Below are 243,793 nucleotides of genomic sequence, written 5' to 3'. Positions count from 1 at the left end.
CCAAACTAAGACCATGGTCCCAGGGAACTGAGGCCTGTACACACAGGGCTTCTCTCCCCAGCCTAGGATTTGATTCCAAATTTGGTGAAGACAGCAAGAATTCTTCTACTGAAGTCTGCAGGCTTGGACAGGCTTTACTTCACCCTGTAAATATTTACACGCTGAATAAGCATATGCCTGGGTTCCCCATCCGGCTGCTATAAGCTAAGATGTCTCCACGTCAGCCCAGGAACCTGCTGGTGCAGATGCAGTGCAACATAAGGGCCTCACAAGACACAGAAGGAGAAGGTCAACTACTTTTACTAGTCCGTCTGTTTTCCTAAACCTTCATGTTTTTATCCTCTTTTTAACATTAATTCCTTTCCTTTTTCTAGTTCTTCTTATAACCAATAGCAGCCTATTTTAACCAGTAGTCTTCGCTGTAAGTACAGTATGATTACTTCAGCCTTTTTCACTGTTAACTCTTATCCTATTTTTACTTTACAAAACAAAATAGTTGTCCCCACATGCCTCTCTAAATAATTGCTGGTTCCTCTTATAATTTGCTTATATGTCAGCTTCTATTTAAAAATAAAATATAATCATTGACTAACCATTTTAAAGCTGTTCTTGCTAACCTAAATTAATCCCAATTCCACTTGTCTTTCTGCCTTTCTGCTCCACAACTGCCCCCTAGAGAAATAGCTCTGGTAGGAAAAAAATAACACACATATCCAATCACACAGTTCTGTTAACAGTTAGTTTGCTCCAGACTAGGAAGGACTAAGATTAGTAGAAGCATTTCTCTGCAAAACTGTAAAACGCTGGCTCAGTGAAATGGAGAATTTTTTTTAGGTTATATGTCTTCTCTGAATAAAGTATCTTTCAAAAAAGTTTTTTTGGGGAAAAAAGTTGAATTTCTAATCAAAATCAGACAGAAAAAGGCCAGTTGCAATGTCTCTAAAATTTGACTGGTTAAAGCTGGTCAAAACTCTAGTTAGTACTTCCATCTGGCAGGGAACACCCACATCTTGAAGATGGGCGTCATTAGAATTCTAAGTGAAAACCAAGTATTTTGGATTTTCACAGGAAAGCGCTATAAGGTTTCCTTTAAATATTTTTCAACATGAAACGAAGAAAGTACACACTGGCTAAAATAGCTGATAGTCAACAGAGTTAGGTAAATCTGCACTTGACTTTTCCTTATCCTACCTGGATACCTTCATAGTACAGCTAGTACATAACTAGCTATGGGGAAAAGACTGGATATCCATAAAGGTCTTGATTTTGTCACACAGTGCAGAGCAGGAAAATATTTGAAATAATAACATTTTTCAGAGAACAGGACAATTGTTTCTCTGTTCAGGTAATGCAGGTGAAGAAAGAAGATTCCATATAATCACTTTTCTTCTTCTAATAGGGAGAGATGGGATATAGTACAGAGAGAGACATGTATGGCCTCATCCCTGCAACTGAGTCCACGTGGGTAGAGAGATGTGCTTCTAGGCAAACCGGAGTTAAAGCAAACTTTATTCTACTGTATTCCTAGAAGGTCTAAGCAGATACAGCTGTAGGATTGGGGTCATCTTCTATTCATACAGCAAACTGCATATAGCAGAATCAGAACAGGTAACTCATTAATAATAGACAAGTTTGCTGTGAGTAGCACCGCTAATGAGGCTTCGTTTCCTAAGGATTTGTGTCTTATTTCCCCTACATTCCCAACTTTCCCTACAGTATGTTCCTATGGCCACTTTCTTCTTTGCCATACCCTACGCCCTCCCGCATAACAGGTCTTTCCTTCCTCCCTCCCAGCCTTCCCATACACCTCCTTCACAGCATGCCTGATGCTTTCCCATTATCCGTAAGTGGGGAAGAACTGGAGAAGGGCCCCCGCATGCTGTGACTGGTTTGGCACCAGCATGGCTTTCTAGCTCAGTGAGGAAGTTACCTGGGGCTCTGGTTCTTCCTCACTGCTGCTCATTTTAACAAAGCTTGTAAATCTTCGTGGCCCTGAGGCTGCAATCCCTCTGTGGAAGCAGGCTGACAGAGCCAGCGGATGCCGAAGTTACTAGGGGAGAAGGGGTAGCACTGTCGCACTCCTTTCGGAAACCCGACTAACAATAAACGCAGCATCGCGCCCAAAGAGCTTGCAATCGTGACTCCCCGAGCCAGGGGCCCGTGGGACAAGCGGACCCTTCTCCCGCAGGAGAAACTCCTCGCGCTTGGGCCTGGCTCAGCCCTGCTTCTGGGATAAGGACTGAGCCAGGGCCGGGGCAGGGCCATGCGAGGCAGAGAGCCTCTTTCACGGCCCACAGGAGCCTTTTGGGAGGGCACTGCAGGGGTGGCCTGGCACAGACCCCGGAGACCCCGCCGCGCCGGGGGTCAGGGACGCGGGGCAGCGCCGCCACCCAGCCCAAGAGGCGGCCGGCCGCAACACCCGATTATTTGTCCGCAGGCGCCGCCTCGGGGGAGCCGTGTCGAGGCGCGCCCCCCACGCCCGCCGCCGCTGCCTGCCCAACGGCCGCCAGAGCGGGCGCGAGGGGCTCCCCGGCAGGGCCGTTTCCGCCAGAGCCCCCGGCACTAGGGAGGGCTCCCCCCACAGGCGGATTGGGGGCACCCGCCTCGCCGTCAGGGGGCGCCGCCGCCCCGCGCCCTCCCCGGCCGGCGCAGCCCACCCGGTCCGGCGGAGGGGGGGCGGAGGGGGGGCGAAGGGAGGGAGGGAGGGAGCGGCTGGCGCGGCGCGGCGCGCGAGCTCCTCGCGCCCGCCCCGCCCCGCCCCTCCCTCTCCGCTCCCCGACGTCACGTGCGCGGCGTGAGAGTTCGCGAGCCCGCCCGGCAAAGCGGCGGCTACTGCTCCGCACGCGACTTTGCGCGGGTTGCGGGGGGGAGGGCGCGCGCGCGCCGCTAGGGGGCGCCGCTAGGGGGCGCCGCGGGGGCGGGCCGGCCGGGCCGGAGCCGGCGCGCGCCGCTTGTTGACCGAGCGGCGGTTGGTGGCGCGAGACTCTCTCGTGACGCGCTCGCAGGAAGGGCGGGTGGAGGAGGGGCTGCTGTGGGGACACCGAGAGGGGGAGGAGGCGAAGGCGGCGGGGGACGAGAGAGGGAGGAAGGAAGGGAGAGAGCGAGAGCGCGGCCGGGGCTGAGGGAGCGCTGGGGAGGAGGAAGAAGGTGGGGAGGCGGCGGTGGCTGTGCGCGTCCGTGCCGGGGCGGGGGGAGCCGCGATGTGAAGCCCCCACACGGCCCGGCAGGGCAGGCGGCGGCGGCGCCCGGGAATGTGCGTCTGGGACGCGGCGAAAGGTGAGCGGCGGCGGCGGGCGGCTTCCCCTCATGGCACGGCGCGGCGGAGCCCAGCCCGCGAGGCGGTCCCGGCCCCCATGGCCGCCCGAATGGCCGTTTCGCGCGCGCGCGCGGAGGGGGGCGGCTGGGGGTGTGTTGTGGGGGGGGGGGAGGGAGGAGGAGGAGGAGGAGGGCAGCGAGCGGCGGGCGCGGGGCCCGCAGCCCCTGCGCTGCCTCAGCCTCTCCCTGGGCCCGCGGCCTGGGCCTCCCCCTGCTGCCGCCCGCAGCGCTCCCCCAGCGCGGGGCCCGGCGGCGGCGGGGCGGGGGGGGAGGGAAGACGGCGCGCGGGGTTATGTAACCGCCGGCGGGGGCCTTCCCCGGCCCCGCGCGCGCGCGCGGGGAGGCGGGCGGGGGGGGGACCCCCGGGGCGCGTGGGCGCGCGCGCGCTGCAACTTGCCCAGGGTGTGCCAGGTTTGTTGCAGGTCTGGGTCAGGCACCCCCGCTCTCCGCCGTCCCCTCCCCCGCTCCCCACTGTCAGCCACGGCACCTGTGTGTGCGTGTGTGTCTGTGTCTGTCACATGGGGCCTATGCTTCAGACACAACACAGTTCCCGAGGCAAAGCTGAAGTGATGCTGCGAGTATTTTGCCAGCTAAGGGGTCATTGCAGGGAAATAGGTTGGAGGAGCAGAAGGAAAGCCCGAGTCCTGATGCAGCCTTGCCCTCTCAAACAACCCACACGCTGTGGCACTCAGCCATAGCAGCCTATATCTCTCTGCGTTTTTTCCACCGTGTTTGTTACAAGTTCTATATGCTGAGCAATAGTGCTGGATGTAACCAGTATGCTAAAACGAGGAACAACTGTGCCTGCTAACTAAGCCTATGCTTACTAATACCAAGGGACAAATCTGCTCATTGATGCTACTTCACCCCCTCCCATCAAATAATGCTGCTCTGTTTTGCTATGTAGTTAGCATTGACTTGACCTGTGATGCCGAGCAAAAAGCCCGTGATAGGATATGTGCAGAAATGGCATGTTGACATTAAGAAGAGACAGAAAAATAATATCACAAGCACAAGATTTTTGGTAGAAATTCCTTATGTTCTGTGCTGTACTATTTTATTATTTCTGATGCTTTAAAAGTAATGTCAGAGCATTCAAAATGACAGAGCTGTAAATAGTCCATTCATGTTGACAAGATATTTTCTTCATGAAAAGAAGAGTTACTCCCTATTTTATGTCTTGAGTTAAAATCCAGGGCTAATGTCCAATTGGATAATATTGTCCAAAGAAATAAAAACAGTGGATTGTAATTATATGAACTGAATTCTTTATTCATTCAGATGCCATTGTTGCTCTGATAGGCCATTTTAACCAGTTGCCTAATTACCATTACCTGCCAGAGGTTATAGTGAATTTTATTTCTGAAATAGTTCCATCTTATTAAGGTTCATGACACTTACGCACAAATCCAAATCTCTAACAAATTCTTCCTTTGCCAGCTTGTCTCAAGCACGAAGTTATTACTCTTTCCCACCATTCTGATCTTTTATTCTGTCCATTTCTTCCACTGGACAATGTACCAAATACCTGTTAGTAAATAATCGTAGGCTGTCAGACTGGAGGTCGTTGGTAGGACAGCATTTAGAAGAGGCTCAGTGCAGACACCTGCCTTGTGACTAGCTGATGTTTAACTACTTGAAGATGCATTGTTTTAAAAATAGTAATAGCAGAAATATATTAATATATTTCAAGTCTCTGTAGTAAATTCTGTTTGTATTTATTTCTGTGTATAGTATGTGCGTCTTTGATACATTATTCAGTAATTCACATTTCAATTGTAGCACCAGTCTGTCTTTCTGGATAGTGCGTACATACTCTTTCTTAGTCAGAGCCTGGTCTGATGCAGCGATAGTGTCTTTTAACTGGGTGCTGAGTTTGTGCCTTCTAATCCCTTGACCCAGATGTCTGTTTTAAAGAAGTTTTATGCCAAATTTCCAATCTTGCCTACACTCAGTTTCAGCTACTATGGAGATTGAAGAGTAAGAATTCATCAGATAAGTACAAAAACTGATTTCTGATAGGTAGAAAAATTAATATGATTACATAGACTTTTTTTTTTAATAAATCATTTGTTCAGGACAAGTAGGAAAAGAGTAACTTGCCTGACCCTGCCGTGTGCTTTCCCCATTTAATCTGTTAGCTATTATTTATTTTATGAAGAATGGATTTTTTTTGTATTGAACCCCTTTCTTTTTAATTAAAGGTGTATATTATTATCTCTGACAGCTATTAGCAGTGTGTTTGCCTGGCATAGATATGAAAAGGAACTAAACATCCAAATGTTGAAACTCTTCCCCCAAGAATACAGTGTATATTAATTTGGTGATAGTGCCATGTGTTTACCTGAGCATAGCAAAATGAGAAAAACTGGAAGCACGTAGAGATGAGAGTGGTCATGGAGTTGTAAAGAACGTTGAAAGAGAGCACATCTAAGTTGATGCATAAGAGCATGAGGAACAGGTGAGGAATTCCAAAATGCATGTCATATAGTATGCTTGTGAAAGTGTCTTTTTTAAGAGACAAGTTTGTATATAGTGCTTCTCCCCAAGAGCATCTTTCTGCTTTACTGTGGAAAGCAGATAGCATTTTAATTGAAGACACAGATGTTTTGGGGGAGGAGGGCTTCTTGTGTCTGTGGTCACCCGCTTCTGTGTGTAATGTGGAGTGACTCGTACTCATGGGATAGAAATCAGAATTATGAAGCCCTTTTTCTTTCTAGCCCTTTAGTAGAAGGGAGGGGAATATGCAGAACAGCTTTAAATTCCAGGCACTGGTGATAACTTCCATTTCTGTGGCTTGGATTTTCAAAACTAACTGAAGGGCTGCTGCTACTGTAGAGTTAGGAATTTGTGACTCTTAAATTCATCTGAGAGATACCTTTTAGTTTGGTATACCAATAGAAGTGCTTGTTATGTCTTTCATGTTCTTTACTGTAACTGCCTAAGCAGACCATGGTCACTGAATTTCAGTGTTAGCTTTCACTGAAGTTAAAATACTGTCATTTGTGGAACTCATTTCCTATCCCAAAGCTTGGAGCCTCCCAGCTGGTATTCTACCTATTTAATAGTGCTGAAGCTGGTGGCTTGAAACTTACTTGCTTTCATAAACAAAGCTTAGCCATATTGTGGTAATCTCTTCTGTGCTAGTTTTGTTTTCTGTTCTGATACTTTAATAGTATCCCAGCTATCCATAAATATTTACTCAAATTCCAACATAGGGGAGTACTGATTGTTACCCCCTTGTGTGGTTTGCTGATTTCATGCAGTCCCTGTTCAGATTCTTGATTTATGAAGGAAAATAACCCTGAAAAAGAGAAAGCTCAATAGCTTGGAAGAAGACACTGCTCAGTTACTTTGCAGAGTCATTCTTGCAAATGCAGGTGGATTGGTTTGAATGTCAAAGCTTGAAAGCAGTGCCGAAACTGCACAAAGTAGGGCTGAGATCTGCTCTAGGGTTTTTCTGTATCAACTTAGAGACTGACAGTCTTGGCAAGAGTAAGGTTGGCAGGAAGAGGTATGCAATGTTTTTGACAGGGTCATGAGGACTGTTACTAACTTTTTTGGTCAGCTTCTAGTTGTCTGCGAATCTCCAAAGTAAAATAAAGTTCTGTCCGCCACGTTCATGACTTCATCTTTTCGAGGTGGCTTAGATCAGCTGTAAGTCGAGGGAGCAAGGGGTAAGCGTATCAGACAAATGGTAGTACTTCACTTAGGTCTTCTTGGAAACCCAGGAGTTGGTGTTTAAAGGAAGTCATGAAACTGCTAGTAATTCTTAACATGCAGGAAATTCTATGACCCTTTGACATATAAGGTAATAATGCATTTTACCAGGTGGAGTAAGTAAATGTATTTTACCATACTGTGCTTTTGAATGTAACTCCCAACTAAACTAAAGAAGTGAAATAATGGTCTGTACTGAAAGGATAGTTTCTGCTTTCTGAGACACTACCTGTTATTTTCAAGAAACATTAGAGCATTGGGAAAATTCAGCCTGATGAGACTGGAAAAAGTGGCTTTATGGTCACTATTTCCTAGATTTCCATGCTGAAATTGATTATTTGGTAAGCAATTCCAAGAATCCTCAGATAAAACAGTGCTAGCAGGTGGGAGGAAATACCATTTTTCATTCTAATTTCTGGCTGATCAGGAATTTGAAGTGATAAGTGTTGCCCCTCCATAATGATTACTGTTATTTTTTATGTTGTATTTTAACCTATTAAGTTCTACAAGCATCGCGTTTGCCTGGGGAAGTCCATTTTTGCTCTGTGACCTTTTTGTATCCATCTTTCTCCACTAAGTAGCAGTGTAACACTGTTCTTTTTTTCCTTGTCTAAGGTGCTTAAAATACCAACTTAAAACCACTTCAGACCAAGAATGTGATTCAGATTTGAGTTTTGCTTAGGAATCTTAAAGAATTAGAGTGCTTTTGTTTTCTCCAAAGAAAACTTTCCCGGGAAAATATAGGAACATAGTGCTCTAACTCTGACTATCACTTTCAGCTGAATCTAGGAGGGAACTTCAGAATATATTGGGTCAGATCAAAAGTTTACCTAACCCTGTACTGTCTCTAGAAGTTGCTAATAATGTCTACCAAGGTAACAGTAACGAAACAAGCATAAGGAGATACTTTCCTTTTATAATAACTCAGCTCCTATAGTTCATTACCTTTTTATTTAAAAAGCTTTAATGACTTTTTATTCCTGTCATCTATTGAGCCAGTATAGACTTCTAATGCCCATGGTGTCCTGTGTCAGAGGATCCACAAATAAACTAAGCATTATATGAAAAAAATATTTCTATTTGTTTTGATCTCACTGCTTACTAGTTTCATCTGATTCCTGCTAGTCTTGTTGGTCTGAGTGGATGATAAAAGTAATGTCCATGGACTGAGGAAAGATGTAGAAAAACTAGAGTAGAAACTTAAAACTTTAAGGCTAAGCAAAGAAGCCATACCTTGTGAAGATTTTACTTCAAAAAAGATTTTGCTGCTCTGAGAGTTTCAAAGGCAAATCCAGAAGAGCATTTGGGAACCTGATTATGCAATGTCAGTTGAAATTGAGAAACATCATTCAAAAGCTCCATGCAAAGAAAATCCACCTATTTAGATGTTGAATCTGTAGTCATCAGTACTTTTACTAATAAAGTTACTTAAGTTCCTAGAGTTTTGCTGCTGTGTTTTTAGTGCTATGTTTTTAGTGCTGCCCTTATGTGAATGGAGAGAGGATCATCCCTAATACCTGACGTGAGCTACCACTTCAGATTTGCAAAGTGGATGTCTTGCCTCTCTTTTTCACCGAAGAGCCTGGCTGGCTCAGCATCTGCTCAGTGTACAGTGGTAACCTTGAGTTCAACGTAAAGCACAGCTGCCCTGGACACTTCTACGAAAAAATAAGTTGTACAGGAAAGAGTGATACCTTCTCATTACATGAGTTAGAACATTGGCCAGAGAGCAGATCTGTTTCTATGCCATTCTGTATTGCCAAAGTGATTAATCTGGGTGGTGGGCAGTCAGGTGGTCAGCAATAGACAAAGACAGTCTGTCCTCAAACAGATGAATTTGTTGTGTGCTTGTGTACATATATGTGTATACAGACACTGCAAACAAATATGTAAAACCAAGCAAAATTGTTTAGTACCTGTTTACAAGATTTCACCAGTCTGCTGGCCTGATGCCTAGGGAGTCTGGTGAACCTGGAGATGGTATGTGTCAGAGATTTTTGCCAACACAGTTCCTCTAAATTCAGTGTTCACAAATTCAGAACGTTTACAGATTCTTTGTTTTGGTCACCTCTTGAAACTTTTCCAGTTCTTTCTTTGAGAATGGTTATACCTCCACTTATCCACTTTTCCTGCCCTGTAAAGTTTTTCATCTTTCTAGGAACACTCCCTTGGCTCCACCTGATTTCCTTCAGTTGTGGTTAGTGAGTCATAAATCATTCAGTAGCAGCAACTCTTCTCATTTGGATGGAGGGGTCACTTATGCTAACTATTGGTTGTACAACCTGCGGACTGTTTGACCTAAACCTCAAAATAGGCTTTTCCTGTAAGATGTGAGTTGTGGGACTGGATTGTTGTCAGTCTGAGGAGTGTACAAACCCAGGTTTTCACTTCCTAAGCGAGTTCTGTTGATTTAAACAAATGAATTAAAAAATTAACATCCTGCTCCTCTTTTTCAAAGAAAAGAGTAACACAGTTCTCTGCCCTCAAACACTGTAGACATCTAAACATAGGGGCTTGAAGGAAGAACACCCATCTTGCATATTCATCTCTTATTGTTTCAGATGCTGACTTAAGTCCGAGAGAGAAAGAGATTTTCTTTTTGTTTGATTTACAAACCATTCAGTATGCTCGTTATTGAGATTCATAATTCCGCAAGTTACATTTCTTATCCTGATTTGAGTTAATGGATTTTATTCCTGAATCTAGAAACTCAGAAGCTGACATAGACACTGTGAGTGTGCTACGTCCTCTTCAGGTTGAAGTCCCAAAAGAATTTAAATACATAAGAGAAATAATGAAGGCAGTTGCTGAAATCTGCCAGTGTTTTGTGGCAATAAGAACACTTATATCAAGGAGATGATATTTGAACTAAAAAGTTAATTGAGCTACATGGTTAAATGTATCAAAAAAAATCATGAGAAAAAGCCACTCATCACGGAAGAACTCCAAAGGGGGACAAATATTACCAAACAATACACAAATGTTGAAAGTGAAGCCAGAGTCCTCTGTGAGCAGAAATTAAAATCAACTAAGTTAAACCACTGCTTGTGACAAGCTCTAAATGGACTGTAGCTGCTACTGAGTGTTATTCCTAGAGGGGAATGAAACATTGACAGTTGGTCTCAAATTGAATCTGGCTTGCTATTTTTCAAAGAACTAACCATCTCGAATGCCATGTATAAAAGCAAAAGAGCATCTTGTTGAAAACGCTGCTCAAAGCTAATGCAGATTGTACTGTGAGGCACCATCTTACTTTAGGGCAGCAGGTCCTCTGCTTTTTTCTTTACCCGTGCTCATGGTTCCTTAAGTTGTGACAATTAAAATAATCATCTGTCCCAGTTTCTAAGTCTATTGTGAAAAGGTTTAAACATTCTTGTCCTGTATAGCTCTGATGTAAGTGGTTAATTGCTAAACAACTGCTCTCGGTCATTAAGATGATTAGCTAAAACAATAAATGTATCCTTTTTGGTTGTTACTTTTGTATACAAAGTGTTTAGGTTTTGATGTTAAAATAAACTGATCTGAAATAAAGACCATATTGGGTTGCAGAAATTTTCAGTTTGGAAACTGAAATAATTTAGCGCAGAGTTTTTGTGTAGTCTTCTGGAGGAGTAATTGAACTGAAGGTCAGAATATCATTTCTTTGCTGTCGAGCTCAAATGAAAGTATGCGTGGAACACAGTTTTAGAGTAGTTATTTACACATAAAGAGTTGATTCTGAAGGACTTGGGTTTTTTCCATGCTTTATATGGGTTAGGTGGTATTTCACCTTTCTAACAAATGCTATGGATGTTCATATTTTTGAAAAATATTATTCTAAATTTCTCATACTCACTACTAGTTTGTGTCCATTACTTAATTTGCCTAAGATTTTCATGATTGTTCTTTGCTAACTTACACTGTTAGGCTTACTTGTGGGAGGGGAGAGGGGCTGGGTGGTTTGTGGAAAAGATATTCTTCAAATTTTTTTCAGCCAGTTTAATTTACCTTACTTTAAAATATCATCAAAGGTCAAATTGCGAGGAACTTGCTGGCTGACCATTTAGAAACAGGTGCTTGTAGTTAGAGGTGATTATGTGCACATGTGGATTAAGAAGGAGAGCAGGCTTATCCCTTCTCAGGTGCTCTGTCATAACTTTTTTTGAAAACTCTTACTGTGTGGTAAACACGAGGTAGCCTCTTGCTTTGAATGTTGTGCAGCCTTTTGTTTACTGGGGAGAACAACATAAGCATGGGTAGATAGTGAAGAGCAGCTAGCTCATTGCAAATCCTCATCTGAATTAACACTGTAGTTAGTTGGTTATAGCTGTGCCCTAAAAGTGAATTTCTGGAAATGACTGAGATAATCTTAACAGCTCACTTTGTTGTTGGGGGGAGGGGGGGTTGTTTTTTTTTTGTTTGTTTGTTTGCCTGTCTGCCTTGGCCTTGTCTGACCCGTGTGTGAGCCAGTTCAGGTCACTGAACTGGCAGGAAACTAACCCTGAAAAAATGTATCATTTTTCTTCTGGTTTAGGGAGCTGAATTGGCACATCATACTAGCATGATCACAGGGGTCGTATGAGTGCAGAGCTAATGTAGAGATTGAGTGGGGGCATGTAGAGCATGTAAGGCCAGCAGAGGTTGAAGAGCAGAACCATCCCTTCTGGTGGCAGTCAGCCATCAAGTTGACTAGACCATCTTGTGAAACTTCACCCTGAGAGTTTATTTCCCTCCTTGAAAAAAATTCAGTTGCTTTGCAACATACTAATTAGTTTATTTTTAATATGGAACAGTATTGTCAGATCTAAAGTGCTTAGAATCACGAGGATTTAAAATATGGTATCTTAAACTTCTGAATTATCTTTTATTTATTTTTTAAGTTCTTTTTCTGGATTCTGAATTTACAAATGTATTGTAGAAAACACAGTTTTAGACCCTGTAGCAGCAGCTCTTTTCCAGAGGACTCAGCAAGAATGGGACTGTGTTGTGCTGAGAAATGCGTAAACACGTAAAACAGTTCTTTCCTCAAAGAGCTTGCAGTCTAGTGCCAAGCAGAGTGGTGAGTTTGATGTGGGAGCTGGAATGTAGATGCATGAAACTCAAAAAGGCCACAGAATACCCATTTGATGGAAACAACTTTTAAGCCCTGCTGAGCTGGGATGGATTCAATCTGGGGTTCAAGCAAAAGATTCTGATATTCATTAGCAGTGGCCTGAGATATCCATACTTCTGCAAGCATTAAAGTTACACCGTCAAGAATAAGGCGTGTGGTGTTTGAAGTAAGTTAACTAAATCAAGTTCTTTTGCATTAAAGGACTTTGACAGGGTGTTCACTCTGGACAAAAAAGCAAAATATCTGTAACTCTATTTTACACTTAAACTCAAATCTCGGGTTACCTGTTATTGATTTATCTAGATTAAAAGTTACTTGTGCCATGTATTTAGACACAAGTCTGGCAGAGTTATTTGTTGAGTCATAGGGCAGCCTCAGATTGTCTTTGGAAATAGTTCATCTGCTTTCCTGTGGTGCAGAGCCAGAGCATATAAATTATGCCAAATTCAAATTGACCGCATGAAGAGGCAGCAGAAATGTCTCTGCGTCATGTACCTGCAAAAGGGAGTGCTTAAGAGTATAGCAAAGACAACTCAATTTTGGGCAGGACTGGTACTGACTGGGAATAATAACTACCCCAGATAATGGAAATAACTATCTCAGATAATGGAAAGTGAGCTATCTTACAACTGTACCATGCTGATTTTAGAGTATTTTAAGGAAATAACTTTCATGAATCAGGTTGTATATGACACAGATGAGATTGAAATAAATAGTAACTTAACATGCACATTCACATCTGTATTTTGCAAACTAAAGTCTCAGTGCTGTGCAACTCTTGTATACACACATATATGCTTATAGAGTTCATAGAATATGGATATAACATTTCATTCCATTACATGATCAGCAGGGTTTGATTAGCAGTCTTTCCACAACCACTTACTCTTATTATGATTGGGAAGTATAATGTTAGGCCCATGAAGCAGTCCACAAAGAGGTATTACATATCTTTTCCTAGTGGGCTCTGTGAGTAGAGCTGTAGGGTTCTATGAGCTAGTGGTCATGTATCGAGCATCAAAATTCTTGGTTTCTCTTCTACCTTTGGTTTGGAACAAGGATCTCCCAATAAAAAATTGGACTTTAATCACTAGTTGAAGAACTCTACTTTGTAGAACAGTAAGATTTTGCAATTTGTGTATGATCTGGAAAGAGGTGCAGAGCCAAATTATGTTCATTTTGATCACAGCAGTTCTTATTTTGACTTTTTTTTTTCTTGAAGGATTTTTCCTCTTGCACTGAAAAGTTGGATTCTATTCATAGGAATGTGCTGAATATCATTCCTACTTTTAGAGGCTTTTGTGCAGCATCAGGTGAGTTTTTTAGTTTGCTGAAGACTTCTTTGTGTTCACAGGCCCAGAGTATAGGCATTTCAGTTTTATTTAAAATGCTTTTCTCTGGGCCAGGAGTCACTTTACAGTTTGTCCTTGCTTTGGACTGTAGAGATGCCCTGAAAACTAGTAATTATGGTGGTTCCCTTTCACTGAGTCACCAAGTATTTGTACTCTTGGATTTGTGAGAAGCCAAGATGACTCTTCTGGAACAAGTTAGATACTATAAACATAAAAAAAATTAAGTCTTCTTTGAAATTGGCCTGCTCATGATCAGTGTTTAAGTCCTCTGTCTTGATTTCCTCTCCTACTTCCAGAGGTCTTTACAAAGTGTTTCTGTTACTCATCCCTTCATCTTGATTCCTATAGACAAAGCAGCTCTGCAGAGAAGGACCTGGGAGTGCTGGTGGACACCAAGTTAAGCATGAGGCAGCAATGTGCCCTTGTGGCCAAGAAGGCCAATGGTATCCTGGGGTGCATCAGGAAGAGTGTTGCCAGCAGGTCGAGGGAGGTGATCCTCCCCCTCTCCTCAGCCCTGCTGAGGCCACATCTGGAGTACTGTGTCCAGTTCTGGGCTCCCCAGTACAAGAGGGATGTGGCACTGCTGGAGCAAGTCCAGCAAAGGGCTACAAAGATGATTAGGGGACTGGAGAATCTCTCTTAGGAGGAAAGGCTGAGAGAGCTGGGCCTGTTTAGCCTGGAGAAGAGAAGAGAAGGCTGAGAGGAGATCTTATCAATGTGTACAAGTATCTTAAGGGAGGGTGTCAAGAGGATGGAGCCAGACTCTTTTCAGTGGTGCCCAGCGACAGGACGCGAGGCAACGGGCACAAACTGAAACACAGACACTTCCATCTGAACATGAGGAAAAACTTCTTCACTGTGAGGGTGACAGAGCACTGGAACAGGTTGCCCAGAGAGGTTTTGGAGTCTCCTTCTCTGGAGATATTCAAAACCTGCCTGGACATGATCCTGTGCAATGTGCTGTAGGTGACCCTGCTTGAGGAGGGGGGTTGGACTAGATGATCTCCAGAGGTTCCTTCCAACCTCAGCGATTCTGTGATTCTGTGAGCATTATGTCATCCCTGCATGCACCAGTGAACATTCTTTATATCTTGCTTTGCCTTTTTTCTTATTTAATATGTCCTGTGCAGGATGGTTCTCACACTCCTTTGTTCCTTAGGCTTCAGAAAGGCTGCTATAGAGAGTATCTTGATTTTTCAAGGAAAAATTTGCATTGTAAGCACAAGTCTTTAGCAGCGGGGAGTCTCCTAAGTCCAGAAACCTTGGCTCATCATTCAGTTCCTGGAACTATAAAGGGAGGTATTAGTCTCCAAGTTTTCATATCAGCATTAGGAAAATAATCTGTGACTCTCAAGAGATGAGCCAGAGGCATCTAGTAATCATTGAAATACCGTGTTCCTAACTTGTGTGTTTAGAGTTCAGGTGGACTGCCTGAGTCAAAAATCACATCTGCCAAGAAAATGGTAAATCATAATCAGATGTTGGAAGTAGGCATTACAGTGTAGCTTCTCTGGTTTTCTGGCTTCTAGGAAGACAACTTCTGAGCAATAGATGTGTCGTGTTTTCAACACATTAACCTAAAGTATTCTTTTTTTCTGATTTGTAGTTCTAATCAAACTAAGCCCACAGGCATTGTTCTGATTTTGACTGACCCCACTGGTTGTGGTGTTTTCTTCTAATAGCTTTCAGAATGGAAGTCTTTCTTCCTCACCTCCCAGTTTCCCAAAGAGAAATTAAAGGTTTTTCAAGGTTTCAGAAAAGTTGTCTCTCACGAAGGCAGTTCTTCAGTTTATCAGGCATTGAATATTTTAGTTTCTACCTTACTGATACTGGAAAGATGTCTTCAAACAAATTTTAAATACCCATCATGAGGAGATCAGAATACAAGACTGTTCTTGACTGCATTCCTCTTCATGATAAGAGCGTTTTTTAGATAAAGAGGCTATTTGTGTAGGGATCAGAGATAATTACTTATCAAATCCTATCTCCTCAAGAACTTAAGGAGAAGAATGAGGAACAACTTTGTGAGACTGATGTTGCTGTGATGAGTTTCATGTAGTCTTGAGGGGGTTTTTTTGCTTTTTTTCCCTTTTTGGTAAGAGTTTCTTTTTGATAGATTTTTCGTCCTTTATTAAGAAGGAGTGAGAATAGTCAATAGTTAAAAACGAAGTGTCTCTCATGGGCTCATACACTGTTACCTATGATGTCTAAAAAGACTACAAGATGTTTTAATGAATAAGTGCTTTATTTGATTGAACTTAGACTTTTCTGTTTTCTCCAAAAACTCCTCAGCCAGAAGTGATACATTTGAATTACAACTTGTGTTTAGTTGATAGATTTGCTTCATACAGAAAATTTGTATTTTTCTAGCCATTTCTAGTATGTACTGTTCTCCACAGAAAAAATTAGATTTCATGTGGTCATCCAACTCATGTCCTTCCATTCTTCTCACTTCTCCTTAACAGTTCTGTGTTATTCTATTGGACAGAATCCAAACCACTAAACATTATTTTCAGAAAACCCAATGTTTTGGAGACATTCTGTCTAGGTACCTGTATTTCTTACCCAGAGACCAATATAACATATTGGCAGGGGAGGGGGGGAAGTTGCATTGCTTCGTTTTTAGTGTAGAGCTCATCTCCTTGACATATGATTAATCTTTGTAATCATACACATGTGTGTAGGTTATGTATCAGATTACAGCAAATATAAGAAGAAATGAACCAAGTTCATCATGATCTTTCTATATTTGCAGAGATCCTGAAAAATACTTCTGAAGTTTGTCTTTTCAAGTTAGTCATACCCGCTTCAACTCTATAATTCTGTGGTTGCCTAATGTGGCATATTTGCAATAGTCCATAAATCTCACCGTATTTGTGAAACCTTCCTGCAGCTATCTCTTGTTCTGCAATCAGACTTGCCTGCAATCCAGGGTGAATTAACTGTATTTCAGAGTATACCTGCTTTGTAGCTCTAGAACAGCAGGGGTTTAATAAGAGACAAAAGATGGAATTAAGCTTTCAGCCAGGTTCAGGGGCGGCAAAATTTTACTATGATAAATGAGGCAGTCTGCAGAGCAGTGCAGCATAAATTGAGGCCTGGATAGATAAGTGACCAAAATAGGTTATCACCTCAATCCACAGTTATATGTACTTCCATGTAGGCAGGAGGGTAAAGCTTCTGTGCTCTTACTGGGCAATACTATGGATAGTCCAGAGAATAGGTATCTTCTCAAAAGCAGAAGAGGAGGTAAAAAATTTATTTGACTTTCTTTTACATATAAACTGTAGTTTAGTGCATTTTTATGGAGGATAAAGGAATAGAAATTAAATATTTAATAAAAGTAAGGGGCCCAACTTTTCTTTCTGTTAGTTTCAGAGTGTAAAAGGTCCTATTCCTGTCCTCACACTTTAAGAGCTCTAAGAGACAAAACAGTGTTTTTATTTAGGGGAATAGTTAGAGGAGAAAGTGAGAGATGTAATATACCAGGCAGTGGCGTCCTGATCAGCCTACACCATTAATCAATATTTTAGGTTCAGTGTTACAACAGCTATAGTTAATGTGGATCACTTGAGTGCAGTGAACAGTTGGACACTTTTTCTCTCCATCAGTTCTGTTCTAGCCCATTAACGGCTCATCTGGGGACACTGCTGTGTACAGTTCACAGTCCAGGGATAAGCATCTTGCATAAAGACAAACTGATTTGCCTTGTTGGACTTATTTATTTATTTATTTATTTAAAAAGCTAGAAGTAGATCATATTAGATCATTTAAGCAACTGGCTTTTCACTGAACAAAATGGCTTTTTTTTTTTTTTTTTTTTTTTTTTTTTTGCTTTTATGTAATTTATTGTATTTGAAGCAACAAATATTTGGACCTTCCGTGATTAGCTATAAATCCTTTGGTATAATCAATCCAGTTTCTAGTACCAGGAAGTTCTAGCCTGCATTCAACCATGTAGAGAGTATCAGATAGGAGAGAACAAATTGCTCCTCATTTGGACAATATTTTGCCTGAATGGTGGCAACTGTTTAAAAACTTTTTATCATTCTTTTTTGTAGGATATGTATGTTAAACAGGAAGAATTTAATAAATCATAATGCAAACTGAACATTGTAATGACATTTTGTATTCTGGGTGAATAGAACAAAATGTGCATATGTGGTTTTGATATGTAGCAGGAGCTACAATATGAGTTAGTACAAAACTGAATAACTGGGATTTTTTTCAATTTTTAGTTTCTAGGTTAAATGTGTAACTCATATTTTAATACATGCCCATTGAAAACAGTAATCTTTGTGATGATCTGTGGGTGGCCCTTAAGGCATCGTTGAAATGCTAGTGATGATATTACTAAACAGCTAACTGATCAGCGTTTTTCTTCCTATGCAGAAGCTTCAGTATGAGGCGGGGTGGATGGAGGAAACGGGCTGGTGATGGCGATGGCTGGGGAATATGGGTACGTTAAAAACCAAGTGGCTTTTTTAAAAAAGGTAAATGGCAGTATGGTTAAAAAGGGGTTGCAATTTTGTAAAATATGCTTAAGGTGTGCTGTAAATTTAATCCTTTTGCCTCACTTGAAAAACATAATTCTGTTCAAAAATAATTTTTGTAATTACCAATTTTTGAAGTGTTAGTTCACAGACATCCACTAAGTTGCAGTATTAATATGTGCAGACCCTTGGGTAGCTTTAAACAACCATTTAAAAACTAAATTAAATAATTTAAAAACTATTTGTAGTTGTCTCGATGAATTTCTGTGTAGTTGGACAAAAAAATAACCGAGGAACCAAATTTATGTAAGTATTTCTGATACTGCTGTGTCTTATCTATATGTAAGAACAGAAAATATTTGGAGCTTGATGAATATTCTTTGCACTGTTTTGGGGCCAGTGAGACTCTGGTTTATCATCCAAACTTGCATCTTTCCCCATTTTGTTAGTAACTTATACAGTAAGAAAAAAAAAAATGAAATAAATCCTGGCAATGAGATGCAATAAAAATTGGCAACAAGACGCAGTTATCTTACAGATAAGAGTTTAGGGCAGCAGACCTGCTATTTTCTGTTTGGAAAAAAGGATTTGTCTTTTGCATATCAACCAAAATTGATTTGAAAGAATGCTGCTTAACATTTCAGTCTTCTTGTAAGCGAGCACTTTCAATCTGTGAACATTAGAAAATGAGACTAGCATCATGTTTCCTTTTTTGTTTATATTTTAACTTAAAAACTAGGGAGGGTACATGTCTGCAAAGGTTAAGAAACTGGACGATCAATTCCGGTCAGACTCAGCTGTTCAGCACCAGAGGGATGGAAATTCATCAAGTATCTTTAGTGGAGTTGCTATCTACGTCAATGGCTTTACAGGTGAAGTTTTTGTTTTTAAAGAATCTGTTCTTTTTTGTTATAGTATCTGTCTATTATCCTCAGTGGAGCAAAGGGCTATCAAATATGTATGTTTGCAACTAAGTAAATACATCATAATTACTGCGTATGTTAAATTATATTGTATAATATGTTTCTTTCACAAATTTCATGATTAAAGTTTTCAATATAAAATCAGATTTAGGTTGAGTAATAAATATTGCTTCACTAAATTATTTAAAGGAATTGTCACTGTTAGAAATAGCAGTAAATTTTTCCGCCTTCACTGATCATATTATTTGAAATGAAACCTAGGAGCTTGGGGGGACAGTGCAGTAATAGAAATGTTTTTACTTCCTTTTAACTTTCCCCATATGCCTGCAAATATTCTAATTTTAATTTCCCGAACTTTTGATGGTTGCTTTGGACTTGCAGTGTTTACATTAAATTTATGTTTGGGTGGATATGTTGGGATTTTCTTGCTCACAATAAAGTAATGGTTGAGACAACGCCTTAGTAGTAGATGGAGGAAGAGAGAAGAGGAAAGACATGGATATACATTGCCTGTTATAGACTGACAGTGCATGTTATGAGGAGTAAGATGTTTAATCTACCATATTTATGTTTGAATTTCTCCTGGGTTCCTTAAAACAACTTAATAAACTTTCTGAAACATCCCGGAAGTTTTTTCAGGGACCTATGCCAGGAATGGTGCGATTATTACATAACTGATGTGTACAAGTGCTTTGGCATCCTGGAACAGTGCTGACTTGAGCACAAGATGAAACTGCCATATATAAAAAATGAACAAGTTTAAGCTGGACATGTTAAGCTGTTAGTACAGGCAGATCAGTTTCTTAATATGGACAGTTTCTCTGGTAGAAATCTATCATTTGCATATTCTTCAAGGCAGTGGTTCCTAAGTGATGCTCCATAAGATGGTTGTCCACAAGGCTGGAATAGGAATGATCATACTTAGCAGAAAGTGTGTTATTTTCTGTTGAAAGTTAGATGTAAAATCAAGTGATAGAACAATTTCAAGGGTTGACAGTAGGCCACTGAAAGGAATTATAACTGTGTTCTCTCCAAAAAAAAATTTGCTCTCCCTTCCTGTGTTGATGAACTTTTTTAGTATCTTGTGCCAAATTTACTATTAAAGCCATTGTACTTGTTGTTTGTTCTGACCCAACTCTTTTGGTGTCGGTGTGGCACTGCCATCAAAGGTTTTCCAAAAACTTATACTTTTTTACTGCTTGCAAGATACTCTTTTTTTTTTCACATCATTGAAAAAAAGTCTTAATACGTGAATAAGTACTGGGGTGTTCAGAGGGGATAAGAAGAGATCTTAGTTTTAAGGTACTCTCTGTTCCCTGTATATTTCAAGAATAGCCAGGTAAGGAAAGAGTTATATAAGTCAGAAATTGTGGAGTAGGAGTTCTATGCTATCACTACACCATTTTCATATTAATTCATTTCTATTACTTCTGGGTGTAAACTGCTCTCCCAAACTGTGATTAAAAGATAAGTAACTTAATCTAATACTTGGTTTTGTGTTATGTTGCAGTAAAGGGATTTTTAAAGCAGTTTAGCACAAAATCCATTGAGTTTTTTTCCCCCTCCCTCCATACATATTGTGGAAAGTTCCTCTATAACTAGTAAAATGTTTGCTTTTTGAATAAGTCTTTCTGGAAACACTGGTTTCTACATTTCTGCAGAAATGCATTTCTGATTTGGTCTTCGAATAACTTGTAAGGAGAAAAACAATATTTTGCACTCTTTTGGTTCATAGCATCTGATTTCTCAACTGTAGTTGTTAATGTATTTGCTGACACAAAGCAGGAATATTTCTGTTTTTAATTTTATAGATCCCTCAGCTGATGAATTAAGGAGGCTAATGATGTTGCATGGAGGCCAATACCATATGTATTATTCCAGATCCAAAACAACGCACATCATTGCCACAAATCTTCCAAATGCCAAAATAAAAGAACTGAAAGGAGAAAAAGTAGTTCGACCAGAATGGATCATGGAAAGGTAAGTTTAGGCCCACTGCTTTTGGAGATTTCTCCCTTTAGAAAAAAAGAAGAAAAATCTGGAAAAGCTGCTGTATAAAAGGTTGCATTTTGCGTTTATGATTTGGTTTCATATAAATCTATCCTTGCATCAGCTGAATAAAAATACCACTGTCATACAGAATGTATTTTTTTTTTTTTAATATTGTTCCTTAAACAACTTTACATCATACAGAAAGTCTCAGTCGTAGTGGGAAGCTGAACACTGACCTGCTGATTGCCACGTTAATACCCAGTCAGTGGACCAGCCTTCATCTCAGTATGCTTTATTAACTACCAGCTAATTGTTTTTTAATTAACCTCTTGCCTTGTACTTTGCATAAGTTCATCTCATGTAAATAAAAGAGAATGTCAATTGAAAAGCATTTTCATAAAATTGAAATTAATCCATCTAAAATATATCATGTTGTGACTTTTAATAAAACAAATGAACCAAGGAAAAAGAATTCTGTGAGCAGGAGAACTAACAGTTTTACTTCCAAAGAATTTGTCTTATGGTTCGTCTACACAGTAAAATATATATGTTCAACTGGAGTTGTCCTCAGGTCCTTGGAAAAGATGATAGCCAGGCTCAGAACAATTAATCTGGTTTGCAGCTATCTTCCTGCATCTTAGGGGCCTGTGGGAAATAGGACAGGCAGGAACATGTTTGGGGAATAACTGTCGGTGGCATGCAGTTCCTAACCAGGCTTTTTCTAGAGGACCAGCAGAAATGGTCAAGGAACTGTTCTGCATACGCACTTGTAAAATGCTGTTTTCATTTGCATACAACTTTGCTGAATTTGAGCCTTTTGGACTCAAATGTTTCATATCATGTATCTTCTTTAAGGTGACTTTTTGAATTTTGGCCAGAAATGATAGGTTCTTCAATTTGAAAAAGATTTTAGATGTTATTTTTAAAAACTTTTAGGGCCTCACCTTGTGTGTTTAAGTACTTAGAAAATGGGCAGTAGATGTGATTTGTTTCAAAGATGTGGTTATTTTAGTTGGTGTAAACTGCATGTGATTTTAACCAAGTTGGAAAAATCAGTTTGTATACATTCAGTAGAGACTTGCTAGAACTTAATATGTGAAATCTTCTAAAATTTTCGTCATGATAGCTTGTGTGCAACTTTTGCACCTCCTCATTCTAGACCATGCTACTGTAGAGTAAGTCAGAAGAACTGAGTATAGGCAGATTTATGGGGATTAGGCCCAAAGAAGCAGGATCTGACTATCTCACCAGAGCACAATCTATGTCAGAACCTGAATAAAAGCTAATTTCACAAGAACCCCCATTTTTTCCCTGGCTCTCAACACTATTGTAGAACACTCATTGATTAAATACTCCATCACTGTGTAGTACCTGTGCACATAGAATACCAAACGATGTTATCCTCAGTAGATAAGTTTGTGAAAATCTATGCAGTGGATTTAGAGGTTCCGAATTTGTTGAATAGTCACGTGCACATCCTATTAGTGCAGTATGATGGATTTTTATTTTTTTTTAGTTTGGTTAAAAATCAGCCTTAAAATGTTACTGTCACAAATTGTCAATGAAGTAATGTTGTTAGATTTTCAGTCCTGTCATCCTAGTTTGCAAAATGAAAAGTTTAAGTTTACCTGTGCAGCTTTAATTTGTTTCTTTCTGTGCGCACATTATGATCCAGTCCTTAATTATGTGATCACATGTCTTCTTGTTTCACTGTGCCACGTTCTCTGCACAGAAAAGATTTTATTCAAGTTGCAAATTGCTAATTCAGTGTCCTGTTTTCTTCTTTTCTCTGCAACCCTATGCATTATTTACTGTCTGTGACTCAAATTCTTTGCTGAAGATGGAATGAATAATTAATGCAAGCTTTTTTATTGGCACTTATCACTGTAGCATCTGACTGCTTCCCAAAGATTAATGAATTTATCATAATGCTTATCACAATAATAGCTATTATTTTAATTTATTTATTGGGAAACATCAAAAAGAGATTAAGGTAAAACAGCAGAAATTTCAGTAATTTGGAGTATGCCATATGAAACACTTAAGAAGGGATTTTTCAGAGTTACTCATACAAGGATGATAAGGCATGCATTGAAGTTTATTGCTGCTTTGAAAGCTTTGCACATTCTGAACTACAAATGTTCTGAATTATGGTCTAAAGTCAGATGTTCATAAAACCTCATGTCCTGTCATTAAGTGCAAAAAAGCTCTAGAATTTTCATTTAACTAGCATCACACAGGTATACATAGTCCTGTGGTAACAGTGGTCCCCAAATCCAATTTTGCAGAGTAATGTGTGATTACTTTAATTAAGAAACCATTTTTCTGCACTCCCCTTTCTTGTTGTGTGTTTTTTTTAATACCTCTCTGTTTCTGCAACAAATGAAGCAGGAGTGCAGGCAGATCTCCTTGCTGTACCTTTCTTGCTTTATATTCAGAGCAAGTATTATTTGAAAAATATACTACATATTTACATAGTTTAGAAAGGTTGCGATGTGCAATAGGAGACAAATTAAGGTTACTTAGGTCATCTGAATTTTGGCATAACCTGGTTTGAAGCTTTGCTTTCAAATTTGAATGTTCTTCTAACAAGTATTATTTTACATTTATAATAAAATCGCCTTTCAAAGATCAAGGCTAACTAACCACTAAAATGAGCTACCAGTGGAAGTTGTGGTTTCTTTATTTTGTTTTTTAGATTAAGTGAAAGTTCTTCTTAAAGATATGCATTAATCTAACACAAATATGAAGAAAATATTTTTAAATAATTTGCCAAGAAAATACCAAAAATTAGTGTGGTGAGTTGCACTTCATTTGCTGCTTCTGATGTGAATTCAGAGTGCAAAACATTTGAATAAATAAAAGCTGCTAGTCTGAAACCAGTACAGCTTTTGGAAGAGATGCTTTGTTATTCTAACAGTAATTATTTTGGAAAAATAATGTAGACTTTAGGAAAATCACTGTACTTGTGTTTTCATAAGCCCCTGATGAGTGAACACTAAAGAAAATATCTGCAGGGTTAGGGAATAATCCAGCAAGATAAAAAATGTTAAAATAGCTGCTCTAAAGGTAATTTTTAGTATTAATGAATTATCGGGTGAAATTAAATGTTTGAAATCACCAAAGTATCTGTGCATTCAAGTGTGAGGGAGGGTTGTTTGCAGGGGAGGGAGGGAGGGAGGAGTTGTTAGCTTCCTATCTGTTCCACTGGGAACAGATGATGCAGCACCAGAAAAAATAATCTTTTAATTAATTGGAAGAGAAAATTGATAGCAAGCTGAAGTTTGATAACTTTAATTGGTTTGATTAGTAAAATATTTGGAGTTTTGCAGCATTCCAAATAGAAGAATTAATGGGAATTGAGTTCCATTGTCACAGAATAAATTTAGCTTTGGTAAAATTTACAAAATAGTTCACGTGAGCCAAGGTGATGAAAATATCTCTGTAATCATGTAAGCCTGTAGGATCTTTTAGCCAAAGATGGCTCGGGAGGATCTTATCAATATGTATAAATACCTGATAGGAGGGTGTAAAGAAGATGGAGCCGGACTCCTCTCAGTAGTATCCAGTGGACAGATAAGAGGCAATGGACACAAAGTGAAATACAAGAAATTCCATTTGAACATAAGAAGAAACTTTTCTGCAGTGAGGGTGGTCAAACACTGGAACAGGTTACCCAGCAAGGTTGTAGAGGCTCCACCTTTGGAGAGATTCAAAACCCAACTGGACAAGGTCCTGAGCAACCTGCTCTAGCTGATCCTACTTTGAGCAGGGACGTTGGACTCGAAGATCTCAGAGATCCCTTCCAGCCTTAGCTGTTCTGTGATTTTTGTGGCTTACGTGGAAGTTACAAATACTCAGTTGGGTAGTAGATGAAATAATTCCTCTCTAACTATTAAACTATTAAAAATACTGTAATAGGTACATTTTTTTTCTGGAGGAGAGGTTAGAGGAATTTTTAGCATTGTAGATATTAAGAACATATTGCAAGTTAAGTAAGTGTCATATGTGTGATTTTGTAATACATAAAGAAGATTCTAGAAACTACAGGGAAGCCTGTTTAGAATAGCCCACAGACTTAGTTCCACTGGATATATGTTGCCTGGAACTGGTAATTTTTGTGATAAATTTGCAAGTTTTAGAGATAGTAAAAAATGCTGTTAAAGGAAGCATATAGATTGAATCTATTCGTTTGATAGATTGAATCTACCCACTGAGCTGAAGCTCAGTGCTGAAACTGGCAGATGATGTGGAGGGGAACAAGAAGGCTTTTATAGCAAGAAAAAAAGCAAAAGGAAGACCAGGGATACTACTGACTTGCTGCTGAATGTTCAGGGCAACCTGATGACAAAGGACATGGAAAAAGCTGAGGTACTCAATACTGCCTTTTCTTCAGTCTTTACTAGCAAAGTCTGCTTTCCTGCCTCCAAGTAGCAGAGTTTGGGGAAAAGAAGTGCTACTAAAGGTATAGGAAGCTTAAGCTAAGGATCAGTTAAGCAAACTACGTACACAAGACCAGATGGGATGTATCCAAGGGAGCTGGCTGATGTTAGTGCTAGGCCACTGTCTGTCATCTTTGCAGATTCATGGCAATCAGAGGTCCCAGAGGACTGGGAAAGGGCAAATGTTGTGCCTGTCTGTGAGAAAGGCAAAAAGGAGGATCCAGGGAACTGCAGTGCAGTCAGCTTCACCACAGTCACTGAAGGTTATGGAACAAATCTTCCTGAAAGCCATATCTGGGCACATGAAGGACAGGAAGGTGATAGGGAAGAGCTGGCATTAATTTATCAATGGCAAATCATGATCAGCCTGATTACCTTCTGTGATGGCTCTCTGGACAATGGGGGAGCAGTAGCTACCATTTACTTTGACTTTAGTAGAGCTTTTGGCACAGTTTCCTGCTGTATTCTTTCAGCCAAACTGGGGAGATACAGACTGGATAGTGGACTGTTAGGTGAAAAACTGGCTTGTTTGCCTGATTTGGACTATGTTGGTCAACAGTTCAGAGTCTAACTGTCAGCTTGTTGCAAGTGGCTTTCCTCAAGGGTCAGTACTGAGGCTGATGCAGTTTAATGTCTTCATTAACAGCATGGACGTGGGTGAGGAAGTGGAAAGCGCTTGCAGCAAGTTTATAGATGACGCCAAGTAGAAGGGAACAGTTAATACAGCGGAGGGCAGGGATGTCCTTTGGTGAGATCTTGATAAGCTGGAGGAATGGGATGACAAACCTCATGAAATTCATGACATTACAACAAAGGCAAATGCGGAGTCCTGCACCTGGGACAGAATAACTCCGTGCAGTAGGACAGGCTGGGGACTGACTGGCTAAAAGGCAGCTTTGTAGAAAAGGACTTCCAAGTCCAAGCAGACAACAAGTTGACCATGAATCAACAGTGTGCCCTTGTGGAGATGAAGGCTAATGGCGCACTGGTTTGCATTACCCTTGGAGATATTTAAAATTTGACTGGACGCAGCCCTGAGCACCTGATCTAACTTTAAAGTTAGCCCTGCTTTGAGCAGGTGTTGGATTAGAGAGACCTCCAGAGATCCTTTTCAACCACATCTTTTTTGTGATTCTATGTTCTGTGATCTAGGATGTGTGGAAGGGGGAAAGGTGTTGAAAGATGCATCTACAATGGGTTTCCTGTTGTTGCTGCATCTTAATAGTTTGAAAAAAATCAACCAACTGTGTATTGATCTACCAATAGAGCTGTTCCAGTAGCTAAAATCTTAGCATGAACAGGATCCTAAATGCTCTGTCTGATGACTTTGAAATCGGTCTAATGATTTTGAGATATTACCTGGGTGGTTATGCAATTTCACATGGTAATATGAGAAACATTGTAATCAGCCATTGTAAAAGTTTAGCTGCTGCATCATCGTGTTCCATACAAGAAAGTTCTGGAACTTTACCATGTTATTTTTAACTTTATTTGGTAATGTATAATGTAAATGATGTTCCTTTATGAATGCCTTATGTTCATGTCTCAAACAGTATTTAATTGATATATTTTTAGGGCTGTTTTTACTATTCCATTCCCATAGAAACCTTACCAGGTCTCTATGTATATGCTAACTAGGTTTTAATTTATCTAATTGGGTAATGTGATCTCCCACTGTATTCTTCTCTAATTGCACCAGGGCAGGTTATAGGGGCTTTGGTTCCCCTGTCCAGCTCTCTTGACAGTAGTACAGATCTGAGCTAGTTAAAAAGCACATCTCCAAGAGAAAGAGTTCAGGTGTTGAGGAACAGCAAAATAGTTTATCTGTCATTGAACTAAATTCTCTGTAAGATTTTGAATCAATTGTATGTTCAAAACTGAACCTAATGTTAATCTCCTTTGATGTGAAAAGGATTCCTGTGCTACAAGAAGCTTCAGCATCTCTGACCGAGTGTTCAGTGTGGAAAGTTGTACATGAATAAGAGGTGGAGAATAAGCTGGGAAGGGTGTTATCTCTACCACCAGCAACAGACATTGGGGTGGAGAGATGAAATCGTACAGTGGTGTATTTTTGAGAGGATTCTGCTTCAAAAGCAATGACTTCCCAAAGGAATTTACCAGTTATTGAAGTATAATTGCAGTTTTCCATTGGGAGAAGTAAAAGAAGAAGGGAGGTGCAGTGCAACACTTAGGACAGAACTGGAATGGTTAGGGTAGATATTTATGGAAAGACTGTTTGGAAATCTTTCTTCTCTTTAGCTCTCTTCAGTGGATTTTCTCACAAGAAGGGGTAATTATCCTTTTAGAATGGAAAAAGTGGGCGTTCCTCTTTAATAATGAACCATATCCTAGCTGACCTCTTTCAGTTTCTGCCCAGATTTACTTGGAACACATGTATTTGCTCAGCATTGTTCAGTTAGAGTAACGTGAACCGTTCATGAGATTTTTTTGATTGTGTTGTTTGTTTTGTTTTTGAAATTAAATATTTGGGGTTTTATGTGTGTTAATTGGAGAAGACAAATGGATGTGGATGACTGACAAACACATCTGAGCAAATGTCTTCGTTAGTTCCAGTCACGACATTATAAATTACTATCTAGTTGAGTCCAGTTAGTAGTGGGAAGAGGGTTGTGGGAGGATTGTACGTATAACAGAACAGCAAACTCTAATGACCAAAGTAAGTGTATTGTATGTGGGACATTTTTCAGTTTAGAAGGTTTGGGGTGTTGTTGTTTTTTTTAAGTATCTTAAGTGCTAACCTGTTTCTTTTCCTGTCTTTCTGTTTCCAGCATTGAAGCTGGACGTCTTCTCTCGCACATTCCATATCAGCTTTACACCAAGCAGTCAAGCGTTCAAAAAGGTCTCAACTTTAATACCATATGCAAACCTGAAGATGCTGTGCCAGGTCCAAGCAATATAGCTAAAGATCTCAACAGGGTGTAAGTGTTTCTAATCTTGTAATGCAGATGCTAATCATTCATCCATAATGTGTTTGCGTTTATAATTGTGTGCTGTTCTTACAATTGATTTCACCGTTATAAGAGGGAAACTCTGAGGCACTGAAATGTAAAGTATATAGTTGAGGATAGAACTACTGTATCTTGACTCCAAACCTTGTCTCTAGTCTTTGGACCATATTTTACTAGATACCTGACCTAGGAGTCCCACTGAATGTAGCATGTCTGTGCGGAAGTAACAGTGTCTGTTGCAAATATTAAAGGATTCTGACTAGACACTGAAAAATAGGTCTTTATTTTAAAAACAGAAAGCTGGTATAATTTGATTACTTTTGCTAAAGGTGTCCAGAAGTAAATGTAAATGTGTGCTAGCTTTTCAGTTCTTAGTTTAGCTTCTTTAAACAAAAAGTCACAGCATTCTTTTTGTATGATAACACTAAGATTTAAGTGAGGCTCAAGAGAGAAGATGGATTTAAAAAATCCGATTACAACAGAATTTTTTTTTAAAGACCTTGAGAAGGGAATAGAATTGAGGGTACCAGTGAAACTCCAATTGGTAAAGGAATTGGGAGGATAAAAGAAACCTTCCATTTGGACAGACTGCTCTCGCTCTCGCACGCTCTCGCTTTTGCACGCATGTGCACTCTGTGTGTGTGTGTGTGTGTGTGTGTGTGTGTGTGAATCTTTAGAGGGTTCTTGTGTCTTTTTCAGAAGCACATGGTATTGTTTGTTGTTCAGAGACAAGGTACTGTCATAGACTGGCTAGTTTTTCATTTGTAATGGTGATCTTGTTCTTCCACAGTCAGCTGCTGTATTTAAAACCCAGTTCTGTGTAGTAATGAGGAGGCTTTGCTACAGGAGGGAGATTGTCTATATTTGTGAATAAATGAAACTGGTGCCACAAAATGAATATGCTAAGCAATATTTCTTATCAATATTTTAAGTAGATGATATAATCACCACTACCTTCTATTATTATTGTATGGTTGAATGAGAAGAATATTCACACTTTCAAAAACACCTCCTTATTTTAACATACGTGGATTTTAGGCTTGCCCTATACTGATACTAAGTATGTACCTCTGGAGATACCACTTTCAACCATGTAGCTCTCCCAAAATATTGTTACATTTAATATAATTTATAAATGTGATATTAACTAAATTGTTATCACAGTTAATTGGCTTTCTGGTTTTACTTGTCTGCTAATTATTACCCACCTCCTTTTTGTGGGTGTACTTAAATTGCTTGCTTTGGGAGTTTGGAGGGTGGTTGTTTTTTACAGTACACAAAGAATATGCATAATTCTTGAAGACTCTGTTTTAATTCCACTTAAGGGTTGTTACAGAGTTGATGTTTTGAATAAAAGCTTTGTCTTTACAGTATGAGAATAAATGTAAATTGCCAGTGTACTCATAGCAGAATACTTTGTTTTACATACTTAATATACAAAAAGTAGTTTGATTTTTTTTTTTTGTTGAAAGATGGTATGTTTAATTTATAGAGTTTGAACAGATTTTTCCTTAGAAGATAAATGAATCCAACACACTAATCAAAATCCTGTTCTAAAAAATATAAGTTTTCTATGTGTACTTTCATCATTTTTGTTGTAGCTAGAGGTGGAAAATTACATCCCTTGATAAAAAAGACTTTTCTGATGGCTTGCTGCAGTACTCATGCTGTCCATGGCAGTAGAGTTCTGTTAACAAATAAATAGTTACTGTGTTTCCATTGGAGAGCACTGGTCAAATTAAAAGCCATGGAAATAGTTTTTCTAATGCAAGCATTATTTTGGTCACTTCTGCATAAATTCCTGGTAGAATTATATTAATATTACAGCAAATCCATGAAAACTTTTGTGCAGCTGTACAGTGTTTTGTGACATTGAGAGGATGTAGCGCAAACTTTGCAATAATTGTCTTGAGACCCTAAAAACTAATCAAATATATCGTGATAACAGTTAACAAAATAAATAACATAACACTTGAAATGACTTGTAAATGTGCCTTTTTATAAAAGAAAAGCTATTAAATTATCATATCTGTTTCAGAAATCATATTAAGAAGTGTGAGATAGAGAGTGAGATCACACCCAATGGAATAAGTAGCTGGAATGAAGAGGAAGAAGAAAGTGACAATTTTGGATTTATGGAGCTGGAGCAGATCCTTCCTGAAAGGAAACAAAATGGGATTCAGCCTCACAAAGACAGCACTGCCATTTTTAATGGACACACGCACATTTCTACCAGTGCCTTAAAGACACAGGATTGCTTGGTACCGTCCAGCAACAGTGTTGCAAGTAGATTCTCTCCCAGCCCTGTGCATGAGGAGGGGAAGACTGAAAAAGGCATGGTTGACTTTAGAGACTGCACAACGCAGCAGATGCAGCAAAGCAACAAAAATGCAGACTTTTCGTGGAATCCACATAGGACTATGAGTAATTCATCCTCATCTTCATCTTTGCACAGTAATACTAAAATAAATGGTGCTCACCACTCCACTGTTCAGGGGCCTTCAAGCACAAAAAGCACTTCTGTACCTACTCCTAGCAAGGCAGCTTCCTCACCTGTGTCCAAACCTTCGGATTGTAGTTTTATTTCTGACTTTTATTCACGTTCAAGGCTGCATCATATAGCAACGTGGAAGTGTGAATTGACAGAGTTTGTCAACAGCCTGCAAAGAAAAAACAGTGGTGTCTTTCCAGGAAGGGAAAAATTAAAAAAATGGAAAGCAGGCAGGTCCACATTTAAAACTGACACAGGTAGATACTTGTTTAAGAAAGTTTATGTTCAAAAGGTGTCTTATATCTTTGTTCATATGTTAAATGTCTAACTGAGACTAAGTACATTAGTTTTCAATGTTCACATGGCTATCAGGCTATCTGGAATAGCTTGGTGACTTTAATGCATCTAAAACTAAAGGTTTAACTACTTTTTTTTTTTTTAACTTAAATTGTGGTTAATGTGATACTCTGGTCTATATTCAATTTCTCCTTGTAAAAAAATTTTCCTGACTTTACCAAGGTATGTGGAGTGACTGAGGAAAAAATTACTGTTACCTGTCTAAATGTAATTGCCATGTGAAAATCTTAAGAACAGAAACAGAAGAAAAAAACCTTGCTGCTTATAGTTCGGTGTGAAAAATTAAAAGATGAATAACATTTGGAAATGAGCTAAAATCAAAATTTTTTTTGTTAGTAAGAATATCATATACCTCTGGGTGTATTTAAATGGGTAACAGTGTCATATGCCTTCTGAACTTGGCTTATGACAGAAGAGAAGTGGTTTGTGTCATTACATTGCCCATCAAGGGCCAAAGTGAAAATATATGTGTAATTTATGAGAGCCATAGTATTACAAGTATAGATTAAGTATTTTGCATCTTAGAATTTCTCTGAATTTACAGTATTATTCAATTAAAAGGCTGTCTGTACATGACCAGAGGGATTCTGACTCTTGTGCTGTAGAAGTAATCACTTGTGATCATATGAAAATAGGCTCACAAAGACAAATTACCACATCCTAAAAATTTACTGTTTTAAGAAATAAATTAACTGCTTTTGTGTTTTTCCTGGCACACCCTAGTTATAAAACATGTTGGCTTATAAACTACCATCAAAACATGGTATAAGCTAATGTATTTTACTTTTCCTTTGATTTAACCTAGAGAATTCATGTAGTTAATTACTGTGTTTTAGTTGAAAAGTAGCAGCTTCTTAAGCACTATCTTGGTTGCTTGATTTATGAATGTCTTTTATAGTATAGTTATTTGAATGCAGGTGGTAAATTACTAAAAATAAAAGAAACATTTTTCTGATTATTCAGCAGTTAACACAGTTGTCAAGCAAAACAAATCAATTGATATATTGAAGTATTTTTTCACTGTCATACGTTATGCATTGTTCAGATTAAGGTTTTACCTCAGCTATAGCCTTCTCTGGTAGGTCAGCAACATAAACGCACAAACTTGGACTTCTAGCATACTTCACAAAAGTATTACTAGAACTTTAGCAGTATGGGTTTTTTCAGTCTGTGGCTATCTCACTCGTCTTTGCTGGATGTTTGCATCAGTGTACATGCAGCAGTGACAAAGTCCAAATGCACAGAAGGTTTAAACTCATTCAGTGTGAAGAGTCAAAGTTAACTTTCAGTGCAGCTAAACTTTTTTGTCTTTTAGAACAGTCTGTTCTGATATACGAACAAAAATTGTGAAGCTTTCTGTTATGGATTCAGTGTTAGGATTGAAATGAAAATCAGTTAAGATCCAATTCCCACTATATGCAATAATATACTTGGGGTGGGGGGAGCTGTTATAGCAAGGTAGAGTGTGTTAAGTATGAGAAAAATTAGAAACTGAAGTGTGATGCCTTGTTTAGGCTGTTTGGCTACTGTTTATGGTTTTTTCTGTAGATTTTTCACTGAAAATTTAGGGAATGGTGGTATCCTCTTGGTGAGAAAAAATAAAAATCTTTGTAACTTAGGGTGGTAAAAACTTCATGATAGTCCTTGATGACTAATGTGAGTAGTACCAAAATGCATGAATTAGGGTTCAAGTTTTCTATTGGTGTATCTTCATACTAGGTAATGTGTCTCTTTCGAGCTTGGCCAAGCCACAGATCTGTATAATGCACGTGGATATGGATTGCTTCTTTGTGTCTGTAGCTATCCGAAATAGACCAGATCTCAAAGGTCAGTATCCAGTTTTAAATGTCAGTTTACTGGTTTGAGACTTTCTCTGTATATTAAAAAACAAAACAAAACAAAACAAAAAAACCCTGCACGCTTATCAAATGGACTTTGCATGTTAGTTTTTCTCTTGGCATCTTTGTCTAATAGTAGGACCACACAACTTTCATATTCCTCCTCACTGTCTCACAGTCCAAAAGCATGTGGAATTCTCTTTGCTGTCTTCCTTTCAGTGTCCAAAGTAACAACAGAGAAGTAAACTTCAGAGCAACCATTCTGTATGACACTGCACCTATCTTATTGAAACTTAAATCTACCACATTAGAAATGGAGATCAAATTATAGTTGTACCAAAAGCGATTTTTGATCACTCTGTGTTTAAAAAAAAAAAAAAAAAAAGTGAGGTTTTCTAATCTTTTTCCTAAAGTAGCCTAAGGAGCTTTGTTTAATTAGAGAGGTGGAAAGGTCAAGACTGAGAATTAATTGTTCTTTTGCCCAGTATATCTTTTTCAAGGGAGATTTGCTTCTCCTTTTCTATCCTATCTAAGCTTTTGCCACACATGAAGTATTATAAGATCTGGATGATGGTCAATTCAGTTGGCACTTAAAATGCTGACTCTGTGATCATCCTTAGTACATAGGAAGAATTGGAGCTCCGTAGCAAGTTGTTTCTGAGTATAACTTTCCAAAATTAAAATACCAGCTCTACTATGCATATGCTGAGCTTTGGTGTTGCACAAGTCTGAAGACTTGGTGCAATGGTCCGAGAAAGACTCAAAGCTATATATTTCATTTCCTCTCTTATGTCAAGAGGCAGGAGCAACTATGTCAAAGTTACTTCATATATGCGTGTATCTTAAAACTTTATTTCCCCGCCAAATTTCGAATTCCATTACTGCAATATAGAGAACCTAGGACTTTTCTGCGAATATTTTTTCTTTTCCATAGAACTGTGCCAGAACTTTCAGTGCATATGTTAGCTTGCTGTAGGAAAGTTATGAAGGTGTTGATATTGTTAAAAAGTCGGAAGTTTAACTAAAGATTTGATCTTGTACAGTTAATTGAACAAGTGGAACTGAATGTGTTAATATGTAAGTTACACTGTTTTAGCTTACTTTAGCTAACAAACCTGCTAAAAGTATTTAAAAACTGCTGTGGTGTTTGCCATGTTTTATACTAATGAATTATTACGGCACTGGTGAAGTTTCACAGCTTCCCTTTATAGTAGTTGTTAAAGACAAACTAGTATGGCTGCATTTTCAAAAGTTTTCATCTCTTTTATGTCTAATTGCAGCCATGAGTAAATTGACAGTCATAATACAAAGTCACTTTCATAACTGTTTACTGCTGTAGGAGTGCATAAGCTTGAAGGAACTTTAAAAAAAAAAATTAAAACAGACATCTTCATAACCTTACCCTGGCTGTGCTATTATTAAAATGTGAGCTTCTATAAATGTTGACTTCTAAGTACATGCATTTCTTCTCCACAGGAAAACCAGTAGCTGTTACTAGCAACAGAGGTGCGGGAAAGGCACCACTGCGCCCTGGTGCAAACCCCCAGCTTGAAAGGCAATATTACCAGAATAAGCTATTGAATGGCAAAGCAGGTACAAATAAGTCTGTCTGTTTGTTTGTTTACTGTTTTGTGATTGAAAACTTTTCCTTAAAGTTATTAATAAAATGCACAGTGGATAAATTCTTTTTTTTTTTCACATGTATATTCAGAAAAGAAATGGTTTTGGACAACACAATGCTTTGTGGCTTTAGAAATTTGCCACTGTGACTTTTGTTAGTTATCTTTGCTCTGTGTCGGTGTAATATTTTAGAGTAACGTTAGGTTTTATTCCCTTTTTTATTGAGGGTGAGTATAAGATAATTTTTAAGTGTTTTTTGTTGTTTTTTTTTAAGTAGGAAATATAGCTTGTCTGAACACTTGGTTCTGAGTATTACAGAAGTCTGTTACAGAAAAGCAGGTACAAAATATATTTTGAAAGGCTGCTAATATTTTTTATGAATAGAAAGTAGAAATGACAGCACATAGCCAGTAAGAGATTGATTGGTCGAGGTTGGCTTTTGAATTGCATGAGTATAATATCTGTCTCCAATGACTTAATCTGAGTGGTCCTTAGAGCATTTTGGGTGTCGGGGAAGTCTGGCAGCTCTTGTGAATTCTGTCTTTCCAGTATTTTGTTTCTTCAAAACCAAGGCATCTGTTGTAGTTTGAGAATTCCTTACTTTCCTACAGTCATTTAGAGCCTTCTTGTTACTTTCTGTGTTCTCAAGTAGCAGTATAATAGTGTAAACAAAACATACTGTTATTAACTGGTTTTCTGATTGTTACAAGGGTGTGAGAACATAGAATTGCTAAACATAAATGGCAACTTGTTTCTCTCTTTTTTTTTTTTCTTTCCTCCAAGAGTCTGCTTAATCAGCTTGAAGTTTAAGTGAAGAAGTTTTTTATTGCTACTATTTAATTTTAGTTTAGATTTGGAAGTTGCTTCTCCTTTGACCCTCATACACACACTTCTTATCTGGGTTGTAGTAACAGATATTATTGTTCTAAAATTTATACCACAGTTAGTTATTTTGTTAGTATAAGAGATGAAAAAACACAGTTTGTTCTTCCACATTTTTTTCTGAAATGTTAATACTTTAAGAAAAGAAACTCTGTAATAAATTATGCAGATTTTCAAAGACATTTGGAAACAAGGTATTACAGTACGTGATGCCTTTTTTATTTGTCTTTTTGCTGTAGTTTAAGTACTCATTTAAACTGAGGTAGAATACATGTTTGTGGAACCTACTGGCCTTTAACTTTGTGAGGACCTTTCTGACTTTCTAGAAAGTCAGAAGCTTTCCAAACTTAGTTTCTGCTGTGTTGTAATGCCATGTATAAGCATGTTACAAAGATAACTGTGGTTTTGTGGGCTTAAATTTTCCATAGTACAGTTTATGTATGACCTATTTATTGGTAGCTCAGGTTTAAGTAGTGACTTAATAACTTTTATTAGGACCTTGTATTGGATAATGATGTGACTTCATACAATGAAGCGATGTTTGGAGAGTGAGGGAGTTAAGGAAGCTTAACTGACATAAATTAGTACGTTCTCTGTGTTTCACAAATTCAACAGCATCTCTTCTGCTATATGTATTGCTTAAAGGTAAAATAGGTTTCAGCCTCCTTGTATAACAAACTCGGTTTCTTACTGCAGCAGCTTTTTCTGGATGTCCACACAGTCATTTCTTTAACTTCAGCATCCAATCTCACTGGCTTGCAGGCAGGCAGGCAGCTAGCTCTTCTTTCTTGATATTTAGTCTGATTGTACAGCCTATTTTTTTGGCAGAAGGATTTTTTCCTAACACTGTTTTTACAGTCTCCATCTCATTAGCTGCAGTTTCTTATTTTTCAGTCTCTTTATTAATTTTTATCTCTGAGTACAGTATTTTTATCAACAAACAAATTTAGCCTGCTGTTTCTGCTTACATTCTCATAAACACATGGATTGTCTTCCTTTTGGGTAAAAAAAATTAAGGTTAGTTGTAGTCTTATAAGAAAACATGTAATTGCACTTTTGGTTAGCCTTTTCTAACATCACAATATCTTAGGGAGTGTATGTGAAACACTTCATAGCACGTGTTTAATCGTGCCTTGCCTCAGGTAAATATGGTCTGGCAGGCCCATGTATCACATGGAAAACTGCTTTTTCTAAAATATTAAAAATATAGAATGCTAAATTATGCTCTGTTAAACATACACATTCTGCTTGGGGATGTGCTATATAAATGAAATAAAAAAGTAGTTGGGACCAACTTTGAACATAAGCATATTTTTACTTCCATGTCTCAACACGGAACCCACTTCATTTTTTGATGCTTCATGCTTTCCAGGCTGCTCTCTGATCTTGCCTTCTCCAGGTCTTGCTTATTAGAAAAAATGTTCCAAATTTAAAAAAAAAAAAAAAGGAACTTATGAATCACTTAGTTTGACTACAAACTGAACTCTGCTGCTTCAGCTACTTCTTTTTTTGCAAATTACTTCTTCGGTGATACTGGTTCCTCCTGCCTTTTGATCTGCATTGCTGAATGAGTATCTAGTGTCAATAGAATCTTGGATCCTTTATGAAATACTTTCTTTTTCTTGTTTGAATTCATCCAGAAATGTGTAACTTTTAAATTTAAAAATTTGCAATCACTCTCTCCCTAAATCCCCAAATTGGAGATAGGCTTTCTGGGTAGTAGAAATTACTTCTCTACATAGATACCATCTTTAACATTCATGTCCTAAAGCTAGAGGATTAACATATGTTAATCAGAATTCATAGTTTGGGCTCTTTTTTCCATGGCCAGGATGCCCAAGATGTGAATGGTTTTTAGTCTTCCTTTCCCTCAACCCTAGTATCTCCTGTTTTTCATTCTAAAGAGCAGCAGTTTTTAACCATCATATTAGTCACAGATTTATTCTCAGCGATTTCTTTTTCACAGACTTGGGTCCTGGCCTCTGATTTCTCCATCCGTTGCTCCACATTCACCATGTGCCTGTCTAGTTTCCCAGCTTTTGATGAGAGGTTCTCTACCTTGCCTTCCATTGAGGACAATGTGTTCTGCATTGCCCTGAATTTCACATGAAGTGACTCCATCAGCTCATGGGGGGATCTGCTCTGCTGCGATGTGGAAAAAGTCGGCGAGTCCAATGAAGATAGACAAGATGACAGCATCATCTCAGGCCAGGGCACAGGAAGGCATGGACTAAAGAAATTGTTCTTGTCATTCTTATCTTTATTTGGGGCATAATTTTGCTCTAATTTGCAGCTGCAGACATCTTAGGTAACTTACTGAGCTCTTCATACATTAATATATTTACGACATAAAAAGATACTTGAATTTAGCAGAAAGTCTGAATAAAAGCAGCTTTTCATGTGAGCCAAGTTCTGGCCCCGCTGTCTCCACTCACTCATTACAATACTTTCTCTGGTCTGATAACTACTTGCATGTGCACATAGCACCCTGTTTCCTTTCAGTTGAATTGTCAGTGTGCAAGTTGTTAGTACCACTATGTATGATAAGGTATTGTGGCACTTTGGAGTAAACTTCGTATTCATTATATTACAAAGGTGGATAGTGTTAAATAGACTACAGTAATGAGAAAGAACTATAACATATGTATTTGATTTCATTTTGAGTAAATAAGAAGCTTTATGTCTTTCTGATACCTTTTTGTTTTGATTCTGATTGGGAATTTGGGAGGGAATAGTAATGTTTGCATCAATACATTTTTTCAGGCTAATCTGTAATTTAGAGTCTAGGCATCTATCCGTCAAGGTTTATATACCATGAGAACCTAAACAGAAAGGAATAGAGAATGCTTTACTTGATTCCAGTATTCTGTGTCCTGAGTTTCTGTCCTAGTATCTAGTATGCAGTTGGCCTAAGAGCATGCTATGGAGTTTCACAGAATTAGGAAAGGCCTGTCTCTTGTTTTAAAAGTCTGAGATTGCAGTGTTCATAGTTGCATCCTTTTGATCCAAGAGAAATTTGTGGTGGTTTTTAAAGAAGTCGCATATTCTAGTACGTGAATTATTAAGGAAGTAATAATGGAGGTTTTGTCAATGAATTTCCCTGTAAGAGTATTAAAAAATATACAAGTTTCTAGTTAGGTTTAGTATTTTTTAATTTAAGCTAATTTATAAGTGTCCTTATTACTTCATTTGACTCCTTAAAGATCACTTTGGGGTATCTAGATTAAGTAATTATTAAGAAATAGTTTTAAATAGGAGGTTATAAATATGATAAACAGTGACATTGTACTTTGAATTTAATTTCTTTGTCTTGGTGGTAGTTGTACTTTTTAAAAAGGAATACAGCTAAGCATCTTTTTGTTCAGGGAAGCAGTTGGTGTCATGCATTTTCTTTACAGGGTATGGTTGTATCAGGTGGCCTTGAGTTTGTCTAATCATTTTTATCGTCATTAAAGATAACTGAGATCTGTTTTGTTTTGCAGTAATCGTGTAGGTAGCCATATACAAGCTATTCTCTAAAATGTTGGGGGAAAATAGGAAAAGAATTTTTCTGTAGCACAATATTGGTCACAATAAATATGTGCAGACCTGCCTGTAGAGAAAGATTATTATGTGGGGAGTTCTGGGTTGTCTTTTTTCTTGACTGTGATATGAATCAATATAGTGCTAAGAACCTCTTCATCAACAGGTGAAGAAGTTGTATAGAAACTGTATCAAGAATACTCCATTATATTTATTTCATTCACATTCATTTTGTTGAACTCATAAGAAAATAATATAAAAACAAATACAAATATTATTTTCCAAGCAGAAATTAGAGTTCCTGATAAGCTGGACTCATCAGTCTGGGAGCATCCAGATTCCACACACATGAATGGAGCTGACATGGATCTCACTATTCTGTCCATGGCGGAAATTGCCTCTTGTAGTTATGAAGCCAGGTAGGTAAAATTTACCTATCAGGTTGTTTGAAAAATCTCATACAGACAGGCATAAAGTGTCTGTAAATAGCAATTGTTAGGTCATATATTGCTTAAATTTATTCAGATAAGAAATTCTTTTATGTTTCAGTCATTATGTCCTTCCGTATGCATGTAGCTGCTTTTTAAACACTGTTATAGCTCTCAGCCTAACCTGCGTGTTAACTGGAACAAAACCAATTAAGGAAAGCTTTATGCCATTCACAGTGATAAGGTTGATTTCATAATGTTATCTTCATTTCTTTGTATTAACACTGAATTCTTTCATGAAGTTGAGAATGCTTTGTTACTGAAGGTTTCAGTTAAAATGATACAAGGATAAGAGTGATTACTAAACTTAAAAACATTTCATGCACTGATCACATTGAGTATTCCAGAAAGCATAGCTTATAACTTTCAGAATTTGAAGTAACTTGTTATAAATACAGCCACTGTGCTGAAAATACAATTTGCTACCCTGATAGAAAAAATACTCCAGCAATTACTATTTCACTGTAACCTTTCTCAAGTATGCCAGGGTAGGCAAGGTGATATTTTTGTCTCAAAAAGTTACACTTTATTTGTTGGGGGAGCATAATTTTATAAGTTTGCATAGTGGGATATAAGAACCAGCCATCTTAATCTCTGTAGTATATGCTTGGTTTTAATTTGAAGCAGAAGATGGCATGCAGTGCTTCTTGGAGATTTTTTCTATGTTTTAAGCACATCCCCAAACACGGGCTTTCCATGCTGTACGCCTAAACATCATACAGTTAATTAAGATAGTCTGTTTGCAGCTATTTTTCTTATTTATCAAAATACTGGCAGTTTTATCAATAATTTACTTTTGTGGAAAAAGACAAATACTTCATTTGGACATACCACATATGAACATAATTTGTGAAGAAGTTGGTACTGCATGTTTTTGTTTCTTATTTGTTTTTAGACAAGTTGGCATAAAGAACGGAATGTTTTTTGGCCAAGCAAAAAAGTTGTGTCCGAATCTTCAAGCAGTTTCATATGATTTTAATTCATACAAAGAAGTTGCACGGACAGTATATGAAATACTGGCAAGGTAACGTGTGCTGTATGTTTACATGATCTTCCTTGGTAAGGTTGTCAGGCACATCTTCATTTGCCTCTGCTGAATGCCATTATTCGAGCTCGTGTTTTCATCTCTGTATTACTCTCCCGCTTCATGAAAACCATTCCTATGTCAGATCTTCCTTTTGTAGTCATTTTTTTTTGAGTACTCTGTTTCTTCTGAGCACTCTTTTATCTTGAAGCCAAATCCTGTAAATGGTCAACATCTGACTCCAAGGGAATCATTGTTAAAATTTACACTGATTTCACTGTGAGAAGAACTGATTCCTGCTTGCTAGTGAGATACTTCCAAGAGCTTTTTTTTTTTTTAATTGAGTAATTTGAGAATTGCTTATTGGAGTAATTTCTATTAGAAACTACTTTCTGGTTTAAAATGCACTTGAACAAAACTGGAAATCTGTTAGTGTGAGTAAAAAATAAGTATTTAACTCTCCTTTCCCAGCTGTTCCTTTAAAAGCATGATGCATGTTGAAGTTAGTCCTACATAATAATGTTACTGTAATTTGCTATATTAGCATTTTTAATATTTATGTCATGTGTGATACTAAATAAGCAGGGAAATGCCACCACAAAAGGAAGACTTTATTTGCTACATATTTGTTTTAACAGATGGTGAGCTGTTGCTGGTGTTTCACCTCCTTTACTTTGTGTTGATAGCTATACTCATAACATCGAAGCAGTCAGTTGTGATGAAGCACTAGTAGATATCACTGAAATCCTTACAGAGACCAGATTGACTCCTGATGAATTTGCAAATGCTATCCGCACCGAAATCAAAGCCCAAACTAAATGCACTGCCTCTGTTGGCATGGGTAAGTACCTGATTTCATTTCTACTTACAAGCATTGCCTTGTATTGTTAGGCTCATCAAAGTTGTGTAAGATTGGTAAAACAGTAAGTGTTTGTGGAATATAGAATATATTGCCTTTTAGATTAAATTAATGTAAATAAAAGTGCAAGAAACTTTCATAAGTGGAAAATTTTAAGCAATATTTTATAAAATTGCTATAATCTCTGCTTTATTATTTGAACAGTACGCTAAAATTCTATCTGCATAATATTTATATTCATTTTTATGAAATGCTACTGTATTTTTTCCAGTAAATTGAGAAATAAGAGCAGATTCTGCTCCTTACAAGAGAAAGTAGTAAGAGTTTATGGGGTGGCATGATTTAACGTAGTTATAACTTATTGAAAACAAGGCTTGTGTGATTTGTAGTAGGTATTGTACATGAAATTACACATCTGAAAAGAATTTATTTCTTTTCACTTGGCCCCTTCCTTTCTCCTTTGTTTTTTGTTCCTAATCATATTAGAGTAATAAGTATCTGGGAATAAATATCCTGAGTGCATGCAAGTGTATAAAATCCACTTGTGATGCAAACTGAAATTCATTATTGTAAGTCTTAGTGGTAGAATTCTTCCTTTTATTTCTTAAGGGATCATGGTAGTATAGAGACTGTAATTCCCTTGATTCCTGTTTGTGTCTTGCTTTGACTTGAAACGCATTTGTAATCTCTTTTATATGCTTATTTAATGTGTTTATTTTTTTCTGTAGAAAAAGAGATTACTTTTTAAAGCATTATTTTCTAATCTGATATCATATTTCTCTCACTGATTGAAGGAGACAAATACCTATAAGCAAATATTTATTTCTAATAATCAATTTGTTTGAGATATTTGAAAAATAATATTGGTGTCCTTTCTAGAAATTCGTATGGTAGGTACACTGCAAGGACTTTGTCTCTTCACTCTTAATTCATCATAAAGTAAATGAATCGGAGGAAACTCTTGTAATTGTGCTATTACATGAATGTAGAGACCTGATTTCAAATACATGGTCTGCCAGAAACTGACATCTCATATAACTGATTTCTGTGTTGCCCAATGGGAAAGTTACACCAATATAATAAAATGTGAATTTGAATAGATACTGTTATACCATTGAGATCCCTTCTCAACACTATTATTTCTGATTAGAAGTAAATTAAAGAAGGACATGCTTATGCCAGTTGAATAAATTTAATTCATACCCCAGAGATTTTAGTGGCTAAACTAAACTGATTCAAACAATGCTAGTGAAAGATTAAACACTCATCTGTAAACATCCTGTGCCTTGGTTTCTGATTTAAGTGAGGTATTAGTTTTTGCCTACTTTCAGTGTTGTGGGAATAATACATTACAGAAGGTAAATCACTGAGATTTTATGGTATTAGAGGCTATGTTGGTATGTTCAATAGATAAGAGGATCAGAAATCTTCCATACTCTATAGACAAAACATGGATCCCCAAAGTTAAACAGAAAATTGAGTCTGTTGTTAATTGTTTCATCAATTTAACCTCTCAGCAGAAACAGTGCTCGTAAGTCTGTATTACTGTTCTTATTGACTAAAATTTCAAAAAGGGCAAAAAGAATAAGAACATAGGTGGGATGGGAATAGCAACGGGGATATTGTGCTGTTAGTTCTGGATGCGCCTACTTTTTTATTGGTTTGCTTTATCTTAAAGCAGAGTGTTTGAGTAGCAATAATGAATCTGTTTGGGTATCATTTCAGAGATTCTTTTGGCTGGGCAAGAATAAGCCTGTAAACAGGGAGGAAAGAATACTGAAATGGGGCTTGTACCTCTACATAGGTAGAACATTGCAGAGACAAATTCAGTGTTTTTAGTGAATTGCCCTGTGCCTACTTGTTGGTTTGTTTTTACTTTGCAAGTGCAGTGACTACTGGAGTTACTCTGCTCAAATCGCAAATCCTGCTAGTTGCCAATTTGAAAGTGGATATTGCAAATATAAATAAATATATCTCATTAAACTCTTTACAAAATATACAGAATTTGACTGTACCTACTGCATTTTTCCCTTAACTGTTGAATTGGAAAATCCTACTTGAGAAGACAGAATTTACCACAGCCATGCTTCAATTCGTTATTTTCACAGGTTCCAATATTCTGCTGGCCAGAATGGCAACTCGTAAAGCAAAACCAGATGGACAGTATCACTTAAAACCAGAAGAAGTGGATGATTTTATCAGAGGTCAACTTGTTACCAGTCTTCCAGGTACTTGACTCTTCCTTTACAGAGCATTTTGCCTCCTGATACTAGAACAGTTAGAGCTACAAATCTGTGTTCAGGTTTCAGTCTCGAATCTAACAAGATTAGATATTATTTCATGGTTACGATCTGAAAAAAAGATTTACTAATAATTTCTAAGAAGAATCTCAGTGACCTTTTTGTATCTTTTAGAGAAGCATCTTTTTTGGTAAAGACTTTAGAGCCATACAACTTGACTACAGAAGAAGCTGAGAATTTAGTATCTTAGACAACCTTACATTCTTTAATAAAACTATTTGGATGAATCATTTCAAGTGAATGCTAGCTTGCCATGTCATAATGAATGTAATAAAATGATTAATAATGGATACTTCTCACTGAGAGAGGCAGGATTTGCTTAGATCTTTTATAGAGAGGCTGTATATCAAATTATAATTGGTGCCTAGCCCAATCACAGAATGGTTGAGGCTGGAAGGGACCTCTGGAGATCATCTAGTCCAACCCCCCTCCTCAAGCAGGGTCACCTACAGCACATTCCCCAGGATTGTGTCCAGATGGCTTTTGAATATCTCCAAGGAAGGAGACTCCACAACCTCTCTGGGCAACCTGTTCCAGTGCTCTGTCACCCTCACAGTGAAGAAGTTTTTCCTCATGTTCAGACAGAACTTCCTGTGTTCCAGGTTGCGCCTGTTGCCTCTCATCCTATTGCTGGGCACCACTGAGAAGAGTCTGGCCCCATCCTCTCTACACCCTCCCTTCAGATACTTATACACATGTTGATAAGATCCCCCCTCAGTCTTCTCTTTTCCAGACTGAAGAGTCCCAGCTCTCTCAGCCTTTCCTCATATGAGAGATGCTCCAGTCCCTTAATCATCTTAGTGGCCCTTTGTTGGACTTGCTCCAGTAGCTACATATCTCTCTCATTCTGGGGAGCCCAGAACTGGACCCAGCACTCCAGATTTGGCCTCAGCAACACTGAGCAGAGGGGAAGGATCACCACCCTTGACCTGCTGGCAACTTCCTAATGTAGCCCAGGATGCCGCTGGCCTTCTTGGCCACAAGGGCAAATTGCTGGCTCATGGTCAACTTGTTGTCCACCAGGACCCCGAGGTCTTCCTCTGCAGAGCTGCTTTCCAGGGGTCGGCTCCCTGCCAAGAGAATATCCTTTCTGAAAGGGAGTATATGAAGCCACGAGTTGGAAAAAATACCACAGATAGAAGAATGAGAGTATATGAGGGGGAAAAAAGGAGTGCAAGAGAGGAATTTATTTCATCTGTTGCATTTAGGAAACTCAGATCTGGAAGAGAATAAGGATAGGAGGAAAAGTAAGAAATAAATGGATAGAGGAAAACATTACCTGACTAGAGAAGTGCTTCTGCTTGCAGCACAAGACATAATGTTTCTACAAGTTTTGTGAAAAATGACAGCTGGACAGAGGGGAGGAGTCCAAATTAGTACATCTTTTGAGGGGCAAGTGGGCAAAATTCAACTAGTGTACATTTTTGGCAATAGCTCCCAGTTGTCTTATGTATAGCCAGAGTACATGGCTCTTTTGCTGTGTTCCTTGGTCCAGTAGGAGAGAGAAAGAGATATTTGACTGAGGGAAGAACTGTAATTAGATGGGATGCCTGTGGACATAGAGAAGACCCAAGGAGAATGCTGGGGGGAAGGAAAGAAGCCTTTCTAGCCTGCAGGTTAGGGAAGTTCTTCAAGGGGTAAGAGAAGTCACAGACAGATGGCAGGGGTCTGGAGTCAGTGTCAAGAAAGAGTGATAGGCAGTAAGGACATATGGAATACACCTGTATAAAAACAGGCTGCTTATTTATTTCTTTATTATTTTTGTTTCTATTGTTCCAGGAAAATATTTAAAGGAGTTGTAAGCTAAAGTGTTTTCTGGCATGCAACTCTATAGTGTATTACTCTTCAATACATTACTAACATAGTTTGACACAGATGTAATGCAAAAACTGCTGAATACTCCTTATTCATGCTCTGTATTTTAGTGATAGCTGTGCTCAACCTGCATGTGTACACACATACTTAGTGCTAAATGTTCAAAATAGTATGTTTCTCTGTTTAAGCAAAAAAAAACAGAGATCTATTGTAATAGACAACAATCACTACAATGGAAAAGTGCTAGGAATAGCATACATGTACAAATGCAGGTTTGCCAGAAATTCTCTTTACCTGTCCTCTTCCATGACCAAACATCATTTACAGCACAGCACCATTTCTCTTTGGCATAACTTATGGAAGATTTTTTTCCTCCAGAAAACAGTTCATATAGTAATATGCTTTGACTTGAGTCTTTTAAAGTTTTCAGATTTCACTCATATGTTCATAGTAAAAGCTTTCTAGTGTTTGTGTCAGTACATCACTTAAACAGTGAAACAGATTCTGAAAGATAGAATCTGAGTACCTGAGGTTTCTGACTTTTGGCCATGTAAACTCATAAGGTTAATATCTTCCGGAAATATCAGCCCACCTCTCACCGAACCCATAAATATACATAAATTCATCACACTTACATATGTGCAGTTGCCATGGTTACCTACAATTGCCAGTGGTTGGTAATTCAAAGCACAAGTGATACAGGTATGCTATCACTTCTACTTGAAATAATGTTTTTCTACCTAGGAAGCAATGGAACAGTAGTAAAAATATTTGCTAGTTTTCTTTTACATTAAGTCACTTGTATGTGATGGTAAAAACATATTACATGTTGCACATCATCTGTGGACTGAATATTGTGGTACTCAGAGCTATATACACTATAGCAGGCAGTACCTTGTCAAGGAGGTTTACAAGCAGGAGTCATTCATATTTCACCTAGAAATAAAGAAACACTCTGCACTATAACACCTTAAATGATATATGTAATATAGATTAAAGAAATATAGATCAAGACAGCAAAAATTTCCATTTGAAATGCATTTCATTGAGTGGAATTTATTTGTTATTATGATACTAATTTGAACCTACATTATTTAGGTTTAAAAAAGACAAATTTTCTTCCTTCAAAACCTAACTGCCTCTGAATTGTGCAGAGTTAATGGAACTAATTGTTTTCTTGTTAGGAGTTGGTAGGTCAATGGAATCCAAGCTGGTTTCTTTGGGAATTAAAACCTGTGGAGATCTACAGTGTGCTTCAATGTCAAAACTGCAGAAAGAATTTGGTCCAAAAACAGGACAAATGCTTTACAGATTTTGTCGTGGTTTGGATGATCGACCTGTTCGAACAGAAAAAGAAAGAAAATCTGTTTCAGCAGAAATAAACTATGGAATAAGGTTTACACAGGTAAATTCAAACTTGCTTTCTTTTCTACTGTGACTTCTTTCAACTGTAGAGGATTCTTCTCCTCTGGGCAGCTGGTCCACTGCTTGACTGTCCTCATGGTAGAAAGGTTTTTTTCCTTATAAATCCTAAGTTCTTCATCTTCTAGGAGTATGCCTAAAATTTGGCTTATAATTCTGAATCAAGTTTTCTTTAAAAAAAAAAAAAAAAAAACTTATTTCCAGAAGGTCTTTGTATTTCCCATTATTTCAGCATCAGGATAGGAATCTACCATCTTGCCTAACTTCGGCTACATACAGCATAAACGTAAAACACTTGAAATTAAATAAGACATTTGCCTGTGAGTCAGCTTGCTCTTTTCAGTTGAGAAAATCTTATGTATTTTTAAATCTTAGCAATGCACATTTCATCAACTGCCAGACTTTGTGAACTGGATTACATTGATTCTTAATGATTTACGTCATGTATTTGAAAATCAGTGGTGTTCTAAGCAGTGGAATGTTGGCTTTTCCTTTTAGCCTAAGGAAGCAGAAGCTTTCCTTCTGAGCCTCTCAGAAGAAATTCAACGTAGACTTGAAGCTGCTGGTATGAAGGGTAAACGGTTAACTCTTAAAATTATGGTCAGAAAGGCTGGGGCACCAATGGAGCCTGCAAAATATGGAGGTCATGGAATCTGTGATAATATTGCCAGGTAACTATGCATCAAGAAGTGAATGGTCAGTAGTAGGCATGGGCCCATTTCTGCAGGCTCTTTAGCACTGAAACTTTCAGCAAGACAGGACAGAAATTTTAAAGGTGCTTAGTACCATTCTGTTTGCACATCAAACCTACGCTAACATCAGATGTAGAATACTATTCTCAAAGTTCTCTGTGTTTTGGTTATATATATGCAGTCCTTCAGTCATCAGCACACATCAGAAATTGAAAGGTTTGGGGGTATAGAAGAAAAGATTAATGGTTTTCGGAGGTAGCAGGCATGGGAAAGAAGGAATCTGACTCCAGAAATGCATTCTTTGTGGTTTGAAAATGCTTTCTTGAAAAAATGTACTCTTGTGTGTCTGGATGCTCCTTAAAAATAAGTGGTTTAGTGAAATAACGTTCAATAAATTATTGTGGTTATCCATTTCTCTTGGTGGGGATGTACATTTTTCCTCTCCTTGGAAAGTAGAGGCTTAATAATTGGCTTAATAATCCATAATTTAATATTATTCTTGATTTGATAATAGTCTCATGAAATACTAGTTTATAAAGGCTTTTGATCTTTTAAAGGTTTTCTCTTCAAATGATAGGCCATCTGTAACGTGTATTGTTGTTGTACATTTGTCCATTCTCCTCAATATTGGAGCTATTTTTCCTTTTGCAGTACTTGCAGAAGTCATGTTTACATCCTGCACTCTGAAGCATGTGCAGCAACACTTTCATTCCTGTCAGTGACCAGCTGAGTTGAAATGTTCTGTTGCTGCAAACTATCCTCTCCCTCAGTTGTGTAGTATTTCGTACTTTCATTTTTCTTGAGCTTTCTGCTGTTCCTTGATAGCTTCTTAATCTCATGTTGATTGTGACAGTTAGAGTCAATTCTCAAGGAAAAATGCCTTTGTCTTGTCAAGAAGGGTGTCTGAGCGGTACTCTGCTTCTTCAAATCTGGAACACATGGGGACTAGGGGCAGTAACTGCAGAATTACTTGCTACAGAAGCCTGTGAGGCCATTTAGAATTCTGAGGATTGGAGTTGTCATCAGACATCTTGGACTGCAGAGATCCATCTCAGTACAGACAAATTTCTTTGTGTCAAGTCTCTCCCTGCTGTTTGTTTCACCAGTAAGTCTGCAAGAGAATATTTTTTGCTCCTAGAAGGGAACAGACCATGGTAAACTAGCATGGAGCTAAGAAGGCTGGATCTCTTAAATCTGTGTCTCTAAATCTCAAGTTCAGAATGGTGCCCAGCATTTCAGTTGTTTGAAAAGGTGAACATGTCTCTTGACCTTCAAAGGGATGTTTTTTCATATAGTCATAAGTTCCTTATCAGAAGTACCTTTATTTTCTTGTGGGTCATTACCATTACCAACATAGTGAAGCATCTTTCTGCCTGGTCTCACTGCAGCGCTGTTGATCTTATCAAGATGCTACCCATGATGCCTGTCCATCTCTGGTGAAATAGGATAACCCAGTTACTGAGCCTGGATAGTCAGTTGATAGGGCACTGTCAAAGGAGTACAACCTTCAGCTGCTGCAAGCAATCCTGTAACTCTTACCCGCTGTTTGTTTCTCACCTTCTTTTGTTCTCTGTTGTTCAACTGGATGATTTTCAAATCTGTGTTGACAAAAGATTTTTTTCCTCATATTTAATTATATGCTTGGATACTCATCAAAATACAGGAATGAAATCTAGACATATGGCATCTTGTAGTTATATGTTGTTTCATGCAAGATTGTCTCAGAACCTTCTAAATATATTCTTCAGGCAGACACTTTTCTCATTGAAGTTGTTGTTTCTTAGGTAGAGGGATGATCCTTGCTTTTATGGGAGGGTTGATTTGGCCTCTTCAAAGACAGGTCTCTTCTACTTTTCCCTTTATCTCAGATTGTTATAACACACAAATCCTTCCAGAACTGAAGGATCATTTGCTTAGGGCAGCTCATAGCTGAAGAAGTAGGGACTTTCAGTGGTTTAGAGCTGAATAGTAGGATGGGCATGCACAGTGTCTGTCTTGTACTTGTGAGCTTTTGACATACAATTCTGCTACCATGTACTGTATTAGAAAACAGAACAGTGCAAAATTCATTTTCTGAGATGTTAGTGGTATTTTTACTGTGTCATCTTAAGTCCTGATGGTACCATAGAACCTTGTAAAATATACATTTTTTACATAGCCCCCTGTGAAATATTTTTCTGGAATGGTGTGTACCTTTAGACTTAGCCTACATTTCTCCCTAAAATTTTGTGCGAGTTGCTTCTTAACCATGGAATTGATCTGCTTTCTTCTTTTTCTTAAAACATCAGCCTGTAAGGCTTAGGGAGTTCTTCATATCCTTCATACAAAGAAAGCTTTTCTTTTCATTTTGGCAGGACCAGACCTTTCCGGAGATCACTTGGCTGTTCATGTCGGTTTCTGACAGATCCAAAAAACTTTAACCAGACACCATGAAAGTGGGTAGTAAGTTGTCATGAGGACACCCTCAAAATGTCAGCCATGCCGGTTGGAACTTCCTTTTGTTCTCAGAGCCCATTCCATCAGAGCACTGCATCAGTGACCTCCGTGAGAAAATTTTCCATCCCTCTAATATGTCTGATTAGCCACCTGAAACTCTGACCATAACTTTCCCAAATACTGTGCCATTAGAGTATCCAGAACTACCAAGCACTCAAACTGCACTTCCTGAAACTCAACAGCTAGGTAATTTTGTGGGAGAGCTGCTGCCTAAGGTTGCCCACAGTGTGACTGTGTACTTGGAATGTTGCTTATAGTTTAAAAAAAAAAAAAAAAGTTCCTTACCCATAACCAGAGTTCTTCCTAATCTGTAATCTTCATGCATGTTCCTACATCTGCTTCTGCCTCAGAATTCCTTCTGAAACTCTTGCCTTAGACTTTGGTCAGCTGAGAGGAAGTTGAAATGATGATGAGCAGCCCCCTTCCTGTGGATTATGAACTGAGCTTAAATGAAGGGTAGTACAGGAGTGCACTTCTGCGAGTACTGCAAAGTGAAACGTTTTTGTCTGGCTTCAGTTGACAGCATGAATATAAATCTGTCCTAGGACAAATTAATGTTGGGACTGCACACTCTCAGAATGGTCAATTAGTAAGTAATTTGTCTTTCTGTAGAACATGCTATGTTTTAATTACCTTCAAAAAGAAATCACAGAACAAAAAAATAGTGTTCTATTTCTGTATACTAAGAAATTATGATGTGTCTTTCTTTGAAGCCCTCTCTGTAATAAATACAGAATTGTTGTTTTCTTTAGGATTTGTGGAATAGTTTCTTTTTTTAAAACACTTTGTATTCATTGTAGAACTGTGACTCTAGACCATGCAACGGACAGTGCAAAAATAATTGGGAAAGAAACTCTAAACATGTTTCACACAATGAAACTGAACATATCAGATATGCGAGGGGTAAGTCAATGTGAAAACCCAAATTTATTTTCTTTATCAAGTATCTTTGTCTTCTTTCATAAACTTTCGGTTCTCTAGGGTAGGTGATAACCAAATTTAAGCAAAAGCATAGGTAATACAAAGCTTATGTGAATTAGACTATACGATCATATTGTTTTGTATGTTTACTTTTGAAAAACACAGTTATCAAGCAAAAAACACATAAAAATATATATTGTAGTGTGACATGGATTAATCCACAACTTGAATAAAGCAGCCTGAGGTAACAAAGTTAGACTGTACCATCTGCAATTGTATTAGCATGTATAAATTTGATATTGTCTTAGAATTTCCACTAAACTTTGGCACAATTATTAGTAAAGCAACTAATATAAATACTGCTTATAATGCCAGACAGAGATACAGACCAGAGCAGATACTGCTCTAGACTTCAAGTCTTAAATCCAGAAAAGTTAGCAGGCCATGGCTTGGCCTTTGTCTGAAGGTAAAACTGCTGGCTCTTTTGCATCATGGCTTAGTTTAGGAGACTTGCTTATCTCAGTGGTTCTGTCATAGCACTGTAAATCCATGACGAGAATATATTGGCATCAGCCACTTGTTACCACAGAGCACAACAGGCTTTCTAAAACAAACTTGCATTTATAGGTGTAGAAGCAGGTTCTTGAATCAGAATTGCCTTGCAAAGTCAGGACTGTGGCTCAGGTTTCTTCCTGGAACTGATGAAATGTTTATCATCATCTCTTAGTCTTTTTCCTGTTGTGTTGTCTGTCTGTCTGTCTCCTTAGCTGTCTTTCTTGACTTCTTACATGGTTCTGTTTCACTTGATTTCTTTAGCCCTTGTTTTAGAGAATTCTTCTTTAAAGTTAGAATCCAGTGGATGTTGCATTTGTTGTTTTGCAAAACAAGATACTTCCTCTGACCGAGTGGCTCTGTTCAGTTCTGGAGGGTCCATTCAGTTCTAGATTAAGTGCAGGTATATCTAAGGTCCCTGGGTGGTATCATTTCAGCTGACTTCAGACATCTCCCATGTATATATGTCTGTATCGGAGCTAGTCACCATAGGCTTCCCTTATACATAAAGTGAGTCATGCTGTAAAAGTGCCCTTTTTTTCTCTGTCTCTAGAAAAGGTCCTAGAGTGATAACCTTAGATATAAGTGCCTACATTTGGGCAGGTGAATCCATTCACTTGTCCCATAGACTAAGATAACACTTTAACTCTATTGGTCTTCCTGAAAAAAGGAAAAATAAAAAGGCAAAGATGTTGATACAACAAACACAAATATTTCAAAGACTTCTTACGTATTCCAGAGCTAAATCTGGAAATGTTTAAAGGTAGAAAGATAAAAGTGAAAAAATAAATGTTTACAATGATGTTTTAATATCCTATTAACTGTAACTAATAAACATATACCAAATAATAATCCTTGCTGTGTAATTATAGAAAAAGATGGTGGAAATATATGCACTAGCTCTTTCATGCTTTCTGAGCCCTTTTCTCTTAAGAGTTATGGAGAATTAGCAGTAAACTTGCACAAGGTACAGGTATATTCTTAATTGGACACAATTTTTGAACAGTCTGTTCTAGTATTTTAAAGCAAAAAGTGAGAATGTTTTTCAAAATTAGGAAAACATCCGATAAAGAGTACATTCATCAAAGTACTTTCATCCTTTGAGACTTTGAGAGAACCATTTCTAGAAGGGAAACATTATTTTTCTCATCTTTGGACTCTGAAGTGCTAAATTTAGTATAGATTGTGCTGAGGAAAAGAAAATTCCTTCTTGTATGTGTAGCCAGATTTAACACTAATCACTTTTTCTGGTCAGTACTTTCTGTATTTGTTAGTGTCTAAGAAATTTTATAGTAAATGCATTGTTTTATCATCCAGTTGACAGCACTTTTCTTTGTCAGAAAAGTTAAGACGGTATTATTTTTGTAACTTCTTAGTTGTTGGATTGTGGTGACTAATCCTGGGATTTGTTTGGGATGTCTTCAGTAGCTGTTTATGTGTATTTCAACATACTTTTTATTAATTTTCTCACCTATCCACAGTAGGCAGATGGTTTCATGGGAAGGGAAAAGACAATGCTATTATGAAAGCATTATATATTTTTTTTAACTTCATAAAATGAATGTATTAATGTTTTGGGTTTAGGTTGGAATTCAGGTACAGCAGTTAGTTCCCATCAGTAAAACTACTTCAGCTCACTCAACAGTACAATCTGGACACTTACCTGGTGGATCACATTCAGTCATTGATCTTTTTCATGTTCAGAAAGCAAAAAAGTGCTCTGAAGAAGAACATAAGGAAGGTCAGTAAGCTTTTTACTTTGCATTTGTGATAATGATCAGTTCTTAATGGCTCAAACTTAGTTTATCTTTCTGAATACTTATTCAATATTATACGAGTACAAATTATATAAGATAAACTCTTTGAGAACATGTTTTGCTGCTGCAAATGAAAAGGCTACAAATAAAAAATTGTATAGGATTAGTCCAATATTTTTTTAAGTAAATAGTAACAGAGTGTGCTTAAAAATAGAAAGTTTTATAATAATGCCTAATACTGTATAAACTGTTCAGTAATGAAAAGTGGAAATTAGCTTCAATGTGGCTTGGAACTTCAGAGTATTTTTAACAAGTTGATGATCGTTCTGTATCTTGTTTTCGTGTGTATAGTATTTGTGGCTGCTATGGACCTTGAGATATCTTCTGATTCAAGAACTTGCACTTTTCTTCCATCTCGCGGTACTCATCTTGCATCTGGTCTCAATTCTAATGTTAACAAGACTGAGTCTGCTGTCAAATGGAATGGCTTACATTCTCCTATCAGTGTAAAATCCAGGCTTAATTTGAGTATTGAGGTTCCATCTGCTTCCCAGGTAAAATCTGAGAATATAAGGCATCTGCTATATATTTTAATAATTTATGGAAATGCTGGTCTGATTTGGATAGAACAAGAAAAGTTGCATTACACTTTTTTAAAAAAATAAAAAGAACTCCGGTAGAATAGAATGCACAGTACAAGATTGTTACTGATGCAAAAATATTTTGCCTTAATAAAAGGGTTTTTAAAAGCAGTCTTTTACAGGCTAACTTGAAGAAAAAGAATTATATTTATTCAAAGGAGAGAAGCTTAATCTTCCAGTATCTTTTTCCCTTCCCTGTACTTGTCAAAGGACTGAAATGGATGGAAATGGAAAAGATGCTGAGGCTACAATATTAAAAAATATCATCGTACACCTATTACAGTCTAAGCTCTTTAAAGTAACACAAAGCCTAACTAAAGAACATGAAGAAACGTTGGAAAAACTTCCATCAAAGAAATTAGACACAATCTAGAGTTACTGCTTAATGTTTATATGATTATGATATAATGTAGATTTGTAAATTCCCTTTTATTATTCTGCCAAAAATTATTTCTGAATAGCTGAATTACTGATGAAGAATTTTGTCAAGTGCTTTGTGTCATTTTCATGAAAGCAGAGCTTTTAACCATTTTCCATCCTTTTTTATAGTAGCAGTATTCTTTGCCATCAACCCCAATAAAGGATGATCAAGTATTCTTCTGCATTTATTTTTTTAGTCATGTATTCCATACCTATCTTTAAATTACACTGTAGATCTATCTTCAAGTTTTAGTCGGTGAGAAGGAACTGAATGGTAAATAGTCTTACACTACCTCTTACACTTTTACAATGGCTCTGTTCTAAGCTTCTGCCTAAAAGAGTGTCAAACTTGTATGTAAATTAGACTGTCCAGCTTCCTGTCTTTTTTTCAAATTTTCTTCAAATTGTGTTGAAGCTAAATTGGACACTTAATATTTGTACAGAACATCACCTTTTTAGATGAGAGGAAGACAATCTTTTTTTAGGTAAAGTATTTCTTTTGGGGTTTTTTTTGTTTGCTTTTTTAAACAAATGAAAAGCCTCCTTATTTCCACCCCATATGTTATCTAAGCAGACATCTTGTTATGAGAGTCTGTTATGAGCAAGCTGCACTGAATTCTGTAGGAATCTTAGGTGTAAGCAGCCTTAAATGCTTTTCTGTAAAATATTCCTGTAATTTAAATCTGTAAACTATCTGTTTATGTTCTGTTAACAGCTTTCCCAAATATTTATACACTTGTAGAAGCTGATCATGCTTTTGGCAGAGAAGTGTTGTTTCTATAAAGCAATACTCAGGCTAGCTCAGGATCTAAAGGCAATCTGACTGCACAATGTGGAACTCCATTTACTGAGCATCTCTTATAGAAATAAGATAATGATTATATATAGAAATATATATGAACAAGAGAAAATATACTAGCTACGTAGAGGAGTTCCTAAAGCTTTGGTGTCCTTACTGTCCAATATGCTCATTTTCCTTCTGCTTCATAACCATAATATAATATGAAATTCAGTACAGCAAAGGAGTTATGACAGTGAGTCCCATGCTACTTTTTATGTAGTATGTTCTAGGAATGGAACAGGAAGCTATTTTACGCACAGGATTTCCAGAAAATGTTTATAGAGGTATATATGTAGCAAACTTGGAATGAAGAAACACAAATAAAATGTGGAATGAATAACTGAAGAGGTTAATCATATGGACAGCTTTCATCAAAACATTTCCATTACATGGGCCAAGTAGCTTTTTATAGGTACTTGTTGTTCTTCTGTAAATCCAGAATCTGGTCATGAGATCCAAATTTTCTTCCTAGAGGTGAAAGATAGAATGAAGTTTTCCATTACCCCTAGGGAGTCCTGGTTAGCAGCACTTACAGGCAAACATCAGCCTTCATCTACCTGGTTCATTCTCCTTGTGAGAAAAATAGTGCTGTAGATTTTGTCAGTTGTATTTATTATGTCACTTGTGCAGCTGTCATTATATACTCTGAATTTCAGGTACTGAGAGGTCATTTCAGTTACTTCAAGTTGATAATTGACTGTGAGTACCATTTATAGCAAGCAAAAAGTTGAATCTAAAGCTCGTTTCATTATCAAATTCTGTGACAAAAATCTGACAGTATGCAAACATAATTAATAACATTAAAGTAAATTGGTAACATGTCCCACATGTTACCTAGAACTATATAAAGAAGGAAATTAATGGCTTACTGCTTTGGACCAGATACCAGCTTTGTATTCCTACCAACAGGTTGCCTATATTTAATTTGAACTCAGAATTTTGGTTTTATTATTGCTAGATGGTTATAGAGGAAAACTTGCGTAGAATTTGTGATGAGTATACTAAATATTGTGAAAAGATAAAACTGAGCACTCATATGTGCTGAACTACTTTCAAACTTTTTTACATTTTGATGCTGCAGAGTGTATTACTATCAGGTTCCCAAGTAAGTTCACATATACAAATTACTACGATAAAAAATTTTTCCTTTGTTTTTTGAAATTCAAGTGTTGTTGAGCTAATATTTTGAGTAAAATTAACACTGATTTTTTTTCTCAGAAAAATCTAAAAACTGTTTTATATCATTTGTAGCTAGATAAGTCTGTACTGGAAGCTCTGCCACCTGATCTCCGAGAACAAGTAGAGCAAATATACACCATTCAGCAGGGCGAAGCTTACAGAGATAGTAAAAAAGAGTCAGTAAATGGATGTAACACTGCACTTCTGTCACAACCAGTTGGAACTGTGCTTTTACAAATACCAGAGCTCCAAGAACCAAATGCCGATATGGGAATTAATGTAATAGCCCTGCCAGCATTCTCACAGGTAGGATGTTTGCAGAGTATCAGTAAAGACCAACTTTCCACCTACAGGAAGAGTTAACAGCTTTATTCTTGAGGCATGATTACTAGAATCTGTTACTTACTCAAAATTAATTATGGTCCTTTAGTATCTTCAATAAAGTCTGTTTTAAAATGTATCTTGATGAGTCCCAAACATAATATGATATTATTTATTAAAGATATATAGTCATCAGTATGCCTATGTTTTTGCTATTGTTTAATAATGTCCTCATTTACACTTTGCTTTGCAATCCAGTGTGCGAATAGCCTTTTTCTGCATTGCAGCTGAGTTACACTGCACCATCAGTCTAAAGCAGCCCTAAAATCAGCTTAGCTAGTCACAGGAGACTCACTCTGTTGTAAGTGGATGTTTTGATGGTGTAAAGCCAATGTACCAGCTTCTGTAAATGTGATTATTTTTATCATATTCCTGGGAGAAAGTGAGACATGCCCAAGGATTGTGTCCATCTCCATAATTTTTAAATGCGCTTTTATACGGCAGGTGAGGGAAGTGAAAAGGTGTTTCTCAAAATAGTGGCCTGAAGTGGGAGCAGGCTGCAGTAGTGATGCTCCCAGTGATAATGCTCCCATCAATCTAAGACAGTCCTGAACAGATGTAAGGTAAATGAATCAGATTGGACTACCTAGAGATATAATATCTTGCAGAGACATCATTTAAAATAGAGCAGTATCAACAGTAATTTTATTTTTTCTTTTGCTATTCCATTGCTGTTCTCAAAGTGATATCATCTAATCAGATTTATAAAGAGATTCGCTTCTTGTTTATAAGTGGTAATGCTGCTTACCTAACAAAGAATGAAGAGAAAACTGGATATAAATTGCTGACCTGTTTTTCAGCAAATAGTAGATAATGCTTATTTATTATTTAAAAGAGGTGTAGTCCATTCTGCTATTAAAAATTTCATCACCTTGTTCAAGTTGATTGGTTCAAAAGCAGTTTGGTCAGTTTTCATTCCTGAGCTGCAGAGCTGGCTTTCCTCTATAGAGATTTTGGAAGAGTAGTATATGAACTCTCCATACCCCAGTAGTTTTAAATTACATAGTTAAATTCTTGCTTATCCATGGGCATACTGTGGACTTGTGGGTTAAATTATACTACGCATATACACCCTCTCTTTGTTTTACCACTTAATATACCACTTAATATTATTTATGTAAAAATTACATTTGTTTTGCATTGTCATGTTTATGCTTTATCCAAGTTATTCTAAATCCTATTAATTAGATAATTGAGAATTGGTTGTTGGATTTTTAATAACAGCATTATTTTTTGAAATTGAGAAATGTCTAATTGGCACATTCAAAGGCTTTGGTTTACCTATTTCTATCTCTTAAGGCATCTTGTGACTCTGTTACTTGATCCACACGTTAGCTTAGCTAGAGCAGCCTTTTTTGTTTTGAGATGGCGCAGGAAGAATTGGCTATTTCCTATTAATTTATAGGGGATATCCATACAATCTATTTCAGAACACCTTAGAATTGTACTCTGAATTGTCTCCTGAAAACCGTTCACTTTACTCATTGACAAAAGGGGAACTAAGGTTTACAGTTTCCATTTTCTGAGTTACATCCAAGTTTGATGCCCAGGTAGATATGGTTGAATAGCTTCCTTAGCCTTGAAAAAAAAATGTTAAAAAAAATTAATTAATATGGAAGGATCTTTTCTGTGTTAAAATCAAATATGAACTTGCTTTAAAATATGATATATCATCTTTGTCTAAATATATTTTGACACAGACTTTTTTTTATTGTGGAATTGTTTGGGGGAGTGTATATTGTATGATTGCACACATGCACTTAAGGTCATTTTCTTTTAAACGATTCAACAAACTTACTAGTGACAGGCTCCATATATGGAAATATCACAAGTAACTCCAAATTGAGTACTTTAGCTATAGCAGCTCAGCAACTGTAAATGATGCCCTGCCATGTTTTATAGCTTAATTAGGTACATTTTTCAGCTTCTCATTTCTTTTCTGTGAACTGTGTTTATATGATCAGGTGCCAGGTTAGTTGGCTGACGGTGATTTATTCTTTAGAAACATGTGGAAAATGCCCCCTTTTGGGTAAGGCTTTCCCATTATAAGGATGGAAATAGGCTGGATTCATTTCAATCAGCTGCTGAAAGAATCTTTCGAAATTTAGAAAAAGTAGGCATGTATGCAGAACCTGAGTCCTATAAAAGCATAGGGTGCAAGAAGTAAAGATTACAGATGCTTAGAAATGAATGGCATTTGTAGTAGTGAAGTTAATTACTGCTGGCAAATTTCCACCTCCTCCTCATATTGTCTTAACATGGTATAGATTACTTTTAAGAAAATCCATACAGCTCATCAAAATGCCAATAGCTGCTTGCTGAGGTAACAGGTAAATCTATAAAATCCAGGTTTTCCCTGTAAATGTGTTAAAATTATGTAAAAGCTATGTTAGGAACACTGGCTGTACAGTAATTACCCAAAAGTCCAATTAATTAGTGTAAGTTTCATATGAATTTGACTGAAAGCTCTTCTAATTGTGAATTTTACATGAAGTACTTTCAGAGGGCAGTGATAGGGGGAATAAAAAAAATTTATGTCCAGTCCCCTGTACTGCTTTATTTCTGAATGAATTACTTGGTCATGTAATTGAACAGTTGCAATGCTCGTACACAAAAAACAGAGTTAACACTGTGCCTCCCAAATTCCTGGTTCATGAATGCTCAACCATAGAACGGTAACCTTTTAAAATAGTTTTATTAAATAGGATGTGTATTTTAAAAAGAATTTAAAGCTCCAGAGTTAATTGACTGCATTCCACTGTAATGCTCTGTTCTGTGCAACATATGCACTGCTTGAGGCCAGAGTTGCTCCCACTTCTTCCTTTAATAAGTGCATATTTCATGTGGTGAAAAGTTTGTGTTGGCATGTGGAGTTCTAAAAGTGGAAAGAACACTGTGCTAACTTGATGACAGTTTTACCTGTAGAAGCATGTTCACATTTATTACCCATATAATTTAGATGTAATATGTGTGAATAGCACAACCTACTTTTCTGACAAATATTTACATATTTTAGTTGAAAAACGATCAAATCTCTATTGAAAATAAGGTGTAATTCTTAATGTACATGCATATCAAAGCATAATAATTATGTCAAATACTTCTTAACTTTACTGTAAAACTGCTTCCACTTTTTCAGTGAAAGGCCATCTATGTCCCTGCCATGTTCACTTTCTACTGTCAAGTGAGTTTTTAAAAATACAGTATCTAGCTAATGGTAGAAACTGTATTGTGCCCTTAGAGTAGTAATATTAATTTTGAATACATTTTTTTTTGTTTGTATGCATCTCAGAATTTTTCCACTGAAATGAAGGACACCCTCCCCATGAGCAAATTTAGGCCTCTTAATAATAGGTTTGCTTTTCTGAATTACAAGTTGAATTACAAACCACAAGTTGAAAACACTGCCCCAGAACATTGGGCAACTAAGAATACAATAATAGCAGTAGCGTGTCACTAATTTGCCACTTTGTCCACACAGTGAGGGAAAATAACGGATAATACATTGGATCTTATTTTGCCCATATGGAGATAGCAATTGGCAACAAATGATTTCCTGTCCAGAAGTCAAACCCCTAGGACAGTTGGAAGGCACTATGTTTTTATCATTTGATCCAAGGATGGACTACGGTGGGAAAAAGAAATGAAACCCTTTTTCCCTAGCTCAAAATATATGAGCTAGCTGGACTTGTATCTCATGTACTTAAAGAAGCAAGATTGTTTTCAAGAATATTGCATTTGAGGAGTGTAGCAGCTTACAGGAAAAAGAAGTATCAAAAGAAAAGGAAAAACTAAAATCTGATTGCCACAGTGTTTGATTTTTGGAAATTTGAAGGGACTGATCTAGGCTAAATTGTTCTGTTAATATAGCTGTACTGTATAATATTAGGTGAGTAAAGATAGAACATCTTTAAAAAAAAAAAACTTATTAGTGCTTCTGTTCATTTTTAATGGTTAGTATATTATATGCCCATAAAGAGTAATTTTATAAATGAATAAATGTAAAGCAATATTAAAAGGAAAATAATGTAATGTTGTCTACAAGCAAAGGTACATGATGAAAATGTAGAACATATTTTACAGTGTTTCAGTTATGTCTCATTTATTTTTGTTTAGCACAAAATATAAATACCTTTCTCATGCGGATAATCTAGAGGAAAGCAAGCAGTGTTGCTCACTGGTAAAATAATCAAATGAATCTTTTGTCACTGCTCAGGTGGACCCCGAGGTTTTTGCTGCACTACCTGCTGAGTTGCAAGCAGAGCTCAAAGATGCATATGATCAAAGGCAAAAGCAATCAGAGCAGCAACCTGCTAACACCTTTGGTGAGTATATAGAGTTTTACAATAGTTTTGTATAGGAGTTGTTCACTATTTGAAGAGACTTTTGCAACCCTAAATACAAACTGGAAAATATAATGAATGTTCTTAGGACGATCCTGTCTTAAATTGGATTTCAGTATTTATTTTTGATAGACTGTCAATTACAACCAGCTGTGGTCTCATTTTGCAAACAGATGCCTAGCTTTACTTAAATGGGTAATTAATTCAATTCATTGTGACTGTGGCACTAAACTTACCCATGTCCATATGTTTGCAGAATGGGATTTAAACTTGGTATGTCTCACGATTTAAAGTATTAGGTCTTCAGTACCTAAGTTAGTTAAGCATGTATGTTCAGATTAGTATCCTCTTTGTTCATATAGCAGTAGTATGCATTTCAGGGAACTAGAGATGGGATACATCTCACCATAGATGTTTGATAGTCAGATGTCTTTACTCTGAGCTGATCAACCAGGTCTCCTTTTTATAATCAGTAGGAAGAGATAAAATAAATCTGCCTCTGGAAGTGCTTGTCATAAAATAGGTTGGAAATGTCATTGGTTTCATTCGCAGTTAAATAGTGCATTATTATAATGCACTATATATTTCACAGTCTGTGGACTAATGCAGATACATTGGAATCTGATGGAATGAGAGAGAGTTTCTTGGTAAACTAAGAAGAAATAATCTGGGGTGGGAGGGGGTGGCTTTCTGTTGCTGGTTTGGCTGATAACTACTGGTGGGAAGTCTTAGCAGGTGTCTAGGTTGGACAGTGCTCTAAGGTGAAGCAATTTGTCCAGCAGGCTTCAATTTTTACCAGCTGCTCGTATTCAAGAGCAGAAATGTTTGATGTTAAAAGGCTTATGAATGGTTGTGTATCCTCCAAGTACACTATTGTCTAGCAGTGCTTTTCAAATACTCTAAACATTGCCCATATCTGGAATGACATGTGTGTGTAAGCTGCCTTATCTAGGTTATGTTTTCCCAACTGATCCATAGATTTTTATGGAAGAGTCCCCCTTTCAATGGAAAAATACTAATTTTAAATTTATCAACCACTGACTATTACTGTGTTTTTCAGTATCAAAAAATCCTTTACTACACTTGAAGCATGTGACAATGAAAAGCAAGAAAAAAATCAGGAAAAAAAATCCAGTTAGTCCTGTTAAAAAGATTCAGAGTCCTTTGAAAAACAAACTCCTTGGTAGCCCTGCAAAAAACATGCCAGCTATATCTGGAAGCCCACAGAAGCTCATAGATGGTTTCTTGAAACAGGAGGGAGCAACTACTCAGGTAATTTTAATCCTAACAACAGCTTTTGGTAAAGCTATTTCCATTTCTTTAGACTTAGTCTGTGTTAACGAATGCATCTGGTTTCTTTACTAGATGTAATTTGAGCTCCCAGTATCTCAGAATATTGATTCAAGAGACTTGCATATATATACATATACACACATGCACATATGCATATATATACTTTATAGATATATATATGTATGTATGTGCACATATATAATGATTAGGTGTTAAAATGTTTGTCAGACTGAGCATTATCAACTTTTATGTTTGGAACAGTCAGAAGCAGTTCCATCAACTTCAGATTCTTCAGGGCCGTCAGCTCTGCAGACTGAGCAACCTGGTTCATTTAGGCCACAAGCACCCAACCTAGCTGGAGCTGTTGAATTCAATGATGTAAAGACATTGCTGAAAGAATGGATTACAACTATTTCAGGTAAGTAATATCTTGCTTGTTATGATCTTGTATGCACTACAAGAAAAACTTTTTTTAGCAAACCTTTTGTACTCTTTCTTCTTGCTTCCTTCACTCCTCCTTTCAGTGGTTATTTTTCACAGTAATCTTGAAGCCTTGTAGTCTTGGAGTAACTGGATTCTTCCCACTCAGTTGCTGTTCTGTGTTTTTGCCAGCTCCTGTTGTTTCTTATTTAACAACACAAAAATCTACCTGCTCTCTCTTCAGCCCATTTTTCAGGTCCTTGTCATATGCCTTGATGCTACTTTTATTGGAAGTTTTCCTATTTTGTCAAAGATGTTACAGCTATTAAGGTGAAAACTACTTAAAGGGAATTCCTCTTTTATGGAGGTGTCATTTTAGAGGGAAATGATTGCAAGTTTTCCCAAAACTGCCAGAAAGAATTCTAGGATGAAGTGCAAGAGTGTCACCCCATTGTTAAATTGTAATTTGAATTTTAATGCAATGTCAAACAATTAGCAATGCCTTAACATCTTGGAAAATATGACCTGCTAGCTTCTTAATATCCTGGACATTACCATTCTCTTAAGAGTTTTGAAACAGCTATTCCATTCTAAATCTCTATTTCTTTTCTGTTTGGTTAATATTAGCTGTGCTGGCATTTGTTCTTACAGAGGTAAAAAAGAAGAGGTCCGTAAACCAGATATCTCAGGACCTTGCAGTCCTTTTATGTACACAACTTCTCCTGACATTAGGGGGAGGTATGGGAATACAACAATTGTCAGATCAGCCCTTGGTGTGCTAACACCGCAAAATTTCTTTACATTCTACATGTATTTGGAAAAAAGTTCTCTCATTTTTTTTCTTTTAACAGATCCCATGGAAGAAGACATTCTACAGGTTGTGAAGTATTGTACTGATCTAATAGAAGAAAAAGATTTGGAAAAGTTAGATCTGGTCGTTAAGTACATGAAAAGGTAACTTAATTGCTAGTATTTGTGACATTTAGACTATTTTTGTTAGAGCCTCTATACTGGGTGCTTCAGTGTGAGGCCAGAAGCCTGCTGAACATTGCACTGATGAGTGTAAATTGTTTAAGGTTAAATTTTATTCAAAAATGTAAAAAAAAGAAGTTGGGCAGGTAATATAGGTTATTTGTGAAAAATTAATAGTATCATTCAATAGTATTATTTGCTACAAAGTCTTTTGTTTCCAGACAAAGGATATAGTTTTTGTTATGGTTGTCCCTTTTCTTCATCCTGTTTTCATTCGTTTTTTATGTCACCTTAGCTCTTTCCTTTGTTTCATCTGGTTTCAGTTCTGTTGCTGTCTCCAGATCCTAATCTCCGTCTCGCCTCTCCAACCTATTCTTAAAACAATTTTTATTACTTATTTATTGTGCTCCTATTACTCTTCCCATGAGTCAGGAGGCCCAGTTCCATTTATGACTTGCTTACTGATACTTAACTGCGTAGCTCAGCTTTTTGTGTCATAAATTTGAAGAATAAGTATTTCACGGAAACTAATCAACACCCAAAAGACTGCAGCAGTGTAAAAACTTTGTTATGCTTTTGTCTTACGGGATGTCTTTAGGCCTTAGAAACTGAGAAATATACAGTGCAGTTAACTGTTTCATTGAATGGTGTATAGTAGATTCTTACCAAACTGTCCAGAAAGAATCATGTCCCATTCTGATCCCTGTATATGAGATTTGCACTCAGGACAGCATGTCCCTCCAGAGCCTGGTCATAAGTGTAGGCCTAGGGCTCAAGGAGTCAAACCATATGCTGTTATCCATATGATACTGACATTAGGTTCTCCAAAAATGTATGTGTAGGTGCCCTCTGCTCTCCTGTCGTAGTTTCTGTGGTCCTTAACCTTTAATTGGCTTCTAGTAGCAGCTGAATGATAGAGGGTAACCCATACTTATCTGTGGGCCTCCAGGATTTGATTCCACTTCTAGCAATGCACACAATATAAAACCTACTATTAAAATGTCTTAATTACCTCTGACATTTGTTGGAAGAAAGATGTAGCATGTACATCTCAGTATGAGGGAAGAAAGGTGGGGATCCAGAAACTTGCCATTTCTGATTCTTCAGTATAAAGTTGTTAGAAGGTGACCACTTTAATCACAGGCTTATAGCCATTGCAAAATACAAACATTTACAAATTGGTATGACTTCCTTTACATCAGGAAAAGTATTCCCACTGAATGTCAGAGCAATCTGAGGCATTACATGAGACTTGATATATTTAAAGATAGGACGTTATCAAAAACAAATCAAAATACCATTCATAGTGAACTGCTGAGATCTTGCTTTTCAATATGAAGACCAAAACTTATTGTCAAAAGAGCTGTTTCTGTAATAGTAATTTTTTTTTCCTCTTCTTCCTCTCTCCATTCAGGTTAATGCAGTCATCTGTAGAATCAGTTTGGAATATGGCATTTGACTTCATTCTTGACAATGTTCAGGTAGTTTTACAACAAACTTACGGAAGCACATTAAAAGTTATCTGAACTTGTAGTAAAGAGCTTGATGAGAGCCTGGAGCTCTCTGCTAGCTGTGCCATAAGTGCTTGTGAGGTATTTGCAAAGTGCATGATAGTAAAGCCCTGAGTTTTTATAATTTCAAATTTCTTTTTAAACAACAAAGTGTTTTGTACATTTCTTTTCAGAAAGTGCCAAATTTGTCAGTATTGCATGTAAATAATTGTGTTAAAATTCTTTTATTGTAGTATAGAATCTATTTACAAAATGTTTGTTTATAAAGTTTTATGGATTTTTACAGTGAAGTGTTTACAGTTGTTTAATAAAGAACTGTATGTATATTTTTGTACTCATTCTATTTTGTCATGCTTCAGTTTGAATATAGCTAACCCCTTTTATTAAAGCTGTAGCTTTGACTCATTTTACTAAGTTCTACACAATGACACTGTCTCAACAGTTGTAGGAGTCTCTGCTGTACGTTCATCTGACTATGCTTTGTTTCTTGCTCCACTGCCTTTAGTACAGATTTTAAGCCAAGGGAAGAATATTAGCTCATTCTCTGTTTCATTCTTCAGAGACTGAAACCCGTGTGGCCCAGCCACTCCCAAACACAGTGTTAGCTGAAGCATAATTGCTCTCTGGAATCCCAGCTCTGCATATTCAGGTGTACAGTTCTCTCTGGAGATGTGTGCTGGTAGAAGAAAACAAATTTTCAAAACAAATATTTTTGTATGTATCTTATCTGAATTAATTTGCCCGCGTTTCCACTAGTTACTGCTTTGGTCTTTCACAGCACTTTTTTTGACCATTTCTTTTGAGAGTGTTTTGTTGTTGTTGTTTTTTCATTTTTTAGACTAGCATGCTAACTGCTCATATAGAGAAATATCTGCTGAAATTCAGTTAAGTGTATTACCAGTTAGGTTTCAGGTGCATAACTCTGGTTTTGTGAGTGCTGTTCAAGACTTAATTGAAACTAGCATCTTTCTTGGATGGTGGTCATGTTGATCAGGGGGGAGGTTCTGGAGGAGTGGGAGAGAGCAAATATCACCCCTGTCTTCAAAAGGGCAAGAAGGAGGATCTGGGGAGCTACAGGCTGGCCAGGCTCACCTCAATCCCTGGGAAGGTGATGGAGCAGCTAATCCTGGATACCATTTCCAGACATGCAAAGGACAGGAAGGTGATTGGGAAGTAGTCAGCATGGATTTATGAAGGGAAATCATACTTAACCAACCTGATTGATAGCCTTCTATGGTGAGATTACTGGCTTGGTGGATAAGGGGAGAGCAGTGGATGTTGTCTACCTTGTCTCCCATAACATCCTTATAGATGATAAGCTGATGAAGCACAGGCTAGATACATGAACAGTGGGGTGGATTAAAAACTGGCTGAACTACTGGGCTCAGAGGCCACAAAGTCCAGCTGGAGGCTGGTCACCAGTGGGTTGATACTCGGGCCAGTACTGCTTAACATCTTCATTAGTGACCTGGAGGACAGGACTGAATGCACCTTCAGCAAGTTCTCGACACAAAACTGGGCGAAGTGGCTGATACACCAGAGGGCTGTGCTGCCATTCAGAGGGACCTCAACAGGCTGGAGAGATGGGCAAAGAGGAACCTCATGAAGTTCAACGGAGGGAAGTGCAGAGTCCTGCACCTGGGGAGGAATAACCCCATGCACCAGCACAGGCTGGGGGGCTAATGAGCACAAGAGGAGCCTCACAGAGAAGCACTGGGAGGTCCTGGCAGACAAGGCTAGCAGCATGCCCTAATGGCAAAGGAAGCTGACAGCAGCTTCCTGGGCTGCATTAGGCAGAGCAGTGCCAGCAGGTTGAAGGAGGTGATCCTTTCCCTTTACTCAGCCTTGGTGAGCCCATGCCTAAAGTGCTGGGTCCAGGTCTGGGCTCCACAGTACAAGAAAAATGTGGAGCTGCTGGAGCAAATCCAGCAAAGGGCCACAAAGATGATTGATTAAGGGACAGGAGCACCTGTCACAGGAGAGGTTGAGAAAGCTGTGATTGTTCAGCCTACAGAAAAGAAGAGAATACATCAACATGTATAAATATTTGATGGCAGGGGGGTTAAGAAAACAGAGCCAGACTTTTCTCAGTGGTGCCCAGCAACCAGCCAAGAGGCAGTGGGCACAAACCAAAAAAGGAAACTCCCTCTGAACACAAGAAAACACTTTTTTACTGTGACAGTGGTTGAACACTTGAACAGGTTTCCTAGAGAGGTTGTGGAGTCTCCATCCTTGGAGGTACAGAAAACCCAATGGGACACAGTTCTGGGCAGCCTGTTCTCAGTAGCCCTGCTTGAGTGAAGGGGGGCAATTGGGGTGGGGGGAAGAGGGAAATAAATTATTTCAGAGGTCCTTTCTAGCCTCAACTAATGCAGTTTTGTAATCCTAAAAAATAATTTCAAAAAAGCATTAGTCTGTAAAATTCTGGTTTCTGCAGTTGTTTATCATTAGGTATCTTCATTCTCCCTTCATGCTCTCTGTTTCAAGCCCTCAGATATTTTATTCAAGTTCTCTCTTCCTTAAAACCTTCTAGTGAAGGTATTTTGCAAGTTTCACCATAGCACCTGCAAAAAATAGCATGCTCCTCTTCCAGGAATATTTACCTGAGAAAAGAACACCTTTCCATACTCAAGGAAACAAGAATACAGCACAACCACATTATTTGATATCTCTGTTCTTAACTTAAGAACTCCTTTTATTAGTGTAGCTTTCATGATTGCATAGTTAGCAAAAGAAAATAACAATTAAATGCAGTCTCCTCCCTTTGACACTCAAGATCATTCTATTCTAAATCACTGACATGCCCAGTGATGTGAATTTGCACCACACACAAACCATACTGAAAAGGTCCTTTTCAACGGTATGTTTAAAGTCTAACAAAAGTTTCTTGGTAAGTTTAAACTCCATTGCCAAAGGAGGCCACAGTTATAAAGCATTTGTGATAGAGTCCATACAATCCAGATTTTTTTTAAAAAAAGGGGGGTTTTGAATACCAAGATCTGAGTGACAGAAAGAATCTGATCAGCTCCAACTGCTTATTACAAGTTAAATTTTTAATAAGTATTTTAAATGCTAAAAGTTTCAGTTACATGAAAGATCATTATCAGTTCTGTTTCAGTTTGTGCTTTTCAAAAGTATTTGTTTGGCTCCTCAAGACATGAGTTTCAAATTACCAGGAGACCACCTGATTAAAGATACATCAAGCTGTCAGCCCAAGCAGGGTCCCAAGAGGGAAGGAAGGAGAGGAAAACACTGGAATTAGACTGACTTTTGGTTATCACAGACAACATTAACCAAATGCCTTCTGCACTGGTTCAGTCCCATGATGTCAAATGACTCAACAGCTTTGATGCAGCATTCAAAGTCACAGCTTACTTGCAGACAGTCGGTCATTTTTGCACACACTTACCCACAACTCTGAAAAGAAAACAGACACCACATCTAAACTCCTCCTAGCAGCAACCCTCCGGTAATTCTGACTTGCTAAAAACCTGGCCTGCAACTCCAGTACATCTAGAACATGACAAACAAGATGTGAGCCACCAAAATCACCTGAGAGCAGGGCGTGCTCCAAGGGAAATGAAGCAAGAGGAAAAAATGCTTTTGCTGGAATGCATATTCCATCACTTTGTCAAGCCCCGAGAGGCAAGCCGCAGTCTGGCACTTCTGTGTTCTGTAACCGCCCATGAAGTGACGCTCTGTTTACTGAAGCAAACTATAAAACAAATGGGCTACTATGTCCATCTCCTTTATTTGCAGCTCTGCATTATAATGATTACAGGTCGACTTTCATGAACTGTACAAGCAATAAAAGGCGGCCAACTATGCTTTACATCATTGTTTCACACAAAGCAAATACAGAAATATCCAATTGCCTAATTTTCTATTTAAAAAAATTTCTATAGGCACAATGCAGAAGAATGTTGGAGAAGAGAGTCAAGGGAAGAGGTATGCATAAATAAAGAAGTACTTCTTACATCAAAAATGTCCCAAGAATCACAAAGTCTGCAGAAGCTTGGTTAATCAAATACTGCAGTACTGATTTCATCAGTATAAAAGTGAAAGAGCTTTAGTTCTGTAATAAAAATTCAATTTATTTTACTTTATTTTGGAGGAAGGAAAAAGTGGAAGGAAGGTGGAAGAGAAGGAAGGGCAAACTTTAAAACAGCAGCCAGTATTAGGAAGGGCAGTGGGAGAGGTGAACAGGCACATTGGAACCGTGGGAACATGTAAATTGACCACTGTCAAACCAGTGTAAATTTCTTGGTTTCTCATGGAAAACATTTTATCCACATATTTTCCTCTTAAACATAAATCCAACACTGTCTTCAATATATGACTTTGTTGGTGACTTTTAGAACAGGAATAGGGAGTTTATTCCTGCCTTCCCATTGCTGTAAAAAGTTATCTAGATGATTTCAAATACTTTCTTCAGCTCTACAATAAGCTGCCAGTCAGACTTCTGCATTTCATCTCTGAACCAGTCCTTCAGAGCATCAATGGACTGCCGACTGATCTGTGATACACAAGACAAAGCCATCAGAAACATATACATGTATTAATAAAGGTAGTTTTCAGTGTGCTGGAAGCAGTTAATCTAAATAAAGGGCAATGGTCTGCACATCAGGAAAGCTAGTCCTAATCCCAGTTTTACTACTGATCTGCTGCATAACCCATCTCTCACCCATTTCTGTTCATTTCTCCTCACGTCCTTTACCTGGTCTGCAGGGACTGCAGAAGCACAGATCCTCTTGCTCCTTGGGCAGTGATGCAAGAGCCTGTGACAGGAGGGGAGCTCCCGTTTCCCCCAATGCCCACCATCACCGCCACCCCCTCGCAGCACTGTCACAGGTCTTAGACCTCTAACCGAAAAGCAGCTCTGGCCCCCCTTCCCCAGGGCATGTGGATACATGCCCTTAGTGGGAAGAACAGGTCTTACTACATGGTAAATAAAGCAGCTTTAAGAACGTGAAGAGCTATGGCTGTGCCTCTGACAGCAGAAAACTGAGCAAGGCATCGTATCTAGTCTGAACCTTGCGTTCCAGAATCTGAGCAACTGAAGTACTGCTAATTACTGCACAAATTTCAAACTAGACAAATACAATCATGCTGTAATGCCATGGGGGACTGCTATGATGCTCTGAGCACTAACTAAAGGTATGCAACAAGCTAATTTGCCATTTACCCTCTCAGGTGCAGTAATTTGCAAAGTATTTTTAGCTGCAGTATCATTGCTTTGGTTCTCTTAAGTAGCACTACTGCAAATCTCGAAATAAATTTATGGAGAAACTAGGTTGAATAATGCCACACATGGAAAAAAGCTTCTATCAGAGAGTAACCAACATTTGTAATTATTTAGTATAAGTTTTTCATGCTTCATACAATATTTCCACTTCAAGCAAACAAGTTACCACTAAGTCATAAGCCCCTCGCAAAAATATAGATTGCTTTTACCTTACTGACGAGGATATCTGTTGCTTCAAAATGTCGTCCATACATTTTAGGTGATTCACCAGGAATAGGTTCTATTTTAACACATACTTCTTGGCCTTTTTTTGCAACATCCACTGGCTTATGGTTTATTTCAATACTTGTAACTATTCCAATTTCAACAAACTGTAATACAGTGAAGAAGCTGTAATACACGTAAGCAAAACCTGCATGCACACTCTTCTTTAAATTCCTGTTCATATACACAAACTTGTTCATATGAAGTAACATACTGTCAGAGCAGAAAGCAGCACAGCAACACATATTGCAAGGTAAGTGTATCATACTAAAAAGGGCGATAATATCGACTTAACTGTAGTTCATCTAGGATATCAATTTGTTACATTTTAAGATACCAGGAGTTGACTGTCCCCCGTATCAGCTACCAAGAGCAGCAATTTTGCTTATTACTTTGCATCCCAATACAAAAATTGCAGCAGAGGGAGGGAGGGAGGTTGACCAACACCTCCATTCTCCAGCCATGCTTCTCGGTACAGCGCTGCAGAATTCCTGAGGCTGTGCCTCTGCTAGAGGCTACAACTGCATTCCAGCAGAGAAAAACCTATCTTAAGATGGCTAATCCCTGGGAAAGAGACTTGATCGAAGACTGAATCTCATCTCCTGTACACTGGGGAAGCACACGCAAATGCCTCCTGGTGTAGCATCCCAGCAACTACCAGTAGATCAGAATAGCCATAGGCAAGAGGCTCATACTTACATTTTTGCTAGGTACACACATGGGAGTCCCCTGCTTCACTTGACCTGCTTCCACAACTACGCCCATCACTATTGGGTCACGGGAGTTGAAAATAAACTGAGGGAGTATTTTCATCTTGCAAGGAAATACTGCTATATGCCTGGGAGGTGACAAAAGGCATTTTGAAATAGATACTGGAACAATGCACACAATATTAACAGTTCTGCTTTCTCACACATATCTTGGGCATTTATTCTAGTAGTGTCACTTGGGGAAGAAATCATGCAGCAAAACACTTTTCAATCTTGTTAATTTCAGTCAATACTTGATCTTCAAGAACTATAGGGAATAATCATCAAGTATGGCTGGCATGAATTTTATTTTGACTGGCTTGGGCAGCCAACTAAGACCAAAATCAAAGGAGCAGTAATTAAAGTATAATTATACCCTCAGAACAGCATGGGAATAGAAGTATTATTGCTACAACCCATCTCAGTGACTCCAAAATTCAAGTTTTTTTGTTTCGTTTTTAATCTTAGCAACACAAACTCAATTTGGGATCAGGAAAAAGAACTTGTCTGAGGACCAATGACATGGATTCCATAAATTAAGTTTTAGATCCCTGTAAGTTCTTGATGATAGCATATTCATATTATTGCAGTCAGGATTAAGCCCCGTACACTGATAGTATGCAAATATGGAACAGTAGAACCTAAATACTTTCAGTTTTGTTTTCCTATCCCTGCAAGACTAACCCATCTGTCAAAAGTAGGAAGAGAAACTAAGTATACAAAGCAAACCTTAATAAGAACACTCCATATTTATGATAGTTTAAGCTAAACATTATAAGTTTTTTTGTTTGTTTTTTTGGGGGGTTTTCTTTTTTTTTTTTACAACTCATATCCTAATAAACCTAACCTTTGATGGCAACAATTAGACTGGGACTACACAATTTCTGGCAGTTATCAGTTTATTGTCCTATCCTCTTCCTCCTTTCCTCCCTCCCCATCAGAACTGCATGCTAAATAAAAATATGGAAGCATGAAGTTAAATGCAATTTCATTTAGTAATAAAACAATTAAGAGAGGTAATTTGGGAAGCACCCAAATGAGGATGACTCATACTTACTTGAACTCCTCTTGTTTCTGTTTTTTGTAGTCTTGTCTGTATTTTGTGAAGGCATCAAATAAGTGATAAATTATTTCAGCACTAAAAATCCGAACTCCTAAGCTATCAGCCATTTCCTGTGCATCACGCTCAATCCTTACATCAAATGCCAGAATTACTGCATATCTGCACGTAAAAAGAAGTCAAACAATTTATTAGACAGACCATAAAACTTGAGCTAAGGGAGTCTACTATGCATTTATCAACATAGCAAAGAAGTAACTTACTGAGGGTCATGCTCCAGCATAACTGATGCTTTCATAACATCTTTTTTATGGACAGGACCTATGTTAATTCCTGCATACTGTTGAAGAGGAAAACCATATCAATCAGTCACTAATCATTCTGAGTTAAAAGGAAACAGCTATAAACTAAAAGTAAGATCATTATTAGATACAGCATAAAGTACTTACTGGCACTTCTGATGTTTTAAGAAATTCAAGTAAAGCTTCTAAAGAGCCTAAAGTAGAAGCCTGGACATAAACACCTTTCTCTTCTAATTTGATTGCATTCAGTGTTTGCTTCAGTTCATGTATTAGTTCATCCTTTAGAAAGGAAAGCAAATTTTAGTTCTGTTGTTATTATGCTACAGCAAAGTACAAAATTGTTCTGTTCATAAGCTGTTGAGACAAAAGTGATAGCCATACTGATAAGAACTACACTGCAATTCTGTAAGTCGGTACCTGTGTAGCCCTGTGATACACTGCTGCTTGTTTCTGACATTAGAAAAGCCTCTACTGAACCAAACTACCTGAGGATTTTGCAAGAAGGTGATCACATAACACAAAGCAGATGCCCATCTTGAAGTTAGTAACATTTCTCCGCAGACTACAAACTGCTCTTTCCAGCACAGCAAGTTTACCAGTGAGGCTGACTGAATACAAGCAAAACACAGTGTGTGGCAGTATCTTTGGTTGCCTGACTGAAGCGCAACAATAAGAGCAGAGACTCCCAAAATTGTTAGCTGCAGAGGATTCCAAAAGCCTTTTACGCTGCAGTGCCCGAGTACAAAGCAAAAGGTACAAGAGCAACAAGGCTATCTTGCTGCTTTCAGAAAAGTTAGAAATCTATTTCAGTCTATGCCTCTTAAAAACCCAAACACTCAGTCTTTTCTTCTGACAGATGAATCAATGTTCGCCTTTACTTAACACACTCAAATGCCTGCTGCTAGTACATTTCACATACATACACACATGCACCCAGGCAAAGCCTGTGCTTGGGGGACTTGAAAGAAAGATTAATCTTCCTTTAGAGAAAAAGGCAAGTAGACAATTCAGCTGCGTGCTTAAAAGGGAACTAACACTGATTCAGTAATGTTCATAATGACACTTTTTTTTCTTTTTAAACTAACATTTTGACTTTGGCAAACAGGAGCATCTAATCTGAATTTTGATACAAGACAGCTGCATTCTTTCTTATGTCATTCTGATACTGTAAGTCACAAAAGAAATTTAACATGTAAAGTCTTAAATTAGTTTTTCCAATTCTGATAGTTTGAAGAACTCCACTAACATATATTGGCCCAAAATGATTTCATTAAAATATATCAATCACTACAAATACCAAATCAATAATTAACATATATTCAAAACTGCATTCTCCATAAGCAGATACACTCCAATAAGATGTCAGGAATAAGCTAAGAATCAAGATACCAAAAGTGTCACCACACTACATTTCATATGGACACAAAGCTACAGCATGTTATTTTCACAGTTTTTAAACCTGAAATAAGCAGATTATTTGCATACTGAACTCTCACCATTTGAATGAACTTTATCATCCTCAGCTTAAGTGTCTTATTTCAACATTAGCCGTCCCCATAGATCCGACTGGAGTGCTATACGCTAAGGAACACCTCACCTTGAGCACTGGGACTTCATCCTCTTTATAAGCTACAAGTAACGGCAAACCAGCCAATGTTTTTTCCAAATCTTTCCCAAGAATCTTCACACCTTGAGCAGCAACAACCTCTTTGTGCTTTTCATACTGGTTCTGAAAAGAAGAAAAAAAACACCAGCTAAGTGTTCACACAGATGCTACACAGCAAAATAAAGTTGTACTGAGTAGTTAAACTTGTCCCCAGCAAGCATGGCAGACAGCTTGACAGTGAAGCCCAGCAGCTCCCATCTGCCTTCAGTGGTTTTCTCTGCTTGTTATTCCTGAACACGCATGTTTCAGTCTGCATGCTCACCTCCTCTCCTCTCCCCCCAGAGGCTGCTTTTTTTTTTTTTTTGGGGGGGGGGGGGCAGGGACGGAGGAGGCAGTCAAAAAGGACGACATAGTAGAAAACAGCAAGTAGTGATACAGGCAGCTGCTCACTAAAGCACAAAATCCAGCCCTATATAGAAACAAGGGAAAGAGGCTGACAGCTTGCCTGAAGAAGTCACTACTGAGACTCAAGTGAGAGAGCCCGAGGCTCTGTGCAGGAGGAGCTGCCTCCTCCCCCTGCCCAAGGCCCTCCATCGAACCTTCTCAGGTACCTTCCCGACATAGCCGCATCTGCAGTTTCCCAGGCACGCTACAGATTTTCCTCCCCAGCCTGGGGGAACTTCAAAGGTCCCTCAAGGTCCTCTACAGCATCACAGAAGACAGATATTTTTGAAGACCTTCAAATCAATGTTTAAACAATTTTCTGGTTTGTTTTTTTTCCCTTGTTTTGGAGAATGCCTCATCCTTTCCTTGAAACTGCAAGGCAGCTTCCTTCCTCCATAAGGATTTCATTCCTGTAAGCCTCTTTCCTCAAGCCCTCCACACCACAATCTGTCTTACTTCAAGGATGACACTTTGCCATGGACAGGCTGAACTGAAATGTACCCTCAATCCCCTGCTTCAAAAAACCCAGCTCCCTAGATCACTCCCCAATTAAAGGTTCCCCGACTGAGCATCCTTCATCCCACTGCTGGTAGCTTACACCCCACCTCCCAAAGCACAGAAACTCACCTGAAGATATTGCTGACTGAACAGATTACAGATTAAGTCCCCCCAAAAAGTGCAGTCTCATAACACACCAAAACAGTCCCACACACAAGTTTTTATCGTCTGCTTTAAACAAAGTGAAGCAAACAGAAATGTTTTCAATTCGCACCTCACAGTAAACAGAATATATTCAACAGATTCCAACAAAGGAGAGGTCTTAACCTGTGGATCAATGTCAATATTCCCTTTTCCACTTTCTAGCAATTATCAAGTCATGACTGTAAAGCTGCACTCCAGAGCAGGAAATCCGACTTAAATCCTTCAAGCTGTCCTGTCCCTCGGCTGTATTATTGGGCTGCCATAAATCCAGTTGGAAAAAGTGGCTCTTGTCCTCCTATTTAACCTAGGCCAAGAAGCTCTTGTTCAGATTCCACCTCCCCCTCAGTAACGCACCCATACACACCTTTGAGGCCATGATGGCCTCACAGCAAGAGTTCACCATGGCAGATGAACAAATGCCAAGGTCAACCCAGGCCCCAGCAATTACTAGTATTATGTTACAAGAATATAAAAGTTTGCAGGAAGGGACTAGATTTAATGCTAAGGACTACAGCTGCCCACAAGGACATGCTTCTCCAAAGTGATTTTTTCAAATTATATATATTAGCTTATAGCCTTTAGTTTCTGCGACTGTCCTCTTCATTCACAAAAAGCAATACAGAAAGGATTTCAAATTCAGTGTTTCTCCCTTGATGACACAATCCTGTTAAGGACTAGGACAGCAAAACCTCAAACAACTCAAAAATGAGAGGGCTGTAGATTCTGCATCTCCTCTCACCAACTACTCCTAGAAACTCACTTGTTCAGTCTTCTCAAATCTAAGTTTAAATGCTTTCTGCTATTAAAAAAAAAAAGAAAGAAAAAAACAACACTTTTTACAGATAATATTTTAAGTCGAAAATCACCATACTAGTACACTCTTAGATTCTCATCTTAAATTTCCATTTGCCTTCCACACCAAGCCACATGCCTGAATCCTTTATCATTAAAATGGACACATCTTAATCCTTGCTGCAGGGGAACTCCTTGATCCTCTTCTTTGCCACTACTATAACAGACACACCAATAAATATATGCATGCACAGGCGCACGCACACACACACACACAAAAACCCCACGCACTATAGATGTACACTGTATTCCCTTTTAGCTCATCTTTAGATACTGCTACTATATCTGGAGTCTACTACATTTTCAGTAGTATTAAAACATGATTTTTCTAGTTCTAAGTTTCCTCTAACTGTCAATACACCATCCAGTTTCCATACCTTGACTCGGAGCTCCTTCATAGGAGGAGGTAACAGAAGACCTCTGATCTGAGTTACTATAGGACCTTCTACTCCAGGAACAATAATGGTGTCTCCTTCTTTCAAACGTCCATTAATCAAAATAACATCTATGGTTGTGCCCATACCAGGCAGTGCTTTAACCTGAATGAAAGGAAAAAAAGGTACTCCTTTAACCACTTTAAACATACCTCTTTAACCAAGAAGCAAGGGGGAGGGAGAAATTTCTAAATGAATTTCAAAGAGCAGCTACTGAATTACCTCCATGACCTGAGCTCTCAGCTCTTGACACTCAGCCAGTCTCTTGGTCAGCATAGTTTGCGTTAGTTCAACAAGAAGAGCTATCAGACTTCCCATGCCATCTCCTGTGTGAGCAGAGGTAGGTACAAGAGAAACAAAAGTGCGGGGATCCTTATTCTCATAAAACAAGGCAGCGTTCAAGCCCTAGAATCAGGATCAATAGTTCCGGGGGGGGGGATAAAAAAATAAAAATAAAAATAAAAATAATCAGTATTAACAGTAATGTTCAGTCCCAGCCAATTATGATTGCATTTTTTAAATTCCAATTAAAAAAAAAAAAGCCATTGTTACCAACAATACGCTATGGAACATGCAGCCTCAACCCACACTTGGAACCAGTATGGGATAACTCTACAAAATAATTATTACATTTAACTTCTGGACAGCATTGTACGTCACCAACAGAAGTTCCCAGAATTGATGCGATTCATGCCCTGCCAATGTCCAAGGGAACAAGAGACAGATGGGTTCCTCTCAGGCAATTCCCAAAGAGGGGAAGAACAGGGACAGAAAGCTTGATCTGCTATTTGTGACTCCCTTGACCATGCACAGCAATTAGCTGTTACTTTTCCCCAAACTAGTGCTCCATGGATAGAGCAGTTGAAAAAGAGCAGAGTTTAACAACAGAAAAAAGTTTGGTTTATGAGAAGTAAATGCTGATGTGTCAGAAAAGATGCTACAGTTCTTTTGATACTGTGGGTTGTTTTGTGAAACAGGTTTCTAAAAATTACCTTCAGTAATGCTTTTGTTAACAGAACAAGCTTGAATATTCCAGCTTACCTGTTTTGCGAATTCCACTATGATAGCTTTTGCACGTTCTTCAAATTCATCTTTTGTATTCTTCTTCTGCTTCTTTAAAGTGACAGCTACATCTGTATCTGGACTTTTTTTCCAGTCATATAACCTATCAATCTTGAAAACACAATAGGTCATCTTATACGCTTTCTGAAGGGCATCTTTAGGCTTATACCACTCATTTGTGAGAAATACTTAACCAACCAGAGCTGGCTACCCTTTTGCTCCAGTAGTCGAATTAAATCTCTTTATTTAACTGCAATATTTTTCTGTCTATATATTTACCCAATGTTGGACAGTATTTCAGGAGCAATACGATTTCAGGTTTTAAAAATTCTACCTGTATTAATCTAGGTTCATATGAAAACAGCTTATGTACATTCATTACCTCGAGTTTAAGATAAAACAAATTCAGAAGAAAGATTCATGCATAATTCCACATACACAAAGATGAGAGGTTTTTGTTTTTTCCTGAAAAGAGATAGCGCTATTTTTAAAAATCTTATAAAGCTTGCTGGTGAGAATTCGGAATGTTTCGAATCACAGAATCACAGAATGGTTGAGGTTGGAAGGGACCTCTGGAGATCATCTAGTCCAACCCCCCCGCTCAAGTGGGGAAACACTATGCTATGCTGCTACAGAGAAGGGAACACAAAGGGGTTGTTCAAAATACACACAACTGCATGCTTTAGAGAGACATCACTAAATAAGTTTTCAAAGCAGGTCAGACTTAGTCCAAGAAACTATATTGACTTAATCTAAATTCCTAGTTAGCAAGCTTCCATAACATTCACAGGCTTCACTGTACCACGATACACACATATCTAAACTAACACACAAGTTAAACATCACAACTCCGTGCTCATTACAACCATAATATTTTCTAAGCCTTATATAATACAAGTTTACATTTGCTCTATAGCTCAAGACTATATACTTAGAAAACAGATCAAGACCTAGACACGTGACAAAACTGTAACGTGAAAAGCAAAAACTTTTGGCTATTTAATCCTAGGGTCACTGTAAGCCTTAACAACTCTCCATCCAATAGCTTTTTAAAAAGTAGATATTTTCAGTAACAAGATAATGGTTTTCTCAGTTCCAACATCTTCAGTCTTAATGCTTATTTCATTTTTGAAAGCATGCTGCAGTTTTTACACTACACATGAATATCCTGTTATAAGTTGTCTGCCAACACATCAGGTGACGTCCAGAGTCACTGGACAAAAGTAGTTTCCTTAATACAATTCATGCAAGTCATGACAAAACAAACAGCTCTGCCACTACAATTTCTCATGCATAAACACCAAGGCTGAAAAATAACTAACTCTACCATCTAATACTGCAGAGCCTGAAATACTTCCAATGATCGATAGTAATAAATACATTAATGTGACATAAGCCTAAAAACCAGCCTGTCTTCAATCCACAAACCAACAAGTATCACTAACTAAAATACAGTAACGATTTTAAGTGAAGCTTGTCTTTCAATTTTATAAAAAGAAAACACAGCTCCACACAAATCCATCCAAGTAGCTCTAAGAAAAAAAAAATTGATACAACTTACAGAAGTGTGAACCATATAATCAAGTCATAAGATAAAAAATTATCAGTAAAAATTCATGGGAGATCTGTTAGATTGTTCTGCAAAACTCCCATAAAGCTATATAATTATTGGGCAGAGGTATCAAAAATGCAACAGAAAGAATCCAAAAATCCAAGAACCACTGCTTCAAACTATACAAACAGTTTGAGTTCATGGAAGAAACAGAAAGTAGTCAAATGCCAAACATACTATTAGATATGTCTGAAAAGCTATCTTACCTTGTTGAGAGCTACTATAAAGGGGCATTTCTTAGATTTCAACAGGTTTATTGATTCAATTGTCTGTGGCTCCAAACCATGCATGATGTCAACTACAAGAATAGCAATATCACAAAGCGAGCTTCCTCTATTTCTTAGATTGCTGTGGCATTAAGAGAAAAAAATTGTCATGCAGCAACAAAACATTAAGAAACACCAAATAAACAGTGTTAAACTCGTACTGACCAACAAAAAGCAAAAACTGATCAAGTAGTTATTTCTCACACAAAAATATAGAGAACTACATACCAATAAAATACCCAAGTCACACTGTAAGTTAAATTCCATTTAACAGAATACATTTGAGTATTTGTAGGCAAAAATAAGAGGATGCTACTAGTCTCCAAATAGTTTTCATATTATTACATATTTTTTACAATCTAAGATACATTCTGATTTGTTCTGAGTAAGAATGATAAGATTTCAGTGAAATACAGGAGTACCAAATCTGAATGAGACAGATTATTATGCAGTACTACATAAACACTTCAAGATCATCAGACATCTGTGGTGCATAACAAAAGCTAGCTAGAAGATGAAGAGCTATCAGCAATAAGATGCCAAGAAACTGATAGCACATTAACAGGTGCCCTAAGACTTGTCATTTCAATGCTTTTAGAGGCTTATTTTTAAGAATGTCACATCAAAGCCACCTTAACTTTTGTTTGGGTATTCCACCAGAACACTACCTCAGTAAATACACATACATATTATGGTTTAAACTTAAAAGTTGATTTAGTGGCTTGTTTGCATGTCATTGGTGTTTGTAGACAGCATATGAACGCTGCTAGGAAGCAGCTGACTTTTGCTATAACTTGCAGCCTATGAACTCCATAACCTTAACTGGGACACTGTGAACTGGAGGCTAAGATAGAAGCTTTAATTTTTTAAACCAGCATACTTATAATGTCCTCTGAGATTCTCACCTTTTCTCTTCCAGCTAGCTTTCTGCTTCTGTCTTTTCTCTCACACTAACTACTCAGAAATAAAGTTACTTTTATATGTTTTTTCAAATATTCATGACTCAATTGACATGAAGACAGAAAAGTTACAGGCCAGCAGTTAACCAGATACAAAAAGCACCTGCAAAGCAAGCAAATCCACTTACTCCTCTACTTTCGTTTTTATTAAGCAAGAAGAAACACAGTGGATTAGGCAAAGACCTAAGTACTTTGTTAAAACATACGTAGACACTTTAATCATCATTTCTGAAGAGAACAATATTGTAAGAATAAATATTACCTGAAAGACTCATGTCCTGGAGTGTCAATTATCAGCATTCCCGGAATTTTTATGTTCTCTCTGTCAAACTAACATTTCCAAATATTAACCATCTTGGAAAGATTACACAAGTAAAAAAACCTTCAGAGCTCTGAGCCTTAGTGACAACACTCACTTCAAAGATACAGATATATATTTTAAGCAGAGCTGGCACCTTCCATTAGCCAAATCAGTCAAAGCTCATTTCAGTCCAAAACATGAAACACTAATATGATGCAGCACATCCCCTGGATATCAGGTAGCCATACACTTAGCTAAGAAGGTTTGTAAGACAAGGTAGTCTATAGAAGAAAAACCAGTTCAGGCTAGTGAGATTTATCATACCTGTCTTGAACATTTACTCCTCTCCACTGATCTTGCAGTTTTAAGAAACTGAGTAAAATCTTAAGAAATGCACTACAGAATTGAGAGGAACGCAGTTTTCCGTTTAGGTTTTAGGAGAGCTGTTGCTGCAGCCTCATCATAATACTCAGTAACAGCCAATGTTCTGGGCAAACTTCCCTCATTAAACATTTCCTCAGCAGCTGACTGACTAGTTTTGTAATTACGAAATTTTTAAGTTACAAGTAATATTCCTGTCCCTTGAAAATAACCATCACTGCTAAGGTTTTTGGTCAGTTGTTGCAAGTAGATACAGTATATAGTATCTAAAACAAGCAATACACAACAATTACTATTTCTGTATCACAATAAAATTCATCATCCTCAAATAGGCCCAATTTCAGTACACACAGTTAAAAGCTAAGATGTTTCTTTAAGAGAGGGAATTTTAATAGAATAAATACTCACTTACTAAGTTTCAAAAGTCTCAATTTACAACTAAAGCATTGAAAAATAAGCAGTCCATAAGTGCACTGTCCAGAATGGGGTAAACAGCATTTGTGTATTTTGCTGAAGAAACAGCAATGCATTAATTGAAACCAGCATCAGCCACATACTTTAATTAAAACCAAAAAGGAGAACCTCCCCTTTAGATAGGAGGGGAAAAAAGAGAGAGGAATTAAAAAACTAAAAGCCCACACCCACAAATTAAGTCCAATATTGAGATAAGGGAAAGACATCTACCTTTGCCAGCAAATCTTACAAGGCCGAAGTAGTAACTAGTTTATATTTTTAATTTTTTAAAACAGTATTTGAAGTGCTATAACTTACATTTTTCACCATCTTAGTTTGCTCATTAATAGCTTCAAGGGGAACATTAGTCGCACCAATCTGCTGAGTGATACCACCAGCTTCACTGTCCTGTACATGAGTATGGCGGAGCTAAAGACAACACAGAGAGCATAAAGAGCTGAACTCAAAGACAACAGGAATACTTGCATGTAAGAGACTATTTATTTATAGTCATGTCAGGGGACACTATTTTCAAGAAAAATTGCATAAGCATGGACAAAAAAAGATGCAAGGAGACTTCCACATTCTGCATCTTACCTTATCTAAAATTTTGGTCTTGCCTGTGTCTACATGCCCCAGGACACAGATAACTGGTGCTCTGAGCTTTTCAGTGTTCACATTCTTGCTATTTTCAGCTCGCCGCTTCTAGTAAAATAGATTTAAAAATTGGTAAATATAAACCAAATAAAAGCTCACCTCTTGACCTGATTATATATGCAGAACAGAGTTAATTTGGGGACTTAAATTTTCAAGGTAATTCAAGCAAAGGTAATTGGAAATCAACAAAAACCTCATAGCTAGCAGCTGAAAAGGGAACTTCTTTGTTACAACCTAGTAGGCTAAGTTATTATATCCACTAACAAGTAGTTTTAATGGCGCATTCTGAAACGGCATCTTGGGCCAGAAAAGAGAAAGTTAGCAACCACAAAAGAAATTGAACAATTTAGATAGGTATTTTTAAAATTAAAATATCTATAAAGGGTACAACTCTTTTGAGGAAATGACACTTAAGTACACATTCTTTGCAATCAAGTCCTCTAAAGTGAAATACTTTAGACTCAGAAAAAAAAAAGGGGGGTTAAATAAGGAAAAAGACCATCTTCTGGACCTGTCTAAATACTAGTCATGACACAGACACCATTTTGACAAAAGGCCTTTCTCTGAACTGAAGATTGAAAGTGTTTCTTATACAAGGCAAGAAAATTCCCCAAATAAGCTGATTCGTAATACCTCAATTCTCCGTTTAGCTTTGTCATAGGCGCGCTCTTCCTTAGTGCGGTCATCATCAGAGTCATACTCTGAATCGGAGCTGACCTCCTTGCTAGGTTTTTTCTCCATAGATTGTTTTCCAATAGCTTGGGAATCTGCCTCTCTCTCATCTGAAGTCTTTTCATCCTCATCATCACTCCCTTCACTTTCTCCATCTTCAAATTCTTCACTCTCCTCCTCTTCTTCCTCCTCATCCTCTTCCTCCTCATCCTCCTCCTCGTCCTCTTCATTTTGTTCTTTGACTTCAACGTGCACGGGTTTGCTCTCTAGCAAAGAAAATAAATAAAATCTAAAGTAAAAATACCTCTATTGAATTCAGACTTGTCAGGAGGGGGCAACAAAACAAAAAACCCAAGAGTCCACTACATAAGACTGAGGAATGAGATCAGGTTCCACTGAAGAAGTACTATGCAAGAGAATTTTTCAACTTTCTACATCAAGTTTGTCCTGTCTAGAGCTGCTGACTTAAGTGTTTAGAATCTGTGCAAGCAGAGCAAGTTTGGGGAAAGGAGGGAATAAGGATATGATTGGTCATTTTCAAATATCCAGAAAAATAAAATGATGTCCTTTAAAAGATGGTGCACTTTATTAAGGGATGAATTCACTAACACACTTAAGCATAGAAGCAACGCTCCAAATTCAGAGTATGGATTCAGTGAATTTCAGATCATGAAAGCACATTTAAAGACAAAAAGTAAGAATTCAAACTTCCGATTCTTACAGTCACTTCTACATCTTTAAGAGCCTCATCTTAAGGTTTTCTTGAACATTTTAGAGAAGATTTATATCTTCCAGAAGAATTATTCAGTAGACAAAAATAATTAATCAAAAAGTAATTTTCTTTCTTTGAAAGCTTCCCATTTCTTGTACTTGTGAAATCACAGAAACAACTTAATGAACACTCTTTGAAGCTATGCATTGCTCCTTACAGAGTTGTTAGGAGGCATGCTGCTCTTAGTTATCTTCCCTTGCTATACTGGAAGTCTGTCAGCTTAGTAATACACTAAGTCTAAATCCCAAGAAGGTTCTTTTTCTGGATTGCATTGGCAGACCATTCAAATCTGATCAGCCAGTGGCATGCGGGGGATGTGACATTTTCCCCAGGACAGTGGCAACAGACTAAAACAGACTTTCAAGAAGATGAGCAGTCCTTACTAGTCAAGGTAAAACCACCCAGCACCTCAGAAACACCCACCTGTGCTGAAATATAATGCAGACTGAGGGACATATATAGAATACCAAACATGAAAGCACAGGTGCTAAAAGTGTGGGGCTGAGCAAGTCAGAATACTTCAAAATTAGTTTTTGATCTTGAGAAATAATGAAGATAGATCATGGAAGGACTAAGTACAGTAACCGACTCCCCTTCAGGAAGATTAACAGCAGCACTGCTTACTCCACCACTAGAAGAACGTATCTGAGACGTCATCCCTACATGCTTGCCAAGCTCTAACTCTTCTGTATGCATTGCTGTTAGCTGGAGACAGAATATGGGCTTTAGCATGCCCAGTACAGCTGTTATGCTCAGGGACATGAACGTTCTGGTAATTTCTTCCTTTCTTCCTCCCTCCCTTCTAACAGAAGGGGATAAGATATCTAGAGCTTGCTGTAACATATGCATACTATCTTTCACACTGTCTCAGTCCCTCGCTTATTTTGGAACTTGTTTCAAAAGGTATTCTTCTAGAGGTCGCAAAATTTGTGTAGTAAAACTGTTAAGGCTTGGAAATGGTTACTGGAGAAATGCAGTACAGGGTAAAAGGTTTCCCTAAACTCCTAGAGATGGTTTAAGCACGTCTAGAGGGGAATTTTACTCCTGTAAAACAAAAAAACAACAACAACAAAATCCAAGTGACTTATTTTAGGCAATAAGTACACATATGAATGCTTCTGAAGAGTCCTCTTGATTCGTATCTAAATAGTTTCTGAAAGCTTTTCCTTTAGGGAGGCAAGGTGCTTATATCTATTGCCTATCACTCTTGCTTCATCATTCATGTAACTGAGCAAAGGGGGAAAATTATAACACAATATTGTTTTCTCCAGAAAAAAAAAAACTCAGCCCAAAAGAAACCTATTAATCAAAAAAGGCATCCACTTGGTATTTACATGCCCACCTTTCTCTCTGTCTTCATCACTAACCATAGCTTCCCAGTCATCCAAACCTGCATCTTCTGTTTCTTCTTCTTCCTCCTTTTCTTCTGAAACTGAAAAATCCAAAATAAAATTAAATAAATAAAAAAAGAACAGCCCAACAAACAAAGTTTAGATGCCCCTTCCTTTGACATACCCACAATTGCAACTTTTAAGCTTGCTCCTACCATAATTCTACAAATTATCTCCAATCTTCCTAAATAAAAAAAACTCCTGACAGCTAAGCAGGAAAAAAGTCAGCAGTCTTCACTAATGCTGCATACTTAAGAAATAATCTTCACTTCTCTCCACAAAGTCTTATAACTCTAGCACCTTTGCCTAGCAAAACTTATTTTTGGAAGACATAGCTAAACTACTATAGATCCAGTTCCTGTCTGCATAACTTATAAGCATCTGCTTAATAAATACCACATAAATCTCTACCAAAATCATGTGCCTTGAAAGGAGCTGCCCAGTTAACAGTTAGTCATGTGTAACAAACAAAGAAACAGTAAAAGAGTTTGGTTACAGGATTAAAGATACTTTACTGTTTTCCTACTAAATAAAAGTGTGCTGTTTTAAGACTGCAGGTGCCTTAACATAATTATACAACACCATGAATTCCAGAAGCATTAAAATATTCATTCCCTCAGAAACTCAGCCAGACATCTGAAGAGACTGCAGTTCTTAAGAGATGAGTGGAAAAAGTAAACTTTCAGTCCTCTCCAAAAGAGGCTTTAAACAATATATGTGGTGCAGTAGATGGAAAGTCATGAAATTGCAGCTATTTGAAACCAACAGAAGGAATAAATACCAGACTGCTAGAACATTAACTGAGAACTAGTGTTCTGCCAGAGAACCCTTCTCCTTCATGGCAATAGAACTGCTCCTTCAAAAGAGAAATCAAGCTAGAATTGGCATACATATTCAGCATATTTTCACAAAGCTGGAAGCTTTGTCAGTACTTGACTAGCTTAAGAACAAAGGTAAAAATTGAAATGGAGTCTGGTGGCTGAGGAAGCAGAAGTCCAGTAGGATGCTATTTTGCCAACACAAGTACTGCGTATAGACAATAACGAGAGCAAGTGTCACACACCAGGCTGAAAAGCCTTAGTTTCACAAGCCAATCAATATCCACTGCATTCGGCACTCGCGAAAACAAAACACTTGGAATCAAGAACACAATCACTGTGAAGACTGCAGTAATAATACCAAAAGGGGGCAGGGGGAATGTGCTGCCTCTCACAGCTGAGAAAACAGACTTCTAGAAAGCAAATGAGAAGTGAAGGGAGCTGATCATAAGGCACTGAATGCGCTTAAATGACATGATTGCCTGAGCTAATTGAAAACTAGAGCATACCCAGAATATGGGACCTTTACGATCTCACATTCCAAAGCTTCATGCTTTTTTATTGCATGCAACTCCATCAGTTCTTCGGGGGGGGGGGGGGGGGGAGGCAGGGGGAGGGGAAAAAAAAAAAGCAACTGCCTTGACAAAGGATGGCCACTCAGCCCCATTCAACCAGATACAGGCTGTCAAAGAAATACTTGCCATGCTGTACCACGACACAACAGCCTTATTACATGTTTTAAGTTTAACAACATTACTACTTACCTGGTTCTACTGGAAGAGGAGTCTCTTCTTTTACTGGTGTTTCTAGTTCTACAGCATCTTCAACTGGGGAAGTTACCTCAGTTTCTGAAATTGCAAAAAAGCAAATTAACAGCTACATTCCCTCAAAGTTGAAACCAACCTAGTTAGAAATTAAATATTAAGCTATATGTCTATTTTTAAGTTGTACTGTTATGAGAAAACTAACCAAACCTGCCAAAACTAAACAAACGCCCATTTACTGAGCTAAAACACAGTTAACTGCTTGGAAGGCCAAATATTTCTCAAATAACCACCACACTTTAAACAGATGTAGAGGATAATCAGTCAATTAATGGCTAAAAGATTACCATTACTTTTGAACACAAGATTCTGGGATTTCTTTAACAGCTAAACAAAAAATACTGATTCAAGTAATTTTTTTTAAAGCAATGAATAAAATATTGGAAAAAAAGCCACAATATCACCACAAGAAAACCATGAAGCACAAGAGTCAAAAGATTCTGGCACATTAAAACCATCCAATCTGTGTCTAACTAGTATGTTAAAATTTAAGTTTAGTTTTTTAGTTTTAAGTTTTAGCTTAAGTTTGGTGTTTTTTTTTTTTTTTTTTTTTTTTTTTTTTATTAATTAAAAAGTTACTTGTGGTCCTGGAAGCTGAAAACTATTATTTTTATGCACAAGAACACAAGCAAAACACCTCTCTCCAACTTAAATACTAAAACTGGCATCAATCCCCTTTCATCCTGGGGTGTCAGCTTAGACTTAATAACAAGTCATTGTTATTTACACTTTGTTGTATTTATTCTACTTAAGCATATAAAACATCCAACCTCACATTCTTAATATTGTGACATTCTATACAAAAGTTCTAAAGACAAACTAGATTAGAAAAAATATAATGGTCAAGTATATTGTAAAACAAAGGATTAAACAAGCAGTCTTCAAAACATCTCTGTGATCTTAATACATCAGCACTTGCATGGCGGGGGTGGGGAGACAAAGGAACTCAGGCACCCTGACATGCAATTAGTTTAGGATTAGTTGATTTATTCTACAAACATTTCCTGAACTGTGACTAATTTGTTAAGTATCACCATATGCAAACCACACCTTCTTTATTTTCCTGCTGCTGCTGTTTCTTTTTCTTTTTATCTTCATATATTGGCCTCTTCTTTGGCACAGAGTCTTTGGATGGCACTTCAACACCTGCAAAAATTAGGAAAAAATCCAGGTGATTACTTGCTAAACATAAGGTTTGGTTTAAACAAGACATTTTCCAGACTTGCAAGGTGAAAGAGTAGAAAGAAAGAGTGGAAAGTAGGTTCAATGCATTTTCTAGCTGACAAAAACCTGAGTCCAATTTTCAAAAGTTACAGAACTTGAGTGATGTTAAGTAGTTCAAGTTCTCTGAATGCTCTCACATAAAGAAGTCCTATCACTAAATGGAAAAAAGTCAGACCACAGAACTGCAGGTTTGAAAATTTCCATCATGTATTTAAATAGGCTTTCATGAACACACACACCCCTCAAGTTTACCAAGCATACGTCAATCGAAAATCTTCTATGCTAGAATACATTTTAAAACAGTCTGCCAATTGACCTAATTTCAGACAATTTGGAGCAGATAAGAGACATCTCTTCTTAAAAGTTTAGTTAGTAGATAACATTTTGCCTTTTGCTATAAATGCTGTATTTTTAAAACTACATGGACTTGTTTTAGGTACTAAAATAATGACAGTTTGAAGTCACCACCTTTATTTTCACCTCACCAGAAAAATATCGCTGCCAAACTGGAAGGGATTCAATTAAAAACAGAAGTTTGGTGCAACAACAAATCCATCATTTAATTACTCCAGTACTTTCTAAAACACTCAAAATTCCTTTAGGTAGTTTAATTTACTGAGATTTTGACAGAAATTGAGTTGTGGCAGCACAGAAATAGGATTCTAAACTGCAACAGCAATTGCAGAGAAATAAGAGCCTTAGTATAGTTCTTAGAGAGTTCCAAACACTGCACCAGCTACAGAAATTCCTTCTTTCTTTCCTCTGCCTTCAGCAAAATGAGACAGTGGTTCTCTCCAAATATAAAAATGAGGATATTCAACCTCTGGAATTCACTTCTTTCCTTAGCCGCATAGACAAGTTACCAGAAACTAATTAGGACATGGGCTTACAATGTATCAGATACAGGGCAGCATATGCATACATTTACTTCACTGCAAGGGAGAAGCAGTTATCTGACTGAAAAGCAGGACAGCTTCTGTACTCTTTTCCCAAAGCAAATGCAGGAAGATATGCAGCTCCTATGGACTAGCTAACTTGAGGCAAAACAATGATCTTGCTTAAGTGACCACATGAATTAATCCAAGAGGATCCAGATCACTGGCCTTTCCAGGTCAGCTGCACAGCTCATCTGCTCTTCCTGGCCTTTGGGACTGAGCAGTCAAGAGACTGGTTTAATTAACATCTTAAAACTGTAAGTGGAATATATTAACCAGTTGGATATTTAAGATGTAAAATGAAAATATACATACATTTAGAGCTACTAACAAAAAGAGGGCCACTCTGCCTTTCTTGACAGATTTACACATGGAGTTACTCAGTATTTGCCCTCCTACCCCCAGGTAGCAAAATCCAAATGTGAAGAGCAGTAAGGGGTACAAACCGTTGTTTACATTACTACTTACCCTGAGCTTGGAGGAGTTTAAGAGTAGCCTCTGCTCTGGCTCTGGCTTCTCGTTGAGCTTTTGTTAAAAGTTTTCCCTCCTTCTTCAAACGTTCTTTCCTCTCTTTTTCTTTCTGTTTCTTTCTTTCTTTCCTCTCTTGTTCTAATCTTTCCTGGAAAAAGGTTACCAAAGAAACCATGTAGAGATTTTAAACTGTGCTTTACACAATCAAAAACTGACAAGATTATATATTCTACTGATAAGAGACATATCAAGTAATAATCTTGCAACTGAGCCAGCAGAGGTGGAGGTTAAGATTACCATCTCCCTCCTTCTATCCTCAGAATAAGATATACGGTACCTCCTCTTTGCGTTTAGCTTCTAGTTCCTCCAGTCGTCTTATGCGTTCTTCTTCCTCTCTTTTTGCCCTTTCCTCCTCCTCTTTCATTTTAGCCAAGGCTTCTTGCATAGCTTTAACTGTGGCTTTACTAGGACCCTTTTTCTTCTCTTTTTCTCTTTCTTCTTTCTCACCTTTCTTTTTCTTCTTATCTTTTTTCTTTTTGTCCCCCTCATTGTCATCAGCTGCAGATGAAAGAGGCATATTCAAAGACACCAGAAATTTTAGAGACTCCAAATACAGTTAACGTTTCAAGTACTATATAAAATTCCAAATATAAGAAACTTTGACTAATACGTAAGCACTTCAGATGGAAAAAAATAAATCTGTCTCTCAAATTACAAGGACAGGGCCTGAAGTGTTCATGTAACAGGTGTCTAGGAATAACTGGGGAGTGAAAAAATTATGTTTGGATTACAGAACTATATGTTGTAATGAAAACTCACCATCTGGCTCTTCTCTCCCCACGTACCTGAACAAACTACAGGCCAAGAAAAATGGCCACATGTTAGTCAATGTAAAAAGGCAGAAGAGGTTATCAAACATCTAGTGTTCCTGACTTACAAGAAAGCAGCAAGTCAACCTCATTGCCTGCCAACTCTTTGGCCTCCTTATTAAAAAAAGTGTTTAAATTAAGGGTATTAAACTGTGTTACCAACCTTCTGTTGCTGCAGGAATCTCTCCCTTTTCCACAGGGGCAGAGGCTTCAGAGGAAGCCTTCTCTTCAGCTTTCCTTGGCGCTTCCTTCAGTTTTGCTGGTTCTTTACCAGCTTCTAATTCTTCCTTCTCTTTCTGTTTCCTCAGTTTGGCTTTTTCTTCCTCACGTTTCTTCCTTTCACGCTCCTTTTTTTCTGCCTTCTTCTGAGCCACTGTTTTTACTTTGAACGAAGGCTCTTCTTCCTCATCCCCACTTTCAGCAGCAGGAGTGGGCTTTGGTTTTTGGTTTTTCTTTTGTCCTTTTCTAGGTTGGGAGACCTCATCCGATTCATCACCACTCTCCCCTGTAGACACTGCCCCCACACGTTCTTTGCTTTTTTTAATGTTAGTTTCATCTTCTTCTGACAGGTCCTGCTTTTTATTTGACTTTTGAGTTCTCCCTTTGTTTTTCTTAAGCAGCATCTCATGATCATCATCATCACTGCCAGAAAGCATTTCTTGTTTTGCTTTCTGAGTTTTTTTAGATTTTGTATCTTTATCTTCCCCTTCCTCACTGTCATAGTCATTTTCAAGATTGTTTTTTTTACTCTTTCCTTTCCTTTTTCTGTCTTGTTTCAATAAGCTGATTTCTTCATTGTCATTTTCAGCCTGGTAATAAACAATTATATAATCAGTCATGAAGAACGATATGCAGTACGTTCTGAGACACAGCATCCAGATCTCAAGAAAATCTTCTCTTACTGAAGACAAAGTTTGAAAAGCAGTATACAGTTTTTCTACTAGTGTACTACAAAGCCCACAATTAAAATTTATTCTGTTTGGGATAATCATCTGCATGCAGACATGGCTTCTGGTAAAATCTTTCATAGCTGACATTTAGTATGAAAGCATGATCAAGTATAATTAAAGATAATATACAAACTGCTAAGTTTCACTTAGGTCCTCCAACTATACTGCAGCATAAGAACTTTTCTGGGACAGTTGTGAATGGTATTCCAACTATTTCTTACTACATAGCCCACCTCCCTCATATCGTTCACCTTTCCTGTAGAAGGTTCTCTGTCAGCTTTCTCCCCTTGTGTCTCTAGTGACAGTTCTTCCAGCTCCTTCAGGATATCATCTTCACTAAAATAAGAAAGAAGTTATGGGACTTAAGTAACTGAGTTTGTGTATAATGGAATAAAATAAGACCGATAGCAAAAATATTTACTCAAAATCCTGTTTTTTCTTCTCTTTTTTCTTTTTGCCTTTAGATTTCTGAGGCTCTTGCTCTTTTGCAGCTCCTGCACCTTCTATCTCAGCAGCAAGGGCATCAATATCAATATCATCTTTTGCACTAAAATGCAAGAGAGAAAGCAGGGTTATCAAGAGTTCAAGTTAGTTAAGTCACATAAGTAGAAGCCATCTGCATAAAACAAACAGAAGCTTCAAAATCTAAGATCAACCAGAGAACGTGAGCAATGCAAGGGCGAGAGAGATGTTTAACAAATCATTATGAACTGATATCTTATTCCTCCCAGTATGCAAAAAATATATATATATATATATTCACCCATGTTTTAAGGTTTCATCTCTCTTCAAGAAAATAACACATTCAGTTCTTACAGAACTAACTTATAGATTTTAGATGGGAGATTTGATAAAACTTTTTGGAAGAACATAATTACAACTTCAACATTTTCATTTGGCACCTCTGGAAGACAAATTGTTTAGCCATTCAAACCATAGGAAGCACCACTGATGGAAAAGCAATCTCCCCCCCAACTGAAAGTGTAAAAATGAAGCAGAAATAGAAGTAACATGGGAATTTAGTAGCCAACAAATTCTATTAAAAAGCATTTATCTGCTCCTTTAAACACTCTTTTGCATGAAACAAAAAAGGTACTGGATCTTGATTTTGTGGATAAGTAGAACATAACATAAGATAAGTGGAAGTTCTTCACAGTTTCCAACTCATGATAGCAGTTGCCCATGCTCTGCCACCAGACTGAAGAGTTTCGTCCTTATCCATCAGGAAAAGAAGTGAGACAGGAGAAAACACAGTACATCCCCTTCCCCAGACTCTAAAAACAGATCAGGAGAAATACTAACAAAGTTGCAAACATTTTCATCACTTCCTTAGCATCACTTCTCCTAGGCCTAAACAAACTCACAAGAAGTGTCACTAGGCATTTGACCCGTGTTTCCCTTCTCATCAGATCTCATTCTATCAAGTTTTTCTTTCAAAATTTTTTCCTTTCTCAGTACAATCTCTCATCTGCAACAAAGAAAAAGTGGCTCTTTTCTGCCCTTTATCAATAGCTGTTCAGCATTTTAAAAATGCATTTTTCCTTTACTTGTCCCCACAGGACTGAGCAAAGTGTCCATCCAGAACAGGTTTTTCCAAGCTATTGCACTCCCAATGCAATTGTATGAAAGGAGACTTACCTATTCCCTGCTGCACACTTGGAACTTCCATGCTTACATGCAACTTACTGCTCTATTGAATGAACAAGTATTAGCATGCTACTTGCCTCACAACTTGCAGTTTCAAAAAGCTTCACCAATATGTTATCAATATCTCAGCTTACTCCCTCTTAAACATGCAGGTGGAATACAGTTCTTCATTTCACAATTTCAGTCTACATTATTACCACCCGGTTATGACACAAGAGAAAGAAAAAAGTTGACCCACCAAATATCTGAAGCTATACCCAGAAAATAAGGGAAATACATTTCTCCAAATCCAAAATCTGCACGATACCAACAAATTTCTCAGTTACTAGAGCTTCACCCTTGCCAGTTTACAAATGCAGAAGTGATTAAAAATAAAAAAAATGCAGCATTTTATTCATTTTCAGAATCTTAAAAGGAATACCTAAGTCAAAGTTTCATTTCCCTTCGCAGAAGCTGAGGGCTCACAGAATCATTTTTAAAACCTCAAGTGAATGCTGACATTCACAAACCCATTTTATGCCAAAAATTGGGCATAAACAAGTCACCAAATAGTGACTGTGACAACAGTACAAGTATTGTTTAAAGATCAGGATTGATGCTTCATGTTTAAGATTTTAAATTTTATACAGATAGATCAACAAACCAAATAAAAAGCAACACAATGTAGCACCTCACTGTACAGCAGCTTTACTAGAGATACTGACCTTTAGTTTAAAAAATAAAAAATAAAAAATAAAAATAAAAACGCACACACTTGTGTGTCTTAAATATATCTAGTGGTACTGGCTATGCGCTGATATGATAAATAATACATGTCTCAAAGTGTAACTCTCACAAATCGTTAATGCAAGATTTTTTTAAACCAATTCCCCACCACCACCACGAAAAAAATAACTTTTTCGGGGGGCCATTTGCATCTTTAAAAAGTTGAGTTTTTCCGCAATTCAAGAGCCATTTCAAAAAGCAGTTTAACTGCTTGTGCACTAGGGGTAGCATAGACAACTGGAATATAAACCTCACTTATCCCTACACCTAGAAGTAAAGCCCTAATATCAGGCTGAGTACATTACATGTATGGCTACCTATAGGGCCTCACATTTCTTTCTGTACTAAGTGCAGCATACCAATTTCTTAAGCGCACTTGCTTACTTCCTTCTACTCTAGGAGCTAACAGAGGAGACTGAGCCAAAACCAAGCTTCACAGTTTGAAAACCCAAGATATATGCTCCACTACCACTATTGACACTGCTGTACTGCTCCCACTACTTTAGAATCTTAGCCATACCATTATATAGATGCTACAGAGGCAAGCCTTGAAACAGCTCCTATTTTAGATGGATATTCAAGGCTAACATCTTTTCACACTGTAACTTTACGGAAAGTATGTCCAAACATAAAACACATGGTTTTTATGCTACTAGCAAAGAGAACACTAGGCAGAACACAATGCTTACAGTACCTTCTATTTTCTAAGATACAATCTTTAAGGTAGGTTTGAGGAACTTTTTGTTCACTTATTTGTTTTTTAATGCACTCCTCATTTCAAGTGAGTGAGGAAGAAGAAAAGCTTCTTTGGGAAAAATATCTGCAATCAAACATTGAAAACATTAATTCATAGACATTAAGCTTCAACACCCACAGTTTAGGAATAAAGACTGTTCAGCTGTCATGATAGTGGCACAGATATAGTAAGAGATCTTTTCTAACCTTGGCTTCTGCTGCTTAACAACCAAAGGTTTCCAGCAAATCTACACTTTTCACATTTACTAAGAAGTGACACAGCAGGCTTTAAACCTTTGAGTCCAAATGAACCAAAATAAAGTTAAGGCCATATGCATTTATCAGCAATATAAAAGATTATGATTCTTCTTCAGAATTGTAAAGCGAGAATATCTTTGGAAAGCCAAGAAATTCAAATATTCACTTCCATTACTAAGAGCTTGTTTCCATACTGACTTTGAAATTCCTTAACTTTTAAAACTGTGGTTTAGGACTTTTAGCCAATTGAGTGTTCTCATAAAGATTTTTAAGTATATCCCACACTTACCAACCTAATTATTTCATGAGAACTCATAATTCTAATTCCAAATAATAACTCTAAGTTTCACTCTATTCTAACAATATTCCACTAGAATTTCATAATAAAACAGTAGAAAAGGAGATTGAGAAGGTGCTCTCCCTCTTTTCCTGGGAGATTTTTTTTATGTCAGAAGGAAACCACTGCATTTAAATACGTAACAGGAGAGCTTCTTTCCTACTGACACTGGTAAATGCACCTAGGAATCTTTATTTTTTTCCTGCAAACCTTTTTTAAGCAGTCATCAAATGCAAGTTTCAAAAACCCAAACTCTTGCAGAAACCTCCTCCTCAGTCCTCTAAAAGGTCTTGTCCATCCCCTCTGGCCCCTCCATTCAGCCTATGCAAGAGTCCTAAACCCAGTCCTAAGACTGTCTAACAGACGACCTGAAAGTATTATTATATACAAGTCTTTTTTTCAATTGTGTCCTCAAATCACTTTCTCAGGAAAACCTTCTATATAGACTTCACAGCCTAACTTACTTTGGCCATTTAAGCTCATAACATTTTTGACTCAAGGGAGGCCTGCTGGTGATTACATTTAGACACCGAGATTTCTCAGTGTTCTCCCAGCACAAGAGGCTCAGTGAAGCCTGGAAAGCGCAAAGCTGAATGCAGACAGCTACTGACTGCTGAGAAGGGGTCATTTGCCCGATTTTCCTCTGCCTCTGCTTCAGAAGTGAAGCCTGAGCCACCTTTCTTATTCATGCACTTTTGCCTCCAGCCTCTATTTTTGCTGCCAAATATGAAGAGAGTTCATTCATGCCCTCATTCTGATATTGCTAAAGCAGCATTTCAATGCAGTAAATTAGCGCAAGACTTCGGTTGGTAAGTAAAGTAAAAACACTTAAACAAGCAATTTTTAAAACATTAACTGGTTGCCAATATTCCTCCATGGACATCCATGCCTAATATGGGGCAAAACTATACACTGGCAGAAGATATAGTGGTCAGGCTAATTATAAAGGAGTTATCACTAATCTATAACAAGCATGCAGAGATCACCTTTTCAGACAAACAACTATTTTTTCTTTCAGAATGAAATCACTGCTCCCTGCTCCAAGCATGTTTTCTACACTCCTCCTATATAATTTCACTGCCTTTTGCCTTAATCCTATTTTAAACGGTAATCTAAAACTTCAAAATATTTCAAAGAACTTTAAGAGTAGTGTACAGAAACATTCACATACTCTATACTGAAAAATATTGATCTAAAAAGGACATAAAGAAAAAAAACTCTACTAGATGTTTTTTTTGTTTTTGTTTTTAAGTTGGTGTTGCCCAAAAGCATTCCAGCACAACTTGTTTGCATAGCCTATTGAAAGCCTGCATTACATAGGGAACAAGCAAGCCAATTGTTAATAGATTCTTGGATATTCAATGGGCTACTAGTCAAACAGTGTTGTAGTCCACTGCTTTATACCACCACCCTGTACCAAACCAGGGCCAAATATACTTTAAAATTCCCAATTATGTATTTGGGATGGTCTAAGAAAGGAGTGGACAACAAAGGAAACTCAGCAACATTCCTCATGGAATCAAAGCCCCAAATCAGGCTAATGACAGAAAGTCACACTCCAAAAACTAATCTAAAAGTTGCATGTTAAACCAAAACACTGACAAATAAAACTACATTCCCATATTCAGACTATAAGAGAAAGTATGAAACATTTTCAGTGTGAAGACTAAAACAGCATTAGGAAATAAATGAAAAATCTGTCACCCACCTCTGCTCAGTCAGATGTTAAAAAGATGGCCAGTAGCTCTGCTATTTATAAGATCCCAAACAGTTGCGAGCTATTGAGTCAGAAAAGTGGAAAATCCCCTTGACTGATAGGCATACAGTCTGAAAAAACCCTCCCACTGGTTGCCTTCCTAATACAGGAAGGAAGCATTTAAAACTAACTCCAGTTTAAAAAAAGAGAGTCCATTATTATAACATCTGATAAAAAAATTAAAATAGCACATATTTTTGTGAGGTGTTAAAAAAAAAAAAAAAAAACCACACCCACCCACACAAAACACACACACCACACGCGCACACACCACCGAAGAGGCAAGCATGGTTTTGGAGCAAGCTCCTTTTCTGATGCAATGGCCTGCAACAGCTAGAACCTAGAAATTCCATGTGGAAGCTATTATGAGATCAGAGTTCACCTTAAGACAAACATAAATTTAAGGATGTTCAAGCTTATCTCAATCTCAGTTCTCATACACTATGGCTTACTTTAGTCTTTTAAGGGGATTCTTTGCCATTTTGCCTGCAAATCTTGATTTATAAAGTTGGACAGTTTCTAACACTTGTTTGCAACTAGGAGGTTGAATCTTTGCAGGGGTTAGAAAGTTTGAAGTTTTACTTTTCTTTTGCAGTCTAGGATATTACAGCAGTTAATTAGCGTGCATCTCACCAGAACAGAAGTCATCACACTGCAATTCAAGATTTAAAATTGTAATTCTGAAATAAGCTAAAAACTGTAATAGCTTCCTATCCTAGAAGTGTTTCAGAACAGTTCTAAGTTCACTTTAATTATCTATCATCTCTTTGTTCCAAGAGAGCTTAAAAGAATGATGCCAAGTACTGGCGCAATATATTCAACACCAGGGATTTTTGTCACGAGGCTTCCGTACCAATGACAAATACTGGATGCTGGATGCAATATAATCTCCCTTTAACAAGCAGAAATCTAGGTACAGAAACTCAGAAGACTTGCTCAGTATTGGAAAACTTGCTCAGTCTAGAAAACCAGACCAAGTGCAGGGAAGAGAGGACTACAGCTATTAAAAAAATATGTATTTTCCTTTGCTCAGTGAACTTCTGCAGCTCAAATGCTTAACTGCCCTTCCTTGTCAAACAAGCTCCTCTAGCTTTCCATGCAGGCTCTAGCGAACGATAGGCTTGTGAGCCAACTGACACCAACAGCGTTTCACAGATACCATCTGATAGTAGAATAAGCATGCTAGTGAGACCACCAAACATGCATGTTTTCTCCATGCTCTTTTCTAAGATCATACACAACTATGACTTTGAGTATACCTATAGTAGTACATACAATACATAGCCCCAAACACAGAGTGAAGTTTCATTATATAGGCACTGTGTTAAGAGATGTCATCTTGACAAAGCAGTAGTAAGAAAGAGAAAACTTAATCCTTAATCCATGCATGAAGTGAAAGAGTGGAGCAATGGGATTAATTAGCAGTATACAAAAGGAGCCGAGTTGCTCTCATTTATATCAATCCAACTCCATTACAATTAGTTAAATGAACCTACAGAAAAGAAACAGAAGAATTTAGCTTAAGGTGAGAACAAGCTTGTAAGTGCTGGAAATCCAACATCCAGCTTTGTAAATGAAGACAACAGGATAACGCTCTCCCGCTGGAACTGAAGCTAAAGGGTACATGCAGACTCAAAGATTACAAACATTTTCTGATCCATTATACTGACTGATACAAATATGATTAGTAAAACTTGCCTTAGTTTATTATCTCAGTTAGCTTTAAAATAAAGCCAAATTATGCTAAAAGTATTCTAAGTTTTAATTAGGATTGTTTTAAAGCTGTCTCTGTAAAGATGAAGATCAAACCTCAGAAAAGGCTATACAATTAAAAAACAGAGTATGCATGTGCATGGGGTGGAAGAAGAGACAGGAAGAGTAAGTCAACAGAACAAGAAAGTTCACTGCCTACATTCCTGCATAATAAGATTCATTTTTTGCTGAGACAACTTTGGAGATATTTCATCATTTACATGACACCAGCTCTTCTATCTGATTTCAAAAGAACATCACTGTCATTAAGTCATTTTCTTTTGCTTAAAAAAATAAAAATAAAAAAATAAAAATTGAACATCAAAAAGACTGAAAGAAGCTGAATCATCTATTTCCATGCATTTGGGTTTGTCTTAATTTTAGTTAGTCTAAAACTAATACCACTAGACAGAAGTCTTGATCATTATTTCTGTAGAGTACATTACCCATCCTCTGTGTTTGCAGGTCATGAGACCAGTAATAAGGAAAATATCCATTTCTAAATACGAACTCATTGCAAAATTAGAGCATTACTAAGGCTGAATGTAACATCTGTAGCTGTTTAATCTTAGGTTATTAAGACAAATTGGTATAATATCTTGCAAAAAGAAGTTCTGCTAGAATAGCTGGTTTACAAATGCTACAGAACAAAAACACTTTGAAAGTTATTTGTTAAGTGTTCAAAACTATGCACCACCAGCTTGTTCTTTACATGGGTTATGAAATACAAAATGCAAGCATTTGCTGGCTCAGCAACGCTATTCAAGACAAAAGAAGAAAGTTGCAGCCTTTTTCTCATTCTTACTTATCAGAGAATAAATGCTAACACCACAAATGTTTTGTTTTGGAGTAGAAGAGGGGTGGGTATTGGGGGGGGGGCGGGACTTGTTTTTCCCTGCGGAAAACATTTAGATTACATACACCTGGGATAGCTTGAAAACTGGGAAAAAAGGTGAACTCCAGTTCCACTGCACTCCTTTCTTGGCCTGCAAAGTGAAGGAGTATCCACAACAGCACCAGCTATGCAATCCACCACTGCAGTTGACAGGGCTAAGAAAATCACTGCCCCAGAAGAGGCCACCCTCCCCTGGCCTTCTCCTCAAACAACAGGGCAAAGTAGGGGAGAAACAACTTCCTCCCCCTTTCCCAGCCATGCTTTCCCCTCTCATCAGCTCAGGCAATCCAGCAACCACAAGCGCAAGTCGGATAAGCAAGCTATCTTACAGAAAACACATTTTTGTTTGCCAATTTTATATCAGATCACTCATCCGAGTTGTACTGTGGACACATAAGCATTAGATCCAACACAATGGAAGTGGTTGGGATGGAAGCCCCTATGCAGCTGTGGAGAGCAAGAGCAAGACTACAACGTCTGAAACAGCTCACAGCTAGACTGAATTAAGTGCAACATGAAAGTACATCTTAATAGATTTTCCCTAGTAAGATGAAGGAAGCTCATGAAGCTAACTAATTACATGACACAGCAAGGAAGTAGGACTAAAAGTGTAATTGTTTTTTACTCATGCTCTTAAGATAATGATTCCATCTTACAATATTAAGGAGTCATGCCTTCCTTTTCAGATTTAGCTGGGGGAGAAGAGTAACTATTAGTTAAGCAAAACCTTCTAAAAAAAGCATAGAAAACATAACTTATACCTGAAGAGATTCTAGGAAAAACAGAAAGTTAAGTCTCCTTCACACATCCTAGATTAAAAAAAAGCGCCACCACACACACACACTCTAAAAGTCCCATTTAAACAAAGCTATAGCAGAGCTTCAAGATAAAAAAGCTTCTGTTGTAGCTAGTAAGAGACAACACAGCACTCTGGAAGAAAACAGTTCTTCAAGGCTCTGTTTAAATATTTAGGTCCTAAGAGAACAACATGACTGAAAACATGCAATATGAAACACTAAGTAACGAACAAACATTCAGGCTTCCCTGAATTAATTCTTTTGTTTGTTTAGAAAAAGTGCGAAGATGACAGAATTGAAATTGCTTCCAAGTCTACTGTTTTACAATTTCCATATCCTATGCATTTCTTATTGTATATAGTCAAAACACATCAGAAAAATACCATTTAGATCACTTCGTTAAACAGACTTTAGGTTCTCTACGATCCTGAAAAGCAATGGACTCCCACCTACATTAGCTATAAACACAGGTTTGAGTTTAATTAACATTAGCATATTCAAAAGAAACATACTTCAATGTTCAGATAGCAGATACATGCTTAAAATCACACTCAGACAATTGTGGAAAAATATTTGAGATATGGGAAGACCAAATCATCAGTGCTGCAAACTTTAAAAAAAAAAAAAAAAAAAAGCATTTTCTGTGATGTATCAACTGCTTTCAGAACAGAACAGCCATCAGTCTCCACTGTATTCTTTGTATGGAAATCAAACAGTGATTGAACTAACTATGCACACACAATTTCTGTGTGAGCAAAGTGTTTCCTCTCCCAGTCTAAGGGGCTTCTTTCTAAAGAACATTACACAAGCATTAGGAGTTACTAGACTGGAGGTTTTGTCCAGAACCATAACACTGACTCCCAAGCAGCTTTTATTTTAAGGAACAATGAAGTGCACAGAACAAGTGTAAAGCAAGCAACATGAGCCCAGAGTCAGAAAACATGACAGTACTAATGTAATTACAATAGACAAAGGAATATAGAGCTGTCAGCTTGTCTGGCTTGACATGACAAGTGTCAGCAACAACAGTAAAGTTTAACTTATCGTAAACCACCCCTTTATTCTGAGCAAGATTTTCCAGAGATGTTCAGAAAACTGAAAGAACAGTTTCTGCAGGCTTGAGGTACTACTTCCAGTTTTCATGAACAGTAATTATACGTCAAGTTTAGATGGCTTCATGATGGTAACAGATGAAGACAATTAAGATTTAGACAAGAAAAGCTGCTTCTAACAATCTACTAAGTGTATTGTAGTACTTCGCTTTATATTACCACAATTGCAGATATTTCCATAGTACCAAGTATAATGCTTTGCTTTAAAAAAAAATCCAGAAGTATAAAAATAGTTTTCTTATGAAGCGTTTGCATTACAAAAAATTGCTACTTTTTGTAACAAAAATACACATTTGCATAGAAGAGGCCAATACTTTCCCAATAGAGAAATTATTTTGCATTATTATATTTCTTTTTTTGGTACAAAATCCTGGCACCTTCCAGATGAGACTTGCAAAGCAGGGACTTCAAGGATTTATCAGCTGTTCTCCTTGTTGGAGCTGCAGAAAGCTTTGCTTGTGGAAATAGTTTTGAGAAGCAGATAGCAACAGTTATTGTAAATTCTCTGGAGTACAGAACGTTTCAAAACTACAGGTGTTTGTAGGCTTTCTAGAAAATACAAGTCTTCACAGCACTTTCCAAGGCAACATTAAGATTTTATTTAGCACACTAACAAGAAAGGCAGAAATAGAATGTTTAGTAGACAGTACCAGCAGTTAATTTGCAGAAGAGGAAGCAATATATAGCATCAGCAACAGCACTGTGAGTCTTATTTTAGCAGCAGTGTTCACTCTTGGCTGCAGAATCGCAGTTGGCATCTGTAACTTCTAAAGCAATATGCATGAATGATCAGAGTGGTATGCTTAGGCAACAGCTCACAATATTAAAGGGCACAGGAATGCACCTGAAGATTAAGTATTGGAAACTAAAGAGAGCTACTGAGGAGACGAAGAAGACTTAAAGCTGGGAGAAGGGTGCGGAGGGGAAGAGAATCCATAAAAAGCTAATAACACCAACGGGAAAGATTCAGATTCTAGGCAGGAAGTAATTTGTAACATACAGTATATCATCTTATAAATGTACAGCAACAGCCTCAGGCTTGAATTCAAAGCACAGTCCTATAGTTTACAACAGCCCTCCTTCCCACATATTAAAAAAACGCTATACCAAACTCGCACAAGAACAGCACGGGAGAACCTTGGTGTACCTTCTGCTGTTACAGCTCTAGCCAAGAGCCAAAGCATAGCGCACCACTCCCAGCGGGAACTAGATTACGCATCAGAACACCCACTCTTCCCCTAGGAAAGTCTGGAAATTCAGATGTCTTGTATTTTATTGAAAAGGTTTGCTATGAAGTTTCATTTGAAAATGAACAATACATACAACCATAAAAATTCTAAAAAGTCATCAGTTAAGGCTACTTCCCTATGGCCTAAGCACCTCTTATCACCCAAGAGGCCCTTCACCTTTAAAAGGGCCTCTTTAACATACCACACAGTTTCCTCCTACAGTGACCATCATTGTGACCATCCTGGATAAATGTGTTCTTTATGAACCCATGCACAACAAAAGTGGCAGGAGTCAACAATAAAGTTCCACAGGGGCATAATAGCAGGGGTGCTGGTATAGTAGAAACAGGTTTACAGGTATACTGGTTCAGTGAGTGATATGTATTGAAACAGACAACAGTCCCACATTCCCATTCTTCCCCTGCTCACTATAGCTGTCGTCTCCCTCAGGATCTTGTCTCTATGTATTTACATCCTGCTCCCATGCCAAAATTCTTCCTCAGCTTCATTTACCAGCACATTTCTTAGACATATATCAATATTCATCAATATGACCTCTATTTCATTCAGCAGAAATACAGTGGGGAAAAAAATAGAAAAGAGAAGTCGAAGCTAAGGGGTGGACCAAGGGGGAGAAGCAGAGTAAAGATGACTTGTACCTTCTGCAACTTGTCTCAATACACCAGGAGAAAAGCAGAAAGATCTCCTTCCTTTCACATCAGTTCTCAAATCCATATTCACAACACAGACAACATACCACCTGCATCTTCCCACATGCTTCCTCCACACTGCAAGTTATGCCCTTGAGCTTTGCATGCTTTGGGAAGAAGCAGCAAAAAAGAATATAAGGGATTGTGGCTAAAACAGAACTGCTGGGGAAAAGGGAGGAAAAAGAAGGAAATTAGTAACTCAGCACAGTAAAAAAAAAATTTGAAAATGTGGGAGACAAAGCATGGCTGGAAGCATTTAATTCCACAAAGCCATTCCTTTCTCACTCTGCTGGGAACAGAAGGGAGACCAATGCAGGAGGTGGAAGGCCAACTTAAAGCTACAGGTTCAACTGTGTGATACATCCTCTCCTTAGAGGAAACCTGACATTCACAGGCAGGGGGAGGTGAAGGTAGAGGACAGAAAACAGGCAGACAAAAAATAAAAACAAAAGAGTGAACTAGTAGACCAGCCTGACACCATCAGATGATGGGGGGTACCTTTGCAGACAGTGAGATATTCCAAAATATCACTGGCTTCTAGGTCCATCCTCACTCCCATCCCCTTACACTCTTCCCTGTAAAACATACTCAGTCTAACTTTTCTGTCCCTCTCAAACACACACCTGTGAATTCTTCTTTCACATTATCCCTCCCATTAACACGTCACCATGTAGCCCTGTAATATGGTATTGCCATTACTAGTATCAGGGCATAAGCTTTGTACTGAGTTTGCAAGGCCTCAACACTGAAGCTTGTCAGGCTTGCTCCACCTGAACTCTCCTCGGCCTGCCTGCAACTTTGTTTTACTTGATTTAGCTGTGACAGCAATTTCTGACTAGTGGGGTTTTGGGGGTTTTTTTTGTTTGTTTGTTTCTTTTTACAATTGTTTTATTGTTGTTTATCCTTGTATGGTACAACCATAGTTTCATACAGATAGCAGTAACAAGCAGTTATTCTAAGATATTTACAACTCTAACACAACGATGCAGTGTAGAGAAAGACAGGCCTGATATGATAGCAGAGACCTTGAGAAGTGCAGACGCAGGATGCAGCAGAGGAGTACAGGCATGACATGATAAGAGCTGGGTCACAGGCTGGCACTGGAGACCCTACGGCTATAAACAACTTGGCAATGGTCAGCTGAAGAAATGCAGACCTGGAGCTGAACAAAACTGGTTTTAGGCATAACAAATGGAACAAAAAAATAGTATCTAACATATAAAAGGCACCGTGTATAGTAAATATGGATGTAACGCAGAGCTGCAGACCAATGAAGAAAAAGCAAAGGTGTAAAAGCATGTAAGCAAACATATAAAAGTGATCCCAAGTGGATCCCAGAGGGAGGAAGAAGCCATCAACATGAACAATCACATGCTCCCTGGTGAAGGACTCCAGATGCTGACAACTTGCCATAACATACCATCACCACCAGAATGAAACCACCAATCTTCAGACCCAGAGAGCAGCGGAAGGGTGAACGTAACAGCAGGAAAAGGAGTAGAAACTAAAAAGCGTGTATATGACAATTTAACTGCATTACCACTCTTTCTTGCTCCACAGAAACTAGATTTGGACTAATTACTAGGTTCTTAAGATTTCAAATATCCTAACAATTTTTTGGCTTTACTTATAGGGTTTGCTACCCCTTTGCCCACGAACGAGAAAGCATAACTGCCAACAGAAGCTCCTGCCCAGTAATCTAAAGGCATGCAGAAATACAAGCAGAAATATTTGATGAGAACAAGAAATCTGGCAGGCACTAACATCCCAAAAGTTTCCCCTGCACATCAGCCACTATCGTAGAAGTGCCCCAAACAGCAGTGCTTCAGTGCCTGAAGGCTTCTGCATGATACTGGCATCTTCTCTACCAGATGCAAAGAGCACTAGGCCTCCCTTCCTTTACAGTGCAAAAATCCAATCCCTTCCTCTTCTTTCTCAAATCACACCCAACTCATCTCCTCACCCAGAGTCGTTCCCAAGGTGTGCCCGTGCAATACAGCTAGTGAGACAAGCTGATAACAGTATATACTACAAAGTAGCATATGGGAGAGCAAAAGGTGGGAGAAAAAAAGAAAAAATAGTCAGATAAGATAGATCTTCACTAGCAAAACAGTCCTTATCCAGAAAAACAGAACAGAAAAAAGTAAAACAGTTTACATCCTAACCTGGAAAAGGGTAACAGCCTTAGATTACTAACATTTTTCTTAATGTCTTAAAGTGATACACATCTGGACAGTCAAAAAAGCTTAGACAGAAGAAATAAGAATATTTAGATTTTTAACACTAACAACAGGCAGTCATATTTCAACCAGAAAAGGGGAAGGGAGGGAAGAGGATCACAAAAACACAACTTTGTGAGAGAAGCTTCTTCGGGTACTTTCAAATAAATAAATAAATAAATAAATAACTTAGCGAGTCAAGAAGGGCATACAGAATGAGCAGCTAGGGTAAGAGGAGAAAAGGAAAAAAAAAAAAGCATACAGACTGTTTCTTGACTGTACATATTTTAAGAGACAGTTTCTCATTTAACTCCCCACCAATATTCACAACTACAGACACTCTGCACACTGATTATATATTATCTATAGTTTTATAATGACAAGTAACAACGCGTACTCTCCTACTAATTTGTACATATGCGACATGATTCAGTCAACAGTGAGCCATATGGTAAATATGACTGTCTTTATAAAAATCTTTAAAAAAAAAAAAAGAAAAAAATGAAAAAAAGTTCATTGACAGGACCATCTCCAAGATAACATGTTCACAGCTGTAGAAGAGATCCTCTTAGTAATATTTTGCAATCACAAAAAAAATCGACCACCCGCATTTATTACACATACAGAAAGCACAAAGATGTAGCATAATCTATAGTATTCGATCTCATTAATAAAAAAAAAAAAAAAGAGTTTGGGCGCTAAAATTGAATCAAGGAGCTGTTTTTAGCTAGAAGCCGAGACCTGCGCTCGCCAACAGCGCTCGCCACCGCGTGCTCCAGCACAAGATCCCCGGAAAGCCACCCGCACCCGGCAGAGCACCCTTCCGAGGGGCGCGCAGCAGCCGGCCCCGGCGCCGCCACGACGCACGGGCCGCCCCGCCGCCAACGGCCCCGTCTCCCTCCGCCGCCCCGGCGACGCCACCGGCGGGTCCGCGGCCCCAAGGGCCGTCGGCCCCCTCCCCCCGCGCAGCGGCCCGGCACGGCACGGCCCGCCCGCACGGCCCGGGCCGCTCCCCGTCGCCAGGGCCCGGACGAGAGGCACCGCCGGGCCCGGCAGCGCCAACCGCCGCCGCCGCCGCCCCGCCCGGCGAGCGCCGCCTGCCCGCCGCCGCCTCAAGCGAGGCCGCGAGCCGCGGCGGGGCCTGACTCAGCGCCGCAGCACCGGCCCCGCGCCGCTGTCACCGGCCCGGCGAGGGGAAGGCGGGGGAGGAAGAAGGGGGGCGCCGCCGCACCTGTCCTCGCTCTTGTTCTTCTGCTTCTTGCCCATGGCGGCGGCGGCGGCGGCGGCGGCGGCCCCCGCGCTCGTCACCAGCCTCAGCGCTCGCCGGCCGCCCGCACCCGCGCGCAGCGCCGGGCATATGCCGAGCCGCCCGCTCAGCTCAGCTCAGCTCAGCTCAGCCCGCCCCGCCGCGCGCGGCGCAGGCGCAGGCGCACTCACTGCCCCCGCCCCGCGCGCCGTCCCGGCCTGCCGTGCGCCGGCACGCGACGAGCGGCCGCCCCCCCGCGCGCGGCAGCGCCCCTGCCGGCCGGAGGGGGGAGCCCGCTGCGGCGCCGCGCGGGAGCGGGGAGCCGGGGGCCGGGACCGGCTCCCCCCGCCGCCTCCCCCGGCCCCGGCGGCGCGTACAGGGTGTTCTCCGGGGCTGGCGGGAAGACAGGCCCGGGCGGTCGTCGCCCCACGCGCTGCGGGCTCCCGACTGCCTGCGCCTGCCTTGGAGCCTCGCCGCCGCTGGCTTCTCGAAACCGGTTTCGTTTTCAACCATTCTGGTCCTCCGACAGTCCTGGAGAATGAACGACCGAGTAAGGCCCCAGCTTTGTGGTCTCCCCGAAGCCCGCCTGTCCCCCCAGAGGGCTGCACTGAGGCCCACAGTTCCCTGCAGGATTGGGCCGGTCTGGCCCTGAAAACCGACTGAACAGCCCAGATAAAAGGAACATGGTTGAAAGGCTCTTATCTGGAGGTAAACAGCACAGCTAGGTCAAACTGGAAAGCAGGGAGATTAAGTGGAAAGCTTTTAGGGTGCGCTGGGACAGCACACGGGGGCCACTTACTGGATGATAATTAGTGTGAGGCACGTGCATGGATGCTACCTGGTATACTTTATTACCCTTTCTCTGTAAATGCAAGCTGTTCTTTCCCAGCCTCCTGCAGAGCGCTGCCAGTCTCTGATCCCTGGCACTTCCCTGCACCAGAGCTGAACTGTAAACAACTAAAGTCCACCATCTGATACTGTGATGACTGGCCTCCAGCCAAAATGAGGGTCAGAGTAGGCAGAATTAGGTTTAACAGCTCAGCATAAAGGCAACTGACTGTCAAGCTCGGCTTCAGAGAAACCAAGTCAACAGCAGTTCCAGCGACAGAGGTTCCAGCATAGGGAGAGTTTGGCGGCCAGACAACACCGTTAGAACGGTATTTCCTTGCCCCCATTCTCATTGTGCAAAGCTCTTCCTCCTTCCTGCCAAAACACTTTATAGCACTAAAACTAAAATGGTGCTGCAATCTCTTACAAGAGAGTCTGGAATATCACTTGTGCATTAGAAGAGGATCAGTGAATTCAAACAAATATTAAATGCAAGTTAGATGGCGAACACTGTGTATATTGTGATACAGTGGCTCCCAGTTGCAACCCCATCTCTTCCTGGCCTAACTCCTCAATAGCAAAGGAAGATGGAGAAAAAAAAAAAACACTGGTCTGTTGCAGGGATCACAGATGGGGAGCTATTTAATATACCTCAAGAGCTGCGCATTTTTGTTATTGTCATTATCCAGTTACGGTAGATTTTTCTTTTCCTTTTTTTGGCCCAAATAAGCCTCACTCTCTTCTTCTATCTTTCAGTCTCAGGACCACCACCTTTAACTTGCTTTACTCCCTAAAATCCGTGCTTCCCACTTCCTTCTCCCTTTATACAGCTACAGCTCCCTCATCATCCTCTCAACCCTTCCCACAGTGGACCACAGATAAGTCCAGAAGTTTATCTTTATGCCTTATCTTTCATCATCAGCACGCTCCAGTTCTGAGGAATCAGAGATCCAGGAAACAAGAAGGTCGCAAAACACTTTTTTTTCTTTTTTTTTTTTTTACATATTTTAATATCCCATTATTTAGATATGGTAGGTCGTCTGGTATACTTGCAAGAAAAACAAAGGCATGACATGCCCTGGCTATTCAAACGCGGTCGTCTTCTACCCGAGACTGCTTTAGCACCCTGGCCGAGCCGTCACGTAACGCGGCGCCCTGCCCTTACCGGTAATCACAGCGCCGCTCGAGGGGCCCGACCCGGCCCCGCAGCTCCGGGCGGCTACGCCCCGCCGTCCTCCGCGGCCCGGCCCCCCCCCCCCCACGCCTAGCCCCGAGAGGAAACCCCGAAGAAACACGGCCTCCGCACCGCGCCTTATCGCGGCTCCCGTCCCCTAACAGACGCCGCCGTTACACCGCCCCTCCCCCCCCCCGGCCCCGCCGCAGCGGGAAGCAACGAACCGCCCCGGCGCGAGCCCGCCCCGCCCCGCGGGGGTGACGCGATGGGGAGGGGGACGGGACGGGACGGCCCGCCGCTGCAGACACGCCCCCTTGCGGCAAAGCCCCGCCAGAGCAGCGTGCCGCCCAGAGGCCAGCAATTCAGAGAGGCCCTGCTTCCGCCTGCCAAGGGAGCCGCGCTGTACCCCGAGACGCGTCCTCTCGGTGGGGGCGGGGGGGAAAGGCGGAGAAAGTCGCTGTGCACGCTGGGATGCCCCCTCGTCGCGCGCGGCATGCCGGGACGGGCGCTGTTGCCAGGGGGACGGAGTGTGGGAAATGCATGCCGGGAGATGTACTCTGCCGAGGGAGGGCAGTTGCAGTGCGTACCGGGAGAGGTAGTCCCCACGAGGAGGAGCTTCGGTTTGGCGGGGGGGCTGCCCCTGGCCGAGTTCTGCCGCAGGGCGTCCCTCCCGAAGGGCGGATACACACACACACCCTCCTCCCTACAGCGCGGCGAAAGGCCGCCCGAGGGCGCTGCGCATGCGTGCGGGGCGCAGGCAGCGCTCGAGGCACGTCGTCGCGCAGCCAATGAGAGCATCGGGGAGCTCTGCGTGCGAGTGCACGCAGCAGTCGGCCCTCTGTTCTCGCGCCCCGTCCGGGTTCTCGCGAGACTCCGGCAGGGCGGAACCCGTGCGCGAGCCCCGCACGCAGCCAGGCGGCACCTGCGGGCGCGGACGGACGGGGGTGAGTGGCGGCGGCGGCGCTTCTGGGCATCGACCCCTTGCGTCGGGCCGCGGGGAGGGGCGGCGGGTCCGGCACCGTGGCCAGAGGGGAGGAGGGGGGGAGGGAGGAGGGGAGGGGAAGGCTCCGCTGTGGCCAGCGGGCGAACCTGTGAGGAGCTGGGCGGCCGCGCCCGGGTGGGTGGGCGACTGTTGTGTGTAACGGCCCATGGAGGCGCAGGGCGTCTGCGCAGTGCCCACGCGCGCGCACACACACACACACACCGCGGTCCCGTTCTCTCTGCTGCACTCCGCTGGCCGGGCACCCGGCGTCCTGTCCCGGCCGCGCCGACTGCCCCGGCGCAGCCCACACGCAAAGGGCTCGGGGGCAGGCAGGCGAGTGCGCCCATTTTTGGTGGAGTGAGGGCCACTGCTCGCGGGCAGCCGCGCTTCAGGCTGCCTCGGTGCTCACGGAAGTGCGGGGCGCTGGCGAGTCAGTGGTGTTGTGGGTGAGGGGCCCTGGCTGCGTGCGAAACGCCTGTTATCACCCAGGCTTATGCAGTTTGGAAAGCCAAGACCTGTCCCTGGAGATCTCAGACTGTAGTGGAGATTACAGCGCAGGATGGAGTTGATTTTCTTTTTCCTTCCTACTTGCATGGAGGACAAGACACCTTTTACCCCAACTTAGCAAAGTTCCCTCCCTCTTTTGAAGATCTAGTGGCCTCTGATCTGTGTCAGTAAGTTTTTTACATCCCCAGATGGGATAAAACAGATGGAGAGAAAAAGGGTAGTGGAGAGAGAATATAGTTAGTACCTTCTGGGAGAAGGACTGAAGACAAGGTGCTGCAGATCAGAACCAGCCTGACTGGCACATCTAGAGTGTGGCAGTAGGCTAGTATTGCTGATGTTGCATTAAACCTGGAGTACTGCCATGTTGTTGGTATTTTGCCCATCGCTACTTAAAATGCATTCTTGGTTCTATATGCAAGGTGTTTACAAAGCCAATGGCACTGCTAGTTTGGCTATTTTAAAACATAGCCAGGAGTACTCTGGAACCCAGAGTTGTCGCATCAAATCCATGGCCTGCAGGTTAAGGATCTGATTAGGGTGGTTGTGCACCATTTCTGTGTTTCTGTTTTAAAACTATCACTTGTTACAGTGATAACTGTTTGTAGTGGAAGATGGAAGTTTATTGGGGAAAGTGATCAGTTATGTTCCCACAGCTCTTCTTGCTGTCCAGTCTTGGTATTTTGTGCCTTTTGAAGTGTTTTATGAGAAGGAAAAAAACTTCACAGAAAATGATTTTAGCTGTGTTTCTTCACACAGCAATTAGGTAGTGGTTGTTGGGTTTTTTTGAATCCTTTCCTTGACTGCTATGGATAGTGCCTGCAATAGCAGTTTTCTTGTACTATTTGAAGCAGCGTGTTGGCCTAAAGCAGTTGCTGTTGAGCTCCTTGTCGCTCTACTATGGCTAAGGAGAGAGAGTGTTAATTCAGATTTAAATATATTAATACACATCAGATACTTAAAATAATTCCAGTTTAAACCACTACTGGAAATATATACACTGAGCCTTGTTTAGATTTATTCTGATGCATCTTATGCCTCATCCAAGCAAGTTGGAGCTTTCTAATCACATCATCTGGTTTCAGAATATTAATTCTGAATTAACACATGGATTTGGCTCAGGTTGAGTGTCCCTTTGGAACTGATTAATTTTACTTCTTTATACTGACAAGTAGTTTGAGGTTCCTGCACACTTTCAACAGCTGGCTGTGGGACTGAGAGAACAGGACACGACTGGAATCTTTGTTGCCGTCTGTGTTCATTGTGCAAGTATTCTCCCAAGGGGTTTGCAATACAAAAAATGACTGTCTACTGTTATCTTTAAATAGGATGGCATTTTGTTTCTCCGCAGTGTGAACTGCAAGTAAGAGAGAGCAGGCTTTTAATCAAAAGTGTCTGTTTAAATATTAATTCCATGTATCACTGTTTTCACAGCGCTGAAGAGCTCACTGTATAATTAAAGATGGCTGCTGATACTTCTGTTGAAATACTCCAAAAAGTTCTGGAGAATGAAATACTTCAGACTACCAAGGTAGTGGAAGAACATCTAGATGCTGAAATGCAGAAACTGGACCAAATGGATGAAGATGAATTGGAACGCCTTAAACAAAGGAGGCTTGAAGCATTAAAAAAGGCCCAGCAGCAGAAACAAGTAATTCTTGCAGTAATACAGACTCTTGATATATACATTACAGCAGACTCTGAAAATCCTCAGGGAGTTGTCTACACGGACTGAATTTTTTTTTCTTCCCCTCCCCTTCTCATATTTACTCAGTTTATATTCCAGGAAAGTGAATGTCTGTCTATCTGTTTTATGTTTTTGAAAAAGAAGACAGGAACCTTTGTGATTATTTGACAATAAGGACAGGATAAAGAGTCTAGTACAAAGATTTGAGTATGTCATTATTCACTAAACATTGTTGTCTGAAAGCATAAGCCAGGCAGACAACCTAGTCATGAGCCTTTAGGCTCTTTAAGCTTCTAAACTCTGGAAGATTTTAGTTTTGGCATTACATGCTCTTCTCTGAGCTATTTTGTAGAAGAATGATATAGGGTCTTTCCTTGTTCTTAGGGTGAAATGGTACGTCCCACTTCTAACCCAATGAAATTTGGGCTGCATATGAATATTCATTTCTTCTTGCAGGAAAGAAATCCTACTGTGGTCTCTGCCTAATGTCTCTTGCTAAATTGTACTCTTCATGCTCCCCCAAAAAATCTCCTTGAGCATAGTTCCCCCTAAAAATGCAAGATTTTGTTAACATATGATGTGAGACCTAAATTTATGTAGGGAAGCCATAGGTTTGTTAACTTACTCTATGCAAACCTAAACAAAGAAATGGATACTGAGGGTAGGGCAGGTGACGAAATGCTAGTGGATTGAAGGGAGGTATTCTAGATGTGGTGGAACCCATGGAAGTTAACGCCATACGTTGAGGTGGGAATACAATAAAATATGTCATTGCATGGCTGGAATGCTGAAGGAGAGGCAGTGTTAATAGCTTTGATTCTCTAAACATGGCAGTAGAGAAAATAAAGTGGTACACTATATGCTTGTCTTCAAAATTTCAGTTTATATTTGATTCTATTGTATTTTCCTTTTTCAAAAATCCTAACAATTAGACTTTCTTGGATGTGAGCATGTGGTAGTTCTCATGCAAGAACTTATTCATGACGGCTGATCTTAAGTCACTGTTCTCATCCTTCTTCAAATGCAAATTGGAAGTACATTACTACTTGATAAAAGGAGTCAGCTACCAAACTATCCTGTAATAGGATTGTGCAGAGGAAATTAATGTGTATCCACTGCTGAAAGATAAGTCAGTTCTTGGTTTACATCATGATAACTTCTTCAGGTGATCATATGTCTAGACATCTTTAATGTGTACATATCTTTAATCTGTTCAGAAAATTCTTTGTTTGTTCTATCCAGTTACAGCTTACAGGATATTCTGGGTTTGCAAATATTTTTTTCTTTCCTTTTGCAAACTCCATTTTTTGAAAACTTAGATTAGATTTTCTAAATTGCATTTGCATACTTAATCAGGCAATTTTTGAAGTGCCCTGTGAATTTTAACTTGTGAAGTTCCATTTATCCACACATTTTGTGACTAATGGTATCCATGTGTTTTGTATTTCTGAATGATTTTCTGGAAACTTTAAGTGCATATTTAATAGATAAGCATCATATTTTGCAGGTGAGTTAGGCTTTTTTCTCCCTAAACTTTTCATACAGTGAAAAATGAGAGGAAATCTATTTCAATACATATTGTGACTGGACTGATTATAGACAGAGTTCTCTGAAGGTATGAAAACATTTTAGAGAGAGTAGTCCAAGCTGTATGTTTGTAATTTTCAAATGTTCTGAATTTTCTGCCTTCAGTGTTCTTGAACTAGACTAGTCTTACTGACAGGTTGCACTGCAGAAATTTATGCATCACTGTACAAGAATTGCATCTCCAAATAAGCAAGGTAGCCATGCTGGTCTACCACCTACCTTTTGTTGAGAAAGAGGCAACCCAAAAGTGTTGTCTAATGTAGTGGCATTTGTGTATTTTGAAAACGGAAGTAATGGGAGAGAAGTAATTTGTTTCTCCTTCTAAATATTACTGTATGAATGGGCTTCCACTGACACCCCCTCTCTTAAAAAATGTTTTATCTGTTAATTGAGTGGAAGATATATATGAACATATTTTTTAATCTTTACCATGTTTTTTTATAGCAGTAGAACTTGCATGACAGATGCAGCACTAACAAACTCCTTACTAATTTTTTGCTTTTATGTTTTCCATAAGGAGTGGCTTTCAAAAGGACATGGAGAATACAGAGAAATCCCAAGTGAGAGAGACTTTTTCCAAGAAGTCAAAGAAAGTAAAAATGTGGTTTGCCATTTCTACAGAGATACAACTTTCAGGTATAGTAAATAAGCTATGCTCAAGAAACGCTTTGTTTCTAGATAACTATAAAAACAGACATGTTCTTTCAAATCCAGCAAGTAATTTTTTTGTTAAGAAGAGTTCTCAAATCCCTTCATTTTTCAAATATCACTCCCTTTCCATGGGACTTGTTCTTCTCTTCTTCCGTCCAGTTAATCTATGACTTGACAATGATTAACCTCTTACAAAGTTTATTAGCTTATAAATTTTTAAGTTTTTTCAAAAGATTAGAATGGTTAAGAGATCACTGTGCTTTGTTACTGATTTTAATTTGAGGGAGTGATTAGGGAAAGCAGTGACTTAGCAGAGCAGCAACTTTAAGAAGATCACTTCAGTTAATTCAGACTTAAAATATGCTGGACACTTTTGGCAAAGGAAGATCAAGATATAAACAAAAACCCTTCCAGGCCTCTTCAGAATGTAACCGTTTGACTTTGAAAGAATCTGTGGATACCAGTTGCAGCTGCTTTCCCTTTGTGCGTGTACTGTTGCGATTATAGCATTTGTCTAGGGTGTGAGAGACCTAGATCTGAGTATGCTCATCCTGACTCAGAATAGGAACCTAAAATAAGATCTCCCACTTTCTTGGAAGAATTTCAGAAGTTCTGGACGTGAGGCTATTCCTGGGTGGGTTTATCTAAATGTCTTCTGTTAGAAAGCAGTTGCAAAATAGAACTGTTTGTTGAAGGAGGAGCCAGTTGTCCTATTTTTTTTCCAAGGTGTTATGTTCTCTCTGACTTATGGGGTGTAAACTGAAACAGCCTTATTGTAAGAAATTGAAAGAGGTCAAATCCAGATTATGCAATGATGTATCTATGCCTTACATTTTCTCTGTTAAAATTTTGAATTTCAGAAATACCTGAACTGCTTCAGGTATTTGGCTTGCCTTTTCTCCATGGTGTTTGTGCAAATGGACTAGCTTAGACGCTTGGAACAGGCTTGTTTTTTTTGTTGTTGGGTTGTTTCTTACCAACATTGTCTGTAGAATCAGAAGGGAGAAAGAACTTCAGAGAAAGTGGCAGCCAGCTTCAAACTAGTGTGTCGGGTTTACCAACTAAAACATCAAGTTACTTTCATCCTTGCTACTCCAGCTTTTTGATCTTCTTAGCTCTCCTCTTGAGTTAAAGGACAGTCATGTAGCACAGTTCATGCAGCTAAATCAAACAACTCAAGACGATCCAAAAATTGGAGATTCCAGATAATGAGCCTGCAAACATATGCCATCTGACAAGCATTTTGAGCAGTAAATGTTACGGTCCCTCAGCTGAGAAACAATAATTGTGTGCTCATTGCTATTCCATTGCAATAGGAAAGTGAAATATTTTTGCTTATAGCACAACTGAAGCACTGTGCAAATCTGTTTTGTACAGTCAGTTACTGCATCTCAGTTGTGAAGGTAGTGACTTTAAAAAAAAAAAAAAAAGGAGGGGGGGCAGATATCTCTAAATTTTTCACAGTGCTTATCTGAAGACATAAAGTTGACTATGCAGAAATTTTTCCAGCTGCCAGGCAGTGAAACTGGAGAGAGAAGGCTGCAAAGAGAATAGAAGTCAAGGAGTTTGGGGGCTTTCTTGTGACTTTTCAATAAATGCAGGCCTCAAGAAATAGGCTTTCACATGTCTGTGGGCATAATTGGGAAGAAACGAGGGAAATGGATGGTGTAGTTGTGTGATAATGGTGTTCCAGGTTCTTATCCTATTAGTCATTAAATCTGGCTACCGTTGAAGCACAGTTTCTCTCGGAACTAAATTCTTAATTACAAAGGTAAGGTCTGAGGAACTAACATGATTGATGGAAATAGCTCTTCATTGTTCCTTTTTAACTTTTTCTAAAATGTGTTCTTCAACTTATTGACTCTAACATTTTATATACTTTGTTTTTTTCACAGGTGCCAAATAATGGACAGACATTTGACTGTATTGGCAAAAAAGCATGTTGAAACAAAATTCTTGAAATTAAATGCTGAAAAATCTCCATTCTTGTGTGAGAGACTGCGCATCAAAGTAATTCCCACTCTAGCACTAGTAAAAGATGGAAAAACACAAGACTATGTTGTTGGCTTTACTGATCTCGGTAACACAGATGACTTCACTACAGAGACCTTAGAATGGAGATTAGGCTGTGCAGACATAATTAATTACAGGTAATTTAACTGTTTTCAGATATAGTGCAAGGAAAACATGCTGGCAAATAGAGAATCTGTAACAGTTTGTAGCTTTGACTCATATGTTGAATGCCTGAAACACAGGTGAATTTAATCCAGTTATTCCATCTGTGTACTTTGGCAAGGGAAAGAAAAGAGTATCTCTTTGGCAAAATATTGAGATATTGTAATGAGCATTATGTCGTCCTTTTTGCAGAGTAATAAAAATAAATATAGGTCTTGCCATGAGGTATATAGAGTAACTACACTTCTTATTATGGCCAGTCCTAAGGTCCAAGTTATGTGTCTAATGTAAGCTAGAGATGCTTAGGTACCACAGTTGCAGTGCAGTGAAGTTTGAGCATTTTTAGTCCACTTCAGTGACAAATGAGGAAAAAAAAATAATAATCCGTATACATATAGGTAATATGGAATAAGATGCAGTTTAAATATTACTTTTTCAGTGAAAAGTATAGAAAAGTGCAAGTAAATTATTTGTATAGCAGTGCAATATAATCACAATAAATGCCTTCATTTAAGACTACAGGATACAAGGCATTAGAAAATAGCTGTCATCATGGTAGACGAACTTGACAGCAGAATCACTTACCAGACCTTTCTGCTTTGCTTTTTAATGTGCTTAAATATCATCTTTTTATTTTAATTTTGCTGTTTTGTTTTGACTGTCTCTGGCTTTTTTATCTTAAACTTCATTATCTGAATTTATTTCAATGCCTAATTTCCAAATTTTAACAAGAAGTTTCTTTGCCTTTTTAAGATACAATACCTTTGTTCCATTTAGTTTAGCAGCCATTGAATTTCGAGTGAAATGACTGAAGCAGAACTTTACAACTCAAAACAAATGGTAGTATCCACACCCAGTTCAGTAACAAGCAAATACACAGAGGAATTAAAGACAGCTTGGATATACTAGATAGCAACATTTAGTGGTTTTTATGCTAAGTGGTACTGAATTTACTAAATATTAGTAGACTGGCTCACTCCACTGTTTTGGGGAGTTTTACTTCTACTTGACTTGTAGAATGCTGAATTCTGCTGTTAGCCCCTAGTGGAATGGGGAGCTGTATGCCTTGTCAGGTCCTGAGTTTGGTACCCTGGCTTTGCAGAAATGACCCACAATGTCTGCACAGACCAGGAGATCCATTCTAGGCCACATCCGTGTATGTGGAAGTGTTGCATTTCCACGCTGCTCTGAATGTAATGTCCTATTCTCTGGACTCCCCGAAAAGGAGATATTCCAGCGCTGTTGTCTACATAGGCCAGCTTACTTTCTTCAACCTGTGTGGGATAGCAGATGGTGAAAGGACATACTGTATTAGGGGGAAAACAGTTCTTATAGTTTAAACAAAATCAGGATCAAAGTGGTTTATTGACTTATTAATGGCATGTAATTAACCAGCAATCCTGTACATTCAGGATCAATATCAGCGAAATAGCAGATAAACCACAACAATAGACACAAAATGTCAACACCTGCAAATTTCTAAGCACCTTTGTGTAACTGATTTCAAAAAGTTGTAATCTCTCTCTCTCTCACTCACTCACTCAGTCATACATACACACACACTTAAGATGCAAACCCCTCACAGGCTATGTTAGTTACAAATGCACAACCCCTTTTCTGGGCATGGGGGTTCCCCTCCTTCCTGCTGTTCTCAACAACCCGCAGACCCACACGCTGGTGAGAAAGCCCCACACTGAGGTGTGGGTCACTCTGTGCTGCACCCACACAGTCACTTCACTAGCTGGAGTTCAGTATGCACAAGGCATCCAACAGGGGAGGCTGTTGCCTCTGGTCTAGGCAGAGGTAGTATGAGGTGACTTCTGGCAATGCCAAACTCAGTTTTGACTCTGCTGTTTCTGCTCCAAGGTCTCTCCCCTCTGTTACAAATTGTTACACTGCTTTTATACTTCTTTTTGAGCTGATTCCTTCTTGTTTCAAAAGTCTCTTTGTAATTCCCTGGTTACTGTTTAGTCCAGTAGATGGTCCAGCAGATGGTTGTCTTTACCATGACTAATTTGGGGCAAACTTTCCCTTCAGAGAATTTCTGAGACTCCACTCACAAGTGCTGTTTACGCTCACATTCTTGTCTTAACTGCTGTTATCCAGACCATTTTGCCCAGTCTGGGCTATACCAGCAGCCCCACAATGCTACTTAAGAGCATTGTGTACTTAGGTTTTACAGAGGAAGAGGGGTTGTGTTCTCTTATAATGTTGTTCTGGAGAAACAGCTAATTGGAGATGCTACTATCTTTGTGCAAAAATGGCTTTAATCAACACCTCTTACTCTCTTTCTCTAGTGGAAACTTGATGGAGCCACCTTTTCAAAGCCAAAAGAAATTTGGAACCAGCTTTACAAAGTTGGATAAGAAGACCATCAGAGGGAAGAAATATGATTCAGATTCTGATGATGACTAGAAGAACAGCTAAATGTATTTGTAAACCATCTTTTGTTTATGCTTGGTACATTTCTAAGAATGTTTTTTATAAAGCATATTGTTTTTCATTACATCTGCACATAACACTCATTTTTCTATACAGTTTTATACAACTGAGTCATAGCAGAAGAAAACTCAAATATTTTTTCTTTTCTCTTTTGAAAGTCATTTGTAAATCAAAAATCTGAGTCCTTCCAACTAAATAACATGTGGTAAATGAAGTTTGTCTAAATGTGAGTTTATGAAGTGTTTTGGAATAACTGTTAGAAACAACTGTACCAAGTTAGACCAAAGGTCCATCCGCCCAGCATCCAGTCTCAGTGGCCAAAAGCAGATGTACAGGAAAGAGTAGAAACAGGGTAAGCGATTAATGATGCTATCCTGGAATATACTTTGAGCAGTTTGTGGCTTGGGAAGCTCTATTTGAAAGCATTTGCTGGATAAAAATTAAGGAAGAATTGCTTTTCAGTCCTCTTAGCATTCCTTTAGCTTCCGAATCATATGGCAGGGAGTCCACAGTTTAACTGTCTTGTGTGAAGAATTATTTCGTTTTGTTGTCCTTGAATCTGACATTTCCTTTTTTTTCTAATCCGCTATTTATTAGAGGAGACGGAAGACACAAGATTTCTCCCTATCAGTTCCTTTTTCAGTTGTCTCTTTAAATTTATTATTACTTATCGTACTCTCAGTAAAGGAGACCTAATAACAAGCACCACAAATAATTAGTACAGAAATTGTGTATTTTTAACTAATTATTGCTTATCTTATGGTGCCATACCATGACATTGAGTAACTTAACTGCATTGCAGTGTAAGTTGTAAAACAGTCCTACTTTCTGTGAATTTTGAAATAGGTGGTCAAGAGAAATGCCTTTTTACCATCTGTGTACCCTGCATGTTAAAGCTGATACAGCAGGTTGTAGCACATAGCGAGAAGAATATTGAAAACAACCTTGTTCAGAGGTTTGTTTAATTCTGTGGCTTTGAATGTGTGAATTTTATAGCAGATGCTTTGTACAAGAGAATAGACTAGAGAAAAGTGTTCAAGAAAAACCTTGTTCTGTTAAGTTTAGATGCAGTGCAGCATACTTTGTACTGTTCTTCAGTAATGGAGAGCATTTTCAAGGGAGATCTTCCTTAGGACCCAGCATAAAGCTCAGTTTCTGTCTTGGTAAGGAGTTGATGAGTTTCTTTTTAGTTTTCAAAAACACTGTTTGCTGTGCGCTGAAGGACCCTTTTGAGGTGGTACTTTCAATCCAGTTGGCCCAAGAAGCAGTAAAGTGGGTCTAGTCAGTCTTGCTGCCTCGTAGCAAAGAGCACTTGTGATTGGGCCAGCCCAGCAATATATTTCTATAAGTATGTTTAAAAAATTATATTTTATTTCAGTTCATGAACATTGAAATAAAATTATTTTAATTCTAATGTTGACTTTTGCATTCTTTCAAATGAGGAGGTCTAGGTGTTGTCGGTTTTTTTTATTAACCCCATTTTCTGTTAGAAAATTGCATGTGCTCTTTTTGATTTCTAGTAAATTACTTAGTTCTGTCTAACATTAAGACATCACTTTGGTCAGAAAACAAACAGCCTAAGACATAAGCAGCTGCTTTAAAAAAAAAAAAAAAGGCATACCTGTTAGACTACTAAGTGCTTTAAGTAGGCTTGCCTCAAGTTGATCTCATTTTCAGTGCACAAACTCTCTAGATGCACTTGTAAGTCCTCTTCTTTGTAGCCAGATGTGTTGAATTGAATTGAAGAAACTAATGGTCCAACAGTGTTTTTAAGAATGCCTTAGCAGGACTCATCTCTGAATCCTAGTTATGTTGAATAAGCTGTGGAAATAAAAAATCATGTCTAACATAGTTGCATACTGTGTAGAAACAGTCAGACAGTGGCTTCTCGGGATTCTGACACGGTGTGGTATTAGAGGGTATTCAGCTCCATGTATTAATATCTCCATTAAAAACTCAGTGCAAATGCTAGTTTGAGGCTGTGGTTTCATGTAACTTTAAGCTGCTAATTTTTTCTAGGTTAATCTTCAACTGGGCCTTTTCCTTCATCTGACTTGTAATACGGCCACACACACTCTGGGGCTGACACAAGGAGTTTGCAAGAATGTGTGATTTGGGTATAAGGGGAAGTGAGACTGTTTGTATTAATTAGCCTAAATTTATTTATGAAGTAGCAGCCTGCTTCAAGTCTTTAGAAAGCAGATGTGCAAGTACTTTTTTTTTTGTCTTGAGTGAAGATTAAAAGTAATTGAACGGTCTTCTTGGTAAATTCTCCATTCTTGATATATATCCTATTTTGAGATGAACAATCCAAATTTTAGCCTGAATACAACTGAGACTAAAGTTGCCTGTGAATTTTATTGCAGTTGAAATGTACAAGAAAACCATTAGGTTTCCTTAAGATCTGGAACATTCTTATAGTTTGAGTAGCGGGGAACAAATTCATCTTCCAGGATGAAGCTCATTAATTTGTGGATGGGGATTAAATAATGAAGTGTTTATGATAGTAGGACCTGCATCAGCCGGCTAGAAGCCCAGACAGTACAGTGAACACCGTCTCAAAGAGCTGTGCAGACTTGAAAAACACAAAGCCAAGCTTTGTTAGCGATGATCTAATGGCACTATAGGTGATAGATGAGATGATAATACACAGCATCTAGAAAGGACCCAGACTGCATGCAATTAATTGCTTACAGCTGAGAGATGATGTATGTAAAGACATAACCAAATAAGGCATGAGCCTAGACTAGTCACTAATGGTATGTGGTCTGGCATATATCAGCCATGGAAGGGTATTATACAATAAGGGCAGATAGGTGAGAAATGTGAGAGTACAGCTTTTGAAGTTATGGGGCTAATGCATGAACTGCACATATGGCATTAGTAATGATTCGTGCTTAAGACTGCACTTGATGTTTGCATGAAGTAATCACTAAATGTGTAGAAGAAAATAACTAATCAAAGGTCTATGCTCTTCAGCTCTTAAGCGCTAGTTTATATGCACTGGTTGATCCCTGCTTGACCCCACATTATGCTTGTGATGCCCTGATCGAGGAATCTACCTAATAACTTAGTGCTGAGTTAAGCTTTGGGAATGACTCTGGTCCCTGAAAGAGATGGGATGAGAAACAAACTCTGGAGGAAGCAACAACTGAGCAGCTGCTATCAGACGGCATTAGTAGGTTGGAGCACCTGAGCTGGTACTGGAAGCCATTGAAGGAGGCAGACTAGAAGGAAGAATTGATGCCTTTCCGTCCTGTGCTCCAACTAATTCACATTGTGCTGTCTCACTTCTAGAAATTCTAAAATTAGTACTTTTCTGCATAAGCATAGAACCAGTGACTGAAATACTACATACACCGTATGAAGTGAGTTTTGGAAGTGCAAAAGGAATCTTTTTCTTTTTTTCCTGAACATAGCTTGAATGAAGTTCCTTTTCAGAGTTTACTTTGCAATTAGAAATTAAGTGTGGAGGAGGAGGGAAAGAGTGATTAAATTTTTAATGGAGAATTGAAAATGTCAGTAAATAGGGTATTCTAATACAGAAATTTCTGTAGAAAATTAGGCTTTGAACAGTGCAGTTTCTAAAACAAGTTGTATGTCTTCTGAGTAAGAGTAAAGTCAGTGTCTTCAACCCATTGTGAGGGATGCTGTTGTTTTGTCATTTAATGTGTAATACTACCACAAAAATATCCGCACCAAAAAAATGAAGTTGATGTGGAAATAATCTGGTTTTTGGGCTCACTGTGTACTCAGTATCTGTGTATTCCACTTTTACACAAACGCAGTTCTGTCAAGTTTGTCTCACTGTTTAACTGTATGTACAGCTAGAGAGTCAGTGTAACACTTCAAAGTTTAAGGAAAGCCTCTCTAGGAATTGGAGTACTTCAGTCTGACTTGAAAATTTAAAATATTTGAATGCTCCTGGTTATCCACCCCCTGGAGAGCACCATTGTGTATTGAACTCTGCAGAAGGGAACATATGCCCATACCTTATTCATCAATTTAAGCTAACACATCAAACTGGCTAAAGTAGTACTTAAGAGACCAAACCATCACCAAGAAAACATCTTGTTAAAATTGAGTGGATTACTTTTAAGTGCATGAACACTGAGGGATACCTGATGCTTGTTGATGAACCAGGGGCAGCTAATAAAACTTACTTTTAGGTATCCCATGAGATGCGTATTCTAAGGCTACATTTTCTGGATCAGCTATTGGAGCTGTGCCCTGAGGTGGCTGGAATAAGCCACCATGGATCCAGGAGTCGTGTGGCTGTGTCTGGCACAGCATTGAATCTGTATTAATATACTTTGCCTTTTTAAGCATAACCTGTTCAGACATGTTTTGTGTGGTGGTATGGTTCCCACATGTGACTGTTCATATATGTTTGTTTATGTATGTTTCATATATGTTTTAACTTATCTGCTTCACAAACTCTATAATTTTCAGTAAACATTGGCTTTTCCTAAGATGACATCATATAAAAATCAGGTGACTGTAAAAACAAAACAAAAAAAAAATTCCTTTCCTGTTCTTCTTCCTCCATGCTAATTATTTCTTTTGTTAGTGTGCTGCCCTAGAAAAGAGTTTGAAACTGTTTCCTGCTTGCTTTCCAAAATGTTGACACTCTTCAGTGCTTTGTATCGTGAGTTCCAAGTGCACAGAAAAGCTCTTAATAGTTATCTTGATTAATGGGTACAGTTAATAATTAATCATTAATAGATGTTATTTCAACATCCCTGTGAGTCATAAATGTACTATCCTCATTTTATATGTTGGAAACTAAAACATGATTAGCTCTACCAAAGGACCTAGGAACATCAAGAATTAGATGCTCCAGTATCTAATTTCAGTTACCAGTCTCCTCCTGAAATACAGAATTTGGGATTAGGCACATCAGCTCCCTGTCCAGTGCGCAATGCCCAGGATAGAATTCAAGACATCTAAAAGGCTGGTGAGAGCTGCCAAAGTGAGCTACTGCAAAATGTTTTGCCCAAGTGTGGCCTTTCTACCCCCAGTTTTGAAGCTTGGTACAGCAGTGTGAGGCTTGTGGGACTAGAAAAAGGAGCAAGAGAAAACATGACTTTGTAGCTACTGGAAGTAGGAGATGGTGAGGTTCTTGTCCCTGTTCCCAGTGCTTTGTGTATTTCCCATGCTTAGTATAGGATATTACATTAATATTTTCCTACCTAACATAAAATACCAGAGCAGGCTCAGGAACTTGGAGCTGACCCAGCTGTGCCCCCATGATGCTGAATAACCTAACTGCTCGGTTACAGGACCCTTCTCTTGCCTTTCTCCCCGCTTTCTCTCTGATTCTGGCATTCTCTGCTGCACACTAACACAACCTCAGGCTGAAGAATGAACACACGTGCACCCTGTCTTGATGAGGAATGTAAGGACTTTACCAGAGAAGGAGCTGAGTGTAGGTTTCCACTGTCAAGAAGGCATCCTCTAAGATGGATCTTGCTTCTGCCATGGCTGTAAACAAGCAGGTGTCACAGCCACTTTTTGTAAGTATATGCATGAGTGTGGGCTGGAAACTCCCACTTGTCCAGAGATTTTGGCATTGGGACACTGAGTCCAGATGCCAGATTTGGGGAGGTGTGGATAAAGCTGCTCTAGCTGGGCCACTCTAGACTCACACAGGAGCAGAAAACTAAGTGCACCTCATCTGAGTACTTGGAATAGAGTTTGGGGGCAGGACAGTCCGTAGGTCCTGCTTTAGGGTCTCCTGGATTGAACTCTAAATGCCTTGCTTTAGGTGACAGATCTGTGTTTAAACTGGGATAGGAGCTGAGATCTCGCAAGATCCAGTCCAGTGACCTCTTTGCTAGAACATCTTTCCTATAATAAAATCCACAGACTTGCTTTGGAGAACAAAAGAGAAAAAATACTTCTTTTTCCCTCCCAGACACTTTCAGTCTTAGCTTTCTTATGTGATGGCCACAGAGGGGTACTCTGTGCAGAATGGGGTGTTGTTTTAATGCCCACCTGCTCTCCTTCAGAAAGGCAAGACAAGGCAAGAGGTTGGGGCTCTCAGCACCTGTTCAGTGAACAGTGAGCACAGTGAAAACTGGGAGACTCACTTCTCACACATTTGAAGTTCAGCTCACTTCACCACTGCTATGGTTACTTAGAGTTATGCTAGATGTAGAAAAGAAAATCTATGCAAATGTAATTATTAAGCTGGCCATCCCAACGTTGGGAAAGGCAAATCTAGAGGGTTTGGGATGAAAGGTTTGGGGATAAACCAACCCATGAGGGAAGCTACAGATGCACCTTTAACTAGCCAGTCTGTGATAGGCATCCAACATGCGTCAGGTGTCACGGGCGGTTTCCCTATAAAGCAGTTATTATATAAAATCTGTGAATAGCTAGTGTTACCTATAATTACATCCTGGACAAAAGGAACAACCTCAGAAATACATCTGTGTGGTGATGTTATGAAACCAGAGTTGAAACTCGCAGAAGGGATGGTAATTAGCATGGGTATTGTTCCAGGTAATTTGCAACAGCATTTTCACCACCCAATGAAATGTGATGATACATCTCTCAACCTGAAGGAGAATAACATGAGCAATACATAAGGTGTTTCAAAATGATGTTCCATTTCGATCACATCTTAATGAAAAGGAATGAAAAAAAAAGCTCTGGTAGACCACTTGGCATGTGAAAACAAAATAAAATGACAAACCACGAGCAGAAAAGAGCTGCTGGTAACCTCCCTAAGCTTTAGAGCTCAGGTGCACTCCTTTCTAGCTTACATAGTCATTTATCTCATGTAAACAGATGTAAACTGCTATTTTTTCTGTAGGGTAGCATTTTATGACCACTCTGTACTCACTTCAGCTCAGTATAAGTAACGACATCCGTGGAAGACCATGGGGAACCTGTGTGTGTAAGCTAGAGCTTATTGCCAGGATCCAACTATGAATCCCAGGAAGCTTTCCTGCTTCTTAAGCTTAATAAGATGCAGATACCGTTTGATAAGTGAACTCCTCCTCTCTCCTTGACCTTCAGTCCCCCTGCTCTTGCTCATACACTGTGCTGACCAAAATCCATCAGAAGGAGAATACAGTACCGGCATCTTTTGTATTTAAAAATGACACAACCAAATGGGCTTAAAATTGTACTTTTAAAAAAATGACAACATCTGTGTTCTTTCTCTTTAATACTTAAGGGTCATATTTCCATGGCTTTCATGCCCTCTCTCTCCCTATTACCACCATGAGGGCTAGAAACTTGCTGTCCTTCTGAATGAGTCTCATATGATTAAAGAATCCCAAAACTTGTGCTTCAAAATCAAAGAGCAAGAATAATAAAGAAAAAAGAGGCACAATAATGTTATGAGACAAGGCAATACTGTTCAGAGACATCAGTCCAGTGCATTCCTGGGTATCCCTTTATGAAGTCCCAGCCGTTTATAAAGATCCACTTTATACATAAACACAAAGATGACTTCTAATTCATCCATTCTTCAACCCATCAAAAGCAACATCATATCACAGGTGTGTATCCTTTCTATTGGGTTAGGGGCTGTGTAAGAGGTAGACCTTATCTGACACTTAACATCATCTTCCAAATTAAATCTAGCATAACAATGAAAAATGCCGCTGACTAATGACAGATGCAGCCCACTCTCAGAGTGGTTCGCCAGGGTTTGATGGCTCCTAGATCTATAGTCCTCCGCAGAAGTTCTTTGAGGTAGAAATCATGTTTTCTAACATCTTGCAGGTCCCTTTTACATGGTGGTGTCCTTAGACAAGCCCACTAGCTCAGAGCCCTGCCTCCTTCCGTGTATGTGGGCATGACCTCATTTCCAGAGTGGCCACCTGCTTTCTGCATTCCTGCCAAGAGAAGGCAGTCAGCACATTTTGTGAGGATAAAGAGTTTTTTATCAAGAGAAGGTTCCACTCTTAACGCTGTTGAAAAAAAAAAAAAAAACTATCTTATCCAGCCTTACTACTGGAAACTGTGAGAATATAAGGCAACTGCCCCAGGGATGTAGAAGCATCCAGCAGTACAGATAAAAATAATTGTACTTCAGAATACAACATCCACAATGCAATGAGTAAATAAAGAGCAATGCAATGCACGGTGGGCATTAAGAATTCATATGACAGTACTGTGAAACATAGAAAAATCTATAATTATGTGGGTAAGAAGTGAGAGAGAAAATCCATAGCAAAGAAAAGCAATATTTAAATTTAAAATTTTATCTTAAGGAATATCAACAAGTGACCAAGCCATTAGGAAAGAAATATGACCGAAGGTCAGAGGCTACCTTGCAAGCAAGCTTCCAAGTCATCAGCGTGAACGCAGGTTCAGTGACAGAGGAACACTGTTTCATTATCACTAATATACTGTTTTTATAAGAGGTAGCTGGATGCTATTAAAACTAAATTATTTTCATCTATTTGAGAGAAAATATCTGTTGCTTTTGTTGCGCTCAAGCTGTAGTTCTGTCCTTTTCCCAGCTCTTTTCTGGCCTTTCTCTCCTCCAGCTAATTTTTTGGGTTGCTACTTCATTTTAGAAAGTTTAAAGCTAAGCTGTGCACATAATGTCTTTATTTTCTACCTGTTATCTTCTAAGGTGCCACATTACTACCTTATAGTATGTCGTATGTTACCTTTTACTATTTAACAAACTAAGCCCTAGTAAAAGAATTAAGATTCAGTGATAGTCTAGTCTGAGACATCATAATGAGGTATCAGGTTTGTACATGAAGAACGAATGCCTAGCCTTACTGTAGTCTGTGGGAAGATTTCTATTGATTTCCATGTTTCACCCAAATAAATGATTTTTACATTTATGTCTCACTTTAACCTATATCCTAACCCTCATTAAACAACAGGGCTAGATTTTCCAGTGAAGCTTCACTGCTTCATACTAATTCATAATGTAAGTCCATGCTACTTGTGTTGACAGTTTTATTGATTTTAAGAAGGTCATCTCCGGGACTTTAAAGACTAATAATCATCACCTGTTTTTTAACCCAGAAATTAGTATCTGGCCAAAACAGTGCTTCCCACCCAGCAGGTCTCAAAGTCTCCCCAAGGAGAGCAAAGGGAATAAATGGATTTGTGATGTATTAAATAATGAAATCTACTCAAAGAAAATCTTTCTTTCCCAGCCTCCACACATGCTAGGCAGAGTCTGGGGAAGAGAAAAATGTGGGGAAGGGGACAGGCTTAGAGGGTATTGGCCTCCCAGATGGTGACTCAAATGTTTTTAGTGACTTACATGTGTGAAAAGTGTCTCTGCCACACGGTGCAAATCTCACAGATACTCTCTGGGCCCACACAGGCTTCAGCTGCCGAGATGTCAGTGCCCTTCCTCCTCATTTTAGCGTAGCATCCAGCCTCCCCAAATATGAAAGTCAAACCTGGTCTCTGCTCTCAAAGTATTCTTATCACCCTCTTGAACTTGGCTTGCCATAAGCAATGATGTAGAGACATGTTTTTCTTTAATTCTCATTTTTGGAATTCATACGAAAGCATGATATTCAAAAGCTTGCCAATCTGAAATCATTGAGGAAAAGAGACAAAAACTCTTCCAGAAATGAGCTCAGACTGATCTGAGATGTGAAGCAAGGAGAGCACTAGACAAGGATCTGATTTTTGCCTGGCCTCTGCCGCTGGCTCACTGCAATCCTTTTTGCTAGTCATTTATTGTGCACCAATTTACTCATTGGTAGAGGAAAAACAATATTTATTTCCTTTCACAGAGCTGTTCTGAGTTGTACTAAACACTGCTTATGTAAATCTTTGGATGAAAGGAACCATAAGAATTCAAAGCTCTTATTATATATTATTTATTATACTTTGAAATAAGTGTCATCACACTAGGAGGGGATTAACATTCCAAAGCCCAGAGGGTGGGTACCCTTTCATATATATAAAACTCATCATGCACCCTGCTCACACAAAGGCTGACTGAATACAGGTGAGTCTGAATTCACTCACAGAATATTCATTTAGAGGCAGAATCCTTAATTTTGCTTTGGTTTAGCATTTGTTAATTTTGTGATTGTCATGCTGTTTTTACTTAAAGCTAAAGTCTGCGATGATTTTTATGACAGGAGGAAAAAAAAGGCTGATAACTTAAAAAAGTTTATAATATGGCAATTTTCTGTGTGTGGAAACAGCTACAAACTGTAGCTTTCAATGGGGCCTCAGATGGATTTGCTGTTAAATTAATAGGTATTGGGTCAAGCCATATTGATCCAGTCTTGCAGATACTCATTATTAGTGTCAGAGCTCAAACTGAGCTGCTCTATGCACCCACCTCAGGCAGTGAGCATTTGTTGGGTTGAATAAAATCTCTGAGGACAGGGGAATCTTTCCAGTAACATCAACGAACTACTTGTGTTTGAACGTCCCCGAAGCTTGGTTTACAGTGGAAATGCCTATTAGACTAGAGAAAAGGTCAGGTGTTATTAAAATCAATAAGGCATTTCCAAGTGATAATAACATTGCATGATGGCTTGCCAGCCTCATGACATGTTTTGTATTTGTACTCCTACTGGGGAAAAAACATTTTTAAGCCAAAAAAATAATGCTTAGTGTAAATGCACTCACAAGCAAGTTAGGTGCAATTGATGTTTTTTTCCAGCTGATAGCTATTATCTGATGATATTTTGGAATTTTATTAATAAGCATAACTGATGCATTTATTACTAGAGTGATTATCTGTCATTATCAAACACAGGAATTAATGCAGAAGTGTAAAGAATTAAGAGCAGTATCGCTCGATTCTTGAAAGTATGTTTTTCCAAAAGCCTAGAAAACAAGCGTTGCCTTTTGAACAGGAAAACAAAGGATCTCTGTGCTCTGCAGTACACCAGACTTCAAACTCCTGCATATTTAAATATGTCACTGGGCTGTACTGTGCTTTCTTATTGTAAAGACATGCGAAAGGTGTTCAAGAAGCGCCGTGTGGGTGAGGGATATGAAATGACGGGGGCTAAAAAATCCCTCCCGGCCCGGCTGCCAACAGGGAACTCCTCGCTTTCTCGAGCCACATGGGCTCGGCGCTTCCCCCTTGATGCCGAGGCAGAGGGGCAAGCAAGACTGAGGAGCTATTTGGCCACAGGAGGGGATGGCATCACCCAAAATAAAGGCAGATGGGGGTTTCTTCACTTGCTTCTCCTCCCAGCACCCTTATTTGAAGCCATCTGCTGCTGGGAGAGCCCAGGGCAGCATGTCCTGGGGCCGGGGGCCACAGGGAGGGGATGTCGCCTGCTTCGCTCAATGCCATTGCTGCCCGGTGCTTCGGGGCGCCAGCTCCTTCTGGCATGCAAACATTGCTATGGTACCGTTGGAAACCTCATTGATTTCTTCATGTTTTCTCCACTGGTTCTTCATGTTGCATCACGGATTTCTTCATGTTTTGCCAACGGATGTGTTTTCAGCTTTCCTGGGGCTCCTGAGGAAAATCGTTGCCATGGGCCCTATGCTGCTCCTGCTCGGCCTTGCCGTCCTTATCGGTGAGCTGGGGCCTCAGTTGAGTTGGGTTTGGTGCCGAGAGCATCCCCGTGAGTTGTTCACGGAGGGACCATGGGGAGGAGGAGTATGGTGAGGTCCCCTTTCTGTAAAACCACAGGTGGTTAAATGTCCTCAGTTTTCACAGGAGGTTGCTTGCCTCCCACCCACATCCTTCAAACCAACAAATGTGCAGAATGGGCCCAGGACCAAGCTGGAGTGACAGGCGTATCTCTTCCTGATTTTCCCAGCTAACCTTATCTGATCCCTCCACCTACTTAGAAATCATCTCGCAGATGTCATTGGCTGTTTGATGGAGTCTATTAATTCCTCAGTTATTGAGGAAACAGCGTAATTTGCCCAGGCCAAGCAAACACTCACCTGAATAAATTCCTCACCGAGTTACAGTGGGACATAGGAGATGTTCCCAGCCGGGGTGGCTCAGTACCGTCAGCCATCATCCAAGGGGGGCCCCAGGTGTCGGGCGGCATTGACTGGAAAGAGTCCTCTGAAATAAATGCAGAGGCTGTGGGTCCCTTCCCTCAAACCAACCTAACAGGGCAGATCCCCATCTGTGCAAGTCATCATTAGATTCACTCCCTTCAACCTATTAAATTAGAAAAGAACAAATTTCTGTTCTTTAGATCTCATTGATAATGTTCCTGACGGAGAGCAGTGACAATAATATAAACATGGTGAACACAGGGTTATTTGGCCTTTTGGTCCAGATGCAACCTTCATGCTTAACTTTTATTCACTTGCAGCAGATTGTACAATATTGCTTTGAGATCTTATGTTTTCAAACACCTCTGTTTAATTTTTCAGCTCCATCTGCGAGCTACAGTTGCTATGGCGATATAAGTACTCTTCAAGCCCCTGTGATTTCCTGTACACCCATAAGAGCCCCTGACTGTGGTAGGTATAATTCATTGCTTGATTTGCCATATTTCAGCATACAAATCTATTTGTAGACGACAAAGGGATACTTCGCCTTCCGTTGTTGCCAAGTTAAAGGTGGTACAGCTAGTTAATTAACCAAAAAAGGAACAAAGTGAACCAAAATAAAGCGGCTGACGCTGCTAATCCTTCAGGTCTGGGGGAAGTGGGAGGACCCACTTATGGTCTGACAGTCAGGATCATCAGCTTATAAGCAAGGCGAAGACCCTTTTCAGTCGAAACAGCTTCTTTGTCAGTCAGGGTTTTAGTATCAACATCTTCACAAAACCCCAGGGCCTCTCAGCTTCAGGGTAAGTAAGTCACCCAGAATCAGGTCCTGAATGCTGGCATGTTTGGCTATGACCAGCCAAAGACACATTTCATAGGCGCTAATCAAAGTAGGAAGGTCCTAGGCTAGGAGCAGGTCCTACTGCTGAGTGACCCGTTTTTTGTAGCTCCTTCCCATTTTCTGGTGTGTTGTGGGGATGCTAAGTTCTGCAGCCAAAAATTTTTTTCAACTTCTCCCTTTTTGGGAAAAATAGAATGTGTGGCAGAAATAAAAAGAAGTAGAGCGCTATACTGTGGAGTGCAGAAAGCAAGCTGTCCTTTGCCATGCGTACAACCCTGACTTAGCTGAAAGCCAGTGGCTGCAGGCAAGGTGGCAGCCAGAGCAGACAACCTTCTTTACAGTCACTTCACATGGTTTCTGCTCAGGAGACTTTCACGCTGGATTTTCTTTCCGTTTCTTTTCCACCATCTGAATACAGTATGAGATCACCAGTTACTCAGCAGAGGCCCTTATGGAGCAGATAGCAGGAAACAGCCATAGCTGGGAGCGAGGTGCTCGCCCCTCAGAATCCACAAGGGTCGAGCAGTCCCATGTAGCCGGAGAGCTGGGGGCAACGGCGGGAGGGATCCCAGCCTGGTGCTAGCGCTGATCCCAAAGAAGTGGGCATGAGGAGGAGGATGCCCATTATCCTGCCCAAATTAGGCAGACAAAATACACTGCCTATTCTCCCTTTACAGTACCAGTCATATGCAGTATCCTATGCCTATTTTCTGCCTTGCGTTATTGCTTTGTGTCACTAAACAGCAGACTGCTTTAGGTTTCTCCTTCAGGGTGAGCTGAACATCTCTTTAGATCTCACTGACTGTACTGCCCAGACATCCAGGGACAATAACTGAGGGATTCAACACATATCTCATATGTAGGCACCTCCCCAGCAGACACCTGAGTGTGGTGTCCAAGGATGAATCTGAATCCACTCGCTTGTTTTCAAGCTGTTACAAAAGTGGTTAAAAAACTCTCTATATACAGACTGACAACTTAACTGTTGTTAACAGTTAACTTAACTGTTGTAACTGTTAACTTAACTAATAACTTGCTGGTTATTAGTGATGCCTCTCATTTTTCAAATACAATTTGAAATTTTACTTTTCCAAATCCAAAACAACGTTTCCAGCAGTGCAGCAGCAAAATAGGACTATGAATGCACAGTCCCACCTCTTCAGACAGCGGTAGCTGGTGGGTGACCAAAGCTGCCCTGTTCACCTTGTCACCAATTCAGAGATAAATGCACGGTTTTGGCACTGCAGCTCAACAATTATGGTTGGAAGTCAGTGGGCTGTGTCTGCTCCTCAAACATCAGGCTGTGCCTGACACTGCGTAGCTGCAGTTTTTTTCAAAACTAGAATTACACCTTTGATATACCGGTTCAACTGGAAAGTGAAGGTTTCGAAAGTGAAGGTATGTAAGTTTGCTTTTTCCTATGCTACAGGAATGGATGCAGTAAAGAAGACTGCTGAGGTAGACATTGTACGTCTGAGGAAATATGAGGTCCCTATTAAGAGAGTAGCCAGAAATCTGTGCTTAGACCCAGCACTCATCGCTGCCATCATCTCACAAGAGAGCCGCGTTGGCCTTCTCTTAAACAACGGTTGGGACCAGGGAAGACGCAAGTTTGGCTTGATGCAGGTACAGCAGAAAGAGAAGGAAAATTAAAAATCATGGCTACCAAAACAGTAATGTACTATATATTTCAGGGCTTTACCTTAGCAAATGTCTGTCTGATATCTAAGACACCACTTACATGCATTCCCTTGCAAGAGTACATCAAAGTTTTGGCTTAAGTGTTATCCTGAATAAGGTCACTTACTTGAATCATAGTCTAGGAGTTTGAAAAAGTGGGGGAAGCTGTAGTGGTGTTTGTGTTTGGATGAAAACTGATTTTCTTATTTGACTTTCCTAGATTGATAGACAGCATGATAGCCTTTATGGAACCTGGGATAGTGAAGAACACATAAATCAATGTTCAAATATCCTAGTTGTTGCAATTAATGAAGTTCGGGCAAGACATCCCACCTGGACCTGGGAACAGCAGCTGAGAGGTACAATATCCACTATGTATTAGAAAGGGACACTCTCAAGAATAGGTGCAGAAACAAAGAGGAAAGTTGCATTAGCTGCACCATCAAGACGTTAATAGCTGGGATTCTTAAATCAGAAAAAATTAATAGCCCTCTTTTATTTTTTTTCCCTGTCAGTACTTTGGTTTGTGATTCACATTTCAGTGTGCACACTGAGGAATTTTCATACCGATGTAGGTTCAGTTTTATTTCCTGCATGCTGTTCTGTTAGTGTTTTTCTTTTTTCCCAAATTGTGTGTACTTTTTAAATATCATAAGAAGGTTTCTAATAACATTTAATTAACATAAGGTGATGACTTGTTGTTTATATTACAATGCGGCAGAGGCCTCTGTGTGATGGGAGCCTTCTGCATTTGTTGTTGTCATTTTTAAAGGAAAACTGCATTGGTCTGGCAGATTTTACAGAATCTCTTACAAAAAAACAGAGTTTTCTAGTTTAAAAGAAACAACCCCGAAACAGCAGACCAACAACCAGACCATATATAGGCACAGCCTCCCAGGTAAAAGCACTGTCCACAGGGCTCTCATGTTTCTATCTGCATTCAGAAACTATATGGGGACATAAGCTACAAGACAGCTTTCCTGCAATAGGAACCAGTGGGAAATGAGCCCAGCCTGGGAGCTGAATATACTGCCATGACATAGAGACCTGGCCTGAAGGGAAGGGCAGAGCGCTGTGCCTTATAGCTGGGCACATCTCCACCCATTTCAGGCCTGGGAGGAAGGCTGGATAGAGCCTTAGCAGGTTTCCACTTGAATTCAGCAACAAAAGTCCATGGAATGCCCCTAAAATGGAGTGACTGGGCCACAGCTGATGAATGGCCTGAGTCAGGGCCTCTTTAAAGTAAAAGCATGCCGTTGTGCTCAATGGACATGGACAGGTTTCAAGTTACCCTCTCGTCTCTTTGACCTACAAGGGAAATGGTTATTAAGTGCATAAATGAGGTAAAACCAGACACACAAACCACCAGGAAAGATAGGAATTAAGGCACTGCAATAACACAGGATTGTCATGGCAGGCTACTAAATTGTGTCAAGAAGACTTGGGATCCACATTTGCTTGTAATCTGTATTATCTACATTTTATTGGTTCATGCAGTGTTATTTCTTGCTATCCTACCCTTGCTCTGCCACTGCATTTTCTGGGCCCAGCATGTCATTCCCATCCACATTTGGAGATAATCATAGGTTCCTTCACAATAGAAATAAGGATTTTGCAAATTAAGACACTTTTCAGCAATTAAGACAAAATTAGCAATTTACCAAGCAGTTGTATAGGTTCAATGAGATGCATTGCTCTTTCAGCTAGGAATTTCTATGTTTAAACCTATATTATTTATTTATAAGCCAAAAATAATAATAACTTCTTTCCATTTCTTCCAGGGGGAATCTGCGCCTATCGTTCAAAGATTGGCAATGTCCAGGTCTACGATGAAGACCCATGCCATAGAGACAACTACTATGTTGATAATGTTATTAGGCGAGCCCAGTACTTTAAGAGACATGGGTTCTAGCTCACAAATTAACCCCATCACAGAGCCTCTTTACAGATGGACTGGTCTTCTCACAACTTGGGGAGAGACAGGAACATCTGAGGGAAATTAATGTTTCGTAGACTAACCCGATAGCGATTGTAGTATCAAAACCAATTCCTCCAGGGTTTCCTGGTAAGAATGTGCTGGCAGCATTAGTAAAGGACTTGCTCCAGCAGTCCAGCAACCCCCTGTCCTCAGCTGTCCCCACTTGCCTGGCAGAGGGAGCAGGCCATTGCCAAGGGGCAAGCTCAGCAGTACCTGCCAGAGGGTACCAGGGACTGTCAAGAACTAGAAGTCATGAGCTCAGGGCCTTTAAAAGGAAGATGGGAACAGGCTGGTCATGTTTAAACGTTGGATTAGGAAGGAATCATTCACCTCCTCCCATTCAGAACTGAATTTGGGGCTGATCGTGTATCCCCCGGATGTAGATGTACAAGCAGTGCTGCCTTTGTATCAGCTGTACTGTTCCCATCTCCATCCCCATCCTTCCCTCTACCCATCCAAAAGGTAGGAAAAAGCCCCCGGAGTGAAAGCCTTCTTTCCTCTTGATTAAGCTGGCTACTTGGCAGTGAAGAGACTTCTCTTTGAGTCTTTGATCTTTGAACATTTCTGCATTATTTGATTATTCCTGTGGCCAGCCTCACAAGGAAAACACAAAATACACTTGTTTTAGTCTCCTTAGCCCTGGAGCCCACAGCAGTGGCATGGTTAGTAAACTCTACAAAGTAAAAAACAGCCTTACACAGGGGAAATCCTCTATATTGGAAACACTGCAAGTGCCGTAGGAGGCATGCAGCACACTTTTCTGTTAGAGACCAATTCTCCAAGCAGGAACTGGCTGCGTATGTACCCACCACAGGAGCCGTATTACACTGATGATAGTGTTGGTGTAAACCTCACAACCTCTCCTGCTTTAGCTTTGGCACATTTACACTGTGAACCATCAAGTTTAAAACAGGCACGTACTTCAGCACCTGTCCCTCTGTCAGGAATCCCAATTTTTAATTAGGAAGTGAATTGGATTTGGGTTTATAAACTTTGTTTGGATAAGTGTTTTTCAATGTGGATGGATCTGAGTGCAAATTTAGGTTTACTGAGAATCCAAATAAAGAGAAATGTTGTATTCCAATGTAGCAAATGACTCATCTTTGCAATTTCAACAAAGCCAGTGGGTAGCAACATGCAACTTCAGTAAATAACCCAATTCTATGCTCTTGAAATGAGTCTAGAACTCAACCTGAAAATACATAGGGAAAAAGTCCCTAGGAGGGGGCAGGGGTTGTAAAGAGCTGGGCTCAGAGACAGAGTGTGAGGGGGCAGGTGCCCAGGCTCCAGCCTCAAAGCAATGCTGAGGACAACGGGAAGAAGGAAGTTCACCTTAGCCTTTCAGCCACCGTTTCAGAGGCCCAAGCGTGGTGTTCTGCTGTTTGTCACTGATGCTAATGCCCAGCAGCACGGGGTTAGTGTGACCCATGGCACATGAGTGTGGGCTGCCTGCAAGGGTCACCACAGCTAGTGTGAAAGCTGATTTGAAGTAAGCTTTTGCAAGCAGAACAATTTTAACTCTGTGATCCTTGGTTTCCTATGGCCTCACCTGTCACTCTTCTGCTTATCCTTCATGGCAAGGACTGTGCATAATTAAAGCATTTGCAGGCAAAATCAGTTTATCATCTCTGGAGACCAGATGGAGCTATAAGACCTCTCTAACATTGCTGATTTTTTTTTAAGGCTACAGAAAACAATTCAGTGTTGAACAACCAGAGGTATTAAATAACCATTATTAGTCTTAGTCTTAGTCATTAGTCTTTAGTGAATTCTGCACTATACTGAGAAGATAATTTTAGTAAAATCACCACTTTGTAATAAGAATTTTGAAATACATCACTTGGTTTGATTGTCTCTATTTGAAATAGCTAATGTAAAATTCATAGGTTGAAGTCTTTGCTTCATTATGTTACGTAAACCTCTCACTTTATTTTACTTCCTATAACTCCTTAACTATAAATGTACTGAATAAAACCAGCTCAGTTCAGCCATAATTGTTAGACTGAAGGAGCTGAATGAAATGGAAAGAGAGTTGATGTAGCTAATTTTGATTTCAGTGTGGTTATATGATACTTTACCATCTTTGACCTAATTGCCCTCTAATAATTTAAGTTTCATTTTTTGCTTGTTTTTGGATGCTACGCACATTTTTGGCAGATCAATATGAACTTCAAATGCAAGGGGGGACTCTCATTTCTGCCTACTTACACAAAGTGATCTTTTTGAGTTTGGAGGTTGAACAGAGTGGAGCTGGCTTTGGTTTCATGCATGTTTCCCGTTTGCTGCCAGCAAGCACCCTGTCACTCGTGCGTGTTGCCGTCCCTGGGGATCTGCGAGTTCCTCAGAAGCCCAATTTTGCCATAATGTCATAGCGGGTCACCTGCGAAGCTGCTGCTTCTCATTATGGCAACAACTGAGGGCTTGTAGAGCTGCCTGCTGGTTAGGGCACCATTGCCATGGAGAAAATTTTGTTTAGTCCATTTAAAAGAAGTCCTGAATACTGCAATTCCATGTTTTGCAGCAAATATTGTCTTATGGCATTGCTTATCAGGCATCAGAACCTTGTACTGAGTACACAAAATGTGGGTGGAAAAAGAAGTGAAAATTGATTGTTTGGTAAGGGGGCAGGAAGGAGCAAACAACTAAGGAAAGTTTAACTGCTGCAAGGTTTGAGCAAACCTTCCTTGGCAAATATTCAGACTGGTTTTCCCCTCCAATCTTTTCCTCATCACTCTCATCTGCTGTGCTCGAAGCTGTTTGTCCCACCGATAAAGGCAGGGCTGCTGCGGTGGCACTTGTGCTCCCCTCCTTTACCTATTGCCTATTATGAAAATGCATTGGGCACAAGTGGCAGGGCTGCAGGGGCTGCAGGGGTGCCCTGTGCAAGGGGAGGCCGTGGACGCCCCATGCCGGTCACGGCCGGGTCCAGCCAGTTCCGCAATCGGTGGAGAAGGCTCCGCGCCCCAAAATCCACGCCAGGGCAGGGACACCCCCAAGGGGCCGCGGCCATGGGGGACCCGCATGGGGCAGGGACACCCCCAAGGGGCCGCGGCCGTGGGGGACCCGCATGGGGCAGGGACACCCCAAGGGGCCGCGGCCGTGGGGGACCCGCATGGGGCAGGGACACCCTGAGGGGCTGCAGTCCTGCCAAGAGACGTCGTCGGGGCTGACCCCAGCTGCCTGGGCCCCCCGCCGCAGCCCCTCAGGGCAGCCACACGGCCTACGGCCAAGTCCAGGTTGGGGGGGGAAGAAAGATCCAGAAGATTCCGGAGCAGCCGCCCAGGAGCACACGGGGGGCCCAGGGGAGGAAACGGCCGCTTGGCCGGCACCCAGGGGACGGGAAGGCCAGGAGAAGCTGTCAGCAGGGAAAAGTCACCCCAGCACCACGCAAGCCATGTTGCGCAGGGTGAGCGGCCAAGGCGGCCGCTGCAGCGGGGCTGTCTCCGGCCTCGGGGGAGGCCGCCAGCACCACTCCACCGAGCGGCCTCATATGTGAAAGGCCTTAAGAGCGGTACGAGAAGCACCGCCTGGAGCGGTTATAGCAGCGTTTTGTGGTCAGACTGGCGAGACGTCTTGAGGGGAACCCACAGGTCTGCCCCACACCCGCTTTCTCCAAAACGCCCGCTCGCGAGGCCAATGAGCAACGTGAACTGCTGAACCGTGGGCGACGCCGCGCCGAGAGGGAAACGCCAGCACTTTGGCCGAAGCTTAGACGTTTTGAGGAGCGGTTAGGAATCAGTGGGCTGAAATTAAGCAAACACAGGTGCAAAACCACTGCCGCGTGCGAAGGAGCTCAAGCCATGGGCATACGGAGGGGAGGGGAGGAGCGGCCGGCAGCCGCCCTGCCAGCAGCGCCGGGGGAGGCTCGGGGGAAACCGAATGATTTGTCAGGGGAGGGGGGACGGAGGAAAAAAAATAAAAAAGGAAAATCCCATTTTGCAATTTATCTTTATCATAGCACTGCATATGAAGCACCTGGGGTGACTCTCTCCGCTGCTGGCCCTGGTGAGGCACAGTGATGGCATCTGGGTGTGTTGCACCAGTGAAGATGCACACAGGAGGATTGCAACTCAAACAAGAAGTACAGCCTCTAATAAACATGGAATTAGATTTGCTTCCCCCTCCCCCCCCCCCCCAGGAGAGAGAAGAACAACATAGCTGTGATTTCCTAATATAAGGGTAGGGCAAGCACTGAGTTTGGCTACTTCAGCGAAGGTTTGTGCTGAATACTTTGAAAAACTTTGAGGGTAGTGAAGCAATGCGACATTCACTGAAGCTTTTAAAGAACAAGTGAGGTTAATATTTAACAGTAGCTGTATTTCATACTGCCGCAGAGCAGGGCAATGAAACAGATGTTTTCTTAAGGACCTTTCCAGGCAGGCTTTTCTGAATCAGAATTTGCTGCAAGCAGATAGAAATGACAACAAATTTGAGACAAGGAAGCAAAATCTTATCTGTTTGGATTCTATGCTTTGTTTTTAAAGCAAATTGGGAAGTATATTTAAATGAATTTTGTCACAAATGTAGGGAAGCATGGATTCATTAAGAGAACATGGAGAAAAGGCAAACCTTATCATAGATGCTTCTTATTATACATAGTGAATGTGAGGTGGAAAGTTTTCTTTCTCATACCCTTGTTAAGCTGCAGGCAGTACGGGCTGATCCCTGCATGGCATAGCCACTGATCTGTCTGAAGTAGAGGACTGCACGGACTGACTTTTGTAGACCCTAGGCAGAGGGAGCAGTTAAACAACCCGTTTCACTGGTAACTGAAACAGTAGGAACCCAGAGCCAAAAGCAGGTCCCACACATGGGATTCCTCTGGCGACTGACTCTAAATGCTGAAGTTAGATCAGTTTTAGCCACATGTCCATGTCTTTCTCTATCAGAGAGACAGAAAACAAAGGGAAATGCTGCCACAGCAATGCAATGCTGCATATCTGCGTTTGTTTTGCTATGTTACTTATTGAAAAAGTGAGCTGGGATTTCCTGGCCAAGAAACTGCTCCCAGAACTGTGTTTCTTTTGCGGTTAGGGCAGCAGGGCTTCATGCACACTCAGGTCTGCACCCCAACATACTAGGCCCATCTTACGGATTTTTCTTCCTGACAAAAAACAACCTCATGTTTTATCCAGGTCAGACACTGATCGTCTATCAAATTGGGCATGTCATATGAGCATAAGAAAGGCTCTGTGGGTCAGACCAGTGGTCTGTCACCCCAGAACTCTGCCTCCAGCAGCTTCAGTAGGAGATGCTACTTGGGGAGGGCACAAGAGCCTGGCTGCTTTCTGCAGTCATTTTTTCTTGTACACCCCCAGCATCCACAACTGTTGCAACAGGGATGGTAGGAGTCATGTCCACCCTTTGTATGGAGCTGTTGTAAATGAATCTGTCCAGTCACTTTGGGAACATGCTAGTAGTTTTGGCCTCCACTGCTTCCTAGTGGGGTGGAGTCTGGGATTTCCATCCACAGGATTGTCTTTTCACATAATATTTTTATGGCATTACACCTTCATCCTTCACATACAGCATCACTCCTCCACCTGTACATGCTACTCTATCATTCCTACAAAGCTGGCAGGCTAGCGGTGCTGTATCCCATTGATTATCCAACCTCTACCAAGTCCCTGAGATGCCCATTATATCAGGATTGTCATTTGATGCCAGGCATTATGGTTCTCCCATCCCATTTTTAAGTGTTTAGCATTGGTCTAGAAGCACCAATTTTGCCTTTCCTTCACTGCTCAACATTGCATGTGCCCATCATTTGTCACAGTATTCTGTCTAATTTGTTTTTACTATTTATTGTGATTGTGCTGTTTATTTCCCTCCTGCTTTTTCAAAGCCCCATTGGATGTGAAAAAAACAACTATCTACATGCCTAATAATTGAACCTCCTGCTATCTCCACCTGCTTCTTCCTCTCCCCTCTGCTGCAGGAGTATGGTCAGCACAAGAGGACACTGATACCAACTGGAGCTGGTCTCATCTGAGAGGTGGGATCCCTCCTTACAGCACTCCCCTGCGTCAGCTAGGGGCTCCCCGCTTGCCTCTGGGGCCCTGGTGCAGCCCCAGAACATGGGAGCTGCCCCCAATGCAGGAGCTCCCAGCACCCAGTGCCTCCCAGCCAGGAAGGCTGGCAGATATATTGCACTCTGTACTGTAGACTGAGTAACCCTCATCCTCCTCACACACAGCTTAAATGAGCTTAATTGGGTTGGGTTTGGGGTTGGGAAGCTTATATCAGTCTAGTTTCTCCTTTGAAGGCATAACTAAGATCACTCGTTTCGTCCCTGGCCATTATTAAGCTAATTAGTGGTAGACGAGAAATGCTCAAGAGCACAAAAAACCCACACAGCAAGGAACAAGCTGACCCAAGGCTCCCTGTGCCTTCACTCCTGCAAACTGCCCTGTCTGCAGCCCTGTCTTCCAAAAATACTTCATATCAAAGAATTGGAAACTTTTCTTGTTAAAAGGCAGGCTCTACTAAACAACTCTACTAAATGCAATCTCATATTAACACCAGATTAACATTTTTAATTATAGAAGACATGCTATATTATGCATGTGTAGCTCCACAAGAATCTGACTGATAGAATGCAAAAGATTAACAAACAACTGGAAAATCATTATAGGATCAGAGGTAGCCAGCACCGATTTTTGCAAAGGAAAATAATTTCTCCTAAATCTCTTAGAATTCCATTAACATTTTAGTAAAATTGCAGATTAGGAAAACTGGCTGTTGCTAGTATCTCCTGTTCTCCCACAGCCAGCATAAACTCAACTCTAACAGTGTATGAACACAGTCATATGCTTGTGCCCGATCTGGATCAAATTCTGTGTCAGATGGTCTGATAGTACATATATCCACGTTAATGATCCCAGAAATACACTGCATCAAATCAGGAATGGAATTTGGATCCTTTAGAGATGTGTCAACAACAGTCTCAAATCAAGGGACTGTTCTGTTCAAAAACTCCAGCAATAAATTAGGACACAGAGGAATAGAAGAATAATATAGAAAAAAATCTAATATTTTAATGCAACACTATCTTCTGGAGTAGGACATGTGCAGAACTGGTTATGACAGATCTTGAAGGATGTTCTACATCCAAAGGAAGTTCAGTAAAGGTCACTGGGTCTGCTCAAGCACATAGGGCAATATGCTCTGAAAAGAGCTTGAGAAGATGAGCACTGCTCAATTTAGAAAACTGGATAGAGCGCTGAGCATTATGAAAGTGTGGTTCATATTTTTCTGTGTTCCTTGTCACATACCAAAAGAACATTCACCAAATGGAAAGGCAAGTATCAAAGCAAAAAAAAAAAAAGGATATATTCTTGCATCAGTGTGTAATTAGACTGTAAAATTCATTGAACTGGAAAGATTTCAGATCAAGGAATTCACAAAATTCAGGAATGGTTTGGGTATGTGCACAGTTACAGAAATTAGGAATATAGAGAGCTGTCATAATGATAAAAATCCTGGCAGTAATTTTTTTATACCTCTTTATTAGAATTGGAGTCAATCTCTAACAGGACACATCTGTATGTTTGGGGCAGCAAGAGGCATATAGGGGAACAGATCACCCCAGAGATATTTACCCTGAAGCATTTCATCGCCAGAGGCTTCTGTTTCTGGCTTCTGCCAGACCCAGGAGAGAAAAGTAGTTAGGCACAAACTGAGCCAGTAAAGAAGTGCCAGAAATAGTCTGACTTCAGGGTAAACCACGATCGTGTTTCCCATACTACTGCAGTGCTAGATTAAGAGCTGCCTACTAATAGTCCATGAATATAGTTTATTGACTGGATTGTTGTGATACTTGCTATATATACTGTAGGTTGGTGTTGTGCATTTATCAGCTGAGTTATTTCTATAACAAGATTGACAGATTGCACTCTAAGGAAGCTGAAGAACTGGCTGGACTGTTCCAGTCTACCCTTACCAAAGGGTAATGGCCAACGGAGCCACGGAGCTTATAGAGAAGATGGAGTTACACTCTTCTTGGAGGTGCACAGCAAGAAGATGAGAGGCAACAGTCACATGTTACAACAAGGGAAATTTGGATTTGATAAAAGAAAAGGAATTTTTCACAGGAAAAAGTGAGTGGTTAAGCACTGTAACAGGCTGCACAGAGAGGATGAGGAATCTCCATCCTTGGAGATGCTCAGAACATGACAGAACCAGGCCATGAGCAACCTGATCTAGCTTTGAAGTTGGCCCTGCTTTGAGCAGGAGGTTAGACTAAAGACCTCCAGAGGTCCTTTCCAACTTAAGTCATTCTGTAATTCTGTGATTCTGTGAACATGCAGTCACAGGGGAGAATGGAAGATGTAAATGTACTCTTCACAGCAAACCCAGTGAGAGACGATGGAGGAGCTATTCACATGTATGCTGCAGCTTGCCCCATGGAGGAGTCCCCCACACTGGCTCTGGGCAGGGAAGCAGGACCACTGCCATGATTTAAATGTCGGTTTTCAAGGAAGAGAGAGTCAGTGAAAACGGAGGGAAGCCAACGCCCCCAGAGTTTATGGACCTGGACTAAAGCAGCAGATCTAGCATATGAATTGGCATTTTGGTATCCGTAGCCCTTTTCCTCAGTAAAGCCGAGCTTTGTTCTTAGAGTTAAATAAGCAATATTTTAAGAAGGCTTTTTTGGGTCACTGCATTCTCCTGACTACAGACTACCAAAGAGAATAAATTCAAGTAGCAAAACAGATCAGACTGACTGGGTAAGCGCTGTCGACACACAGGTACCATGGTCCCATTGCAGGAGTATGAGAACCGCAGGAGAGGTGAAATCATGAGGCCTGAAGGAGAGTCTTCAGAGAGAAGATGCAGAAGTTCAGCTAATCCTGTAACCACAGCAACCAATTAATATCTGACTCAGTATATTTGCCCTGTTCCTTCCAACTGAAAAAGGGCGGAAACGCCTGATGCTCTATTCATTAGCAGCTTCCCCTTCCTTGAGCTTTCCAAGAGATATGTAAAAATAACAACCTTCTTGAGCAAATATGCCAGAGCCACTAGGCACTTCTCTGTCTAGTTACTGTTTAAAGTGATAAAGGCAAATCTGGTGAATCAACATGTGAATCTTCCAGTCGCTACTAACTTGTGCAGTAACTCCATATCATGAAAATGTTGCCAGACGTGAGGTGACATCCGGTGTATACATATCATCAAAGGAGATGGGGCCTATGAAGAAACATATCAGCAGAATAAAGTTGGAGCCTTTCTGTCTGTGAACAGACCTGACAACAGCTGGAATCAGCCCCATGGCAAAGGTAGGCCACGGGGCTCTGGCCCATAAAGTCCGCATACACTTTGCTTTCAGCCTCCTATACACTCTTTGGGGCACAGCTGCAACCTCCAGAGACAAAAACCAGAATCTCCCATTCACAGCAGGCAATACTTTACCCTGCAATATTTTTGGTGTTGTTGTGAGATTGGCCCCCACAGTTGTCTGACTGGCTGTAGCATGACAACTTTGACCACCACACTTCAGGCTGGCTCCACATATCTGGACCCTGCTGCATCCTTTTTCTTCCTCCTCATGTTGTGTCTCCCCAAAGCCGGTTCTGGGCAGGAGGTGGGACAGGAGAAAAGGGAGGGCACTGGGCAAAAGTTTCAGAGACTACTTGAAATGGCAGGGAATGGGAGGAAAGCATTTGGAAATGCTGTGGCTGGGAAATGGAGGGAGGGAGAGGTCTCTCTGGCACAGGCAAAAAGCCTTCTCTGCAAAAGCAAGGAACTGCGTGACCCTCTGATTCAAGCAACCATAGCCAAATAACCTCTTATGAATGTTACGCTGAGGTCCTCAGCACTGGAGGAGTGCTGACTCTTTATGGCAAGTGCAGGTTCAGTGATCAGAAACACCTGCCTAATTTTGATCACTGCACTTGCAAATAGGTATATGCCAGGAACCTCTCCACCTCACAGCAGAGAGAGGAGTGGAGGCAAATGGTTGCCTGAATCATTTTGGAGATGAGTTGAGCTCGTTAAATGGTATTACGGAAAACAAAACAACAGACCAGTGGAGCAACAGAGCACACTGTCATAGGGGGCACCCCTCTAGCCAGGAGGAGATGGTCTGGAGCATAGGAGAGAGCTAGCCCCGTGCAGTGCAGCTGCAAGCCTGTCCATGCCACACAGCCTATAGCTAAGGGTCAGGCACAGCCCTCTTTTGTTCAGCAGACACAGCCCAGGTTGCCAGGACAAGACCGGGAGAAACACCTGCAGGAAAGCTGGATTCCTTATCTTTAGTTTAGCCATTATCATGGTTCCTTTCAGGAACAGATTGTGAAACATAAGAAAAATGTGGGTACAGAGACACCCAGAGAAAAACAGCAAGTTTTTTGGTTTTGAAATCTGGGAAATGCCACTTCTGAGAACATACTTGTTGCCATGCCAATGTCTGTAATGGCACAGGCTCTGTTTACATTAGAAAACTTACTGTTAAGCCTCACAAAACCACAGCCCAGTACATTTCATCACACTGTCAGATTAACACAAAAAGGGAGGTATTTCGTCATATATATTAAACTTCTCAAAGCCTCAGTCCTGTGGCAGAGGCTGCACTGAAGGCAAGAAGGTAAGATACCATTCAGGGCAAGGGCTCTTCTCATTCTCCTCAGCAATACCATCTCCTTGGTGGCCCAGGGGCAACAGGCTTGCTCCATGAGATTTCTGCTTGAATAAGGATGCCAAGATTTGTCCCATAGTCCTGGATTCAGCTCACCTAAATTTACCTGGCTTTCATGCATTCATGAGCATTTTTACCTAGGCTCCTTTAACAGCCAGAGAGGAGAAATAGCTGCTACCAGGGCACAATTCATCCTAAAGTAGATATTCATGATAATTTAGACAAAGTGCTTCCTGAAAGTGCCTATTTCTCTCTATTGAGTATAAAAAAAGTCTCAGAGGATTCAGGCAAAGCTGTCTGCATGCAGAAAACACGGTTTGTATATAGAATACGGGCACAGAATAGGTGTTCATAGTGAGAGTGCTCAGCAAAGAGCACTGAAGGTTATTAATTTTAATTTTCCTGAATTAAATATTGAATTTGAAGGAAGTTACCAAGACATCCTATAGGAAGCAGGTTCTAAATATCAGCAAAACTTAATTGTCATAACTGTCTTGTGAATAGTTGTGGTCTGTTTTGTGTTAGAAGAGGGAGATCCACCATTAGGATATTAGTGATGACTGCTTGTAAAAACAGACGTGGAGTCATTTATATCCCACTTTGCATATCCAGCAAAGAGAAATAGCCCATCATTTCAGGCACAGTTTCTTTGTGTTTGTTCAGCATGCAGTGAGATATATTCATTTCTTTGTGTTTGCCGATGCTGATTGATTTTCAGATTGTTTTGCGTGCTTGGGAAGAACCGTTCCCATGCATCTGATGCTTGTGCTGCTGGGCCTCGCTGCCCTCCTGGGTAAGTCTGGCATCTCCCCCTGCTTCACTAAGCCTCTAAGCCAAAGCAGCTTCCCCGGACTGGGAAGTGGAAGAGATGAACACATCTCCTCACCTTCCTGCTCCAAAGTCTAGCCCTGTATGCTGAAGGAGAGGTTGGTTCAACACCAAACTGGTTGTCATTAAATTGTATCTGACAAGAGAGTCCTCAGCTCCTCCTGCGAGTCCTTGCTGGGGTGGGCGCAGACTGGGTCTCGCATCCTGGCACTCATGAGGAAGGACAGAGGTGGCCCCTTGGGGCTCCCATGCCTGTGCCCCACAGCCTGTCCTCCCCACCCACAGCTACAGCAGAGTGCACCTGGGCTGTAGCCTTCTCTGGGCTTTACTTGCACTCATAAAAGCTTTTAACTGCTAAATCTTTCTGCTTAACTTTCTCAGGTACATCTCAGGGCCAGACTGACTGCTACGGTAATGTAAACAGAATTGACACCACTGGGGCTTCATGTAAAACTGCGAAACCAGAGAACTTAAACTACTGCGGTGAGTATCGCTCTTCTGTCTCATGGCTCCATTTCACAGTGAGCACAGTAATCCAAAGTGCTTTTACATTTTCAAAATGCTGAACACACACTGCTGGCTGATCCTTCATAATATCCCTATAGGCTATCATTTAGTTCCTTTAGAAGTGAAGCAAATAAAATTTTGATGTAATTCTGTCTATATTAGAATAATTACACTAGGGCTGATTTTGACTTAGAGAGGTGACAGACAATTCTGAGTCTTGAAAATTATTAAGAAAACATCTTTATTTTTTATTTTAATTACAGGAGTTGCAGCTTCAAGAAAGATTGCTGAACGGGACCTACAAAGTATGAATAGATATAAAACTCTCATTAAGAAAGTGGGCCAAAAACTGTGTGTCGATCCAGCTGTGATTGCTGGCATTATCTCTCGAGAATCTCATGTTGGCAAAGCACTGAAGAATGGCTGGGGTGACAATGGAAATGGATTTGGTTTAATGCAGGTATTTGCTGATACTCCAATAAAACCTGATAAACAAAAATCATATATCATAGCAAATATCATATCATAGCAAACTTCCTAAATACATCATCCATTACGCAGGGAAATGACATTTTGCTTGACATTTCTAGGTTGACAGAAGATCACATAAACCTGTGGGAGAATGGAATGGAGAAAGACATCTTATACAGGGCACAGAAATACTTATCTCAATGATAAAGAAAATACAGAAAAAGTTCCCACGCTGGACAAAGGAACAACAGCTGAAAGGTAGTGTACAGACTATAGATTTTGCCCAGGAGAAAAGAAAAACTTTAGGATAAGAACATACTGAATTATTTTCTGTGTTCCTTAATAACTACATTTCTGATAGACTCTCGCTTAGCTTTTCACCAGTGGTGATGTTTGTCCCCTTTTTTATTTCACAGGCAAAAAACCAAGCTTTATCTATTCTGTGTTGTTTCTGCCTTTCCTTAATCTGAATTTTCAACACTGTGCAGCAAATATATATACACCTGAAATCTACTTCATATTATAGCTGAACTTTCCTTATCTGACCATGAGAAAACTACAACCATTCAAGTCAATAAATAGTTCTGTAGTTTACTTGAATGGAGCCAGCAGTTCCCTCCATATGGCACAGGAGACAGAGACGAGGTGTTTGCAAAATGAACATGCTTCCAGAGAATTGCAAAACTCTGCTGTGCAATGTCAAAAATCTGCCTGCTTCTTAGCAGGTTGCACCTTGCAGCCAGCGTCACCCCACTGGACTGCTGGGGATGCTAAAGTGAGCTTGATTTGCAGCCAGCTCAGAAATCTCTACCTTTCAACACAGCATATGGGGTACCATATACAGGAGCAGATATAAGACAAAGCACATGCAATGTACGATTATGTTTCAACTCTCTTTTAAGAGCAGTAATTTTAAAGGATCAATAAAAAGTTACAAGGATGTTGGATCTTATTTTATATTATGAATAAGCCTGGTGCAAATGAAGGGGTTGTGCTGGGCCAGGTAAATGGTGCAAGTTCATCAAGCTGCTAACATATGTGAACAAAACCCCAGTACCATTCTGACGTTTTGGTGGATTCAGGAATAAATGTAAGCTGTTTGCAGAGTCCCAGTTAACTCAGGGAGGCTCTGATAATGGCACCTATTCCCCTCCCCCTTCAAAAGTCCTGGTAAGTGAAAGCTTTCAAAACAAGTAAAAGCAGGACACATCAGGCTGCAATTTTCACTGTTTTTTTTTTTTTTTAGTCTGTATGACTCCTTTTGATGTTTCATTTCAGGTGGGATTTCTGCCTACAATGCTGGTTCTGGGAATGTCCGAAGCTATGAAAGAATGGATATTGGCACTACCCATGATGACTATGCCAACGATGTGGTTGCACGAGCCCAGTATTATAAGCAACATGGATACTAGACTTGGGAATCTTCTTTACAGAATAACTTCCTTACCATTACTTGCATGACACCCATGAGGGAGACAAAACACAAGGGAAGAAGATGTATCCTGCAAATCCATATTGATGCAAATTTACAGGAATGATTTACTTGAATAAGAACTTGAAGACTAAAGCCTGAAATTTTTAAAACAATATTCAGTAAAACACTGGTCATGTAGTTCCTTTAAAAACAATATGTTTTCGATTTTACAAAAAGAATATTACCAGAATGTTAATAATATTTTGTGCTATCTCTCTGTTTCTCTGAGTTATGAGGACTGTCTTGTTGTGCTATTGATAATTTGCTGCCTTCCAAATCTTAAAACACATTTATGTCAAAATCTGTCATTCTCTTAAGAAATCAAAATGAGAAAAATAGTGCTTTGGGGACTAGCTTAATGATTTGTTTTTCAAAACTGCTGAGTATTTACACTATATTATTGGGTAGTCATTTTTTCTGAATTTTAATTTTTCATATAAATGCATAGAATAGAGATGGATGTTTTCAGTCAGACAGAAATAAGCAAACAGAATTTGAATAAAAGTGTTCTTAGCAAATGAAGCAGGACTCCAATGTACTCATATTTTCATGTGTGTTAGCAAAGTTTGAATAAGGACAATGTTAATTTTAGGTAGATAAACAAACTGAGAAAGGAATGGGATGAAATACATACTTCTGCTTCATAAAATTCTTTCTTTTTTCCCTCAGTTGTCAAAGTCCTTACACTTCTGCCATGTAAAAGAGTGACACTCAGTAAAACATCAATCTTTGTGTTTGGCATATTTGCTTTTCCTATTACTTCTAGACCTGAAACTGAACTCTCTTTTGGGCAGGGGGGTGGGGGGTGGAAAGGCAAGGAAAGGAGAGGGGTGGATGCCAGCAGGACTGAAAAACTGTCATTTTTCAGGGCCAAAGGAACAGTTGGCTTTGATCTGCCAGCAAGCAGTGCAAGCTGTGCCTTTTCCACTGGCATCAACTTGCATGCTGGGGGAATATCCTTTATTCTTGATGTGCAGTTTTTCAGGGAGTGGGAATAACTGTATGTCCAAATACCTAGAAGAATCGCTGACTGCAAGAGTCTTAAAAGAGTATGAAAATGTAATCCAAAGCCATTAGTAGTGCACCAAGTTATGATTCACATTCTCCTAGAAGTGATTAGAGACCATGCTGCAAATATCCAGCATGGATTTACAAAGGGTAAATAGTGCCTGGCCAACCTGTTTGCCTTCTGTGATGAGATGATTGGCTTTATGGAAGAGGGGCAGCAGTGGATGTTGTATACCTTGTCCTAGGAAAGTCTCTCACTCAGCATCCCATAGTATCTTTATGGCCAGATTGGTCAGGCGTGGACTGGAGAGGCAGACAATAAAGTGGGTATAAAATTGGCTGGACTGACGGCCTCAGAGGACCATTATAAAGTCCAGTGGCCAGTTACTAGTGGCATCCCTCAGAGACTGATACTATAGCTGGTCCTGTTTAGTGTCTTCATGAACACCTTGGGCTAGGGACAGAGAGCGCTCCCAGCAAGTCCACAGATGACGGGATGTGGGGGGCATTCAACACCCTGGAGGACAGAACTGCTGTTCGGAGGGACCTGGACAGGTTGGAGAAATGGGTTGATAGTAATACTGTGAAGGTCAACTAAGACAAACACAAAGTCTTGCACCTGGGACAAAATAATCCCATGCCCCAGTAGGGGCTGGAGGACGAATGTCTAGAAAGTAGCTCTGCAGAAAGTGAGATGGGGGTCCTGCTGGACAACAGGAACCAGCAACGTGCCTTTGCAGAGATGAAGACTAAGAGCATCCTGGGCTGCATCAGGAAGAGCATAGCCAGCAGGTTGAGGGAAGTGATCTTTCTGCTCTCTTTGGTGCTTGTGCAACCAGATCTGGAGCACTGTATCCAGTTTGGGCTCCCTGATACAAGAAGGACATGGACATGCTGGAGCAAGCCCAAGGGAGGCCACAAGGTTGGTTGGTGGGGGGAGCACAGGACATACGAGGAGAGGCTGAGGGACCTGGGTTCCTTCAGCCTGGAGACAAAGTGGCTTCGGGAGGACCTTATTGTCAGGGCCCGAACTACTCCAACAGGTTCTGCAGCATCTTCCCCCTCTCCTAGGGGTCTGGCTGCCTGGTTGAAAGTTGACAGCCAGGAAGGGGAAAGGAGTAAACAGTTTGTCATGTCCATGTAGATAGAGAACGAGCAGGTACACACACATAAATGTAGAAATATATAGGTAGTCTCCAATTTTTGGCTTTCATTTTAAGCAGCAATGTATATAATGTACTTAAGTTTTCTAATCATAAGGAGAAAGGCCTTTGCTGTGCTTATGTAAGGTCATGAACAAGACTTCCAAGATACTTGAAAATTTATCTAAAGTCTTAACTCAGTTTTGCAAGACTTGCAGAAATGAACTTATTGCAAAAGATATTGAAATTGTGCAATTTATGTAAGATTCCTGTGTCAGTCCTGTTTGTACTCTCCAGTGGGTCTTTACATCTGCTGATATGAGAAGTAGAACTTCTGCAAAAACTACTGGGGGGATTCAAAACAAAACCAGTAAAAAAACCTTTGAAATGTATGTTTCAACTTGTTCCCTCTTACAGCCACAGCCACTGCTTTCCTTCCTTCAGCACTCTGTTGGATTGACATTATAGGACTCTGTCTATGTGCTTTTGATTTTTTAAATGTTAAGCTATAAAACTGAGCTTTGCTACATTGGTGTCTTAAGTTAATTTCTTAAAGATGAACCGTTACTAGAGGAAATAAATAATTACCAAAGCAGTAGATGAGGTTCGTGTATCATGAATAGTACAGTTTACTGATGGAACTACACTACCCAAAAATTACATGGGAAAAAGGAAAGTGGTTCTACTTGGTCCAAGCCAATTTAATCCCACATCCAATACTGAGAGGTCTAGGATTTTGCCATGCGTACTTTTAAAACAGGAATGCAGCAATGAACCATTTTAAGGGTTACCCGCTCAGAATATTTATCACAATTAGGCTTCTGTGATTCTTTACGAAATATAGAAATGGCCTGAAAAGCACGTTTTATGCTGCTTTATCATTGTTTTGTGTCAGAGTGGTCCTGTTTGACCTCCTTTACCTTTTGGGTCTCTCTCTTTTACTGAGAGAATTTCTATTAAATTTATTTCAAAACTCTCAAATACTGGAGTGGAAAACAGACTTGACTTTTTAAAGGAAGAATTCCTTAACTCAGAACGCTACTAGTTCCTGAAGGTAAAGAAGAGCTAATAGTAATACAAATCACTAGTGCCTCCAGTCATTGTTCAAACATTTCCAGGTGGAGTCACTCAGTTTTTACCCCCTGATGCAGGGAGGGTCACCATTTCACTGTTTCTCTGGTCATCAAAAACTCTGCAAAGCTGGAGAGGACCACACACTTCTAAAAAAACCACAAGCAAATGTAAACCCAGTAGAAAGTCAAGCTGCAGCTCTATGGTTAAAGAACAGCTAAATACAAAACAGTTAAATACAGCTTAAAAATAGCCAAATCCTTGTTCATCTTTGCAGCATGATGCTAAAAACAGCATATTATTTATCGCTTCTTCTTCCTCTGCTTTGTCTTTAATAGAAAATACTCAAGCAGCTCTGTCCAAGGCTGTGTGATATAGCATTAATTTTCTTTCCAATGGGAAACATGGCCATGGCTTAACATGGGCATACTTTGATTGAAGCTTCTGCAGATGAGCCAACGCACACCCCTACACTGAGAAACTACTCTCTGAATTTCTTCCAATTAATACAAAATCTGCTTCTGAAAAATGTCAGGGCCTGGCTCCATGGTTGTTATCTCAGTTCTTGCATCAAATATTTTCAGCTTATAAGCCTTATAAGTCTCTTATATATAAATCTGCTTATAAGTCTCTGTCTGACAAATCTCTCACTCCCGGAAACCATAATTAACTGACTCAGTCTCCTCCTCCTCTTTCTTTTAGTTTTTTCCACTCCTGAAGATGATCAGCAAGACAGACTAGTCCTTTGATACATGTATGTTCCTGCTACCTTCAAACGATGCCCACAGGAACACCTGTGCCAGCCCTTGCCTTTTGCGTGGCTGCACAGAGCAAACGGACCAAATGCCGAACATGTCGCTGGCAATGGAAGGAGCATTGGTGTCCGTGGCGGAGCGCTGGAGGGCTGGCAGGAGCTAACAGCACTCGCTTATCGGTCTCGGTGGTGAAGGCAACACAAGAGACCGAGTATCAGGAAGCATCTGCACATCATTTTCATGGCAGGACCACGTTCTGACAGGCTTTCCGTAGCGTTTCTGAAAGACGAAGGGAAGAAAAATGAAGATGAGCTGAATCTAAAATTGGAGGCTGCCGAACACCTCGTCTATCAGCAAGTAAATGGGGAATTTAGAACATAAACAGTTATTTGGGCACTTTCAAGGCTGCTCAAAGCCAACACCTGCTCCATTCGGACATACCAGCAACGTAGCTTAGGGATTATCTCCTCAGCAACAAGCAAGAGATTGGCATCTTTGCTAGAAAGAGCACTGACAAAAGTTATAACTGGTTCTTCAGCCTTGGCAGCTGGCCTAAAGACTTCAGCCTGCGGCAGCACAAAGCCCTCTCGGCCACATCTAAGCAGCAACCTGTTTAGTGTCACACACGTCTTCTCTTATGCACCATAACGCAGATCTGCCATTCCCTCCTAGCAGTCTGAATGAAGGTTTGGTGCAGATTTCTGCAAAATGTGTGTCATTAAAACTCTAACATCTGTATAGGACTCCAGAAAACATGTGAGGAGAGCTACCTGCCTGCCTCAATTACTGGGGTGCAGAAAAAGTGAACTAGTACGTCCTTTAGCTTTTTCTCTCAGCAATAACGTAGTAGTGGCACAGACACAAACCAGAGATTACTGGTTTATGAATCATCTTCAGTGATATTTTGAACTTTCAATATTTATTTACTTCACTTCTGCATGAACCACTTCTGTTCCATATTACTTCCTGTCAGAGGTACTTCCCTGGGCTTCAGTTGTCTTTAAACTTTTTTGCAATCTTGAACATGAAGCTCCATACAGGGGCTGCTGAGACTTTTTGCAGGTGGTTCTTGATGTGAGGTATCAACAGCATCGGAGAAAATTGCAAATAATTGAATCTTTCAGTGATACAACACAGGATGAATCCCCTGGCTTAAGGGAAAGGGCTGCTCGAAGAGAGAAACGGTGTTTCACCCTCATGAAATTCACCATGGGGGAGATGCATATCAGCATGGACTAGTAGTGACAGGGAGGTCTGCCATCCAGCGCCTTCTTTGCTGACTTCTCAACAGTTCGGTGGTTTTGATCCACACTCCGTAATCATTTGGGTTTGTGCATTCATCCGTGTTGCTGCTGTACAGCAGGGGATAACAACAGGAACCTTGCATATTCTCTGCAAATCCAAACTCTTAGCAGCTGCAGCTCTGTATCATGCTGTTGTTCCCGGGTCTTTGCCTACAAAGCCTTTATTATACCACAAAGCTCAGGTTCCTGTTTCCTCATCACCAGCGCTTCTGTGCTTCCAGCAGCTGATGGGGGTCGGCTGTTCTTCAGGCTCTTCCTAGTTCCGAACTCGTAGCAAAAGTTTTTTAAATTAAATTCGAAGGGCTTTAATTTTTAAAAATGTAACTGTATTCGTGCTGCAGAGTAGAAATCTTGTGAGGTTTGGGTGGATGTAAAATCATGTAAATTCATGTAAAATCAGTGGCATGTAGGAAGTGCACTGAGTCAGTTGCCGCAAAACGCTGCCAGCAGCTAAAACGCCCATTCTTCTCTTTGGGAAGCGCTGAGAGAAGGTGGGGAGACACCCTCCAGCAGGCATGTCAGGTCTGTCACGTTTGTCTAATTCTCCTGTAACTAATTCGCCGCACCAAAGTCTGTCTTCCATCAACTGCTGGGTTAAATTTAGCACTGTTGCTCTCGGTGGCTGTTTGTGTTACTCACCTTTGGCAACAGTGCGCTTAGGCAAGATAAACACAGATAAAATGCGAGTCAGCCAAATTGTGAGTCAGCCAAATTGTGAGTCAGCCAAATTGTAAGTCAGCCAAATTACAAGTCAGATGTTTATAGGATGCTTCTCTCTGATTTTTCCTGATGATGGAAAATCCTATGGAAAAGTCAACTAGAGCCAGTAAGTGTGGCTGGATTTTGGTGCTGATAGTTTTTTATTTTGGAATGGAAAAACTGCCTTTTGGAGGTGCCTTTCTCCAACGCCTGGCTACGTGGGCAGCCCAAGTGACAAGCTTAGATTAGACAGCGAAGCGTTAGGCAGGCTAAAATTGGGGGAGATGAACTGTGTGCCAAGGGCTAGTTCACCCTGCAAATTACACCATGGCTCCGCACTAGCGCAACTGAGATGCGCTGCCTTCAAAAGCAGGCACCACAACTGCATTTGCTAGCACGAACACACACATGAGTATCTGAAAAAATTTTAATGGCATGTGTCACCCACTGCTCTGGCCTGGCATTTCATTGCAAATACTGCTTTTTAGACCCTTCTGAATACTATGGGGAAATAATGAAGGTTGACACGACTGGAACTTCCAAAGAAACCGTGGCACAGGAAGGTCTGAGCTACGGAGGTCAGTATTAATTCACGTGTGCATCTGCCTTACACCCACACGCAGGCTCACACCTATTTCTGATACACGTATTTGATTGTCTCTTGTTGCCAAGTAAGTAGATATTTCCACAACAAACAAAAATCTTACCTGGGTATATAAGATTATGAGTTGCCTTGGAGATGTTCTAAGGAATATTCAAGAAAATCACAGGGAAAATGCAAGGTCTGAGGGCCTGAAGGATATTCAGTCCCTGTCATCAAGCCTGGTTCTCTCTCTCCCTCGAGAGGGTTTCCCTCATGATCTAGGTTTCTGAATGTTTCCCCAGGATAGTCCTAAATTAAAAGGGACTAAATCTTCTGGAACTAATCCATCCAAAGTCTTGGATTTAAAAAAAGCAAACCGTCCTTCAAGTCTGCAGGCGAGGGGACTGCCCTCTGTATTTGGAAAACTGCCTTTTTTTCAGCTGTGTATTGATTTCTAGAGCACTTGCCCTTCGGAAAAATTGGCCAGTTCTGTTTTTGCTTCTAAATAGATTCCAAAGGATTCAAAACAGCTCGCTCCTTATAACTGTTAGAACAATTTGCCTCTGTTTTTAAAAACTAAAAGAAAAGTCATGCATGTTGTGCTGTACGAGTTCCCGCTTCTGAGAAGATTGCTGAAAGAGATTTGAAGAATATGGAGAAATATCAATCTAAGATTACAAAAGCTGGCCAAAGCCTTTGTGTTGATCCCGCTGTGATCGCTGGTATTATCTCTTGAGAGTCCCATGCTGGGACGGTACTGAAGGACGGCTGGGGTGACCATGGAAATGCATTTGGCTTAATGCAGGTATGGTCAATATGCTTAAAAACAGAAACCTCATCCTTTTGAAGCAGAAGGTTAGAGGAGTAACAGGGGCCCCATTTAAAGGTAACGCCCTAAACCTCCTGTCAAAACATCAGGTCCAGCTGAGCAAAAATTTATGTCTCCTCTGAGGCAAGAAGTGAAGAGCGGGGATTTGGCAAGGGAACATCACAACCTGGCCTGTTCTTCACCCCAGCTCCTCACCCCATTTAAAACCTGGAACTACACATTAGCTGGCCGTTATCAGCTAAATTACTTGGGTACAGCAGAAACGGTCTGTCACGCTCCCCTTCTGAAGAAAGGCAATACAGCCCTAAGAGAAAGATGGACAAAAAGTAGAGGAAAGGAAATGCCGTATAAAGCACTGTGCTGCCAGATGTGCAGCTTACTTGGCTCAAACTTTTAAAATTTAAAGTACTTTGTGAAATATATGAGGCCTTGATAGCTTTATGCTCTGGTGGCCCTATAAGCTACAACATCATCCAAAAGGTTTCTTTCCTTTTCCCGACACTTTTCAGAAAACTCTTTGCCAGAATAAAACTGACGCTGGCCTGACTTGCAGCACCAGGGGCAGGATCCTGGTTAGTGTCAGGGCATGAACAGGCCACATGTTACACTACAAACCTATTGCATGGCGTGTTTCCCAGCGCTCTCTTGGGAATGAAGAGATTAATTGCTCCTGTTTCTTACTTTAGATAATAAATCTTGTTTCCAAAAGCATTTTTTAACTAAGTGTAGAGGCCTGGGGGCTACAGCTGCTTGGAGGCAGGTCAATTAGCCTTTACGCACCGAGGGGGCCCTGCTAGTGGGGGCTCTCGCTTCGTTACTCGTGCCCACATTTGTGCCTCACTGTGTGCCAAATTGTGCACTGCCCCAAACAACCGTGCAGCATTTGCTGCACGCAGTCTGACCCACACTTGTAGGACTTGCAGCTCTGACAAACCACACTCAGGCTTGCGTTTCACTGCCCTGCGGTTGCGAGGCAAAGCTGCTCCCGCACTGGGGAAGAGCCGAGCTGAGCCAGAGATCCAGGCGAGGGCCCTAGAGAAAACCACTGCTTTGCCACGCTTGATGCAGCTGGGGAGGACAGGAGCAGTCACCTGTCAAAGCTCAGGCAGCTCTGACACTGCTTTCTGCACCCGATCACCCTTACAGCAGCAGCCACGTTGGCTTTTTAAGGCTCTGAGAGTCACAGGAGGCGGGGCAGCATTGCTGTTCAGCAGCCCTGCGGTCTGCTAGTCATAAATCTGCTGGCTTTGCCTAGACCTGGAGTTGACCTTGCTCCCTCTCTGGTCTCCCCATTACAAAAAAAGGCCAACTGTGCGATGAAAGATCAAAATGAATACAAGCTGCCTGTAAGCAACGAGGAGCTCTAGATAAATAAGGGGGGTTTTGGTGCGTTGATATTCCTGTCTGACTTCCAGGTTGATAAACGGTTCCATAAGATTGTCGGGTCGTGGGACAGCGAAGAGCACATTACACAAGGCACGAAGATTTTATGTGGGATGATAAAGGAAATCCAGAAGAAATTCCCCAAATGGACAAAGGAACAGCAGCTCAAAGGTAGAGCTTTCTCAGCTTTGAAATGGCGGCTTCAAAATACTTCACGCCATGAAAGTCAAGCATGATAATGCTGTAAAGCTGAGCACTTCAGAAAGCTAACCACATCCCAGGCCCCCTATTCATTTTATTGCCTGCGTGGAAGACTGTTTCATGATATTCACTAAAAGAAATAGGGGAATGAGATGTGGTTAGCTTTCTAACAGGCTCTTGGAAAACTTTGCAAATATGACATTTTTCATTTCTGGGCAGTGAGGATTTCTTGTTTTTTTCCTCCTATCTGCACCTATAAAAGCGGCTATCCTGGCAATTCCAGTGAAAGAATATATTAATTCCTAAACTGTATGGTCCTCATTGATAGAGGCATCGTTATTTCCTTGAGCACCGATTACAGTTGGCACCTTTATTAGGGCTGGGGCCCTTTAGCCCAACTACAGTACAGATATGTGCGAGGTTACCAGTGCAGTTAGATATGAAGGAATATACACAAAAGCAAACAGTCGTACTACCGAAGGTGCTACATTAGGATAACACAAGCAAGGGGACAGCGCTTGCCAAGTCTGGATAAAAAGGAGGAAATTACAATTTCCTCACAATGTTAAAACACAAAAGGAACACCTCAGGGACAAAAAGAGCTGGAAATGCCAATATTGTGGCCAAAAATAGTGGGGAAGAAAGAAGGGAGCTACAAAATAAAGGAACACATTTAAGTTGTGAATTTTGTTTGGTCTTTTATTTACTGAAGAAGTATCATCTTTATTTATATGTTTCTTTCATTTTCATTTCAGGTGGGATTTCGGCTTATAACACAGGAGTTAAGAATGTCCAGAGCTATGACAGAATGGATATTGGCACAACAAAGAATGACTATGCCAACGAGGTGGTCGCAAGAGCCCAGTTTTATAAGAGAAATGGATACTGATAAAGATCTGAGTCACTGCTTGGATACTTTGCTTCTAATTAAAAATATCCTGGATTCTCCCCAAAAAATATTGAGATGAGGGGAGGGAATGAAGCCAAAACCAAGCACAAGCTTTCAATGATTTTCTCTGCTGAGACTAACAAATCTCTTTAAAAGTTAGTATCGCTAATAATCCAAACTCTAACTTATCGTTTGTCCTTTATTTTTCATCTCGCTTTGTGAGAAAATCCAAGCAGAGCTATCATTTGTGTTTCAGTTTCAGTTTCTCAAGCAGGAGATTAATGCTGCAAGAGTCGTAACACTGCTTGACAAGACCTGTCTTAGATTCTATCTGTAAATACATGTGTTTAATAGTGGTACAGAATTGTTAACATAATCACTCATTAAGCCTATACTTGCTATTTTGGTAATGTTGAAGTAGCTGGATATTTGCAATAAATACTGTATGAGTTTATTCTACCAAAAAGAGTATATCATATTATATCATTATATACTTTTAGAATAATCACTCTTAGCTCTGGTAATGTAACCCTAAAGTAGCTGTTTCCTGTGACAGGAGACAAAATACTAAATTACCCTTAAAAAAAGTTTTCATGAAAATACTTCATTTTAGTCTTTATGCTTGCAAACCACCCGTCAAACTCAAGCTGTTGTAACAAATACTTTTACTGAAGGTATATATTCATGTAGATTCAAGATCTGGGGTAAGAATATCTACAGTCCATCATGTTTTTAAAAATCACATGAAGTTTATAAAATCTGATGCAAGTTCATGCATAATAAACATTCTTTTAATAAATCACATTTTAAAGCATTTTGGGAGACAGCCTCTGATCCCTTGGGCTGATTCAGCCATTTCAAGCCACAGGGAAGAAAAGTAGGTGGTTTAGAGTAGTCAAAAAAAAAAAAAAAAAAGCCTATCAATATGGTCTAAAGGAGAAGTAAGAAAGAACATGGGTTTTCCAATATGGTGCATTTTGTATCATTAATATTACTATTCTGTACCTGTCAATTAAAAATATCTTGATTCTATCACTAGAACTGTATTAATCTACTTGTGCTACAGCATTAATTACCAAATCTGTAACAGTAAGTGAACCTGCAACAGCAGTAGCTACGGCAGACACACATGGCGAGCGGCTCCTGCAGAACAAGCAAGCTGCACGCAAGCCTGCAGTGGGCCCAGGCAGCAGAACACCAGAGATACCGAGAGTATCCCGGGCTGCACGAAGAGGAGCACAGCCCCATCAAGGGAAGGGATTATCCCCCTCTATGCAGCACTTGTTAGACCACATCTCAGAGTATGGTCCCGTTTTACACTACCCGCCCCCCCCCCCATACAAAAAATACATAAATTAACTACAGCGTGTTCAATGGAAGACCACTGATGGTCGCAGCCGGAGCACTTGACCCCTGAGGGGAGGCTAGGGGACTGGACTTGTTCGACCTGGTGAAGGGATGGTTTGGGGGGCACCAAACAGCCCCTCAGCATCTACAAGGGATCACTGCGAAGATGAAACCAAGCTCCTCACAGCAGGGCATGCCAGGAAGGCGAGACAGGGGCCTATGTTGAAGCAAGAGAAATTCAGGCTGGATACAAGGAAACACTTTTTTTCCCCAGGTGGCAGACAAGCAGTGGGGCAGGCTGCCAAGGAGGCTGAGCAGTCTCCATCCTTGGAGGCTTTCAAAACCTGACTAGATAAAGCCCTGAGCAACCTGGTCAGACCTCAGAGCTGGCCCTGCTTTGAGCAGGAGGTTGCACTAAAGACCCCCTGAGGTGCCTTCCAACCTGAATTACCCTGTGATGTTGAGTCATCCTGTTTGTTCCCTGCACAAAAAGTCTTATCTGTGCTTCATGATTTACATGAGGGACAATGCTCCACTAATTAAATTATGCATACGCACATTATGTTTGTGCACTCTAGTTGGTTCAGGCCTCAGATCTAAGAGCACATCTTTAGTGAATGTATGTTTATGTAGAGAAGATTTGGAAAATACTCATCACAGATTGACTGTAAGACACTCCTGCCAGAGGAGCACATACAAATTCAAAAAAACCCAAGCTTACAAATACATTAAGAATTTTAAGAAAATACAATTTCATTTTTCATGAAAACTGCCAGCTTGTCAATGAAACAGTAGAAGATGTCTCTTGTAGCTAAATCTTACCCAGAAATACAGACACCATCTAAAGCATTTTCCATTCTCTGTACTTAGGAGGCAATAATAGTTTATCACACACATTTTAAATTTTGCATAGTACCAAGCAAGCATCCTCCTAATTTTCTGTTCATTTACTATGCTTTTCAGTTCACACTGCAGTACTTTGGTAGGTTGTGGCATCCACAGGGTGTAAGATCTCTTATTTGTACACGTACTGTGTATGACGGAACTGGCAGCGCTCCCTCTGTTGGAGATTCACCAGGCTGCAGTGACGGGGAGACAAACCCCAAACCTGCTTGGTCAGGCTGAGAGATCCTGACTTTGGCATTGTAGGCAGCTGATCCTGGTACACATCTTGCATTGCTGTCCCTCAGCAACAAGACCCATTTGCCTAATTTCCTCGGTCCTAGTACTTGTGCCATCTCCTCATCTCCTTTAAGCATGCCCAGTACCTTGGATGCACTCCACAATTCTTTCACAAGGGCTGAACCTCCAGATTTACTAAGCAACTCCCACTGAGAACACGGTAAACACCACACAACAGAGACTGCAGAGTTGTAACACACTGCAGTGCAAGACGCTATGCAAATATCTGGGTAGTGGTGGAAAACAACATTCGTCTGCCTCATTTTTTCCATGCTACTCTATATCCTTTGGGCTGGAGGTCAATATCTTCTGTGTCCTTACAACTACAATCTGATGCTTCTTGAGAAATTGAGATTTTTCAGCTGAACTTTGCATTTCTGCCTTTGGCCTGCCTGTAGGACCCACTAAACTCTTCAATGCCAGTACTGTAGCTTATCCTTCTTTTCTCTTCTCCTGCACAAAGTACCTCTAGTATTTATGTCCCTCTACTGATATGTCTATTTCTGTGAACTCCTACAGGTGTTTACTCTTCCCTGCAAGCAAGCAAGCAGACAGGATAAACTTTCATTTTCAGCCACTGCATCCCTCTGATCTTCTCACAACACACAGTAATTAAGATTAACTCCTCTACAGTATCTCTAGTGTGGGAGAGGCTCATGGCTTGGTAAACTACCGACTTTACACTCACTGGAATGAAAGCTACTTTATCATTTGATAACAGCAGCAGCTTTCCAATTTTGACCACAATTCTTAAATTGTAAATAGAGATATTCTTGAAATCACTGCACACTGTACTATTCAAGATCCTTCAGTGAAAGGCAGTACTTTATGAGCTTAGGGCCCATAATTACTAACTTAAAACAAATATGTAACACTTCAGGGTCTCCAGATTTCTGAAGTCTACAATGTAAGCACAGGAAAAGTATTAACTTACACATAGACTAAAGGCTCTTAGGCTATTATTAGAAAACACTCAGAATCAAGAAATATGTATGCAGTAACAGAACATGTTTCCCAAAAGACAATTTATATAACCCACCAAGATTTGAATCACTCCTTCTGTCACTCCCAAACAGAGTTCAGATAGAGCCTCTTAGGCTACAAGGGAGGCCAGATGACAGACTGCTGGCTCCACAACTGCCTCCACAAATGATCCTCCCAGTTGGATGGCCATTCTTTTGGAATTGGTAAACAGAGGGCTCTTCAATACTTTCTTAGGGCAGAAAAGGTGAAATCATGCACCTTCATTTTAAACCTTTACTGTTAACTGGAAAATGCACTAACCAGGAAAGAAAGCCTATCACTCATTTAATATTCTGGGCAAACATTAGCAACACTAAATTTTTTATTTGTATGCAAGTAATTTTTCTACAAGCCTTTTGAGCACAGTTCATACACACAATTCAGGAGTTCTAATTTAGGAGTTAAATTATTTATTTTACAAAATATAAGTCCAGCCAGCACACCTCACGACTGAATTTCTTTCTGTTCCACAGGTTTCAGATGCCGTTTAATTACAAGCTCTCCCTTGCTCGTGAGAAAGGTGTCTGACATTTCCTCTTCAGTTGGCAACCCATGAGGTAGCTTCAGTGGCTGTATTCTGTAGGCAAAAAAGTTTGCTTAGTTTTGTGACAAAAAAGTTATATTCCGTGTTCCGAATTAAACAATCAGTTAACAAACCTTATCAGATGTTTAACAACTTTTAGTTTGGAATTCACAGAAGGGATATTTTTGTGCAGTTTTGGCTGATGTGCCTATTAAAAAAAAAAAAAAAAAGATAGAATAGGTTTTTCAAAAGGTATTTCCAAAAACCAAATGTCTGTTCACTGAACTTGTCACACTAGCAGTAAAAGAATAAAGCATGTATGTAAATGTAAGATTTACAGAAGTAGCAGAATGTATCAAGAACATACCTAAAAATGTGAAATCAAAACTTGATCAAACTCCTGATTCCAATAAAATGCAAATTCTGCTCTATGCCCATTATGTTATGAAAGTACTCAGATTTCTTCCAACCGTTAAAAATAATTGTTAAAAGTATCTCTATTGTAGTAAATAATAAGTAGTAAATATAGTAGTTTAGGGGTGAGACTGCTTAATTAGATCTTAGATTGAATAAGTGCACTATTTTTCTTCATAATATATTGATTAGAAGAATCTTTGTACAAAGTGAATAATGGTTTGCACAAACTCTTACAGTTTGTCCTAAAACTCATCATACCTTTTGAATTTGTAAGCCTTTTCATTAAAAAACAAGGCCTATTTGCTTGCTTGCAATATCCAAATAATATGATCCACAGAGAAAACTGAACTCAAAGTACTTGCAAATCTCTTTTTATTATTTTAGTAGAATTCTCAGGGTAAAGCTCTCTTCATGGAGAAGTGTCATACAGTGATATTCTAAATTCCTACTAAATGGTCATTTGCCATTAACGTTCCTCTTAGCTCCTAAACATATAATCAATTTCTCAGTTATATTTACAGCAGCACTAAAGCAAACCAAGTTTTGTGCTTGCAAAATTGAGGTTAAAAAAAATAAAATCAATTTTGCCCTATGTTTCTACTATACTGATGTACATAAGAAGTATGAACAAAAAAAACCCCCAACATACTTTATCTAGTCCAAGATCACGTATTATCTTCTTTTCCCAATACGGGCGGCCAATTACACTTTTTATTCTAGTAACAATGTGGATTTTGTGTGGCTGCTCAGGGTCACCTCCATACTTTTCATGATCTCCAGGTTGTGGCTGAAATACCTAGATTAAGAATTGCACAAAAACACAGGTTTGTTTTTTAAATAGCTGAATTATTATTATACCTAACAAAATAACTCTCTAAAAAATACTTCAGCTTTGGTAAAGATCTTACATTTCTAATTACCTCTTTTCAGAGGACCAAAGCACTGACAAGTGACCTCAAATTTAACCTTTATAATATCAGAGTCATACATATATTTATAACAGTTTGCAGATGAATACCTTAACTCTGAGGTTAGGCCACACAATTGCATAGAGATACATGAATGATGCTCTATACCAGTGCAGCATTTAACCCACATGCACCTAGTGCAAGCACCTCTGTTTAACCTATGAATGATACTTTTTTTCCACATTCTTTAAGAATTTTAGGAAAAGTCAGTTATAACTAGGCAATAATTTGCAGAAAAATAAGCTAAATTGCACATGTAAGTGAAGCTTCCAGTCGCTTTGGCTTTAGAGAGGTATTTATGGATGTTTCTAGAAAGCTGTCATACCAAAGAAAGCACAGAATTAAGTCTAATACTCATTTTCAGTTTCTCAACTACTGTAGCACATACCGAGTCTGGAATTCTTGACCTGGTAAACAGAGGACGAAACCATACCGCACAAGGTACCCTGTTCAGGCTTTTCCTCAGTATCTACAAAAAAAAAAAAAAAAAAATAGTTGGGGCATCAAGTGCCCAGAATGTACTTTAGAGTTTTTAGTATTTGCAAAGAGATTAGACAAACACTCAAATCAAGACCGGGCGAGTATAAATTCTGTGTTTATTGCACCTTGTGGTGGCTGAAGTAGGGGAAAAAAGTGTGTGTGTGTGTGGGGGGGGTGACACCGGGTGCCCCCAGGCTCCTCGGCCTTTCCAACGGCCGCACTCTCACGCTTCGCTTTCTCCTCAGGAGCGGCCCCCGCCGCCCTGGACGAGGCCCCGGCAGTCCCGGTCCCCCGCCACCACCGCGGGCCACGGCGCCGCCCGCCCGAGGCGGCAAAGCGCGCGGCCGCCTGAAGCTTGACCCCTCACGCAACCCGTAACACCCCCCCCCCCCCCCCGCCATGGCGCCTGCAGGGAGACGGTCGGGGGAGCCACCGGGGCCTCTTTCCCCCAGTGCCGCTTTGTGGTGGCCTCCCGCCGTTGCAGACGGAGCGCGTACGGCGAGAGACACAGCCCAAGGCCGTGTAGCGCTCGAGTCGCAATCCCTAGCCTGAGCTATCGCCTCCCCAGCAGCTACCTGTCCCAGGCCGGCTCGCCCCGACGCCACCGCCATCCTCGGGCGCAGGCTTCCGGCGGGGCGCAAGCGCTGCAGCACTTCAGTTCCGCGCCGGGGGGTGAAGGGAAGGAGAAAGGCGAGGCACCGGGCGGCGCTTCGGTTTCTATTTCCCCCGCAGCGGGTGAGGCAGCGCGCATGCGCGCGCGGGCGGCCGGCCCGCGGCGCCCCCGCGCGGCGCTGGCGCAGCCACTGGCACTGCTGTTGGCGCCGCGGCGCCCATGTCGCGGGCGGGGGGCGATGCCGCCGCCGCCGCGCTGGAGCGCGCCGGGGTGGAGACGGTGAGGCGGGCGGTGGAGCTGGACCTGGCCTCTCGCTTCCAGGAGTCGCTGATGTGCTACCAGGAGGGCATCGACCTGCTGCTGCAGGTGGTGAAAGGTACCGCGCGGGGCAGGGCACCGGCGGGGCGGCTGGTGCTGCCGCCTGCACGGGCGTAAACTGGGGGGAGTTCGTAGCAGTTTAATAAACCTGCGGGGGTAGCTCGTTGTGGACCCCCCCCCCCCCCACACACACACACACGCACGCACCCGAGGGGACAGGGAGCACCTCCCGGGGGTTGTTTTGAGGAGATGGTGCGTGTTCCCAGCGTGGGGCCGCCCCAGCGCCGCCGGGAGCCCCCCCGCGGAGGGACCCCGGCGCCTCAGGGGCCTGCTGGGGGGAGGCAAAACCCGCGGGTTTCACCTGGAGGGTGAACGCTGGGAAGAGCTCAGCTCTCTGTGTTTCTCCCCGAGGAGAGCTTGCCGAAGTGTCTTTGTTTCACAGCTACGAAAGATGAGGTGAAAAAGCAGCATTACCGGCAGAAAATATCTGAGTACATGACCCGAGCTGAAGACATTAAAAAACATATTGAAAAAGAAAAACAAGGTATGGAGCTGTGACTTACCTGTTTAGATTTATATATCTGTCTGTACATAAATGCTTTATGTGCAAGGTGGTTGACATAGGAATTATGTGGTGATGTTTACTGAAAAAGAGACTTCTTTTTTTAGATGGCAAATACCATAAGCAAATTAAGATAGATGAAAATGCAACAGGTTTCAGCTACGAAAAGCTTTTCCAAGAGTACCTTAATGAGATTGTTACTGAAGTTTGGGTGGAGGACCCTTACATTAGGCATGTTCATCAGGCAAGTAGATACATGATGTAACTTACAGATGCAACTGCTAACAAAATTCCAAATTACTGAATAAAATGTGACTTTTACAGTTGTATAACTTCCTACGGTTCTGTGAGATGCTAGTTAAGGGACCCTGCAAAGTGAAAACAATTCACCTCCTCACTTCCTATGATGAAGTAAGTGTCTAGTTTTGTTTTCTATTTTCCCAGGCACAGGAGATGCTGTGCATACATATATATATATACACATACACACACATATGCACGCACATGCATATACACACACACACACACATACAGACTTTTTATATATTTTTAAATTCTTGCGTACTGGTATTTGCTAGACTGAGGCTCTGATGTATTCAGCAGGAAATACAGATTAAGAGAAAAATGAGATAATTGAACATAAATCATTTAATAAATCTAGGTGGTTTTGTGAACTCTAACAGATCCTTTTTAAGAAGGATGCTAAATGGAAAAGATATTTTTGTGAAAGTGTTGCAAAAAACGTCATCAAAACCAACACATCTATTGAAACACATTTATCCTCCCAACAGCTGTATACAGCTGTCACTTTAGAAGCTTTGATGAGCTAAAACTTTTCATACTGTCACTGCATTTATTTCGACTCAAATATTAACCCGTATCTACTTCAAGGGGACTGAGAGTAAGCTCTTCCTCTGCATCCCTTAGTAAGTGTACTTGTAATCTGTCTGCTGTTTATCCTGTCCACAGAAATGTAAATCTACTCTCATCCAAGTGAGTCTTTTGGGGTTTAAATTATTATTAAAAAGGTTTTGTTGGTGAGTTAAGGAAGAGGTGACCACACGTAGTATGTATGGTGAAAGTAGTAGCTTTGGTGAAAAAAATTCATTATTTTTACTTTTAACAGGGCAGTGGAAAGATTCAACAGATAAGTAGTTTGGAAGAAATAAAACAATCATTGAAGAACCATGGAGTAACACTGAATGTCTCTTTTTCATCTTCAATTCATGATCGAGAAATTAGGTGGGTGATAAAAAAATCAGTGCATACCAATTATTTAAAATCAAACTATTTAACTTTGGATGCAATTTATAATCACAGTTGTAGTTTAAAAAGTGGAAGGCGATGGCCCTCACTGAGTAAAGTCAGCCCATCATCGTGTCATGTGTTCTAACTGTGAACATAATATTGAGTGTCTATTTCAGAATAGTGTGTTGCATGTTTCATATAGGTAACAGCTACAATCGGAAGTAATTGTGATTTATACCCAAAGGCAAACAAGCTCCTTGTTTTACTTTTTCTATTTAACATATTTGTGATTTTCAGATTTGTGAAGGTGAGCTAATGTGCATTTTTTTAAATAGATTCAACAGTGGATGGATGATCAAGATTGGAAGGGGACTTGATTACTTTAAGAAACCACAGGTAAGAATGCTTTGACCTTTTTAATTCACTTATACTGTAAAATAGCTCATTCTGTGTTATCTGTGTTAATTCTGTTAATTTCTGTAGGGTCGTTTCAGCATTGGATATTGTGACTTTGACTTGCGACCTTGTCATAAAACAACAGTGGATGTCTTTCATACTAAACATACAAAGAAAACATGATCACTACTTTTAATGAGTGTTTTTAATAGTATAAGATACAAGACTGTAAGGTACTACTTGAATCCAGCTCTCCACCATCAGAAGTAACCCCGTAATACCTACTTAGTCTAGCACTGGCCAGAGAGCTTTTATAATCTGTATTTTTAAGAATATTTGAGCTTTTTCCAGTCTGAGAAATTACACTTGTACAATTCCCAGTGTACGTATTACTTACATAATCATAAGAAATATAATCCATGTCTAAATTAGAGCTTACAGGGAAGGAGTTTTATAACAGACCCTTAATACGGTCTCTCAAAGGCCTTTTTTACTATTATTTCTATTTTTACTATTAATTTTGTTTGACTTATGCAAATTTGGGGGTTTTTATTTCTTCATTTCTTTAACTGACCACCTCATGAACATATGAGGCTGGGCTGTAACTTCAACCCCTCTCTTTAATAAGCAGACTTTTTATTTCCTTTATTTCCTGTATTCTAGTCGTGACTACAGTTCTCCTGTGTTTTGGTTGATCCTGTAATACCGGCTTTCACACACTACCGGGAATCCCAATGCTGACATTCTATTGTCCAAGCTCTTTGCATACAAACATTGTAGTGTTCTGTATACAGGCATTTTAGGGTCTTTTTGTGTGTCTCTGCATGACAAACTTTAGCTGCAAAGAGTGCAAACAATGCACCAGTTGTACTCTTTTTTCCCTCTTGTTCCTATATATTTGTTCCCTGCTGCAATGTCATCTACCTGATTTCCATCCTTCACATTAGTCCTGGAGAGGTTGTTTGATCCTCTCTCAGTCTTTTTCCCTGACTTTCAAGTTTCAGGTTTGTCCTGCTAATCATGCCAGTCTCAACTGCAATAAGCTATTTGCCTGCTACTAAGATAGTCCCCTTAAAAACAAAATTTTAATTAAAAATAAAATAATAATAGTTTTTTTTAATTTTTTGAATCCAGAAGGCAGATACCCTGAAACTTCCTTGTCAACACAGATCCTGAACTATATGTTAATTAAAAAACAAAAAATTTTTCTTGTGTTCTCTTTGTCCTCTGGAAGCAAGAAAGTGTCATCCAAGCTGCCACCTTTCTCACCTAATAAGAGGTTTCTTCATCATTGTCAGCAAGAATCCAGCAAAGTGGCATATTCTGACATGGAAAACGGGTAGTAACACCTCTTCCAGGTCTTTTCAACCTCAGGTCTGATAGGTGCCTTATGCTTTCTCCATCTTGTAATAGCAATATGCCTATCTATTCTAGTAGAAAGCCTCTGTGATGTTGCCCTGTACCAGTACCACGGAGAGGCAGCCCTGGTGTTCCCTCTCTTGCCTGTTCATCACCAGAACTTTTCATGACTCTGCTTCCCTTTCCTGATGGCTGGTGAATTCCATGATCTGTTCCTTTTGGACTTGCTTTATTCTTCCTTCAACTCCTGTAGGCTAATGCTGCTATTCTTTTAGTGTTACTTCTAACACAAATCTATTCCACAGCTATCAAGAAGAAACAGAGCTGGTCTTTGCCTTGCTCTCTGGGGCACAATTTGCCAGTGGTCTGCCATCTTTATCCTTTTTCATAGTAATGTCTCAGTTTTCCAGTGTTATGTCTTTTTCTTTCCTCCTCCATAATATTGTCAGACCTCTGTTTGAAAGCCATAGTTGTTTTCATTTGCATTTTCAGTCCCTTGATCTTTTGTAGAAGTTGTATCAGGCAATGTTTTATTAACATTTTCTACCAGAAATTAGCTGTGCAGAGCCTCTATCTGGCTATTTCCTGTGTTAGTGCCATACTTGGAGTTTTCTTTATTGCTGCTGTATGTTCATTACCCTTACCAAGATAAGGAGGAGAGGGAACAAAAAGAATACCATATGTACCATGGCAGCTGTTTGCTACCAGTCTGTCCCTCTAAACATTCCAGAGAAACTCCTCAGCTTGGTGCTGTGATACTAGTTTTCCGTTCACTGTCATGAGTTTCATTCAGTTGTTTAAAATATATACCTATTTTTTAATGTGAATAAAGGCTATTTTTTATTTGTTGTTTTAGTCATCTGTTTATATACTCTTCTGTGCTACATGGGGCAACATCTAGAAGCTGGGTAATGCATCATAGATCAGCCATTTATGAGAGAAGGTTCATTGTGAATACAGATACAGTAAGCTTGCCAAATGTGAAGCTTTAAAGGTTTTGACTTAGTCCAGCAATTTCAAGCATACAGGGACTAAATAAAAAGCCACCTTAAGTATTTTAGATCAGTTTTAAATTTTAGTACTTAAATGGAAATATTATACTGTAATTCAGTTATGTAGCTAAGGCTACTCATTTCCTTGCAGATCTGGGGGTTATGCAATATCTGTGCATGTGAACAACTAAACCTTCAGTGAGGTACCAGCTGGCGCACTGCACTGCAATTTTTATTTATAAGCCCTTCATCCCTGAACATTCCTTTCATTATCAGTAGGAGCACTGTGTATGAAGAGGAATGGACATCAATGAAAATAAAAACCAATTACTATATTCTGCATTTTATCAGAGCAATCTAAGGGTACAGTTTCATGGTTAGTTTACCAATTTCAGGCCATGTTCTTCTGTGCTGCCACTCACACTTATGTGGTCAGGTTGTCACCTGGAACGTGCAGCCAGGGCTGTGCCTCATAGCACTGTCATGTGTGGAGCTCAGCTTAAACCACCTCCCCAATGAGCCAACTGAGTGTCATTCACTGCCCCATTGACTGATCTGCTTAGCTAAAGGTAAGTCACTTTTACCATATAATTTCCTCCTAGTGGATGCTGGTCAGCTAGCCATCTTTTAAAGATGACTGTGAAATAAATCTTGAGCCCTTCTTTCATAATGTTACTTTATATTAAGCTATTTTTTTTAATCTAACATAAAAACTGTCACTTTCAATTTACTGTTGCCATCCAGTAGCAAATTATCTCCTAGGAGTAACACCAGGAACTTGTTTCTTCTAGGGCTGTATTGTGTATTTGCTAATGCAGAACAGGTATTCCCGCTTTTAGCTTAGATACCAGTACCTACGGCAGCTGCTATGGCAGCTTTGTGCCAGGCACTGCAGGTACAAAGGAGGCACACACGGCCTGCATTCCAGTTGGCCTCTCCTGCCCTCATCATGTAACCCCCACACTGAAACTCCCCATCTTTCCCCTTCTTTTGCACATGCATGGACAAAGCCCTCACCCTGGAGGAACTGCTGCACTGATTCACTACACAGCTGTGAGCAATACTTGTGCAATAGGGGACTGGAGGGAGGGCGACAGGAACACTGCAAGAAAGGACTTCAAACCAGAAACCACCGTCTCTATGCAGTTAATAAAGCCTCATGCCAGGAGCTGAGACAAGGCCTTTGAGCTACCTATCTGCAGGGAGGGGGGAATGTAGGCTAAGAATCCAGTGCAGTAGCACAGTGGCAGCTTTCCCTCTGCCCCATCTTGTCTCCATCAGTCATTTGTGACCTTCTTTGCTATAGAGCCATCTTGGGGTTCCTCCACCCCTTTGCCTGGCTTAAGCAGTGATGATGTGTCTGTCAGGATGGAGTGATACAGGGCTGCAGCCTATAACAATGATTTACACCCTACAGTTTAGGAACCTTGCGTGCAGGCAGCATAAAATCTAATTGTTTACCCTCGCTAGTAGGTAACAGTAAACAAAAGCACTAGATTAAACAACATTAGTGATTGATAAAAGGAGAAGTTCAGATTCCACAAATTAATGTTTTAATTTCATTTTCAATAAATCAACTGAAAAAGCAGAGATTTGACTTACATTTTCAAAGTAAAAGTCACATTAACATCCTCATGTTCTCACATAAAAGATTCCACTTGTTATGCAACTCGTCATCTTGTGGACATGTTCTTAGTAATGTGGTTGCTAGTGTAGTGATTTCATTTGGGCTAAACTTACTGCCGGTAAGGTTCTTCACTAGTTCATTGCACAATGCTGGTGGCAGCCACTGCTCTGGCACATCAATGTTACAGACTTCTATTCTTCCATGCTTTACATCCATATCTACTTTAACATCAAGAACAGAATCTTTATAGACCATGTTAAAATAAGTGCTAATACTAAACTTTGGTGTCTTTCCATACACCCATTCCCAGGTTTGTAGTTCTTGAGTTTTATTATTAATTCCAGGAAGCACAGTCTCATCAGCTGGGTTTATTAAGGTGATGTGATGATCTATTTGGTGTCGCATAGCATATTCTGCAGCAATGGCCTCTAGGAGCATCTCACAAGTTAAAGCAGGATCCTCTTCAAAGAGATTTTTCACTGAGGAAGGCACACTAGGAGTGGCATTGCTTTTTAGCCCTTTATAAGGACTCTTTAGCACAGAAGACAAAACAAACTTATCTGCATTACAGAGTAAGGTACAGTGGTGATAAGCAGTTGTCCTTCCCAGCTTTGCAGCAGTACCTGAAATTTTGTAATGCCTATCTAGCAAGATGTCGTATCTGTCTGAGACATGTACATCTAACTGGGGGCGCAGGGCTTTCAGTGCCTTCACAACTAGTTTCAGATTTTCCATTCGTTCATATTTTTTCCTGGTTGTAAAGAAAGTCAAATTGATATTCCCTAAATCATGGTAAACTGTTCCTCCTCCACTTCTCCTCCGGGCTAGTTTTATACTTTTTTGCCTCATTAGCTTAAGGTTGCATTCCTGCCAGGGGTTCTGATGTCTCCCTATCACCACAGCAGGAGAATTTCTCCAAAGGAAAAGGACCTGCTGGTTCTCTAAGTTCATGTGGTCATGAATCCAGTCTTCCACAGCTAAATTTTGGTAAACATCATTAGAAACAGACTGGAGAATGAGCCCTCCGTTACTTGTGCCTTTGAAGCCAGCTCTTGGAGTCCTGAGAATGCAAGACAACTGAAAGCAGTTCTTTAGCGATGACTGGAGTACCATGTTTTTAATCATAGCACAACAGATGTGAGGGACATTGGGTCTGGTAAAGCTAAATACGGCAAGTGCATGATCTGCTTTTGTGACAGAAATGAATTACTAGTGGCAGTCATGATGCAGGCATGCTCCTCCCGAAGTAGCAATGCTCCTGAACTAAAGTGAGTTACAAGGCGAGTTTCTCCTTTTGAAGCTGCTGCTGCTGCTCCAGCCCTGGCGTGTGCTCAACATAAAAGCTGGGGTTGTCAGATTAGTTTTTCCTTGCAGCCTCCTATCCTTGGTGCCTACAAGACCAAGAGAAGGCAGGGAATAAAACTGTATTTTCCCCTCACACGATATATTTTTGTTACTAAATTTTAACTTACAGGTATTTTTTCATTTTTATTAGCACAGTTTTAGTAATACTTTTTTATTGATCTGATTTAAAAAAACAAACAAAAGGGAACACCAGGCAGGCTGAAGACGTGTTGGTCAGTGAGCAGCCGGGCAGGCCGGGGCTCGCTGCCCCGGAGCCGGCAGCGCGCCCCAGCGCGTGGGCAACGCGCCGCGGGCGGTACCGCGCACGGCGCCGGACGCCACCTCGGTCCCGGCGCCAGGCTCCCGGCAGCTGCGGCGGCTCGGCCCTCAGAGGGCCGGTGCCTCCGGGACTCGCCGCGGCGGCCCCCCCGCCACAGCCCGCCCCCGCGGGGCTGCCCCGCGGCCGTCCCCTCGGCCCGCCCGCCCGGCGCGAACCCTACTCACGCGGGGGCGGGCAGGTCCGTTACAGCCGTTGGCAGCCCCTCAGCGCCGAGTGCGCTCCCGAACGTCTTCCGGGTTGCGAGGTCACCCGCGCGGGCCGGCCGGAAGGAGAAGGGGGGCACCGGCTGCGGCAGGGGCCGCTGCAGCTCGGGGCGGGGAGGAGGCGGTCGGGGCTGCCCGCGGGCTTCCGCGGAGGGGAGCGGGCGGCGCCGCGGGTAGGGGGGTGCCGGGGCGGCCGCCGAGGCTCCCGCGGCTGTACGTGGAATTGTATTGTCTTCAGATTTGTATTGATTTAAGCCATTCATATAGTCTCCCAGACCTTAGCTGCAACTCTTCTTCTTCCAGAGTTGTTGCCTCTATTTAATTTACCCAGGGGGCCTATTCTCAATCCTTCTGATTGAAGTTTTTATCCTTAGTGGTATCCATATGGGCAAATATGTGCTGCACACCTCCAGGTGTGGTTTACGTATTCATAAAGGAGAGATTGCATGCTTTTGTGTCATTCCCTCTCAATGCTAGAGTCCCAAGACATGAAGGAATTTTAGAGGGAAAATGGTTGGGGCACTGGGCCATAAGAATTCACATAGGTGATTCCTCTTGAAGAACAGTTGTAGACAAGTAATCTTTCTTCTTTCTACTTCTAGAAATAGGTGACTTTGACAAAAAGACTAAGCTGATATCCTTGTTCAAATGAAACAGTGATATCATTTGAGGAAGCAATCTGGGCTGGGATATGTAATTGGGTGTTTGTATGGTCATTTTACCAATAAAGAAAACTTTATTATGAGGCCCAAATTGCCTTTACCTTCTAACTGAAGTAACTGTGCTAGAATAGCTGTCTTTGCTGAAAGGTAAAGGAGAAAGAAAGCAAACAAAGGGTGAAAGGCTTCCAAGATTAAAGATCTGAGCTTGAGGTTGTTTTCTGCCAAAGACCTGGATCCTTAAGAGCGAGAACATTCCTTACCGAACTCTTAAAAGAAATGCGTGGGTGTAGTAGGGTACGTAAAAATAAAGAATCCATTATAACATGAGTGCTGCATGGAAAAAGACAGCCAAATGGACCTTTACTGATCCACCGAGAGGTCCAGCTTCAGCCAATAATCTACAATATGGGCAAAGAGGAATAGATCATCTTTCAGAAACCCAGCGCAGAGACTCTAGCTCATTTAGTCACACAGGGTTGCGTGATAAATTCCTTTCCAGTGCTGACTAAAATATTTTTCATGGAGGGGATGGGGGTGGCAAATACATTGTAGATCCAGAAGACATCTAAAATTCACACTCTGACTTGGAGAGTTCACAGTAAGGATATCTAAAACCAAAGGCAACTGTTTTGGTTGTGGGGGATTCTGAAACCAGTTGTGCCTTGGCTGTTTGCATACCTTACTTCTGAAGAAGTAGTCATAACTGAAAGTGTAGAGAAGCACATATCAACCTTGACCACAGGATTAGAAAAGCATCTAACAGCGCCTAGCCTGGAGTAGAAGGATTGGCATTTTCTGTTGAAAGCAGCAGCAAAAGGATATTCCATCTAGAACATTGGTCAGATTCATGCAGTAAAGAGAAGTATTAAATATCCACTGAGAAATCTGGAGTTGCACTAGATGACACAGGGGTGAATGAACCTTCCAAAGCCACACCTGAATGTGTTACATGTACATCCTTGTTTTTGGCATGGCGTAGATGTTCACTTCTGACTCAATGTGGTGAGGCAGACTTACAGAGATGTTGGTCTAATAATTTTACCAGCACTTTTAACAAAGTCACAAAGTTATACTGTAAGAAATATGCTCTAGTCACACGAGGTCCAGTGTAGTATTTATGAACTCAGATTTGGACTAGTTCACTCTAAAGTCCAAAGAGTGTGGAAATCTTATGGATAAAATCTATCAGATCCACAGTGGGTTTCACTGCATTGATACCTCTTCTGGATATGTCCCTTAAAAACAAATGTCAGAGATGAGTAAGTCCCCAAGTTACTCTTCTTCAATTAGAGTATAATTAGGACATACAGCCCCAACCAAAACATGGAAGTAAGCATCATGATGTGAACTTTCTCAGTAGCAAGAGAATCATTAATACTAGAGTTGTTGTTAGGGGCTTGAATTTGTGAATAGAGATGTCCAGTTTAATTTCAGGATGGGTCTTCAGTCCCAGAAAACAATAGTTATAAGGAAGGCTCCAGGGCAGCGAACTGAGGCCAAGAGGTGAACAGCTGCATGTCAGCCTGCCAGGAGGATCATGATGCCTTGCTGTGCCCGTGGTGGTTAGTAGGAGAAACAGGCGCTGAAAGGTGGTTGATCACATGTGGGCCCCAGAACTTGGCACAGTGTATTACATTAAAAAAGAAAAAAAGTTGGTAACTCTTTTAAGCAGTTCACAATGGGCATAACTTGTCACTAAATTAGGCTGGTGACAACTTAACTTTACACTGGGGTAATAATGCGTAGGGCAAAATGCACTTGGACGTTGTTCATAAAAATACCTCCATTTTAGTGTTGCAGATATTGGGAAATCAATATTTGACACAGCTGGCAGAATGCAAAAATGAACCTGGATCCTTTCACGCTATCAAAGGAAGTGAAATACATCTTATGGGACTTCTGATGTTACTAAAAAATAAAATGCTAGAACATTTGTTTACATTTTGGCACTTAACTTTTGGAAATTCGCAATATGTTGTTTTCCATTTTGCCACGAGGTGTCACTAAAAAGCATACTCTCAGCTGTCATATTCCTTGTTTCTCAAGTAGAGAACTGTGGGCTTAACCCAGGGAATTCTTTCACTTAATTAGAATCAGAATTTGCTAAAAATGTAAAGTGTGCAGAATACTAGATGGACAGTTAAAAATGTCCTGGATCTGTTTCTCATATGCTGCAGGATAAAATACACATGCATTAACAAATACTGTTCCTGAAAAGTGGTTATTGTTGAAGACAAACCAGCAAAATGGTTAGCAATAAACAGAAAGCGTAACTTTATGAACAGGAACAGAAAGAGTATAAGGAAGGAAGAAATCTTCATGCTTGAGTTTTTAATCTTTAAGAAGAATATTTTAGTTCAGAATATTATCTGAATACCTTAAAATAAATGATGGGAAGTTAACATAGGATGCTGTAGGAATTTGATGTATGTGGTAATAACATGTTGCTAGAGAACTACATAATAGGAAACCTTTATCAATGTTAAAATTGCATTATAGATTGCCAAATAATAGGTCTTGAAATAGAAAGTCTATTAGATTATATTATTAGCCTTATTAGTTTGGTGCATAAAAAGCAACACAACTGTTTTGCTAACAGCATTAGCCAGCATTAATGTTTACAAGAGCATTCACCGTACATCACTTAGAGAAAAACACAGAAATACCAAAAAAAACCCTAAACATACATAACTTCACTCCTAAAATGAATTTTAATGAGGGAGAGTTTGGGTAAGGTTATGAAAACCTGAAATGCTATCCTTCTTTCAGAGATAAATATTAGATAATGCAGAGTCTTCTCTTGACGATTTCCAGCATACCAAGGGCAGAAAGTAAGACCTGTAAGGAACGCAGGATGGGGAGAGGAAAAGAAGACTGCTTCTGTTGCTCTTTTTCTGGAGGTTCAAATCTTCCAATTTCTTCCCTGTCTTTGGGTGGAGATCATATTTCAAAGGCATTACTAACCCTTATTCTCCAAAAAGGTATGAGCTCTTTCTGTGAATACATCATGATGGCAGCTTGCCTAAAAAGTCGTTTACCAGGCACTGTCTCCAGAATATAAAACATGTGCTAATGCCTAATAGGGAAGGGAGAACATTTTTTCCAGCCTCTCAGCTCAACTTTGACACTATCTAAGGTAGTCTTTTTCAAGGACTCTTATGTTTATATCCATGCCAGACAGGAGCCAGCAATAGGACTCATAGGTTTCAAACAGCCTCCTAAAAACCTTGGTCACTTCACTTTCTTTAAAGGCACCAGAGCTTACTCATTCCTGTCCACACTATTTCAAGAAGAGATGTGCTAGAGGTGTTGTAAAGTAGAACGCCTATCTTGGGGTATAAGAAAACATAAGAAATCATTTCTTTCATAAGATTTTGTTAGTGGAATAAAGAAAAACATAATTAGCCTTGTAATGCCTTAACTTTTCAACTTTTCAATGTTTGTAAACCAGTCTTAGCACCAAGTATCCTGAAAAACAGTAATGAGCTCAGCTGCATAGCTGCAAAGCTAATGCTTGACAACATCATGAAATAGGTGTAAAGTTAAAGATGACAATAGTTTATTCTGGACCATACAACTTGTATATAAATCTTACAAATACATATGTGAATTAGATGGGTTTTGGAGATAAGATTTACTTAAAGGAAGGCTGTTTTCACAAGATTAAAGTCTTTCTTATCTAACACTTTCTGTTCTTCCCAAACCAGAGTGATTGTATGTCAACTGCTAAGTTTTAATCTGTAAAAATGTCTACTTGGATATTGCTAAGGAAAAATATTAAGCACATACCCTATGGTTTTATTGCACAAGTGTGCTATATTTCAAAAAGTGATTTTACTTTCATGTAACTGCTTAAAAAGATAGATCTGATTAGACTAGAGGTATTCAAATGACCTATCTGTGCCTGACAATCACTGTCTTCCTTAGGTGATCACCTGGACAGTTTTAGAGCATCAAGATGTCTTCCCTCAAGGGGGCTGAACTGAAAAGGCATGGCTGCTCGCTTTTATCTTTGAAATCCTCTAATTTGTCAGCTTTGCTTGTGCTGCCTTTCAGTGTCTCTCTTTGAGACTTTTGGATTCATCAGGGGTGAGGACTATGTAGCAGCTGTGCAAATGTGTCCAGGCAGGTTTGAGTTAAAACTAGTTGAGGGTGATTTAAAATGAAAGAATTCCACTCAAACCAACAACATGAAATATTAGGTGTCTGTATATATCAGAACATGCAGATCTGTGATATTCACCCATGTCTCCATCTCCATTCACAAATAACTATGAAGAATGGGACTATTTTTTGAGCAAGTCATTTTCTTGTCTGTGGAGGTCTGTAGTAGAAAAGTTTGGCTTAGCTCCCCCTCTCAGCAAAATAGCTATGCGAAAAGATACAGTAGCAAGCAGTCGCTCAACATTAATTCATCTGTAAAACTGAAAATAAATCTGAGCACTGTTTCTTGAATTTAATAAAGTTTATTTAGGAAATATATCATAAATCAGAAACCTGATTTCTTAAAGTTTGCTTTTGATAGATAAGACTTAAAAACCTGTCAAGATTAAAAAAAGTAGAAAGAAAAATCATTAAAATTTATATGAAGTCATTATTAATAAATATTCATAAATGTTTATATCAGACTTATCAGAGTAAAAACTTGTTTCCATTAATTTCATACAGGATTTTACAGTGCATGTGTTCTTACATTTTTTGGCCTCCGAGTCAGGTTTTTGTACAGTTTTTTTAGTTTCTTATCTCTCATTTAGTTTTGCCTCTAGCATTTCAGTCACACACAACTGTAAGGACAACAGGTATTATGATCATCTTTGAAAGCAAGACTAAAGAGAATAAAAGTACACAGACCGCAGGCTTGCTACACAAAGCTATTTAGATATGCCGCTGTGTTGTGTTTACTATGTCAGAAATTGAGATGTCCATCACAACTGTTTGGCTTCTGTCCTGCAGCAAACCCAGCTCAGGGAAACTGAACAGCCTTAGTGGCAAGTGTAATACAGTGAGAATTTAATGTTATGGATAGCTCTTCCTTCAGGTGGCGAATGCCAGTACAGAGAACTAAGTCAGGGTTTCAAAACCAACCAGACTAGCCCAGGCTTTCACTCTGCTACCTGGAGGAAAACTACGCACCTCTCTCCACAGTTGTGCTCTCTCTGTAGAGAACTTCCTCACTGCTTAGACCGCGGGGAGACAAGGAAACGTCTGCTCGTGCGAAGAGGCCCAGGTTCCTCACACGGAGGAGGGGAGGAGCCTTCAGAGACACAGGGATGCTTCTCCTCCCCTCTCACCCAAAGCATACAGGGTAGCAGGGCAAATTACAGGACCCACAGACGGCTCCGCACTGCTTTTCCCCCTCCCACTATCTTCCATCTTCTGCCCCCTTCCACAGTGTCTTGCCCCTTTTCTGCACGCCCCTTCCCTCCTTCCCACTCTTGTCAACGCTGTGCTCTCCCCGTTACTTTGGGAATGAGCCTGTAGGGGTGGGCCATCGACGCCGCACCCCCGCTTCCCTCGGGGCGGAAAAGGCGGCACCGGCTGCTGCGCCCCGGCCCCCGCCCCAGCCCGGCTCTCGGGGGCGCCGTTAACGGAGCGGGCGGACGGCGGGCGCGCGTGTCGTGGGGGGGGGGCGGTGGCAGAACGCCGGCGCGCGCGGCTGCTGGGGGCGGGCTGCCAGGAGCCGTTGGGCGAGCGCGCGGCAGCCTGCGGCGGGGGACGCGACAGTTGGGGAGCGGCGCCCCTCCCCTGCTCCTCCCCCCCCCTCCCCGCCCGTGGCCGGGAGGGACGAGGGCAGCCTGGGCGCGCGCGGCGGGAGCGGGAGCGGGCGCGGCGGCGGGTGAGTGCCCGGTGCCGGCGGGACAGGGGGGTGGCAGCCTCCATGAGCGCCCGGCGGCCCCCAGGGCGCCGGAGGAGGAGGGCGGAGAGTCGCCGCAAGGTAGAGAGCCGGCGGGGGCGAGGTGGTGCGCTTGGCTCCTCGCGCGGGCGAAAGGCACCACCGCCGGCTTTTACACCAGGAAGGGCCGCAAGCTCGGGACGGAAAGCTCAGCAGGTAGTTTGTAAGGCAGCGAGGTGGGGCCCGTCTGAGAGTCAGAGGATCTTCACTGCCGTGGTGATAGTTTGAACTGCCAAGTAACAGATGAGAGCCCTGGGAGGAGGGTTGTTTTGTTTTCTGTATTTTCTTAGAGATGCAATTAGGTTGGTTTTCAGATGATCACACTTTTTTTTTAGTGTCTGTTTGATATTTAATTGTAGGTATTTCATGTATGTTTGTCTGTGCACACTCAGTGTTGTACTGGTAAAATACATAATTTTCAATGAAAAATCAGAATTCAACAGTCCTGAGTAAAAATTACATGCTTACCATATTGCTGCATATGTTATTTTTAAGTATATTTATACATACACACAGTTTGTTTTTAAAGGAAATAGTATGTTTTTCAATATACAAGCAGCATTCTTTAAGGCGTTGTGAAAACTACTGTTGTTTTTATAAGATCAACCAGGTTCACTTTAAGGTGTTTAATAGTACTCTCAGGAACAAACAGGAGGATTTAGAGGTCAGCGTGCAGTTACAACACTACAGTCTCATTGGGATCACAGAGATGTGGTGGGTTAGCTCACATGACTGGAGGGCTGCAGTGGATGGAAACAGGCTCTTTAGGAAGGGCAGGCTGGGACAGTGAGGAGGAGGAGTTGTCCTTTATGTGAGAGAGCAGCTGGATTGAATGGAGGTCTGCCTAGGGGTGGCTGATGAGCCGGTTGAGAGCTTATTGGTGAGGATTAGCAGGCAGACCAAGATGGATGAGGTTGTGGGTGTTTGCTACAGACCACCTGATCAGGAAGAAGTAGATGAGGCCTTCTTCAGACACTGGAGGAAGCCTTGTGTTCACAGGCTGTGGGCCTCATGGTGGGCTTTCACCACCCTGATATCTGCTGGAGGGACTACACAGCAGGGCACAAGCAATTTAGGAGGTTTCTGGAGTGCATTGATGACAACTCCCTGACACAGGTGATCAAGGAGTCAGTGAAGGGAGGTGCTCTGCTGTACAAACAAGGAAGAACCAGCTGGATATGGAGTTTGGGGGCAGCTTTGGCTGTAGTGACCATAAGATGGTGAAGATCAGGATCCTGAGAGGAGGGAGCAAGGCAAAAAGAATCACAACCCTAGACTTCAGGAGAGAAGACTTTGGCTTATTCAGGGATCTGCTTGGAAGAATTCCATGGCAGACTATCCTGGAGAGAAGTGGAGTCCAGGAGAGCTGGTTGATTTTTGAAGATCTCTTTCTCCAAGCTCAAGATTCATCCATATCAATGAGGAGGAAATCAAGCAAAGGTGGCAGGAGGGCTGCACGGATGAATGAGGAGCTCCTGACAAAACTCAGAGATACAGGAGATGGAAGCAGGATCAGAGGGCCCAGGAGGAATACAGGGACACTGTTCGAGCATGCAGGGATGGTGTTAGGAAAGCCAAAACCCATTTGGAGTTGAGTCTGATGAAGGACACAAAGGGCAACAGGAAAGGCTTCTATGGGTATATCAGCAGCAAAAGGAAGACTAGGGAAAATGTGGGGCCACTGCTGAATGGGGTGGAAGACCTCATGACAAAGGACAGAAAAGCCCGAGGTACTCAATGCCTTCTTTGCCTCAGTTTTTACTGGTAAGTACAAAGGATTCAGGAATCCTTTGTCCCTGAGACCACTGGGAAAGCCTGGAGCAAGGAGGACTTGCCCTTGGAGGAGGATGATCAGGTTAGGGAACATTTAAATAATCTAGATGTTCGCAAGTGCAAGGGACCTGATGGGGTGCACCTGTGAGTGCTGAGGGAGCTGGCCAATGTCATTGCAAGGCCCTTCTTGATTATCTTTGAAAGGTCACACCAGTTGGTGAGGTTCTTAAGAACTGGAAGAAAGCACATATCACCCTGGAGCAAATCCTCCTGGAAACCATTTTGAAATATATTAAGGACAAAAAGGTGTTTGGGAGAAGTCAGCAGGGATTTATGAAGGGGAAATCATGTTTGACCAACCTGATAGTCTTCTATGATAAATTGTCTGGCTTGATGGATGAGGGGAGAGCAGTGGATGTTGTTTACCTTGACTTCAGTAGGACTTTCAACACTGTCTCCTATAACATCCTCACAGACAAATGGATGAAATACAAGCTAGGTAAACGGATAGTGAGGTAGATTGAAAACTAGCTGAACTGCTGGGATTGACTCTGAGGGTTGTGATCCAGCCAGAGGCCAGTCACTAGTGGTGTACTACAGGGGGTCAATACTGGGGCTAGTACTGTTTAACATTTTCATTAATGACATGGTTGATGGGACAAAGTGCACTCTCAGCAAGTTGTCAGATTATACAAAACTGGGAGGAGGGGTTGACACACCAGATGGGTGTGATGCCATTCAGAGGGACCTTGACAGGTATCTCATGGAGTTCAACAAAGCAAAAGGCCAAGTCTTGCACCTGGAGAGGAATAACCCCTTGCACCAATACATGCTGGGGGCAACCAGTTGGAAAACAGCTTTGCGGAGAAGGACTGGGGAGTCCTGGTGGACAAGTTAAACATGAGCCTGCAATGTGCCCTTGTGGCAAAGAAGGCCAACAGCACCTTGGGCTGCACTGGAAAGAGTGTAGACAGTAGTTTGAGGGACATGGTCATTTGCATCTATTTGTCACTGGTGAGACTACATCTGGAGTACTGCTGTCCGGGTCTGGACTCCCCAGTGCAAGAAGGACGTGAACATACAGGAACAAGTCCAGCAAAGGGCCATGAAGATGATTAAGGGACTTGAGTATCTGTCATACAAGGAGAGGCTGAGAGAGCTGGGACTGTTCAGCCTGGAGAAGAGAAGGCTCAGGGGGATCTCATCAATGTGTATAACTATGTGATGGGAGGGTGTCAAGAAGAGTCTTCTCAGTGGTGCCCAGTGACAGGATGAGAGGCAATGGGCACAAACTGAAACATGGGAAGTTCCACTTGAACAGAAGAAAACACTTCTTCACTGGGAGGGTGGTTTAACACTGGAACAGGTTGCCCAGAGAGGTTGTGGAGTCCCCATCCTTGATAACATTCAAAACCCCATTTGACATGGACTTGGCAACCTGCTCTAGCTGACCCTGTGTGAACATGGTATTTCGTGCAAGTGCAGTCCTTCAAGGTGCCTGATAAAAATTCTATTAAATTTGCCTGAGGCAGGATCATACTTATGAAATTAAAATCATTTTCTATGTAGTATTTTAGAGGAAGAGGCTTGGGTGAACCCAACATTTAAAATGAATTTTAAAAATGTTTCACCACATTGTATGTTATGATTGAATGGTATGTACTTTGTCATCTTTTTTTTGGATTCTAGGATCTAACTACATTGTTTGATAGCGTTGATCAGAAGCACAGCAAACATTTCCTGTCCAGGAAGGCCCAAGTTTGCAAATACTTGTATGCATTGAAGCTAAGATTATTAAGTTACAGTATGTCAAAAGCCAAGCACTTCTGTACATTTATAAGATTATCATCACATATATTTAATATGCTGCAATCCACATTCACATAGTTTGGGGCTTTAGTCAACACTCAGTCTTATTTCGCAGTGGTAATACATTTAATTTTTTTTAAATGATTGCTTCATACTCTGAAAGGTTCTGTTTTGAGTGTATTTCTATTTTTTCTTTAGACTAATACTAAGGCAAACATCTGTAGGAGCATATCACTCTTTACTTTCAAAGTGATTCAGTTTATCACCAAACACAAAATTGCCAAAACACTAGAAGTAATTACACTGTTTTTTATTCTTTCAAAAGGTAACAATAAAAGAAGACAATTTGGGTTTAGGAGAGCCAGTTTCTGAAAGTGAGAAATCTTCTAAATTGGAATGCTGGATTAAGAACAAAGACAAAACAATCCATAAACGGGATTTGAAGGTTCTGTTTTACTTTTCTGCTTTAAATTTTTAGTCTGAATTCTGAAAATACTGTGCTTGAATACTGTAAAAGTCTGTGCTCTGCATGATGCATTGGATCCCAATTGCAAAATCAAAAATATCTCTTTATGAATTACTTATATTGAGGAAGATACAGTTGAGATGCTATTGCTGTGCTCACTCTGTCAGAATGGAAGAAGAAGAAAAGGAGTATCTTAAATGATTAATCCCAGAAATACTTAGAACCCCAAAACAGCTGTGGGTACTAAATCAGTCCAAAAAAGTTACTAACTGTTAATTCCTTTGGTCATGCTAAAAAGCCTGCTACAAAGGTCTTCTAGTGCTACATGAAGCTTAGAGTGATCTTAATATAAAGTTTCCTCCTGTTAGGGATGGTTGCAGTACCACAGTTCAGAGAATGGTGGCTAAAGGTGTTAATTGTGGTAGTTAAATCCACTTTATGGCAAGCATAAAAATAGTTGTTTTAGAAAGTATAAATATTATCGTGTCTTTCAAAAAGTTCTGTTTCACAAGATGAGTAAAAATAGTATTTTGAGGGAACAGTTGTCTGTCTGTGAATCTGAGTCCTTAATGCTCAGTAAGATGCTGAAGGTATTAAAAGCTTGCAAGTTCTCTTTGATCTGTTCTGTTCCCTTTCTGGGAAGGCTAGAGAGATGCATATAACTGCAGAAAGTTGTCAGCTCCTCTTTCAAGGATAGTAGAATATTAGGATGGTGTTCACCTCATCTAATTTGATGCGTCAACAGTGATGATGTATATCCTAGAGGTGTCTAGGCTGTCTTTATTGGCAGAGGAAGGAAATAGGTATTTCTATGGCATGATTCATTTTAGGATGTATGTCAAAAATGGATCATGTGAATCACATTCTAGAAATGCTTCTTTGTAGATACCCAAAATTAAGTTGGCTGAATCTTACTCCTAAAGAATGCTATCACATATGTTGGTGCTTAAAAACTCCTTGAGGCTGATAGTCAGACTTAGTGACTGAGATTTGCTTCAGATGAGATTGAATATGGTAGTGATATGACTCAGCAAACCAGCCGCCCTAAATTTCCTTGAAACTTTTGGATCTGAGTGTGGAGAAAAGCTGTTGTGGTCATGCTGGTGATGATAAAGAACTTCTGTTGGTGGATAACTGAATGTTCATATTCTCTTGTTAGATCTGTTGGCTACTGTCTGTACTCTGAGTAGCAGACTGACTCAAGTGTTAAATAGCCCTGTGAACTGTGTAGTAAAAAGCAGTTAAGGCATCCGCGCTTGTATGGTTATAGGGTAGCACTGCTGTACTTAGCGTTCACTCTGTCTCACTTTGGCTCTTTCATTCGTTACTGTGGGATTCACTCCAGTGATCTAATTTTATCATAGTTATTCTTAGAAAGCAGCCACAGAGCACTAAATTTTCTCTTCCTTTTTTATTTCGAAGTGTTTGTGGAGTTGGTGATAACTAGCTTCATATCCCTATCTTAATTCAGCTACTGCTGTTTAACTCCTGTCTGGGGTTTAAATGGAATTTGCACATACAAAAATGTTTCTGGCCTTATTTTCTATTTGAGAGGATGCTGATAGATGGAGATAATTTTGCAAATTATGTCCATGTGTCTTACTGATATATATTTCCTCTATTTTTAGAAATAAATTATGTGCTTTTGAGTCTTCTGCTGCTACTGAGTGATATAGCAAAATGAAAAGGAATGCTGGAAATGGTAGCATTCTCTTTCCGAGTTTATATTGCTGGAACAGGCTGTCATGAGCTAGGACAGAGTGCAAAGACATGACAGGAGCAAAGGTTGTTTGTACTTCATGGTTTTTGTTAGTTATGAATCTTTTTGGATAGTATGGTGTTGGTTTTTGAGGCTATAAAGCCTTAAGTGATTTGTAATTTGTCTGCTTAGACACTGCTTTGATCATATAGCACAATGAGCACAATTGTAATTAGTTAAGATGCTCAAATTAAAATTCCTGTTGGTATGAAGGAGAGTAAATTGCTAAGAGAGTTGCTAAACAGTTCCGTGAAGGACCATTACTTTTTCAATAGTCTAAATATGATAATTCTGAGTATATACCAGAACTTTCTTGCTTATCTGAAAGTGAAGGGGAAAAAATGATACAGCTTGTTTGTATGGAGTCAAAAAACATTTTTGATATTGTCAGTTATTTTAGGCTTGAGGGTGCAGACCTGACTCAGACTTTGATTTTTGTCATTTTAAACGTCGTTTGTGTTTTGTATATTCAGATGCAGATGAAGAGAGGGATTTAGCTTCCCTGCCCTTCATAGCACTCCTCTTCCCACATCATCTACTGCAGGCACCACTATGAACTTCCTCCAGTAACAGCAGAGCTGTATTCTCCCCAGTTTTATAACTTGATGAGGAGTGGAGGAAAAAACCCAAAACATGGCAGTACAGATGCTGTCTCTACTCCTCTTTGTGAATAATTCCTCTATTTTATTAAAACTACTTAGATTATCCATTCAACCACTTCATATTTATCAAGTTTATAACTGTATTTAGTTATTAACTTTGTAGCATTAGCTGAATCAGCTTTGGTGGAAAAAAAATACAATGAGAATTGATTCTTAATTTCTTTCACTGACTCTCTTAATTTATTCGTGTACCTATTGAACAGAAGAAGTGGCAAAATTTAGTACTACAGCATGTCACATGATAGAGCCCACCCAGAAAGGTTTTTTCATGAAGCATCTTTCAGGTCTTCCTGAATAATTCAAAATTTATTTTTGTTCACTGCTAGTAATACCTGAAGAAACACTGATTATTGGAATGAATGAATCTCATGGAATGCAGTATCCAAAGTTACTAAATTCTCATATATTACAATATGCAACACTAATGTGCAAACAATAGGGTTTTACATAACACTATATCCAAATCTTGATTAGGCTGGGATCTTAGAAATCTGAGGACTCAGAAAACTAAAAAGCTGTATCAGGCAGTGATGCTCCTATAAACTGAGATGTTCAAGATAAGTTGATAGTTGACAGAATAGTTAGCAAAAGTTAGCAACTTTTTGTTTTTTTAGAAAAGGCCATATAATATTTTTAAAAACAAATTTGTTTCAGGGAAATTATTAATCTTATACTGATTAACTGGTGAATTAATATTAATTCATCTATTACTTTTCTACTGGCCTTTCTGCATGTGTGAAGGATATGGACCCATGTCATAGAGGATGATGAATGGCACTCCTAACATCTAACAGACCTATAGTGCGTAAGGCCTTGAGAGACATTTGCTCTCCCGCTACTATCACAAAATAACTGTAGTGGCAGCCCAGCTTGAGAAAATGACTGTCAGTCTGCAATATTGAAAATTACATCACACCTGAGTCCAAAAAGGAGCATGCATTGCATGTAGAGAGGACACCCAGGAAAGCTGCTGATCAAAGCCTAAAAAAAAATTATAAGTTACTTAATTTTTTAGCATGAACATTAAGGATCTGATTCTCCAGTGTCTGGATCCCTTCAAAGTTAATCTATCCAAAATGATGCTAGCAGTGTACATGTTTTAATTTGTTAATACTGTATACTGATTTTTTTTCAGTAAGTAAAAAAAAAAGTCTAAATTCCTTTTTGTTATGAAATACTGCCTGCAAATCCCTGAAGATGAAGTAAAATACTTTATTCCTCCTGGTCCCAGTAGATTGAAGATCTGAAGAAGAAAAACCATGATGTAAGGCAATTCGTCATGCAACTGCATGATAGGAAGGAGGTGGCTGAAAGTCAAGTGGATAGTTTGACCTATAAAAATGACCATCTGCGTAAAGAACTTGCTGTAATTGACAAACTCTCTGAGCAGCTGGAAAAAGAAAAAGAACTGCTGTTGAATACCGCTGATAAGGAGCTTGAGGAAGCAAAGGTATCTTAGAATTAATATTGTGCAGTAGACCTTCTGGGCTGAGTTTCTAACATTCATCTCTACTTTCAGGTATGTTTGCTGGGATGAAATAAAAGTAGGTTCTGGCCACTTTTTTTCAAGTATAGAATGGTTGAAAGATGAAAATCACATTTACAGTTGTGAAGAATGTAATTTCAGCACTGGTTACTTTTGATTTAATAGGATAATAGAAAATAGCATTTTATGCACATGCAATTACGTGATTTAATAGTAATATTCAGATAGAAGAAAGGATGTTCTTTGTTTGCCATTAATGTAACTGCATACTTATTTCTTTATCCCCTAGGTGTAGTCAAACTGTCCCCATTTTCAAGTTTCTTGGTAATACAGATCTAGGAAAAGGTATCCCATGCTTCCTTTTTCATTCACTCACCTGAGAGTAACTCACCTTTTACTCTTTTTCCTGAACCTGGACTGTATCTGAAGACAAAAATCAAACTGATTCCACTCTAGATTAAGTTTACTATTGCTAAATAGCATGTTTTCAGCCTAGCCGAACTAGAAAACATGTCCAAAATTTTCCTTCAGACTAGAATAATTAAGCTAAAATGCTGGATTTGCAGTAGTGTTTATGAAAAATGCATCCCTCTCTCAAATTTTTGCTAGATCCAGGTTATTTTAGAAGCAGAAGCTGAAAAAAAGCAAGGGAAGTCACCTTCAAGGCTTGATACCTTTATTAAGACATTGCAAGAGGACAGAGATTACTATAAAAGTGAGGCTGATAATTTGCAGAAGGTACTTAGAAACGCATCTTCAAGTCCTAAGCAGAAGCCTACTTGTGGCAGCATGTCAAAAAGATTTTCAGCCATCCAGGTGAGCTTGGAAAACACTGTGGGACAGAAAGAGTGCATTTCTTTTAAATGCTCGTTTATGTGATGCCACGCTACCACCGCCATAATTACCAGTAAGAAAAACTAATTGATTATGAACAGAAGGTTGCATATGATGGGGAAACAGCAAATAACATGTAGTTAACTGCTGCTTCACTCTGGATGTATGTATATCACTTTAAGTAGTTACTGACAACTGGTTACATTTTAAATATTTCTTAAGATGATTGATAGTACAATCTTGTGATAGCCTTTTGCTGCTCAAAATAAATGTATATTTTAGAAAATGGTATGTATATCTGGTCTCTAGTACTAAGGGAGATGTATGTACAGCCTTGACTGTCTTTAAGTTTTTAGATTGTAGACTTATTAAATCTTCTATAGAAATTTCCAAACCAGAAATATTAAGAAGGCATATCACATTTTGTTTCTCTACTTTAACCTTATGTAACATTATTCTTTAAGGGAGCAAGTTCTGATCCAGAAGTTTTGAAAATATTGAGAGAGTGTGAAGAACATAAGTCAATGCTGGAAAAATATGAGCGCCATGTGGCAGAAATTCAGGGTAACATCAAGGTTTTAACAGCTGAAAGAGACAAAATTGTCATTCTTTATGAACGGGTAATTTTATTTATATTAGTGTGATTAATGAAATAACTTAAGGTGATGGACAAGAAAAAAATCCTATTCTGTTTCTTTTTTTAAAAAAATAGGCTGCAAAGCATTTATTTAAAAAATTTAAAAAAGTTTTGAAAATTCTGTGATTTTAATCTGTCACTTAAATACAATTTTATAAGTTTTGAATAAGAATTCTTTCCTGAATCAAAGAATGTATGTATTTACTTTGTCTTGGTATTGCACAATTTCTGAGATGCTCCGCACTACCAGACGTGCATCTCATTATTAATTCCAGTTATAATATTTCCCCAAACCAGAAGATTTTACAATTTTGAAGTGTAAAACAAAAATATTTCTACCAAGCACCTGAAATGGTTTGATTTGAAAATATTACTAAAGAGTCTCGTGAATACTATAGGTTAAGTTTTTTGCTCTTATTCTCTTCTATAAACCTATTTCATTGCTAAAAACTAAATCTGCCATGATGTGAATTAAAAAGATAATGAACGTTTTCTTCACTGATGATTGCTTTTTGCAAGCTTTTTAGAATGAAAATCCATTTTTTACTGAGCAGTTCTGATGGAAATTCTTTAACCAATCCTATCTGTGGTTTATGTATACAGTAATACACTGTCTACTGCATATTTCCAGTATACTGTTGTTTTTAATAACAGGCACAGGAAGAGATATCCCGGCTTCGTCAGGAAGTTATCAAATGCCCCAAGACTACTAAAAGTACTGTGACAGCTCAAGCTATCCTAAGGCGTGTGGAGACAGAAAGGGATACAGCGCTGTCTGATTTCCGAAGAATGACTACAGAACGTGATAGCCTCAGGGAGCAGTTAAAGGTTTTTTTTCCACTCAAGCTTATTTTAACATGAAAATTGTTTAGCAGTGTAATTAGAATTGCTGAAGATTTCTGTTCTAATATTGAGAGTAAATTGCATTACACGTCTGTGATGAGTTCTGACTTGTTCTGTATGTGATTTTTTTTGTTGTTTGTTGCAGATTTCCCAAGGGACTGCATTTAATGAGAAGGCTCACTTGGAACAGAGAATTGAAGAGCTGGAAACAACAGTTCAGAATGTAAGGGAAAGTAATTATTTATGAAATTGTAAATGTAATACAGGTGATGTTTATGGTTAATCCTGCAGGACCAAACTGATTGCCTTCTGTGATTAAATGACTGGACAAGGGGAGAGCAGTGAATGTCGTTTACCTAGACTTCAGCAAGGCTTTCAACACTTACCCACAATATTTTTGTATCCAAGTTAGGATGTTATGGTCTGGATGAGTGGACAACTAGATGGGGAAAGACTTGGTTGGATGGTCGGGCTCAGAGGGTTAGTGGTATGGATCATATTCTACCTGGAGGCTGGTAAGAGAAGTGATTGTCCCCCTTTTCTCAGTACTCGTTAGACCACACCTAGAATACTGCATTCAGTTTTGCTGCCCCCAGTACAAAAAAGACATTGCCAAATGGGAGTGAATTCAGTGGAGGGCCCCTAACGTGGTAGGGGCTGGAGCCCTTGCCCTGTGAGAAGAAGCTGGGAGAACTGGGCTTGTACAGCCTAGAGAAGAGGTGATTACAGGGGTATCTAAGAGCCACCTGCCAGTACCAGTCTGTCAAGAAGACAGAGGCAAGCTCTTCAGTGGTGCGTGGTGGAGGGATGAGCAACAAGTGGCATAAATTGAAGTAAGAAGGGTTCAAGCTGGATACCAGGAAACACTTTTTCCTCATGCAGCAGACGAGCAATGGAGCAGATTGCCAAGGGAGGCTGAGCAGTCTCCATCCTTGCAGGTTTTCAAGACCCAACTGGATTAAGCCATGAGCAACCGGGTCAGACCTCAGAGCTGGCCCTGCTTTGAGCAGGAGGTTGGACTAGAGACCTCCTGAGGTGCCTTCCAACCTGAATTATTTTATGATCCTGTATTGTTAAGGCCAGATCTGTAATTATACTGCTCTGACAAGTCCTTTTTAAGTTAATATGGTTTAAGTTACTTATAGGTGCAATTTTTGGCTAATATAAGGCCCTCAAATAGAAAATAAAAATATTAATAAAATGTATATAAATCTTAAGTGTATATACAGTCTCTAGAACTTGATTTTAAATAGATAAACAGTGATTTTTGTAGTGTCTCTTTCTCCTAGATCCTGTGGCTATAAATTCTGATCATATTTGTCTTTCCCCTTCAACCTGTTAAATACTACCAAGCTTAAAAAAGTAGTTCCAAGGATTATAATATTAAACTGTCTGCATCCATAATGAAGAATACATTGTAGGCTTAAATAGTTCTGAGTACTCTGAACAGTAAATTAGCTTTAATCACATGCTTCACATATGGTGTGTAGTGTATTTTGGGAATAGTCCTGTTTTAACTACATTGTTTTCTGTCTTCAGTTTATTTGGTATCCTTTGAGGGCAATACTTCAGTATTCAATTTATTGCACTTAATACTGAGAAAGTTACTGCATGTCCAAGGCTTATTGGTTTGCTCTTAAGTGGTCTGACCTTTGATTATAATAACACAGAATTTGGTACAGAAAGAATCAGTAAATAAGCTGAGGGATGAGATGAAACTTTTTTTTAACCTTGGAAGAGCTGATTTGAAAGAGTTATCAAATCAAATGCCGCTTTTTTTTAATCTAAATTTTAATATAGCTTTTCCTGAGTACAAACGAGTTTCTGGAGCAGTTCTTTGTTCTAGGTACAAACTTACAGGCTTTATGGTGGTAATTTGACCATATGGTGCTTTATGTAATTGTTTTACAGTAATTTCTCTATTCAGGTACCAGCATAGCTATATGACTTAGTAGAGGCCTCAATCTATCATTTGTAGTGCTGTATCCTGAACTGTGATTTCTCCCTTCTTACAACCATAATAGTGTCTTCTGTCCTCACTGAAAGCTTTTAATGTTGATGAATGCCAAACTTTTTTGTACTTGGGCATAATTACAAATTTGCATTAATAAACCAAAATATTCCTAGAGATCTGAAAGACAGGCAATTGACTGTACTTGAAGGGAAAGTGGGAACCACATTTCAGTTCTTTGTCAGGTACCTTCATTAGGCTTTGAATCAGGCCCTGAGTAAGGGAGATACCTGGAGATCTCTCCCTCGGTAAAACATTTGTGTTAAAAATAGAGTAGAAGTTGAATTAGTAAGAGAAATGCTTTGTAGAAATCAGCTTTTTGCAACTTTTAATGTTTAATTATATTTATAGCTAGACAGTGAAAGGTTAGAACAAATGTCCAAACTGGCGCTAATGAAAGAGACTGTAGATTCTCTGGAAACGGAGATGAAAACATTGGCAAGAAGAACACTGGACTCTGAAACTGAATTGAGCCGACAGAAAGTTGAATGTGTTTCACTTGGGTAAGTAAAGGTATACAATTACTTTAGTTTAATGAATAACATGAGTTTGTTGGTTTTCATAACTGTTATTTAGGTCAAAGCAAAAGGAATTGGTAATGGTTGTTCTTATAAGCCATCCTACTTTTTCAAATGAACTTGCTTTCCTTATGCTTTATTTACATGTAAAATTTTCTTGGTTTGTTGATATTCAAGGCATGCTGAAAAAAACCTTCAGTGAAAAAGTAAAATTCACTCCAACATAGGTTTAGGAGCTTTCTGTTACAGGTTGTGAAGCTTGATGTTTTTTGATGTAATTGAGTAGACATTGAACTTTTTTTTTAATAAATTGTTTTCAGTATTTTTGTTTGTTTTATAGAAGCAAGCAAACATACATAAACTAATAGGTCACATGTTTAGTTAGTTTCAAACATCCTTTTCTCAGTCTCAGAATTTTTTCAGGAGGAGGAAACTAAATTGAAGCTTCACATAAGGTTTATGGCCTGCTGCTGAGTTGGTGCTCCTAACCATCATTAGGAACACGCAGTAGGACTAGACTCAAGTGAAGCCTTTAGGGAAGAAGGTCAGTGAGTGCAAGATAAACATCAGAATTTACTTAGTGGAGGTGAAGATCAAGCGTTTGTGAAATTTGTGCAGAGAGAAGAGGACTAGGTCACAGAAGCATCTATGGGCTGGAGAGTGACCAGTTTGCAAGAGAAGATCCCGAGGCTTTTTTTCTTTAATTTCCTTAAATATAACTCAAGCAAATATTCTTCTAATCCTCTGTTTCCTTACAAGTGACTGATGTAGTTGTTTCATGGCTGTTGTAGTTTTTTGTTGGACTTTGACTGGCAGGAAAGCTGGATGCTAGAGCATGATATTGTGAATCCTAATGGTGCTGGCCCACAGTGCTTCATTAAAGATGCTATGATTTCTAAAATAACATGAACTCCTTTGAGAAATCCAGTTCTAAGTTATTGCTGCTTTCTAACAAGTTCTTATCTTTATGAACACTGTAAAAATTGTTTTCTTGAGGATAAATTGCTGCTAGTAAAATAACTTTTCTTCTCCCCCAACACCATGTTAATATTTCTCTTCGTTTTCTTAAACGGTTTGAGGAGGCATTAACATTGCTACATGGTTCGAACACACACCTCAGGCATAACTTGAAACAGGTCGAGCATTCCAATGTATGTCCCAAGTAGAGACTTTTTATTTTAATTATTTTTTGATAAGTTTAGAACAGGTGGACCAAAAAACCAAATCTTACTTTTTTTGTGATTCTTTGCAGGAATATTCAAGCTTTAATATGGAGGCATTAAGGTTAAACACTAATATAATATCCCAAATAGTATAAAGTATACTGAAGAATCTTGCTTTTTCTTAACTTTTGCAGTTTTAGTGATATACCAAAAAGTAAAGGCATATGTGAATGGCTCAATTCTGTTTAATACTTTTGCTTTTCCAGTTTATTGAAAGAAAAGACAGAACAGAGTCTTTTGGAGACTCAGCAAAGCCTTGCTAAGAAAAAATATGAATTACAACTTACCCAAGAGAAAATTATGCTTTTGGATGAAAAAATTGGTGAGTGACAGATACAATTGTTTTAATAAAATTCATTAAACTAATTGGTATATTATTGCTTTTTTTCCTTCATTTCTTGTGGGCTGAATAAAAACAGGTTTAATGCAAATATAAATGTTTTTGACAATTTTAACTGTTAAAGGGCAAAACTTCTGTTTTCTTTCAGTATTGGAAGGTTTTTGCATTTTAAAATGACATAATAAATCTCTTATAAATTTTAGTGACCACTCATACTGTCAGCTGAACAATATCTGTTGATACCTATGTGCAGTGTTTGAGCATATCAGTTACATCTATGGTCCACTACGGTGTTGGTAACACCTCTCAGCATACATAAATGATGAGGTTGCAATCAAGAAAGCATCCTTTTGAGTATATATCCTACATCATGTGTTGCAGCTTTTTTATATTAGAGTAAAGGAGGTTGATACTGGAATTATTTGTAGTGTGCTAAGGAATATTTTACCACTTCCAAAAATACAACTTTTCTGTAGATGCAGTCAACATAATTTGTTCCCAAATTGAAATGCAGAAGTGAATTTGTGAAGGGAAAATAAAGCTAACCTGTAACTAGTGAAAACTAATGTTAGAGTTGCCTTATGCTATGAACATACCTTGTTTTCCATTACTTACAACTTTGAAACTTCAGTGATTTGGATTGAAACATTTCATTCAAATGAATAAACACTTCATTCAAAGTGAACTTAATTTTTTTTTAGTGTTTTAGCTAAGGTGTTTAAGCCACTCCTGAGAATGCTAGAGAAAAAGATGTTTTTTCCACATTAAAATGCACATATTTTGTTAAGAAGTCCTAGAACCCCTGTATGGTGAAGTGGGGACTTAATGTTTGATAGGGCATGGTAGTCTCTGTGTTATTGTACACTTTTAATCATTCACAGGAAATGTGTCCAAATTAAGAGTATTTTAAGCCTCAGAAAAATTACAGTTATTGAATGCTGAATTTGGCATCTGAGGTCTCATATCATCTGATTGAAGCATGTTGCAGTCCAGAATTCACAGGATTTTTTATAGTTATGAGACAAGTCCAGGCAAAGAATCTTGAAATTAATGGAGTCTCTCATTCTTGTGCTCTCCCTTGTCCTATCATCACAGGGATAATAGAGGAAGATGTTGATCTGAAGGATAACTGCAACTTAGGTGTGGAGGGAGAGTGTCCTGAGTTAAGAAAGTTGGGAGATTTTAACTGCAGGATTTATAAGGAAAGGATACTGAGATTACAGTTTGGTTGGGGCAGCTTCATCCTGGTGGAGTAGGTAGGAGAAGTGAAATTAATGAAGAGCCAAGGGACAAGTGAAGAACAGGGATGCTGTCTGGAAAAAGAATTGCAAAAAGGAGGATTGTTTGTCCAAGGAAGCTGTAAATACGAAACAGTGAGATTGGGAGTCAGTGAAGACAGAAACAGTATGTGAATGAGGAGCCAGGGAAAGCTGGGACTATGCAAGAAATCAGAGACTGAAAATTAATAAAATGAGGGGAGGGAATGAAAAGGAATTGGAGACATCCAATGAGGAGAGCTAGTGGTTAAAGAGACTGGAAAGATCCTTGAAGTTGGATGACTAGTCCAGAGATGGTGGGTAGGACTTAGAGCCATTGGAAATACACAGTGACTAGAATCTGAGAGCAGCTACACACGCAAAGAATTTAGGACTTGGACAGTAAAGCTGGAAGTAGGAGCAGTAGTAGAAAGATTGCAAGTAAAAGGAGAGACTGAGACAGAAAATGTGAATTAAGAATTTAGGACTGGTAGGGAAAGGCACTGGGATGAGAAACTGTAAGATTTGAGGATGACCAAGCAGAAAGAAAGGATGAGCAGCTATTGGTACTCTTTAGAGAGGCAGAGTTGGAGAAGATGGAAGGAAAGTGTTTGTGCCTGCTAGAGAACCTTTTGCCTTTTGGAGTCTGAAATGGAACTCAGGATTCCCAAGTCTCATCTTATCTTCTCTTGTCAGCAAAAAAATTTAAACTTGGCAAGGTGACTGTTTCCAGGGCTTGTCCACAGAGAGAATGACAGTTTAGTCCTGATGACCATTTGTCTTCTAGGTCAAAGGTGTATGATGGGAATTCAAATCCTGTTTTTTGCTTTTCATGCAAATTAAGTAATTTACCAGAGATAAACACTAAGAAGTAGGGAATTGCCAGACTTCAAGTTGTCTATACTACTTAATAAATAAATAAACCCCTGTGTTTTTTAACTTAAAGTATTGTCTTTAGTTGCACTATCATGGTGTTTTTCTATTGCTGCAACTTTTACATAATCTTGTAGGGAGCAAACCAATCTTGTCTAGTGAAGCAAGCTTGTCTGTAAGATTTTCTCCTTAGCTGAAAGTACAATAAATAAAGCAGGTAATTGCGGAAAGAGAAAGCACACTCACTGTTAAAGTTGTTAAATGTTACTATGCAGTATTTTATACTATTGCTGTATATACTATTGCACTATAGAATTTTTGGATGATGCACAACCAGACTTTTAAGAATTGGTCACTTACTATATATATGACCTATTTTTGGAGTGTCTGCTATAAAACTTTGATTTTTCAGAAATGTTGATCACTTACAGCTGTGGCAGCAATCAATTGTTATTTTTCTTGAACACGTTCTGTATCCTGAAAATTTAGGTCCTTGATTTGGGCATCTAAAATTATCAGATAGTGTTTTGCACTGGTCTTTGTGCCTCTGTTCCTTCTCTGTAAAATTGTGATAACACACCCTTGCTTAGAATTTTCTTTAGAGTAAGGTTTGAACACTCTATTAGCAGATTCTAGAGCCATACATCCAAAAATATGAGCTGGAAGTTTGAGCACCCTTCATCTTGTGCTTTGATATAGGGGGAGGTTCTGTGGAAAAAATAGAACTTGAATATATGCTATATATTATGTCCCTGAACAACAGAGCTATAGGTGATTTTACTTTGAAAGTTTTATCTCCTGGAAGCGAGGACTTAATAAGTATCATTAGATAAGCCTAATTACACTGATGTCTTTACAAATTTTTTAAGTGGTGTTGAATTTTATTAAAAAATCACTTTTATTCACTTTTGCATGAAGTTCAGTTGAATCAAGGACAGTCTCAGGAAAAACAGACAAACATCAGGATATCCGTCTCTAATTCTTCATGTCAATCATTACAGGCTGTAGTCTATACATTGCTTCTGTCTATTGTAAATCTGTTTATTAAACACTTTATTGTTAAAAATAACTTTCTCAGGTGTTAAAATGATCTGAACATTTGCTGTTTAAATAAAGATAGATTTCTTGAGTCAAGTAATTTAAGGCATTGATGAAACAAAGAATGCAGTTCTGTAAATATCAGTAGGATTATTTATACATTTATGAAAAAGTACATGCTTCAGTGTTTTCTTGAAGGGGAGCTTTTGTCATGTTTTCTGTCATCTTCTTTGCTTCAGAAGTATATTAAATAATTTTTATTTCAAATGGGTTGAATTGAGTTAATAAAAATGAGACCTTTCTGATTGTGTCCAGATAACTTTTCAAAACAAAGTCTTATACAAGAAGAGGAAATCTGTGCTTTGAAGAAAACAATTACACAATTTGATAAAGAAAAAGAAACTTTGCAAGACCGTGTCAAAGAAGGAAAAAAGAAGATTGCTACTCTTGAAGAAAGCCTGATGGTTAAAGTATGTTCTAACATGTAAATAACATGTAAACAACATGTAAACAAATTATGGAATCACAAAAGATAAATAGCGAAAGGATCTGTTTGGTTATCCTGCCTGTCTTGGGTTGGTTATCTACAGTAGGGCTCAATGCTGACCTAGTTCTGCTCCAATTTGAAGGCTACAATAAAACTTATTTTAACTTTAACAGCATTAAGTTTGAGCAATGTTGAACATCTCAGTTTGGTGTTTTGTATGGTCCAAGTTCAAATATTTTTCAAGAGAGTAGACTTTCATTATTTTCCTGAAGTCGAGGAAAATAAAGTAGCCAATAAAATCTTTTCTCTTAAAATTCAGCCTAAATTCTTTCTTGGGATCCATTTATGTTAAAGATAAGGAGTGCCAAACAATACTGTCATTGTTGTCATTGAAGATGCATTTGTATGATATTCTTTTCACCTTAAGGACTAGTTTACTTAAGAAAATTGCATCAGTTTATTGCACAGTGTGAATTCAAACTATATAGTAAAGCTGCTTAGTTCATAGTTCTGAGATGTTATCTTTCACTTCAGCTTAAGTCCTCTGGATGTCAGATTAGGCTAAACTAAATATGGTACATTTTACCTGGTATAGTTGTTAAGGGTTTGCACTGATTTTAACAAAGTCACATAAAGAAAGCATCTTGCAGGATGGGCCATAATCATCTTGGCATTAGCATCAAGTTTGCATTTAAAATTGTAAAACGGTGTCCATTTTAGGGAAGAGATAGCTATCTCTAATGTTTCTTTTGTTACCAATGAAAGACATTTCCTCAGCTTGTCTATGCGCCTTTTAATATTTTTATCCAAAGGCAGTGGAGTAACGTGATGCGCTTCTTGCTAGCTTCTTCATGAAAATACAGTGATGGAATTCTTGTTTTATCAGTTAAAAACTACCAGACCCTGGTAGTTTATTCATTGTAGAAAAGCCATAATGCCTTATCTAATAGAAGATATTTATTTTTGGGAGTGTGAGACAAATACATTAGAACTACAAAGGATAAAGAAATTTAATGTTAAAAAAGGTTATATTTTGCAGAAGTTAATAATACTTGTTCCTTTATTTGCCAAAGTAGATTATCAGAATTTTCAACTGTAAACATAATGAAACTTGGAAAAGGAGAATCCTTTTTGCATTAAATAGTTAAATCAAGATGAAAAATAAAACAGTTAACAGAAGGAAAACCTATTTAAATGTTTCTATTTATTAACTGCGGAGAAACAAGATTTTTTTTAAATTATATATTTCTTTTTAAGGAAAAAAACATTTCAGATTTCAAGATTCTGATTTCCGAGTTGGAGCGTTCCACAAAGTAAGGCTAAGATTTCAAGTACATTTTAAAATTTTAATTAATTTATGACATCTGTGAAAGTACTAACTCAAAAATTGAATCATAGAACATGCTAATGAATAGTTTTGGTTTTTTTATTCTAAAAATATTAAAATGTTATAACTTTGTTTTATTTTTTGAAAACTTAACTGCAGGAAAAGCTATCATTTGTATTAGGTTGGGCAATATTGTCATACCTGAAATATTTATTATTTGCTGCTTAGAAAATCTGCTGAAGCTCTCTGTATCTGTGAGAAAGATATCACCAGTTTGCATCAACAGCTAGAAGAAACCAATGATGAACTTACACAGACTAACAAGAGCAGAGAATCATTAGTTCAGGAGAATGACAGGTTACAAGAGCATCTTTCTAATATTAAGCAAGAAAATCAGGTATATCTATATAAAGAACCCTTGCCTAAAAAGGAAAACTATGTATTGTTCAAGTGATGCACAGAACTTGTGGGCTATCATGTGAAAAATAAATCTGCAAACTAGTTTTAATCTCATTTTTCATACTGTGATTTACCCTTATTGGTCAGCTCACGTATATAAAGGGGACCAGCTATTTTTATGTAATGGTACAGATATTTGTCTTGAGGATCAGCTAATTAATCTTTACATAAAAATCACTGTGGCAGTTACAACCATTGCTTTTATGGAAAAATACTATAAAGAGGGAGAGGGTGCTTCTTATATTGTACTGTGCCTAGCCCAGAGCATTTACCAGCTTACAAATTTTAACACAGTATGTATTTATGAAGGCTCAAAAATTTATTAACAGTGTTGTATTTACTTTCCTTTGAAGTGTCTTTTGGATAAAAGAAAAGAAATATTTAATTATAATACAACAACCCATTATATAATATTTATCTAATATTTATCTGTACACAGTTACTAATGACAGTGGTTAAAATGCTTAAACTAAAATGTCACCTCATACACACAGATTGTTCGTCCATCAATGTGTTTTCCAAGCAGCTAGAACTTAAGCATAGGGCCTGCAGTAGGTCATCATTCCACTCAGGAACAGGGGTTTCTCCATATTCTCCATGAGTAGGGGTTTCCTCCATATTTTTTCCTGCATATCGCTTCTTGCAGCTGAGCGTTCTCTTAGTAATTCTGTGAGGGAGAGTTTTTGAAAAGGGCAGTTAAAGCCAGCCTTTCTGCCATTTCCTCCCCCACCGCCACTTCTTGTTCTGTTTCTCAAGCAGTAATTGCCAGAACTTCTGTGTGCCTTCTCCTAATACTTGTGGCTTTGTTTATCCTGATTAGGAGATAACCGCTTGATTAGTTAGTTGAGTTTTCTAGTTGTCTTCTGCTTTCTCAAGTGTGGGTTTTTAAGAGGTTGCAGCATGTAACAAAGAGGGAGCTGATTCTGAGCCCTGCTCCTTGAAGCGGGCAACCACCTAGCTACTAAATAGACGATCCATCTTTTGGGGGGAGTTAACTGTTATATTTTCCAACTTACTTTTTCTTCTTTTTAAGAAGACTTAATATTACTTACAAGTCAGAAAAAGTAAATATTTTTGATAAATGCAAAATTTTGTTTGTAGAAATATACATGGTTTAGATTTCATGTAACCTTTAAAAATCTAGTTAATAAAGCCATAAGCTGTGCACTAATGCACTAATAAGTTATGTATAAGTTATGCACTAATTCTACTTTTTGTAAAGATACAAACTGTGCTTTAACCTTTGAAACAAATCTTTCTTTACAGGTGCTACATAAAAAGCTAGCAAAGTACCAGAATGAGCTTGATGATGTGAAGCTGAAAGCCCAGGATTCAAACAAAGATATTGTCAGGCTGAAGGGTGTGCTGATGTCTAAAGTGAGTATGTAGATTTAATCTGTTAATAAAAACTATCGTTTGAACAAAGATTGAAATTTTAACTATATTTTCATGGAAGATTTTGCTTCTTAGCTGAAACTTTATTTGAGTTCTGCAAGTACAATTGTAATAGTTCGAACACATTTTCTTGGCTGTTTTTGCAACGCACAGATAAGGAAGTATAGTTCACTGAGTTTTTTTTTCTCTGTGCATGTGTGTGTATATGTACTAAACTTAAAAGTTGAGCAAGTGAATAATACAGGGATTTGGGAATCTTTCATCTTTATTACCATATGGTATTAATAGCAAATAAAGTATTTCTGCAATATATTGCTATACCTCACATTTTTTATGTTAATTTAGCCGTTTTTAACAGATGTCTCTTGAGCATCAAAATGTGGCCATCTTGAACAAAACACTGATTCCGGAAGAGTCTCTCAATATTTTGGCTAAATGGCAAAGTTTTCAATAGAGAGAGAGAGAAAATTCAATGCCATCTCATACTTGTAGACCTATGAATGTTCCTATTTAGTGAAGCGTATTGGAAATCATTAAACAAACAAGCTTTATGTTTTAGGAGAGAGAGAACTGCGAGCTTTTGGAGAATTACCACAAAGCCTGTGAAGAAGGAGAAAGCTGGGAAACAAAATGCCATCAAGCAGAAGCAGATTGTAGCTCTGTTAGACTGGCGCTAATCAGTGCAGAGTCTGAGAACCGCAGGTTGAAAGAAAGAATTGCATCCCTTGAAATAGAGATGCAGCAAGTATGTTGAGATCGTTATTTCCATAGGTCACACTAGAAATGGTCTGGTATGTTTTAAGACTGTAACTGTTTAAAATTAGGTAGGCTTAATACCACTTCTACTCCTACTTTAGAGATAGTTGCTAAAATGAATTGTATGTAGTTTATGTTGATAATATAACTAGAATTCCACTAGCCACACTTGGAGGAAAAAAAGAAAACCTTAGAAATAATACCGTACTTCAAAAAAAAATAAATAAACTGCTCTCATATTTGGAATGAGCAAAGATATAACTGCACAGAACTCCACAGCATACCTGAGCATACCTACTGTTTTGTCACATGTTATGTTCCTGTCCCTGCTTTTATTGCTTCCAGTTTTTCAGCCTTCTTTCCAGTGCTTTAGGTGTCCCCAGATCCTTTTCCTACTTGAAAATCTGAAGAAAGAGAAGTGAAATGCACAGCATGGCTTTGAAAATACATTGTAGTTATAAAACTGTATTCTCATGTGATCAAGAACTGAGCTGCTGCTGTTCAGAAAAGGGATGGAAACATAGCAGTAGCAAAGAAGCGCAGGAAGATTTTATTGAAGATTTTGACAGTTTTTGAATCTGCTAGAACTGGTACATAATTCTATTTTGTCCAGCCAGCCTCAAATGGGAAGAGATTTTATCTTCCTAACTCCTTCCCCCATGCCTGATATTGAGTACAGGAACAAAGAGGCCTCTTTGTGAAAACTGTGTCAATAAATTGAGTCAGAAGTCCAAGTGGATAATATCTTTGGGTTCATAGGAGTTACATGTCAGACATGTATCTTGTATGCAAAAGTTCTTATTATATATTTTTGTTTTATATAAAAGTTTTATCTTGATGCAGAATTGGTATTGTACATGCTTAGCACTGCACTGTGTTCTTTGTGCTTTTTTTTTATGGTGTGAGTTTAGTTTCCAAAACTTGAACACTGGCAGCACAGAAAGCTAGAATTAATGAGATGCTCCCCATACAATCATCCCTTTTTGATCTTACTCCTAAGAAATCCTTTAAGGAAGTCACAGTGCTTTATCTCTCTCTTAGCTTTTGTCAGTCTCCCAGACTCATTCTGCCACCAACTGAAAATTAAGAGGTTAGAAGTGACCAGAAATGCAAGTCAGGTGTTGCTGGACAGGTGCTTTTTGAAAAGTTTTTGTTAATGTAAAATACAGAAAAAACTAAATTCCTCTAGTCAGAACTACTGCTGCTAGCTTGTGAATTTCTTTAGTGTGATTTCTGTCATCTCTTAATCATGCCTGATTTTATGCATGACAGCAGTACAAGTATTACTGACAATGTCTTGACATTCGTTGCTCTTCTACATGCAAGAATTTATTTTATTGTTAGAATAAGAGGGTCTATTCTGAAACTAAAAAGGGGGCCAAAGGCGGGAATTTAGAACCTTATTAGCTCTGCAGAGAGAGCAGAATCCTAGGAAGGGAGATGAAAATGTCGGAAGCTGATTTTGCCGTCAGAAGCAAGAATTCTTGTTTTCTAGTTATTTTATATGTGGGAGTTATTTAAAGAAATAATTTTAAAGTTTAATTCAGAATAATTACTGCTGTCTTTTCAAATTCACCACAGATGTATAGAGGTTTTTTTAGGATATTGGAAACAGTTTTATATTTTCTTTGCAGTACAATTTTAATTATCTGGCAATGCTTTATTATAGAATTTAACAACAGAAAAAGCATACAAGTCTCAGATTTCTACCTTAAACAAATCTCTTCTGAAAATGGAAGGAGAGCTTCAAAACTTACAGCGGGAGAAAGTCTCTATACTTGCAGATCTCACATCTACACGAGAACTTTGTATTAAATTGGATACAGGCAAAGAACTATTAAACCAGCAGTTAACTTCCAGAGTGGAGGAAGTAGAAAGGGTATGTGAAATATATTCTAAAAACAATTTTATATTAAAGTTGTACTTAAGGGATCTAAAACTACTTCAGGATCTAAAGTAATCAAAGAAACCCCTATTGATCTATAGTATTTTAATTTTTTTTAAAGTACTTATTCCTCGGAGGGTGGATACTGTATACTATCTGAAGAACTGACTGCTTTGAGAGGTTTCACTTTGAACACTCAAAATTCAGGACTTAAAGTTACTGGTTGTTTTCTTAAAATATGTCATAGTTTTTAGATCCAGTCACTTTTATCAGTAAGAAGAATAGCTGGAGTAGTTTGTTAGCAAAGCTTGACATGCTTGACTGCTGTTGGAAGTAAGTAACAATATGTCCTTAACAGTCTCTCCTTAAGTTCACTTGAAAATCAGTTTCTGTTGACCTTGATATTTATAAAAACTATAAAATTAATGTTTGATAGGCAAACTTCTTAAAAATCAAGGCAGATAAACTTGGAAAAATTTTTCATACTCTGTCAGATTTTTCAGATCTTTTCAGTATGATTCTATCACTGCACTGTTTCTTCTCTGCTTCAGCTCAGATAAGATAATTTTTTATTCCTTTACAAGCTTCTAGCATTCCATTATGCTGTTTTTGTGTGTTATGGATAAACTTGCTGCTTGGCAGTTGGTTGATAGGGAAGATTTGCAGGATATGACATTTGTCTGAAGCTGCCATGAGATCTGATTTGACTGTGAGACTTCCTGGGTCCCTCTGTGAGATCACCAGGGAAGGGGCCTCCTGAGGATGGGGGAGAGAAGCAACAGTTTCAGGAGAGAAAAATACAGAAAATGCAAAGGGAGAGCTTGGAGAAAGTTCTGAAGCTGGGAAATTTTCACTAGTGTTTTCCTACCTTTCGACTGGTAGTCTTTCACCAGCCATGTAAAACCTTCAGTTAGGGCTCTTAGTTTACATATTATGCCATTGCAGAGATCTGCATGACCAGAATTTCTTTTGCAGCATATGCATATTTAGAAGTGGAAATTAAACCTAATGCCAAATAATATTGTTCTTTCAGTATTTCTAGTGCTGTTTGTTTTAACTTATGCTATCTCCAGTTTTCAGTATTCTTTTGTCCTGACGTACAAAATCAGAGTATCAACACTTTCTAGGCCAGGGATGTTTGATTGACAGTTAATGGAAAATGACTAGGGACTAGGGAAATCTTTTGTTTTTTATTTGGTAAAACCAAATAATTGGGAGGCTGCTTTGGAAAGTGAAAGATGCTTTTTCTTCTGCTGGCCTGTGATCTGAGTTCTCAGTGTCTTCCTGTTTTGGACACACAAATGGTTGTTATTCTTTGAATATTCTGAGGAGTGTGCTGGAGACTTGGAGTATTTGTTAAGGTGTCTCAGTTTATAGATTTATCACAATCTTTGGGTAAGCAGTATCATGCTTAATGCAAGCTAGCTTTAGGTAAAATACAAATAAAAGTGTTTGCAATATCCAAAATGACTCGGACACAATAGAATTCATAGGTGAAAAAATGAAGGAAAAAAGGCATATGGTTTACTTAGGCTAAGATTAAATCAGACAGGCTTCTGTTTCTTTGTCCAGTTGACTTGATACAGATTTTCTTGACATGCTGTCTCAGATTCTTTTTCTTTGTTTCTGTACCTTATGTGCATCTATACGAAAGAATCCCTTTTTCAGTGGAACATACTAGGTTTTATACGTATTCTTCTTTTTTAGGTCCCCCAAGAAATATGGTTGTTTAATCTTTTGTTATGGAATGTATTCACTTTTCCTTCTCACTAGATTTTTTTTTTTGATGCTCCTTTAAGTAAAATAAATGTAATATTACCCTGTTGGAGATACAGATATTGGTTTGTTAGATCAGGTGTCATCTCCTCTAAGCAACTGGTTAATCAACAATTTCTTGCATCAACAAAATGTAAAACTTCCCTCTTCCTCTCTGATAATTCCATCTGTGTTTTTCATATAAAGAGTCTGTGTCTATTGATTCTTGTATTTCATAGCAGTTTGTGGCTGCTTGTATTGAGTATGTTTATGGTCATATCTCTATATGACCATATATATGAGAGAGATTAGACAAATTAATAAAGCTGACAGCGGATTTTGCCTGAGGTCAAATATAACAGTGATCAACCATCGTGGAGCGAGAACGAGTTTGGGTCATCGATCCCAGCCTTTTTTTAAAGGTACCATGACAGATGGCTGGTAGGCTTAATAGGCATACATTTAAAAATTTAAAATTTTTGTTTAGCTGCAGAGTGATTGTGAGTCATCACATTCTGAAATAGAGCTCCTCAGGAAACAACTGACAAATGAAAGAGCATCTATGAAAAACCTGGAATCTTTGCTTGTGTCCAGTCGAGAGAAAGAATTGCAATCACAGATAGCAGAGCAAGAAAGAGACTCTGAAATTCAGCTTCTCAAGGAACAGCTTGCTTTAGCAGAAAATGAACTGTGAGTAAATGACCAATAGAATATTGAAGCTTTTTGAGCTGTAGTGGATTTTTTTTCTTTCTTCCAGTATATGTATACACATAGATTGCTTATATCTAGTTGCATTTGCAACTGGCCGGAGTATCTTGGTTACCTTAATAGCAGAAGATGCTGAAAATCTTCTTCTGATTCCTCAACTATACCCTAAAAGGCTTTTCCTTGTAGAGTTATATTTTATCGCACAAAATGCTTTTAACATCATTTGCATGCATGGTATAGCTGCCCTTTTAATTTTGGATAGTTTTGTTTGGTAACATAGTTGGAGGTTTATAATTGCTATCTAATTGAATTATGGACTTTACAGTGCTGTGCAAAGTCGAGATTTTACTCAGCTCAGAAATACAACAGTTCAGCTAGAGTCAGAACTCGATATCACCAAAAGACAGCTGGGAACTGAGCGCTTTGAAAGGCAAGTATATGCTTTTCTATTACGCTTCCTGCATCTAATTTGGATGAAATGCAATATTAGTATTAAGACTTAGACTATTTAAAAGGATAAACGGCAAAATTTGGTTTTGTTCTGTTGCACATCCTCTGTATGCTCGGATGATACTCATTTCACTGAACTTAAGCTGTGTAATCATTATGCACGCTGTCTAAACTAGTTGTCTAGGTTCCCTTTATATAGGGATGAGATAGTGAGATAAACTGCCTTCTGGAAGTGTCTAATTTAGGATGGGTTGAATCACTGTCTGTCTGTCTTCATTGATTTACAGTGAGAGTCTAGGTGACTAGTTGGTTAAACAAGTAATGTATAGATGACTATTTCTGCAATATGAATACTACCCTTCAACTACACCTGTAGTAGTGAACTAAACCAGGTAGAGCACTGGTTTGAGGGGTATGCACTTGTCCGTACAGTTCGTTAGTATACACTCTGGAACAGTTTTAGTCTGTGTCAACCACCATTCTCACGGGTACTGTTTGGGGCACAGTCGGTGCTAGGAATGGTTTCCAGATGGCAGTATGAACAAAGTCACCTTTTTTTTTTTTTTTTGGGGGGGGGGGAGCGGGCAGGGAGTTTAACAATATATACAAGCTGTTTTTATACAATTAGGCCACAGAGCCAGAAAACAGTCCCTGGCCTGCTTTATTAATTAGTTTATCTATGTAGTCTCGGTGTCTTAAATAGTTCCTTAACTGTGAAACAGGAATAACAGGATTTCTCTACCTCGCAGATGTATCAAGGGTAAAAATATTAAAGTGACTGGCATTATATTGGGTATGTAAAAGATGGCTAAAAGAAGCAGGCTGATGTGATTACAGCACAGTTTAGAGAATCAGGAATTCTCTTTAATTGTATTAAATTACTTTGTTGATGCTCTGTTCTCTCATAAGCAAAGATGAAAGTTTTGAAGGGGGACCTCTACACCTGAGGTCAAGCCTTTTAAAGATTAATTCCTTAAATATTACAGTATGTTTTAATTTCAAATGGCGTCCTACTTTACCTTGAAGTCATGGCAAAGCTTGCTAAACTTTTGGGTTAGATTTGCAAGTCAGTTTAAAAGTGACATCATTTGTACTTTTTCAGCTGCATAAAGTAGGCCAGATTATATGCTATAACAAGAGCACCTTTGTTTTGAAAGAAATGTAATCTTCAGGCTGTTGTTTCTCTACTCCTGCTTTGTGAGTACATCCATCTTATGGTGTACAGGTGCTCCTGGGTAGGGACTGTAAATGTTTCTTCTTCAAATGTTCATTGACAAAAAGTTGAAACAGTCCTCATATTTAATCCCTTCGCCTAGTTAGGGATACTTGGTTACTAGTGTGGCTGTTTATAGTTGCAGTAACGTTAATATTTAGTTTACAATCTGTTGGCAAATCAAGTATTAGAGTAAGACTGTACTGGCACACAGACTCATTCTGAGACCAGATCCCCAGTTTTCGTTCCTGAAAAGAATTACTCCTCTCCTTCAAGAGAATTACAAGCATAAGTACCTGAACTGTTTTGGAAAGAACAATGTTAGGTTCTCTTATGCAGTCTCTAAATCAGTTTACAGAATCACAGAATAGTTGAGGTTGGAAGGGACCTCTGGAAATCATCCAGTCCAACCCCCCCCACTCAAGCAGGGTCAGCTAGAGCAGGTTGCCAAGTCCATGTCAAATGGGGTTTTGAATGTTATCAAGGATGGGGACTCCACAACCTCTCTGGGCAACCTGTTCCAGTGTTAAACCACCCTCCCAGTGAAGAAGTGTTTTCTTCTGTTCAAGTGGAACTTCCCATGTTTCAGTTTGTGCCCATTGCCTCTCATCCTGTCACTGGGCACCACTGAGAAGACTCTTCTTGACACCCTCCCATCACATAGTTATACACATTGATGAGATCCCCCTGAGCCTTCTCTTCTCCAGGCTGAACAGTCCCAGCTCTCTCAGCCTCTCCTTGTATGACAGATATTCCAGTCTCTTAATCATCTTTGTGGCCCTTCACACTCACTCCAGTATGTCCATGTCTTTTTTTGTACTGGGGAGCTCAGAAATGGACCCAACACCCCAGCTATGGCCTCATCAAGGCTGAGAGGGGAAGGATCATTTTCCTTGACCTGCTGGCAACACTCTTCCTGATGCAGCCCAGGAAACCATTGGCCTTTGCCATGAGGGTGCATTTTGGCTCTTGATCCACTTGTCCACCAGGACCACCAGGTCCTTCTCTGCAAGGCTGCTTTCCAGCTGATTGGCCCCTAGCATGTACTTGTGCGAGGGGTTCTTCCTCCCCAGGTGCAGGACTTTTCTATTCCCTTTGCTGAACCTCATGAGGTTTCTCTCTGCCCAGTTCTCCAGCTTGTCAAGGTCCTTCTGCATGGCAGCACAGCCCTCTCAGCCACTCCTCCCCATTTTGTAATGTCTGCAATACAGTTGCACAAGCAGTATGCAGAAATCCTAGATAGTGCAGACTGAAATGTACCTCAGATAAAAATCTGACATTAGATTTAGCTGTCTCTGAAAGCCTAAAGATTTGGGTTTGGCTTTTTCATAAAATCAAAACAGTGTCCCCTCAATATCCCACAAGGTTACAAAAAATCTGTTTCTTTTTATTTTTCTTGCTTTACAAGAGCAGGTATAAATCTCTTTTGCTATCATGGAAAGGGAGTAAAGCTCCAAATTGGCTTCTTACAGCCGATCTTTCTTTCTAGTACTGGTAAAGTGAAAACTAGAAAATTAGCCAGAGAGCAGAAAAGTACTATCATTACAGTCAGTATTGTGATAGTATACAATGAAGCAGCAGACATGACTGCTTTTTTGTCTTCAATTTAAAGAAGCATGTAGATGATATCCCTGTCCTAACACTGTCTCCTCTAGCTGTATTGATTTACTGCTGTCTTGGTGCCAAATGGAATAAGACCTGAAATTAGGAAGTGGTGGGTAGCTGCTGGTGCTGTCGGATCTAGAATGAGCACCAACATGGTGATATGAGGATACTTGATCCTTCTGTCCTGGTGCTTCCTTGCCGGTCAGGGAAAGCACCTTCCCATCCCTCCCATCTTCCTGATTGCGGAAGCACATTTGGCGCATGTGGAAACAATGGGTTTGGTGTATTGTCCTGCTCTGGCTGTGGTGACCAAGCACAGGGCTGGCTAACAGGTGCCCCCAGGTAGTCTCGCTCACACAATTTGCCTACCTTATTATTCCCTTTTCTCTTTCTTGACCCTCCTTTCTGTTGTCCTTGTACCTCCCTTTCTCTGCCTCAGTCTCCTCCCAAATAAACAACCTCCCCCTAATCACTTTTCCCTGTTGGGCACAGTTTTGCTACATCCATACATGAATTTGGTATTTCTGATACCGTTACCCCAGTGATACCAGCTTTATGTGGTATTACTGATGCAGTTACCTAGGTACTGCTGGCCTTGTAAGACTCCATGCCCCAAGAGTTCCCTCCAGTTCCCTCTGTGAGATTTGGCCATTTCTTGCCTAACTCTTCCTTAACCACATGTGAAACCCAGCCATCTCTCATGGTGCTGTGACTTTTGTCAGCTTCTCACACTGTTATCTCTCATATACAGCAATTTCTCATGTCGTGTCCAATAGTTTTCTATGTCCTGTTCAGTTAGTTTAACCTCACACCAAGGCCTAGTTGAGGCTCTAATCATTCAGTTGCATCCCTAAAATTCCCCCACTTAAAGATAGTATCAGAAGGAGCTGCACCACTTTGTCTGTGTCCCACAGATCCTGTACAGGCCTCCCGTACTGCACCTTCCTTACTTGGGCTGAACATTTAGGGATGGAAGCCTGACTCTCCTGGGTGTTTCCTGTACAGGGTACAAATAGGTGCAGTCTGACTTCCTGCCATTGCCAGCACCGTCTTGACCATTAAAGACAATACAGCACGTGCACAGTAAGGCTCTTAAGAGCAATAGTGGCCCCTGAGAGTAACAGTCAATGTAGACAAGTCACCTCGCCGGGCACGAGGTTGTGGGATGTTGGTAGCTAGGTGGGAGACTGTTATCCTCTGACTGGTGCTTGCTGCTGGTGCTTGTAGATTCAGATCTCTGAGGTGGTGCTGGATCTGATCCCTGTCCTCCAGGTTTTGTAGTCCACTTCAGTGGCTGACCCCATAGTCAGTCTGTGATAATGGCTAAGTCACCAGAGTCCATTTCAGTTCAATACCATAACCGCAGTCCATGTTATATAGTCATTTGAAAGGTCTTGGGCAGCTGAGAGCCTGATTTTTCCAGCTCAGGTTGATGCTACCCTCCCAACACACCCATTCATTTAGAGTGAACCATTGCTCAGGTTTTACTGGAATTATACACTGAAATTCAGGGGTTGTTGCAGCCAGTCTTCCTAGTAGTTTCCCAGTCCAACCAAACCTACCTTCTCATTTAAACCGTTGGCAGCCAGAAACCAGGATCCAACGTGAGTATGCGCCTCCCAAATTTCCCAGTATATTACCCAGTCCCACATGCTTCCCCTCCTTACACCTAGATGCAGGAGTTATGTTTGGACCAATATTCACCCCCACTCCTTACAGTCAAAATGAGCAGAATCACATTTTACCATGTTCCCATTGGAGAGTCCAGGAGCTCTGGAACATCCATCTGCCTCAGGGTACTTTAGGTAGGCTTTGCTGCTGGCCTCGCTAGCCCAAACTGCATCAGACTACCACAAACAACAACACCTTTACATTAATGTCATTGCTGATTTCCGGGATTTACCTTGCAGATGTATGAATAACCTTAGATGTAGTTTCTTCATCCCTGGATATGTTTGCAATTTCTAGAGCTTAATCTGCAGCCAGCATGGCTAGCTTTCTGTCTTCTAGGGAAAATAGAGATAATGGATACTTAGAGGAAAATCTGGACAGGAGTAATACAGAAAGAGTCACTATAAGCATCCCATCTCTTAAAAATAAAAAATGACCCCAAAAAATGATGATAGTGATTATGAGATCATTTTGATCATTTTTGTAAAATGCTTAGCCTCACACTAAAATAATTTTGATTTAGGGAACGTGCTGTACAGGAGCTTCGACTCCAGAATCTTACAACCTCATATCAGTTAAGCTCCACATTAAGAACATCATCACCTGAACGTTGCCACCATCAATCTCCTGATTGGTCTCTGGACCGGTCCCTAGAAGGGTAAGTAGTTCAACAGTTCAGTTCTTAACACAGAAGAAAAACAGAAGGATGAACTCTGATATTTCCTGTTGAAATGTTGAATGAACGCCATGAAGTTACATTGCTTCAAAAAAGTTAAAAAGATTCAGAACCACAATCTTTTCATGATATTCCTTGTTTTTTATTTTATTCATCTGTATCAGAGTTATGTAGTTAATAGCAACTACGTGCACTGGAACTGCTGTAGCCATAACAGCTTCTAACAATAACTATAATAGTGCCACATAAAATTCCAACTTGACTTACTACCTTTTTGTCCAATTTTAGGTATAAATATTTAGATCACTGCTACAGAAAAAATCATAGCTATCCAGCCTTTCTTCTTATAGTAATTTTCAAAATATTTTTTACTCCAAATATGTGTGTACCTATCAGCATGTTTTTACTGGAAACATAAATGTATTCTATACATCATCAAACACATGTAACCCTGAGGATGAACAAGCCCAACAGTTTTCCTTTTCACAGACAGTGAAATGGAGCCTCTGCAATATGCAACTACTCCCCTGGCAGTTTCAATCTTATCTTGGTTTCATATTAGTTATCTGATGCTTGTTGTGGCTTTTTTTTTTTTTTTTGTAAATTGATGGCAACACACATTAAAAATAATTGCAAGTTGAGAGGGGAAAAAATTCTCAATTCATGACTTCCAGGAAATCTTTCTGCTTATGAGATGATGATGTCTTCCAAGATGAATTTCATTAATACTCTGCTGAGATTTTTACTTTTGGCACTTCATTCATCTTTGTTATCAAAGGCTTCTCTAAGTACGTAGGTCCTATGAGTGCAGCGCAAGTCTCCTTGGGTCAGTAACTGAGACCAGGATGAGAGAGATAAACCAGTGTAAAATAAGTGGCCTGGTAGAATGAGTAAGCGGGAAAATACTGAATGCAAATATTTGATGGGTGTAATCATGAGCAGAACAGCAGAATTACTTAAGGTGGTTCAGAGAGATGTTAGGAGTTAATGAAGCACATTCTAGCTGTAAGTTCCTGTTGGATTTAAAGCAGAATGATATTAGAAATAGACCTCTAGGAGGTGCAATCCCATCTATCAGTTGATTGAAGATAACTTGTTGCATATAACTTGACTGAAGGTAACTTAAGGAAAGATACTGTAAAAATAACTATGTATTCATAGAGAGGCTTCTTCAACAGTTAATGTCTGATTCTGCAGTACATGAAGTACACCAGGAGAGCAGTGCTGGCGTCACCATTGATGCTCTGCCTCCTGTACAGTGTTTTGGTCTTGTTTTACCAGAGGGACCGTGATGGGAGATGAGTCAACAGTTACCTTTTTATTTTATCAAGATTGTGATAATCAGAAATAAATTTGACAGTAACTTTTTCTTATTCTCCCATCTTTCTTTTTGTCTTTACTGCACAAGACTCCATGTTTCACTACAGTGAAAAGCATGTGCCTTGTACTTTGTTTTGCAGACCTGGTAAGAAAGACCTTTTCTATCTGATTTTCATAAGTAATAGTAATCCAGAGGTGGTCTTCCACTTCAAAGAGCATTATAGCACTTTTGTGCAATAAAATCTAATCCTACAAAGCATCTAGACTGACTGTTGAAGTGTCTAGGAAGCCTGCTCAGAGTGCTTTGATAATCAAAACTTTAAATTGTATTTCTGTATTCACTGAATGTGAAACAAATTGAATTTCCTGTTTTTTTTTCCCTAGGGAGTCTTCGTTCAAAGACTTTTAATGTTATATTCATGATGGCCTGTGAAGACTCTACATATCATCTGGAGAGTTAGAGTTCAAATATAATTCTGGGCTTATCATTTTTTCCCTTTTGAATGCTACATTTCGTTAAATATATTTCATGACTTCTTGAACAATTTTTCAGACTCTGCTAATGTTGTTCAGTGGAAAGAAATCTGTCTAGATAACTTTCTCTTCCTCCCAGCCCTGCTCAATCTTGTATTATTGTGGAATATGGCCCATCTCAGTTAACAGGAAAAAAATGCAAGTTCCATCAACTGTACTGATAGTGTGTGACTGTTCCATTATTAAAAATGTATTGATGTAACTGGAATAAAAGAATGGATATAACAATATCAGGGAAAAGAAGTGTCTATATCCAGATGTTACGATCTGAATGTATTTCTGCTGGACTATGTGAGGATTATGCTTGAGAGAAGGTGCATTGCTGTCTCAAGGTAGGCAGGAATTATTTTTTTTTCTTCAAACCTCTCATACTTCTCAATTTGGCCAAAATAGGATACTAAAGCCAGGAGATATCACAGTGTTTTGATATCCATCTGTCGTATGTTATGATATGGTATGTTTTCGTGTGTTTCCAGTATACATATGTTTGAGAGGTATTCAGCTTCTAAGAATTTTATTACAACTTTTTTACAACAATTTATTTTTATTTACAACAATTTTATTACAACTACACTAACTTTCTACTTAAAGGGTTTTTTAATATGAAAGAGTACTATTTGTATGGTGATAAATACTGACATTTTAACTTGCTCGGATTTTCTGCTCTTTAGGTCATAATATTTGTCAATGTTATACATTTTTGCACTTTAAATGCAGGAGAGGATGTAGCATTCTCTCCTGCTGTAAATCATCTGGGAAGTCTCTTCTTCTGTATTTGGAAATAGAGAAATAATTTCTGTTTCATTCAGTACATTATTCACTTTTTTTCTCTTTCCTTTTTTTTTTTTTTTAATAGATTCATTGTTCTTGCTATCTTTGTAAAAACTTTTCCAAAAGATCTCTTAAGTTTGTCTTTGAAGGCAAGGGCAGGTTGGTCATGATAATGGTTTGAACCAACATCTTGCATATGTTGCATACACGTTCTGTTTGTGATAACCTGACTACTAAACATTCAGATTCATATCTCAAATAATGATTGAAGACAGCATAACCTATATGAATGCTCCTTACCTCCTTTTAAAACCCACTGATGTGAGCTATAGATATGATTCTATGTTGCTTTTAGGAACAGGTTGCTTTAAAAAGCCCTTAAAGGTATTTTGATAAATAAGGTCCCCTCCAAAATTATAGCATATAAATGTATACTTGTAACAAATTCTAGGACTAGCCTTCCACAACAACATCATCACTGCAATTTCGCAGTAGTGGCAACCTCACATCTGACCTAATGTGAAGTCAGTAAATGAAGAAAAGATGGAAGAAGAATTAACTGAATTTTCTTCAGTTTGTAAGTAATATATTTCAGTTTAAGAAAAAACTACTTGTTCACATCTTGCCAATGTAGTAATAGCCTAAGAGGATTTGAACAGTGTTTGTTCATTGCGAATTGCACATGTTACTCTCTTAAGAGTGTATTCTAAAAACCTTAAGACCATTGCTGAATATGAAACTTTTCTTCCTCCTTTAAGTAGAAAATAGATAATGAGCCCAAACAGCATATTTATAGTTCTCTATTTCTGATTGGAGGCCCTCTAATTTTTAATAACATACCTTATATTTTTTCCTAAAACAGGAAGTACTATTGAATATGTCCAAATTGAAATGTATTATAGTATTTTGCCATGGTATCTATTTCCTCATAATGTGGGTTACTGGTGGTAGGGTACTTTTTTTGTTGTTGCTTTATTACAGTTTTTTGTTTGGAAATAAACATATACAATCCCCATCATTCATGTTTGCATTTGTGATGCTTATTGACAACTCTAAATAATACTATACTTAGAAACTTGATTTTTATACGTTTTTTAAATTAACTCATATTTATTCACAGTAATATTTGTTATATATCCAAACCTAAAAATGTGACTTGTGATTTTATTGTGAAATAAGAGCATATTAAACTAATTTTCAGCTATTTTGTGATGACCTAAAATGATCTGCTTTGCATAACAAAGAATGCTATAATATTTTAAAAAGCATTCATGCTTTTTTTCAGCAATATTTTTGTAACTTTTAGCCACTGGTTATGGATTTGTTTCAACCGATTCTGCTAACCCAAAGCAGTGGAGACTGTATCACCATTAACCAATAGAAAGTATTTTACTTGAACGTAACTAGTTTACAGGATTTGTAGAAGAACACAGTGCCTCTGGTATCCTCCCTCTTTTTCTTCATCCTAGAAGAAATAGGAGCTACTATTTATATAGAACAATATCTACACTACTGGTGGAGATATAGCTCTACCAATGAGGAAGAATTCATTATGTATTTCTAGGTAAAACTGTTTCAGTGCATTTCTAACGATCTATGCAAGCAGCCTTTCAACAGCATTTGGAACTGTGTATCTGTGCAATTTATCCTGCTGTTTCCACTCAAAAAAACCCTTTTTTTCTTTCAGTCACTAATAAAGCTTGATCTTTAGAAACATATAATCAGTTAAAATTCTGCTGCCAGTGTTAAGGCAAACATTTTTAGCCTCTGACCAGAAAAAATATGCATGCTGTGGGGTGGCTTTGGTAGTGCTAGAGCTGAGATTTTATTTGTTCCTGTTTCTTCTGAGACTGACTAAACCAGTCCAGATATTAATGCAGCAGTGGCTATCACTGTAGAGTTTAGAGTATTAGAAAACCACGTGGCTATCAGCATCAGAGTTGCTTTAGCAGCTTTCTTTTGTATATTTTATCTGACTTTCAGATTACCACATCTGAAATGATAAAATGCATCTAAAGCTAATATATAAGGAATGTTTAACCTATCAGTTCACACTAGTTCCTCTTTCCATACTTCTTAGTGATTTCAGTATGACTGAAGTATATGAATAGTTTTGCACAAGGAATATATGTTGTTTTGCTGATACAGACTGGAACATCGGTGAAGTGTAATCTCTTAATAAGAGAAGCAGGAGTTTGTTCAATGCATCTTGCACTCTTTTTCCGAATAATCTTTCCTCTGATTCACTGGACCTTCACATTCATTTCCAGAAGAGGGAGTGTATGAAATGAAAATGAATGAATTATAGCTGTTGTGGTATTAACATATGTAGTTACCTGAACGTGTGGAAAGATAGAAAGATATTTCACAATTGGTTTTAAGTTTTGGACACGTTCCAAACAAAAGAAAAAAACCTTGATAAGATGGACAAAATGTTTATGCGACTTGGCTTGACTAGATTGAAACATACATCCTCTTTTCATGACAGGGATCAGATTTTTTATTAATAAATTTTGAAGAAAAAGTTTGTTTATAACTGAAACATTATGTATAAGACAGCCTGAAATAATGTTTCCTTCCAGTGGACTTTTTGACCTGACTTTCTAGTGATTTTTCCCAAGGTTCTCCCACACTTTCTCCTCCATTTTACTCTCATTAAAATCCATGAGGCAATTTCATCATTTATTTCAGTAGACACAGAAGTCCAAGCTTACTTTTAAGTTTTCTAACATGTATGTCTCATCTATATTATTTTCAGAGTTTTTTTTTTTTTTTCCTGAGGTGGGGAAAGAACATTTTTTATCTTGAATGCAGCCTACACCCAGGCAATTATGTAGAGTACACAAAGCAAAAGACTTTGTTGCCAGAGCGGCAGTGCAATTTAGCAGCTTCTCAGATTTGCTTTCTGTCTGTTCCTCTGCTGCCAGATGAGTGACAACTGAGATCCACAGAAGGCAGCAAAATAAACAGAACAGAAAACGAATAGAAGCAGTAAGAGTTTTTGGCATCACTGTTATTCTCTATTCTGTGGTAATTTTGTACTTGTTAATTAATTCAGGTTGCACAGGAACAAATCTAACGTTAAGATACTACCATTTTTACATTTTTGTTATAATTACTAGAAAGTAGCCTTTCACTCTTGCCGGGTGCTTGGTATTTTATTATGCTATTTATGGTACTGTTCTTTAATTTTACATTTCCAACCGGCACACTAACTAGGACAAAGGTATAACTTTCCTACACATACATCTTTTTTAAAAATTACCTTTGTCAGAAGAGCATCCACATTTTAAAAACAATGCTACTTAGAAATAAACTCTATAATTTAATTTGTTTTCTGAGCTGTAGTGACTGCTCTAGAAATAATGTTGAAATGATTGTCACATTTTAAGACTGAATGTGCACCTGTTTTTCACTTCTGCTCCCCTTATTGCTGCCATAAGAAATATAAAGCAAGCTCTATGGCGTTGTCCCTTCAAAAACTTAATCTGGTGAAATTTTTTTCTTCTTTCCCTAATTTGGTAAAATTCAAATCCTTTAATTGCTGGACTTCCTTCCTGTCAACTTTTACCTGACAAGTTCAGCAGTTTTTCTAAGTATAAACTAGGTTGTGAGGGCTGGACAAAAATGTTCTGGCCTTCACTAATGCCCCAATGCCCTTTCTTTACTACCGGATTGAAACGAGGTGATGACAGACTATAGGCTTATACAGCATCTGAGCCATCTGAGTTTCCCGTTGGCAGGAGCACTCTGTAACACACTTTTGTGTTTTTTTAATTATTAAATAAATGGCACCCAAGTATCTTCTAAAACTTTTCTGACACAATGAATGTATTGCTTTATACTGCCATGCCAGATTTGTACTTCGAGATCCTTCATCCAAGCAATTCTTAAGGATTCTGGTTGCTGCCAGGAAGGGGAATGAAAGGATATAAATATGTAGTGACTTGAGTTGCAGTCTAGATAACTTTGCATAGCTTAGAGTTAAGGGGAACGTATTCTGTTTTACCTTGAACCTATTAAATTTGATAGGGAAGACACTGAGAGGCAATGTTGTGTGACACGTGTTCTCATTTCAGGCAACACCATGCAAAACTGCTGTCCTTGGAGCCACTGACTGACTTTACACCAGGGAGACCTTTTGTGGGCATAAAAAGCTGCAACAGCCCGCTTACGGCCCCGGCTGCGGGCGCCGCCAGCCCTGCCTCGCCTTTGGCCCCGCGGGGGCGGGCAGGCGGGTCCTGCGCTGCAGGTGGCGGCTGCGCCCGCCGGGCCGGGCCGGGCGGGGAGGGGCGAGGCGAGGCGAGGCGAGGGAGGCAGGCTGCGAGCAGGTGCCTGCAGCGGCGGCGGCTCGGATGGGCCGGTGCCGCCTGACTCACTCGCCGCCGCTCCGCGGGCGCTGCCAGCCGCGGGCAGCGCGCTGCTGCCGGGGCAGCGGGCTGCGCGGCGGCGGAGGGCGCCGGCCTCGCTCCGCGCACGGGCCGCAGGTGAGTGGAGGGAGCGCGGCTTCCCGCGGCGGGACGGCCCCGCCGGGGGGGCGGCCTCCCCCCCCGGCACCGGCGGGAGGCTCGTTACCCTCGGAGGGAGGCGGGGAAACTCGCCGCAAAGTAGCGTCGGCGCCCGAAGAGGGACGCGGCCGGGGGCGGCCGCCCTCCAAGGCGTTTTTCTTCAGGGGCCGGTGTTGGCAGTGGGAGAGGGAGGCAGAGCTGGGGGCTGCGGCTCGGGCGGCAGCGCCGGCCACCTGCGGGGGGCCCCCCTCAGCCCGCCCGCCCGCCGGGGTCCCCCCTCAGCCCGCCCGCCCGCCGGGGTCCCCCGCTCCTGCCCGAGCCCGCTGGGATCCCGCTGGGATCCCGCAGCCCGGCGGCGCGGAGGGCGAGGGCAGCGCCCCACTGCGGCGCCCCGCCGCTTGCGAGCGCCCGGGCCTTGGCGCGAGCTCGCGGCGCGCGGCCGTTGCGGCCGTTGGCGCCGCGCCGGCAGCGCCGTCGCAGCGTGTCCCGCGTCGCCTGCGAGAGGAAGGGCGGTGTGTGTGTGGCCGCGAGGCTCGCGACAGTCCGCACCAGCGTCAGTTCAGTGTGCGAAATGCCAGCTGGCGGGGAAGGAGCTTTTATTTCCTCCTCTCTGTGTGTTTGTGGCCTAAAGGCTTACCTGAACCCGGGTTTTCCAGAGATTACGGTGCAGAGAGATGCTTGCTCTGAATTAAAATAGACGTTTAATCTATGTGTGGAAGAAACATTATTGCGAGACATAGGCACTGTTTTACGCATACGCAAAGGACTTCATAGGAATTTACATTTTGAAGTTTATCAAAGGTGAATATACTTGAGGTTAACTAAGCTTACACTTTCTTCAGCTTAACATAGCTTCAAAATCTAGCATTTAGTTTAATGATGTGTTTTCTTGTACCGAGAGGCTGTGGTTTTCCCTCTCGTGTTTCTCAAACTTTTCATAAGAACTACTTCATACTAACTGATCTTTTAAGATAACTATCTCATGGCCTGAAGTTATCCTTAAACATGGTGATTTCTTCTCTTCAATACATTATGGGCATGAGTTCTGCCATTTCACTAGTCAAATTATTTTTCTCATTATTATATTAGTTTATATAAACAACCTTCCAATGAAGTATGTGTATTGAATTTTAATTGGTCTTTTTATGTTGCTGCTTACAAATCTTAAGTTATTGTATAGGAATCTCCAAAACTTTATAAGAGGGCAATAAAATTTATCTCAATTGTGAATACATCATCCTGCTGGTTTTGCCATAGAACAAACAGAAAAAAATTATTATACATATATTTCATATCAATATAAACACATTAAATACTTGCGTATTTCACACTAATTGTAAGTTACATTTTTTTTCTGTAACTCATTTCATTGTATTTAATTTGCATAGTACCATGAATGTCTTAGGCTTTACATAAATACAAATAATAATAAAATTAAAGCAATATAAATATCAATTAGAAGCATGCAGTGGACTGTATATTACATCATTTGTCCAAAAGTAATTTGTTATTTCAGGTTGACACACACAAGATCTTCCAGAAGTTTTTCCTCTTCTACTATTTTCCATTATAAATCTAACATATCATAATTAACTTTCATAAATATTTCTTCAGCTGGGACTCATGTTCTCTACTCCAGTGCATTGTATTCTCCTGTATTTGTCATCATTAAAAAGCTCATTTGCTTTATCGCTCATGTATCATTGGCCTCCAAAAATAGTAACCATGCATCAAAGCTTGTTTGATTCTGATACAAGGCCATGCGTCGCTTTTGCATTGCAGTAATTTCTCTTCCTTGTATCACCGTGCCAATAACAGTGGGGCACCAGTCCTTCCACATGCAACATGATATGGATTGTTTTTATGTAAATTTTAAGTGGAAGCAAGCTCTCATCAGCAGTTTCTACAGGGCAAAGATTAGATTACAGAAGGAAAAAAATGTGACATTATTACTGGTGCTTGCTTTCAAGCTCTTTAATCATTGAAAGAAGGCAGTTTTGTGATATGAGTTGGTTTATCTTCATAGGAAAGGGAGCAGGTGCATTTAGCTTTATGTGGTGATGAAGCAGGCATTTCTTTGGTTGTAGTGATGGGTAATTAATTTGTTTATAAATAGACATCAGAGTTTATAGACAGTAGACAGTCTTGTTTGTTTTCATAATGACCTTATGAATTTTACTTTTAATGTGTTTTTAATTAAGAATATTTTCTTTAGCATTAAGTATGCTTACAGATATATAGAGTCTGATTCTTCTCTTGAAAAAATGTAACCTCACTGGCTGCAGTAGAGTTACTTATAATTTAATGAACAGAGATATGAGTGCCTCATCTGCCAGTGAGTGCTCCAGAGAAAAGAGGCTCTGCTCACATGCAGCCTATAGCATTATGACACCCCATGCTGTCCCTTCCTGCAGGACATTATCAGCCATGTATTAAGTGTTACTTGGTTGGCAGACACAGTTTTTATAATCGTGGTGGAAGAGTATCAAAGAGGAAAAAAGAAAGAGCTCCGTAATAGCAGAGACTGGGCACTGAACTATTACCAAAGAACTAAAAATATGATTAAATTGTGGAAATGTCTCAGGCAAATGTTTATTGCAGTAACAAAGCTGCATTTCAGATTCAGCAGGACTAGAGTGAATTCATCAATGTCTAACAACACAGACAAATTCTCCCTGTGTTTTTGTGAAGATTTAATAAATGGGCTTTGCCTCATGTGGCATCCAGTTGTTCCATCCTTGGTTTCAGATGTGCTATGCCAGCACAGCCAGTCTCTAAATGGGGCACTATAACCAAACCATGTTGCAGATTGAGACCCTGCAGAGCACTTGCCGTGCAGAAAGCGAAGGTGTCTCCTAAGTCTGTTTTTATTTATGCTCTTTTGTCCAGCGTCCTGTGCAGCTGGAGAGCATCAGTTCTCTTGCCCTCTGAGGCTTCGCCTCTTAACAGCAAGGGCTGGGTTTGACTCATTCAAGGTAATATATATCTGCCAATGCAAAACTCATTTATATTTGTGTTTTCAGATGTCTAGAAGTGCCTTTCTGGGACTATAGGCGCTGATGAATTGAATGTGTTTGTTTTGTATCAAACCAGAGTATTAAAAGGGTGTTATCTGAACATGGAACTCTTTGTTGGAAAGCAGTAGAACAAAGCTTGTACGTTCCAGGATTGTTACACACTTATGTAGAAAAACTACTTCCGTTCACAACTTTGCATACTCTGAAATAGGGTTAACAATCACAGGAGAGAAGAAATTTAATCATAAACCACTAAAATATGGTGTGCCCAAGGTATTAAATATACAGTCTTCTCTTACTGAGAGATTTAAGGTTCTGTATTATTGAAGAGAAAATAGAGGCTATGCAAAGGGGTCAGGGAAGGAGACCATTTAGTTATGCATTTTGTTGTAGTAAAATATCCGTTCAGAGATAAAATTGTCCCTTAAGGAAGATGGCTTTGTTTGTACTCTGACATTTGTGTGGATTGCTACTCACCTCAAGTCAGCAGAACTCCCTTAGAATTATTTTTCTCTTTCCTTTAGCTTTGGGTTTGATAAGGTTGGGTCTTCTCAGTTTACCTTTTTGGATCAGCTGATACTTGCACAACTCCTTCCTCACGCTCCCTAATACCTTCTCAGTGCTGTACTGGAGCCTCTTTCCCACTCCATCACCCCACGTGATGAAGGCTAAGCTACGATTTGCTCATCAAATGAATGTGATATCATACAGTCAGTAATAGATCTCTCAAATTCAGTAGGAAATTTGATTACCATTTTGCAGGTAGATGTTCTGAATTCTCCAACAGTGCAGTGTAGAAGGCTCGGGGGGCCTTGGCTGCTCTGAAATACATTTAAAATGGAAGGTTTTAAAATTAAATATAAAAGTGAATGATGCAATCAGTACAGTAATTCTGGTGTACTTTAGTTCATCAGAATTTTGAGTGTAAAGTGCCTGCGTTAGTTTTATGAATTGTAACCTGGGAAGCTAAAAATCTTAGCAGTTCAAAAAAGAAGCAATTGGGTCTCTTGACACCTGGGGAAATATGGACAGCAGTTTGGGAGCATAACGTAAATGTATTAGATATTTTCTGCTGAAGCAACTAGCAGTGCAGTTTTTAACAAAGCTGAGATTTAAATAATCATTGTTTTGATTTGAAGGGTAATAATTTATTGTGTTCACACCTCTTGCAAGTCTTGCTAAACTTGGTGCCTATACTCTGTATAGCCTCAGCTGAGACCAGTATAGTTCCTCTTGGCCGTAATGGCTTTATCCAGTAGTGCTTGTAGGCATTTAACTAACAGAAATATGTCTTAGAACCCTTTAAACAGCAGGTGGTGTATCTACCTTTGTAGAGCATATTTAAAATGCAACTTGTAAGCAAGTTTCTCGGTATGTATTTGAAGTGGCTTAAATTCTGTCAATTTTTGAAATGATTCAAGAGGAAATTTAAATTGATGACTTGGAGATATATGAATCAAAACAGGTGTAAGAAAGACAGTAGGATTTTTTCAGCTGTTTGTCACCATTAACTCTTAGTGACCTTGAAAGAGTCTTTTAAAGAGTATTTACTTAAGGCATACAGGTTTTTAGCCTATTTGTTGATGTTTAAAGAGAATGAGATAGAACTATTTCTTCGATATTTCTTCCATTCAGCTTGTTTCTCTCAAAATTCTCAAGCTCATGGTTCTCCTTGCTTTCAGCTGGCTTCGAGGAGGCTGTATCAGTCAAGCAGGGGAATATGTGAAGAGAAGGACTGGGCCAGAAGCCCACTTGTGTGTAAGGTGGTAGGTGCTTTTGGTGGTATCCTTTACAAACTAAGCTTTCTGATGATGTCACATCAATATGTACCACCAGCCTTGTCCTCATAGCTTGGCTCATGACTTAATCTAAATGCACTAGGTACACTTTTCCCAACCTCAGTGGGGATTCTTGAAGGATAATTTCTAGGGAAGACAGAAGTAGTCTTTAAAAGAATCCTCCAAGGAATGTATCTTGACTGTACTCAAATAAAATTTTTTCAGTTATGGCTGCACTTATGATTTTTAGGTGATGTGCAAGTCTGAATTAGTAAAGGAAAGACACACTCTGGAGAGTACACACAGTTATAAAAAGTGTTTCAACTCTGCACTGCTAAGCTACAGTCTCCATAAAGAGTTTGTGAAATTCTATGGATAACAATATCTATTCACTCCCCCTTTTTAATCAGCAAAGGAATTTTTTGAAAGTTGATTTGTTTTGAATAGTATTGTTTAATAAAAACTCAGTTTACTTTGTTTTCTGATATGCAACACATGAAGTACTGGGCAGGGAGAAAAAGTTGCAATTTTACCCTTTTGTATCTGCAAGCGATGAAGTAAGATGGAAAGATTACCCAGTTTCTCTTTCTCCATTTCATTCTTTTTTTTATAACATCAGCTTTAGCAACTCTTCTATTTAGAGAAAAATAGATAACAAAAGAACAGCTTCATTTTTTTAATTCATTGTCTAACACGATGCTATTGGCTTCCTCTGTTTTAGAATTATGGCTTTTATTTGATTCTATACGTGACTAGATTTCTTTCCTTCTTAAAAAGAAAAATATTCTAAAACTGAAGAAAGAAGCTATAAATACACTATAGCGTGGAGTTTAAAGAAGGAGTCAGATATGCAGATAAAAGGGCAGTATGTGCCATCAAAAATAGTTCTTAAATCCTGAAATCTTACAGTTGTGACATTCTTTCCTTAATATTGAAATCAGTATTGCTAAGCTCTTTGCAAGGTATTAAGGATTTGGTGGAGCTTTTAAACTCTCTTTTCTAGTTTTGCTGGCCCAGTGGAACTGAAGCTGCCATACTACTGCAGCATGAGCCTGTGTTAGTAGAAAGCAGACTTCATAAAGATGTACCAAGTAATTCTGTTTAGTCTTAAGTAGTAGATAATAGAGAGGTCATGAAGGGAATTAAGTTCAGTGTTTGTAACCTTCAGTGTCTAGGTGCAGCATATGCCTGTAGTCTTTGGCTCCAATGCAACTTTGCAGGGAAATTTAGTCATAAATGCTGCACTACATACATTGAAGTGTGCTGCCCTTTGTTATCTTATTGCTGCTTTTCTGTGAGTAAAACAAATGTGGTTCCTGAAGGAGTCCTGTCCAGTACTGAAGGAGGGCAGAGCAGCCCTGAGACTGCTTCTAAGTAGAAGACTTTCTTAAGAGGGAACAAGCAGAAGCAGGATCCAGTGAGGGCTGCACTGCTTCAGCTGACCATGGCACTGTACGAGAGAGAGAGGTACTGGGACAAATCAGAGGTTAAGGAGGGGCAGACAAACTGTCTGTCCTTTTAACTACTTCCCCTGCTAGAATGAGCTGCCAACTCCTGAAGCTATGGACCTTCTGAGTTGGTATAATGTTTAATGCATGACCCCTGAGCAGACAGCTTCATAGCTAGGAACAGTGTGGGAAATGAAGAGATTCATATGGCTTAAGTCTCTGTGCTTGTAAGACTACAAAATGGCAAAATTATGAATTTACATCAATTTGCTGCTCTGCAACAAAAATATGTACAGTTCTGACCTCACCAAGATTTGGGTTTGTACTTAATGACATGATAGCTTTAAAAAATCATTTTACAGAAAAACACTGGGACATGAAGAGAATTAATGTCATTGCTTAGTGGTACTAATCAGGGTACAGAAACAGGGTACTAACGAAATACAGAAAGCTGCAGTTAGTTGGAAGTCTCCATTTAGCCTCACAGAAACTTTGGATTGTTTCCATCTCTGTCTTCTGCATTGTAGTGTCGAAGCTGTTGATGAAGTAGTATGCTCAGGCATACTTTCGGTTATTTGGAAGTAACCACTCATGCTGGCTTGGTGAGCATTCACTTAAGAATCATCTGGTTCTTCTCAGACCTGCTGATGACAAAGTGTTCCTGAGCCAGAACATCAGAGTGGGCACAACTGGAAAGATCTTTAGGGCTGAAAATCACAGAAGAAAGATGAGAGGAGATTATCCCCCAAACCTTTTATTTCACATTTCTCTTTTGGGGGTGTAGAGTTCTATCAGAGGGTAAGCTATGTCTTTTTATAAATTTAAGTTATTATCTAAACTGTATAGCGGTAGTGTGGTGGTCAGAAAAACTATAGGTGGCAGCATCATAATAAAATAAGAGTTTGTGTAGTTTCTTTAGCCATACAGAGATCAGTTCTTAGTTGCTTCACCGATGTGTCATGAAGAAATATACAAAAGAGTGGGAATCAGAAAGAGCAGATGGGGAAATTGTTGATCACTGATCAAATAAACGGTTAACGTAAGTCAATAATCTCTTAAAACTGTGTGTCCTCAGAATTGCAAGCATGAACGAACATGCAGGCATGCAGAGATCCTGATTCGTGGCATCTTGCTTGTCTGTCCAGGCCAGCTGTGGTAGCTGGATTTTGCTAGTTTGCCATGTAATCCAAGCATGAAAAAGAAAATGGTGTGCTCATCATCAATATTATTCCAGGATTTTTAAGGGGAGCTTTTGAAAAAAGACAGGTTAGAGTATTTGAGTGAACGTAAGTGTTCTGAATTTTCATAAGTGCTAGTGACTTTGGGATACTGAAGCTGGACTGACTCTAAAGAAGCCTGATTTTTTTTCAAAAAGGAGTGCTTAACGCTTTCTGAAAACAGCCTATTTCAGGTATCTTAAATTTGGCTTCCAAAAATTAATTAATCTCAGTTATTTTGGGGAAAAAAAATAGACCTTTTTATATGAATGAGGATCATATTTGTGAATTCCATCCCTCCTATTTACCATGATGGTTTTTGGGAACAGATAACATGGTGTATTGGCTTGTATCAGTATGTGCTCTCATTTTCTCCTTGTGCACTAATAGGTTTATAGCAGAAATGAGAAAATTTTTTCTTTACGCAGGCCAGAGAGACCTTTCAGACCTGTTTGGCAAGGGCACACATTCACTTTCTTTCTTGTCCAGATGTATCCCCAAAAAATCATTCAGTCCCAAATTGTTAAGTGAAGTTAAAGACTGTGTGTGGTTTGTGCATTTCTTGTTCCTCACAAAACTGCTTGATAGGAAGATATTGTCCAATTTGCTGCTCTCGTATATTCACATCAAATATGCACTTATCTCAAAAGTTTTTTGATTCAAAATAATGGGAGCCAATACATACAATTTTTTTTATCTTATAGCTTTGCTCTTTTTCACTTCTTTTTCCAAGTGAGATGAAAGTAGGAAGAAAGTATGCTGCAGACAGTAAAGTCAGCTTAACTAATTGCTGCTGAACATACTTATGATGACTGTTTTGTATTCTAAGAGCTGTGATTCTTTACTCTTAGTTTTTTTAAGAAGATGAGGTAATCACTGTACACTGGTGCTTTAAATTGCTTAGATCGCAGAATTCTGGGTAACACGCGTCAGTAAGGGAATGCTGGAAAAAAGTTGTGCCATTGTAAAAATTAATCTGGTCTTTTTTTATGACTTGGCTTCCCTTTTAATTACTTCCTGAAAAGTCCTTCCACAGAATGTCATATCAGTATGAATTAAACTGCTTAACTACTTCTGTTTGTCTTCTGACTGCCCCGTGCTATCTGTCAATGCTGGAATCGACTTCAGCAACTTCCAAGGAAGTTCTGTGTATTTGCTCACACATAGTCCTGAACCAAGGTCTCTAAGCAGAAATATGCAGGCACTATTATTTATTTACTTGGGAGAAGAGAGAGACAGAGGAAAACACTGGCTTGTAGTATTATTTTCTTATTTCTTTCTTTCGTAAAGCAGCAAAATGGTTTGGAGGCAGTTTACTTGGGTGCCTAGGGATAATAGAAGCATCTGTCTTCAACAGAGGCTTTTAACATTTTCAGGAATATAATTCCAGTCAGTTGCAATGAGATTTAACCTTCTGAAAATCCTACTATACTATATATATATAAGCTATTCCTGTTCATTGCAAGGTGTGTTGACTCCCACGTCCATCCTTAAGCATTTAATGTCTCTGAAAATTTGACTCTAGAGCTATATCTAAACAGTCAAACTTGTTTCACTAAATTTCTGAGCACAGGATGTGCCATGCCTGTATCATAGCTCTGCCTGGACAATATATGTGTTATCTCCACCCTCTTTACCTGTTCACATGCCTTGGCTTTCAAGGGAAGGAAATTTCAGTGTGCAGGCCAAGAGGGAGCTGTAGTGCATCCTGGGCATGTCCCAGATCTGAATGATTTGGGGAACTGGACACGGAAGATATAACTATACTACTCAATGGTGCCAGGGTACGTTCCTGAACTGAATTCCAAGTTCAGATTGGAGCTGGATCATCTACGCTGTTAAATTATTAGAACAGTCCTGAACAAGGTCCTAGAGTTAGACAGGTTAGTGAGTGTTTTCAGCAAGCAGTTTGGGTGCAGTCACTCTTCGTTCTGAAGACGGGGGGAGTTTACTAGCATGGTTTCAAGCCACTGGCCTCAGTGCCACAGAACAGTCCTGAGAACATTCAATTTACTAGAACAGATGTAGCCTGAGGCACAGAGGCTACTAGATATGGGCTAGACTGTATCAATCATACCAGCCAAGCTGATTTTGTTATTACTCTGACAGATGTTGGTAGGTGAGGGGTTTGTTGTATTGGGGGGGAGGGGAAATTGCTTCTTCTGTTGTGATGATGTTTTTTAAGGCACAGTTCTGTCTGAACCAGCCTGCAGTGGGTTTTATTGTAGTGCTGTGTGAGTGATCTGTGTTTGATCCCACAGTAAGAGCGCACTTCTAGTCAGTAGAGCAGGAGAGGTCATTCATGTGTTGCTATGAAAGGCTGTGTGAGCAAATGATGAGCTTCCCACAGTCACAGCTAACACTTCTTAGGTAAAAGTCAGGTCAGTGGGCAGCAGGGTGCTGATAAAGGTAGGAATTCCCTGGAACGAATGAGTCTTGACACAGTTAACACTTATTACTATCTTATTTTTTTTCCCCATTAGATTATAGCCCTAACCCCCAAGATGATCTAGCACAATGTTGTTCTGACAGCTGCTGTGAACAGAAGACACTAGGGTTATAATCAGGCTCTGTACACTGATGACTGATCATATGAATCTGATAAATTCTTATGACAGGATTTGTGGCTTTGAGGTTCATTGTAGAAGCCAGTTTGTGCCTTACTCACTGTTAAGGCTTAATGGAATCACCCATTGATTTCTCTGCAGCCAAGTCCCCCAAGGGATTTATTCATTCAGGGATTAAAATTGTTCCACGGTTGTCTGATTTATTTAAAGCTCATGTTTTACTCTTAACCAGAGACAGTGACCTCAAAAATAACCATAACCTTCCATTATTCTTATGTGGAAGAAAAAGTTATAGAAAAATTAATATTCTACCTATTGTAGACTCTTATACCTCTACTTTTATACCTCACCACTTCTGCTTGTCTTGAATCAAAAATGAGTTGAAATATCTGCCTGGTGAGTTTGTTTGGAGCGGAAGGAAGCCAAGAATTATTTTAACAAATGTTGTAGCTTGACACTGAATATGGAGACTTAGTTTGCCAAGCTGGAAAAGTGAATAAGCAGTTTTTGTGAGGCTCATATAGAGTGTAGGTCATCTTAAATGTCAGTTCCAATCAGTGTTATACATTTGTAGTGGAGCTTATATTGTGAATGAATTGACATTTTCTCCTCTTAAGTTTCATATTTCTCAGATACAACTGAATAAACTTGAGAAACCGTGGCACATATTGCAGTCAGTTGAGAAGTCTAAGGGACTGCAGAAAATCCGCTCTTCTGTCGGCTGGACAGAATCTCGCACATACCTGCTTCTCTTGTATAAATGTCTGAAGGAGTGCTGTGTTGGGTACCGTGATGGGTGATGTGTCTGGTAATCTGGGCTACAGCATGCAAAGAGGAGCATTACTGGCTCCTGTGATAGACGGAGGGACTTCAGCACGGGAGAGGGTGCCTTCTAGCTCAGCTCCTGCGAGTGTAGGATCCCACTAGCTGGCGTGCTGCATAGCTGTCATTCTGTCTGTGGCCTCATGGTTGTAGGCTCACCAGCTCCATTTCTTAATGAAATCAGCTTCATTATTAACTTCCATTCTTGATTAATGTCAAGAGTTAATAATGGCAGAGTTTTGCAGGTCTGCCAGTAGTAACTCCTGCTACAACTGTGAACACAATCAGCAAAACTCAAAAAAACACAAGTGGATCTGCTGCTGCTTCTTCTACTTTTGCACAGGCAGTTGAGAGCATGGAGGAATTAGTGACTGTGTGTGAACAAAACCATACTTGGGCTAGAGAGAACCAGGAACTGCTGCAAGATCAGAATTGTGGCTGTAACCCTGAATTCCTTTGAGTTCAGGCTGTCACAACTTAGTCAAAAATGGGCAATTTTTATTAAGTTTTAGTTAATGTTAATTTCTGGTATCTGATCCAATCCTGATAAAAAAAAAAAAGTCTTTGATTCCATGGATGAATACCATAGGACTCAAATAAGAAGAGGGAGGCTTCTTTGCACATCGCTCCTTACTTTTTTCTGCTGCCAGTGAGGTGATGCTCTCTCAGCAGGCCTTTTTAGGGAAGTTTCCCAGCATCTGTTCTGGTCCTTTCACTGCCTTTCTGTGGCCTTTTCTGCATTTTTTTTTTTTTTCCTGCAGAGTTTATCCTTCCCCCCCCCCCAAAAAAAAAAAAAAAAAAAAAGGTCTCTGCTATACATATATCTGCATTTGTGATAGCAATCTTCAGGGACATCTCTTTTGGCCCACAACATCAGCTGCTTCTTCAGACTTGCCAAGCATGTATAGATGATGGTTCTGTTTCTCTGGTTTTCTGCTTTGATAAAGCAGCTCAGTTGCACTTTACACTTGCTCTGAATTAAAGACACTTCTTCAGTAAAGCTTAACTCAATCACAACAATAAGTTTTCCCTAGTTGTTTTTGAATCTGAAATTTAACAGTGGAAGAAGATAGGAGAAAAAGAGATTTCTTTTCCTAGAAGCGAGTTGAAATCATGGGTGTGTAATAATTTAATACTGCATATCTGATCACCTATTCCAGGATCCCCAAGTGGGCTTCATCCCTTGAAGAGTCAAAGTTCACAGTTTTTATGGGACTGAGGCTTGGTTACTCTCAAAGATATCAGAAAAAAGGACATTTGATGACTTTTCTCTGGCATTTGTAATAGGTCCATAGTATATGGAAGGATAATGCTGGCTGACCTGCTGTTTTAACAAAATTATTCTCTTTCAGCTGGTTACCATCTGTTGTATAACTGAGCACTGCTAGCACAAGCATATGAGGCTTTATATTTGGATTCTGGTGAAGTGCTTTAAGGAAACAAAATTCTGTTTGCTGTAGAGAAGACTTGGTTCCACAACCTTCTCCATGTTGAGAGGACTTCTTAGTAAAAGCTGGCCCTGTGGATCTGATGCTGAATGACTGTCTGAGCAAAGATAGCTGTGAACTGTTTGTCACTTACACAAAAGCTTTCTGGTCTGGTTTCTTCAAACTTTGCATAAACTTTCTCTAGCTTTTCTTAGTCAAAGGAAGAAAAAAAGCCTTACTGATGATTAGCTAGTGACCTTTAGGTCTAATTCTCTAACTCTTATTCATATTGCCTCAACTTTTTGGTTTGATAACCAGCTCAGTTGCATTGCACTCTTACTCTGAATGAAGCCGTGAGTTTTAGCTCAATCACAACAATAATTTGAGTTAGAACAGCAGGCTGTGTGTGTGCAAAAAGATACATCTCAGTGCAAGTCTGCATGTTAGACTCATGGGAACTTTGGATCTGTGGATGATGGTGGGGGTCTGCATCAGCCCCTTCGTTAGGAAGGTGGCCAGCAGTGGGGCTGTGAGGCCTCAAAGCCCTGAGAGAACAAACTTACCACGGAGGCAGGAGCCTCCAGTAGGGGCTTCTGGGCTTCCTGGCTCCATCCCCCACAAAAAGGATCATTTAAATGAACTTGCAAATTCTGATAAAAAGTATTTCATTGTTTTTCCAACCACGTCTGCTCACACAGCAGCATATTTTGTCAGCTGCATTTCCATAGTATAAAGCCTCATTTCCTTTTAGCTTTTCTTATCTGACTAGCCATTATTTTAATTAAGGCCCTATTTCTGAATCATGAGGCAAAATAAAACTGACTAACATACAGATTGGTCAGTTTTCATTGTAATATTTATAAATGACTACACAATTTTATTTTCTCCATCCACTCTTTAGAATGGGATTAGGGTGGAACTTAAAAAACACTGTCATCCTAACTCTGTTTACTTTGTTATCAAATTTGAACCAAAGCTGAGAGTTCATGATAATCTCACCCCAAGAGTCTGTTGTCGTGTCATTAAAATATTTTACTCCACAGTAAGTTTGTACAGCATGTAGGGATCTGGAGACAATAGCTACTTTAACAGGTTAGGGTAAGGAAGCAAAAGTTGTTTGCTAGGGAGGGTGAGAGAGCTACTGGGGATAGGAATATACAACTATTCTAGATACGTTAAAAGACCCTTAATTAAACAAATTTCAAATTGTAACTGGTCTTGCTGATGTTCCTTATTAAATTCTCAGCCACTTTCCTTAGGAACAGCAGATTCTAAAACACCATGGGAACCCATTTTAGTTTTTAAATGTTTTAATGAATTGCGTTGGATTTAGAATGTCTGGTAACATATTGTGTGTCAAATAGGAACATCCTGACAACTTTATGCAAACTGTTTGAAAAGAGCGTTATTTAGGCTGCTGAGTCAAAGCATCAATTTGAGTGTGTCACAATCAAGGTTCATTGTGCACTCTTAATCTACCTCTTGCATGCAGGGTGGGCTTGAATTGCAGCATCACAGGCTATTCACCCTTTTGCCCTCCCACTCAAAGGACCAAAAACTTGTAACACTTCACAAAGTTACCAGCAACTGAATATAATTAAGGAAATTAATACAAGTGTCACTATTATCTCACCTCTAATAAAATATCACTGGCTGATGGTGAAAGCCTGAATGGAAGCTAATCAAGAAATAAAGACACTCCGTGCTGCATAAATCAATGTTGATTTTATATAAAAAGCTATGTAAATAGCTTATGTAAATAGTTTACATAGAACTGTCAATTTCAAGACTTTTAAAACCAACTTAAATAGAGAGAAAAATATACTTTTTCCATGTTTTTATGTCATTGGGGAAATAAAGTATTCAAGCACCATTATGTTAAAGACATGGTAGAACTTAAAAATTTGTTCCAGATTAGCAAATTATTTTGCTCTGATCATCAAAATATATGTTATTTTGTAACAAGACCATGCCTAACTTATTTTAGAACAGATTAATTAAAAGAAATATCCTGCAGATAGTATATCATAGCATTAGAAACAAAGCTACATTTAAAAAGGAGAAAGAGCTTTTCTGATCCATTTTTGATGTTCAGAAAGATCTTTTGGGTATGTTTAGGATTTATCACCTCTGTTTTGTTTCCCTCCCCTTTTCTTTTTGCTGGAGCTGTTTCTTGCCTCTTGTGGAGCTCAGAGAACCTGCACCAGAAATGAGTTGGAGAAATGGATCATATGCAAAGTGCTGTCAGACTCGCAAACAGAGCAAACTGAAATGTGTGGCAGGGGCAGGAGAATAAGAAGAGGAGATTATGAAAAATAACCATATTTATAATAATTTTTCATCCTGGTACTTCAGAGGTTACATACAGCAACAGTGCAGACAATGGCTGTTTCTTTTGCTCTATTTGGCTTCCTGCCTGGTAGCTCAGCACAGAGGTACAGAGCAGCCAGTCTGCACGTGCTTAGCTCAGGCCCTGCCACAGCGTTGCTCTTGCCTGGATGGTAGCTGAAAGGAGAGGGAGGGAGCTAGCAGCTCTGTGAGGGTGGTTTAGCGTACAGAGAGGAGAGAGAACCCAAGGGATTACGCTTTGGGTCATCAGCATAATACAGTGGGCACACATGGGAGGAGACTGGTAGCACTGTTCCCCAGTCATTTCATTGCTTATACAATTGCTCATTCTTTCACTGGACATTGTCCTTCTACAGTAATAGAACTTTTGTGAGTAATTATAATACGGTAAAGTTTGCAGAAGCCTTCCTAGAATGGGTGCGATTGCATCAGCGTAAAGGTATTCAGAATATATTCATATGCACAAAGGGAAAGAAACTATACTGGTACCTTATACCTATATCCTGGCTACCAGTAGCTGCACAGCAGGCCAATGTTCCTTTTTTTTCCAGATTGCGCACCCAGCCAACGCTGTGCATATGTTAATGGTTTCTTGGTAATAGGCTGGTATGTCTGCATCAACTTCAGCCTAGCTGGAACAGGTGACAGTAGTGGTGAACATGCAGAGACATGGACCACAGTGCAAGCTAGACAAGCCCTCTGGGGACTGAGTACGCTGACAAGCCTATATTATTCCTTTTCCTCATTTCTGATGTTATCCATGGGTGAGCACAACCCCAAGCTATATAATATAAAAGCTTTTTAGTCTTAATAAAAAGGGCAAAAGAATAAAGCTCCTTTGTTCCCCATCCCAGCACTCCTTTCCCCAAGAGATCCTCTCTTGTTTACTGCGGATAGGTAGGCTGGTGGTACAGTCATCCTGTCCTTTATTCATTATACTTTCTAACATCTGTACCGGTATAGCTTTCAAATATAGACCTGGCCTGTGCTGTGTCTGACTAGATCTGGTGCTGTTTTACATATTTCTGTGACACATTATTTTTGGCTGGTTATTGTCTTACCTTCTCAAAGCAGATGTAACATTTCATAATTTGTCACTGAATTTTCATCCTTACATTCATGATGATGACAACCAGAAATCTGATTGTTGTTTCTTTTTGAACCACTAACATGAGCATATAAAGCAGCTTGGGAATTTCATGAAATGTGTTTCTCAGCACCACTCCCTTGAATGCTGGGTGTAGGAAGCATCAGGTTACATTAAGACCTGGAGCAGGCGGGTCAGTACAATACAGTTCAGTAGTGAAGGAATTTGCATTGCAAAAGAATTTATGCCTCTTGTTCATCAGTTGCACTCTAGTCTAATTGTGCTTGATTGAGCAATCCCTGATCAGGGAATCCCTAATCCCTAATTAGGGAATCTTTCTTCTGGCTTCAGTGGGTATTGGATCAGAGCTGCTGAGATCAAGGGCATTGAACAGCTGGCACAGGTTGATTAGTTTCATAAATGTGGTTGGAAGTTCCTGGTAAACTAGGGTCAGCTCTGTAGGGTCAGCATTTATCTAAATGTTAAGAGATCTTGATTCTGCATACCTCACACTGTTCCCACTTCCTGAACTATGCGATGCAAACCTTAGAGCAGGCAGGCTATTTGGATGTTCACTGAGCCACCAAAAATACAGGAGAAACAGAAAAAGGCAAGCGTATATGGAAACTTAAGCAGACAGAAAAGCATCAAACTGGGAGTTCTCAAGTTTTTGTTCACTTGGACTGTTTAGATAAACAGTTGGCCTTTTGTGGCATACAAATATGAAATGAAATTAGTATTTTTTCCAGAAATTAATGTTTTTTCTGCCTTAAAAGTACCTTTAAGAGAAGAAGAACAGTAATAATGAGAGAATTGGCAAGTTTATTTGTAAAGCATGTTGCTATGGCTATGGATTGTCCAGAGCCTTGCGAGATCTTCTCAGGTGTGAATAGCACTAAACTTTTACTGTTCTTATTATTTAATTGTATTCTTGTAGCACTCAGAGGACTCAACCAAGACAAGGAGCTATTGTGCTTGGAACTGTGCAAACACATACTCAAGACACAGAATCTGCTCTAAAAATCTCTGAGTTTAAATCAGCAACATAGGTAAAGCATGCACATACAGGCAGCTTAGTAATATCTTGCTGATAGGCATTGAGGTGGGGTAATAGCAAAACTTTTTGGCACCTTTCCCTCCTTCTTCCCTCCCTGCTTCCTCTGTCCTCTTCTTCACACCCTTTCCAGCCACCTGCCACTGCAGTTTTGCAGGCCCCTGTCCTGGTTGCCAGAGCTCTGGACTGATTAGCCGTTATTTGCCATTCCCACTCCCCTGCAAGGGGAACACTTGCTGTGCCCCTTCAGGTCAAGGCATATTCAGTTGTTTCACCTAAGTCTCTATACCTCGCCACTGAAAAGAGGAAGATAGTTCTCAAAGCCTCTGAAAAGCAATCTGAAGGATCTAAGTCAATTTTTTTTCATTTGTATCTCTTGGAAGTGCTTATGCAATTCTCTGCCCTTAGCTACTGTACAATATGGTATCTTTTCTTTGTACAAGGCCACACAATGCCAGTTGCTGGGGCTGCAAATCCTGCTTCATAGTGATAACACTACTGGAGTCCATTCGTCATTGAGACAACATGGTTCAGTTCATCTCAGTACCTATCTTTCACTCTGGCTTTATGCTTTATTCCCTCTCACGACTTTACTCCTACTCCTGGTGTAATAGCTCTTGAAGGCACAAGAAAAGGAAAATTCCTCTTGGTAGAGTGAGCCCCTGCCCAGACCTGCATGTCTGCCTGTCACACTCTTTTGGATGCCAAGTTGACAGCAAGAATGAATCAATACTGTGAGATTGAAAAGCAAGTTTATCATTTAGCTGTTTGGACCAGCAGATGGCAAATTTAGAGGAAAAAAAACAATCTGAGAGCCAGTCCAGGGAATATACGCTAAATAAAGCCATCTGGCAAATGTGTGAGGGGAAAGCAGGAAATGAGACCAAGTTCTGCTTTAAATATCTGCTCACAGCTGAGTTGAAGTTGCTGGGAACTCATGTCATAGGAGGGCAGAATCTGACCCTGTAAGAAGTTCTGTGGAGTGTCAAAACCTTTGGCAGTGTTGAGAAATTAGAAGTAAGACACTAAATTGCCTAAGCAGAGAATGCAAAAGAAGCAACATTTTTGTCATTGTGAGATCCCAGTGATGGTCCATGCGGAACAGTAAATACAGCATTGCTTACCCCACTATGAGATTGAGAAGACCGTATCTAAGAATCTGTTTTGTAGAAAAGGACTAAGAAGAGCAGGGCATAAGCAGAGAGGGTGATCTACCGTATTCCAAATTATGAAAGGCGTTGATAAATCTGTTTTTATTCTAATACCATCACAGTTTGTTACTTTGCTACTTTTATTCACAGGGAAATGTATGTGGTTTTGCATTGGGCTTCTAAATAAAGGTTCTGAAGAGAAGCACAATTCATTGAAAAGGGAAATGGTGTCTTACATAAGTGCTCAGCCTTTCTTTTGGAAACTTGTTTTCAGGGAGGGTGATTTCAGAGCCCAGAAGTCTAGCGGGTACAGGTACAGGTCAGTCCTTTGTTTTTTTTATGATTGGAGACGTGCACACAGCTGCTGGCCTGTCCTTTACGTTGTGACAAAGTCAATTCTGTGCCTTATTCTTAACTCATACATGAGAGAATTTTGTTGTTGGTAAAATGCTGGGACTGTGACACACCTTGAAAATTCAGGTTCTCTAGTAACTGAGAGTTTTATTGGCAGACTGTGTCTTGCTCCTTTTGGGAATAAGAAGAACAGTGGATCATTTTACAATGAATTTTGATCTTAATGTCAAGGCCTGTGGCATTAAGCAGGACAAATAATACCACCACTCGGACTTCAGTTGCAATAAAATAAGATTCAGTATTGTAACCTCAATTTTTAATGCCCTTGTTGCGAATAAGATTTGTGTACATGACATAATAGTTATATTTAGTGTATTAACTAATAGCAGTTTCAGACACTTGCATGGAAAATGGTTGCCAACTCTCACTTAAAGAATTTTTCAAGTAGCCACTTCATTTCCATCTCATCTGTGTTATTACTGTTTAGTTATTGTTGTCAGAAAGCTCTGAGAAAGTCCAGTTGTCTTTATTTTCCCTTAACATCTAATAACCAGACTAACAAAAAGACAGGATTTCTGTCCCTCTGCTCAGATGAATAATTCATTACCCAGCAGTTTTTGTGTTAAGTAAATTTGAACTACTTCTCTTGTAAAATTTATTTATAAGACTCTCATGGACAAAAAGGATTTTTTATGCTGCCTTCAGGCACATTGTTATCTTTTTATTGAGATAACAGTTTATTTCTATTAAATTTGGGTAAAGATTTAGTATATGTAACGTTAGAGTGATGGCATCCTTTAATTAGGGTAGTCCAAGTTTGGCAGATTTTCAGCGCTATTCTCCTGGTGACCAAGAGCTGCTATTCTCCTCAACTCAGATTAACAATAGAGTGGAGCGAAGCTGGCAGTGTTGCTTGGTTACAATTCATCAGCACGAATCAATGCTTCACATGGCCCCTTCTGGATCTGAACAACCAGGAGACTTCTCGGTACTGTATTACTGATGGTGCTGAGATGTGACTGGATTATGTAATATCTCAATTACAGCAAAACTATACCTTTGCAGAGATATCTGGACAGCAGACTTTGATTTTCAGACATTAAAGTCAGGCTATTTTAAAGTGTCTGTTTTACATGGTCTTAAAAACACATATCTGACTAAAGCAAATTTTTAAAATCATATTTTGTTACAAGGTATGTTTGATGAGTTTGGTACTTTATACTCCTTTATTCATCAGTAAGATTAAATTCTTCATTAAGTATCTTCCCCTGGAATAGACACATGCTTTCATGAAACCTGCTGCGTATTGTTTTAAAGGTGGTTTTATGAATGAGGGCAGACTGAGGAACTGCTTCTTTTCTCTTAGAGTTATTCAATATATTTGGGCAGATCTTCAGCTGGCATAAAATGCAGCCAGTGGAGTTATGCCAGTTTACACAAGAGGAAGATCTGACAGGTTATTTTTAACAATATGGAATGGCTTTTCTGTACCCCACCCCAAACCATTTCTACTACTCACCCATGCTTTTTGTTCAAGACAGGAACACAAGAAATGTTAAGAGAGAGGAAAAGTGACCGATCCAGGCTATCACTTGAATCAGCGTTTCCAGCAGCATTGTTCCTGTCTATACCCCTTTGCTAACTCCTATATAAAACTGCTTTATTATCTGGCAGTTCTCATGGTTTTATTGCCTGTTATCACTCTGTTCCATATACTACTCCTACCCCTCTTCTGCCCAGTGGAGAAAAATTTAAAATTTATGAGTCTTCACAGAATTTTGGTTATGCTTGAGATACCTAAAGAATATTAGTGGCCATGCTGTAATCGGCAACTTTGCCAACAGCTTCAATGACAGGTCCCTGACTGAGCTATCTGCTCATCTCTGGCCAGGAGATTACTGGGTCCTGGCACCTACCTGAAGCATTGCCTTCAGCACCAAGTATCTCCCTTGGCTTTCTATCCACATAACAGTCCTGGTAAATGCCCTTCAGTCTGTGCACAGACAAATCAAAAGTATTTTTCCCCTTACTTCACTATCTCTGTCCTTTTTTTTTTTTTTTTTAAATATTCTGCTCAGTTAGCACCTTGTACTCTTGCACATATTTTTACAGTCTGGCCACTGTTGTAATGTCTCTTTCACATCTGAAATTCTTGTCCCTTGAGAGAGCTTCCCTTTCCTTCTCTCTTTCAGGCTCAGCAGTTCTCCATTTCTTCCCACATCTCCCATACCTGTGCCTTTAAATTTTTCTTTGCTTCTACTAATGCCTTTGTTACTGAGTGCTTGTATTGCTGCACCTTTCTCTTTGCCAGGTCTTCCATTTTCTTTAATTTCTGCTATTTATTATCAGCTTGTTGCATTACTGAACATTAAGACCATTTGGGAGAATTTGTATGAAAAAATGCACTGAAGTGATGTCCACTCAATTTCATTTGCAAAAAAGGAATCTGTAGTAAAAAAATGAATCCAGTGCAATCTATACTACAAATATTTCTGAGAGTAGATTCTCTGCATCATTCTGCCTTCCGATTGTGGTATCTTTAGGATGGTCTTTCATAAAAATTGTTTCAGAATACCTATACTACTTAAAATACAGTTGCACTGCACAGAGCTATGATTTCTGACTTACATTCAGTATTCTGTTATGTGATCAGCTCTTCTTTAATAGCAGGTAAGTATATATTTAACATCAAATTTTTGCAGTTTCCTTTCTCCAAATGTTGCTTGGTTATCTGTAATGATTTTTTTTATTGTGACTCTTAAAACCTGGCATAATTCAGTTTTGCTGCTCCCTGGGTCATGATATCCATAACTATTTTGTTTGAAAATTTAAGTGCTGTTGGGATAGAACCAACATTGAGCTGTTCCTGTTTTTACAAGAAGATGAGAGAAGGGGAAAACGAAAGAACTATAATTTTCCTATCAATATTTTGGGGCTTTGGCTCTTCTTCAGAAAGGTATTTTAAGCATTGTAATATTTAACTGCTTCTGGGCTGTTGTAATTACTGCAGGGGTAGACTGATCCCCTGGGTAAATACAGAATTTTATGGGGGAGTGAGAGATTTCAGTCATAGTTAAGAGATTGTTTTCTAACCCTGTGCCTGTGCTGAACACAGTTTTGTTGGGCCACTGAACCGGACTGTATATAACAATGTCTAGGGAGCCATTTTTGGAGTATACCACACACTTTTGCAGTAAATATTAGGTATGCCATTGCACAGTTCAGATGGTCTGGCATTTCTGCAAAGACTCTTGTGTTCGTAGCTCCTCAACTCAAGCTTTCTTGTTGTTGTTTTTAATACATAAAAAGCTATAGTAAGTTGTGGAATAATTCTATTTTAAGGTCATAGCTGGACTTTTGTAGATGTGATATGCTGAGCTTTTCTAGATGTGTTATGCCAGGCAGTCTTCCTATGCCTCAGTTCCCTCTTTAAAAGAGCTTCTGCCCATGCTATGGCTAGATCATATACCTGTTACAAATCTCTTATGAAGAGAATATGCTCTACAGAGGTGATACTGGAACTACAGCCCTCTCTGGGCAGTGGCAGGCCTCTCTGGGCAGATATATCTGGCTGTTGCCTTTCCTTGTCTGGACTGGCAGAGACCTCCTGAGAAAGGAGGGAGCCACTCATGCATGGGAATATAGCCAGATGGGATGGGGAAACATCTGGCTGGAATCAAAGAAATTGCTTCTGCACCAACCCTCCTGCTCCTTTCCCACCCTCTCAGGTCCCTGGGAGGCACCTCCAGCCCTTGGGGGAAATACTGTATCTGGTGTGTTCACCATCGCTTTCTCAGCTTTGCTGCTGAGAGGATGGCCATTCCCCTGTACCCTCTTTATTTTACGTGCCGGTGAATGTAAAACACCCAGCCAGGTGAATGACTCTGGGTTGGGGCTTGGCTGGAAGCCTTAGGGAACACAGTATTCATGTTTGCCCTCCACTGTTTTTTTCCCAAAAGGATGATGATGCATCCTGACGTAAGGGATGGGATTCCTCTCCTGCCTCTGTGCGTATCTACAATGCTGGTCACCACAGGCTCCCTTCAGAGTTAGCAGAAAGCAAATAGGCGTTTTTTCAGATACAGTTCATCTGTTCTGTATGAGACTTTTACATTAGACTGTAATGAGTTGCGCCCAAGAAGTGATTATTTCTCTCCTCCTACTATAAAAGATTATTAGGCTCAGTTATATCCCATCCAAGAGAGCTAGAGATTCTTTAGCTGTTCAGGTCTAATTCAGCTCTTACTTTTCATCTCTTAGAAAATGCATACTGAGGAGGTTACAAGCTAAATACTGTGGTGTAGCAGTAACTTTAAATCTTTAAAAAATCAGAAAATGCAAAGTTCTGTGTTATCATTAACTCACCTGATTTGCTTCTGCTCAGTTTTCTGTTAAGAGTTTGGCTTTTTAGCATATGCAGCAGCGAGGGGTCTTTAAGCCAATTTGTTTAGCTGGGATAACTTTATTGTCTCGATTTCTGTATGTTTAATATTCTGTCATTGCACTTCCTAACGTTCGGGCTGTGACTGGTGGATGGTTTCTTCTATTTTGCATAATGACAAAATTTGATTACTGAAATACAAGGATCTTATTTTAATGTTAAAAAATGTTCTAGCTTTTCTGGCACGCAGAATACGAAATTCATCCTGAATTTTTTGCACATGAGCTTACTGTTTTCATGACAGGTGCCTTTTTGTTGTAAAAGCAGTTTGACCCTTTGTCCTGGCTGGTGCTACGTGGTAGCTTTCAGAAACTTCTTGGTCTGGAGACGCTCTGCATGTCTCCCTCTTTCCAAGAAGAGCCAAAGCTTCCTGAGCAACATCAGGCTCCGCTAAGAATTCAGGTCAGGAACTCCCTGCTTGTTTCCTAGCAACTTGGGGATAGTGGTGCTTTCTCCTGTGACTGACTCATTCCGCATTAGATCTAGGGATCATTTGGTGAAGGGATCAGGGCAGTGTTAATAACTCACACTTTGGGTGTAGTGTGGCGTAGCCCGGTGATGGATAATTGATGAGATGTAGGGTGCGTTATCCAAGTCGAACCGAATCGAGACTTTACAGAAACCTCCATGCAAACTTGAAAGTACCTCTGTTGGTTTTGTTACTGCTTAAATGTTTGGCAAGGTGAGAGATTCCTTTTGAAACACCAGTAGCCTTTGGTATTATATTGAATCTGGCAAAACAGGAACGTACACAGGTAAGCAGCTGAAGAAGGTTCATGTTTGACTTGCTTTAAAGGTTAATTTCCTACAGGTGTAATGTGTTTCTTGGTTACACAGATGCACAACATTCAGTTGTGCAAGTATTGACCTGTCTTTGTACTTATTAAAGTTTCATCAGATGGTAAGTAGAAAAGTTAAGTGGAAAGATGAACTGTCTTCCCTAGTTCCGTGTTGCTTCTGTTTATAAAGTGCTGAAAACAACCTTTAAACTTCTCTAGTTAATTTATTGTATAATTGGCTAATGAAAAATCCTTAAGTGATCAAGAGTTCTTGGTTGCCACGCACTCACTGCAGCTGGCTCCGTGTAGCGTGTTTACAGAATGGAAAGCAGCAAGTTTCTCTAAGTATTGTTTGCAGAGGCTGGCAATCATTGCCTGTGGTTTTTAACACAAAAGGATTTGTTACTGTTTTTTGGTTTTACTTTGACAGATTACAGGTAGAA

The 243,793-nt window shown here is 39.7% G+C and overlaps 9 protein-coding genes, 1 long non-coding RNA gene and 1 pseudogene across 30 annotated transcripts; 8 read left to right on the top strand and 3 right to left on the bottom strand.

Annotated features, from left to right (window-relative positions):
• The first annotated feature begins 3,013 nt into the window (after positions 1 to 3,013).
• On the top strand, positions 3,014 to 65,680 carry REV1 (REV1 DNA directed polymerase). 5 transcript variants are annotated; one of them, XM_067294610.1, is made up of 23 exons: positions 3,016 to 3,276; positions 17,872 to 17,938; positions 18,712 to 18,844; positions 20,707 to 20,875; positions 28,119 to 28,268; positions 30,337 to 31,046; positions 32,866 to 32,973; positions 34,461 to 34,577; positions 39,298 to 39,427; positions 40,392 to 40,520; positions 41,207 to 41,361; positions 43,488 to 43,607; positions 46,679 to 46,899; positions 47,415 to 47,587; positions 50,905 to 51,007; positions 53,162 to 53,318; positions 53,686 to 53,888; positions 56,488 to 56,721; positions 61,013 to 61,121; positions 62,200 to 62,411; positions 62,694 to 62,850; positions 63,704 to 63,806; positions 65,239 to 65,668. In XM_067294610.1, the coding sequence occupies exons 2-23, from the start codon at positions 17,882 to 17,884 to the stop codon at positions 65,348 to 65,350; spliced, it is 3,762 nt and encodes a 1,253-aa protein (XP_067150711.1). In that variant the 5' UTR covers positions 3,016 to 3,276; positions 17,872 to 17,881; the 3' UTR covers positions 65,351 to 65,668. The 5 variants fall into 5 exon arrangements, with proteins under 5 accessions (XP_067150716.1, XP_067150720.1, XP_067150711.1 ...); XM_067294604.1 differs by having other exon boundaries at positions 39,295 to 39,427; XM_067294615.1 differs by lacking the exon at positions 56,488 to 56,721 and having other exon boundaries at positions 3,014 to 3,276; positions 39,295 to 39,427; positions 65,239 to 65,680.
• Positions 65,681 to 69,067: 3,387 nt separating this feature from the next.
• Positions 69,068 to 107,243, bottom strand: EIF5B (eukaryotic translation initiation factor 5B). Its single transcript, XM_067294590.1, has 24 exons — positions 107,054 to 107,243; positions 92,032 to 92,157; positions 91,862 to 91,946; positions 90,824 to 91,469; positions 90,129 to 90,349; positions 89,789 to 89,939; positions 88,212 to 88,307; positions 87,102 to 87,185; positions 85,471 to 85,560; positions 83,318 to 83,622; positions 82,625 to 82,732; positions 82,346 to 82,456; positions 81,155 to 81,222; positions 79,874 to 80,015; positions 78,035 to 78,166; positions 77,216 to 77,398; positions 76,937 to 77,098; positions 74,553 to 74,684; positions 73,103 to 73,234; positions 72,917 to 72,993; positions 72,651 to 72,815; positions 71,544 to 71,682; positions 70,790 to 70,951; positions 69,068 to 69,851 (listed from the first exon to the last, which is right to left on the bottom strand). Exons 1-24 carry the CDS (start codon positions 107,086 to 107,088, stop codon positions 69,744 to 69,746), a joined length of 3,660 nt encoding a protein of 1,219 aa, XP_067150691.1. The 5' UTR covers positions 107,089 to 107,243; the 3' UTR covers positions 69,068 to 69,743.
• A 2,667-nt stretch (positions 107,244 to 109,910) lies between these two features.
• TXNDC9 (thioredoxin domain containing 9) lies at positions 109,911 to 120,512 on the top strand. The gene is made up of 5 exons (XM_067294596.1): positions 109,911 to 110,014; positions 111,991 to 112,207; positions 114,348 to 114,466; positions 116,377 to 116,631; positions 118,954 to 120,512. Exons 2-5 carry the CDS (start codon positions 112,019 to 112,021, stop codon positions 119,069 to 119,071), a joined length of 681 nt encoding a protein of 226 aa, XP_067150697.1. The 5' UTR covers positions 109,911 to 110,014; positions 111,991 to 112,018; the 3' UTR covers positions 119,072 to 120,512.
• A 5,911-nt stretch (positions 120,513 to 126,423) lies between these two features.
• Positions 126,424 to 127,543, top strand: LOC106493983 (uncharacterized). The gene is made up of 3 exons (XR_001294224.2): positions 126,424 to 126,612; positions 126,698 to 126,808; positions 127,330 to 127,543. It is a non-coding gene; the product is annotated as an uncharacterized lncRNA (long non-coding RNA).
• A 2,556-nt stretch (positions 127,544 to 130,099) lies between these two features.
• LOC106494079 (lysozyme g-like) lies at positions 130,100 to 137,558 on the top strand. 2 transcript variants are annotated; one of them, XR_001294256.2, is made up of 5 exons: positions 130,100 to 130,593; positions 131,414 to 131,503; positions 133,303 to 133,499; positions 133,774 to 134,124; positions 135,335 to 135,349. XR_001294256.2 is itself a non-coding variant. In XM_013954260.2 (5 exons), the coding sequence occupies exons 1-5, from the start codon at positions 130,206 to 130,208 to the stop codon at positions 135,463 to 135,465; spliced, it is 945 nt and encodes a 314-aa protein (XP_013809714.2). In that variant the 5' UTR covers positions 130,100 to 130,205; the 3' UTR covers positions 135,466 to 137,558. The 2 variants fall into 2 exon arrangements, 1 of the variants encoding a protein (XP_013809714.2); XM_013954260.2 differs by having other exon boundaries at positions 133,774 to 133,912; positions 135,335 to 137,558.
• A 7,226-nt stretch (positions 137,559 to 144,784) lies between these two features.
• Positions 144,785 to 149,972, top strand: LOC106493967 (lysozyme g). 2 transcript variants are annotated; one of them, XM_013954087.2, is made up of 6 exons: positions 144,785 to 144,812; positions 146,889 to 146,963; positions 147,380 to 147,481; positions 147,769 to 147,965; positions 148,096 to 148,234; positions 149,255 to 149,972. In XM_013954087.2, the coding sequence occupies exons 2-6, from the start codon at positions 146,921 to 146,923 to the stop codon at positions 149,386 to 149,388; spliced, it is 615 nt and encodes a 204-aa protein (XP_013809541.1). In that variant the 5' UTR covers positions 144,785 to 144,812; positions 146,889 to 146,920; the 3' UTR covers positions 149,389 to 149,972. The 2 variants fall into 2 exon arrangements, with proteins under 2 accessions (XP_013809541.1, XP_067145807.1); XM_067289706.1 differs by lacking the exon at positions 144,785 to 144,812 and adding an exon at positions 146,086 to 146,119.
• A 1,371-nt stretch (positions 149,973 to 151,343) lies between these two features.
• On the top strand, positions 151,344 to 160,049 carry LOC106493925 (lysozyme g-like; annotated as a pseudogene).
• Positions 160,050 to 163,170: 3,121 nt separating this feature from the next.
• On the bottom strand, positions 163,171 to 165,936 carry MRPL30 (mitochondrial ribosomal protein L30). The gene is made up of 5 exons (XM_013954086.2): positions 165,830 to 165,936; positions 165,163 to 165,243; positions 164,456 to 164,602; positions 163,524 to 163,597; positions 163,171 to 163,443 (listed from the first exon to the last, which is right to left on the bottom strand). The coding sequence occupies exons 1-5, from the start codon at positions 165,863 to 165,865 to the stop codon at positions 163,311 to 163,313; spliced, it is 471 nt and encodes a 156-aa protein (XP_013809540.1). The 5' UTR covers positions 165,866 to 165,936; the 3' UTR covers positions 163,171 to 163,310.
• A 100-nt stretch (positions 165,937 to 166,036) lies between these two features.
• On the top strand, positions 166,037 to 179,388 carry MITD1 (microtubule interacting and trafficking domain containing 1). 9 transcript variants are annotated; one of them, XR_010883853.1, is made up of 8 exons: positions 166,037 to 166,233; positions 166,597 to 166,729; positions 166,855 to 166,991; positions 167,072 to 167,158; positions 167,874 to 167,989; positions 168,331 to 168,391; positions 171,138 to 171,311; positions 178,846 to 178,863. XR_010883853.1 is itself a non-coding variant. In XM_067294549.1 (7 exons), the coding sequence occupies exons 1-7, from the start codon at positions 166,087 to 166,089 to the stop codon at positions 178,897 to 178,899; spliced, it is 735 nt and encodes a 244-aa protein (XP_067150650.1). In that variant the 5' UTR covers positions 166,037 to 166,086; the 3' UTR covers positions 178,900 to 179,388. The 9 variants fall into 9 exon arrangements, 7 of the variants coding, with proteins under 7 accessions (XP_067150650.1, XP_067150658.1, XP_067150625.1 ...); XR_010883852.1 differs by lacking the exon at positions 178,846 to 178,863 and adding an exon at positions 176,711 to 176,759; XM_067294549.1 differs by lacking the exon at positions 171,138 to 171,311 and having other exon boundaries at positions 178,846 to 179,388.
• LIPT1 (lipoyltransferase 1) lies at positions 172,279 to 174,297 on the bottom strand. Its single transcript, XM_067289705.1, is given in 3 exon segments — positions 172,279 to 173,538; positions 173,541 to 173,760; positions 174,218 to 174,297. Coding segments are annotated over 2 exon segments (1,230 nt in total). The 5' UTR covers positions 173,593 to 173,760; positions 174,218 to 174,297; the 3' UTR covers positions 172,279 to 172,360.
• Positions 179,389 to 184,770: 5,382 nt separating the features above from the next.
• TSGA10 (testis specific 10) lies at positions 184,771 to 216,369 on the top strand. 7 transcript variants are annotated; one of them, XM_013954176.2, is made up of 18 exons: positions 184,771 to 184,838; positions 188,515 to 188,730; positions 189,376 to 189,582; positions 190,065 to 190,220; positions 190,892 to 191,065; positions 191,226 to 191,303; positions 193,443 to 193,594; positions 195,039 to 195,154; positions 198,655 to 198,809; positions 200,084 to 200,139; positions 200,382 to 200,550; positions 201,879 to 201,989; positions 202,567 to 202,752; positions 204,433 to 204,642; positions 206,891 to 207,093; positions 207,437 to 207,541; positions 212,574 to 212,708; positions 214,431 to 216,369. In XM_013954176.2, the coding sequence occupies exons 2-18, from the start codon at positions 188,560 to 188,562 to the stop codon at positions 214,453 to 214,455; spliced, it is 2,409 nt and encodes an 802-aa protein (XP_013809630.2). In that variant the 5' UTR covers positions 184,771 to 184,838; positions 188,515 to 188,559; the 3' UTR covers positions 214,456 to 216,369. The 7 variants fall into 7 exon arrangements, with proteins under 7 accessions (XP_013809630.2, XP_067150573.1, XP_067150581.1 ...); XM_067294472.1 differs by lacking the exon at positions 202,567 to 202,752; XM_067294480.1 differs by lacking the exon at positions 204,433 to 204,642.
• Positions 216,370 to 243,793: the final 27,424 nt, after the last annotated feature.

This window comes from Apteryx mantelli, chromosome 1 (assembly GCF_036417845.1).
Source record: "Apteryx mantelli isolate bAptMan1 chromosome 1, bAptMan1.hap1, whole genome shotgun sequence".
NCBI classification, from domain to species: Eukaryota; Metazoa; Chordata; class Aves; order Apterygiformes; family Apterygidae; genus Apteryx; species Apteryx mantelli.
This window is presented reverse-complemented; position numbering and strand designations above follow the sequence as displayed.

What these genes read in the sequence shown, in the direction of transcription:
- REV1 (XM_067294604.1), top strand. Translation starts at nt 17,882, where the DNA reads ATGAGGCGGGGTGGATGGAGGAAACGGGCTGGTGATGGCGATGGCTGG. An exon ending in GCTATTGAATGGCAAAGCAG is followed by an intron (nt 34,578 to 39,294) that starts GTACAAATAAGT and finishes TTATTTTCCAAG; the next exon opens with CAGAAATTAGAGTTCCTGAT. An exon ending in TGAAGAAGAACATAAGGAAG is followed by an intron (nt 53,319 to 53,685) that starts GTCAGTAAGCTT and finishes TCGTGTGTATAG; the next exon opens with TATTTGTGGCTGCTATGGAC.
- EIF5B (XM_067294590.1), bottom strand. Translation starts at nt 107,088, where the DNA reads ATGGGCAAGAAGCAGAAGAACAAGAGCGAGGACAG. An exon ending in GAGAACCTTCTACAGGAAAG is followed by an intron (nt 91,470 to 91,861) that starts GTGAACGATATG and finishes GTTTATTACCAG; the next exon opens with GCTGAAAATGACAATGAAGA. An exon ending in TGATGAAGACAGAGAGAAAG is followed by an intron (nt 83,623 to 85,470) that starts GTGGGCATGTAA and finishes TTTCTTTGCTAG; the next exon opens with AGAGCAAACCCGTGCACGTT.
- TXNDC9 (XM_067294596.1), top strand. Translation starts at nt 112,019, where the DNA reads ATGGCTGCTGATACTTCTGTTGAAATACTCCAAAAAGTTCTGGAGAAT. An exon ending in AGGCCCAGCAGCAGAAACAA is followed by an intron (nt 112,208 to 114,347) that starts GTAATTCTTGCA and finishes GTTTTCCATAAG; the next exon opens with GAGTGGCTTTCAAAAGGACA. An exon ending in TACAGAGATACAACTTTCAG is followed by an intron (nt 114,467 to 116,376) that starts GTATAGTAAATA and finishes TTTTTTTCACAG; the next exon opens with GTGCCAAATAATGGACAGAC.
- LOC106494079 (XM_013954260.2), top strand. Translation starts at nt 130,206, where the DNA reads ATGGCATCACCCAAAATAAAGGCAGATGGGGGTTTCTTCACTTGCTTC. An exon ending in GCAAGTTTGGCTTGATGCAG is followed by an intron (nt 133,500 to 133,773) that starts GTACAGCAGAAA and finishes TGACTTTCCTAG; the next exon opens with ATTGATAGACAGCATGATAG. An exon ending in CTGGGAACAGCAGCTGAGAG is followed by an intron (nt 133,913 to 135,334) that starts GTACAATATCCA and finishes CATTTCTTCCAG; the next exon opens with GGGGAATCTGCGCCTATCGT.
- LOC106493967 (XM_013954087.2), top strand. Translation starts at nt 146,921, where the DNA reads ATGCATCTGATGCTTGTGCTGCTGGGCCTCGCTGCCCTCCTGG. An exon ending in GGGCCTCGCTGCCCTCCTGG is followed by an intron (nt 146,964 to 147,379) that starts GTAAGTCTGGCA and finishes TAACTTTCTCAG; the next exon opens with GTACATCTCAGGGCCAGACT. An exon ending in ATGGATTTGGTTTAATGCAG is followed by an intron (nt 147,966 to 148,095) that starts GTATTTGCTGAT and finishes TGACATTTCTAG; the next exon opens with GTTGACAGAAGATCACATAA.
- MRPL30 (XM_013954086.2), bottom strand. Translation starts at nt 165,865, where the DNA reads ATGGCGGTGGCGTCGGGGCGAGCCGGCCTGGGACAG. An exon ending in GGCGAGCCGGCCTGGGACAG is followed by an intron (nt 165,244 to 165,829) that starts GTAGCTGCTGGG and finishes TTTTTTTTGTAG; the next exon opens with ATACTGAGGAAAAGCCTGAA. An exon ending in GTTGTTAAACATCTGATAAG is followed by an intron (nt 163,444 to 163,523) that starts GTTTGTTAACTG and finishes TTTTGCCTACAG; the next exon opens with AATACAGCCACTGAAGCTAC.
- MITD1 (XM_067294524.1), top strand. Translation starts at nt 166,087, where the DNA reads ATGTCGCGGGCGGGGGGCGATGCCGCCGCCGCCGCGCTGGAGCGCGCC. An exon ending in TATTGAAAAAGAAAAACAAG is followed by an intron (nt 166,730 to 166,854) that starts GTATGGAGCTGT and finishes TTCTTTTTTTAG; the next exon opens with ATGGCAAATACCATAAGCAA. An exon ending in ACATTAGGCATGTTCATCAG is followed by an intron (nt 166,992 to 167,071) that starts GCAAGTAGATAC and finishes TGACTTTTACAG; the next exon opens with TTGTATAACTTCCTACGGTT.
- TSGA10 (XM_013954176.2), top strand. Translation starts at nt 188,560, where the DNA reads ATGCAACTGCATGATAGGAAGGAGGTGGCTGAAAGTCAAGTGGATAGT. An exon ending in AAGAAAGCCTGATGGTTAAA is followed by an intron (nt 198,810 to 200,083) that starts GTATGTTCTAAC and finishes TTTCTTTTTAAG; the next exon opens with GAAAAAAACATTTCAGATTT. An exon ending in CTGGACCGGTCCCTAGAAGG is followed by an intron (nt 212,709 to 214,430) that starts GTAAGTAGTTCA and finishes TTTTTTCCCTAG; the next exon opens with GGAGTCTTCGTTCAAAGACT.